A 288,358-nucleotide genomic window follows, 5' to 3' on the forward strand; every position below is an offset into this window, starting at 1 on the left:
ATTTACCAATGCACCCCATGGCACAGTGACATTTGCAGGTCTCTCACCCTGACAATACCAGGACTGCATTAAACTTCCTGCCTGCAACTTCTGCTAAACAGACTGCCCCAAACAAGGATTTTGTTTTGATGGTCTTGGTTTCATTCTGTAAGTGAGGAAGTCTCTCCAAGTCTGCTATGTTCCCTTTAGAAGCAGGACCGATTCCCTAATTTATAAAGTTTTAAAAGGATGAGAAGTCAAGAAGAGAAACCTTTTAAGCAGAGTTCATTGACAATAGTGTTTTAAACTGTACAGTAAACAGAAAGTATCTGATCTGCTTTAAGAAGATATCTTTAAACTCTGAGTTACATTTTTGTTCTCTGGTTTCTACCCCTATTTCAGCCACTGCAGTGACAGTTTTGCCATGTCTCTTCATGCTCCAGGGCAGGGTTATGAAGCCACTGCTCTCCTTTAAAACCAAATGTCTTGGAACCATTTGATAGGAGATCTCCAGATTGATGCCTCCTGCCGAGTCTCCATCCACTTCATCCCAAGGAAGATGAGGAGCCCTGTAGCCAGGCCCATGTCTGCTTCAGCAGACCTACTGCAAAACAGCACTTATCCCAACCTATTACATGGAACAAAACCCATTACTAAAACCCTAGAAATCAGAGCCAGTAACTGCAAGAATTTATGGTATAACCCAGTAGCTTCTCCCACTATATTTCATTCTGAGAACTAGATATTCTTCTGACATGTGTAGCTAAGAGAGCAAATGCAGCCTAAGATCCACCCTGCAGCCAGCTCTGAGCTAGAAGAAAACTATTCCCACAATTCAGCTTAATTTTGCTTCCTGTCTCACTCAAAAAAAAAGCTCTCTTGTAGAGAACATCTGATGACTCCCCTTGATTTACAGCTGGAGACTTTAGGAGATGTAAGAAGTAATTATGACCTCCTTCTTAAATATCTTGCTTCTGAAAGCCAAAAACAATCTGAATAAAAAATTAATTGATCAATATTCTCCCACAATTTTTCGCCAATTAAGCCTGTAAGTTAGTGTACCTTAAATAATGTGCCAGAGCAAAGGCTTCATGGGCTCAGCCTTGGCTGTTCACCTGTGAAAAATTAAATATGCTTAATTTTTATGTGGTAACAATTATGTAACTTATTTTTGTAAGTAAATAATTCAGCACAGATGAGATGCTCAACACAGAAGGATGGACTGTGCCTGTGTTTTGCCTACTGATAAGGGACAATTTTGCTGTCCCTTTGAATGCCTGCAGCACAAGCATTAACCTCTGCAAGCATCTTGAGAGAGAAATATAAAATAGCCCTCCCAGCAAAGCTAAATTCCGCTGCCAGCTGACATTTGTTTCTTTTTATCCATACATTTGTCTAATTAAGAAGATATAGTGCTGTTTTAATTTTCATATAAACTCTTAACTTCAATGGGGATGCATTCTGCAAACCAAACAAGGATTTATTAAGATAATAAAGCAAGCACTTCATAAAAATTTAAATGCCTGCTCTGAGCATCTTTTTTTTGTGGAACTAAGAGGCCAAACTGGGGGAAGGATCTGCAGCAAACCACTTCAGCAGGCCCATGCCCAGGCGCACGTGTGAAGTCTGTGTGCGCAGGGGCGGCTTCCCAGACCTGAGGCCACTTGCCCCCACAACACCTAGACTTCAGCAGGATTTAAGCTGTGTGCCAGCTTTGCACCTTTTCAAGCACAGGGGTGCCCTGGTTCAAATTAATGGATTCATTTACAAGGACCTTGGCTGGGGGGAAGGCATATTAGTTTCCTTTGCTTGTGCTGCATCTTCTGTTTATAACAACATAGTTAATCAAAGGAAGGGGAGATGAAGATCTTTTTTTGCCAGTGTGGCAGGAAAGACCGTGAAGCTTTAATTGACCCCTCGAGAGACAAAGTGAAAAGCCTGTGGAATGAGCTGAATTTTTAACACAAGGGCATGTTTTCCTTTCAGTCCTGCTCTAGAGACTAAAAGAAAGGGTCCTGCTCCCAGCTCCCTGCTGCCCTGGGTGCAGCCGATGCACCACCTCCTTACCTGAGTCGTTTCAGAAGCAATGCTGCTATTAATACCTCAGGGTAATGACTCACAGTAATCTCTTAAACCCCATAATTGAAAAAAAATGGCCACTGCTGACTAATGATTTTGAGGCTCGGGCATAATGAATTGACTTCTGGATAAGGTGCCTGAGGATTTTAAAGTGATTGGTAGCTCTGCCTCACTTGTCTGGGCTGTGCAAGCTGCTCCCAAAGGCAACATGCCGTGGATCAACCAGGCAAAATTGTATCCAGGTCCTTTGAGATCAAGGTTGGGAGGAACAAAGGGTGTCCCACGTGCTATGTCTTCCATCCCTCCCAACACATAGAGGCACCAGGGTGGACTTAGCAGTCACATCACTGCAGACTCCCAGCAGGGTGGGTGAGGAGGGGCAATGATCCTTGCGACTGAAGCAAAATTTTGCAAAATTAAAGAGGTTGAGAGAAGAGACCATATAGCACACATGATTGTTCAAGTTTTTTTAAAGGGGGACTGAGAAATTCCAACTTCAGCATTTAGAAAGATGGGGAAAGAGGAAAAGGTTCCCAGAAATACTCAAAATGTGATGAGAAGTTCCTGCAGAGAACTGGTGAAGTGTGCCTTCTGTCCCACAGGCTTCTACCTGGCAAACTCTTCAAGTAACCTCTATCAAATCAGATTTTCCCCTTCCCCTTTATTTCTGCGTGGGGAGAGAGACCAAGAGGCTGAAAATACTTGTTACAGCACAGGGCAGAGAAGGACAAGCTTCCTGCTCTCTCCTCCTTCCCTGGCCATGACCTACAGCAAGATTGCACGAAACTAAGGACAGGCAGGGATTAGCTGGCTGGCCTGATGAGGAAAGATGTGCTCAGGGTTAGTTTGCCATAGCAAGACCTGACCATGTTTGCCCTCCACAAAATGGACAGCAGATTCCAGTGGCGAAGGTTACTGAGGACTGTGACAATTTGTTCCCAGTGCTGCATGTGAGCCCTGCACGTCCTTTCTTTCCACTCTCCTGGTAAATCTGAAGCGCAGAAGCAGCATTTTCCCTAGTGGACCTGGTAGTCAATAGGCTGCCACAAGTTCCAGCTGATAATTGATGTTTTAACACATAGAAATTCATGGAGGAGATAAACCTATAGCTTTCAAATGCTATAGTGAGGAATTCTTCTAGCCAAAAAAAGCAGATGATCTGCTTGCAATTTTCCACTATCACTCTGCAGATGTGGACACCTATGTGAAAACAATGAAAAAAAAGTGGATTTATATAGAGGCAATGGCCTCCGTTACAACTAAAACCTTTTACTTCTTCTAAAAATCATTCTGCTCTTCTCTTCATACCACTGCAGCTCCCACAGTACTATCATAAATAATGATCATCATAAGCCATGTGGCAAGAAAATCTAAACAACACCATAGCAGCTCATCACTTGACTTAAAATATTCTAGTTGGATTTTCTCTCTGCTGTAACAACCATCATGTTTCTCCTCTTCTTCTCTAATAACTGTAACGCAACCACATTGCAGGAAAGTTCCTTCAAGCCCCCAGCATTATGCAGCCTCATTAGTAGCTCTGATTAATTATTCGGCACATCTCCAGCTTGCCCGAGTGGCTGTGAGACTGTCAGTCCTGCGCACTGATTCATATCGCCAGTGGTTAGTACAGTTCAAGTGCCAAAGGCAAGCCAAAGGGCAAAGTCAAAATAGGTAATAGCATCAGCTGGGAATAGTAACCAGTGCACGTAATGTCAGTGACCTCGTGGTGACCCCACTGAGCTGTTTTTTAATGGCAGGCGCTGAAAATTAAGATTTCATGCCTAGGGACATATTGATAATTTCATGGAAATGACCACAGACCCGCACTCTTCTTCTAACAATTGCCCTTTAAATGATTGCTAATCTTGTTTTAAGACAAGAAAAACTGCAGTTTAGTTGAATGCTCTGGGTCTACAGGGAGGTTTCATTTCATTCTTCCCTTCCTTTCTCTGAAGCACCAGATGCTAGACAGGATTAGACAGCAGTTTGAACTAGAATGCAAAAAAATAGCCTTAAGAAACATTTGCATTGCCTTAAAAGTCCTCTTGGAGCCAGGCATACAGATTTTGGTCCTCATTTGAACCAGCTATTTTTTCCTTCACTGCGGCAGTGTTAAGGAGGTTGATTGAAAGTCAGCAAAGTTGTCTTACATATAATGCCCCTGGGACAACTGACCAATGACCCATTGACCATCTCCAAATTTTAGTGAGCAGGACAGGAACATACTTTTAGCCTTGTCTGGAAATGCCTAGTTTTAATCTCCTTATCTTACACGAGAGGGGAAAAACAGCCCACTCCTTGTTTTGTGGGAATCAGGTTTTTTAGAAGCCTTTCCTCAAATCAAATCCTCACCTAGAAAATCTTCCCCACTATGCCAAAATATAAGTGATGAATTTTATTGCCAAAGGAAGCAACAGATGAATAAATAATAGCTTTATTTTTAACTCATCCCTTAAAAGGCATAAGGATCCCAAAGCTGTCCCACAGGAGTTATACTTTACCACCACTGGGTAAATAGAGATTTGTCTGGTTTGTGAAGCCCAGATCATCCATATTCGTGTCAAACACATAGAGTTCCTGTCAAAAAGGCTTTAATCAGACACAAAGCAGAATGTAGGTTACTCTAGCACCAAGAGCTGCTGATATGGTGATCTACAAAATATCATAGCAACCAGTCCTGCACTGGGCTGGATTTTCCCTGAGTTCTATCAGCAACTCAAATCACGTCTTGGGATGCAGGTCAGAGCAAGGAACAAGCCCCAGGGACTGCCGGCACCGTGCTCTTCAAGCTGATGAGTTCCTGAGTTGTCTTGTAAGAGGAGAAAAAAAGACATGAAGTGAAAAAACAAGAGGAATTCAGACTGAAAATTTTCTTTCCTCTGGTGTTAAGCAGTACATGAAATCTGAAGCATTATGTTCAGGATCCAGCCTTTGAGAAGGCAAATTCTCCACTCCATGGTGGTTGATGCGATGGGATTTGGCTCCAGGTACAACATCCTTCCTAGCTGTCAGTCTTCCTAGCGCCCTTAAAGACCAGCTGGCTGTGCTGTGACCTTCCCAACATATCAGCTTATAACAGGAGAGACACATCCAGACCCACCTACACTCCTCCAGCCCACCAAAGTTCTTGAGCGACCAGCACTAGAGAATTCTCCACCTGGAGTGTCATAACCCTGACATTCCAGCAGTACTAGAAACATTTGTGCTGCGTACAACTCATGCAGCGCAGCATGGCCGTGATGTGGTCTCAGACACAGAAGCCCAGTTGTTCTCGAGCCACAGAGCATCCTACAGCAAGGCACAGTGTTATGGCTCCCATCACATCTTCAAAAAGCTCTCTGGGACTCCACTGCTGTGCAGCTGACAGCTCCAGCAGCCAGGCAAAGCAGCCTTTCCCACATTGTGTTTCCCTGTGTTTCCTCCCAAGTCTGTCCTTCACAACTGCAATCAGCCTTCAGACACCCCTCATCTCCTTGAAACTCAGATTCCCATCTCTTCACACGCACACCATGTACTCCTTGTACTCTACTGGGGACAAGGAGAAAAGGGGAAGGGGTCCTATCCCCCCTCAGGAAATGCTAATTAGATTATTTCAACCTGCTCCCTTCAAAATGTACTGTTATGGACCAATAAATTGTACACCCAGAGGTGACATTCCCCAAATAAACGATTACTTAAGGATTAGTCACGCAGCTGTACCAAAGGCACATGGCTGGCTTTGCAGGAAGGATTATTGTAGCACAGATGAATACAGATGACTCAAGCAGCCAGGGCAGGGACCTGTCCTTCTACTTCAGCTGGGTGTAAAGCTTCAGGCTTCAGGTCTGTCTACGTGTATTCAGCATTTCTGAGGCACACCTACAACACTACAGCCTGTAATTATGAAAGAAAGGAAATCCTTCACAAAAAGAAAGAGCGACAAACTGAAAAAAGTGTTTGCATCTTGATCAATGCACTTAAAATTCTTCCCCCTCCAATTGCCAGTTTCTGAAGGACAGTGGAAAGGCAAAAACTTTCTGAGGCATTTTCAGATGCAGAATTCATAGGGGTACCCAGGGAGCTCTTGGAGAAGCCTGAGCATGTGGCCCTAGGCTGCACTGCAAACTCCTCTCCAAAGGGCCATTCTCAGAGCGAGCTGGAGCTGGGGAGTTTGTGTTCTCCTTCAAAACCAGGAGCTGCACTCCCTCTAAGGAAAACTGTTCTCTGCAAGTCCATAACTCATACTTTAGCCTTGATGGGGTGAAAAGAAATGCTACAGCTGACTTCACTAAAGGTTTCAAATCAACCCCATTATCTGTTACATTAATAATTGCAGCTTTTAGCATAGTGAAGCCCAGCAGTTTCTTAGGACGCAGCAGATGCCCTTTGATTGCTCTGCTTTTTTTCCTATTGCTAATTTAGGATAATGGTTGGACTTGATGATCTTAGAAAGCTTTTCCAGCCTTAATGATTCTATGACTCTATTATTACTATTACTCCCAGGACATCGATGGGACATTTCTTCCTTTTTTTTTTTGGAGGGAGAGAATGGAGACAGGGATGACACTCGCTGAGGCACCAGCATAGCAGAGGCAAATGTTCTCCAAGCAAAGAGACCTGCACCTTGCATCCACCTAAATCCATAATCTCTTCCTATTTTTGTCTTAGAGCCCACAAAATCATAAGACTATTACAGAACAAGTTTGGCAGAAACAGGCCTTCGTTTTACCAAGACATTTCTACCTTCATAATTTCAAATACTTTGTCAACAAAAACTGCAGAACAAACAGCAGGTGACTGGGAAAACTTGGTTATTCGCTGTTTCCTTTCCCCCTCATCCGTTTTTCGTTGGCCCACAGGTCTTTCCCGCGTTGGCTCGGTGCTGCCGGGCGCGGGTGATGCGTGCCCGGCCGGCGGCTCCCGGCGAGCCGCGCTGCGGGCCCATGGCCGGTCCGAGGGGTCCCTCTGCCGATGGCAAGCGGCGGCGGCCGGAGCGGAGAGGAGCGGAGCTGGGCATGCCCCTGCGCTTTCCCTGCCGAGAGCTGCCCCGCCAGCCCGGGATGCGCTGGCTCCCGGCAGCCCTGGGTACCCCGCACCCTGCCCGGGCTGCCCTTGCACCGCCGGCCCAGCGCAGCGACACTGGATTCAGTGTTGTACCTTCGGGTTTGTGCTTGTTTTCAGTGCTAGGAGAACACTGAGGTGCTGGAGTGTGTCCAGAGGACAGTGAAGCTGGTGAGAGCTCTAGAAAACACATCATAAGGAGCAGCTGAGGGAGATGGGGGTGCTTAGCCTGGAGAAAAGGAGGCTCAGGGGAGAGCTTGTTGGTCTCTACAACTCCCTGAAAGGAGGGTGTAGCCAGAGGTGAGGATCAGCCTCTTCTCCCAAGTAACAAGTGACAGAATGAGAGGAAACAGCTTCAGGTTGCACCAGGCAAGTTTTAGATTCGATATTAGGAAAAATTTCTCCACTGAAAAGGTGGTCAGGCATTGGAATAGGAGCCCAGGGAAGTGATGCAGTCACCATCCCTGGAGGTGTTTGAAAGAAGTGTAGATGTGGTGATGAGGGATATGGTTTAGCAGTGGTCTTGGCAGTGATGGGTTAATGGTTGGACTCAACAATCTTGGAGGTCTTCTCCAACCTAGACAATTTTATGATTCTATGACTTTAGGATGGGGTTTTTCTCTGTGGCTGCATGGGATCTGATCCCATGGTGGTGCACAGCCCACGGGGGCAGGCAGCAAAGCACCAGGACAGTGCTGATAACCCCCCTGTCCAGGGCCATAGGATTGCTTGCTCCTACAGTAGTGCAGGTGACAGGGTGGCCCCACAGCATCCTGTCCTCCACCTCAGAGGAGGGAGGAGACCAGCAGGTCACAACCCAAACACAAAACAAGGCACTGCCTGCACTCAGGTTTTCAGGCTCACAAATAATCTGAACTTTAATGAATGGGAAATACTATTCCTCCCCAGCCTTAAGGAAATGAATCTGTAAGTCCTCACCTCAACAGAGACACAGACACAAATCCCAAATTCCCACACAGGAAGAAAAGGCAGAACAGGGAAGGGATGGATTATCTTAGTGCAGTGGGCAGAGAATGGACCAACAGTGATTTTCATGAGTTCTGCAGCTCGTACCCAACAAATTGTCTTCAAATAATTTTTTCACAAATCATCTACAGCACATTCCCACTAATGTAGTCCAAAATAATGAAATCTTATTTAGTACACTATTTACATTCAAAGTGCCCCAAATCACTGTATTGAAGATATGGATGATTCACCATCTCTAATGACCTGTCAAACCTCGGGAAAGGAGGTCAGAACCAAAGAGGTTTTTCTAAACTTCTCTGGGCTTAGCAGAGACCACAGCAATTCTGCTAAGTGGAAAATAATTTGATGCTGGTCCCAATCCTTCTTTCACACTCATTTAGCCAGCTGCAAAGCTGTCAACAGCAGTGGCAATGCACTACTTTAACACAGGTATAATTTAGCAGAGGGTCATGTCTGCTTTTTTTCCCTGAAGAGACTTTAGAAAAAGTAATCTGTCAGACCTTCCTATTCAGGTCATTCCCAAGTCGTGTACTGCAATACAGTTCATAGAGAATAATGTAGAGTGTTTTCACTTTAAAGTGTGATGATAAAAGAATACCTGGTAGCCAGCAGGAAATTTCGAGGGGTGAGAAGAGTCCTTCCAACTCCTCTGGGGGTCTGACATTACATACTCCTCAGACAAGTAAGTTATTAAGTTGCTTCATTCACACCCTTTAGTGGGAAGCAGAACTAAGTGCAAATCCAAGTCCCAAGTATTTCAGATTTCATTCCTGGTTTGGCATATTAGCTTTTTCCAACTCTTGTAAGAAGGTGTTTATCATCTGAGGAGATCAGCTTTAACATATGGAAGGATAAAAGTCCCCATGGTTGCTGAATACAGATGTTTGCAGCTGCACCTTTTCTAGGGCCAGTGTGTCAGCTTTCTGCCAGTGCTATAAGGCAGCAGCAAGGTGTTCTACAAACCAGGGAGGATGGCAGCTCAGAAAACTCTGAAGCATCTCTTCTACAGACCACACAAGCGGAGCTGCTGTGTTCCAGCAGTGACACGCTCCAGAAAGGTCCCATCTTAATACCCCTGATGGTGGCAATGACTCCCCATTCTTGCTGGCACCTGGGCTGCCTAAGAGCTCAGTCTTAGCCCCTCATGTGGGACCGGATACTTTGCACCATGATAACTCTTTTCAGCATGTTCACAGTTAATGGGCAGAACCAGCCTCATGACCAAGTCTGCTGCAGAACACAGACATCTGTGCACACAAGCAGTTCTCTTTGCAAAGGCACTTACACATCCCTAAGCCATTTTTAGCCTAACACTGAGGAGTTACAGGTGCCATCCTGAGAATGCTCTGCTCTTCCTATCACTTATCAGCAGAAGGTATTACTGCAGTCTAGCAGTGCACTCATGCTTAGTGCTTCCTCTACCTGGAAAAAGAGCACTAAGAGGAAACTTTATACTGCAATTCATTCCTATTTTACTTTCTTCTCATTGAAACTGCTCCCAGTCCAGCTTATAATGACAGTCTTATTCCCCAGCCAGGCAAGCCTCACACCCTCAGAGATGCGCTTCCCTCCAAAATTCTCACAGGTGCTGTTGTGGTGGCTGAGTCCACTTTACACCCCTCAAGTTGCCTTAAAAGTGGTCTCTCCTTACAACACTGTGCTAGAAAGTTCTCCCTTTGTCTAGATTCTGCTGGTCACTGGCCCTCTCCCCCTCCCATTCCTTTTCCCATTGGCCTTTGTTATGCCATTCAACCTTGCCTCTGCCCCCTAGCCCTCAGACCATTGGTTTTGGATGCTCTGTCTGCCTTTGGGAGTTTTTGGAATAAAAGGGGTGCGAGCTTTCGAGTTGTTCTTTCTTACCTCTGTTCCCTTTGGGTGTGTTGCCGTTAAACGCCTCGGAATTGCATGCAGAGAACCCCTCTCTCCTCTCCGTCTCTGGTTCATGCACAGACTGTGTGTGTGTGAGCAGCTGTTTGTGACCACCTGTGAAGGTGAGGTTGTGTGCACGCGTGGGTGCTGGCAGAGAGCCGCCTAAGTGTGTCCATGAGGGACCCAGCAGGGACAAACATCGATCCACCAAAGCCCTCACTTCTTTAAGGTACTAATGAAACTCCACTTTCCTGGCATCCTTAACCACCAAGCACTTTGGAGGAGTTCCTGGGCCCCACTAAAGGGAACTGACAAACACACTGCCTCTGATTCTGATGGGCTCAAATTAGGCCACAGGTTCAGCCCCAAGTAGCTCCATCCACAATGGACTCAAGCTCTTTGCCTGATTTGCAGATGGCAAAAGCATTCAACAAGCTCCTTGCAAGATTTGAAGATCTAAACGTGAAATCAGTGTTATGGATTGACACCAGTTTTTACCCAACAATGTTTTAATTGCCTGTTGTCTCTTTTCACAACCCAGGCTGGGAAAGAAAAACAGGTTTGTTTCACAAGCAGTACCACTCCAAAGAAGAAGCAGTGAGGACCTGGCATTTCTGAAGCTCTCTGGCAGCTTTGGTGCTACCAAGAAACTTTGAGGGACTTCAACACATTCTGCAAGTTCAGCACATTGCAGAGTACTGCATAAAGAAGCCATAAGCTCTTTTCTGGATCCAACCCTGGGACAAGAATCCATTTGATCCATATCTTTTTGAGATCCACCAAAACTTTCCCATTAGCTTGGCTGAGGTTTGAGTTGCACCCAGAGACAATTTCCTAAAGAGTCATCTAGCTTTTGCCAAGATCCAGCACATAAGGACATGAGGATTTAAGATGTGTCTGCTGTATAAATAACAGGGACATCCACGCCTGTAATTTTTAACTGCCAGGAGTGGGAGGACAGGGCTGAAAGGGAGGAGAGCAGTGGCTGGATGTGTCTCTCCACCCAAATGGCAGACATCACCTCCCCCTGGCCCTGCCAGCCAGCTAATGAAGCCCCATTTTAGCACCTAAGTAAAGGTCAAACTTTCCAAAATCATGCCCCACTGTGGCTCTTGAAGGATGATTTTCCCACACACATGAAGGAAGAAAATATGCTCAAAGCAAATTAGGATATAGACATGTGAAATGTGAAGCTGAAGGTTTATGGTACCTTTATGATGTCTCAAACTCTATTAACATGTTGATTTGTTTTCCAGAAGAGTTCAATCCTGTTTCATATTTAGGGAAAGGGACAGGGGGTGGCAGTTCACAGCACTTTACTTCAGGCTTCATTGAGAAACCTCTCTCTTTTTCCCCAAAAAGGAAGTGAAGGCAGGCAAGCACCCCAGCTTCTCTTGCACAGGTGGATAAAGTAGTGCTCAGGTGCCTAGAGGTGCAATTAACACAGATTTTGTGAGCTTCGGGACTTAAAAGTGTTAAATTTGACCCTGCCTGATTTTGGTAGATTCTGTATGTGCAGGGATATACCCATCCTGTCCTGAAAAAACAAAGCCAAGAGCACATCAGGACAACCCAGACTAAGCACAGCCGTGGCAGGCAAAATTAGTGGGTGGTGCACAATATTAATTCAGCTCCTTACCGATGTGTGCCAGGATGCTGCCTTTAATTAAATTAGCATGAGCTATCTCTTTGACATTCTGATTTAATATTATAGACTCAAGGTTTTATCCCAGCAAATGCATAAAATGTGAATGCATCCCAGGGTCATTTTTTCATGTTTGTCTATACATTCGCTGTTTTTATTTTCCTAATGATCCGGTTTGTCTTTGCCAGCTGGAACGTGTGTGTTACAGACCAAGCCAAGGCTTGGTCCTCAGAAGTGGAGGGCAAATCACTACAGTGGTTTCTTTATTGCAGCCAGGGTGGGGGGGCTCCCCAGTGGGATGGAGGAGACTTATGGCTGTCATCTTCCCAAAAGTCATCCTGAGCCTGAGGAACAAGAGGTAACTGAGAGCAATTTGTGCTGGGCTTGAATCTGCTGCTGCCCCATTCACCAGGGCAGAGCTCACATAGGTCCCTGGATCATTCTCCAGCAAATTATGAGGGCTCCTCTCCTTGGGCTGTTTCCTGTCTTTTAAGAGCACTTTGGTACTGTCAAGTCCTGTGAAAATGTCACAGGTAGCTGAGAGCCATGTTCAATATGTGATATACACAGCAGGGTCACACTGCTTTCCTCCTACAAGGAGACCCCTCACGCTCTCTTTGGGTAGGATTTGTTTCAGGCCTCTTGTGCACGAAGTCTCTGGACCACAGTGGCCAGGCTTATGTCCAGCTCGCTGCCCAGCACCCTCCTTGATGGGTTTCTGCCACCCAGGTAGCTGAGTGCCAACCCAAACCCCATCCTGGATCCCCCCCTTGGTATCAGCACTTTTCCTTCAGACTTTGTTCTCTCTCCCTGTGTGCAGGAGGTTTGCCCTGGGGTGGTGAACCCAGAGGAACCAAGGAACCGAACTCTGGTTCTGCAGCACGTGATTTGTTGCTTCCGCACAGCCTTCACATTTGCATGTTACTGAATTAATCACTTTAAATTAATGCTTGTTGGTTTTCTCATCTCAATAAACACACTGAATGCAAAACAGTGTCATCCTTACAGGGACTATTCCTAGCTCTACAGCAGATTAAAACTAAATTAGCTGATGTTTCAAAACTGGCAAAACCATGTATCTGCCATGCAATTTGTAATGCTGGCAGACTGTTATTAATGGTGGGATGGCTTGTATTAAAAATTCTATGTTTATGAAATGCACTTTTAAGTGCTTGGCTGTAGCAGGAGAACACTCCCTTGCTTTGTTTTGTAAAGGTCATGGGAACCTGCTCTACTCAGGGTCATTACCAGGTAGGTTGTGGCTGTGCTGCTTATCTGGTCTTGTCTCCTCTTGATTCAGCAGCTGGAACTTTTCTGAATTTTTACAGTTTTTCCACCCCACATTGGGAACTCTTTTCTCCTACTGCAAGTCTAATGGTGTCCCTGATATTTCACCCTACAAGGACTATCTGAGCTGTGATTGAGTGATGTCCCTCTGCACACAGATAAAGGGATAAAGGGAGCTGGAACACCTTCTAGACAGCCTCCTCTGTCCTAGTATTTGTACTTTTCTCTTGCAGAAAAGCCTCCTACTTTTTCAGGAGCTTTCCCATTTATCCAGATCTTGCACATGTTGCAAGATAAATTTCACATCTTCAGGCTCAAGGAAAAGATGGGTGTCCCAGCTGTTGTTAAGATGGCTTGCACAGCTCAGGAGGAAGAACTCAGGCAGGGGAGGATGGGTGAGCCCTGCCCTGGAGCTTATCTTCCATCCCAGAATAGGAGTGGCAGGACATAGCAGGCCACGTTGATACAACTGGGAGTGCTCAGAACAAGGCTGTTCCCTGGGGACAGCCCACATTTGGACAGTGCCAACACCCCTTCCTAGAGTGTTGAATTCACATCATCTCCACTTTTTGTTAAACAAGACAGGCACTGTGCCATCCTCCCCAAGACAACAGCAGAGAGCACAGGGTGCTCAGCTGGTGATTAAAGCAAGATCCATGCAATTTTACAGCTATGCCTGGTAGGATTCAAGGTTTATTTTTACTGAGAGCTGATACTTAACAGCAACATTAATTTATCGTTGTCAGCTTTTACTCCCAGTTATTCCTGCTCTCCATCCCGTTGTCAGGGCCCACACTGTCCCCTCTTTAATGCTGGCACCTCCCTGGTGCTCAGCTGGGGCTGCTTTCAGAATCCAGAGCTGATAAGAAATTATAGCCATTGCTGCAGGAGCAAGAGAGAGCATGCAAAAAAACCTGTCTCTACTGATATTTCACAAAGGAAAATTGAGTCCCACTGAGCCTCCTTGTAGCTATGCAGAACCTTTAATATAAAATGGGTTTGAAAGCTTTTGGTGGAAAGACCCTGTGAGGAAAGGCAAGGAAGCTGGGTATCTCTCCATCAGGCTGCTCACGTTATCATAATGCTTTCAGAGGAGCTTTATGCAGGAGATGTTATATCTCAGTCCAGCTACATAAGGGGCTGGTTGTCCCAAAACAGCCACAGTCTTACCTGTTGGTTCCTGCCCAGGAAGAGGCTTGCATTCCTGACTTGCTGCTTATTGTGGGGCAAAAACAAGTTCACCCCTCATGGTGTTATGGAAACACCCAACTTTGCTCCTGTGGTAACAATAAAACCAGTGCACTTTTCTTTAAACTGTGCACTTGTGAAGAGGGGCTATCTTGTAAGCAATGGCCCAGACACCTGCTTCCTGTCACCTCCACTCTGCAGCAGAAGCAAGGCAAACTGCATGAGACATCTCCATCCCATCCCCTGCACCACGAGCTGTGCAGGGACCCATGGCCTTCAGCAAGGGAAATGCAGAAGCATCAATGCCCAGCATTATTTGCATTGCCAAGCAGAAACATTTGGCCTTATTCCCATGTGAGAAACCCAAAGACAGTAACAGCACCTGCTGCCTCTGGCCCAGGTGGGGAGCCCTTTTAAACTGACTTGCCATAATCTGGGCAAGAGGTTAGACAAAACATGTGCTGCCATAGCTCAGCTGTGGGCAGTGCAGGTGGGATGCAGTTTGCTCACGGGTCTGTGCTGACTGCCCACAGACTCCACAGCAGGTCTCAGCATCAGCAGGGATGCCCAAACAGCTGCTGGCCACAAGCATGATGCAGCCAGCTGCTCACCTGGTAAGCTGTACCTCATGCAAACACAAGGGCTGAGCCCCGTTTGATAGGATGAAACTGTCGGCGTTTTCGGGACGGGGAGCCCGGACAGGCGTTCCAGGAGCCTTTTTATTATTTTATTCTCTTTTTTTTATTATTTAACTCTCTTTTATTCTTTTATATCAGTCTCACATACCAAATTGAGACAGAGATGGTCCTGCTTTTTTTCTCACACCTAAGAGCTTTTCCACCTTTTTGTGTTTCCCACAATGATGCCTTTTCCTGATCTTAAAATCAAGAATCAAACATGGTTAGAAGGGAAAAAGGGATTTTACCTTGGTATTTATTTTAAGGACCCTTAGGTGCACTACGTCCAGGTTGAATGCACCGAAATGCACCCTGCAATGCCCACCCCCAAAAGATCTGGTATAACATTATAGGCCTTACTAATTAGCATAGCTATCAAAAATTCCCCAATGAGAGGCTTGAATGAGCCCCCCTCCCCAAAGAACCTTCCCCTGGATGGTTCTATCTCAGTTTACAGAACGTGTTCTGGAGAGGACCTTGGGGTCTGGGGCACGCTATCCTCTACCTCTGAAGCTTCTAAAATGTTTAGTCTCCTAGCTGAACAAACAAGTTCAAGAATGTAGGCAAAAAGCACTAAGAATACAGAAGCTGTAAAAAGGTATAACAGGGGTATAAAAGAAAAGGCAAAAAATCTTCATGGCATCAACATGAAACCACATTTGATGTCTCTCAGCTCCTACTCCTCTTTCTCAGCAGCAGTGCAATCACAGCAGCAGTTTTTCAGCAGAATGTTTTACGTCAGGGGCTTTTTTTTTATGCTTTTGTGTTTCTTACCTGAAAAGTTCAAGTTCTTCAAAATTCAGCCCGCACAGGAGTTCAGGGCCAGGTTTCATCAGGTTTATGTCAAAAAATATTTTAACACTGTTTCAAAAAACGTCAGAGTACCTTGTTCCAACAAGTTCTAAATGGAAAATCTCTAGCTAATGTTTTTTCTTTTGCTTTAAAAACTAATCCAATCTTTTCAGTTTAGTTAGAACAGCCAATATTTACAAAACTTCCTTATAATAATAAAAATTAAAATGTTTAATGGATGTGACTCTTTCAGCTCAATAACTTTTCCATGGTTTTTTGTAAGCAAAATTTTTCATGGTCTTATCATCTCATCCCAGAACAGAATAACCCTAAAAAATGTTTTCAAAAGGCAGAGAAAAAGAAAGATTTTCTGTTTGTCCCTTGTTTTGACCAACTCTGAAATTGCTGCAGTGTTTAATTCCCATAGGCACTCAGCCTCCTGAAGGGAGAAAGGGAATGCTAATTTCATGGTTGGCTTTACTTAATGAAGTAAAACTATTCTTGCCCAAATACTGTGCAAATAAGGCAGAATTCTTCCCAGACACTTCCATGATCAAGCTGCACTCAGAAACATGTGGTCTGAGCATCCTCACTTGAGCAAACTGACTGTCAGGTCTTTGTGCCCCAGCAGGAAGATGGGCTGTTAACAAGCCAGGTATTTACAGCACAGATGTCAACAATTTGGAGTATTTAATTACAGCACACTTCAATTTGTCCTCAGCTCAGACAAACGAGCTGCCTGTGCCAAGGGTCATGTGTGTGTATGGAACTGCTCCAGTGTATCTAATATCATTACATGTATCCTTGTTCTGGTGTAAAAAAAGAAATAATCTCTAACCAAGAAGTGCTGGCTGGATTAGCCCATCCCCAGCCAAGGCCAGCTCCTATGTATCTACTGAAGCTGAGCTCTGTGTGGGCTTAAAGAAGCCCTGAGTGAGGATGGGGAAGATTTGCTTTTTCTGACTAACGGCATGGCATACATTTTGCTTGCAAAAGGCCTCTCACATACGAAATTTCACAAATATTATGAAGAGGTCTTTTCTGAGTGCCCAGAGACAGTGCACAAGCTAATTCTGTAGCAATGAGATGATAAAAGCACACCCTGAAGGAATGAATAATTGAAGCCCAGCCCTAAATATTAATAGAACACAAGGAGAACAGGACACATTCCTCAACTTTGCACTTACAGAGCTGCCTGTTTGGATTTGAAGCAGAGATATTCTCACAACCACTCTAAGCTCCTTAAATCCCCTCCTGGAAGACCATGGTGCTCCAAACTAATGCTACCTTTGTCTGAAATTCCCCAGCTCATTTTGTATTCAGACCTCAAGAGGAATGTGGTAGTGTTTATTTGGAAGATGTGTTCCAAAAGCAGATGGAAGCAAAGGACCCTGTCTGTTCCCACAGAGGAGAGAGCAGCATGTGTGCAGGAGAGAGGATGCACAGAGGGACAGGCTGCAGCGAGTGGGGGCTTCCTCCAGCTCCAGAGATGCCCAGCCAGGGGAGCCTGACACGACACTGGGTGACAGGGGGATACCAAAGGCACACAGTAGACACCCTTCAGATGGGTAATGCTCTGCTGTGGGAGATGTTTACAACATGCTGGCCCCAGCCTGGTTTCCAAACAGGATCAGCCCAATGCAGCTTTGTGCATGGCAGTCACAGGCTCTGAGTGCTGCAAGAAAGGGCTCACAGCCAAGCACGCACACGGGAGGCCACCCACCTTCAGGCTCTGTGGGCAAACCCCACCCTGCCAGCAGGCACCAGAGCGAGCCATCCATCGGCAGGGACATGAAAAATGGATGGAAATGGATTTTTTTTAATTCAAATGCCATCTGAGCACGGAGGTTGCTGTGCACTTGGTGTCTCATGGGGGCAGGGCAACACTGCTCTCCGACAGCCGGTGGCAGTGGGCAGCCTTGATGAACCAATTCCCTTGCAACCTTCACAAGTCCTCAGGCCAGTAAAATAGAAGCAATTTAAATTAAATTTTTAAAAAAGGTATTTCTCACTGTCTGTTGATATGTCTTAGGCTGATGCCTGCTGGGACTAAAATAACCTTAAATACCTTCTGGCTGTAAATCAGAGGGATCTTAGATATCAGAGCAGCCACACTCTCTGACCACCTCACACAAGGCACATCTGGAGGGGGAGCTCCCATCCCTGTGGCTTAAATCAGGGGGAAACTCCTGAAAGGCAGTGTGACAGGGTGATGGGACAGCCAGGGAATAGGCAGGGTAACTTGGCACACCCAGATGTCCAGGTTGGATGTGCCAAACCAGCACACTCCACTGTCAGCATGGAGCTGCCCCGAGGCCACCAGCCCCTTCCTCCTCCTGCAGCAACACAGAGAAACCCCAAGAAACAGGAGAGGGTTTATGGGGTCAGACAGCATTACAGCCCTGCTTCCTTACCCTGTGAATCCCCATCAGACAGACATCGCTCCACTGCCTTGTGGAAGCAAACACATCCATGGGCATCCACCACTTCCCAAATTTAGAACGATTTTTAACAAGCTGGAAGCAACAAAATAAACAACACTTGATCTGCAAGCTCCCCGCTCTTGACAGTGTCCCCAGAGGTGGTGGAAAGCTGAGGAGATAGCTCCTTGCTTTAATTGGTACATTAAAATTCTTCCAGGCCACTACACAACTGTTAATAGGCAACTTAATTAAGCACTAACACAGTTCATATTTCTACCCTCCAGAGGCTCTTGTTTAATTTTTTTTTCTTATTACATCCAAAGCCATGGGGAGTTTTGTCCTAATCATGTAAAACAAGCTGAGGGCAGTGACACCATGCAAGTTATTTAACTCCTGATCTTCAGACACCATTGCCAGATGTCCAGGCCTGCAGTTTCTTCTCCAAAAAACAAGCCAGGGGACTCCAGGAACAAGGTGTGAATTGCTACAAGTCAACAAAAATAAATGTCAACAATCCTTAGCAGCAGCAGCCAACTCACCCCACTGAGTGCCAAAAGGAGATGGGGTTGAGCAAAGACAGGTGCCCTGCAGGCATCAGGTGACAACAAGCAGGTGGGGGTTTTATCCATTGCCTGAATGACCAAGGAGCCTTATTCAGCATACCACAAGGATCTTCCAAAATGCTCCATGCTGTCCTCTGCCTCACCCCACCCCAAGGAGACCCCTGAGGAAGAGAAGTGGCAAAGGAAAAAAGATGGCATCTCTGGCTCCCCAGGAGAGCTTTGATATTTGGCTGCTCCCACCACCTGGCTCTCACCTTCTGCTGAAGGAAACACAGGAACAAGCACCAACGCCCCACAACACACCCCAGCCCTTCAGTGTTTCTGGGCAACTATTTCCCCTGTGTGCAGCCTGCATGTCAGGCTGGTTTGATGGGTTTTCTGAGGAGGCCCTCAGCGACCATAGTCTCAGAAGTTTTCTTCTTTCTAATGCTGGCAATCAAAACTTGTTCCAACAGCTCTTATGGGAAGCAACCAGTTTAATAGTTACGCAAACAATAGTGGGGTTTCCATTATAGGTGAGTTATGAGCCATTTAAGTTAAAAAACAACTGAACTTTACTGCTACCAGGCACACTTAAGGTAATACACACAGACTGAGGAAGGAGGGGTGATTGGAGAAGCCAAGCAGGCACCTGGCTTATGGAGGGAAGGAGCACATGTTGCTGGTGATGAATCAATATGAATCCTTCTGCTCAAGGAGAAGTGGTTTATTTGCCTCAAAAGCCTTGTACACCAAGAGGCACATTGCCAATGTGTGCATCATGATTCGTGATGGAACCGTGAAGCTGATAACGGCTTTTCCTTCACTGGCAAATAAGGTCTGTCTCCTGCTGGAACATTTTTAGTCCAAGGCAACAAAGAATTCCAGAGCCCCAAAACACAGCAATAGTGTAGTTGGAGATTTCTAGCACAAACATTAACAGGTGGGAAGGGGACAGACAGGGAAGTGTTCTGGTGACATAAAGCAGGATGGCCACATGGGCCTTGAGTATGGTTCACATTTGCTGAAGTTGTGTCCCAAGGGTAGAAACAGGATCACATGGTGGTGGTGAGATGCAGCCAACAAGCTCCTGGGTTGGTGCAGGGATGGGACTGGATGGGCTTAACCCACAAGCATTCCTGTAAGAGATGTTGTCTCACAGCACAGAAATGTGCTTTGCAGCATGATCTAAAGCTCCAAGGTGCCCACTAGGTTAAAAGTGCTGCAAAACAAAATGTTTTGAAAATAGATCATTAAGTATGTTGTTATTGAAAATGCCCCTTCCTTCCTTCCTTCCTGCCCCCACACAACTGCAATAAAAGCCTCTATGGAATTTTTTTTTTTTTCAAAATCAAATAAAATTACATTTTTCACTTGAAGAGTATAATTTTGTGGCTATTTCTGTGGATGGTTCATACAAAAATAAAATCTAAACCTAGCAAGAATTTGGTGCCCATTCAATTTTTTCCTGCTTCATTCTTCCTTAAATTTTTCCTTCCACCAGGAGAGGGGAAGGGAGAGACCACTCAGAGAAAGCAGGCACTTAGGGAATAAATCAAAGCCTGAAAAAAGGAAAAAAAATAATCTAAGTTTAATTTCCATTGGGAACTTAAAGCTCAGACAGGACAGGATACAAAACGTAGCTGTGTTTTCAAGGAGTGAATAGGGAGAGAGACAAACGCCTTAGTTAGGAATGTGCCAGCAGCCCTGCCCTGCAAACAGTGTCCCTCTGCTGAGGTGCCAAATCTGAGAAAGGGGTAAAGATCTCCAGATGTGACCAAGAGCTGGTGTCAGATTCCCTGCAACAAAAGCCCACAGGGTTGTGTGGCATGGAAGGATGAGCTGGGGAGTGAATGCTGGGAGGGATCTGCTGAGACTCCCAGGGCCTAGAGGAAAATACAAGTATGGATTGCCCCACTTCTGGTCCTGTGCATTGGAGACTTTGGGATGAGAATGAGCCATGAATTTCTGTGACTGGTGTGGGACTGGTCCCAAGGTGGCATCTGGCTGTAAAGAGGGAACTGAGGTGGGGAAAAAGTCTAATAAGACTATTCAAACCTGAAAAATTGCTTTTGGTGTTGTGCTCCCCCTTCACACTAAAGTGTCCAAGCCAGCCACACTGTCTTTAGGCTACAGGGACAAAAGCATCCCTGGCTTCTGTGCTCCTCCGTTTGGTAGAAATCCTCCTCTTCTGCCTTCCTGTGGGATGCACCTGTCCTTACATTTGAGGAGACCTATCCAGGCTCAGTCTTTGCCAGGAGATCCGGGATGCCATTCTTGGGAACACCTGGGTGAGCAGTGCCCTGCCCCCACCGGCCTGCAGCAAGCGGCAGGGTCTGCTGGAGCTGCCAGCACTGCCCTGCAGAGCAGCTGCCTTCCTTCAGCTCCACAGGGCCGGGGGAGGCTGGGCTGCCAGCTCCTGAGTTCAGCCTTACTGAACACACACGGATTTTCCTGGGAAAGGCCTGCCTTGACACAGCACAGCTGTGATCGATTGTCCTTCCATCCTGTACCCACAGAGGCAACAGGCTCCTTCAGCAGAAAGCTTTTGCCTGACCTGTTTTAAGGGACAGCACAGACTCATGAGACACTTGGGTGTGGTTACGGTGTGAGCTGGGTTTCCACAATCACAGCTGAGCTGAAAGTTGATGCTTCCAGCAGGTGGGGGGAAAGCACTTGGATATTTAAATACATGTACTTGTCTACAGAGGCTGAGGGGTGAAAATGACCTTTTAAAGCACTTACTGCGCTTCTGTTATATCACCTTCTTGGAAAAAACAGCTAGGAGGAACTTTGTTCCTCTTCCCAGTCCTTTTTCACTTGACTGCATGATACTGCTTCTGAGTTCCAGGACTTAAGAGAAATACTAATGTCATGCCATTTAACAGAGGTTCGTTTTTCCCTCAGAAATTCTTGTGGGGAGAGGGAAAGAAAACTACAGAAACAAACATTTCCACTTGCTCTGAAAATTTCTTTGAAATATCAGGAATTTAAGTTGCTCTTACCCGATTGTTCTCTTAATATCCGATACTGAAGCTGAGTTTCGATCAAACACTTGCAGTGAAAGCTTCAATGCCTGAGGAAAGCGCTCAGCCCGCAGTACGTGGCTCGGCCACCGGGTGTCCCTGCGCCCTGCCCGGCCCGGCCGCGCCGACTGACCCCGCCGCAGAGTTCGGCCTTTGTCCATTGTGGGCATATTTATTTATTTTAACTTACTAATTGCTTTGTGTCCAGGAAGAGCTGCAATTCCGTGATACTGCCCACGCATCCTGCACTGCCATGGGCTGAACAAGCACGCAGTAAGACATAACAATAGACAGAAGTACTGGCCCGGGTGCTCTGCACACACAAACCTCTGCCGAGTGCCTCCATATCCTTCTAGGACCGGTCACAACGCAGAACCGACTGCTCCTGCCAGCTCTCTCCATAACCTCTGCCCAGTGCCTGGCACCAGGCAGTCCTATACATATTTCTTCCCTGTCTGAGCTGCATGCACACGTAAAGGTGGAAAGATGAGGTTCCTGTCCTTCTTCAAGCTGCCAAACCCAACACATCACTGACTGCAAGAGAAGACAGATGGAGCAAACAGCAGATTGGAATCTTTTATTCAGTAATCAGTCCTGCTGTGTGGGTAACATCTTAGCAACTGGAACCCAAGTATGCAAAAATACTGAGTTTTCACAGTGAAAAACCAGACAGTATAAAATATTCCAGTATTGCCTCTTAAAATCATTATTGAAATAAGACCCCTGTTTCAAAGGCAACGTGCTGATTTATTTTGTTTGTTTTCTATGCTCAATCCCTCCCCCAAAACACTTGTTCAGACAGTAAGCCTCCTCAGCCCCACCTTACCCGCACATGTTGTGGGGCAAGAAACACTACATGAAATCCCTTCTTGATTTCCAAATGCTTATTCAAGAATGTCCTCCCGGTAGTGCCAAGGTCCAGAAGACGCAGGTGATGGGAACACGGAGCCGTGCTGATGTTCCACACACCGCAGACAATGGTGGTGCTACTGAACTCTGCCCAGAGGCTCCGTCTCCCGGAGCAGCCACTGAAGAGCTTCGTGCCGGCCTTGCCTCTCCAGCTCTGCTCCAACTACTTCCCTGCACTTCTGATGGTACTCGTTCACCCAGTTACACTGGAGAAAGGGAGGGGTAGGACAGTCAGCACACACACAGAAGAGAGTTCGTGACCTTACAAGTTACGTACAGCCAAAAACACTGGTAGGCCCTTGTGCTCTTTGGGTCTGAGCTGTTAGGCTGCGCTGGAATCCTGTCCTGAAGAGGATTCAGATCTCTATTATATGGATGTGACTTGTAAATTTGATAAGGGTAGGAACTGAAGCAATTTGTCCTGGGTTTTCAGAGGAGACAAGAGTCAATTCAGCTGACAAGCAAAGTCTCTGCAAATCACTGCCTCCAGCAAGTCTGAATAGCTGCCTTGGCACAGTTTAATAAACAGCTTTGCAAAATTGTAACTGGACAATGCACTCCTGAGGCAGAAGCTGCCCTATTGATCTGAACAGGTAACCCTAGGGCAGATCTTGGTACCCTCCACAACCCTCCTCAGCAAACAGAAATGCAAAACAGGGTTATCATTCCAAAGAGGAGGATGTGCTGAGGTAAAATAAGGACTATGGTAGAAAACCAGGATGAAATATGCCATGGAGAAGGTAGTGGGAGACTTAAAAAGAAAGCTTAGAGTATGAAGCTGTTCAGGAAATAAATGCTGCTGAGCAGGTGTCAAAGAAGTCTGCTCAGAGTTGCTATGTACTGAACAATGAGGTGTGCCTGAATGGGACTGGTCACAAGCAGATAGAGACAAGATGGAACAGTCATCACAATAGTCCTTGGGGAAACAGCATCATAAGAAAGACATTTGGCAGAAGTAAATTAAGGCAGGAGTAGGAAAAGAGATGATAGCAGCACATATCATATTAAGGGAGCTACCAAAACAACGTAATTGGTGGGACCCTCACTGCCCTCATCATATAACTTAGATAGGAAGGACCTTTGAAAAGCTCATTTAGTTCACCCCCTCACTTCAAAGTGGATCAAGCTTAAAAATAAGTCAGAGTGCTCAGGATTGCACTCTGGATCTATGAAATGGAACAAAGGCCAGTGGTTCTTGCAAACAGAACAGAACAAGCTGGTTCTAGTGTAAAGAAGGCGATGCAAACCTGTTTTACTTACCTCCTTTTCTGTCAGCAAATTAACATCAATCATTTTCATCTGGATTGGAACCAGGGTCAAGGGTTCAAAAGTCAGGCTCCCTCTGTTTTTGAAATTGTACTGCAGCAGAAAGACAAACGGATTGTATGGTTTTAGAAACAGCTCCACCTGGATCATACTTACTCCTTGGTTATGTCATCACTACAGAACAACCCAGGTAACATTCAAATGAGAGGGTAGCAACTTACAGTAACATTCTTCTTACAGCTCAAGCAAAGAATCTCAATATAAACCTTAGTTACTTCTTTCAGTGGTCCCTTTCTAAAGGTCAAAAATCATACAGGACTTCAGCTTGATGACTATATGATCATTTTCAGTCTGGCACTTCTAAAAGCATAACCAGCCAGACTGGCAACTATAGTGTCAAGATCTGTCTGTAGTTTCGTTTCTACTGCTGCTCAGGACTCTACCAGAAAGGAAAATCCCAACTTGCGGTCAACCAGTTCTACAGCAATGACTCCAAGGGGCTGAAAAGATGCTTCAATACACAGACAGAAAACAATTTAAAACAACTCTCACACACACATTTCAACCCATGGAAACTCTGCAGCTGTTTTCTGTGCCCCCATTAACAAGGGTGACTTAGAACCACTGTTCACCAGTGTGGGGGTTCGGAGACCAGGAATCTTGAGTAGGATTTAACTGTCTGCAGCACGGTCCCACCCCAGCAAATAATGGAGAAAGGTGCATCTTGAACAGGTTATTCAACCTTGGTTTCGGCAGGGATCACGAGGACGACGTTTTCTATTCGGATCCCAAAGGACCCATCTTCGTAATAGCCAGGCTCTGCAGAAACAGACAGTAATTAAATAAGCCACATTGCTGCACTCTGCAAGTTCTTATTCCCTATGGCCAAACTTCCCCTCTATGTCTTTAGTCCAGTGAAGTCACTAAGCAGTCTTGACATCAGGCAACCACAGAGGCAAACAAATTTCTGATGCTACTAAATAAACCCGCACAGAAGCCCCGAGCAAGGTGACAGCAGAAGTTCTCAAAGAGAGCAGAAACAAGACAGACAGCCCTCAAGCTTCAGAAGCTCCTTGGAATTCAAAAGAGAGCACAGAATACTTGTGTTATATACAAATACCAGAAACTCTGAAAATATTAATGTCTTCATGAAAGGCAGGTGGGTAACCCCTTCCTCAAAACACTCTTTTAGAGACTGTTCCCCTGACTTCCTGAGAGGACTTTGCAGCCCTGAAGGAATGTAAATCTCTCAGCAAACCCCAGCAGGCTGTTAATTTACTACTGGAAGAATAAGGCATGCAAAGATTTAACAGCTGCCTCAAATAGCCCATAGCAAAGACAGGATCAGCTCCTGAAAGCTTGGTGTCCACCTTGTACTGCAGCCAGTTCTTCCATAGTATGCCAGGGCCAGCTGGTCAGCACAGCTCTTCTGCGGCCTGTGCTGTAGAGAGCAGGAAGCAGTCCTGCAGCACCCCACTGCAAAGGTGCTTCATGGAAGGTGAAAAGCTAAAGTGAGGGTCTTTACCTAGACAGCTTAAATGACAACTAAAACAACAAGCTGAGGAAGCAGGCCCAGAGCTTTTGATCCAACCTTTCCTGTCATCTGCATCCTTAAGAGCTTGGTCCCTCCCCAGTGACCAGAGAGAATCACCAGTGCTAAATACCATCAGAGACAATCATTCCAGCCTCCAAGGGCTCGTCTGCAAAGGTTTTGTAGCTAATGCCACAAGGACCCTCATGTACATTTAGGAAAGAGCCAACTCCATGTCCTGTCCCATGCAGGTAGTCCAAGCCACAGTCCCACAGGGCAGAGCGGGCAAAGGAGTCTAGAAGGTGACCTGTAGACAGACAAGCAGAGAATTCAATCAAGTCAGGGTCCCTCAGAGACACTGATAATCACACTGAAGGTTCAAACCTGAAAAAACATGCAAAAAAAAAAAAAAACCGAACAAAAAAAACCTACCAGCACCCCCATCAAAAGTTTCCACCACCACCAACCAAAGAAAGCAAGTCACTGGATGGTTAGAAGTTATGGGGCAGATTTGACAATTGTGACATTCAGGCTCTTTCTCAGCTAAAGAGCCCCTCTCTCTTCCATTACATACGTGACGGTCTGTAACAAACATTGCACTGCTGCTTGTTCCACTGGCATTTTCAGAAAATAATCTAATGGTTAAAGGTCCCACAGAGAATTCAGTACCTTTCATAAAAGGAGCTGCACTAACCGAACTGAAAATAGGAGAGCTGACAATTGTATTTGGTGGACTAATCAGCCAGGCTTCTTGCCTGGATGACCACCCATTTCACACTGTTTCAATCAGAGGGCACAGAATTTCTGTTGCCTGCATGTGAACACCCATGTATCCAAGTTCAGACACCTTTCAGTTTCAGTTTGGGTTTCTCATAGCACCGTGCAGCTGCTTTTAACTTGCCTACCCAAGAATGCAAACTAAAGAAATCTCTAAAAAGAGGTGGTTTTGTATAAGGTATGATCAGGGAGAAAATAACTGTAACAAATTCACCAGAGGTGGATGTATGTCACAGCTTCTCCTGCACAAAATCAAAACAGCTCCTTTGTGTGTCATTTTCTCATGTATTTTCCCACTGATATAAGAGATTCCACAGTAACTGGAAGAGAATTAGCCAGTCCTTATGAAGCTGGAAAGGGACCTCTCACTTTGACAGGGCCATTAGTAAAGAATAAAGACAACCTCCAAGCACAGAAAGGTCACAGATGTGTTAAGAGTGCCACTGACTGATGAAAATCACTATCACCCCAGAGCCAGAGCACTTCCAACATCCTTTGGACTCCCCCCTCAGAATTTTCAGCACTGGCTGATGCTGAGAGAAAAGGCATCAGTAATCCAGAATCCAAACTGCTGTGACAGAAACAGACAGTTACATCAACATCTGCCTGATCTGCCTAGACCTGTCAATCATAACATTGTTCTCAGACCACTTAATGGCTCTTCAGAGGTCAAAACACTCCAACTCACCAACCCACCTTTGGTTCCATTTGGGAAGATGGCTGCACTCACAGCTATATGTCCCTTCAGGACATACGTGAAGCATTCCTGTCAAAGAAATGTGTGCCATAAGTAAAGAGGGAAAGAAAAAGCTTTGTATTTCCCAAGAAGAGAAAGAAAGGCTGCATCTTGTAGCAAATTGTGAAAGATATGGAAAAACTTGCTTGTGGTCTCCTGTGGCTGGAAATGCCAAAGCAAACCATGAGTAAAAGACATTTAAATCACTCTGAAGATCCCTCTCCAGTAACTACAGAGAGAGCATCACAAACTCAGACTGCAGGTTTAGCAGCAGCATTCACCTGATCTACATGACTGATGTCCTTTGTGGCTGTACTTTTACTTCCTGGGCTAAGTGAACTATAATAATGAAATTAGTTTTAGTTAAGACTAATAAAAAGTTAAAGAAGCAATTTAAAATAAACAAAATTACATTGGTGAATTTTCAACAAAGACCTTTTCAGGTAAGTCTGAGACTGATTTTTCATATGGTACACTAGGCACAATCCGACTGGAGCCTTGCATCAAACACTGAGCCTTGCACTAAATTACACCCTCCTGGCTCCTGTATTGGACAAACCAGTAATGTTTATCCTCAGTTTGCTGATTTTCTTATTTCTTAGAAGAAACATGTCATTTTGCAGATGAGAACTGTGCATTTTAAGATAGGAAGGTGTCAATTCTCTATAACAGTTTATATTTTGGAAGTCTGAAGTATGACAGTCTCCTTTGCAGTCTTTATCCAAATGCTGCCACACACTGGTAAATAAATGGCAGCTCGATAGAGAACTTTGACTACATAGCAATAGGGCATATTACTACTTTAAGTATCTCTAATAATAAGGGTCAGATCACAAACCACAGTGTGATGCCAGCTTACCTTTTCATAGGCTGATGGTGTGCCAAAATGCATTGTCCTGGTCACATCTGTTGTACCATCTCTTCAGAGGCAAACAAAGATGCAGGAACCAAAGAGATGGGAGAAAAATAAAGATCAAAGTGAGAATGCACAGAAAACCCAGTCACACTGCAACAAACCAACCAAGCTCATAAATGGATAAAGTCATCTGCTCTGTGCTACACAAGACTGATGATGTAACTGCTCCTAATCTCAAAAATTCCTGAGCACAGTGCCCCAGATGTAGCAATAATGATTTGCAATTCAAACTGCTATCTTTCAAACATAAGCATCCCAAAGCTCTTCACAAATTAGAATCTAAACTTCTCATAAAAACGATGCTAATTTGAGGTGTAGCAACCGGTACCTGTCCATTGAGAACAGGTCATATTTAGGCTATTTGTATGGAAGGTGATTCATTAACAGCTTTTAAACCTATACTTATGCACAAATGACAGCTACCAGCTCAGGAAAGGGAAGTGTAAGGGGAGATAGTATCCCTTTCATCCTCAGGATGTTTTCTGCTAAGATTTCTAGAAATCATCCTGCATTTGGATAGGGGTTAATCCAATACGTCAAAACTGGCTCTAAGTTCCTTCTGCAAATAGCATTTTGAGCCTGCTGTCAAAACCACAATGGCTCTTGAAATAACGAGTTCCCTTTGAAACGCTCACTCCTGTCCCTGTGCTCTTCCCCAGCACACACAGGCCATGGTCACAAAGAACTCACGGTTTAACTTCTCAGCAGGGACAAGCAAAGCATCCCTGTCACAATGCTCTGGTAAGTGCCATTGATGTCCAGCTTACATTGTATCCAAAGGGCTGCTTTTCATAGTGGCACTAAGGAAATTGTTAATTAGGCCATCGGGGGGAGGAAAAAAGATCTCCTTGTAAAAATCTTATCAAAGGATGTCTGTATGGCTCTTTTTCAAAGCTCTTCCTGACTGACATAACAAAAAGGCATAGCTCTAAAGACAAAGCTCATCTCAAAGGAGCAGCCAGGCTTGTCCTGCGTCTTCCTGAACAAGCCACTTCTCATCTATTTACACTGGTTAAAAACATCACTTCTTTCATTTTCCAGGGAGTCAAGAGTTCCACAATAAAGGAACTGAGGCCACTGAATGGCACTGTCAAAACAGCATTGAGTGAGTTTTCAGATATAATGCCTTCCAAAAAACATATCCAAGACCCAAGTGGCCACTGGGATGAGGAACCCTGACTCTGAGTCTCACTGAAAAGGAAGAGAGCACCACAGGGCAGTGCTGTCCTGCTTCTTCGCCCCACCTTGTTCTGACCTCAATATCAGTCAAATCTGCCCACAGGGCAGATCCTGGCAGGGTAGGTGCCTCACCCAGCTGTGCAGGCTGCTGAGTAGGCAGCCCAAGGCTAAGCCAGGGCAGTCAGGCCTGCTCCATGTTCCTGCAACTTTATGCCAAAACCATCAGCTAAAGCACAGCTCCCATCACACTGAGGGATGGATGGGACTCAGATGGGAAATGTACTTTGACATCTTGTCCCCGACCCCAACAAGGCCTGTCAGCAGCCCTGATCTGCTGTCTGCTCAAAACCACATTGCCTTGCTTGCCAAGGCAACTGTGAGCTGACCCTGCAGGGGTCATGGGGAAAAGAAAACATGGCAGCTCAGCACTGTTCATCCACTCACTTGTACTGTGCTCCTGAGTCCAGGAGGTAGATCTCGTTCACAGACAGCGTTCTGTTGGTCTCAGGAACTGGCCTGTGCAGTTAAACACAAAGGTTTTTGTCCCACAGTTTTAAGGTCTCCAGCCCACATCTGCAGTCCAGAAACCATATTAAGTGCAAGTTTGGATGTGTTGGCTCTGATTTCTTGTGGCAGTGATGGAAATCCCACACATGCTGAGCCAGGTATCATACTGAGGAGAGGATTTGTATACAGCAAATAGCACTACAGTACAGACCTTCGCTGCTTCCAGCAAAACCCTCAACTTCTGTTTCTGGATGTATTTCAGAACAGTTGTGGCACTTCATACTCGTCCTTCCCAGACTTCTAGCCCCAAAAAAGCCCTTTTCTATGGCCCTGAGCAGATCAGCATCATAATACATGCATGCTGCCAGCAGGGAAAGATCTTTATTTAGTAAGTGTGGAGTAAAGAAAGATAGCAAGCAACATCTCCCTGGAGTACTTTGTTGTGACTCCATGAAGAAGAGACAGCTCATTCCAACTATGTTTGCTGAGGGATGCAAGGAGAAGCTGTGTTTCTCTTACTTGTAGTGAATGATGGCTCCATTTGGACCTGTGCTTGATATGGTAGCAAAACTCAATTCAACAAAGTCTTTCTGCTGACTGAAAGAAAAGATTGTGATCACTACAGCACAAGTGAGAGGAGCACAACAGGCACCTAGGGCACCTGGAGTGCCCCATCCTCAATTTCACATCACCTTAGCCTTCCCCTTGGTCTTGAAAGCACCTGGGCAAGCAAATTAGGGTAGAATAAATGTACAATTTGAAGCCCTCTTCTCCCAGCCATGTGAAGACCTGTTTTCCAGAGCTACTCTTCCTTATAAGCAGAAAATTCACCACCCAAACCACCCAGGAAGAGATGTGATGAACAATTTCTGCGTTGTTACTTATTTACTCAAAGGCATTTTAGAGGTCCTGCTGATGCACACACGGGAGTAACTCTCAAAACAAATGGTGTTCCTTCTCTATCAGAAGAGATTTTTTACATAAATTTCTCTGTGGAAAGGAAGCAACTGTCTTGTATTAAAGTGTCCTAACTTGCAGCATCGTGATTGCTGTCTCAAAAGGAAAGCGGATAGGATCCAGTGGGCTGGGACTTGTATCTCCCAAGAGACCCAATTCTTCCCAACTCTTTCAAGTTTTCAAGGAAATCCATTAGTTTGTCCTCAGGTAAAATATATCTGCAAGTGAGATGCATTTTTAAAGAATAAAATAAAAGCAACGGATAAAAAATGCCACCCAGAAAACTTCCCCAGAGTAGATTCACTTTTTACCTGCGGAACTCCTCTGCTTTGTCTGCAGCAATTATTTCTGTCACTGTTCCCTTTGGAACCTGGTGGACAAAGACGTGGGCTGGATTAGTGCAGCGACAAGCAAAGAAAATGCTATATGCTTAAGCACTGGGCCTTGTCTGGGCAGTATGAAACCCAGTCTGGAAGTGGCTTCTTTCCAGGTTTTCTGTCCTCATTCCTCAGTAATGACAAACAAACCCAGCAATACTGTGGAGGGCATTTGAGAAGGAAGTGGAGACTGTCACAGAAGGGTTGCTGAACCCTGACTAGGGAGCAGTTAGTGCAGTATTAACTTCACTGGGATGTGCAGAGGTAACATCTCACAAGGCAATTCTCTTCACAGTCAGGTTACACTAAGCTTAAATAGCTCTCTTCAACAGCCCATGCTATTAGAAATTTTATGCTTTTAAATGGGAATGGAAGCAGTTGCAGAAAAAACAAAGTGTGTTAAACTTTACTTTAGGCATTTGATAAATTCAAACCTGTGACACAACTTCCCCTGGACTGGAAAACAGGCGAAGCAGGGCAAGAGCTAGGTTTCATAATCCCTGAGGTTGACTTCTTGAGATAGTCAGACATGTAAAAAGGCACCTTCTGGAAGTCATCAAGCCCTCTCCAAAAATAAAGTCAATAGACTCAGACATGCAGTAGCATAGCTCAGTAAGGTGCTGTGTAACACTTGGCACTCTGCACATCCACTGTGTACTTCTAACCCAGTGAATACACAAGTAATTTGTTTTTATCCCATTTTCACTGCACCTCCCATTCATAAGTACCATATTTGCTCATAATGGCAGACAATGCTGATTATCATGAGAATAATTCCAAAATATTGTATGAAACTGAATGTTATTTTATTAATTACACTAGCAAACCAGCACAAGACAGCATTAACACTACACTAAGCCTGCTCAGGTCATTTCTCACTTGTTTGAGCTTTGGTCTGTGTAAAATAAATGGGAATATGTTTTCAAAAAAATTAATTCAGCCTTGGATGAAAGCATGATTGAAATCCTTGCAAAAAACCACAAACCACCAGATAAACCCCCAATTGTTTCCCCACTTTCAGCAAAGGCACTATAAAGACTTGCAAAATGCTTATGCCAATGAAGAATTTTACACAGCAATAGAGCCTCCAAATTAAAAAAAAAAATTATACAATACCTCCTTTTCCAGCCAGTTAAAGAGCTCACACAAGGCAACAGCATCTTTAATCTATGTTAAAATAGGCACAAGAAAAGGGAATTGAGAAGAAGAAAGGTTTATCAAGCCTCAGTATAAACAGGTTTTGATGCAAAAGAATTCAACCTGTAAGTTTCAGAAACACAAACTAAGAGATGATCCAAGAGGTATTTTCAGGTTTTGCACCCTGTAATTTATATAAACACTGAAAAAGTATCTGGAGAATTAAATGAATGTTAATAATTACTGCTGGGACATATCTTACTGTCTGAAGTACTGGCTTTACCCCACACATGACTTTCAAGACAATTTTGCTTTAACAGCCAAGATCTTGGATCTCAGATCACAGAAGGCAACCACAGGACACATCTGCTGATGTAACAGGGGAACATGTCCTTTAGGCACACAGCCACCACACAGTCTCTGTCACACAGCCTCTGGCTCTCTTGCCTTATTTTTTTTCATATATTTTCATTTTTTTTCTACATGTTTGCAGCATGCAGGGGCAAGAAGCAGGAGATGTGTACAAGAGCAAGGCACAATTTTGTCCTCAGGTGGCAGGTGACAAAGTGCCTCAGTACAACTATTTTTACTTCCCCTTAACTAACAGGGAGAGAAAAGCACTGAAATAGAAAGTACTGGTTCCCAGGAAGCTGCAGAAAATATGGGACAAGCCCTGCTTCAACTGGCACTTTTCTCTTATTGTGAAAACTGCTGCTTGAAAACTAACTGGAAATAAACAAGAGACAAGTTCAGCCCCACCACGAACCTGTTTCACAGACAGCTTCTTTGCTTGAAACTATGAAGCTTCCTGGGAAATCATTTCATGGAAGCCTCATTTCCAGTGTCATGATGACAAGACTAAAAGAGTGCTTTGAGGACACTGGCTGCTTCTGAACATCTTGGCCTGTGTTTTGCACCATGTGTCGAAGAATTTCTGTGTTCTTTAGGCTGTGTTTATTCAAGTGATAACAATTTGAAGACTCCACTGACAAAGACAACAGAACTAGCAAAAGGGAAAGAACATCCCTTTAAGGGCCCACACTCCAAAAAACACTTCTCAAGTCTGCACAGTCTTCCCACAGAGCAAGGCTGTTTCCTCACACTATTGCAAATGTTGTTCTTCAAGGGAATGCAAAACAAGCAAAAAATCTGCTTCAACAGCAGATGTCTGAAAAAAAAGCCTTTTTTATCCTGCCATCCAAATTCTTATTTGCTTTTTATCCAAAGCATTAAAAACTGAAAGGAAAACATTATTTCTTTCCCTAAAGGTAAAGCAAACCTGTTGCCATGTGCAAGGAGACACTCAAGGCTTCACTTACGTGTGCTCTTCTCATGCCTTCTGTTTCCGCTGCGTTCTTCACAGCTTTTGCAATGCAGATGGGGGTATATGGGGTGAGGTATCTGTAAGCCTGCAGCAGAAGGACAGGGATTACTTGTGGATTAGTCAGACTACATAATCCTACAGATTTAATAACTCAGCCTGGCCACAATTTGTACTTTGGCAGCCCCTCTCAACCTTCAGCACTGTGAGATGCTGGTTGCCAATAGTCAGCTAAGTGCACTGAGGAATAGAGAGGAAAAACAGTCCCTGACTGAAGGAAGAACAGCCATAGGGAAATCCAAAGAACTAAATAACAGCTTGTCATGAAGCAGGGTGAAGACCTGGATCTCCCAAATACCAGAGATCTAATCAGTGTCTGAGCCGTAGGTTTCCTGTTGTTGATGGACACTGAAGGCCCAGAGGCCAATGAGAAGCACTACTTCCAGATGCTATGGTGGAACTTAGGCTGTGGAAACAGACCTAAAAGCCACCTTGACTTGTTACCTGACAGTCACCCTCAAGTAGCAAGGAGCAAAGGGTACCCAGCCCAGGTACCAAGTACTGAGCGTCACCACTGTTAATGATCAGCAGCTCTGACAAACACATCGAGGCCCCAAAAAACGTGAAAGGCCTTTGCAGAGCTCAGCTTTACATGCTGCCAGTTCTGAAAGGAGCTTACATCAGTGGTTTGAGACAAAGCTTTCCTGTGCTTGGATGGGGTGACCCTGCATTAAGAACTAGTAACTGATCCCTTACCACTGCATACTTCCTCAAACACCACCTGTCCTTAGATTAGCAGGAATGCTTGGCTGGTTTCAGCACATCTTCAGAAATTCACCAGCTGAGGTGACTTGCCCAAATCTTGTCACACTTGGCATCAGAAGAAGGAAGAACTAAGTCCTTTGCCCCACAGTTCTTTGCTCTACCCATTATATATCAGGAGATCGGATGAGCACCTACAGAAGCACAGCCCAAGCAACATGTTGTTTCCTACTTTAAATGCATCAGCATACAAAGAATCACTCAAATTCAAGGAAAGGCCCCGTAGACACTCTGCAAAGACTAATTTCACATAAATCCTACAGGCTTACAATTTCCAAATTCTTAAAAACAGCAAAACAATGACACCACATAACGCAGAAACTAAATTACAGAAAAAGCCACAAGAAAGTCAGAAAAGTCCTTTTATCAGTCAGGATAAATAGATTCTTAGGTTGGCTTGCCTTTTATAGATACTGGCAAGTACTATTAATCTTCTGTGAAAAGTATATTTACATGCAGCTGTAAACAAATCTATAAAGCGTTTGCAGATCTGTGTTTAATAATGGAATGGATTTTTGCCAGTGTCAATATTTGGCTCTAATGGAGACAGACACTAGATGGACTTCCAGCACTGGTGTTCTTCACACCAGCTGAGCAACTGGCCTGGAGTGCTTTGAAGTGGTGGAGAGCCAGGGAGGAACTAGGAAAACTGGCTCTTTCAGTGACTCACTAAATGGCTTTTAATCAAGACATTTCAGTCTTCCTTGCCTGCTTTCTATTGCACAGAGCTCCTCAAAACAGGGACTCTCCCCATTGCATACAGAGGGCATGCAGCACTGTAGTGACTCAGTATCAGCCAAAACTTCCAGTGCTTGCAGGGTAAATAATGTCACTCTAACTCATTTTATTCCTTTATCTAGGTCACACCTTCTGTACTTCTCCATATGGATACTCTACATAAATCAACTACAGCAACTTAACCAAACTGGGGATAGACCATTGATTACGACTACAGCAAGGGGCTCCCTACTCTGAAGTCAAAAGAGCAACAATTTATCCCGAATGTTCCACAGCCACTATGCTGTCAGTATTCTGTATTAGGCCTAGAAATGGATTGATGGTGTCTGAAGATTTAACCCTGGACAGGGACAAAAAAACTGTATATTTACTCACAGTATCTGTTAGTTACTAGACATCACTGTAACTGGATGGTATTCCAGAGAATGTGAGCTCTAGCAAACAAGAGATGTACCTAAGATGTATGGAAACCAGCTTATTTGTCCAAAGCTGCTGTGTCCTTCCCCAAGTATCTTCTTTCATGGCTATTAGAATATTAGGTGGACAGGGGAGTCCTATTCAGGCAAGTTCAAAAGGGTAGCAAGATATAGCAAGTATGGCTGTACACAAATTATTCTGATGCTACAACTGTCCCTCGGCAGATGTACTTAGTGCATGGACTACCAGTGCCTGCACCTTATCTGCGTCCTCACAAGGTTCCCTGCTACAAAAACTCTGTCATCTTGTCCCTCCAGCCTTCAGTAAAAGACATCACATATTGCCTGATATCCTCAAGTCACTGAACTAAGAAAGGGCAACCACCATCGGACACTCAGATCAAGCCAAATGTACCCTCCCAGAAGTCCTGCTCAACTTTCCTGCTTCAATTTCTGCAAGTTTCCAGTTCTTGCTGCTTGTCCACATGAAGCTAATGCTCCACCCGTGGGCAGAATGACCTGAGTTCACCCTGCTGCCTCTTCCCTCCCCTCTCTCACTGTACTTGTTTTATCTTAAGCTGACAATTCTTTGGATAAATCGGCTTAGCAAGTTGGAAGGGCAGCTCCAGCAGGAGCAACCCCAGGATTAACAACCCCTCAATACCTCAGCATGGCTGGATCCCTTCTGCACAAGCTCCAGCCTGCATTGGGCTTTGCAGAGGGGAAACTGAGGCCAGCTGCCCTCATTAACACCCTTCCTAACCACGACAAGCAGAGAAAAGTATTTTCCCTTGCTAGGGCCACTGACCTTGGGAATGGCCTCAGTCAGAGCATAGCTGGCTTTGTCACTGAGCCACACTTTCTCCTTGGGTGAGAGGCCTGCACCAACAGCCTGCAGCTCCGATAGGATAGATCCATAGGGCATCACCTGGATTTTGAACTCAGGCTCCAGGGTGGAGTCAAGCTGTAAGTGCTCCCTCACAGGTGGGTCCATCATCCGGTCACCATCAATGAAGAGCCTGAGAAAAAATTGGAGAGAACAAATAGGTGAGACCACATCTGAAACTGGCTGGAGTAAAGGAGGGAAGGAAAACACATTCTGGCAACATTTCAGGGAGAAAGGAAATTGTGAATTATACACTCTACTTTGTCCTATGTCATTTTAACCACTGGCTTGCACACAGCTTAAATGAAATTAAGATGTGCTACCCCAGTAAGAGGAAAGAGCTGACAGCATTTCTATTTGTATGACACGTGCAAAATGGCTACATCCCATCACTGTGCTTGAAACAGGAAAGTAACAGAGGAAAACAACAGCCACACTCTAATTTTTAAGGGCAACATCTGAAAACAGAAAAGCTACTGTAGTTCTAAGTATCACATTGCTGTCACTTTCACTGAGTTGAAAAGTTCAGCTCAACCCTCACACACAACCTGTACTCACTCACCCAGCCAGGATTTACCTTAGATGGATCTAGGCAGCAGCTTACAGATGTATCTAAAAGAACTGTGTTTGCTGAGGCTCAATATATGGGGCAGGAAAGAAGCCTTCTGTCATAAGCCAGCCCTGAAACTTTCCTGCACAGTCCTGCAGTTTTGAAGTGACTCAGCAATTAGACTTTTCCCTAAAGTTTGTAATGTCCAGGCCAGGCTCAGCTCTTACCCACATTTCACCCAGAGCTCCACAGGCCCTACACATTACCTCAAGGTGACAGACAGAGGGCTCAGCCATCATGCCCAGGGTCACCCAGCAAGTCAGCCAAGATGCTGAGGAGTGCAGCAGAGCTCTGATCAGGGAAGGAGAGTAACTAATGTTGAAGACAAAAGTGCTCAGAAAGGACACTGAAGTACCCAAGTGCAGGCGTTTTGAAAAGACAAATACTTCGCTAGAACAGCTCTCCCCCAGAAAAATGTGTCTTGGGGAACAGAAGAAGGGAATACAAGCACCTGATTGTGTTCATTCCTATGACAGCGTATGCGAAAAACACTGGATTGTACTCAACATCAGAGCCTCGAAGGTTGAAAAGCCCTGGAAAATAAGAACACCAAGAATCACAGTCCTGGTTCATCTTCTGCAACATTAGAGAAAGCCAAAAATAATCTCACAAAAACACAGGCAAGCAATGAGATGTCACGGGTGCAGGCCGTGGGTCCAGCTCCCACCCAGCTGTCCCACAGCCTGCTCCATTCCCCGGCAATCCTAAATTTTTGCCAGGAGATGGCACCACAACCACAGTATGAGCACTCCCTGGTGTTTAACTTCTAAAGGAGGGCTGGCTTGGAAAAAAGCAGGTACAGGCAAGGAAAGACAAGGACATGTGTACAAAAAGTAGTGTCTGCCCTTTCTGGTCTGTGCAACGCAATAAAAGCTCACTTCTTAACAGCCAGAAACCTTCAAGGATACAAACTATCATTTCATTCCAATCCTTTTGACATTTGAGGTAAGAGGAAGACACAATAGGCGAGACTAAAATACCCCAAAAAGGCCTCTCATTTGGGCACCTCCAATATCTCAGATTCAGACTGTACAGCTATTTTTCACAAAGATTTTATCCAACACAACTCCAGACAAAGTCAAGAGGGGAAGTAGATGTTCAGCACCTCTAAAATTCTGATTTTAGGGTCAAATAAAAACTCCAGGGTATCCAATTAGCTGAAATGAGTTACTCAAGCCAATAAGGCCAGCCAGCAGGACAGCTGGGAAAAGAACCAACATGTCCTAAATTACAACCCAGCACTGTATTCATCGAACTGCAAATTCTGCCATGAAAGTAAAAATAGAGCTTAATTCTCCCCAGGGAATGAGTAGGTCACTTGAATGCAGGAAAGAGCCACAAAGAACTTTTTACTGCATGGGTACAAACTTCCTCGCTCAGTCAATTCCCAATGCAGTAAGAAGGCAACAATCTCCTTTGTGGCTCTTTTTCTGTCCCCAGGAACTTGTCTGGAGTTTATTACAGTGAATTGAATTAGATAAAATTAAAACACAACTTCTCCCCTTCCCCCTTTAGGATAAGAAATCAACCAGGCACTCGAAAATGAGCTTGTCTCATGACCTTCTCTGGTTCATCTTAACACTCTTGATTCATAACCAAGCTTCACTTTGCTGGAGACATTTAATCTGAAACCACCTCAGGGCACCAATTTATCATTAATTTAATTGGAGATGCTCCTGAAAACGTGAGACATACAATCTCTGCTCATGCAGGCCTCCCAAGGGAGGAGTCATATTCACCACTCTCAGAAGTACTCCTTTCACAAAACAAGCTCTTTGCTCAGTGTCCCAGATCCAGGAGAGCCCACAGACCTCACTGAGCTGGCTTCAGCCAGTGCCAGGGACATTGTGCTGGCAGTGCTGGAGTGAGGAAAACACCACCTCCATTTCTACCTTTCCAGATCAGACACGGGGCACAGGCATGAGCAGCGCTCACACCCTGCCAGTGTTACACTCCCACTACAGCAGTCCATGCACTGGTGATCTCTGCAAAAAGGACACACAGTACTAGGAACAGCAGTGCTGGGGAAACCACTGCTGTTTCTGGCCATTCTCCTTTCCTACACACTGGGCTGGGAGCCAGCGTGTGGAGACCCAGCCATCCTGGGGCCCCAAACACAGAGGGGACTCTAGTGAGACCCTGGGTTGAAATAATCTGGAAAAACAAGTTGAGCCCTGACATACTTGTTTTAACCAAAGCATTGGCTGAACACAGGAGAGGTAGAGACTGACTTAAGAAGTTGTGACAATTAGGAAGATTATTGTGAATGTGGTGAACCCCACCCTTGCCTTATGTATACAAAGCCACATGTTGCACTGCTTTGTTTATAGCCCAGACTGCACAGCAGAAAACAGTCTCCATCCTTCCAATGGGTGAGGCAGCATAGGGATATTGTAAAGCCAGAATATCTCACAGGTCTTTTTTTTTTCCATCATGCTGCCTCAGGCTTTATACGTGACCTTCCTCTCCCTTTGCCTGGGCTGTTTTACAAAGGTGGTCGTTCACTACATTTCCTGGGCCAAAAATGTACTCAGGAGCTGCACTGGTGTAACGAGGCACGGTGCAGAAATACAGGCTTGCTGTTTGTGACCTGTTACCACCACTGTACTTGATAAGAAGTTAACTGATGTCTAACGAACATGCTGTCATAAGCGCCTCTCACCCTGGCATGGTTCCTCCTTTCCAAGGCAGGAAGAACATTTATTTTGTAGAAAGAACTGAGAAAGGAGATGCAAAGACTTACATGCTACTTCATCCAAGGCCGTTACCACAAACCACATGACTTTCCTCTCAGCCATTTTTGAACGGAGGGCTACAATTTTGTCTCTCCAGCTGACCCCTGCAAAACACAACAGGAAAAGCTACAGTGCCTAACTTTGCAGGGGATAATGAAGTAAATACAGACCGACATACTGTGCTTGTGCTCCTCACTCCTTTCTAGTAACTGATAGGAACTATCTCAAAGGAGCTGCCCTCTAGATGCCCATGGATTTGTTTTGAAGTTACCTAACTTCTAGCAAATGGTTATTTGAAGTTTTGAGGACAGAGGACTCATTAGCTAAGGTCTGATCACCTTCTTGACCTATTCACAGAGACCACATTGTGCTGCAGTACTGTTTTTCTCTCTCCTTTGTAAGAGAAAAGCAAAAGGGGACAGGGCCAATAGGAACAACCCATGTCTGTTGGGAGTTAAGCCTCTCACCTGTGTAACTCAGGTCAAGCGTGATGAGAGGCTTGCAGGGGCGTTGAGGACAATCTGTCCAGATTGTATCAATCAGGTTTTCTTTGACAGGCACAAGGTCGTGGCCAGCACTTCTCAAGACTTTGGACATTCTCTTCCACTGGTCTGCCAAAGGGAAGAAAGTCAAGAGTGGTGGCTTTAAGGAACACACGTATGTTCAACAACATATGTTCACAGAGGTCAAACTCAAGAATCAGAGTCTTCTCCTTTCCTTCCAGCCCTGCTTTATTCCCATTCCCTCAAAAAAGAAAGCAAAATTACTTCGCTTTTACTGCGGTTACAGTTCCACAAACACGCCACAACAGCCAGTGGCAGGTACAGAACCTCACAGTCCTGTAGCCTCATCCTTGAGCTGAAGAAGAACTGCTCCAGCTGAGAGACAGAAGTCTCTGGAAGAAGCCATGGCAGAAGCTGCCCTAAGGGTGTCCTCTCCCCCAGTGCAGAACCATGCTAGATCTAAGCTAGACAAGATGAGAGTTGCTTCCACACAGCCATGAGACAGGTTCTTAGTCCATCTGAACAAACAAATTATCTCCCCTAGCCTCCAGTGACCTTTGCACTGGGCCTCATGATTTGAAGCATGAATAGATGGATACTATGATATAAATGATACCTCTCCCTGTGCTTCCTATAGGGAACGCTGCAGAGATCCCAAGACCACCAAGCAGGAGTAGCAGCAAGAATTTTGCCTGGGTGTTCTTGCTCACATGCTGGCCAAGGCATTCAGCACCCTTGTACTGAAGTGCCCACAACAAGCCAAAGCACAGACAAAAACTGGTGATCAGGATTCTGCTTTTCAGGTAAAGTCACTGCAAGCCTAGAAAGCAAGTTTCATCCCTTGTGTTTTGGAGTCAATGTACTGCTGTGGAACTCTTGTGATACATAGCTAAACCAAAATCTAACCTGTTTTGCGTAACAGTTTAACCACCACTACATCTGAAACATGGTTAGCTGCACATCACCACACAACAGCTCAGCCAGAGAAGCAAGGAAGCAAAATCTAGTTGCCCAACCCAGAGTTAAAAACAGAGTAAAACCAACCTGCTGGAATAATGAAAGGGTCCACTCCCACCTTCGAGCCTTCTGGGAGGACACTCACTAGCCAATCCTCCTGAGTTGGTGTATCTTTCAGACCTTCAAGGATTTAAAAGAAAAAGTTCAAATAAGTAGTCACATTGAAACATTCCAACACTATACAAAAAGTCCAAGCTAATGCATCAGATATATCTACTAATGAATGTTTAGACCCACAGACAAGAGTCTTCACAGGACACTAAAGCAGAAGCAGTGTATCCAGGATGTCCCTAAGTCCCTGAATGATGGGATATATCCCTAGGGCTCAAGCTGTACATGTGCAAAGGGACTGTTCTCCACTGATCAATGGAGAAGTATCCCAGGCTCCTGCATACCCATTTTCATGAGTGTCCAGTTGTTATCCATTTGATGTGCAGCTTGCAGGAAGTAGCGTCCATCAGTCCACATGGCTGCGTGCTGCTCAGTGACTATGGCGGTACCTAGGCAGGGAGGCAGAAAGGAGGGGTGATTCAGGCTGGGCTGCCACCATGCAGAGACACAGACAGCAGGGACAGTGTTTAAAATTCACCCCAATTCCCTAAAAGGCACCTCTGATCACTGTTCAAAAGCTATTCCTGTTTCAGTGGAGACATTCACTGTTGCCCCTGTTCTGTGACCTTCTAAACCCTGTTGGAGACAGTATGCACACAGATGCACCTTAATGAACTGCCTCAGATGAACTCAACTTAAGCAAATCTCAGCCAGACAGTGGAACTGGGTAAATGGGGCTTTCCAAACATACTGTAACAGAGACTGTGGTCTCCGCTTGGCTCTTGTCACAGTAAGACACATACTGTACATCCCTGAACTCCATCCCAAACTCTTCTGGGGAGGAAGCCTGGGCTCTGGCCACCCACAAGAATCAGCTGATACCAGCCTGCAGACATGGGTGTCACTCCCAGCTGTCAGCTGCACCCCTTTCCTAAATGTTACAGTTCTAGCAGAGATGGCTGAACAGGAAACATGACTACAAACTTCTGCTGGTTTCATTGTCTGTCCCATTCCACTGACTCCAGATGGAGGGATGCAAGCAGACAGCTGAGGAGCAGTGACACCGCAGCAAGGCACTCAAGCTGCCTTGCCCTTGACAATATAAAACAGAACAAACCATGGCACAAACTGAAAGTGAATCCAAGTCTTTGGAGACTGCATCTTGACCATACTCTCTGTCACCAAAAACTGATGCCCAGATTAGCAGAGCAGAGTTTCCAATTATTAACTCATTGTCTTCTACCAAATTCTCCCAACACCAACCCCATTTTAAGTTGCTTCAGCCTGAAAAGATGAAGCAAGAAACACAAGGTGAGTCCCTGTGTGAAAACTCACTGATTTGCTGAGCATTAGGCTGGGAACAGACCTTCCAAGTACATAACAAGGGCACAAATTAGAGAGGAAGGTTATGAAGAAGTCACACAGAAAGGGCAAAATTAATACAGGATTCATGTGAGCCATTAACAGCAGCCCACAGCCCTGGATTTATCACCTTCCAAATGAGGTCCCAGAGCTCATAGGAACTGATGAATAGACCCTCCAAACAGAAGTACCAGTATTTATTAAACTGATATACAATTAGAGGGGGAAAAAAACTTCAGTAGACTAAAGTGACTTTCCAACAACCACAGAGCAGAGTAATTTGCACAGCTTAGGATACAGCTAGGGTAAAAATTAGGTCTCTTGAAACACAGACCCATCCTACAGCCAAGAAAACATCCTGTCTCGGCAAGATAAGCAAACTTTTCCACAGTGCATTTTCCAAATGCAGAGTTTCTGGCCCTGGCTCTGTTTAAACAGAAAGGCCAGCTAAAGTCCATCCACTACTCACCCAGCCCGAACGGGCAACGTAAAAATCTGTTCATACTGGCTGCACATCAAAAGAAATGACCGCAGGTTACAAGCACCACATTAAAGAGTTAACAGGATTTTCCTTTACGAGAGGTTCATTTAGGGGTTGAACATTTTCTGAAAACTTGTTATTCCGCTGATATTACATAATTCCAGCGGTTAGCCAAGACACAGTTCTGCAGATGCTGAAATGGGAATAAAACAGTCCAAACAAGCTGGATAGATTTTCTTTTCCATCCTGCCTCTATGCCATGAATGGAACTGTTTCTTTAGAGGAGAATTATGCAAGAACCCAAGTTCTGGAAAGGTACCTGCAGAGCCATCAAATCCAGAGATGAATGCCCTTCTGCAATCACAGGGTGCAATGTACTCACTCTAGAAAACAAAAGAGGCAGCAATTATTTATAGCAGCAGGGAAAAAAAAACAATCAGCTGATGACAAATACTTTGATAAGCTTTTTCTCCTAAAGGACACCACAGAGAGAACAAAATGAGTTAAAAATTCCTGGGCTCTACTCCACTGTGATTATACTGTATTTATGTTCAACTGGTGGGGGTTTTTTAAGCTGCAGCACTTTTCTCCCACAAATATCTGTAAACACTGAAGTGCTTCAGGATTTGCAGACGTTTATTTCACACTCAACCTCCCCTTTGGGCAACAAATAAATCAGGTCTGCAATGTGAAGGGAAGGGAAACCAGAAGCACCCCCTGATCTCGGAGACCAGAGTAATCAGCACCTAAAATCTGTAAAATTCACTATCTCCAGTGAAGTCCCCTCACTGGCATTTATAAGAATTCCTTTAAGACCTTTTTTTCTGCAATTGTGACATTGAAAGAAAATCATCAAGGTGGTAAGACTGTAAAAAATTTAACCCTTGGGACCTCTCATAAATAGATACTGATCCTCTCACTTCTTCCTTGCCTACTCAAAACTGACTACAGCCAAAACCACCAGACCATGGTTTGATGGATGAGAGGGAATCAAAGGCTATTAGTCCACCTTCATCCCAAACCTGTGCTTCTGGACACATCTTTTCAGAATGTTGTAGAAGAGCCTGAGAATGCACAGACACCTGATATTAACAGGAACTGCCAAAACTAAAAGAACAACTGTACCTTCACATGGCCCACATGCCTTTTTTATGGGATTCCATTCTCGCAAGTTTGTAGGTCAGAACTGCTGAGTAGGCCTGTTAATGAACTAGTGCAAATCAGCAAATCAGCTTAATCCAGGCTGACAGCACTGACGTGTGAGCTGCAAAACCCCTGGATTTGTACCTTACAAATGGTCTGAAAAACAAGTCTGTTTCTCTGCCCATAAAGTGTCTCTGCACCCAGCTGTGCTGGGGCAAAAGAAGCATCTTAGGAACTGAGCTAAGAAATCACAGCCCGATTCTCAGATGGTTTTAGTCTCTACTGTGATAGAATCACCTGATTGTTAAAAAATACTCCCTTCAAATCTGTTACTCTTCATTGTTCTAAAGAAGACAGAGAGTTCAAAGCACAGGAGGGAGGGAGTGAGCAGCACAAATTACAGCACCTGGGACCAACCCTTTATTTCTGCTCCAAATCACGCCATGATCAAATCCCTTCCACAACAGCCATGTCTCTCCCTTCCTGGGAGAAGCCAACCAACCATTCCCCACTAACATTTTGAAGTTGAACCTTGGGACAGTAAATCTCACAGCCCGAAAGAGGATCTCGTTGAGTGGGTTTTGCTCCCAGTTGCCAAGGAAGATTTCTGGTATACAGTCCAAAGAAATCCTCTATTTTATCCAAACACTAGTGAAAGCTGTCAGAAAGGAGGGGGATATGGAGACCATGCGTGCCCTCCTCTATGACCCAGTTAGTTTCCTGTGCCTTTTCTTGTCCAGCCCCACAGGGCTGTGACATGCTCAGCAGCTGTAGGGAGGAGGGAGGCTGGGATACCCACCTTGGGAAGGGAGGACTGCCCTCAGCACAGCTCTAGCTGATGGAGTGGATCCCTCAACCCCACACAGCACATTGTCACCAATAATGACAAAGGCATCAGCAGACAGAGAGGACGAAGTTGTTGAGAGAACAGAATCAAGTGTCTGTTTCCCCATGATGCCTTAGGTTTTAACGTTTATATTTTTCAAATTCTACAATGCTTAGTGTGTAACTCTGAAAGTTTCTTGTAGCCTGTTAATTTCTACTCTCTCATGCTACGTAGACACAACAAAGCCTCTCTGGATCTGCTTTCCAAGGACACCAAGACCTTCCTAGGCCAAAAGTATAAACCAAAGAGCCTCTAAAGCAGGGGTAAGCTGAGGGGAAAACTGAAGCTTTAATTGGAGAATTAACCCTGATATGCAAATGAACCAAACCTATAAAAGGGTGACGAACTCGTGACCTGTTGTCCATCTTGGGGTCCATTTTGAGAATAGCTTCAGGCTCCCCAGGGTGTACCTTTGAAGGCCTTTCAAATAAATACCTACTTTTATTCCCTTACTCCTGTCTAGTCTCTGTTTCTAGGAGTCCTGTTAAAGCATCACCCACTGCCTGTCTCAGAGCCGCAGGAGAGAACACAAAGGCAAGAGCGATGCTGGACCTGAGGATTCCTCATTCCAACATTTCCTAGACTGCTATGACTCCCCATCCCGACACTTCCCAGCTTGAAGGTGGGACACCATCTCCCAGGGTCCAGTGCCTGAAGGAGATACTGGAAATTTCCCATCATGGATCACATCACTTAAGTGCATCTCAGATCAGACCAGTGATTTCTTTTCCATTTCTCTTGACCAACACAGCAGAGACTACAGACTAGTTTCCTTGTGCAGACAAGCAACCTCACATTCATAGCATGGGTTAATACCACAGAAGAGTGAAATGGATGAAAACAATTTTTAAAAAATACAAAAGGAAAAGAAGTGTATCAGTTTTAGATCTGGTAAAAGCTGACCCAAATTAGCAAAGACCTTGACTGCATGGACATACCTCATGCTGTCCCATTCACAGACAAATCCAGGGAGTGTTTTAAGAGTTTACAATGAGGCAGAAGGGCTTTAAAAGGGAGTATCAGGGATCTGGAGGGAAAGACAGTTCATTCATCTGTCAGTCTGAATTCTTGCACACGCACCTGTTCTATTCCATGCAGGAACCCCCACTGTGCAAAGATGACCCCATGTTTTGCACAAGCTAAAATTACATGGGGAACACCTGTGTATGCCACACAAAGCACAGACCACAGCACAGTGAGAACAAGGTATTTCCCCGGGGCTTGTCTTGCAGCTCTGACGGCCTTCAACCTGGCCTTCCTCAGTCCTTTCACCACACCTGTCAGTCACACAGACAAAACTGGGGGCTACATCACAAAAACCCCTCAGCTAAGCCAGGAAGAACCCCCAAAAAATCAGTGCTGCTTATCCCCAGAGCCTGCATGGTTGTGCTGTAAACATGTTGAACCTCATTCTAGCCTAATGTCAACCAAGATCTGCAATGCAAACTGCATCTGGCTACCCTTAGAGGCACAACACTGGTGTCATTAAAGAACAAACATTGCTGTGTACCTGGAGAGAGGGAGGTATTCACTGCCAGAAACCTAACTGCATTGGTAAGATCTGGAACAGGTCAGAGCAACCTGTGCACAAACCATCTCTTCCTTTATAATTCGGCTGATTCCTCAGCTCAGCACAAGTGTGTGTTAGAGGAGCCAGCCCTGAGCAGAAGACAGCACCTCTGCCAAGCCAAACACGGGGCCCTAAGCTGGACAGGTGCTTTCTTCATGTGGCAAACCAGCCAAACCTGACCAAATTTGTTTTGAGTCTGGAGGCCTCAAAGGCCTGGAGGGTGAAGCCAGCCACAGTTAAGCTGTGCCTGGCTCCAAACCCAAGCTCTAATCCAAACATCATTCACTCCCATTAAGAAGCAGTTCTTCCAATCTCTGAATAGTCCCATATGGACAAACTCCAGATTCAATGTAAACACACACTGACTCAACATAAAAATGGATCCTGCTTTTTACCACTGCAACATCCCTCTGACAGACATTTTCAACCAAACCACAAAGGGCTTAGGTGCCTCATTCCCAAAAACATGGCTTTTCATCCCTTCATGATCCTTGGGCACCTGTAGACACCCAGCATGCATGAAAAGAAGTGAGACTCTTTGGGCTTCATTCCACTTTTGGCTGGGACTGTCCTCCTTTCTCATCGGCCTCTGGACCACGCATGTCCCCAAGGAAAGAGTCTGTTTCTCTAACTTCTTATCACCAGCATCAAAAATTTCAAAGATTAAAGCAGCCAGCCAACATCCAAGGCTGAGTGCAAGAGCCACAAATCCAAGGCAGCCTTGGTTAAGCCTGAGTCAGAGCCAGCTGTGTTTGAGAAGCTCTGCAAGTCTTTCAGTTTCTTACACAACTAAACATGGAAAGCAAAGGATACAACTGGTAGCAAGACTCCTGGCAGTATGATAATCTAGGAAATTGCAGGAAAACCAATATTAAAAGCATCACAGAAATCACAGCTCATCAACATTCCCAATGTTACAAAGAGAAATTAGTCAGCAAGTTGCAGCATCAGGGTATATCAGCATCAGTCCAATCCAGGGGTTCCTTTGCAACCCAGAAACGAATAAAGCTTCCCCCAGTCTAAACCCTGTGGCAACACCACAGGATGGAAAGCCCTATTTGTTGACAAGTTCTGTGATGTGGATGCCAGGACAGCCTCAGGAATAGCCGAGAGAAGCAAGGACAGCAATACATAGCTTGTTTGGGCTGTGGGGAAGAAATGGCTTAGGCCACCAAACGCTTGGCTATAATTATTCTGAGTCATGGAGGGAGCTGCCTAAGAGCAAAATCTGACTGCAGGGCTGTAAAGTTCTTGTTTGCACACAGGAAACAAACGCTTGCGTGGAACATGGAGAAGTTTTCAAATCACAGGTCATCACAATTTACCTGGAATCAGTAAGGCTGTTCTGGGATCAACAGGTTTCTGTCATTGGCAGAAACTGCCTCAATTCCCAGCCCTCACAGAAAAAAATCCTGCACCAGCTATTCAGGAGGCACCAGAATCGGCAGTTTTTAGTAATCGTTTCCATTCAGATAGATTCCCTCTGCAGAGAAACCTGACCAACTTGCCTGGCAGGAAATAGCAACATGGGGTTCTCTGCTTAACTGCACTCTGTCAAGGAAAAGAAAGCAACAGAAAAACTCAGAAGTCCTGAGGGTCACATTCTTCAACTCACATGACAGCATTTAATGTCTAGTGAAATGAAACCAGAGTTATATATGGACAGAGGCAGCTTGAGGCAGGAATGCAGCAGACAATAGCAGCTGCAGAAAACGCCTTACCCCTACCTGCCCAAGTTTGGACCTCCCTATGAGGAAACACGATGCTGCATATATGGTCCCAGGGCACAGGCAAGTCTGGACCTGGCTCACCCCAGTGCCAAGTCAAGGGCAAAGGTTCTGATTCAGTTGCATTTTGCTCTTGTGCACCCTGGGGTAAAAGGGAGCTTTGGGTGTGAGCCAGTAAAGCTTCAGGTCTTTTGTTTCCTGAAAATGGCTAAGGAGGGAAAAACCCTCAGCAGTTCTTGGGTCTCCTAACAGAGTGAATAGAAGAGTGAAACATGCACATGAGCAAGCAGGGGAGGTAAAAGGCAGCTGAGCAATTTAAAATTTATGTCACGGACTACAAAATTCTTAACAGTGGAAGCAGCACAATTACTGTCATGGGTTACCACCCTGGGGCCAGACTTCCCTCCTGTCTTTGGTGCATAGAACATGATGCAGAGCAGCATGGAAAGGGAAGTGTCACTGTGGCCTGGTCCTTCCCTGCCCCTCCAGACCCCTCCTTGTGGGATCTGAAAGGGTCTAGCATAAGGCAACAAATTCCACCAAGAAATGAATGAAGCAAAGAGAAAGCTCTGCAACTAAACCTTTGCTACCTTGCTTGAGAGTATGTATTGATCAGGAGGTGCTACTGGGGAAAGTAAAGCCCAGATAAGGCCTGTTCCACCTGGAGTAAACCCCATCTTCCCAATAGCCAGCATGGGCACAGCAAGTGCCCTGGCAAGATCCCTTTTCTGCAGTGTAAGCTCCCTGAAGACAATCTGATGAAAAGCTGTTGGTGGAACATGCACTTTGATTTGTTACAAGAAGATAAAAACCTCAGTCTCCCGAACAGACCCCAGAAATGCTTTCCAATCTGATATTTCTCAGGTTACCCAGAATTTTATGCTAGCACCATTAAAGCGAGTGAACAAAGGATGATTTTAGTTACACCTGGCTTTTATTTTTTGCAGGGAAGGAAAGTGTGACCATTCCCATAATGCATCCATCCATACCTGGTGGGCATCTCCAGAGGGCACTATGTAGGCTTGGACAGGCTCCTGGACATACTTGGGATTCTTCATCACCTGCCGCAGTTGCTTCAGCAGCTCTGTTGTAATTTTTGGACTCATCTTCCTACCTGCAACTAAAACAAAGCATGAAACTTCAGTGTTTCTCTAGCCATCCCAGGTCACTCACATGCACAGGCTGGAGGAGGCTATCCCCACTGGAAACTCCCCTTGAGGACAACTGTGCCAACATCATCCCTGTCAGACCTATCTTGTCCCTTCATTCATATTTCTTGAGAAAAAGAAATCAGGTTAAGGCCAGAGAATCAAAGCTGGCCTGTCCTGGAAAGGATCTTTCTCACCCAATGATGGATGGCATGCCCTGTAGTGATACATGAAAGCTTAACATACTGGTCAACCCCTTTTTGCATGTGGACAGCAGCAGGAACCAAAGCACCTCAGGCATACCCTATGACAGCCAGGAAAGGTCTTGGAATGGGATATGAATGGTCCCAAGTACCCACAGATCAGAACCAGCCCCACCTGTGAAGTGCACTGAGAGAAACTTTCAGTCTTTTCTCTCTAGGGCCACAGATGGTGTGGCTTATACACCACAGGAGCACAGGCTGCTGGGAGAGGAAGACATGCACGTCAGGAACTCAGAAATGGACCAACTATAAATGCAATTTTTAGAAATTTTACTGTAGCCGAGAGTTTCATGGTGACCTGGTGACTGAATGAACTCAGACAAAAGAAATCTGCTCCCAAGGACATTCAGAGGGATGCATTCACTGGCCACATTTACCTCAGGGCTGCATGCTAGTTCACCTAGGAAGAACACAACTGTAACAGGAGGAACAGCCCATTGAGCTCTCACAAGTGACTGCCAGAGGACAACTGAGGATGCTTTGGGAATGTTCTCTAAAGACCTTTGGCAAATGCTCTGCAGATCTCAGCTGGTGTCAGGCAGGGGTGGGGCACTGCCTGGATAGCACACAGCAGATCAGAGGGCAAAACAAGGGCACAGGCGAGTCAACCTCCCTGGCTGTGTTTCTGCAATGGATATGCCTGGCATTGCAGTGAACACCAGCCTCTCAATGTGCTCCCCCAAAACCCTCACCAGCCAGCACCTGCTGTGAGCACCCGGCACAGCGATGCACCAGGCCCTGCTTCTGTGCTGGCACAAGAGACGGCTGCAGTGGGAGGCACGTGCTGGCTGCAGAGGATGCCTGGCAAGAATAACTATGAAAATCAAGAAGCCTGAACCTTTTCAGAAGTTGTCCATCTTTTTCTTCACTCCCATCTCCAAAGGGTACCCAATGTGGGATAATCCCCTTCCCGGTTTTCTCCCCGCTCCTTTCACAGTTTTAAGAACTCTTATAACTTTAATCCTGTCACTTTCCAGGGCAAGGTGGGTAGGTGATGTGCTGCTTGAAGGCCATGCTATGAAGTATTTCATTCTGACCAGTTAATTTCACAGCTCATTTCACAGCCATGTCTACAAACAGGTCATAGATGGGAGAAGCAAACAGCATGCAAGTCTCAAACATTTTTTGCTTATCCAGGCACTTATTCTATTTACACCTCAGTAGCTACCAGGAGTCCCACATGACATTACGGTCTTATGGCAAAAGACAATAAGGCACAGTCCCTGCCCTGTGATGTTTGCCATCTAAACAGGAAGGCAGAAAAGCTGCCTCCATTTCACAAGATATGATTTGACCAAGGTCACGCAGCAGTACTGTGACCAAGTCAGGAACTGAACCAAGATCTGATGCATTCAGGTGTAAAAAACCCAAGACCATCATTCACATGTCTCATCATAGGAAGTTTAAAGCACACCAGACTTGTGTGAGATTGACTCTGCCCACAGGTACACTGTCTTTTAAAACCCAGACCACAATAAACAAATCAAGCTCAAAAGGCACCATACACTATATCCTCAAATTGGTAACTTGTCCCTTTGCTGGGGATTACACCTCAGACTTATTTCCAGGACAAATTTCATTGTTTTATACAGTGTGTGCAGGCTACCCTGAGCTTTATAATACTGTGATTGTTTCTGTTTGCTCTCCACAGAGAGCTGCTGTAACACTCTATAACATTGCTGCTGATTTATGTTCAGATAGAGTGAAACACAAAAGAGAGAGAGCAACGACAGTGACTAGCCAGCAGAAAAGAATCTCTTTCTACAAACTCATAAGGACACAGCTTCCTTTCTTGGCCTGTGCTTTGTCTCCAGGAGTCTAAAAGTCTCATATAAATAGGCAAGGCATGACAAGGCTTTGCCTTTTAATAAAGCTCCTTGCTGACAAGCCATGGTTTTCTTAGCAAGATGAGATTCTCTCAAGGACAAAAAAAAAATTTAAAAAGTACTCTCACTGTTGAAAGATTTGCTCGCAATATTAAAAACACAACTAAAGTAGATTAGCAACAAAACCCATATTAAGGGCTTCTATTTTGGATAACCCCCACATTATAAGAAATGGCTTTGAAAATATCCTCCACGAGTTTTACAATAAAAATTGTCTTCAGTTTCCAGAGAAATAGAAGCTGTTTTCTCAGAGATATTTGGTAGTCATTTAGTCTGGTCACCCCTATAAATCTTAATTACAAGCCTCTACAAAGTTAAAACAGTTTCTCTGTCATTATTTCTATCACTATTTAATCAGTCCAGTGATTAAAACCAAACACAGCTGAAATTAAGGCAGTGGCTGTAGCACTACAAGAACCAGTCCCATTTCCTGCCCTATCTTTTTCAAAGGTATCATGCTCCCTTGTTACCTGTCTCTGCAGTTCCCCGTGTCTGGATGCCACTTGTCTCTGCTCACACAAAATACCATCCAGCTCTTTGCTTGGCCTTCATAAGCTCCACTGTGCCTGAGAAAGCAAAGGGCAAAACTGAAGTGGCCAACAAACTTTGCCCTCCCATAAAACATTCTCATCCCCCAGCAATAAGCTGAAAATGCATTAACACTGCATTCTTGGTGGTAAGATTAGAGACCCATTGAGGGTGAACCATGAGGGAACAGGGAACGTCAAGGGCCAGGCATTTGCTGGTCAAGATTTATGATTAAATCTTGCAAGTGTGTGCTGGTTTATGCCAATTTGTTTTCTCAGTCATTCTGTCAGAGGCCACTCATTTCACAGATGGGGAAATTAAGGCAGAGCAGGAGTAACATGCAAAGTATCACTGTAGCATGACGAGAGTCAGAGCTGGATCCCAAAATCTGTCACTGTCTAGACATATATTATCTACACCTCACTCAGACTGCAGGAGGCAGTTCTCCAAGAGCCCAGACCAGATCCTGCCTGGACAGCATCTCCATCAGACACATGGGACAAAGAGCAACCACGAAAATGCTGCCAGAGGAACCAGACACGTCCTCCTGCCTCCCACACGCACACATAGCGATGGGCTGCTGCAGCACAGGCGCCAGCGACGGCCAGGGCCACCAGGCCCACCGTATCAGGGTGTGTGTCAGTGCCACAGTGGGGAAGGGAGGCAAGGCCAGGAGGTCTGGCTACAGCTGAGTGTGCCTTTGGCTGCTGTATCAGACCACCCTGAGTGTTTACGTCATGCTTTCTTCAGATACGCTCATCCTTGTGATAATTTCCTCTCCGCTTTCTCTTTAATGAATACTCTTGCTCAAAATAAGCACAGTAGCTTGCATAGTCAGGAGCCAGCAGCACCACCTCAAAGCCAGACCTCTCTGGCCTGGACTGGCTGCACACAGGGCAGCCCAAGCACTCACTGCCCAAGCAACCACACACTAAGGCACAAGACCCATCGCTTGTCCCCTCTCCACATTATCTGCAGCACCCCAAATTCACCAAACAGAATGGCAGAATTGTTAGGGTTGGAAAGGACATCTGGTCCAGTCCAACCCCCTGCCAAAGCAGGGTCACCTGGAGCAGGTGACACAGGAACACATCCAGGTGGGTTTTGAATGTCTCCAGGGAAGGAGACACTGAGGCATCCCTGGGCAGCCTGTTCAGTGCTCTGCTACCCTCAACGTAAAGAAGTTCTTCCTCACGTCGAGGTGGAACTTCTTGAGTTTTAGTTTATGACCATTGTTCCTCGTCCTGCCACTGGGCACCACCAAAAAGGGCCTGGTACCATCCTCTTGCACCCGCCTTTAAAATACTCATATGCATTGATGAGATCCCCTCTCAGTCTTCTCCAGACTGAACAGGCCCAGCTCTCACCGTATCTCCTCGTAAGTGAGATGCTCCTGCCCACCTGGGCCAAAAACCTCCCCCAGCCCTCCACAGGACCGACGGAGCCGCCTGGGCCTGGCCACCCCGGCTGGGCCCGGCTGTCAGTGGCCTGGGTGCCCAGGGCCTGGGTGCAGGGCCTGGGTGCCCAGGCTGGGCCTGGAGACCCGTCGGGGACCGGCCGGAAGGGAAAGACGAGCCCAGGCCGGGCCGAGACTCCTCGGCCGAGCCCCGGGCACAGGATCCGCTCTCAGCCATCAGCTCGGGGCACCCACCCGGGGCTGCCCGCTCGCCGCGCCTCACCTGCCGCCGGCCCGCCCGCCGCCGCCGCGTCAGCGCCCACGCGGGCCGCCAGCACCGCCCCCCGGCGTCACGGCTGACGTCACGGGGCGCGCGGGCGGGGCCGGGAGCGGAGCGGCGTCGGTGCCGCGCGCCGGGCACGGGCACGGGCTGAGCCCTGCGGCCGCCGCTCCGCCTCCCGCCCGGCGTCCGGCGCTGTCCCCGCCGGCGGTGTCCGGGCTGGGCGCGGGCTCCGTGTCGCGGATGAGGAGAAGGCGGTGTGGCGCCCGGGGCACCCGAGTGCGCTGCAGCCGGCGGGGAGGGACCGGAGCGGAGCGCCTGTCCCACACCTCGGTCTGCGCTCGCCTCCGCGATCCGCTTCGCTCTTGAACTTCAAAAATCCAGCGTGGAGAAGCCATTGAGGCCGCTCAGCGAGTGTGCCCGGCTCCGCGCCCTGCGCGCTCGGGCCGCGGTGCCTGGGAGCCGGCGGAGAAGGAGCCGGGGCAGGGCCGGAGGGGCTGGGGGCTCGCAGCTGCTTCCCCAGCACCCCGCTGGGGTTGGGTATTGGGAACAAATTCAGTGCTGTGCGGGTGGTGAGGCACTGAAACAGGTTGCCCAGAGAAGTTGAGCGTGCCCCAACCCGGGAAATAATCGAGGCCAGGCCGGATGGGACTTTGAGCAACCTGGTCCAGTGCGCATGGTTGACACTAGATGATCTTTAAGGGCCTTTCCAACCCAAACTATCCTATGATTCTGTGAAAATGTGGTCATTTGCCATGCATGCTCGGTAATGAAAATACCTTCCACCACCCTGCTATGCCCCAGCAGTTTTTTACACGTGGGCCATAAGCAAACCCTATTGCCAGAAACAGGAGGCTGTTACAGAAATGCAGACCATGAGAAGATCACCACCAAGAAACGCTACAAAAAAAAGAAAAAATTCTGCTTTGTAACTGTCCAAGCAAGAGAGGTTTGCTTGCAGCAGTGAGTTTTTGGAGGTCTCCAGTCCAACCCTCTGCTAAAAGCAAGGCCAGCTTCAAAGCTAGAGCATGTTGTGTAGGGACTGTCCTGCTGGGTTTTGAGTATCTCCAAGAAAGGAGAAGCACAGCCATCCTGAGCAGCTGGTGCTACTGCTGACCACCTTGGAGCAAAAAAGGTTTCTTTTTGATACCCAAGCAGATTTCCTTCCTTGCAACTTGCCCCGTGACCTTTTGCTGTGCACATCTGGAAAGGGTCTGGCTGCTTTTTGTCTCGGACCGTTCTCTGGGCTCAGCAATTCCAGCTCCCCTGCAGTCAGTCCTGGCGAGCAACTGTGGAGTTCTCCATGTTGCAGATCTCTGGAATACAATCTAGGGTATAACACACCAAAACTTGTGATCTGACAGAAGAGAATAAAAGGTCTGTCCTGCAACCAGCATCCCAGCATTGGGAAGGGTCATTGGATGGGGCTGCGATTGCAGACTGTCCCTGAGGAGGGACAGGCGAGAGGGGAGGGAGAGTCTGGTGACCAGGACTGTTATAACAGGAAAATTTCTTTCCTCATTAACCTCCTTGGGTGAAGCTAGTTGCTGTTTCCAGATTATTCTCACTTTATTTTCCAGCCTTGCTCACAAGGGACTCCTACAATCCGGACAGTCTGGGCCTTAAAGGCCCGTTTAGATCATCACACATCAGTGTCCCCCTCAGGGTAAACTACAGCCGTGTTTTGCATTTGTGTTACAGACCACATTATGCTCACCCTGCAGAATATTTGCTGAGAAGATTCATTTCTTGGAAACCAGCCAGAATCCAGTGATGCTCACACTAAAGCACGTGTCAGGACATTTTAAAAGCACCGCAACATTGGCAGGATGATCATGGAGATCATTTGCCAATGGTGAACTGCAGCTGAATCCAATCAGGGTTGTGAAATGGTCCTTTCAGCCTCCTCTGACTCACAATAATAATAGTAATAATAATAATTTGGGGTTAGATTTTGAATTTGGCTGTGGCTCTTAATGGAGGGTTGTGGAAAGCTGCACCTGCTGGAGCTGTGCACCAGCCCAGGGAAGGGGGAAGGATCAGTCTGAAACATTTCAAATGTTTGTCATGTGCCTTTCCAGCTCGCCAAGTGGGGACGCCTTTTCCTCCCCTGTTCTGCAGTAATTTCAGTTTGTTTGAATTTAGGACAGTGGCTAAACAAAAGGTAATCAGCCTGTGCCAGTGAAATTTTTTGTTTGATTATTTTTTGCCAGCAAATCATTATTATATCACTTTGGGCTAGCTGATGGACTGTGGGAGCAGTCAAATACAGGGAGGAAAGAAAATACTTCTCCTGTGTGGGAGTGTGACTTGGGGAGCATGCACAGCATGAAATAATCAAGCTTCTGGTAGATCCCAGTGTACCAGGGGGAGGACAGAGCAGGGGAAAGCTCAGCATTTTCATAGAATTTGCCCTAATTCTTCCAGGTCTAGAGATGCCATTCTGTCTGTCCACAGCCAGTCCAAGGAAAACAACTACAGCGTGAAAGCAGGTCTGTCCTCCTTCCTTTAGCTATCCTACAACCCCAGAATGAGAGGAGAACAAACGAGGAGGATTGAATTTGATTAACTTTCTCTACTTTGGACCCAGCTCAGGGCAGAAATAACAAGCATCACTGTGGACAGACTATCAATGTGATATTGATGTCTCTATGTAATTTAAAATGAATTAAGCCACCACTCAAAAACACCTTACTGCATTGTTGGGTGACCAAAATGTGCCCCCATTCTGTCTTCATCAACAAGTTCTTTATTTAATAAATGTAAAAAAAGTCTGCATTCCCATCTCCTAAAAATGTGCTAAAGGAAGCAGAAAACAGAAGGGAAAATATTGATGTCTGGAAGAGTTTCTATGTTGTTACTGAGTGCCTGGTATTGCAGAGCCATATTGTTAAGGTTTCTGTACCCAGAGGTGACTTCTAACTGGTTCTGACTCATTGAGCACTAAAATTTAGACTAATTTGCTTTCCTTCCTGGTAGAATTAATAATGGCAAACTGATGAGTATTCTGCATAAGAACCTCATTCCAGAAGAGTAATGATCTTGTAAGAAAAGATATTTTCAGACCACAAAGCATTTTGCAGACATCTCCTGCCTGTGCTGGTGACAAGTCCTCTGCAGTAAACAGCCACGTCACAGGTGGAGGTGTGACTGTGCCAGGTGAACTGCTGTCCTGTCTGTCTGCAGGGACCTGGGTCTAAACACTGCAAGCATCCCAGTACCACCTGAGCCAGCAGGAACAGTGTTAAGCCCATGGATGAGCCCTGAGGAGGTCTGGATTGCATGGGGGGCTGGTGCTGAGACATGGCCCATGGCTGGTGCATTCCCAGGCTGAATGAGCCAGTGGATTGCTGCTAAAGGCTTTGCTTGGATGAGCAGAGGAGGCAGCACTATTTATTTCATTGGATAATATATGGCTTGTAGGTTAAATAAGAGAAAGCAAAGTGAACTTTCCGGTTAATCCAAAATATTTGATGCTTGTTTCCTGGGCATTTTGAGTCTCTGAAAAGCTTTGAAGTGGTCCTAATGAACTTGCCAATGTAGATAATGTAAAATCTTTAATAATTAATTTATCAGGAAGAGCTGTCTATGATATATGTTCTGAAATGTTTAAAGAGATGAAACTGTCCTTTCTAAGTGGTTGGTTGACCTCAAATAAAAAGGTGAAAATTCTGATGCAAAGATCTTTCATGGAAGCACTTCAATCTACTTTGCTTTGGATTAAATTGTCCTAATTGGACTATATTTTATGTCCTTATAATGCCACTTTTGCATCAGATAACTAAAGAGAGGGGTGAAGGAGAAAGACCTGAAGAGTAGCAACCAAAATTCCCAGAGACCAACCTCACCAAATGACAGAGCCATTTACTGTTGTAATTTTGATCTGTATCAAGTGATTAAGGCCAGGAAATAAGCCCTAAAAGAACTTGCTTTATCTTATCAACCCTCCTATACCCATTATACCTTTATTGTGGTTGTAACTTTCATTTCCTGCACCTTCTTCTTTTGGGCACCTGTGAAATTTAGGTTCCTGCTTTGCAATCTAATCTCCAAAAACGACCCCTGCCCACCTCGAGCGTCCCACAGGCTTTTCATGGCAGATGCTGTTTGGCACCTTGGTGAGACTGTGGTGTCAGAAGGCAACCCAGCAACCAGTCTATGCCCAAAACTTTATTTTCTTCCCCTCAAAGTAATGCAGATCATTGTGGCAGAGAGCAATAGAAACTGGGGATTTGTAGCAGGGGGCTGAGCATCTACACAGCTCTCACTAAGGACAGGGGATGCCAGAGGTGTCTGCCGGTGGCTTGGGACATCTCCTGGCCACCGGACAGCTGAGAGGGTGCCTTCAGCCCCGCTTCCTCGACACAGAGGCCGGTGCCACCAGCACCACTGAGCTCTTCCATTGCCATGGCCCCACAGTGCCACAGTCTCAGCACTGTTTCCAAGCTGTGAAACACAGCAGGAGACACACAGGAGGTTGGAGGTGAAGTGTGGGATCACTTCCTCCCTGCCAACACGGGTCCAAAACACATTTTTACAAGGTTGGACACATGACTGAACAGTCCCTCCCATCCGTGTGGGTGCGCTGGGATTGCCTGGACAATAACCCACCCTCTTGAGTTTGTGTTTCCAGGGGCTCTCCTGCAAACTGTCACGTGAGAATTGTTTTACTCAGAAAAGCCCTCAGTGAGTTTGGCCATGCTCACATCTCTGTGCTGACTGGGCAGGGTCACATCCTCCCTGCCCAGGGGCACACCTGTGTCCATGTGGGGGACGGCAAGTGTTGTAAGTCCAGTTTTTTTTCCTATTTCCACCCTAGAAAATTACCTGACAACAATTAATGCCGGCGTTTTGGTACTATATAACAGCAGCACTGTAATGTGCCAAGACAAGGAAGGGCCTGAGAACAGCAAAAAACTGTTTATATTTTCAGCTCTCAGCTCTGAGTTAAATGAAGGTTTCAAACATGTGGCATGACTCCTCTTGGATCATGTTTAAAATAAATTTTGTATGTTTGGAAACAGTGAAACTAGAAACTGCAACAACAAATGTTGTGTTTGGGGGAAAAGATACCAGGGAGAGAAGAAACAAGCCTATCTAGAGATCTTATCTTCGTTTTTCTTGGGAGGACAATTTATCTGGCCAGCACTGGAAGTTGATCATGGTTGGGTGGTTCCCAGCAGCCGCATTTGGAAAGGAAAGGGAGGCAGCAGTAGGCCAGGTAGATATCTGAGTAATTCCACGTCTGCTCTTTTAAGTTAAATACCAGATGTTAGGACTTTGCTTGTAAACCTTTAACAACACGGACAAAAATGAAATGTTTGCTGCATTCTCTGCCTGGCTCCATTTCAACACCAAGCAGTGCACACACATCCCCCCTCACCTGCACTCGCCTCTTTGCAAATGGCCCAGATTTGAGCCTTGTGGCTGTTTCCAGGACTCCTTAGTTTTCCCTTGTCCATTCTAGCAGGAAGAGAGATGGGAAAAGCTAGATCTAATGTATGCAAAAGAGGCCACAGTGGTCACTGGTGCAGCACTGGTGCTGAGGGCTTTTAGGAGATCATTTGTTCAGCCTGCATAAAACTCCATTCTTCTAAGGAAGTATATCCTGATGGATTGCATATATTTATGGCTATATTCCATATTTAAATTTTAAAATCATGCTTATTGCACAACAGAGACTTTATCCAGTTCCTGTGATGCCATTCTTCCTCAAAGTCTTCGCTAGCACAAACATTAACAGGGTGCAATGACCTGCCTGTGTTTCAGCCTGACACCTGGGAAATATTTTATTGCACAAGGTTTCCTTATCCGCTCCGGCAATAAAACTAATGGAGCCAGGTGTCTGCTAGGTCCTGTCTGCTTGGGAGGCAAGTGAGAGCCCTCCTGTGAGTTCCTGCCATGGCTTGGGATAGTGGCACTTCTCCCAATGTTAACCCCAGTTCAGCATCTGGGATTGTCAGCGGATTTTGTTTCTAATTAACATTTGCAGGGTAATAGACATTTATTCATACAAATATATAAAGAGGCCACATTTTACAAGCCCCAGCTCCCAGCCGAAGTCACTGCCTTTGTGAGCGAGGCCCACTCACCTGCTGAGAAATCCCTTGAGCCTGAATGTGTTGAAATAATTTGGTGTCCCAAGCTGTATAATATATTAAATGAATCACAGTACAAGAAACAGATGTTTATTCCAGTGAGTGCAGGAGTCCAGACACAAAGTATTGGGTTACTGTCTGTCTCAGACAACCGTACAAAGCAGAGAAAAGTTGGGATTAAACATTTGACATGTGTTCAGTGTAGAAACTTTAAACCCTAAAAATGTAGCCCAGGTCCTGTACCTGGCCTTATGGGAACAAACCTGCTGTTGCCATGAGGCATTCCCAGGCTGTGATCAGCGCCTGGGCACAAACCTGGGCACTGGCACATGCCCTGCCCATTACACCAAACTCTGAGGTTTGGCTGCTTTGATGTTGGGCCACATTCCTTAACTGCCATGTCCAAGGGACAGTGATCCACAGCCAATATCTGTGAGACATTTGGGACCATCTGAGACCCCATCTATGACATTTCAGGCCTTTTGACACTGCTGTCCTGAGGTCTAACTGCAGAACTGCGTCCTGGGCTTTTCAAATGAGCTGTTTTCCTTAAAATAAAGGCTCATTATAGTTGATTAGTTGTTTTTGTCTTTTAAACCAAAACTCTAGATTAGGAGTGAGAAAACCTGGGCTGAATTTTTTTTTTCCCCAAATGAAACATGAAATATGAGGAGCTCCAGAGAAGTTTGGGGGCTGGGCCGTCTCTGTCAGGCTGGCTGCTTGACCCTTAGCAACTCATTACAGGGAATGTTTACTCAAAACTCTGTACAGGAGAAAGCAGGAGCCCGAGAAAGCAAATGAAGTAATGAAAAGCATCTCTGTAGAAAGATCATGCATATCCAGGGATGCTCCTTGCCTGCAACTTTAGTTCCCTGCACTGATTCTTTTATCATCAGCATTACCCACATGGGTCCTGCTTGGGGTCATTTCTGAAAGATCTGTGGGTCCAGGCCATGCTCTGTGCTTGGGGACCCTGAGGGATCTCAGCCTTTGGCCCCACAGGAAGGCAGTCAGTGGAAAGCAGTGTGACCAGACCTCCAGCGGCTCCTGTCACCTGCAACCACTGTCCTTCAGCTAGCAGCAACTGCAGAAAATGAAAAGCGCCATTTTTACATTATAAAATCTGTTTAAACAAGCAGACCTTTGCTCAGACAGACTTCTGCCTCCTCCCACATCCCACCAATCGCAGCATCACAGGCAGTGCTTCCTGGCAGCAGAATCTGAGCTTCACTCATAGAGGAGAAAAGATCCGCTGCTTCTTTTCTGTTCCTGTTTGCATCCCTCACCACGCTTGAAATGAGCTGTATCCTGGCTTATTCTTATACAAATCTTCCCATTGTTCACGTCATGGGTTATGAATTCTGTCCCTTTGAAGAAATATGACCCACGTTATGGAAAAGTGAGAATGATGTTGAGTCTGCACGAGATCCTCATGGATGTGACATACAGGAAAAGGATGAGTGCTTTGCTCTGTCCTCATGAATGAAGCCACAGGAAGGAGGTGTGACAGGGCACCGGGTGAACTGCTGAGAAATTTCCATGGTTCCTGATTCTGCACTGGCTCAATTTGCATCCTCACCCTGCATTTTAATTGACTGAAAATGTTCCTCATAAAGGGCTCCTCTGGCACTAAAAGTCTTGTCTCTGCTAAAAGGTTTTTTAAATACTTAGCACCAGTGATTCAGACTTAATTTGTAACATTTGTGTCATGACAACCCGTGCTAAGCAGAGCACATGTACCTGAGTACAAACATCTCTACCTGGGATTGAGCAGACCTGGTTATATGTACATGCTTGGGAAGAGGAGGCTGGGGAGAAGCCCCACAGGAGGAGATCTGCGGGTTAGGGCCAATGGCAAATTAAATGAGTCAACAGTGCCTGGCAGCCAAAAAGGCCAACCATGTCCTGAGATGCTTCAGGCACAGCATCGCCAGCTTGTCAAAGGAGGGGACTGTCCCACTCTGCACTGCTGCAGGGTGCTGTGTCGTTTTGGGCTCCTCAATATACAAAGGACATCAAACTATTAGAGTGTGTCCAGAGGAGTTCAACTAAGATGGTGAAAGGCCTCGAGGGCAAGACTGAGAGGAGCAGCTGAGATAACTTGGTTTGTTCAGCTTGGAGGAGACTGAGGGGTGCCCTCAGTACAGGCTACATCTTCTTCACAGCAGGCTGGAGATGGGCAGGTGCTGATCTCTCTCTGGTGACCAGCAATAGGACAGGAGAATATGGAAGTTATATGAAATATAACTGAAATAGCTCAGTCAACTTTCAATTTTCAGAGGAAGTTCAGACTGGACATTCAGAAAAGGTTCTTTGTTGAGAGGGTGTTGATCTCTGGAACAGACTCCCTGGGGAAGTGGTCATTGCACCAACTCTGCCAGAGTTCAAGGAGCATCTAGAGGATGCTCTCAGTCATATGGTTTATTTGTAGGTAGTACTGTGAGGAGCAGGGAGTTGGACACAATGATCCTCATGGGTCCCTTCCAGCTTGAGATATTATATGATCCTATGACAGTAATTGGGCCCTTGCCCATCTCTCCACACTAGACTGCTCCTTTAGTCTCATCAGCACTGCCAGCTGAGCATTTGCAAGGATGGGAGAAAACACTGTGTGCTGATAGAGACCAAAAGTGCCTCTCTGGTGGCTGCAGTCTCCTCCCCAGGATGCCATTACCATTCACAGAAGGTATATTTTGCTGGAATAGGAGAAAAAAACAAAATGCCACAGCCAAAGGCCTGGTGCAGGCAGGTTCTGAGCATCACCAGTCTGGAGCATTTGGTGTTTGCTGCTGGGGCTCTGTGCCCTGCACTGTCTCTGGGATCACTTGGCATTTTGTTCTCCCAGCCCCACTCTCAGCACTGGCAGTGCCCATGCTCACCAACGCGGGCTATGCTGCCCATCCCGAGCTCCTTCCCATGCCTCAGCACCTCACTCCTGAAGGCTGCTATCATGTGCAAAAAGGAAGGAGAAGACAAAACAAGCACAGCCAGGAATCACATAATATTGCTGCAGTCCTGCCAGGAAACAGACTGTAGAAGTTCCTGTATTTAAAAGCCAGGAGATGAGTTTTATTGTTAGTAGTTGTTATAGCAACCTGAGGTGCTGGAGAGTAATACATGCTCGGCGCGTTGCAACAGACTCTGACAAGTTCAAGGCTGTTGCCTTGCTGCTAAATCTTGTTGCCAAGGCAATGCAACACAAGGCAAGAGCCTAGAGAAATGAATACTGCTGACAGCTCGTGCCAGCAGGCCTGGGCTGATTAAAAGGGAACTTTTAAAAGTGATATTAATTTAAAGAGCATAGCAGCAGAAGGGAAAGGGGAGCACAGATATGGAGGAGAGGATCCAGAGGAGGAGCAATGGGTTAATGTCAAGCAACAGGTAAAGGAAATTGTTAGATTAAAAAGCAATGTGACCGAATAGGATGTCTCCGCTTGTGATGCGAGAAACGCGCCACATTTTTGGAGGGAGTAAAAAAAAAAATCACAAAATCCTCACTTTTTAAATTTGTTTGGCTTAGGCAGTACTGCTGTAATTTGAATGGGAAGTTTGGCTTTTTCCCCATAGTGTTGACAGCAAAAATCATTTTCTCAGTAAATTTGTTTAGTGGCATGGGTATTGTTGCTGCTGTAATAAAAACCATGAAATAGCTCAGTCAACTTTCAATTTCATTTCCACCCTTTTTAAACTGCTTCATGGCAAAAGGTTAGCTGGAAAAGAGATGAAGCTGCAAGCTGATTATTCTCTCCTGTCTATGATTCACTGTTAATGCTGACAGTATACTCTGAATTGGAGGAAGAATATTGCCCCAAGGACCACAGAGTCAAAATAAATGATCGATGCTGAAGAACTCAAGTAATTACTTTATTTTCAACTACAAATACAATATTTTGACATTGCTATGGGATACCAGGGTTCTAAAATTAAAGTACTGCAGAAGTACCTCAGACACACAATGATCTCAGATGAACTTGTTGACTTGTCTATTGATTTGTGAATAAAAGCATAACATTTCTTGGAAAATTACCATAGCACTATTCTGATCCACTCCCACTTATGTCCCATGTATTTTACATTTCCATGAATTATCAATAGCTAAAAGTGACCTCATGTTTTCCTGTTCAATGACTATTCCATCATGTGCAACTTGCAGTACAGTAGTACTTTACCTGACCAAATGCCCTATGTGGGAATTTGTTCTTCTGGCACCTGCTGTGGATCATGGAAAAGTCAGGTCTGCAAGTACTTTTTATTATTTAAAAATGGGAAACTAAGACATGGGAAGTGATTTGCCAATTGTGCTGGAATTTTTTTGTGTGTGCATTCCTTGGCAGAGCCATCTCTATTGACCTTCATAAAAGTCAGATTTTTAATTAACTGTGAAATATTTTTGTACTATTTTAACATTCTTAAGCTGTGGGCCAGGAAGCAGGCAGGTGACTGGTCATATGCTTGTAGCCATCATTTGGTTTTCAGCAGCTAAATTATATGCAAAAAAGTTAGCAATGTGTTACTTGCACCCTTACTACTGTTACTGGCATTTTTCCACAACTGCCATAGCTAGCTGTGAGATATTATACAATCAGAAAGGAGGGAAAAACTGGTTCAGGCAATTGTGAAGGGAACATGGCATTGCCCCAGAGGATGTTTTTATTTGGAGACTGTCCATTAGATAAAAACCATGAGAATCTGAAATCTGGGCATTAGCATTTTTTTTAATAAGAAAGCAAAAATAAACTGTTTTTAGTCTAATTTCTCTGCTGGTGATTCCACATGTGGTGTTATTTCTTAATATACCCAGGTTTTGAAACCCTCCAGAATATCATTCCTTTTTCTGAAGGGATGCATACACAGAAGTCAGGCTAGTAAAAAGGCAAAACCATATGGGCAGGTCACACAGCAACATCAACAATTAGTTGAACTGCAGGACCCCAGAGCACTTCCAAGACCTGGCTGTCCTATCTGCAAGTCCCATCTGCCCCTAATGCCTGTGGACAGTAGGATCCTTCTTGGAAGGTACCTAGACCATGTTTCCCACCCCGAACCTGTTGTGTGATGCTTCCTCCAGGACAGATGGGATGCACAGGGGAAGCTCAGACCCCCCAGAAAGAACCACGGCTGAAAAGCACTGCAGCTAAATGCACCTTGGCACAGCCTGTAAAATATGGATGCACAGCCCAAGGGCATCCCCCTCTGCTTCCTTCTGCCTCCTACCCCTCTTCCCTGCTGTGGACTTGCTCGAGAGCCACCCCCAGAGAGAAGGGAAGCAATGTGGAGCCGGGACAGTGTGTCAACAAGATAGCTACTGATAGCAGAGCAGACAGAGCTATTTCCAGAATGATTAATACTATTAGCACATGCTAAAGCTTAAGGCTAAACATAAGCTTTAGACGAATGGATTTTGATGTAAAAAGTGAATAAATGAGACAACTGTCAGAACAATGAGTGGCGAACCAAGTAAAGATTCTTAGCACAGCCGATGCAAAGCACTGCCTGCTGGCCTGTTTTCATTGAAGCTGCTGGTAAAATTCCCACTGCCCTTCAGGCTGGAGAAATAGCTCTGCAATAGCATGTGGCACAGAGGTAACCCAACCAGCAGGCACCAAGGCTGCTCCCACAACTAATTAGCTGCATGGCATTTGAGCAGAGGCACTGCAATGGTAACACCCTGAGATCCAAGGCACCGATCCTCCCCCAGCCCAAACCACGCTCCACTGCTCCTGGAGTGTGTTTGAAGATCTTTGTGCTGCCCTTTACTGTACATACCTTGAGTGCTTGCAAGAGTACCAGTGTGAAGGCTTGTCTGTCGCTGAATAAAAAGCACGTCTCAAAAGGGCCATCTGACTTACGCTATCTTCTCATAATCCCTGCTCTAGAAGTCCCAAATGCTATAATTGAAAACCTGCTGTTCATCTTCTGAAAGTCAGGTTTAACTTCTTGTAAGCAGCTCCCAGAAGGACAGTATTTTGCATAATCAGTTACAGGGGATATGTGTAGCATTTTTCTGTTTTTCTTCTTGTGACACTTTCCTCACAGGAGAGCAAGCAAATAAAATGTAGGCAGAGCTGTGAAATGTCCTCTTCCCCAATTCCTTTTTTTTACCCCGATTATCAAGTCTACTTGTTTTCTTATGGCTATAGCATTGTATGGACTGCTCTTAATTTCCTTTTTGAAAATTTATTTTTCTTACATAAGGCATCTTGAGAATAGATGTCTTGAAGGGATTCACCAAAATCAGGTGGGTTTGTTACTTTAGATCTGTGTCTGCAAAGAAGTCACATGCTCAGGGTGTTTCTCTGGAGTAGCTAATTCAGCTGGGACCCAGCCACATGATCCCCCTTTCGAGTCTTGCCTTATGGCCTCTGAGGAATGTTGCATTGGCTGCAAGGGAATTACTAGGTCTTGGCAAGACATGTTAATATCTTCGCAAAGACTTGTTAGGGACCAAGACTTCAGCCTCCAACTATTTCCTCTGATAAAGCAGAGTATTCACAGCAGTTCATTAGTCTTGAACCACCAGTTTGAGAGAAATGAAAGTTCCCCAGAAAGCAGAGGGACTCTGTAAGTCAAGCTAGCTGGCGTTCCCTGCCTGTGTCTGCTAGCAGGCTTTGAAACAGAAGCACAGCGTTGGATCCAGTTAGAGAAATCAGTGGCTCAGGAAATCAGTGGCTCAGGACACCTTAGTGAAGGGTTGGGAAAATGAATACCCAGGTAGAAGAAAAGTTATGAATTATGGCCATACCTGCTGCAATGGGATTGGAAAGACCATCCATCAGGACATTGGAAAACTTGGACTGTCATACGTGGGCATGCAAATTTGATGTTTTCTCCTGAAGATCTGCCCATGTTTGTACACCAAGTTTGTAGCAGCAACAGAATTACAGTCTTTTTTTATTACAGCAGTTGTTTTGGGGTTTTTTTAACACTCAGTGCTATCTTTCCATTAGCATCCAACATTACACTGATAATCCTTGAAAGCACCAGAGCGTGAGTATCTTATCTGCAGCTGGATCTCTCTGCTAGGAAGCTCATTACACAGCATGGAAAGAATTTTTGTTATCTCATTTTGAATCATTGATAACAATATCACAAGTGAAGGGACTGTATTGTTCATCCATGAGATGGGGAGGAACCACTCCCCCAGTCCCAGCACACTGCTGTCCCAAGCCCCCGCTTGCAAGGCAGAGAAGCAACATCTGAGTTACACATTTTTGCAAACCAAGAGCAGTTTTCCCAAAGTGCGGGGGAAACAACACTGGTGCAAGGGACAGAAGGTGTATCACAAAACAGGTCCCTCCACACCAGCTTCCCAAAGCATTTTGTATCATTGAGCTGAGCTTCAGAGCACAGCACAGAGAACACTAAAGGAACCTGAGAGCTGGCCCCTAGCAGCAGCAGCCAGCCCCAGCAGCTGGAGTGCTCGATCCAAGCAAGGGTATCTATCAGTCAGATGCTCAGAAAATCCCAGCTGACTCACGGCCCCATTTCTTGGCTGCGTGCTGGCCTCTTTACACCTCTGGTGTTGGAAAAGGAAGTGAAACAGCCAGTTCTCGTGTATACATTCAACAGCTTTGAAGCCCCCAGTTGTAGAAAAACGCAGCAGAGCTGCGAGGTCTGGAGCTGGTTTCCTATCTGAAACCCAGGCAGGATGCTGGATCTGTAGCTGCAGTTTGGCTTGACAGAGGGCCAACTCCAACACCGCTGTTCTCATCTGCCTTAGTGTCAGCTGAACATTTGTATGCCATTTTCCCATCCAGCATCATACAAGCCTAAACCTAAGACTAAAGTTCCCCTAGCTTTCTATAGAGTGGTGCCATGAATTGCAGCCTTGTTCAGTGCCATTTGCCATCACCCAACTGACACTGGGATCCAAATCAGGGCCCCAGTTCAGCAGCTACTCAATGACTTGTCCCATTACAGCCTCCCTTGGCTTGTGCATGTCCCTAGTTAGACACATGTTTAAATAACTCACTACAGCCAGGCTTAGGCCCTGAGAAAAAAGCAGCAGAAGGGCAGAGAACCAGCTCGATCAACCACTCACAATGAGATGTGTTCAAGCCAACTAATGGGTAATCCTCTGTCTATGTACCACAAATACACAAGATAACTCACTGTCCTGCTTGGCAGAAGAGTGTTATTGCCTCTTGGGAAACAAGCATTCCTGGTCAAAGATTATCCTTGTAGAATAAATAATCAAACCAAACTAATGCATGTGTATGTGTATATAAATATATATATATAGTTCACATGGATTCATATGACATGTTGTATATGCTTATGTCAGTCCATCTGATGGGGTAGAAACCGATGGGGAAGTTGTAACTACATGGAAAGAATGGGAATTTTCTGGTGAGCCTCAGCATGGCAGAGATTGTTCTCAGAGGTCGTAAAAGACTTCTGCAGCCTGCTAATTATACACTAGCCAAATCTTATTACAAACAAGTAATAAGTATAGGCACGTTTGTTGGTTTTGCTAATGACATTAATGTCCTTTTTGATGATTTGCAGAGCTCCAGAAGGCCAGAGGCTCAATTTGTACTGATGTGTCTCTCACTCTGGTGAAGTCTAGGAAAGTCTGGATGTTTGATACCTTTTCACCATCTATCTTTACATAATCCAAGGTCTGTTTTCTTCACAGTAGTTTGAGCTGCTTCTTCTGCTGTATAACACACGCATTTGGAACTCTACTTAGATAGTGGATCTGTGTATTATTTTCTGGTATGTAAGTGATGGTACGTCGAATTACACATTATTCTTCTTAAAGGGAATTTGTGCTTTTACTCCTCCACAATTTCCTTATCTCCCTCAGCAAAATGGCTGTGACACTGAAGTCGGCTGTGTAGATTCATTTATCTTTCCCCTGTGGAGTCCCAGAGAGTTCAGATATCCCAGTTAAAACCACAGACTTTGCAATTTGGGTAGGTCATGACAGGGTAAGAGACAGACTTGGAGCTGGTTAGTACACATTCTGAAGAATTACCAGGATTTGCTGGGCAAAGAGAAGCAAAGGTTTTTCTCTTCTCTTGTCTCTGTCCACATACCTCTGTGACTGATTTGTTTTGAGTTTCCAGTGTCTGTTTGCACAGACCTGATCATGGGTCCCACTGCCCTTCTCCACTTCCTGTCTGTGAACAAATGGAGACAGTCAGCAGCAGCAATCTCACATCCTTTCGTATGAAAACCACGGAACACAATTTGTCCCGCCAGGGAGATCAGTGCTTTAAGTATGTGAGTAATCCACTGACTTCATAGGAGTATCTCTGGATGGTTTTTTCAGCCTGCTCTCGATGGCTGCAGTGACAGAAGGATGCTGTCCTGAGCACAATTTTGCATGCTGCGGGCGGGTGCCAGGAGCTCTCTGTAGGCACTGCTGGCCCGTGCTGCAATTTGGGGGGCCCTGCTGTGCTGGGGCAGCGAGCTCCTGCCCCGGCTTTCAATCCAGCCGTTCCTAGCATTACGCATCCCTGGGAATACGCTCAGAAACTACAGATGAGGTCATTCCCAAGAGTCTGCTTAGGTATTTGGGGCCCTTGACACTGAGAGGAGCTAAAATCTTATACTCTATGAATGGTTTTTAAAGGGAAAGTGGAACTCTTTTTATAGTACATTAGCTGTTTGCTAATCTCAAATTGGTAAATTATTAACTCCTCTACAATTTGTTTATCCTTATTGTTAGGTACTGCACTAATACACATTCTTCTATTTTACTTGCCTCCTAAGAAGCTTTGGGAGTGACAGTTACTTACCAAAATCCAAAAGAAGACATTATTCATGAATTAATATTTTTTATGCATATTAACAAATCTGAGGCTGATTTCATTGTTGTGCTGTCCTTTCAAGAGATCCATAAAATGTGAAAAGCAACAGTTGACCCAAACGGCTCTGAATTTGATTTGATGCTCTGAATTCCAAAGCATTTGTCTAGGAAATTACTTCACATGCTCCTCTGTGGGCTCTGAGATAGAACAACAAGCACAGCATGCAAAGATACTCCACCACTGAGGACAGGGGGTGGCTCTAGCTTCGTCCTATGTTAAATTCATCTTGGGGTAATGGAGAAGAAAGTGGAACTCCAGGATAGTTACAGAAATCCTTTTTCAGACTTACTGAATCAACATTCACATCCACCAGCCCATGACCTTAGACTCCCACACTTCCATGCTCCTCTCCCCCAGGCAGCTGCACAGGACTTCCCAGCTGGTGTGTGTCTAGTGACAGCACACCCATGTCAGAGATGGCACTTTAGGTTCAAATCACCATTAATGTGCTGACAAAGAATCCCTACCTTGTTGTTCAACCAACATAAACCTTTTGCCTGAGTGTAGATGGTGCTGAGCCAATAAACGTGGGTTTCTTGATTCAAAAGGACGTGCTGTGCTCCAAATGCATCATCAGAATCACAGCTTAGTGATGTCTTTTTAAAAATGTGCGCTGAACATGAGCTTTTCCTTCCAAAAATAACTTTTATTTTGTTCATATTAGAAGAGCAGGATGTTCTTTCCTGTCCTGAAGGGATAAGGAGGAAATGAGAACTATGGGGTTCTTATATGGTATGAGCTACTCTTCTTCTGGACTAGTGCTGTGAATCTTGATTTTCTTTCCCCAGGCTTAGCATTTTATTCCCCATGGACCTCATTTTGCATTCATTCATGCTGATGTTACTCCAGTGAAGCTCTCTTTGATATCAAAGGAATTCCTCCATGTTTACAACCTCTCTCATCCTAAGGCAATAGGCATTAAAAGGGAGGCAACCTACTGAAGACAGTGCATGCTAAATGTCTCGACTCCCTTTTCAAATGAGATAAAGTCAGTTGAGAGACATGAGTGGGGGCAGAAAGCATCCTTTCCTGTACTCTGTGTTCAAGGAAAGAGACAGCAGTTTGGAGGAAATGTGAACGTAATGGACTGTACATTTGTATCCCATTGTACTGAGGTCTGACAGGAAACACTTGGGGTTTGATTCAGGAAAAAGTAAATCGTATCCCGTTATAATACTCTCATAACCCCGGTTATCCTGCAGTATTTGACTGTCTTTAATGTATATATTCTCACAGCTCTCTCCAGAAGACCAGAAGGAAATCTGGCCACTGGGGAGTGGGGGAGGCATGGGAAGAGATTTTACAGCATTTTCCATCCAATGGCCCTCCTGAGTGACAGCAAAAGGCCAGCAGCTCTTCACTTTCAAACCAAAGGGACTCCTGAGCAGCTGCCATTATTGACTGCCACCATAAGCAGTTCCTTACATGAGGAAAGCTGCAAATACCAAACTTTGGATAATTTCTGAGCAGCCTCTGCCAAGGCTGTTAAAGGTTTTCATTGCCATTGGCCTTAGGTATAATGTGTAGATGGTTGCAGTGAGTTCCCACCACATGTGCAGGGCCAGAGACTCCTCAGCAGGCACTGGAGAATCTCTTGGTTAGAGGTTCACCCTGCAGCAACATGGAAGAGCTTCCAGCTCTGAGCATTTAGCAACTTCCCTCCTCATGCACCCGCTGAAGCTGCTGAGTTGTGTGGGACCTGCACTGGTCCCCGGAAATGCCTTTAATCACTCCCAAGGGAGCCTGCCTCCCAGAGTGACCAGGGTCAGGGAGTTGTTACAGTCCTTTGTCTGTGGGGAACATGCAGCACCACCAGTGTTTGGCATTTTGCTGTACAGCTCACGAAGCTGCAAAGATTACAAAAGAAACCACCCCCCCCCCCCCATGTGACCCAGAAGAGACAGATTGAGGACATAATGCCCTTGATTGAAAAGGGAGGCACCCAGGAAACCTTGTGGTACGTATATTTTTTTTAACTAGAGCTAAAGTAATTTGGCATGTGTGTCCCCTGAGCTGCTTCCTAAACCACAGCTGAATGAAGAATTATCTAGCTCTTAGCTGAAGTGACTTCTCAAAAAAAACCCAAACATGTAGGTCATTAAAGTGCTAATAAAAAAAAACTTGATGAATCTCTGAGCAGTGTTCTGATTATCTCTCTGTGGGGAATGAAGAACTCATTAACATGAGCTCCATGCCACTCCCTCCTCCTTTCTCTGAGTTTGGCATAAAGCAAGGAAACAAATGTTTGTGGTTTGGCCAAGTTTCTAATGAGCAGCTCAACTAGGTCCACTGATTAGACACGTGGCTTTATCGAGGGTGAAAAGGCTGCAGTACCATGTAAAGTGGCAAAGAATTTCTGCCACATTGGGTCCCTGAAAAGGAAACACTTTACCTCTTGTGTGTATTTTTTTCCCATGTATTTAGCCAGAAATGTACACACGGAGGGTTTCCTTGACATGGCAGACAGAGAGAAACACTGTGAGGTCCCGAGAGAGTAACAAAGCCGGGTGTATGTCTGAGGACCCACTCTCCAAAAACTGTTGTTGCAGCTTACTATGGGTTTGGTTTCACTTGTTAAGTGGGGGTTCTTAATGCTAAGCTACAGTCCAACCCCAAAAGAACAGTCCTGCCTATCATCTCTCCTCCCTGCTCTAGGTGTTACCTGTCCCACTCCGCAAAAGGATGTCTGCACAGCAGCCCCCAGGCACCACAGGAGCCCACAGGAAGCACAAGCAGAGGTCTCCATTTGCTGCATCACCTGCAGGAGCTGCAGCACAGCGATCTGCCTAACTAGAACTGGCCCAGGCCACTGACTCTCCAGGAGTACCTGCCAGTTGTTTTGAAGGAGGGAACAAAAGCTCCAGCACTAATGGGAGAAGTCCCTTCCACGCAGGAAAGTTTCTTCTTGATCCTGCTTGTAACCCATTTATAGCCTGAATCATGAGTACTTGTCAGCTTCATAATCCTTTCTAGCCTAAACTAAAACTCATCTACATGCCCAGGAGAAGAAAACTCACCCTACAATAAACAGGAAAAGCATCTGCTGGGATAAGCAACTGTTGCCTCTGAAATTCAAATATAAGGGTGTGTGATCAATGTCACACAGCACCTTAGCACTCAAATCAACCTCCTGAGACATCAAGTCTGTCCCCTGCTGCTGCAGACAATGCATTGTATAATGACTTTAATAAACTACAACTAAAAAGCAGTGAAATTTTTCCGTTCCAAATACCCTCCTTGGAAAAGGCAGTATTTGATTGCTCTAATGGTTAACAACTCTCTTCTGGTTTCCAGCTGAAATCTGTGTGTGGCCAGTTCCTATTCAATCACTCATGTGCCAGCATCCTCTCTAGCTAAGCAGTTGTCTGGGCCAGAGCTCAGAGTTCAAGGCAAGTCCCAATCCACCAACCTCATTCCAGTATCACCCTGACTTTCAAAACCACACCTAGTTTGAGATTTCTTGGTCTTTTCCGGTTCAAAGTTTATTAAAACATGATACAGCTGCCATTTTTTTCCAAAAGGAAATAAAAAAGAGGGGATGAACATGGATGGAACAGCCCTACTAATTACATGAGTGTTAAACTGAATAAATATGCAAATTGGAGAAAGCCAATTGCTTCAACCTTCATAGCACACTCCACATGTAGTTACATATTCTTGCTGTGCCCAGGATAAGTTTAATTTCCAACAACCACCAGATAGTTAAAAGTCCTATGTTAAATAACAGATGCTGTACCACCTCATCCCCTTATTAGTGGCCATTACCTGCAGGTTCCCATGGCTCTGGTCTGGTCTGGTAGAGCCATCTCAGTGCTGTGTATACATTTGCAAAGTTAAAGCATGTTCTGCATCCTCTCCTTATTCAAATCGTGGCTGGCCAGTTTGGTGCCTCAGGCACTTTTTTCTCCAAGGACTTCTCCAACTCCCAAGAGCCCTTGTTCACCTTTCTGTGATGGACTTGTAGCTCCTACACTGATGTGGTGGCAGCAGCCAGCCGGGCTGGAGCCTCTCTGGTGGCTCCATCAGAAAGGGGTCCTGGCACGCAGTGTCTTCATCCTACCCTTGCTCCAGCCCTGCTGCTTTCCCCATGCCCACAGTCCTCGAGGGGCTCTTTAAAAGCAAGCAGTACCCAGAATTAAAAGGTTTTGTCCCTGAACCTACACGGAGTTAGCTAATGTGTGTAAGCACCTGTAAACAGCAGTGCTGATTTCAAAGGGACTTTCTAAGCCTTTCAAACATATTTTAAGAAGTTTCTACTTGATCCTGCTTGTAATTCACTCCTAGCCTAGATCAGGAGGACTTGTTGGACTTGAGGACTTCTGCGTCTTAGAAATAATTAAAAATATAATTAAAATAGAATTAAAATACAGAGGGGGTTTTTCCATAAAAAGGAGAACTATCACCCAGTGCTTCTGTGACTTCAAACGTCTGGTGAGAGCCGCTCAGATGTAACCAAACCAGCTCTGAAACTGACAAACCAAGTAACTTTGGGTGGGGAACCAAGACAGGGATGATTTCAGCAGCAAAGCGGAACAACTACAGAAAGCCAAGAAAACAAAAAACAGGGAGAAAAAAAAAAAAAAAAAAAAGGAGAGAAAGAAAGGACAGTGTTTGCCAAGACGACTTTAGCATTTTGTGCAGCTTTTTATAGCCAGGGCTGCTCTCGGCAAAAGAGCTTTCTCCTGAGCAGCACGAGCCATCTGGAGAAGCCGTCTACCGCGTTTCAGCCCCAACAACTGCTTAAATTTCTCAAAATTTCACTTCCAGCCCAGGGTTTTGTTGTTGTTTGTTTGGGGGGCGTGGGTTCTTTATTCATTTTCCCCGCATACAGCTCCCTGTATCCCCCCGCCGCCTCAGCTGTGCGCTGGCCATCGAGGAGTCCCTCTCCAGCGCCATGGCCCCTCGGGGACCGATGCTCCAGCCCCGCACTGCAGGTACAGCCGAGGCGCGGCGCGGGGGACAACAATGGAGGGCAACCGCGGCGGAGGACACTGGCGGTGCCGCCGCCCCTCGGCCAAGCTGGAAGCCGCGGAAGGGCGAGGGAAGGCGGCCGTAATTCCAACTTGGCCGAGGGGCGGCTGGGGAAGGGCGGCGGGCGAGCCCCCTGGCGCTGCCAGATAGTGATCCTGCCGGGCGGGCGGGCGCGGGAGGAGGAGCCCAGGTGTCCCTTCCTGCCACATAGTGCGCCGCCCCTTTCCCCGCCCGCTCCCGCGGTGGTGCTGGCGCTCCCGCCGCCGGGCGCGGGGATGGACTGCAGCACAAAGGCGCGGGCCCGCTGAGGTAACGCTGCCCGGGCTGCGGGCACCGCGAGGGGGACGCCGAGGGAGCGGGGGTTCTCCCTTCCCGCCGAACGCGGGGCCGTGGCCGCCCCGGAGCCGCGGTCGGGAAGGGGGGGCGGCGGCGGCCGGAGGCCCCGAGCGCTCCCCGCGTTGCCGCGGCCGCCCCGGGGCTGCGGGGGGAGAGCGGGGCCGCGGCCGGCGGCGGGATGGGGCGGTGCGGGGGGACCGCGGCCGCCGCGGGGCCACGGGGGAACTTGCCCGCGGGTTTACGCCAGCTCTCCTCCGGTGGAGATGCTGCAGTGCTGTCGTTCTGCCTCGGCGCTGGGCTGAGGAGGAGGACGGGGCTTTAAATAATGCGCCTCCGCTCCGAAACTCCGCTAATCAAATAAAACCTTGGGAGTAATTGTTGTAACTACGGTCTGTTCTTGCTCCACCGCAAGGTTCCGGACTCCTTGTGCGTCTCGGAAAACTTCTTAAAATTTACGTTATTTGGGGGTTTCGTAGTCGAGCGCAGCTCCATCTTCGCCGTGAATCCCGGTGCGGAGAGCCCGGGAATGCGCTTCCCGGTGCGGGCTCACGCATTCCGGTCACGGCAGCGCGGACCCACCGGCGTGACCAGCATCAGCCCAGCGCCGCTCGCTGCTGCGGGCTCGCCGTGGCCACACAGCCCCCTGCTCTGTTCGCAGTCTGGAATTATCTCCATTCTGTGCTTGTCTTAGCGAGGAGGAAATTCAAGAGTGCTGCCTTGAACTTTAGGCTCCAGAAATGAGGATTTACGAGGGGCCTTTTGGGAGTTTGTTCCTCGGTGTTGGTCAGTTTTCATCTCGCATTAAAAAGCTTATTTAGGAATTCTGAGCGGAGTTATCAGTCAGTGTTCGCTGCAGACTTCAGGGCAGGCAGGGTCTGCATGGCTGAGCGATGTGATTTTGGCAGGGGAGCTTTGGACTGGCTCTGTAAGGAGGGTAGAGCATGCCTCAAAAGCAACAACCCGGTTGTGGAGGTGGGTTGCCTCTGTCTTCTCAACATCATTATGTTACAGGCAGGTTGAGCCTGAGTCTGCTGGTTTTCATTCACATGTCCTGGACTCGTGTCTGGAGGGATGTGATATGAAGTGGAGGAAAAATGTGTAGGTTTGTGTCTCATCTACATGGTGCCACTATGTGGAGGAGTTAAGTTTAAAAATACAAATAGATAGAATCAATGGCAGTGAATATCTGGGCAAAAAACAAATGGCCAAGGGTTATAAAAGCATGAATGTATGGAATTGCTGAATTGTGTGGGAGAAGTTTCTGCTTAAATGAGCTTTGGTACCAGAGGAATGAAGCTGACAAATGTAACCTCAGCCTTTCAAAGAGTTTTGGTGTGCTGGGGCAGCTTCAGGCTGTCTCACCTTCTGGTCCAGTTGCTGATGACTGGAGTAAAGCACAGGTGTGGCAGATGTATGGCTGTGTGTGATCTGCTAGGAAGGGATGGTGGTGGCTTTTGGGGGGAGCAGTGCAAGATGGGGCAGGTTCTGCACGTGTCTGCTCTGGCAGCAGTTCTGCTGTGAAAGACTCCCTTTTGCCTCCCTGCCAGGGTTTGCCTTGGACCAGGGAGTTCTCAGGACTGCCTACCCGGTCACTTAAGTGGCCTTGCTGGCTGGAAATTTTGTGTGAACAAATTGTACAAACCTCCTTGGTGGCATCCAGTACTTGCAGGGAAAGAAAGTGTCAACCCAGGGAACGGCATGAGCTCTTTGGCTGTTATCAGACAAGCTCCTCAATGCTGCTTTGAGTAAGAAGTGCATGTATTTCTCAATGAAACAAAATGATAATTGTGTGACTAATAGAGTATACCAGTTTTAACTTTAGATGTTGTCGTGTTAACGCTTCTAGTGTTACTCGCATTGTTTTCCAGAAGATATTATTACTTGAGTTTAATTTTTGCTGGAAGAATGTGAAGTCTCAGGCAGGAAGGGGTGGGCTGCTTAGGGGCTGAGTGTTTAATGATAGAGGTTAGTGCACAGTGATGATGATGATTAAGCACATCCTTAATTCCTGACCAATAGATAGAGTGCTGCTATGCTTTAGGATATCTGGGGATTTAATGGTCTCTTGGTTAAATCAGTCATTATCCTTGACTATTGCCTGAGGATTGAGGCAGCTGACATCATTTAAGGGAAAGGTGGTTTTAGGGTGGTGCTTTCAGGCTGTCATGTACACCACGATCATGTAACCCAAAGAGGAGGTCCAGGTGAAGCCTCTCATGCTCCAGGCTTTGCATTGCTTGTAGGGTGGTTGGACTGGAGCGATTTGGGGGAATGGGGCAGTTCCACTGCCTCGGCCAGCAAGGTGCACTGCAGCCCTTGTGTCGACCCTTTGCTGGTTATGAAATGAGCTGTTGGACAGGGCTGGCTGAACCGAGCTGGGCTCAGTGTAACTGTGCTGGAACAGTCCCTGTTGCATGTGATGTTAGAGGTGACATTGCACGCCTGCTTTTGTTCAGCTCCACTTGTTACAGGCCAAATGACCTGGCATAAGGCTCTTACTTGCTGTGAAAATTGTGAGAAATTAACATGTAAGAGATGAGAAGTGAAAACTTTTAAGAAAGGCCAGCATTAGTTTGTTTCCTTTTGTAAGGGGAATGTTTTATGGATCAAGAACTGAACTGAAAGAAGGCAAAAGGCCGCTAGTTTTTCCCTTGTTAAAATCATTGTTTCCAGTTAAAAGTGCAGCGCTGTCCTTGCTGTGCTTTGGTTGGTGCTGGAATGATAATGCTTTAAAAAAACAAATGTAATTTAGGAGAGTAACTTGTTTCACTTTGAGATGGTGCATTAAATTGCCTTTGCTAGCTTTTTTAAAACTGGATATGAATTCTTAAAAAAATGTCCTGTAACTTTAGCAGCCATAGTAACCTCTGGCTGTTATTTCCCTTGTAAATCAATTTTGCATTTTCATAGTGCTGCTGTTTCAAAAACTGAGTCGGTCATTGTTTTGGTATTGACTTAGAAGAATGCAATCTATATTATTCCCATTACATCACAGGCTTTTCTTCAAGCTATGTTTTGAAATGCCTGTTGCCATATGAGAGGTGGTGGTAGATGGTGGTGTGGCTTCTGGTAGGATTCTTGGTGGGTAGTTGCCTTTTGTGTAGTGTTTTTTGGCAGATGAAGATGAATAAAAGCTACTTGACCCTTAGGGAACAAGCAGTAACTTACTCATTGTGTGTTAATACTAGCTCTGTTTGCCCACAGAGTCTACTCTGCTTCTATACTAACTCTGAATCACTTGACATGGGGGAAAACACTTTTGTTTCTTTTCTGTATTCAAGATAACACGTGTCATTGTACATCATCACAAATGGGATTTTGAGGGATTTCATTTAAAGATATCCTAGCAAGTACATGGCTTTTTTGCAGCTAATTTGTGATCCAGTTTATTAGTTAAGAGAAACAAATTTTAATTAATTGGTTAGATAAGAAAGTATGTTCAGTTATGGCATGCTCTTAATCTAGGCTGGTGGCAGAGGGATGGCAGTTCAAAACTGTAGAGTAAACTGGAAAATGTTGTCTACTAAAAAGTTGTTATTTTCTACAGATTCATTGGAAAGTTGGATAGTGGAAGAAGGCTTGAGAGCATCAGACCTCAGTGGGAGGGTGGCAGCTCCCAGTGTTTTATTCCCTCCTGGATCTTTACAGTCTGGTGAATGTAATGTAGGTATCTATTTATTTAGGACTCTGGGAGCATCTTAAACATAGTTTGTGTCTTATGGTAGTAATGTCAGTTCTGCTTGACAAGGATGCAATCAGCTGTCCCAAAGTGCTAATTAGGGAAATATTCTAATAGCCTCATTCATTGTTCTCATCTCTTAAACTGTTGTGGTCTTTGCTAGGAAGAAACTCTTTTCTTGCCTTGTATTGTCTAACGTGTTAAAATCCAAGTGACATCAAAGCAGGAGGCAGTTTTCATGTGAGTCAGCAGGCTGAGGTGAAGATCTCTAAATCACAGGCTGTTGTGGGAGCTCGGGCTTGCTTTGTAGCATTTCACGTTGTGTTTTCTTGACCCACAGGAGCTAACAGCTGGTAAATCCCTTTTCCCTTGTGCAGTTGGAATCTCCTGAAGGTACTTCTCCAGCTGAAGTACGTGGCAGTCCTGCATAGCACAGAGTTGACAGCAGTTTGCTGCTGTTCCCGTTGTTGCTGCGCTGCTCTGAACGAGTACCTGGCGTTACTGGCAGCGCTTCAGCCAAGAGCTGAACTGTGCTGTGCTGGCCTCACTAAGAGGATTCATTGAATTGCTTTGAAAATCTCTGCTTGTTGTCTTCATCTCTACCTGTAATAACTGATCTCAAGCTTTTTCTTTAAATAATGCATATTTATAAGTGTTATATGGGGGTTTCATTGTTTTGATTTTGTTTGACTTTTTTTTTTTCTTGTAGAAAACAAGTGTCACTGTGCATATCATCCATTGTTCTTATACTAAAAACAACATGGTTTAGAGGCCAGGTGGACCTGCATATTCTGTTTGCAAATGCACAGTAAATGTCAGTCCTGGAAGGAGGGTGCTTACCACCCAACCTGTACGTGTCCTTCTGATGGTAAATAGAGTGCAAAATAGGAAAGCTTACTTGATGGGTAAAGCTTGCTTAACTGTTCAATGCAGTCAAAACAAGGAAGGAAAAACATAATTTGAAATACATATTATATCCCCCCCTACAAATGTAGACTGGCTTCTTTTTTTTTTTTTTTTTTTTTTTTGACAGCTCTAGAAGTCTTGGCAGAGTGCTGTGGGAGCAGTTTGGTACTGAAGTTGTCTGCGTGATTCAAATAAATAGTTTCTAGAGCAATGTAAATTATAAATTGGCTGGGTTCAGAGAGATTGCTGGTATTAATGTAAGTCATTTCATATAATCCAGTATCCCAGTATTTCCTTAACAACCCATGTGACGTTTTAGTCTGTATGGATGTATATACAAAAAACCTCTCTATTTATAAAGAGCATCACTAAGGCCACAAAGTCAAGTATTTGAAAGCTGGGTAGTGCTTTCCAAAGAAAATATCCTCAATTTAAAAATTAAATTACAGCATTGGAAAGTACACTTAGGAGCCCTGATGTCAGAAAGAGAGAAGTGTTTTGGCTCAGATGCTTCAGGTCTAGCAGACACTTAGCAGAGGCTAGAGCCTAGTGTATGAAAAATTAGGTGAAATTGAAAATAGGATTTTGGGACGGAAACAGTGGACAATACTAGGCAGTGCATCCAGCTCTGTCTAGAATTGAATACAATGACTTGAAGGTATTGACCTCACAAGTACCTTTGTGTTTTCCTGACTCAGATACACAACCATTTTTAGGAGTGTTAATGAATTGTATAACAATTTCTCCAGGCTCCTGGTCAGTGCTAAAACAGGAGTAAAATACAATTTAAGCAAGTTGCATTTCAATATTATTTAAATTATTGCTACACACCAGGCAACATACCACATTTGCTGTGTATCCTAAACCACCAAAACCTAACCTAAAATTTTGTTTTTGGAACATACAAACTGCGTTTGGAGATGTACCCTGTGGAGGGTCAGATCAAGTGTTCTTATATGATTGTTTTCAGCTGTATTTACCACAATTTCTGTAAAAGTGCTGAGATTTAGGGTGTAAGAACTTGTGTATAAAAATAATACCTGGCATTCCTATGCTACATCAGCCTATGCAACATTAGCCCTCCTGATAGAGCATTACTGCAATAATAAATGAATATCTAGTTCAATAGATATTTCTGTTATCGTGTTTAAATTGTGATAGTGCCCACAACAAGCCCATCATCCTGTTTCAGATCTTGATTGCAGGTGAAGCTTTGCACTAAATACCTGGTTAAGGGATAATTGTCTTCATAGTGTTCACAGTTAATCGGGACAGTTTCTGGCTTTCGGTTGCAGCTGTCTTTAAATGCCTAAATATGTCTAAAAATATAGGCAAAGGCAAAGCTCTTTTGGTAACTCAAATGTTTTTGGACCCAGCCATCAGGGCAGAAAGCAAAGCTGTTCATGGTCTTTAATTCACTTACTAAATAGAAGCCGTTCCCCCCTTAGGGCAAACTGTATTTTCAGGCCGAAGTCTGTGTAATTTTCTTATTCCTAAAGTTACTGAGGTTGTAAAAGAATTTGTGGGTATGTGTTAATTTTTTTCCTTTTTATTTTTTTTTCCCCATTCCCATTGATGGGCATAATACTGAATACAGATGAGATTTCTTACTGATGTGCTGACTGGAATGGGTTGGCTATGCTGAGCTATTTGTCTTTGACACGTAGCTGACTTGGCATTCAAAGGACACGTGCATGTTATGTGTTAAATGGCTTAAGGACTGGAGTGACACAGTTGGAGAGCTTGGCAGATACCTCTGTGTGTGCATGATTTGGAACAAAAAACTCCGTCTTCAAAGACAAACTGTCCAAAGTAGATCTCTCAGTCAAATTTTTATAAATATTGTTACTGCAAAGATTTCATCCTGGGCATTTGAAGAAGACAAAAAAGGACTTTTGATGCATGTTTTATTAATGGCTGGTACAATGTTTTGTAAAGCCAAGAGTGTCTGTAACCAGCAAAGGCCTCTTTAGGTGTGTGTTTTGTTCCTTATCAACCTGATCAAAATCATGGGTCTGGTATGGAGCAGAAAACAAAAATGCAGAAGAGCTTGCAAATACATTGAAATTTATGGTGTTTCAAAATAAATAAATAAACCCAATACAAAAGTAGAAACCAAACCAAGTGGTCTGGCAGTAAGGATCCCCCACTCCTTTTTTTTTACTCTGTTTCAAACTTTGTTTAAATACTTTTGCAGCATGCAGAGAGATTGAATACATCTGTGTAGTGCTAGCATGAGAGAGTCTGCTCAAAAACAGGTTAGTTCAAAAAAAAAAATCTTGAAATGAATCCAGGTAGCTTCCTAGTTAAAACATATCAAATAACATAAAGCATGTGAACTCAAGACAACTCAGTTTAACTGTATAAGACATTTAAGCTGTAAAGCATCAGGAGGTTTTTTTAATAGGTGCCTGGATAATTTGCCCTTAGGTGGCAGAGGGGCAGATTGGGTAGGTTCCCTTTTTACATTAGATGTTTTCCTGTGTGCCAACAACTTGGGGAAAAACTGAAATACTGCTTCCTCTTTAAAAGGTTGTTGCATATACATTATGCCCTTTGTGTGTGTTTGCTTAAACTTAGATGTTTTGAAAGAGCAGTGCCCCTCGTTTTAACATGTCCTAAGACAGCTCCTGGTTAAGGGCTGGATTTCAAAGGCTGCTTAGTTCTTCTCAAGCACCACACCATTCAAACTGGAAGTTTTTGCTGTCTGGTCAGGAGACAGTGTTCTTTTTTCTTGCCATTCCTAACATGAGCGTTTTATTGCATGTCAGTGCTTCTAATCAAATTAAGTGGCACTTAATGTATTGTGTAGTGGGATCCTGTGTCCTTCGAAGTATCTTAAGTCTGAAAGTCTCCAATTACCTTAATCAAGGCACTGTCTCTCCAACAATGGACCCAAAGTGGCTGATGGAGACTTTAAGTGTGGTGGGATTTCTTCTGTACCAGAGAGGTGTTGTCCAGCAAGGGTGATCCAACATTTCAGTCCAGTGCTTTGGGAAATCTGTGCTTAGATGTGGAGATCTCCATCTGGGGAGAGATTTGGCAAACATGTGGAACAGCCCTCGGAGTGAAAGGGAGGGAGAGCTTTGAATGGAGACAGGGGTAGGAGTGCTCTGCTCCGCAGGCAGGGCCAGCAGGAGCCCAGGCTCGTCCAGTGGTTCCAATGCCAGCATCTTTGTCTGTCTTGTCTTTTCCTAGAGCTGGAAGAATAGACAGCCTAGCCCATACATATCAGTAGAGCAATGTGTGTATGGGCAACTCTTTCCATGAACCTCCGGTGCTATATGGCACTTGTTGCCAAGTTTGGGTCTGTGAATTGTTTCACAGGAACCCACGAGACAGACCAAAGTATAGTAGTCTTATTGTCCCAATACTTGTCTTAGGAGATTCTGTCTCCCCCCTGGAAAAATTATTAGATTCATTATTGAAAAGGGCTGAAATTCTCCCCTTTAGGGGAAAAATATAAAAAAAAATTAAAAACCCGAACCCAGATGTATCGCTTCCTTTCCTATTAATATTGGCTAATATATTGCATAGAACTAATGTACATGCAATGTTGACTAAAAAGAATTGGCTAATGGTGAGAGTAAGAATAAAAATGTATTTATAGCCTGGGTTAGCCTTTAACAAGAAAAAATAGCTTGAGGTATACCATGTACCACTAGTGTCTGGCTACTATCAAACATGCTTCAAATATATAGTAACAGGTATTGTGTGCAGTAAATTTATCTTTGTAGTAGAAACCTGATGTTGTTGCTATTCCCAGGGGCTAAGTTGAATTACATTATTACTGAGGCTGAGCTAACAGAGCTTTGCTTATAGTATACATACAGACAAGGCGGCTCTTCACAGAGAGGTGACCTCTGCTGTATTTTGGTTTCAGATTTCACAGGGACCCATTTCAAAGTTTTTAGCTTCAGTCCACACCCTGCTGGTAGCTAGCTATAAAACTCTCTTTGAAGTAAGTAAAAAAAAAAAAAAAAAGTCTGTTCTTTATTACTTTAATAAAGTTAGATAAAGGTCATTTGTTTACTCCTATTGTGGTGTGCACTGCTGCCACTGTTCCTTGCCAGTATAAGTGATAGTTGAAAGATGGAATTAAAGCTACAAAATTACTGGTTGCAGTGTGCAAATGCAGAGTGTAAGTAATTATCTTTTTTTATGGCTTTTCTGTTTATTAGTTAACTTGGAGAATGTGCAGTAGCATATATTTGTTCTGGGGAAGCTATTATGGTTGACATGGCATAATGTAGTGTACTCCCTCCAAGCTTATTCCACCCTCTCTCTATACTTTTCCTTGTGTTCCTCTCTCTCTCTCTCTCCAAAACCAATTTAAAGAACCAAATTAAAGCCCTGTAATCCTATTTAAGAGCCCTGTCCAATAAGAAGTCTGCATGTCACTGTTCCAATAAATATAATCACCTCTTTAATACAGTGACTCTTCTCTAGGACTGATTTCCATCCGATTGAAATATTTGGGTTGTACATTACAACCAAGCTGAAGGGGATATCCTGCTCTTCCCTCCTGGCCCTATGGTCCTGCCTCCTTGTCTCTTGTGTAAACCCTGCTGATGGCTGAACTTGTGCAATTCACTGTGAATTGCGGCAGAAAAGCTCCTCTCTCCCCCTTGACTGCGTGAACTCTCTTTAATAGGTTGAATTAACTCAAGAGAGGGTTGGGTGGGCACTAGGGTGCGTAGGAGGTGTCGAAGGCAGTGGTGAGAAAAGCGGAAAAGGGGGGAATAAGGAGATGGGGCAGTGTCAGTGCTGGGCTCCAGGTAAACTCCTGCCCCTTAATCCTTGGGTGGTGCTGGCTCTGCAGCCGGGCACTGCTGCAGTGCTGGGAGGGAGTGAAAACTGGGCATGGAAGGTGTTGGTAAACTGAGTCTTCTGCAAGCGGACTGATTGGTAGGAGAGTAAGAATGAACAAACCATTTCTCTAGGCTTTAAAATACAATGTAGCAGCCCCCAGATTGAGATGTTCCCATTTACCCTCCCAGTGCTCTCAAAATCTGAGGGGGAGCAGTCATGTTTAAAGGGGGATTCTGGGATAAATGCAATGTTTTGGAAAACCTACATAGATTTCAAAAATATTTTAATTAAAATAATCTCACCGTGCTAGGCTGAGTGGCTCCCATATCCTAGCTCTGCGTGGCTCCCAGTGGGTGACAATATCCTGTGTGGTGTGCTGGTCTTGGGTATGTGGGGTTGCTTTCCCCAGCAGCCTTCCCTTGCCTCCACAGTCTGCAGTATCCATGCACAGCACAAGATGCACAACTAAATTTTCTATTGTAAAATTTAAAGGATTTTGCTGCTGAGCACTGTATACCATTGCTGCTCTTACTTTTTCGTTATTTCATAAATTATGTGTAAGAAATGGAGCCTAAATACTGCCACGGGAGAACTTTATTATATCAGGTGGGCCACAGTGTCTATAAATAAAGAAAAAATTCTTTCTTTGGTGAGAGGGAAGGGTAGGGCTGCTCTTGGTTCTAGTAATGAACTTAAGCATATGTTTACAAGACAACTTTATATATCAAAGATTCAGAATTGCATTGAAGAAAATGTATACAAATAAGTTGCTTAGCATATCTCAGTGAGTTGCCCAAAATGTGTAATTCTAACTTGCAGTCTCTTAGGTGCCTTTGACAATGGCATTGCCTCTCTTCTCCTTCCATCCAGGTTCGCATCAGTTAAACGATGTGTAAGAAAACCTAGTGTTGCTAGAAACAAACTTGGCAGAAGAATTGTTTTAGAAGTGTAATGCTGAGTTTCTAACAGCAGAAAGCTGTTTGCTGTTGGAGTTGTCTGAAATAGTTCCAGTGCATCTCTGTGCAGGTGGTGAGTGATACAAGCTCACAGTGTGAATAGCTGTCCTGCAGATAGCACTTTATTGTCTTCAGTGCCAGGTCCTCCCTGCTTTTTCCTGCACCTCTGTTGTCCTTTTTTTCCTCTTCTCCTAGCTGCAGTGAAGGATTGTCTTGAAGAGTTTGCATTTTCTGTTTCATATGATATGCAGGCTTCAGTATAGAGACTTAAGGAGTCTTATCAAAGTAACACTGGCTCAGTCAGAGTAAAGATGCTTTAGTTAAATAGACTATGGCTGTGTTTAAAAATAACAGCTCTGGCTGTGTCAGCATGTTGGATGACCTGATGCTGACTTCAACAGAAAGGGCTTCTGAAAATTACTTTGCCAGTTGCAGTATTGCCCCAGTGTGAACTTGGTTTCTGTTGGTAGCATTTCAGTGTTAGATAAACCAAACCAGAACCCCTGAATTTTAAAAGTGAGTAGCCAGATGGCTTCAGTACGAGCTTGTTGCAGTGAGCACCCTTTAAATGCACAAACAGGAGCAGCAGCACTTTTGCTCTTGTTCACATTGTCAAAACAGTGGTGCCTGGGTATGGGTGCAAACACCACTCTCACTCAGTTAGTTTTGGATTCTCAGCTGTTTGATGATTGTGGGAAAAAGGTGGTGTGGTTATCTTTCAGCCCGAGATCTGTGTGTGACTGCCATGCTTGCACACATGTAGCCTGTTGCTTTCTTGTAGCAGTAAAATGTGTGAAGGGGCTTTCTAGTAATTCCTGTGCAATCGTCTCATCTTACCCCAGCCCTGGTGCCTCTGACTTCTGCTGCCTTTCTGAAGACTCATTTAAAGCATTGATATTCTTAAAAAGTCTGGTTAATGAGGTATCGACAGTATACAGAAGAAAGATACAACTTTTTGAAAATATTTTGTGTATCTGATGTTTATTCTGTTTTTTACAGTTCTTCTCATGTGTGGGTCTTCTGTCCTCTTTTTGTTTCTTGGCAAGGAAGACAGTATTACATTCTTGTACCAAGAGGAAAAGTATTAAGCCTACTCATAAAAAGAAGATTTATTATCAAATGTAGCTTTTCATTTTGTCCTTTGGAATTTTTTTTTTTTTTTTCCAACTCTAACCATACCCAGATTACTGGCTTCATTCATACGGTCATTGTATCAAGTTTGGATGCTGTCTTTGTTAAATTACGGCTCCTGAGGGTTTTCTGTTACAGAGGTTTCTTCAGTCAGGGGAAATGAGGGTATAATAAAGAGGATCCAAGGACTGGACATGATGATTCTATATAACTGAAACAAACAATGCCAGATTTGGCTGATGTTGGATTTTCCATCAAACTTTTTTATTGGCATTCATTCATTTTACATTAAGCAGAGTTTAAAACTGAGGCACTTTGAGTGCCTGAAGGAACTGAGAGACCAATAGCAGACGATTTGGGCAATACTTTTAATCACTATATCCTATCTTCATGCATTTATTTTGAATTCTGGCTTACTCAGGAAGTTGCCTTGATTCAAATGCCATTAGAGCAGTAAATCCGACAGGAGACATCCAGATTCATGAAAGGACTATCACTAAAGCCAGTGTAACAGGCCTGGCTGTGCCTGGAGTTTCTGAAACACTGATTCCAAGCATTGAGCTGTTTCCTGGCAGAGTGAGTACCTGACCTTCATTTCTGTTGCTTCTCACTCACTGCAATTCTCTTAGCTGTTACTGGTATATTTTGTGTTTTACTACAGTTATAAAATGTTATTAACTGTAATGTGCTGAAATAGGGATAAAATAATCAGAATGCACTTCAGGATGCAAGCAAATTTGCTGTGAGATTCTGTAAATAAATGACTGTGCCTCTCAGCCAGAAATACAGTGTGAAGCAAGAACGCAGAGTATGCCGGTAGCTTTCTCTCTTTCTCATGTTGAGCACTGCCAGAAGGGGAATGATGTTGAATCTGTTTCTCACTGCCCCTGCTATGCCAGAACACTGGTCTTTCCAGGGTAGAGAGTGTGCACTACTGCAGTTTTCTGTAGATACTTTTCAAGGAGAGAGGAGGAAGAAAAAACATAGTATTAGTTTTGACATTTATAAAGTAATAGATGCTACAGTAAAACTAAAGTTGAAACTGTAGCTGTTGTTTAATTGTCCTTTTAATTATTTTGGAATGGTTTGGGATATTTTTCCCACTCTTATTCTCAATAACTTCAGTGTCTTTGCGCATTGGTGAAATTGGGTGCAATGATTGAATCATACCCAGCACACAAAACTCTTTCCTCTTCCCATCTATTTCTGCATGTGCTCTTCAATATACCTTATCCAATTCTTTATTCATAGCAATCTAGAAGCTTTCCTAATTCTCTTTCTCTTACTAAGGTTCAATGGCATAACTTCTGTTTCTGCATCTTTTCTACCTTTAGAGGCTTAGAAGGCATTCTGTTAAAAATGAAAGCCCTTACAGTGGCCTATCATGTAGCACTTTGGAAGATGAAAACTGGATTCCTTGTGGAGCAAAAAGCTGTATGTGATTTGAGATTAGCACTTGCAATGCATCAGCCCTGTGCATTATGGTCAAACTTATTGGACACAGAGTTTTTAGTTTTTTTATGCCCTATGTGGTACAGGAGGATTCTGCTTGATGGAAGAAAGTAAGCAAGCTGACAGAAGGAGTAAAACTACATATTGCCCCAAGGATAAAATTTTGGAAATATTTCTCTGGATTCCAGCGATGGGCATTACATAAGAAAGAAAAAAATTTGCCCTGAAGTGCCTAAGTTATTGAAGCATTTGTAAAAGTAGGATTTGTCTGTCCAGAAATTTATTGCAATGTCCACTTCTGACCAGAGACGACACGAGTATGGATGCTTCGTAAAATCCTACTCAACTTCAGGAGCCTGTGGATTTTGAGGGTTGCAAGGTTGTGTAACTTGATGTGAAAACATAAAAGCTTGCAGCTGATATCTTCAAATTATTTATTTACATTGCAGTTGTGTGAAATTAAGTTTCCTGAGTGACAGTATTTACTGTAAGAGGATCTGATCTTACAGTTGTTTGTTCTTTGTGGTAAACTGAACTAGCACAAATGACCAAAAGTGTGCAATTGTGCAGCTTTCTAATTAGAGTGCTCTCTTTGGTGTATTTGCTAGATCAGCATTGAGGGGTGGTGGTTATAAAAGCAGAAAGTAGAACTGTCCTAGTTGTGAGATACAGTGATTTCCCTGTAGCATCTTATGGGCAGGAGTTTGCACTGGACTTGGACCCACAGCTACCGAGACTTTCTCTTGAGCCACAGCTCTTTCTTTGGCTCAGCCCTTAACAGATCAGAAAGGCAGGAGGTATTCACAGCACTATTTGTGGCCAGCTGAAGCTTTCCCCTTAATCACATTCCTGCTTTGAATTGCTTTTTGGAGAACTCTCTAAGGATGCCGGAAGCCTTAAAAAAAGGCAAGCTCAAGTCGGGCTTGGCTGGCTAATTAAGGTGCCCCAGCAGAGCAGTGAATAGCACACTTAGGTTGTTATGCCTGAATACAGATTCTTGGTACGGGGGACCTGGATCTGTTGGTCCCCTCAGCTCCGTGCAGATAACACTCAGATAACTCTGTTAATTCTCAGCTCATTATTCAGATTGCTGTTATATTTAAATATTCTGTCTGCATTTTGGCTTAATCTCTGAGAAGACTTGGGCTGTGAGGGGTTTTTTTCGAACTTTTTAACACAAGCTGTGTAAATGCTGCAGTATGTTATTTTTCTCATTTTAAGATATTTTATCCCATACTGATGTGACAGCTGCTCATGTTCACCCATCTTGGCAACAGTTAAACCCTTCATGTGAAATAGCTGGCAACTAGTAAATGGATGAAGTTTTGCCATTGATTTATTAATGTGCCCAGAAACCACCTGTAAGGTTTTGGGTTCTCAAGCAATTCCATTTATTTGTCTTTCCTCTGAAGAAAATAAACAAACACACACATCCTCATTTGTTTCTCCTACCCTCATTCATAGGTAGGTTTCTCAAATTGGGGTTTCTTTTATGTTTAAAGAAAATGCTTTGCTAGCAAGGCTTCTGTTATAAATAGTAGGTAAGTGCACCTACACATCAGGGCTCTCTTTTTAAAAGAGAGTCTGTAGCAGCTGAAGTTTGGAAGTAATTTTTAGATACCCTGTAGATAGACTGCACGTGGGCAGAGCCACTCACCTGCATCACGCCCACAAACCAAAGTAGCTGGAAGCACTTGGGTGAGAGCACAGCTGAACTTCAGGGTTTGGACACTTCAGCAGCCTCTCTCACTGAAAGAACCTCTTCCTTGTGGAGCAGAAACAAGTGCTTTGCTCACCTCTGGGCTCGGAGTGCTTGTTTATCCATCCTCGCCAGAGCTTCCTCTCTGAACAAGCCGTTAGGTCTAACCGCACTTAAAATCAATCTGATTCCCTCACTAAAGACAGTGTTTATACACCCATGCATATATATTTAATCCTGTTGAAAATGATTCTCAAAACAGATGTTTAGAGCTCTTGTTAAAGGTCACTTGGGACATTTTAAATAGTTGTGTAAAATTCCAGTTGTCCCATCTTCCTGCCTCCAGAAGCAAGTAGCTATGTACCTGTTGATTAGAAATTGGCTGGTCATGAGAGGATTATAAAATTGCAGCTCCATTTATGTTCTCTGACTCAGAATTTCTTAGGTGAAAGTAGGACTTTTCCCTGTTTTGATTTTTATTTTTTGACTTTTTCATCCTTTCATATGACCTTTTTAATACCTTGCTTGGAAAAGATAATCTAGATTAATCAAGTATCTGAGCTTTACCAATAAATGTAGGTGCTCCTAAGTGGCAGTGTCCTCTGAAAGAGTTATTTAGTTTTATTTTTTAAAGGTCTAATCAAAACATAATTTGGGGAAAGGGGTTGTTTCCTTTTCAGCTGTTGCTTCTCAGTGATGTCACTGGTAGTTAACTAACCTAGCTTTTCAAGTATTTTCATTCCTTCAATGAATACATTGCTAGGCCAATAGTCTCAGTGACCGTTGAACATTTGGGGGGTTTACTAGTTTAACTTTATATGATCATGAATGTGGAGTGATAGTAAGGATTATATAGAGAGACAATTTTTCTTATGCATTGGATTCTCTATTTATACGAATATGAACTTGTCTGATCTAGTTCAGGAGTGTGTTTGTTAAGAGGACTGTTCTTAGTTCAATACTTGGATGTCAAATATGGTGAAAATCTCTTGGGTTCAGATGTGGAATTATGCAGTCAGTCTTTCTGTACTGTTTCCTGTTTTGAAAAGAGTTTGAGCTTTATTCTAATTTTCTTGAGGAGCTAGATAGGATTTTATAAATCAACAAGCATGAAAGAATGGAGTTCTTATTCAGACTTTACTGATTTTGAATTTAAAATGTATCTGTTGTTTCTATTCTTTTTGTTGGTTGCTCAGGGTTTTATCAGAATTAAACAACCTTTTATATCCTGAGTAATCCTATAGTACACCAATTAAATCTTTATATTTTAATTGCCTTACTGACAGCTCTCTGAGTTTGTAAGAGATTTCAAGGATGATATTATTCATCAAAAACTTCGGTATGTTTCAGTTGACTTCTGATTTTTTTTACTTAAAACACTACAAATAATTGCTTAGAGTGTCTAAAGTTTCCACAGTTCTGCAAGCAGAGTTGTAGTAACTATTTTTGTACTTTGAAAAATCAAATTACGAGTCAGGTGTAGTCCTAGCTAAGTGTTGTTTGTAGCAAAGAAGCTCAGTCTAGACTTAGTTGTAACCTGCATCGTTGCCTTCTCACAGCTGCTGTAGCAGTGAGCTGCTACGAAGCAGGGTTTCCTCAGTAGCATGCTCAGCTTTTTTTTGATGAGGGTGGGCTTGAATTATTTTTGTGATGTATTTGTGAAAGGGGAGGGCATGCAACTTTTTCAGTTATAGGAAACTTTTTTTGTTGTGAGTTAGGAGACTTAGAGAAAACATAGAAAATGGGTGAAATTCACATAGAGAGAATTTTTCCTTAAACACTGGGTTCAGGATGTAGGCCACATCTGTAATCATGTTTGTAGAAGTGAGTCCATATTAAATGGATTCTCTGCCAACAACATCTGGTTGCACTTTATGTACGTGTTTTCTTTCATAGAGAAAGCAAACCATATGACATAACCCCAGTCAGATAAAATGGTTGTTTATAATACTTTGTTTATTTATATAGCACCACGAGATGAAATACATCTTCATCTGAGAAACCTTGCAGCAGATTACCAAGGTGAGCAGATGACATCTGCATTTCCAGATGGCTGGTCTGGGGCACTGTGTTGTGTGGTTTATAAACCCTGCTTAAAGTCATATAAAATTAGTAGCTGAATTTGCTAATTGAATGGGGGCTAATAATTCCAGGTGCCTTCATGGGGAGTGTCCCACACCCTGTAGTGGCACGGCGATGCTGGAAGTGCTCCTGATGCATTGCATGGGGTCAGAAAGAACAATACTATGCAGTGACAAACCTTCACAGGCACAAGGCCTTTTAGGACTGGTAGTAAACCCCTGGTACTGGTCTCTGCTAGGAGTAAAATTTGAGAGCAGTGATTTGCTTTTATTAAAATAGACATCGCTGCAGTTGCTGTGCTGAATATGAATTGTTCAGACTAATTTCAGCAGCTTGATCTTAACTGTGCTCTTAAAAGTGGCTTCTTTGCTAACAAAACAAGCTATCTGTGGGGCTTGTAGTGGTCCAGCCTGGACTCACCTGTTGGGTTCCACTTGGGAACAAGTCAAAAGATACAAACTGGAAATAGCTTGCAAACATCAGAGGTGTGATATCCTGTTTTAAAAAGTGTTGGGTTGTGATGCCCTGGGAGCAGGGGGAGCTATGCAGTGGGGTTTCAGCTGTTGTAATCCAAACGAGATCTCAGCACACGCCTGCCAAGGAATTGAAGGGTGTCAGCCGTGTCTTTGTCACATGGAAGTTGAGCCACCTGCAGCTGTAGGAAAAGCTGTAGATGAAGCTGTGTTTAACTGATCGTGTATGGTACTGTACTCCTGAATTAGAGATATTTGAAAGGAGCAATTTCCATGTAGGCCAGCAGTTATTTCAGAAACAGCTTCATGTATCAAAAGCTTGATGGGAGCTTTTCTACTCTGCCAGACCTTGTGTGTTAGTGAGGAGCATACTGGGGAGGGAGGCAAGTGTCATGTGCTGCAGGGTTTATTTCTTCCATGAACAAGCTCCTATCAAATGTGCACAAGGAAAGAGCATTTTGACAATTGTACCCAGATAAAGTATCCTTGTGTGGTTAATGATCTCGACTGAGATGCAGAGTGTCTTTCATTTTGGATTTTTTAACCAATTATTCATACACTAAGGTTGCTTAGAATATGCAGTAGTCAACAAGTAATAATTTATTTGACACTGCATTGCAACTGATTAACTTTCCTGTTAACAGCATAACTTCTTTCTTTGAGTCAGCCAAAAAAAATGACAGTGGTTTAGAATAGATTTTTCTTGCACAACCCAAACAAACCAGAAATTTAAATACTGTGGCTATTAGACCTTTTAAAATTAGGCACCCTAATTAACAGAGCTAAACATGACTTAATTACTTAATGTAATTAACAGAGTATCTATTACCTTTTTAGTTGCTAAGCTAAAAGGTTTTTACTCAAGTACAAGCTTTTGCTGTGCATGATGACCCTTTAAAGGCTTTTGGGACTTTATCCAGCTGGCAGCTTGGCATTGCTGAGCAGATGTGGCTGGTCTCTGGAGAGCTGATCTCTGCTGCTTAGCTTTATTAATTCCTGACATTCACATTGATCTGTGGGTCCAAACAAAAGTAAAGAGTCTCAGGTGGAAGTGGCATAATGTGTCACTTCCTGTTGGCCTTTTCCTGCTATTTTCAGGACATATTTTGGTATTATTAGTCTTAGCAGCTCTTATTTATTTTAAGTGCATGTGCATGTTTTACTGTTTCTTGGCTTCATGTTCCGTTCTTGGTGATTCATAAGAGCATCAAAACGCACAGAAATCATGTTCTCAGCACTTTGGAAGACCTCTCCAAATAATTCTGCACACTGGTTGTTCACAGGAAGCAAGTGGGCGTGCTGGAAGAGCATTCAAGTTTCCCGAAAGTGCTCATGATCACTGAGGAACTGCTGTGCAGCTCCCTTCTGAGAAGCATTCTTCACTTCTTCCAATTATTTAATAATTAAAATATTGAGGTTGGGAGGAAGTACATTTTCCTGTAATAAGGACAGGTGGTGTTGAAAAAGCAATTGAAGATGTGTGCTGATGGATTGAAATTTGATTTTTCCTGAGATGTAATTTATATCCATAAAAAGAAAACCTCGTAGTAAGTTTGGCAATAATCTCAAATCACAAGTGACAGATTTTTCTTTCTGTGGGGAGAATTGTAGTCAGATGTTCTGTGCATGGGAAGTCTTTGTGAGCCACCCATCAATGTACTATTATCACAGTATTAAAATGAAGGTGTTTTTTTTTTTTAATGTTTGTCAAATTCAAGGGCAAACATGAGGAGTTTATGAATAAGAAGAGTGTGACCAGATGCTGGCATGTTGGAGACACTGATCACAGGCAGTTGCAGATGGGGATCTGAAGGTTACAGTGGAGCATGCCAGTGGGCTGTGGGTTTCCCCCTTCAACCACACTCTGTCACAAATAAACACGGGAATTACTGCAGCAAAGGCTCTGCACTAACGCACGTTGCTGACCTCATCCCAAGAAACACACAGCACTAGCCAATTTCTGATATAGTTTGGGAAAAACACTTATTTAAATACTTACTGAAAACAGATGTTTGGGAGTTTTGTTGGAGTATAATTATTAAAGTCTTCTAAAAAACAATTTTAAATCCTTAACTGTAATTATAGTAGCTGATAGTTTATACCTTTCCAATCCTTGGTCTCCAAAGCCGTGCTTTGATAATTTCTCCAAAGGAAGCACTTGCTGGTCAGAAAGTTGATTCAGATTGAGACCACCCAATAGTCACTGAGTAGAAGTCATGGCAATATGTGTGTTTTCATTTAGTATAAACATTTTTAACTTAATGACTTCCTGTTTCTAAGGATGAGAATAATCTTGCTTAAAGAAGGAGGAGGAGGAATATTAAAACAGGAAGCTTGTGTGCATGACTGCCCTTTGCTAGTAAGCCTATAGGAGAAAGCTCATGAGATATTTTGATAATTGCAACTTGCAGTTCCTAAGGTATTTGTCAAGTGGTTATGGTTGTTTTCCTACAAACACACAAACTTCTGCATTTTGCCAACAGAAAGTAATGAGAGTTTGATGAATGGAACAGTAAATGAAGAATGAGTGGATGTCCAGGAAGACAGAGAGGGGACAATATGGACAGTGTTTTAAGTAGTGTCTTAATAAACGTTACACTGGATAGGATTTTTTTTTAAGTAGGTAACAAGTCCCTGTTTACATTTTGAAACCTGGTCTGGATAGGAAGATATTACTATAAGAGAGTAAAAAGAAAAGCTTAGGTAAAACCTCAAGATCAGACTTGAATTTGTTGACTGTTTTAATGATTCAAGTTGAAGATGTTTGTTTTAGTTTTGTTCTCTTTCCTAACTGGATTTGATGTACAAGTTCTCAATGCGACCGCCTTGTAGAAGTAGCACATGAAAGTGGCTGTTTTGTTTCTTGAGTTTAGCAGCTTCAGCGGTGGATAAAAGTGAGTTGCAGAGATAGGTAAGGGCTTGTGTAAATTGGCTGAGGTGCATATGCTCAGGAAACCTTACACTTCTGTAGTATTGTTTTGTTTTAGACCTGGGTGTGGATTAGTTCTGCTGGCCTTCAACATGTATCTCATGCAGTCTTGCATCACCATTTAATGTTTGATCAGCACATGTTCCCTTCCCTTCCCTTCTTTTAAGTAATTTTTGTTGAAGGGATCAGAGTGCGTGCAATAAATGCCTTTAGCCTAAGCGGAGGATCTTGTTAGAAATGTGGCTACTTAGAGGTGACTTTGAAAAGTTGTGCATTTATTTTCCTGTATTATTACTTTCATAGATTTTCTTCATACCTTAAAACTAATGCAACCTCAACATGAAATTTAGTATCTTGTGTTTTATCTGTAAGTGGCAAAAGGTGTTAGAAAGCAAAGCCTGGGTGGGAAGTGAAGACTGCTGCACCATACAGCAGATAGACTTCCTTGTTGCACTTACACCTCTCACCCACTGTTAGCCATAGTTGCCACTGAAATTCTTTATTTTTGATTTCCAGCCTCAATTTCTTAAGTTGTGGAACTGTCTCATTAAAGGCCTAATCTCCCCTTAATAACATTGTCGTGAAATAAGGTTTTACACTTGCAGAAATTTGCCTTAATAGCACGGGCAGTGGTATGAGGAATTTTTTAGTACCAGGCAAAGGAGACAGCAGTCGTTTCCACTGCCTCCCTGGCATGTCTAACCTGGGCATTCTCATCTGTTCAGTTTTAGCCCTTCCTTTGGTAGGTCACTTGATTTCTGCATGGTTTGCTTGCTGTGTTAGGAAGAAGTAGGCTGAAATGAAGAAAATTCTACCTCCTAAACATGCCTGGAGTGCATGCCAGGCCTCATTTCCACAGCAGGCATTAGGAGGTTACTTGCTTGCTCTGGGTATGCCTTTCTTCCTCTCTCTTTAGCTGGTAAGTGCTCCTCAGCACAGGAGCTTTTGACTACAGCCTCACTTTATAGACATTTTATATACATTTAATATATTATATATACATATAAATCCCATTGAATACAGAAGGTAATCTTAAAGAAGTGTGTTCTTGCCTAAGAAGAGATCAAAGTTATTTGATGTTTCCATGTTGTGTTTACAGCTAAAACCATTGTTCTGATTTGCATTCAGAGTGATGCATATGACAGGCCATTATCTGGAGTATTCAATGTGTATAATTAGGCATTTCCTTTCTTTTCCTTTCAGCGTATCTGTGCAGGATTTTAAAAATTTGAAGTAAAAATGATCTGTGCACTTTGATACAGCATTTGCATAATTAATTTGAGAGGTTGGTCAGAAGGATTTATTTTGAAGCTTTTGTGCCTAAAATAGTTCCATTGACTTATAGATAGAGATGGGTATTGATGTGCATTCTGCAGTGGAATAACACAGTGGAAATAATACCGCAGCCTCTGGTAACATAATTGGGATTTCAGGGCTGGGCTCTCACCTCTGGCCTGCTGGCCTTCATGCAAACAGTTTCAGAACCAGACTCTTAACACTGAGGTTTTGAGGTGTATTGATGTTTTTGTTTGAAAGGAAGTTGTCACTGCCCAAACTAGCACAGCAACTCAAGGAGAGTTCCCTCTCAACTTGAAATTAGCCTCACTCAAACACCTGTATTGAAACTGCTTTAGAAACGTTTTATTTTCAATTCACAATTTAGTTTTCATTTACTGTAGAGGAGACCTGTATTTATATTGAAATGTGAATTTAAGATAATTTAAAAAACAAACAACAAACCCTGTGTATACTCAAACAGAAATTGTGTTGCTGCATTGTGAGGATGATGGATAAGAATAATTTTCCCTCTTGCAGACAGGTACACGTGTGCAACCTCTGTTGCTAAGCAGTGGGTTATGTGGCTGGTTGATAGGAGGAATGTTTCATTTCAAAGTTTAGGAAGTGCACCGTGTACCTCTGAAGTTTTAAATTCTCCAAAGAATTCTGATTATTTTGGCCTGGAGGATCTCATCATCTGGAGTTCCCTGGTGTAGCTGCCCTTTGGGCCTGTCTGCATCCTGAGTGCAATCCCTGTGTGTAGGGTGCAGCACCAGCTGGGGAAAGCATCCAGAACAGCCCCATGCCATCGGGCTTGGAGGGATGCTCTCCAAAGTCCAGTGCTCATCGCTGCAAGGAAACCTGCCTAGCATTCATGGTGTGGAAACCTCTCTTGAAAATCAGCACCTTTTACCTGACCCACTTTGAGTTCTTGGACAGAAAAGTTTTCTGCCTCACTAGTTAAAGATTTGTTTTCCTTCTGAAAGAGGAACCACGAGATGTGGGCAGTCAGATTTTCTAAAGTCATAGCAGAGCCTCTGCACGCACGAAGGAGCAGACTATATTAGGTGCCAGCTGTATTATTTTTAGTGTCCCTTCCTGCACTGTGGTTGAGAGGAGCAGGCTGGCAGTGGCCGTGAGCTGGCGAGCATCCTGCTTACACCTCTGTGCTGCCCCTGCTCAAACAGATGCATGTGCCTCACCGGTCAGGCTGCCAGTTAAATTGCTGGTTCAGGATGCTTAAGATCCAATCCCTTAATCGGTTTGGAGGAATTTTGCTTCATGTGCCTTCTGCAGCTGATGCTGTGTTTGCTACAGAAGCAGCACAAACGCAGAAATTTTGTCCCTTGGATTCTGCCCTGTTTCCTTAGAAACTAATTTCATACCATAGCTGCAGACTGAGCATCAAGTCACTTCTTGTTCTCTGTGTTAGAAACATGTAAAATCAAACTGAGGCAGACTAAGTGCAAATATATTAGTCCTCACTTCTTTGCAGATTCTTCTCTTCTTTGCAGCGAATATTCTCCTACTGATAATTTTTCAACTTGGATGCTCTAGAGAGCAGGGCCTATTAGGCTTTGATTGCTATTCCTTTGATTAAGCTGTGAGGAGTTGTCACTGCTGGAAGTAAAACTTATTTTTAGTAGCTTGCATGAGACGTTCAGCTTGTGTCTCAAGAAGAGGAAGTTCAAGATTGCCTTATTGTTTATTGTCCATGTCTTCACTTCAAAAAGAAAAAATATTGCAAATTTTGGGGAAAATTTGAACAGTGTGAAATCACATGGAGGGGAGAAGTCCTTTTTAGTGGAGGTATTGCTCAATTGATAACAGATATCCTGGGGTTTTGTTTCTGATAAGTAATTTGGCTGTGCTTCCCTAAAGCAGAGATATGTTGCATCTTCACAACACTTAACTGCTTTTAATGACAAACCATGTTTATTCGTACTGCTGGTCTTTTGTGAGTTTTGGAGATGAGGAGGAAAAAACTGGGAAGGGACAATGTTGAATCATTCTAGAAACTGGCAACTGTAAAAGAAAGCAAGCAGAATGTGGTAGTGTTTGGGTGAGTTATTTCAGTAGTTATTTTTTCATGTGGGCATATTCATTACATTTTTAATTCATTGTTACCTCTCTGCTGTGTACTTCCTCCTCTAATAAATTTACTGTGGTTGTGGTATGCAGCCTCCCATACATCTGTAATTGAACTTCTACTCCTTGGTATTCCAGAAGAGCTGCTGAAGAGACAAGAAGATACTTAACATGATCATTAAAAGTCATTATGCCTCTGAAGGGTCACTTTGTTGAATTAAATTCAGAAGCTCAGCTTGAAAATAAACAACCGTAGGTAGTTCTCTTTAAGCAAACATCCCTCTAGAAAGGTATTTTTCTTCCTAGTAAGTGTTTTCTAATTTGTTACACTGTAGTTCCACTATAAAAAAAAAATTAAATAGAAATATTCAAAATAGGCATTTTCCCCTTATACAGGTATTAAATTAGCTCATTAAACTGAATTAATATTTTAACTTAGATGTTTGGGTCAAGCATTGCAAAGCATTGAGGCTCTTCAATTCCTAGTTAAAGTTAGCTGAATGTCAAGCATTGCTCATTGCTTTCATTAATTTTCCCTGTAACAAAGGTACCAATCTGGCTTTCATTTAAACTTGATGCAGATTTCTGGTGCATGTCAAGTGGAGCAGAGTAAATCTGCAAAATAGCTTTTAATGATAAGCTATAGTTGATTACCTTTGATTGAAAGAGATAGTGTGCCCTGAAAATAGGGTTATAAAATACTAAAAGGCACACATATACTGCAGCTCAGATAAAATAAAAAGTAGGTGGGGCTTAAGGACACATGGTTGAAAGTAAAACCAGTTTGAGGTGGTTTCTTGTCTTCTGCAGCTTATGCTTTTTCTTCAAGTTTCCTCAGTACATTGGATCAGCAGTGTTGGGAGAGGGGTTGGAGCACAGATATTTTGATGAAAATGCAATTAAAACATGTTGCATGCTCCTCTGTTCTGGACGAGCCAAGATGCAGCAGTTGCTGCCTGGGGGAGGGTTACCATTAAAATGGATACAAGTTCAAAAGTAAATGTTTGTCTGTGTTCCTTTTAAAATTTGGCTCTGATCTTAGTTTGGCAATACTTCATTTTATTTGCAAATCTGTCACTTTTACTGTCTAAAAACACTTTGGTACTGATTCGGTACTGATTTGGTACTTCTAATCCATCATACATGAACTTTCATGCTGTTCATAAGGGCTTTTGTGAAGAGAGGGTGAAAACTGAGGGGAAAAATAATAATTTCTATTTTTAAAATTTTTTTTTAAGGGCAGCAGTAGGAAATGATAAGCGAAGAAGTTGTGTGACATCAGTAGAGCTCATGAGGGAGATTGAGTGAGGTCCCCAGCGAGAACAGCAGTTTTTTGGAAAAAATAAGAACTTAGAAAATAACTATGGAGAGAAGACAGAAAGATAGCAAGGAGATTTTCTTTGTTCATGAGCAAGTTTGACTTTCTTCCTGGTAATGTAAATACAGTCCAGATGGCTGGAAAGTACAAGATGCTCCCAGGGGTTAGGGTGGAGGTTGGCTGAATTAAGCTTTGCAGAAGTCAAAAGTGAACAAGTGAGATACAGAGGGGTTTTTTTTAAAAAAAGCATGGTTGGCTTCTATTCTTTGTCAGGTTTGGGGGCTGGATTGACCATTTCATGAGCATGATTAAATAAAAGAATATAAAGAGGCAATGTTTCTGTTTATAATGTCATAATAAAGTAGGACAAATACCTATGAAAATGTATTTTTCTTTCACCAGTGGAGTTGGTCAGTTTGTAAACAAATAATAATCTCAACTTCCAAATACAGCTTGTTCTAATAAATAAGGGTATTTTGGAGATGAAGAAAAGTATTTCAAGATCCCTATGTACACTGAACATTATTGGCTTTGCAGCAATAATTTGGTGTCATGAATGCAGCTATGGCTCTATCCATAAGTTAATGCTGGAAAAAAATAATATACATGTGAAGTTTATGTTGCAAAACATCTGATCATCTGTTGTCAGGCAAGGATTCCTCGTGGGTGGTTTTGTCCTGTCTTGATGCAACTGGGCTAATTGCCCCACTAATCACCATTGGGAGCATGGGGAAAATCCTCTCCAGCCGCTTCAAACTTCAGCTGCAGGTCTTCATTTTTATTTCCACTATTCTCTTCCTGTTTGCAGGCACAGTATGAGGCAAGTTTTGACGATCTCAGAAAGAGCTGCAGAGTGCCAGTAACCTTGCTGCAAATGCTCAGATGTAATGTTGCTGCAGTAGAATGAGAGTAACACTTCAGAGCTGAAAGACAAAGCTGTGTGTGAGTGCAGTGAAGAGGTACTGTGGATTTGATGGCTTGCAAATAAAACCAACGTAGCATTACAGGAAAAGGTGAGATTAGAAAGGAATCAGTGGCGAATCTCGGGTGGTTGAAGCATCAATTTAGCAAAAATCACTTCTTAGTAAAAACATCCTGAATGGACACTTTTTAGGGCTGAAGTGACAAAGGCAGCTTGCAAAAAAAAAAAAAAAAAAGCTGAGAAGTTAAACATAGCTTGAGAATGTGCTAGGTCTCACTTTTACTTTATAGGAAAAAGTGTATGGCAGGAGTCCCTATGAATCTTGCCTTGCTTTGTATCCTTAGGCAGACTCCTACTGTTATACCAGTATTATAACAGTGAATGTTTAAGTGCATGTTTTACATGTTAATCTGATGAGAATGGAGTCTCAAATGCACATACCTGAGTGAGTTGGGAAGTCGTTCTTTTTTCCTTGTGTGGGAGATGGAGACCAAGGGAGCAAAAGTCTTCCTCTCTGAAGTGCCCGTTCCTTTCTTGAAGCTTTGATGCTGTGTTGGGTCTTATGGGCAGAATTGGAGGTGGATGGTCTGTGTACAGCACCAAGAAGTTGCTTCCAATTGTGCATTTGAGTTGGTTGGCCAATACAATATGTCTGGGCAGTTCTCCGGCAGTGGAAGAGGAAGGGTGGGCTGGTGGTGCTGGCAACAGAATGCAGAAGCAGCATGGAAGGGGGGGAGGGACTTGCAATGGGTGGAGGGTAGGATTTCTTAAAACCATTAGTAGTCGTGGATTTTTGGAAGGAGTATGTATTGCTAGGAGTGGGATCCTGCAAACTCCAAGGTAGGAGTGATTGGAGTGGATGGTTTCTGGGGAGAAACCGAGAGCATCTTTGAAAATGACCATGATGCATTAGTAGGTGAGGTTAGAGGACAGTAATGAGACTGCAGTAAAAGCTAATAGGTTGAAGTTAACACTGAAAGATTGGTAGAAAATGAGAGATTTTGTTATCTCAGGGACAAGAAGAAAGCAGGAAACCTGTGTTAACCAAAGGCGAGAAAGGAGTCATGCCAGGCCTTCACATTTCATTTTCCTTTTAAAAAGGAATGTAAGATATTTTTTCTTTCAGGAGAGATTTAAAATCTGAGAAGCCTCAATACAACAATGTATGTGAAGTGAGACCGAAAAAATACAAAATGGGGGGAAAAGGTTCAGGGGCATTAAATAGCAAGTGAAAAACACTAGGTGTCTTTTTCTTCACAGTTGCCCAAACCTTGGACATAGCTTGAAAATTATTTTGCTTAAACAGATTTGGTGTAGCTTTAGCATATGCTTTTTTCATTTTTTGTCATGAAGGCTAAAGGAGCACTGTCTGCCTCCTCTTGACAGGCTTTTTGAAGCTGCAGTTAGCACTGGTTTGAGGTACCTGTTACTGAAAGAGATGCAGTATATTAACACACACCTTCTCACGCCAGTTTCAGTAGGGACCTCACCTCATTTGAAGGAAGCAAGAGGAGCAGAAGTATATAATGCAGAAACCATTTCTCTGAGGCCAGTTAGAAGGTCTGTTGCAAAAAGCAGTCAGATAAGGCCATTCAGATGATTTCTGACAGTGCCATTTCCCATTGCTTTATGTGAAAATTTAATAATGAAGTTTGTAAAATACCCCACCTGAAACTAATTTTATTCTTGCTGAGAAACAGTCATTAAGATAGATTCCAGACAGCAACTCTATTCTTTACAACACTGAATTGCTGAGCACTGGGCCTTTGTTAGGGGGGGTTTATCAGGTGACAAAGCTAAAATGAGATAGCCAGTATTATTATAAACTATAACGCATAAGGTGAGTGTGAATTAGTACCTTCATTTTCCTATGTATTTATTTCAGCCAGAAGTTGTAATTAAAGTTTTTCAGTTACTCTTCAATAGCTTTGATTTGTAATATTTTTCTGAAATCAGTCTCTGCCTCCTTACCAGCACCAAAGCTTTTACTGATTGTGGTGCTAATTCAACTTGAGTATGAATGTTACATACATTTTGCCCGATAGTTTCTTACCATTCTGAACATGCATCTTGGTGCAGTGACTGTAGGAAAAATTAAAAGTGAACCAAGCATTTTAATGAAAACCAGCAAATAATTTCTTGCATCACTTGGTGTTACTATGTTCTAATTATGGTAATCGTGGTGTGCTTAACTACTGCCTTGCTTTACAGTCTGCAGAGTTTGGATACTTCTCTGGCATCACCAGGGAGATTAAATTGAAAAGTTTTTGGTGCATATTTTTTTCTTAGGATGTTGACAGCAGAAAAAATAAAAGATAGTTTTTGAGTAGTGTTCTAAATCTCAGCACACTTGGGCGTATCAGCTGAAGTGGGGTTTTTGTATCTAGTTAAGATAATAACTGGAAAAATAAGTTTTCCTCTACTATTATAATTAAACCAAGCTGTTTCTTTGTATAGTTTGTGTTTAGAGCTTCAGAATCATCTGAAAAGGAGGGGAGGTTTCATGTGTTTGTAACTTCAGAAAAGTCAAATTCTCCAAAACCAACAGTGTGCTGTGATGAAAGGTCAGCTTTTGAGAGTTCAGTGGGCATCTCTTTGAAAGAAAAGATCAAGAGATGCAGTAATTTAAATAAAGCTAGCTTGAAAATTTTAGCTTCTGGTTTAGTAACTCCTGGTAACTGGTTTTGTTTGTGAAAATATTATGGGATGTAGCTGCTATTTTATCACTGATCTCAGAAGACTAAAGTACGGTATAGACGTTCCCTTTATGATGGTGACCTCTTCCTCTGCAGAGTTGTTGGAACCAGTTTGTTGTCAAAGCCTTGTGGCCCTGTTTGTCCACATATGGGACACTGAAGCCATGTTTCATTCTCCTTTTAGAAGAGCATGGAGGATTTTTCCATGTTCCCTCTTGAATGGGGAATTCCAAAATTTGAAATCTTGTAAGAGTGGTTTCCTTGACTACAAGAGTAGTGATCTCTGTGCCATGGATTGTAAGCACTTCCATAGAAGCAAAGTCTTTTTATGTCTCTATCTGAAGTTAAGACATTTGTCTGTCTTTTCCACCATCCAAAATTCTTGACTTGTTTGGCAAACTAACTCGGTAAAGCTTTGTCTTTCATTGGCTTTGTTTGTTTTGGTTTTTCCTTTTGAAAATGATTTGGTCTCTTTGTAGCACATTCCAGTTTTGTTCTGCTTTTATGGCTTATTCCTCTTGCTTTCCTTCAGCTAGAATGGAGAGAATTAAGTGCAGTTGTAGCTCTGATTAAAATCTTGCCTTAATTGAGTTGCAAATTTGCAATGACAGATATTGGTCAGGGTGCTGATGTAGCACCTTTTACCATTCCTGGTGCCTTCCTGTATTCTGACAATACTCTGTTTTTACAGTTGCTTATGTTGATTTATCCTCTATTTCTCTCCTCACGGCATGAAGTTCAGCACAGAGTGTAAATTACTTTCTCCGTGATAGTGACTTCTTAATTATCTGTCAGGAAAATTAAGTCTCTTTTTAAGTCCTGTCTTGCCTTTCCCTTGAGGTGTCTCTGATACTTGGTCTCCTCGTGTAGGGTCTGGTAGACTGTGAGTTCTGAGCGCCATTGCTGTACAGATACACGAACATTTCCAGCTTCCTTTGGAGGGATTCATGGTGTCGGTTGGCAATGCTTAAATAATCCTAAATGGGGAAGGTGGTGAGGAAATCTATCCATTAGATTTACACGGGATATTTTGTAAGGTACAAAGAGTAGCATTGCTTTTCCTTTCACTCACTCAGTTGGGTGCCAGCCCATGTTTTTGTGCCTTGCTAGGCTCACCTGCCTTACTTTCAGGGAATGCTGTGGGAGTGAGTCTTGTTACTGATACGCTGAGTTATGGTTGGGGATAGGGGTCTGTTTCTGGTTGACGTGGATGCTAACAGTATTTAGGGGAAATTCAACAAATAAGTAGAAAATCGCAGTTTTGTTTAGTCGAAGATGCTAAATAATTAGACAGAAGTTCTCTCTCTAACCCCTAGGAAATTATGTTTTTGTTAAGTTTCTCAGGTGCTGATTTATAGGAAAGATGTCTTGTGGCCCTGGTATGACAGTTCTGTATTCTATTATATCATCTATTTTGTATGCTGAGTGCTGAGAATGGAAAAGATGGAAACATGGTTAGATTGTCAGTTGTTTCCAATGAAGAAATCTGTTTGGTGGAACTGTTTGCATTCCTGTGGTCAGCAGTATAAGGAAATACCATGTTATGAAAAATTCCCAATTGTTTCCTTAAGGGCTCTTAGAGTTGCACAATCTTTTGATGGTTTTGTTTGTTAAAAAAAAAAGAACTTAGTTGCCAGCTCTTCAGTTTGGAACTCAAAATTCTCTTAAATATTTACTAGAGCTTTGCTTTTGTACTCAAGGTTTGGATTCAAACCAAAGTGTATTTTCCTAATGCACACTGATCAGCCATTATGAGTATCTGAGGAAGATTATAATCTCATTCTAGGGCATCTTTCTTTGGGATATCCCATCAGTTCCTGGACTATCCATCATTGGATTACTCATGGTTTCTGGATGCAGCTCTAAAATGTTACTTCTCTAAGAGAGGGAGAGGTAGCTCTCAAGTTACCAAGTGGCTTTTGCACTTCAATTCTCAAGAAGATACATGGTATTTCTGGCACACAAATTCTTTTGTCCTATAGGCTGAAGCCCTCATTTAGCATTTTATTTGTACTTACATTTTCAATATCCTGTTAGGATTTGTGTAGTATATCTGATTTCTGACATACACAGTTATTCAGATGTATTTGCAAATTTTTTCGAAGCTGTTCAGTATCTGTCTTACTGCTGTCATCTCTTGAGTTAAAATCCATCTCTCTTCCTAATTTATTAATCCAAGAATGTATACTGTTGTTATTTTCCCTGATCTGAGAGCTGACTCTCAGTTTGTTTTTTGATGTGTGACTCTTACTCCTTTTCAGATTTTCTTTTTCCCATTCTTGATATGATCTGCATCCTTTATTACTGATTGTATAATTTTATTTTGGGCATAGAGGCATTTAACTGATGAACAAGACCTGAGAATGTGGTCTAAACAATGCAAAGTGCAGTGAAGACATTTCCTGACCAGTGCCTGTGTCAAAGTTTCTTGCTCATACTCCAGGGGTGGGTAGAATGGAATGAAAGACCCTGGTGGATTAAGCAGAGGGAATTAAGTCATGGCACTACATGGCAGAATAGTTTCATAATGGTCAAGTCTTTTTTATTGTTGTTTTAATACTGAAAATTTTGAATTGGGGAGGGATGAAGAGCTTGTGGAAGTGCGTTGAGCGGTAATATGGAGAAGGGATGTGGAGAAGAAAGGGATTGTAACAAAGAACTTGTGACAAAGGACAGGAAAAAAATTTGCTCAAAAGCATATGATGTCTGGAGTGTCACAGTTTCTGGCTTTCTCCCAGACTGCCTCCTTCTACTGAGAGCTGTAGGATCTCCAGCCTCTGCAGTGCCCAGAGATGGGGACACAGCTGAGCAAGGTGCCCATTGCTGTCCTGGGGCTACACTGGCCCCCCTGGGAGGGAGCAGTGCTGTGCAGCTCCAGGGAGGCTGAAGTGGTATCAAACACCATCAGATATGGGCACCTCTATGTTCTGCAAACCAGTGCTATTAGACCTGAAGCTAGAAAATTGGAGAGACTATTAAATTTTCATGTCTGAGAGTAGTCTACCCATGCCCTCTGGAAACAGTAGCTGCTAGCCTGGAAGAGAGTCTCCTCTTGCCTGTGACGGCTATGCTTAAAATAACATATCAGAAGCTTGCGTAAAAATAACTTTCCCTTATCTCTAACAGTGTGAAGTAGATGAAAAATAAACTGTACTCATGCCAAGAATAAACAGTCACGTTAGAGTGTTTAAATTCCTGATGCTGTGGCGTACTCCTGCTCTAGCATGGCATTTTGATGCCAATGCATTTCTTCCTCTTTCCCCAGTCACTGCCATCGCTTTGGATGCTCTGCCAGGGAGCAGTTGGCAGGACAGCAAAATGAGCAAATATGCCCAAACCCCATGTAGACCACCTAGGGAGAGAATTCTGTCCCCTAAATCTCCCCTAAATCTGTATTCCTGTCAGGTCTAAAAGCAGATGAAGTAGTCTTGTGGCTGTTTAACTGTATTACACCTGTAATGCTCTGTATAAGTACATTGTTCATTCCTAAAAGCAAAGTTGCTGAGCAAGGAATTGACTTTATATAAGTAAATAATTCAGGGAAAATAGACAATTTGAGCAATAACAAGATGCAATAACATCTTATTTTTACTTCTCTTAGAAGTTTGTTTTTTACTCCATAGTACCTGGTGATGATGGTGTCTTCCAGTAATTTTGTGTAATCCTACTTGCATTATTTTTGTGCACACTGTTTTTCTTGGAAGTCAGTTCTTTACTCCTGAAATTCATAGAGCATGTTGAATAATCCAGCTTTTAGTGATGATGGGAAATGGGATAACCAGCCTCCTGAAGTTGAAACTGGTGAAGTATTTGTAGTGTGATATGCTGAGAAGACCTAAGCAATAATGCTTGGGGATACTACAGTGAAGTCATGAAAGAGTAAAAAGGAAAAGCTGAGAATGGTTGAAAGAGTCTGTTACCACCTGATGAATTAAAATGGATTAACAAGTTGGTGAGAAGTACCAGCCTTGCCTGATGGTAGGCTGAGCTCAGTGTTTTCACAATGCATAAAATGTCTAACTTGCAATGTATAGATCTTAAAAAAGAAAATGTAGCGTATGTTTTGTACGCATGTATGAAATGAAGGAGTCTGGCCCCTGTCCCCCAGGAAATAACTGGTTTTTCTTGGTGGAGGAGCTGAGGGAAAAAGGAAGGTGATGGAAATAATTTGTCAGGTTTGACTAAGATAACTTCTGCTCAAAGGCTGTGAAGACAAAAGATGACAGAAGTAAACAGTTGCTATTTTATTTACTCAGTTTACTTTCATGCTAGAAGATGAATGCAAGAGGAAAACCCATTACTGCTCCGTGGTGGGAAAGGGTCAGAGCAGGGCAGTTGTTTCCGTACGAGCTTTGAGCACCAGCAGCTGTCAGTTTTCGAAGGGAGGTGTTGTGTTCCTGTCCTGGCTCTGCAGCTCAGTGGCTGCTCTGGAGTTCGGCTTCCTCAGGGCTAGAAGTGGAATTGTAGATTGTGGCGGTTATGCTCTACTTTAAAAATGTAGCAGGTAGTCAGGATTTTCTGTTTTGTAACCTGGTCTATGTTGAGATTCACAACTAGGCACTCTTAGATGAGACTTTCTCTTGAGATTTTTGTATATAAAAAATGCTTTCTATGATAACAAAATAAAATGTAATTCAATGAAAAATTCTGAAAAAGAGTTCAAGAAGCTAAATGAGTTGATCCTTTAAGTGTATAGTATATTCCAGTAGTGTTGAGAAACCTACCTGAAGTCAGTCATGTCTTTTTTTCTGTTTTACAGGTCAGCTATATTACTAGAGAGAAGGAGAGCTGTGGAAAAACTCAAGGTACCTAAAACATTTTAATGCCTGAATTCTTGCTGGGTTCTTGCTGTGGTGTTCTAGTGTAATGATATGAAGGGGGAAGAGGGAACTGAATCAGTAAATGGCCACTTTTAAAGTGATTTTGTTAAAAACCACAGACAAAATACCCATCACAATAATCTTATTAATGTTGTGCAGAGTACTTTTGTGGGATGAAGTTGGACCTCAGCTTTGGTGTGTGTGCAAGAGTCTGAACAAAGCTGCATAATATTTGCTCTAAATATTTTATAGAACTGCATAGACATAAGCATAGTGAGGTGTCCTGCAAGTTACAGCCCCAGTGAGGTGGATAATTCCCTCTTTGTACAGTGGGGTACAGGCACCAGCTGATGATAAATATCATCAAAGAGGAGTGAATGTGGTGCTTGGAGCTTTGACATTCTTCACAGCAGGCAGCTGACTTTGCTACCAGCAGTTAACTGCTCTGTCTACAGTTCCCAAAGATGCAAAAGGAGTGGTATGAAGATGGCAGAACCTGAGCAGCAGCCTGTATTTTACAAGTTGGAATTGGGGATTCTTGTATACATTTTTCAGACATTCTGTTAATGTCCTACAAGTGTATCTGTGGTATAGATAACATATATCATGTTGTGGTCTTTATTTTTATAATAATAGGCAGCAAACATTCTTACAGTGGAGTCTTTTAGGAATTGAGTGCCTAATCTCTTCTCTGAAGTATTTTTTGTCTACCACTCTTTTCTGTAGCTTGCCAGGTCTTTATTAAAATAAGACAGTGTTATAACTTGCGTTTTCATGTCTGTTATGTAACTAAAAAGACTATATTAAAATTATCCTAGTATTTGGATAGGGCTCTTTTGGGGGATTTTTCTTAGCTGGAGAAAGTTTTTCTCCTTTCTTTGCTGTGAACTACTGCCTGTGAAATGCTATGCATACCTTGCAAATGGAACGCTATGAGGCCGAAGCAGGGAAGGAGTCAAAATATTATCACTTCATCAAAACGGAAGGACAATGGCTTTTACTAATAAAAGCTGATTTTATAATTCTGTGCACTTCAAATTAAGAGGTGCTGAGCTGCCTTCTTCCACCAAGAGTGCATCAACTTGTTACTTGTGAGTAATGAAATAGTGAACTCTGGCACTTTCTGTCCAGTTGATGCTGAGTTTGCATTGTTTGTAGCTGTTTGGGTTGCTTGTGCCACACATGCAAAAGCAGTTTGCTACAGGTGAGGGTACAATCTATATGGAATTAATTTCTCAAATTTCTACTATTAATAGCTTTTAGAGACGTCAAGCATTTGCCTTTGTGATTGAGGGAAAAAATAATGGGTGTTCTCTTTTTGTTTGAAGAGTGTGAGAATTTAAAAGAAAGAGCAACTTACAGTCCTGGTAAAAATAAAATGTGTTCAGTTCTTGACCTGCTGGTGGGTAGTTATGCTTACATTGCAGGTGATACAAAACTATTCATGTCTGTTATTTGGACAGAATTGAAAATACAGGAGAGAAATCCTGTCCAAGAGCAAACCCAACATTGTTGTCACTGATGTGTTCATCTATAATGCCTTTCATTTCAAGAAACTGGGTCATTTTTTGGTCCTTTCACTTTGCTTTAAGATCATTCAGATCATTGCTTCCACATTTAAATTGAGGTTTTCTGTGATGCTTGGGGTATTGAAAATACAAGATCTTTTCCTGGGGTCTTGGGAGACTGCTAGACATGGAGCCCCAGTGTGGCTGCATTCCCTGCAGTGCTGGACTGGCTTCTCCTGTAGGCTCCTGGTAAGATGAGAAGCTGGCAAAAAGCATAAAAAGGAATTAATGTGTGGCTGGAAAAAAGATACAAGGGACTCTCAGACATTTTATCTGGCGTCTCCAGTGCTGAAGGAGAGGTTTCTATCACTTTGCTCATTTTAGACAAGAGATTTTGCTCCTGACATTTTTTTGCCCCTCACTGTGCAGAACCTGTCAAATCCTTTCCCTGACACTTTCTCCCCCGTCAGTCTCTCAGAAAGACTTCAAAAGAGATTTTTCCCAATTGCAAAAGGAACCAGGCATGGCCTTTCTTACTCACCCTGCATTTGAAGCATTGATAAGTAACATGTGGCTGACTCCAAACTGCTGACTTTCCCAGCCATTTAAGAAAACAGTTAGGAGTTTGGTTTTAAAAGAAACTACAGGATTGTTCTCCCTTCTTTGCAATTGCTCTTTTGTGTAACGTGCCCCAAGAGGTTTGATTCTTTTCTGTCTGAAGCAGTGAGAATTCACTACTGTCTTTCTGATTAACACATATTGAAAAGAAATGTCAAATTTTTAAAACTTTTCCATATGGGAAAGGTTTCTTTATTCATAATCTGTGTCACGCTCTTTGAGTTATAACTTTCTTTTTTTCTTTAATGCCTTTGGATATCACTGTTTGGAAGTGCCCTAGCAGAAAGAAAAATATTATTTTTAGAACTTGAGACTGAGTAAGAGGAGCCTGGAATCAAAATCTACTGTCTTGCATAATTGTTTAAACCTGCTACGCAGTTTGGCAAAGGTTCAGACTGAGAGGTCTTTTCCACAAAATGTGGTTGGGGCATCATCTTTAAAGACAGGGTATGCCTGAGGACAGCCCTGGTCCTTTTAATAAGAGTTAAGCTCACTTGAAAGGCCAGGCTGAAGATGAAGAAGAATGTAACCTGGGGAATTTTGAGCTTATTCAGTAACTCCAGTCTAATGCATCTCATTATAATGATGGGAGAACATGGTATAACAATGGCCTTTTTATTTCCTGCTCTGTCTAAGGAGCAATCTAAAAGTAAATTATACAAAAATACAGTAAGATGCAAGACTAACCTAAATCTGTTTTCCAATCTATCACCTGAATTGATTTTTCTTTTAAAAATAATCGCAAAACCCCAAGTTGTCCCTGAAATACGGATAGTGTGGCTGTATTACCCATTACCGTTTAACCTGGTCAAATAAAATTCAGTGTTGTCTCTTAGCTGATGGGAAAGCTGCACTCCCTTCAGGAATGTGTGAGGAGGTCTCAGATCTTGAACTATTAAAACGTTCAAAGGACTTGTTGGGGCTGTTTCCTGAAAACATGTCACAGAACTCTTAAGATTCAGCAAGTTTGTAAAGTTGATTTTTTTTAATGCCTCTCTCTGATATGAAGTACATTTCTAAGCCACAGGTAACATTACTCATTTAGGCTTTTAAAATCCCCTAACACATAGTACTGAGGAAGAGGTCAAAGTAGGGCAGAGCAGGACAGTTGCCAAAGTATTTTTGCATGTTACCAGTGTAGTTGACTAAAACTTTAGTCTGTGCCCTACTGGAAGTGTCAGCCTGTAGTGTCCTATTCCCGCCACCTGCACACACCCTGTTTTCCTGGATGGCTGCAGCAGCTCTGCTGAAGGTCACGTTCCTAACTAGGATGCTGTAGTGTTGGTGGTTTTGAGCCCCTGGGCTTTCTAATCCTTGAGAGAGGCTAGGTGTTTGTGGCACTATTTTAAGCATGCTCTTGAGTGCTTTCCTCCCACCCTGCCCAGTGCATCTTTCAACACTCCCTCTCCGTTCTCCAAACAACCCTCGCCCCTTCCAGTCCATCAGGGAGGAACTGGGATGAACATTGGCACAAAATCCCTTTAGGCATGATGCTTCCTAGGTTCAAGCAAGGGAAAGTGTTTAATAAATGTTTGCTCCTGGATGTACAGTATTTCATGCAAACATGGAAAAATTGTTCTCCATCTTCTGTCAGCTACCAGCCCTGATTGAACCATATTTAATCATCCTAGAAGCCTGGGGTCATCTGGCTAGATGTGAATTTATTGTCCCCTCTGAGCCCTATTGTCAGAGTGAACTTCTTGATTTTGGTCAGTTTTTTAATTGGTGCTGTTTTAAGTCACCCAGATGTGGCTTTTCAAATATCAGTGACTGTAGATAATCCTGTCTGCATGAATGATGAAATCAAATCTGTGATAGAAGGGTATTTCTGCCTTAAATGTCTGTTTCCAGTAAATATTCGTAAAAAGAAGTTGTCTTGCAGTCTGATAACAAAGACAAATTTAAACACGGATTTGGGCTCATGCACATTTCATACAATTATATAATCCAATGCCTCATTCTCTAGTGAATCAATTTAAAGCTTTTTTTATTCCTAGCATGAGAAGTTTCAATGCATAGAAGCCTGAGTCTTTGATTTAATCTCACTAAATATTTGTAGATGCAGACAGTAATATTTGTTCTGCTGTATCTGCACTCTGTGTTTTTCTTGTTCAGATTGAAAGGTAACCACATTAATTTATGATTTGCATTTAAAGTCCCACATTTGTTGGACTTCTTCTTTCCTGTTGAGATGAAGAAACTCTCTGGAACTCAGTTCCTGTTTACTTGGCTGTCTCAACCTTGTCCTGTATGGACGTGACAATGGTGTTGTATCTCCTCCCCTTCTCCAGCTTTCCCTGCTTGGGGTTGTGCTCATGCTGAACTGAGCTGTTCACTGTGACCAGGTCATCAAAGCACTGGAGCTCTGCCCAGATACTCATAAACAAATGAAATAAAATGTAGGATATATGTTGTGCAAGTTAAAGTAATCTAAGAGAATTAAAAAAAAAAAAAAAAAAGATAAAAGGAGGTCCTGTTCAACAGGACAAAGTTGTTGCCTTTCTCCTGAAAAAACACTTGCTTTGTGTGTAGCTCCTGTTGCTTTTAGTACATATGTGAAAGAGCTGTTGGGCTGTTGGTTGTGTTTTTAATAATTATTTTAAAAACATAATAATTTTCAGCATAGATTGTTGTTACAAATAAGAACCTGGTTCTCTGTAAACTCGACACCAAGTGATGATTGTCTTGTTTCAAAAGAGCCAAACCTAAAGTTTCTCTGGCATAAACAGACTAAATTTGAGCACTTGTACTGCTTCTCTCACTGTGATGGAAAGCTGGAGTAGCTTAGAAGTTGAGGATGAGGAAGTTTAACAAATGAAACAGGAAAACATCACCTTAGGATACTTCAAGAATTGCTTGTACTTCGATGATCCATAGCAGTAAGGAAGGCTTATCCAAATTCCTGCAACCTTTTAAAACGCGCGTAGGGTGCTTGAAGCGAGGATCGCGCTTCCTCGGGCACGCTGCTAATCCCTGCGTTCGTACAGAATTTCTGTAGCTGTTACTTCTGCTGTGGATTTAGGAAAAAGACATTCAGGCTTTCCAAGACAGTATAGCTTTAGAAGGCTTTATTTTAGTTATGTTAAAATACTGAATTGTTGGTGCTGCTGGGTTGGGTTTTTTTTTTTCCTTTTGTCTTTTGCTTTTTTTTTCCCCACAAGTGCCTGGAATGTGTTAGGGTGTTGGATTGCTCTTTGCCATTTTCCCCTTTCCTTTTTCATGGAAACAGTTTGCTGGCAGCAGATAAGTTTCTGTATCTCATACCCTGTCAAATTCCTCAGTCCATGTGATAAAGAGTTTCATGGGAGGCAGGAGGAGGAAGAGGACAGCATTCATGTGAAGTCTCCGATTGCAGCAGGGAGCAGAGGAGCTTGGTGGGCACCTCCAGAAGGAATTGTAGGGAGTGTGTGTTGCCAAGCATGGGGAAAAGCACTGGAGCTCTGGCATTCACCACGCAAAAACCTGTCCTTTTTCAGTTGACACAAGAAGGCTGTTAAAAGTTAGTAGTACAGATTGTTTTATCACATCCTGTTAATTATAAATTAATGAAGAACAGCTCTGCAAAGAGGAGCTGATGGAATTCTTCAGTTGCTTGTGACATGGCGATCAAATTTTCAGCTCTTTCTGTGTGATGCTGGAATTAAAGCTGGAAATGCTATTCAGAATTGCAGACTGATATTTTAAATGAGAAGGCTTATAACTGCAAGAGAACAAATCTACCTTAAAATTAAATATTTTTTCCAAAAGGTAAACTCACTCTACTTTAGTAGTATTATAGCCATTAATGAAATGGCTTTAAATGTGTCTCTCTACATCTACCACATTGTACTTAATTTTTTTTAATTGCTCCTTGTCTTACGAGTATGTCTGTCCCTGATGACTTAAAATTGCTGAATCTTTGTAAAGCATAAAAAACCCAAGTGTGGCTAGATGTATATTGTGTCTTTACTGTAGAGATTGTTGGATTTTATCTGGTTTGGCTTTTTTCATCAATGAGCAGAATGAATGAGGAATATGTGCTTTAAAATTGGATTTTTCTTTTTTTCTAAAGTAGTTATAAACCTTGAAACTCTCCCACTCAATACCAATTTAACTTTAGCAACAGTCAGTGGGTTTGTGATTTTTTCCCCCCCCTGCACTTATTGAACTGTATTCAGAAATTACAACGTCCCTAGCAAATGTTGATATTTATAGTCAGTTTTTTGTTTCCTCTCTGCTGAAGCTGGATTTGTGTAAATTCTTAACAGCTCAGTTGTAGTAACATGAAGATTTTCTCAGTCTGTTAGTGACCAATGACTCTTCATAGAAGAATCTGTTAAATGTGGAAGTAAGCTTCAGATTTGACTTCACTGTGTGTCAGGTTAAAACAAACTCAGTTGAGTTCTTTGCAGCTGATGCTCCTTTAATTCTGCTCCTCCTGCAGAGCTTTTGCTGCTAAGACTTGCCAATGCTCGAGTCTCTGCTGGTTATCAGCATGGAGTGCTAGGAACTGTGATTTGTATTGTGTCATCTTAGGCTGAGGAGAGTCTTGGTTGAAGGGGAATTTGTTCACTAACAAAGCATGAAAGTCTGATTTCTTTATGCTCTACATTCAGAAACAGTTTTCCAGTGGTTGACAGTTGCTGCTATTGCTGTGTCTACACCTTAATGTAGAGATATGGAGGATTTCATGTTAAGTAGTTTGGTTTGAAGCTTATCTATACCAGTAACCAGAGTAACCTATAATTCTCTTAATTTTAAATTCAATTTATTTAATCACATTTTTTGGATTAACAGTAGTGCAGGTACACAAATCAATGAGTGCATTGCTGAATCAAATGTGTTTATTCTTGGTGGAAATGGACCACTTATACTTGACATAGGCTGTTACTTTAGATTGAGTTAATTCTTCTAATAAGCTAAAGCAGTCAATCCCTCAAATATTACAATTAAACAACAACAGAACAAACCCATCTGCATTCTGTTTGCAGTCTTTTGTGTTCCTTAAAAAACAAAAAATTTTGAAACATTGTAACACACGTGAATCCCAGTAGTGGTTATCCTACATTGACCGTATCACCTTGATGTTTGGAGCAGCAAACTGCTACCATGAAGGTATGGAAGGAGGCAATTTTGGTGCTTCCAAAGCCTGTTGGTACAAGTCCCAAGCTTGTTGAAGGCAGTGACTTCAGAAAGCATCAGTGTTGCTTTCAGTATGTTTGCGTCTGGCATATCAAAGCTGTTCTTACCTGGCTCCCAGTTATGTGTCTGTATGAAACAAGTTCAGAGCAATTGCAAAGAAGGCAGAACAATCCTGTAGTTTCTTTTAAAACCAAACTCCTAACAGTGTTTTCTTAAATGGCTGGGGAACTAAGCGCTGCAGTTTCCCTGCCAGCCTTCTGCCTTTGCTAGTCATAAAAATGAGAATGCTTGTTATAAGGAAGTTAAAGCCTGCAGGTAGTAAAGTAGCTTTTTAAAGAATTAATTAGAAGTTGGATAAAATATATACCCATCTACCAAAAACTTCAAACTTTTTGTTGTTGCTGCTTTTTATTTTTAAGAGGCAAGGAGGGGTTTATAGCCGGGTTTCAGAATCTCTTAGCAACGCAGAACCATCTTTCAAAAGTTGAAGTTTTTGGTGAAGAAAATAGAAAGGAAAAAAAAACTCTCACAAATTAAATTTTAAAGTATAATAAGTCTGGCCAAAAGATATTCTGAGAAACAATTTGCTAAAGATATCAGAGCCGACAATAAATCATTTAAATTGAATCATTTCAAGTACATCAGGAATGAACATCCTGCCAGACAGACTGGAGAGCTGATAGATGACTGAAGTATAGGAGAAATACATGGTGAAGATAAGGCACAGAATAAAAGTTATATGATTTTTATCCAAGTTGACTTTGCTGAGAGATTTTAGGGCAGAACTTCACTTTGTAGGTTATATTTTGAGAATTGGTCTTAAATTGGAATGTTGGTAAAAAAGATTTTTAGAACATAGAAAACAAAAATAGCAAATTGCCAGGAGTAGATACCATTTGTCCAGGAGAGCTTATGGTAACCACCAGTGACAACATTGATCTGGCAACTGTGATCTGTTACTTAAAATGGCTGCAAGATCAGAAGCAGGAAGATAGGCAAACACAATCTCAATATATTAAAAGCATTCCAGGAATAGTCAGGGTACCACAGACCTGCAGGTCTGTACAGGCAAGTTGATATATTTCATTAGGAACAAAGACCACAAAATTGGTAAATGCGTGGGCAAATACGTGGGCAAAAATTTATCTCAGGATTTGAGGAAAGTGCACATGTGCATTTCAGATAGATGGCCTTTAACCTTAGGGTGGGACATGTAGTTATTTAGGTCTCTTTTTCCTCCTCTTCAGCTTGCAGCGTTGAACTTGCTGTTGGTGTCAGATGCAAGAAAAACCCCAGTCATTTGCTCTGTAATCATATAACTTTTTGAAAAACTTTTTAAAAAGGCAGAAACAGAACACTATACCACAATAGTAACTTTGTGATAAATTAGATGGATGTCAACAAATAACTGGATTATAGGGAATAGTGGACTGAAATTAACTGTATTGCCTCGAGAACACTAAATTATATGTATGTAGTAAAAAACTGTGACTGCTGATGTGCATGAATTTAGATGTGGATGTTTGTTTAATTTTGGTCAATTTCTGACCACAAGGTGTGGGTGAAGCTTAGTTTGTAATAAGTGTGGCACGGTCAGTAAGGAGACTCCTATGAAATCTGCCAAGTGTGAATTTTCTCCTGTCTTCGTATGTGATTGGCACACGTCAGACTGAATGTTTGTGACTCTTTTTTACATTGCTGATAACACACGATTCTTGGTAAGAAGATACACAATAAATAAGGTAAAGTGTCATCTTGGCATCAAATACTAGGCTTTAGGAAAAAAATGTTTGGACTGAAAGTGGCTTCAAGCTTTTTCATGGCTACAGTCTCTTTAAGGTACTTAATGATGGTGAAATAGCTTTAAAGTGAAACAGATTTACTAGACCAGCTGAAAGGCCCTCTCCAGCATCTGTCAGCTTTGTACCAGTTTTGTACCAAAGAATTACAAAATGAGCAAAGGTTACCAGAAAGGTCAGGTTACTTCCATGGAAATATTTTCTCTGACCAAATCTGTCCGTTAAGCTTTGGGATATACACTGTAGATAAATTTGTGTTACTCTCTTTCAACCATAAAACATGAAGCTTGCACTGTTGTTGTTTTGCACAAGTTGTGTCATATGGAAGAAAGCGTATATTTGTAGGTGGGTACTGATAAGCTTGTATGGTTTAGAAAAGTATTCAAAAATACTTTCATCTTCACCATAACTTAGTGTTGTGTGCTTGTCATGAATCATGCTGATTCAACCCTGGCTCATCTAACTGTCATATAAGGAGGGGAGCTTAAAGCAGCTTTTACAAAATACATTTTGGTGCAGTGCATTCAATACATTTCACTGCAATTAACTCTTCATTGCCATGAATACAGCAAGGTGCTTGTAGTGGGCTGGTGGGTGCGAGGGGTTTGTTGTTGCTTTTACTCCACTTTCAGCATGAGCCATTAAAGGATTTCTAGTATAACGGAGTGCTTTGTTTATTTACGTCATGCTAACATTGAGATGTAGAGACTCTAGTACCACATTGATGTCCAGAGGTGTGAGTCGTGCAACACATTTGCTAGCTTTTTGGCTCATTTTTCTTTCCTGACAGCAACAATAAAATACAGAAGACAGTCTTTGAGATGCACATTAGCTTCAAGCACTTACTGAGAATGGGAGAGAAAACATTGTCATTACTTTAAAAATCATTTATGGAACTTGTTAAACACTATTTCCTATTAAACTTGTTTGCTTTATAGTCGTCCACATGGATGAACATTTTTGTAGCGAAGTAAATTTGTATTTTGATTGCGAACACAATAAAATGTCTGCTACCTTTCTTCCATTCCTCCTTCCTTCACTTTTCCTCCTGCTCTGCTCCCTACCAGTTGAGATTTTATTTCTTTATATTTTTTAAGGAATTGGTCATATATTTTTACTTAATGATTGTTATTTTGACAGCTCTTGCACTTGGTATTCTGAAACCTTGTTTGTGCCTGGTGACAGTTTCTCACAGCATATTTTAGTCTACACTCACACAGTTGCTGGGTCTTGGGATGTGCTTGGCACTGCAAGGTTCTTGTTTTATACTGTGTTATATCTCATTGCTGAGAATTAGTCAGTAATATGTGTTGTTGACTTAGGCAACATAAAAAAGACCTCTAGTTGTGAGATGCGTAGAAAAGTGTACTACCTGTTGTGCACGTGAATTGCAAGATTTTAATGAATAGGCTCTTGTTTTTAAATCTACCACTTAGATTTTTTTTTTTTTTTCCCCTGGGCTAACAAAATAGTTAAGTGATTTCTTCTAACATGTTCATGTTGTCTTGCCTGTAGCTTGTCAGTGTTTTAAAGCAGCACGTGCCTTGCATAACTCAAGATTTCTGCAATATCAATGCCTGCTTGTGGATTGCATGCCTCTGTTGGAACCAGTGTAAGTCTATGGTGCAGCCAATGAAGTCTAGATAATTACTCACTTCATGCCCGAGAGAGCTTAATTAGACAGCGATTTCAAATGCTATGTAATTATCTAAAGTTAGGCAAAAAGAATCGCACTCTATGACTTAATGGTTTCACAAACGCAAATGTTGAACACGAAGATGTTAAGTTTCAGTACTTCGTACATAATATAGATGATAAATGAAAACTGTTGCTTTAGGACTTAGGAATTTTTTCTTTCAAACTGGGGACTTTTAGACATTGAGCAACTTTGTTCCTGATTCACATCTCGGAGAAAAACTTAAGTCATCCCAAGTGACTCACAAATTATTTAACCGTGAAGTATGAACTTCTCTTGCAAGTTCAGATGGTGCTATTTATCTTTAACCATTCTGTGATGTAAGCATTTCTAGGCACAATCAAAGAACTTCCCTATTTCAGTAATTATTCCAGAAAATGTGATATGTGTTCATTTTCAGCATGAGTAAAACAATTTGCTTGTGTTACAGCTGGATGTGAAAATTAGGGACTTTCTAAACCCTTTCTGCATTCTTTAGTGTGAAATTTTTTGCTGTGTATCAAATCTGAGAGGTGTGCACCACTAAACCTCACTATTACTCATCTGTAAGTCTGGTTTGGGACATAAGTGCTATGTGGGCTTGGAACCCTCTCTGCATCTGAATTTTAGCCTTCGTGACTAAAATTTATCTCCAGCTTGAAGCATCATGTCTAAATTAAAATGGTAACTCCTTAAGAGCCGAAGAATTGTGGTTTATTTCTGGGATAGATCTTTCGTGCTTTTAAGCAATACTTAGATCTTGGATAGGTTTGCTGCACAAGAGAGAATTTTGCTCTGGAGAAGATGTAGCAAACAGAGAAGAGACTAGTCAGTGAAGAGTTGTGTTTAGTTAGCCAGTTGGCATATGTGCACTTGCAAGATTCCCTTGAATGATTTCTATTTGTAGTGCTCAGCTGAGTTCTACTGATACAGTGAAACTTACTGTTATCACTTTTAACATCTATCAGTATTTTCACAGCCTTCTATCAAAATATTGTTGAAAACTGAGCCTGAGAAACAAATTTGAAATCTATAACTAACACCCATTCTAGTAAGTATGGCTGGGGGGGAAAGTAATTTTTAAGCTACGTAATTTTTTTAAGGCATCTACAGCTCTATCACCATTCCCTACTTTACTGAAATATCTTCTGTTTTGAGGTAGGTCTAAAAAAGCCTTTTATCCTTGTGGGATTTTTAGATTAAAGACTTCTCCAGGTTCTGCTGTTTAAGAATGCCTTTGTCTTGTATAGTCCAGTATTGAGGATACGTAGGATATTAAGAAATATAATTATTTGCATTGCAGCACTTCATGTGAAAAGAACTAATGGTCTTGGAAAGGTGGCCTACATACTTTGGAGGCCTTGGCATTGCTGAGTGTGATGTGACTGACTGATCACCTCTAGAAACTTTCTGTGCATGTTTCTAATATGTGGGAAAGACAGGTTTTGCTGTGGCAGACAATAAGCAATGTAGGAAATCATCCCTGAGTGGATTTGCCCAGTGTTGAGTAGCTTAAAAAAAAATTGTGGGAAGAATGATGAGTGCTGCTCTTGCTTTCCAGTAGCAGTGGAACTGTTCATGCAGCAATATAGTGAGATTACTTGCACTCTAAATTGTGCTACACTTCTGATGTAAAAATGTGCTGCCTCTGTTTACCCTTTATTGAGTCATTGGTTCCAAGAGAGAAAAAAGAGATGGTATTCTAAGCCATTTGTACAAATTCATATCTTCCAGTCAAACATAGGATTTGGATTTACTTTCCTTGGGAAGCTGAAATTACTGAAAATCCTCTGCTTTTGTATTTTCCAAATGATAACGCTGCGTGTTTGTATAATGGTTTTGGAGATTATACCAATCTTTCAGAAGCATTGCTCTAAACTTTAGAGATCCTTTTTATAAAGGTAATGTTTAAATATTTCATCTATCTTGTTTGCTAGAAGGATATTTTTCTCCCATTTTTTTTATTACTGTATGGACATGATATTACAGTCTTATTTCTGCAGAATGTTTTTCTTTCCACACATTGGGGCACAAGCCTGTAGTTTTAGCAGACTCAGTTTATTCAGCAACATGCACAAGCTGGTACTTCATTGATTTCTTATAAAGGGAATAGCCCTGTGATAGTTACTTCTTACCATAGGTACTGGTCTTGAAAATGGTCAGGTGAAAATACTTTCCTATTGGTGTCATTCTTTAGAATACCTGTGCAGATGACTGAGTGCTTCAGCCAGTGAAAAGGTGACCTGCTGCTACTAAAGATCAAAGGAGCTCTTTTTTACTGGTGGTATTGGAGCTGATGAAAAAAATGCCAGTAATACATGTTAGAAGTGTTTTGCTGTGTATGGCTTTACCCAGCAAGAAGGAATCAGTTTGGAATTTTTAAATGGGGACTGGCTTGAATTGAGGGAGGAAAAAAAATACATGTTGTTTTTGGTTTTAAAATATATTAGAGGAAAAAATGAGCTTCTCATGTAAACTGGTGACTTTGAGTGGGATGAAATTTCCAGGGCTCAGCAGGGTGAGGTTTGTTGATGGTATCAATAGCATCCCCCTTTTATATACTCAAGGCCTTTCCTGAAATCCCAAGGATGACATAAGGGAATTTCATTCATAGGAAAGACTCTAAAGGACTGAATTCTGCCTTAAGTTCTGGAGCTTCAAGCCTGCAAGCATTGGTGAGATTACTTACCAATAAGTAGTAATTTCTTACTAATAAGTCTTACTCTCAAACAGATGGAGCTGAGTCTCTATAACAACTTTGCTGGGAAAGTGCGATCCCAAGTGAAAGTGACAGCTTTTGTAAAGTTCCCCCAAATCCCAAATCTGACATCAGCCAACGTAAAAACACCTTGGCAGAGCTGATGTAGACGTGCAGGTTTCTGAGGTCATCCCACCTTGTCTCTGCCAGTGATGGTTGTGTCCTGCATGCTGAGCTTGGCTTTGCTGGCGGCTCCGCTTCCCCCCTCGACCGCCCTCTCCCCCAGATAACTTTATCCTCATAACACAGATACTCAGCACTCCAGTCTGGATTTCATTTCTTCTCCTTCAGCTCCGAGTGTTCTCGCGCGCATTCCTGACGTGTTACCAGCAGCCCACATCTCCAAAAGTGCCATATCAGCTTTCAGTGGCCAAAGCTCGGAGGGGAAACAGGCCAGTTCCTCCGTGCGCAAACAGCTGGGCAGTTGTGGATGGAATTAATTGCTGATATGCACTGGCTGTGTTTTTCTTCTCTTGTCATTTCCTTTGCAGCTGTGAAAGGCAAGGTTTTAAGGCTTTGAAAACAGCTCAGACCTCAGTGGGAGTAATGTAGGAGTACTGAAATGTATGTGTAGATTAGGATTTGCGTACAAAATAAAACCTCTCCTAAGCTGTAACAACCAGCGTTGTTGACGTTGATATTTAAATTCCAGGTGCATCTTCCAAAAGTAATTTCTGACTTTGGTTTTCCAGCTTGGGAAAAAAGTGTGCTTGAAGAGATTTGGATTTCTGGAAGCCATAATCATTGTTTTCTGAGAATTGGAGTCTGAAGTTGAGCACTGAAAGCAGTATGTTAGGAAAATGGTTGTCTTCCATGTATAGTCTTGGAGCTATTATACAAAATGGACTGATGCTGCTTTAGCCAAATGTGAAACAGTCAAGTTGCTGAAAGTCATGTTCCAGGCCAGCAGTTATGGGAAATTTATCACGGGGTTGGAAAACACATATGTTATCAACAGGACTGCATGTCTGCCTCGAGGCTTCACCCAGCCCATAACAATCCAAAAACAAACCACCCATCACAAATCAAAAAATGCTGTCGAAAGTAGATTCTAAGCCCTAATGGTGTCAGAAGCTGCAGCATGCTGGGTTTAGTTGTTAAATCAGTGGAAAAATGTATGATACCTATTGTTGAAGATAATATTTTGTGAGCTTCCAGTATGAAAGTGCAACAGATATTTCCCCCTTTGTTTATTAAACTGTTTTAAATGAGCTTTCGTTTTATGGAATTGTTATATCTCCCCTACTAGTAGGCTTATGTTGCCATGCAGTTTACTCAGGGGAAGATCTCTAAGCTCTTTTGCCAAAATAATAACTCTCCTAGGTATTTTACTAGCACACAGTATTTGCATATCGTATATTTATAAATAGTCTCGTACCTAGAATGGATTGTTTAAACAAATGCTCAAAAAAGATTTTGTTGTTTTAAGACCTGGTCTTAATAACTAAATAAATGAAGTTGTACAAATATGCTGAAAATGTCCCACCAGCTTGGGTTGTGCAACTCCTTGTGCCACAAGATGAGTATTTCAGAGGTCCCTCTGAAACCAAGGCCATTATTTGTGGTAAATACTGTGCAGAGTGAGGAAGGATTGACAAACCAAGATCTTAATAAATAAATAAATAAATATTGCACAACTCTTGAAAGGAGACAAACTTTCAGTCTCAGCACCCACGTCAGCCAAACTCTTGCAGAGGCTGCTGCAGAGATTGTCCTTGCAGCAGATACAAAGGAGTGCATCCTTACATCCTAGTTGTTCAGGCTTCCATGCAAGGGATTTCCGCTGCGACCTTGTGTCTGTCATAGCTAACAGCATGCAAGGGGACACCAGCCCAAGTCTGGCTCACGTGGTATGCAGGAAGTTCAGCTGTAGTAATTCGATTGTGAATCTGAGCCAGAGAGTCAGTAACTCAAATCATGGCTGTTACTTCATAGAATGAGGGTTGGCTCTTTAAAAGGCTTCTAGTTTTTACAGCTGAACAAAAGTTAATTATTACATAAGTTGTATGCTATACATATGCATATATATTTTCATATCTTATTATAAATATACATGTATCATAGACACCCTTTTCCATATCTGTCATACTAAGTACTTTTTTGGCAGGTAGCAGAAGTTATGGAAACAATTAAAATTCCTGTGCAACACTGGATTACTTATTTGTTTGGAACAGTGGGTGGTGTTACAGGGAGGGAAAAAAAGGCAGATCTGTACTTCAAAACCAAAGTGTAAAAGCATTCTGGAGTGGTTTTGCCAGAAGGTCTTTTTGTCAATTTGTGTTTGAACAGAAAGGTCTGAGTATCAGGAATAGAGTTTTGGGGTTTGCACTCTGGTGTGTCTTGTTAGTAAATATTTGAGGAATTATAGAGCTGCAGTTGTTTTTATGACCAGTAACTAACAGGTGATCCTTTCAAGGCAATAAACAGTGTATGAGAACAGAGTTCTTAATTGCCCTGGAGTGTAAGAAGTTGTTAAAGTTTAGAAACTGGTTGTTCTCTGCTCTGCCTTCACTTTAATCTAGTGCCTGTCTGACTGAGAGATTAGGAGTAGCAAAAAACCCAACCAGTTTTAAGGAGCTCATATAGTAGCTGGGCAATTTAATTTCATCCAGCAGTGAGTATCTCGATCCAGAGAGTCTGCACTGTGTTTTCCTGTGGGTTACATGACAGGTTGGTGGCATGATTTGCTTTGCAAACCTGTAAATGAGTTCATGTTTGTGAATCTTTTAGCTGTGGTTTCTTTCTCCACCCTTTTCTTATGAATAAGCTTGAAAAATATTTAGGACAAGATATCTCTGGACTTGCCATGTCTGATGATATCTTTTTTAACTGTGGTCTTTATATATATGTACTTTTAAAACAATTGGGAGGTGTGGTGCAGTGAGCTTCCTTGGAGGGAGGAACACTGTTAGTAAAGATTACTGATTCTGTGAGAAGAGTCAACTACAGAAAATGCTGAAACTAAAACTGTGGCTGGGAGGAGTCTGTGGCTTTGGTTTTTAACTCCCTTTGGGTTTTGCCAGTGACTCGGAGCAGGGAAGTGTTTGGTCAGTTGTGGTGTTAACAGTGAAAATATTCTTGTCTTCCTGACAGCTACATTTATCAATATAGTAATAAGTTCAGTGTCTTCAACAACCACCTGACCTGCTACATGAGGAAATTGTATGCAGTTAATAAATACTTTAGATTGTTCTGTATGTGACTGACAAGCCATAGTTGACTAATGAAATACAGGATTTGGCAGTACTAAAGCTCGAGACATCGTTGAGTGAACTTTGTGTAAGAGTGGGTTCATTCAATAAAAAATAAAAGGAGCATTTAAAGAGCCTTTTATTCCTTTCATAAAGATGCTTTGTGCTGTTGCAGTTGTGTGTTTGATAGAATGGTTGGGGATGGATGCTGCAGAAAGTTGTCTTGTAATTTGAGTGTCTTCTATTTGAGACCTGCATGATTTTTATCTTCGGTGTTGTGACATGACTGGTGAGTTACAGTTTCTGTGCTTGAATGGAGTTTCCCACTATAGTTAGTATCGATGTATCCATAAATGAGTCTGTTAGCATTGGCCATTCTGCATATTATGGGATGGGTTGGGGGTTTGTTGGTTTTGGGGTTTGGTTTTTTTTTTTTTTTAGGAAATGAGATCTGATTTTGCTTCTGCTTAAGCCAAGGAGAATGCCAGACTCAGTAGGACTGGGCTCAGAGTTTTGAGTGTATGTTGGCAGCTAAAGTGAGCACAGCCACATGGGGCACAGGGCTGATTCTGCTGTACCATGGTTCCCTGTACCTTTGAGGTTTTAAGTCTGTGAAATAAAATAAATTAAATGTTTTGGTTTGTGGTTGAGTTTGGTTTTGGGTTGTTGTTTTACTTGTTGGTTTTGGGTTTTTTTATAGGTAGGTAATCTTGATGTGTTTTAGCACATGGCTCTAAAACAGCTCGTTGCTGGTCTCACAGTCGCGGCAATTGTTGCGCTGTAGCTCCTCAGCTCCCTTTACTGTATCAAAGTAGTTCAGCCTCTGTGAGTATGTGTGCTAATGGGTTTTTATAGTGTGTGAGTAGTAGTAGACTAGAAACTCTCCCATATTAGTCATTGCAGTGTGATAGATAATAGAGAAGTCTGTTCTCATTTAAAGCTATAGCCAAGTGCATGAGGCAGCCTTCATTAATATATACTGCAACTGCATCAAATTTCTTCAATTACATCAGAGAGATTCTTACGATAAAGGCATGACCAGCTAGTTTAAAATTGTCTGTTAAATTCAATTTCCTAGTATCCAAAAAACAAAGTACCCAAGTATTTTAAAATACATAAACTGGGGAGAAGAGATGAAAAAAAAGCTTCTAACTTTCAGTAGATTAATCATGCTTTCAACATCTGGAACGAAGGTTTTTCTTAAACACAGTCTTGAGACATGCAGTATTAATCCCAAAGCTTTGTGAGGGCATGCAGAGCTTAGCCTAGGAGGCAGATACTGAGTTCTGGCATTAGTTTTTTTTGCATTGTTTCCACATTCTGGCACTCTAGTCCATTTCCTCGCCTCACTGAGCACTGAAAGGGACATAAATTGACATAACTAGATTTTTGTGACTGGGGCAAGGGAAGCAGCCTGAAAGATAAACTTTAACCTGTCATCCTGTCAACAAATTTGCATTGTTACAAAAGTAAGAATTTATACATCGTGGAGTCAAGAATAGTATGTAGGGACAATGCATTAAGATAAAGAAAGTGCATATCTGAAGTTATATTTTTTTCAGCCTAAAAATAGAGTCTAAACATCCCACTGTCTGATTTGCTTTTCCATAAAAAAATTTACTTTTTCATTTTTCTGTCATAAAAAAAGCTTTGAGTACTCTCACTGGCCTAAAGCAAGGAAGTTTGAACTGCGACAAAAGTTAATGGGAAAGTAATGGAAGAATTTGGCCTGTCCCTGTAGTTTTGGGACTTCAAGCTTCTCTAAGCAGTCTATACTGTGTCTTGAGCATGCTGCAGTTCAGTTATGCAACCTTGGGAAATTTCTCTCCCACTGAATGCACTCTGCCTTTATTAAGGCTAATGGGAGTCATGTGTTCATGTCAGTGGGAAAGCAGACCCTTAAAAATCTTTCTGGTAGATTTGGTGGAAACAGAGCTCACGTTCGTTATTGCTGTTCTGGGCAGTTGGATGTCTCATTAGCGGAATGTTAATGATGTTCAGTGAACTTCATTATTGGACGAGAGGATGTGGTGAAAATATAAAACAAGTGACTTTTCAATCTTACAATTTCCTGTATTGTTGGATAAATTTCTGCCTGTTGTGTCCTTTCTCCCATCCCAGTACTTACACATTATTACCTGGAGTCTGGTGGATGTGGTACTGGGGGTGCTTCAGCCCTGCTGTCAGGGCTCTCTGCCCTGAGCCCATGCTATGGCTCCCCTCTCCTGGGAAACTTACAGAGCAACCATTAGATTTTCAATCCTTCTGCCGCTTCAGGCAGGGAGCAGGTTATAAACATCCAGCAGGTTTTAGCCGTGGGACTGTCAATGCGGTATCTTTACAGGGACCGCCATGTGTGGAGGGAGCAAACATGGCTTTGCACAGCCCTGCGGGGAAGATGACAGTGAGACCCACACCATCCCTTCACTGAGCAGATGTTCCTGCAAACCCCCACTAACAAAAACAAACCCACCATCTCCCCGCCGAGCCGCAGGATGGGCTGGCCCCGACGTGAGGCCGAGCCCTTGGCCGGCGGTGGGAATTCGCTTACCCTCGGAAAACGCGGCCTTTCGTTTTATCTAGCCGAGGCAACCGCAGGGGAACAATGGGTTATTAGAGCATTGGAACAAGGCAGGCTTTGAGTGACCCCTGCGTTACTGTGTTGTGCAGGCGAGGCTAAAAGGAGAGATTGGCGGCCCTCAGAGTTAATTTGGCAGCTGGTGCGTGGGGGCCTGGGCTGGTGGTGGGTGTGAGGTGAGGGTGGCCATGAGGGAGCAGGGAGGGCTTCCCCTCAGAGCTGTCTCTGGGAAAGGGGAAGAAGTAAACACAGAAACAGAGCGCTGGCAGAGTTAAAAGTGTTCAGTTTGTTTTTTCTTTCTGGTACAAAATCTGTTTTCCTTCATTCTTTAGCTTTTAAGACAAAACTGTTACCTTGCTGATTTTTGTCGCTGTGACAGTAAGAGTGGCTGGCAATGGCTGAATGGCAGGTGAAGTGTCCGGTCACAAGCAGAAAGGTGCTGGCCTCCCCAGTTTTTCATGGAATGGCACAGGCAGGCTTTCATGTCCCATGCAAGGTCTGAACATTTTGATCTTAAATGTAGCGTTTGGAGGTGTCGTCCTCCCTGAGGCTCGTCCTCCCTGAGGCTGTCCACATCTGTAAGCAGTTGGGTAGATTATGCCATTGATATCTCAGAAATTACAGTCCCAGAATCACAGAATAAACTGAGTTGGAAGGGACCCACAAAAACCAAGTCCAGCTCTTAGCCCTGTAAAGAAACATCCCCCAGAATCACACCACATGCCTGAGAGCATTGTCCAAGCACTTCTTGACCTCTGTCAGACTTGGTGCTGTGATCAGTGCCCTGGGGAGCCTGTTCCAGTGCCCAACCACCCTCTGGGGGAAGAACCTTTTTCTAATGTCTTACTTTCTGTATTAAGAATTTGTTTTTCCAGAGGAATAAGGATGTAGGGCAATGTTTTAATCTACCAGCAAGGTATGTTCCAGCTATGTGTGTTGCTGGTCTTAAAGGTGCACTGTAAGTATAAGCGCTCAAATTTCAGTGCTGGTAAAATATGTAGAGCTGCAGAGTGGACATGAATTTTGAGAAAATCCAGAAGGAACACAACATTCAGATGTTTGCCAGTAGCAATACTCATCTTTTGTAAAGCAGAAACCAGTTTTTTAGTTCCTCAGCTTTCACTTGCACACATACCCCTAAAAAAAAAAAAAAAAAAAAAAAAAAAAATAAACAGCCTTCCTGATAACGCTTGAGACTGTCTTGGGTAGAATTTTCCTGCCTCCAGGGCTGGAGGAGGAGCCCATCCAGTGAGTTATTTGTAGGTCAGTTGTCTTTCCATGATGAAGAATAACAAGGTGATGAAACGAGTTTTATCTCCTGGACTGGTGTATCTATTTCATGTTGAGATTTTATGTGTATGTTTTAATGTGTTTTTTCTCAAAGCATGTAATAATGAAGAATTGTGGCATCCCCTTCCTGGGTAGTTATCTACTCAATATGCAAATGTATTCCCAATGCCCTGAGTAGAAGCCTGCTGGAAGCCTCCCAGTCAGTCCTCACTGAGAAGTTCCTGCATTGCACCTGGGTGTCCAGAACCAAAGACTTTGCTGTCACTTTGATGGAAGCAAAACAGGCTCTCCATGAAGGAGGAAATATTTAATAGTTATGATGTGCACATATTTCTTTTTCCTTTTTTTTTTTTTTTAATCAGTTGGGGAAAAACAAGCGAGGGCAGCAGCTGTGCCATGTGAGCGAGTGTGTCATGAGCCTGCTGGGCAAGGCATAGTGAAGGGCATTATTCTGCTGGGAGGTTGGCACTGGCCATGGCCCTCCAGAGTTGCCACAAAGGATTTTCTGTTCGACATCTAACGCAACAAGCACATTCATATGTTTGCAGAGGGTTTCCATGGAAACCATGTAAACTGTGATGCTGGCAGACAGAGGCAAAGGTTATACTATTGTAGAGGCCCTTTTGTATTCTTTAAATGTTTCAGAGCAGCTATATTTCTTAACTGATACTCTCAGCCTATGCAGCAATTTGTTCAGATTTTTGGTTTGGTCTTTTGTTTTTCCTCCTTTTTTTCCCCCTTGTTTTTTTCATGGCTGTACTGAGGAGGTCAGATGAGAAGTAAGAATAGCAATGAAAATGTGGTACTCATTTTTATTTTTTTTACATAGGATCACTTGAGTTTCATTATTTGAATTGATTTATCTTTCTGTTAGTGATAATGATGCAATTGGAAATGGAAGAAGGCGGCACAAAAAAAGAGAATTCAACCTATTCTGCTCCTACTAGTACATTTCTCTTTTTTTTTTTGAGTGCTTTCATTGCTCAGGTAGAACTGACTTGGGTCATTGCTCACCAGCACTTGGGGAATTTTCAATGCTGGTCTCCTTTCAGAACTATGAACTTATGCTATTTATAGATACCAGTTTTAACACTGGCTAGTCTTTAGTATGCTTTGAGGGTTCATGCATTTTTAAACTTACCATACTAATTTAAATTTCCAGACATACCTATTGCTTTGTTCATGTTTCAGGAAGTACTCCCACCATGGCCACAAAAGCTACTTATTAAGATGAAAGAAAATTTTTGGCTCTTCTATAGGATTATCCAAGTCCGTTTTGGTTGTCCATGTTTGCAGAATTATGCTTGTTCACAGGCTCAGCTTAATTATTATGGGAGGTTATTTTAAATGACTGAACCTGTGTCTGGGCTCATGATGCAGGTCAGAGAGAGGTCCAGGTACTGCTTGTTCACCTGCTGCTCTATGAAGATGAGATCTTACCTGATCACGCTGTGCATGTACTCATTCCTGCCACTTAACTTTTGAACCTATTGGTTACTTTAAGCCAAACTTGGTACAAAAGTAAAAACATAATTTGCTTATGCTTTACAGGAGTTGAGATCTGGTTAAAGATGTAGAATTTTGATGCTGAGCAGCATCCTCAGTACATAAACAGCAACCTCAGTACTTGAAGTACAAGTTGTTCAGTCCATCTCATTATAGGGTACTGACTAAAAAAATGTCTAAGTGTAGATAATTAATGGAATTCCATCACAAGTTTGCAGAATCAAGAGACAAACTCTTCAGTTTTCAAGACTAAAACATACTTTGCTACAAAAAGGGCAAAAACCTTCTAGGTGTATAAAATATTACCATCTTTAATAGACAAGTAACCTCAAGGCATTGTGTTTCTGAACTTGTGAAAGTGCCGTCACAATTACACAAGGCAGCACTTAGTAATTACTTTTTGTGGATACAAGGATAAAATAGCCAACTTGGAGAGCTTACTGTTGAGGGTGATAGTTTCCAACAGAGAATGAAAAGGTGGAATGTGCTCTTAGCTCAGGATGGCTGCTGATTTACTTTTGGATAGCCAGGCATGCACCATGCCAGGAGCGGCCAGGAAGGGATGGATTTGTTTGTTTACTTATTTCTTGTGTTTTGCTATTTATATATCAGATGTATCACATCAGATGCTTCACATCCAGTGCCTCGTGAATGTGATGGTTAAAAATAACTTCAAAAAACTAAACTGTCCATTTTAGTCTTCTAGAAACCGCTGATCTTCCAGTCCAATATCACACAGTTACAAACAACACGTTGAATATGACATGAAAATGAACACAGGATAGATGTAATGAAAACCTTTCTTCAAGTTTCATCCAGCATAATTGTATAATTGCACTCTCTGAGGGACAGGGGTTGTCTGCCAGGTAGGAGCGTTTCTCATTATGAATTCCAGTTTTCTGAGTTTGAAGCCAGAAGTCTCAAGAAAAAGTCTGTTCATGTAGCACAAAACTTTGCATGCTTTCATTGCATCATACTGACTGCTTTGCAGTACAAACTTTGATTAGTTTTGATAATTTATCACAGAGAGAGAACGTGTACTGGTGAGGCAGGCCGAAATCAAAATTCCATAGCAATTTGCCAGGGAATTAAAAAGACCAAAATTATAAACCCACAGCAACCCACAAATGGCGTCTTACATGCTTGTTTCAATGCACACTGGAAGCATCACTCAATAATTAAGATAAAAATAGAAATCCAGCTATCTCCCTGCCCAAAATAATGCAATAAATTAGCAAGTTAGAGCAACGCATCTTACAGGGAAAAAAAAAAAATCTAAATACTTGCCAGCTCTAAAAGGAGCACCTACTCCTACTCTTCCAGAAACCTTTGAGATCAGACTCCTGAGACCAGATTAATCCTGCAGATTCCTTTTTTCCTCTTTGGACTAAGAAATGAGTTCCAAAGAATGATGTGGTTCGTCCTCATCCCCACTGTGGTTAAGGCAGAGCTCTGGCTGCCCTGGGTCAGTGTCGTCCTCCACAGCATTCCAGCACGTCTGTGAGAGCTGTCATGAAGGAGCCCTTGGCAAGCATCTAATCACCTATTATTCAGCACTTTATTAATCAAGTTTTGTGGTATTTTTTTAGCATGTTCTTCCACTAATACGGAGATCTTTAAGTCTTCGAACAGTGTTAGGTTTTTACAGATGTTTATAAAAATCCCACAAAGCACCCAACACAAAAGTGAAAAAAATAACTGAAAGACCTAGAAAATACATTACTTTCCTTTATTTATCAAGCAGATGTAAGCTCTATATCCTCAGACATTTTTCTGTATCATCGGTAATTTTCTTATACTATAAGCTGGAATGCTGTTTCCCTAGGATGAGTTCCATGAGTTATTCAAATATTCAAAAAAAAAAGCATCACCAAAACTCAGAACACAATGTCATTTTTCTAAAAATTGCTAATTGATTTTTAAATTTGTTCCTTTTAATTCTTAATGTTATAGTTGAGAGAAGAATTTGCCTCTACATCTCAGTCTCTGAACTTCAGCCCATGGGTAACATGTCAGATACTTCCACTCAGTATAAACATACATGGGTTTAATTGCAAACAAGCAAGTAGCATTTTCAGGCCAGGTTTACAAATGAGCTTTGGAAATTAAAATAAAACAATTCTTATGTATTTAGTTTTATCTAGGAGACAGATCCATCTAACATATTTGTTGGCTTCAGAATGTTCTTGAAATTACAAACAAAAAAAGCCAGTAGAAGTCAAAATTGAAAGAATTGTTTGAGGAAGGATTTGAGGGAGTCTTTAGTGTTGCATGTGACTGATCAAAGGCTGCACACGCCTTCAAAATTATGACTGAGAGTCTCTGCAACTGTAATTCTGAGTTACTGGTGCTGCAGTTCATTCAAGTCCCTGGTTAGAGAAGAAACCAGGAAGCTCTTCTTCACTTGCATGACAATGCTGTAGTATAAAGCAAGTGTCTTCTGAAGCAGTCTGGGGTGGATGATTGCTTGTACCACTTTGGCTGCTGGGAAGTTCTGGTCCCAGTATGTTGGACCATCTCCTCTTTAGATATGAAATATTCATGCTTCATGCAACTGAGATCAAAAGAGAGGATGGTTTAACTCTCTAGGACAAGTGTCCGATGTCAGCTGGTTTTCCATTCTAGGAACAATCAGAGATGTGTGCAAGTCCCCATGATTTTGTGTAGCATGCCAGGGTGCATCCATGCTCTGTAATACCAGAGTAGTTTGTTGTGGAGGGTCTTTTATTTTATCCAAGTTTCCAGAGCTTACAAGTAACGATGGAGGAGGAGAATTACAGGATAACAGTAGATAATTGCTTGCTTGCCCTGGAAAATAATAGTAACCTAATTATGAAATATTTATATATTCTGCTTTTGACTTTAAAAATACTGCTCTTACTACTGGGCTTGATGCTGACTCACCCTGCTCCTCACTGTGTGTCTTACCAAAGCTTTTGTTCGTAAATCTTCAGCACTTGTTCAGGGATGTGCTGGCTGCTTCTCTGAGCACATCTGCTTCTCTGTTCAGTGCTGTGGTTAAGTCCAAAGTGCTTCAGCCATCAGTTAAGCTTGCTTGAAATTCAATGGAATGGTTTCCATTCCTGAAGGTGTGGAAGACCTTTGGCTCTCTAAATTCAATTTGCTTTTCTCATACCATGAGTAAAAGGTGGCAGAGACAAGAAGAAGGTCAAATTCAGGCCAAGTCAATTGAGATTGATGTACATATTTATATAGCTTAAACTTTAAATGCAAATGAAACTTTTTTGCATTTGCTAGTTGGGTAGTTTATTGGGGGGAGGGGGTTAATTATTTTCAAGCAAGCTGAAGACAATATTAACCATGTGACTACACACAGAAAAAGTGTTTCTCACCACTGTAAATCCTAGGGATTTCCCTGGGAAGGATAATTAAAGCAACATGCTGTGAATGCAGCTAATAAAGTAGTTGCCTTTTGAACTCTTGAGTAGGGCAGCCAGGCCCTTGTGGCCCTGCTCTGCTCCACACTTTCCCCTGCTCTCCACCCCCAGATTATTTTTAACCCAGATGCCTTTGTGTAACCACTGCAGACTCAAGCTTCATGGAGAGGTGTGCTTAGCACAAGTAGGGAATGGCATTTTCAGAGGTGGGGGACTGAAGCACGTGCACTGGGAGGGGCAGGATTGCCTTGAGGCAGCCAGGAAAACATGAAAAATTGTAGCATAAGGTATGTTTAACTTAAGTCCTCTAAAGACGATGATTTTGTAAGTATTAGGGATGCAACTATAACCTCCATCAAATTCTGCATGTTTGCTAACTTTTCTCATGTTATGTTTTGACAGTCACAAACATTTATTTGTAAATGGACCAAGGAAGGGAAAAAATTGTTCCTTATGCTAAGGCAAAACTAATTTTGGTAATGGAGAAAAAAGAAAGTCTTGGAGTCTTGAATGGGGTGAGAAAAGACACTCTCAGCGTAATCTGTGAATAGTTTTTTACAGCTTTTTGTCCCGTATGCCATCTCATGGCTGATATAAGCTGTTAGTCCTATTAACAGAGCCTTCCCTCTACACCTCAGTTTGAGCTTGCCTTTTTTAAGCATTTGCTAAAATAAGGGGATAGTTCTTTTCTCACAACACCTAAGGTTTTTTTCCTTGCTCATGGTCAATCAGTGGCAATGTGATTGCTGCACAATCAGGCCTAGGCTTGGCTGGCATCATTTGTCTCGCACTTCCATCAATCCCTAAAATTACTATTTGTAAATGATAGTTAAAAACCTTAAAAGAGCCATTACATTCCAACTAAGCCTCCTTATGCGAAGTCAATATATGTTGTTGTGCTGTTTTATTTAAAATATTTTGAGTTTTTAACTATACCTATCATAAATTAGCTTTTTTGAAATGCTCTTGTTTTCTGTTAAATGTGAGAATGATGTATAAGTCAGTAAAATGTTAAAATTCCTTTTTTGTGAGGCTAGCCAATTTATTTTGACATAGTCAAGCTGATGTTGGTGTATTAATGTGACTTATGTTATTGCTCTTCATATAAAATTTATGGTAGAGTGATTCAGAGATCCCAAGATGAACTGGGGAGACTTGTTCAGGGTGTGGTGCATAATATTAATGAAGATATGATTTGTCCTGAAGACTGTATGATCGAAGACCTGGCACAATTTCATCTTTTCCTCAAGTTTCCAGTTACAAATGTCCTACTGAGATTAGCTGTTGGCCAGGTTTCCCAGTTCTCACTTGTGAGTTATGGAGGGCGTTGAGCTGCAATTCTGTATGGTCAAGTGCATGGTGGTGGTCTTAAATGGTGTCTACACAGAGCTGTCAGGATTTGATGTGAAGAGAGAGGAGCTCCAGGGGATTTGGGCTATAAAAAGGTTTGGCTGTGTGCTGCCATACACAAGATCGATCGTTCATGTAAATATTTGTAAAATCCAGCAGTTGCCTTGTGTCGATCATCTGGATTGCCCACCGTCACAGCCTCTGACCCGCCAGCAAAACCCAGGAGGCAGCTGCTTTGGCCATGGCATTTCTCAGGGTAATGAAACTGCCATAAATCACAAAGGCTTTTCATGTGCCCCAGGATCGATAAGAGGTGTCCTGCTCTCCGATGTCACACGTCGTACCAGTGACCCAGCAGGGCTCTTCCAGGCTGCTGGGAGTAGTCCTTGTTACTCCAAATGGCTCTATCCAGGTTGATGTGAATCAATGGATTTTAAAAAAAATTTTTACATGACAGACTTGTTTCTTCTGCTCCATAACCTTATGTAGATCTGCATATAAAGTGGAATTATTTTCCTCTGCATCTGTGCAGGTCAGGGACAGCCCGAGAAAAAAGTCACCAGAGGAAGCTGGAGACTTTACAAGAGAGGGAGAGTGTTGCAAAATATGGAAGGCTGTGGCTGCAATCAGCTTTTCCAGTTAAGTTTTTTCACAGAGAACTTCTTAGTTTACACTGTGGAAGAACCCAGGTTTCATGTTTTTCAAATGACACAGGGACATTGTTCAGCCATTGTCGATGTGTGTGGGTTATGTGTGTGCCTACTTTCACAGCTTAATACGGATAAGTGGTACCAGAATGTAATCTTTTAATTTAGCTCTCTGTTGTCTACTGACTCGTGAAATATTTTTAGGTAACTTAAGCACAAATGATTATGTAGATAAGCAAAGGCAAGTCTTTAAAAATAAAAAAGAAGTGCTTTTTATTGTCACTTGCATGAATTGTTTCACCAATAAGCTCTGGATTACTCCTCTGCTACTTATCTGTAATCAGTTTGCTTGTGTGACTGAGTTTGTTCTGACTTGTATGTTTTGTGTACAGAACATCGTATTCTCAAAATGTCCATATTGTCTGCGCAATCTTAACAATTTTTGTGAAAACAAGAGAACATTTTATGGAGTGAAATGAGGAAACCTGTACACTGCTGACTGCTCAGGTGTCTCACAATGCAGTGATGGCAACAGCCCAGTTATGTACTGCCTTTCCTTGGCACAAGAGGTTCCATAGTGGGCAGAGTGGAGCCTAGATCTGAACTCTCAGGGCCGTGCTTTTCAGACCAGTTTTGTCTTTTATCATACCGACTCTCAGAAAAGGGTGACTGGATAACTTGCTTATCAAGGGTTCCCTCCCTTTTTTCTCCGTGAAAAACTCACGCAACATTGAAGGAATAGCAAAATGTGAATGATTAAAGTAGTTTGGGTCTACAGGTTAAGCATGCAAGTTCATTTATGAGACTCAACACATGCAAATAGCATTTATGGCCATGTGGTAGAGCATATTGGATGCATCAAACCAGCATTCTAGGCTCCAGAAGTTTTTTTCCCCACTGCTTGTGCTAAAAAATGTTGGCAGGCCAGCCTGCAAATGTGGAGTTGCACACTGCACCTGCTACAGGCGGAGTGCATTGCAAGAAGCCTTCCTTAACAGAGAAAAAACATCACCCCTGCAGTTGAAGGTAAAGCTACAGGCCTCAAATTCTCATATTCTGTGTGCTTGTCAGCAACCCACTTAGTTCTCACTTCTTGACAATAAGTGTGTCTGGCTCAGTTCCAGTTTACACTGAGTAAAGTGTGAGTTGCACAACTTGACTATTTGTGTTGACTTCAACATTGCACCATATAATTGGGAAAAAATAATGCTTTAGATTTAACACAGCAATACAGAAACAAGGTTCAAATGTACTCAAGTGCTTATTTCTTAGGAAAAAATGTGTCTTGTTGCCATATAGTCTCTTTAATGTGGTGTGTGAAAGAGATGATAATTTTATTAGCTTGCTGTGTTTAAAAGCAGAGGGACTTAAATATGCAGTGCTGGATTAGACTATTTGATTAGTAAACAGTTTGGGCTGTAGTATGACAAATTGTTTATGGCTGCATTGCTACTGCAAAGAAATGGTATTAGACACTCCTGTATCATCATTATCTTTATTTCAGAACAAGCATTCATGTAGATATGCAGTTAACTGGCAGGGGAACTGATAGAGCTGAAAATTAATCCATTAAAAAAAAAAAAAAAACCCTTAAGAAACCCTTACAAGCATTTGCTGGTATGAATCTGAAGATGTGTTAAAGGGAGAGAGGTTGAATGGCTGGGCAGGTTAGGGGGAGGTATGACTACTTTAATTTTTAAATGCAAATTAATTTGTGTCAGTTTAACGGTGTAGTTTGGCTTAAATGTTAGTGCATAGAATTACTGTATATTAGTAAAATGAGTTTATAAAATTTTGAAGAAATGCTACCTAGGTATTTTCACCTCCACAAAATAAGTTTAGAAAATGCTAATGTCTGAACACACATCTTACTCACCTGAACAATGTGTAAAGTAAGAAAATCCCAAATCCATTGTAACATTTTAAAAGAAAAGGAAAAGAAAATTTGTCCACTCAAATATTTATGGTATTTGATGTCCTCATCAGGTGAATTTCAGAATGAATTTAATTTTGAGGTGCTTATCCAATTTTTTTTTGCCTTAGAGGAGTTGCAATTATTCATTTCTATGTCATCACTAAAATGTATGGGAGGGAGGATGAACAATTGACTTTCTAGTCCAGAAAACAGTGTTGGTGACCCTCTTCTCAGTCTGTATTCTCCTACCTATTTCCCCATCCCTCTCAAGCATTCTCCCATATTCCTGAAGTGTGTGTGTTGCTGCCAGCTGACGTACGTAGCTGACAGTGTTTGCTAAAGCCAAGTCTTTGATTCAGACTGGAACCTGTTTCATAGGGAGGCTGGAACTGAGATCAAGAGACGCCCAGTTTGCTTCCAACAAGTCTCCTGGCAGACAAGATATTGGAGGGGGGGTGGGGGAGAGAAAGAGCAGACTGTTCCTTAAAAACAAGCAGGCGAGAAATTGCAGGAGCAGAACAGCTCAACGTGCTCCTGAGAAAGGAACCGCTCAGATGCGGCGCAGTCCAGCTCGAGTGCTCAGACCCCAAATCAGTCGCACCAGTTAATGATGCTGTGCACACACTGCTGGTTTGCAGTGCTGGGAACTCTCAGTAAGATGGATTGCACTGCATAGAGAAAATGGAGATGTCTGAAACCAGCCAGGAAAGATCAGCATAAAAGGTAGGTTAATGTTCTGTTGCTAGGTGATCTAATAATTTGGTCCCTTTTCTGTTACTCTGTCTGGTGGTATTTATTTTTATATACATTCAGTACATTATGAAAGATATAAATATATCAAGTCAGTGCTTTCTGGGGGGTTCTTTCTCAATATAAATTTTCCTCACATTTGGCCTCTTGCACTTTTGTTTTACTTTAGTACTTCTTGTTTCTCTGACCTCATTATTATTTTGAGCTGTTTTTGTGATTTGACATTGAAAATAGTTATTGCAACAAAAGCAGCACAGCAGGTTACTTAGACTTTACAAAGTGTCAGATGGGGATGCTCAGGATGTAATGTTGCAAGCTAAAATCAACAGTCCCAAGTTCCTGGAATAAATTAAAGCTTTTGTTAAATAAAACTTACTCCTAAGTAGAGAGATACACAGCTTCCTGACAGAGGGGTATGTTCTACTTTCTCTCTGTAGCCCAGTTACGGATATGAAATACAGAGCAGGATATGGAAGCCAAGCCCATGAGCTATATAAGGCATCAAAGCATGGGAGGGCACGACCTGTTTTCTTTTGTATCAGAATCAGTTCAGCATGAACTAGGAGGGGGAAGTGGTGTTAAATTAACAAGTTACGTTGTAGCAAGAGCTCGTAAAGCCTTTTTGTTTCACAGGTCCTTAAAAGTATTTTTAGCAGAGATGAGGATTCTGTGTAACAAAAATGTATCCATTCTGACTTTCTTGTATTGGCCCCACATTGGAGCAGTTGAACCATCTATGGGAAAACTGCTCTTCTCTATGCTTTGAATCTCTCTTTAGCGTGTCAGCATCTTCACGTTTGGCCAAAATGTGGGCTAGAATGTGTGTCTGAGTGGAGCAAGAGTGATGGCTCTCAAAAAGATAGAATCAGATCTGTTTATGTTTGATTTCTCTGTGTATGTTTGTCCTTTCTGACCAGTCAAGATATAGTGTCTTGTTGCTATAGGGTCTCTCACTTCTACCTGTGCCTCAGTCTCTGTAACCACTCTGGAGCATGTGTAAGAAATGCTAATTAGTACTGTACAGGAAGGTGATACCTCACTTTCTTTAATTCATAAACATCATTGGAGGGGGTGGAAGCCAAAAGTAGCCTTGCAGCAAAGCTGGTTTCTTCTCTAGGCACAAGTAGCACACACACACACAAAAAATGAAAAAGTGGGGGAGAGGATCCTCTGTCACAATTCATAGATGTTGAGGTCTGGATTTTCTGTAAATATTTTTGTGTTATTGCTGGTTCTATGCTGAGAAGAAGATACTTATTTTTTAGTTCCCAAGAGCTGACAGCATTTTAAACAAATATCCCCTTTCTTAAAAAAAAAAAAAAAAAAAAAAAAAAAATCTGTAGAAGATGCAAATAAATAATAAAAGAATGGTTGATTTGTTTGAAAATATTCCAGGAAACAGTAGGGGTTATATGAGAGTCAGCCTGGGCTCAACAGGGCAGGCATTGAACCAGAACTAATAAGAACAACTGGACCCAACTCCCATATTATGTTCCATAATGGAGGGGTTTTGTACTACAAGGACTTCAATGTTGTAATCTTAATGGCTAGAGGTAACAAACCAGGCTGAAAGGAAAGAGGAAAAAGTAAAGTCCAAGGCAATTAGAAAAATCTCTTTTCTGGATTTTGGGTATTGCCAGTCACATTTGTGCCATTTTTACAGATGAATGGGCTTTTCTGTCGCTGTAAGAATGAACTGTAAAGTAATGGACTTGAACTAATTATGTCCTATAAACCTATAATAATAACAATAAATGTGTTTTGAAGTTCAGACATGCGTGTAGTTGATCCAGTCAACTGAGTCGATCAGCAGCTGAGCAAGTCTCCTGCTTGGGGTTAAAAGTATTCAGGAGCATTTTAGGGGAAAAAATGGTCAGATAAGACAACTCCTGGGAAGGAGGGAAAGGGCAGCAGTTACAGCTGGTCACCAGTTCAAGCAAGGTTCTTGCTATCTACATTTCTAGACTGCTTTTAGTTAACTGCAGGTGCTGGAAAGAGTTTGTTCTGACACTGAAAAGGTGTCTGTTCTGGCTCAGATGGAGGTTCTTACCCCAACACAGATGGAGAACAGTGGAGGCTGACAGATCTGGTCTCAAGCTCTTCATACCATGTGGCATTTAGCCAGTGATCTCATGGTCTTACGTTTTCTCCTGATGCTTTTTATCTTCTTCTTCTTAAACCTCACCATTTTCGGCAGGGGAGAAAGAGAAAGTACGAAAGGGAAAGTACACACAGGGCAGAGGAGGGGAGACATAAGACATGGTTGCATTTATAAGCGTATTTTTTCTAAGCTGAGCAGTGGTCAGACCCCCAGACACCATCCCAAGAGTTAATTATTTAGAAAAACTTAAGCTTCTTTTATACTTCCACCAGATTTTTCCCAAACTCTCACTTCCTTGAAGCAAGGTCCTTGTTTTCTCCCCAGCATCCCCAAACTGATCACACATACCAGGCTTCCCAGCAGTCAGTCAGCAAATGCTGAATGAACTACTGCACCCAAGCAGCAAATGCAGAACTCACCAATATGTTACCACAGCCTCTGGAATGAAGCCATGAGAGTTCATGGAGCTTGTCTCCAGGATGTGATTTATGCATCCCAGAACATGGTAGGTTCGTCCAGCATGCCGGGTACCTCCTGGGAGCTCTGTGTGTGCAGCTGGATAATGTTGCATCCCAGATGATGTTTTCTTTCTCTCTCTCTCTCTGGAAAAAAAAAATGGCAGAAAGAACAAAACCAATTAAACCTGTAGTAACTGTTTTATTTCCTCTCAATCCCAAATTTTATCATAATTTGTAGTATACAAGAAAGGCTTAGACATGGTTTTCTTGGCTCCTACCTGGTAATGCTTTCCCAGCTCTGTAGGTGGCTTCTATCTGGAGTTTCATACTTGGTCACAGGACTGCAGTGCCCCAGGATTTCATCCTTGTGCTCTCCCTTGCAGGTGTCAGCAAAGCCGTTTGGGAATCAGTGTGGGAAACTGGCTGAAAACCAATTTGCATCCTCCTGCCAGCCTGGGTCATGGCGTGGCTGCACAGCAGAGGGTGCAGCACAAGGACTGAAAGGACTTGCTGCCGGCAGAAGGAGGGCTTGGGTTCTGCTGAAGCTGGTTTTAACAGGGCTGCCCAGTGTTTCCCGTGGGAAATACACAAGATTATAGTGGAAGCAGTTCAGATGCTCCACGTTGGCTCACTGTTCACAAAATACCCCTAATGGTAAATAGCAGTGACACAAACAAGGGATGGGTGAACTGTGCCACAGAGCAAGGACACTTTGATCCACTGATACCAGAATGTCAAAACATGCTGTTGAACACTGCTTGACTTGAGGTTTTTTCCTCTGAAGATGTGAATTTACATACCAAATATTTTTGCATGCAAATATTTTTATATTAAAGATATTATTGACTGTAGATATTTGCATGTTAAAACATATTTTCATTATACACTATCTCATCCTTCAAATCCTGTTTCTCTTTGTTCCTTAAACCTGAGAAAGTGTCCCTCTTCAGTAGCTTTTGAGGAATGCTGTTCCTGAGTGTGCTTTTGAGCCTGATTCTTTGTATGAAAATTCAGATGTCTACTTCTTTCTTTTTGATCCAGTTCTGTTTGTGTTTACACAATGCTTATCAGGTTTTTTAATGAGATTTTTATGGTGAATACATGAAAGTATTTTTGGTTTTGTTGGTTTTTTTTTCTTTTCCTCACATAATGAGCTTCAGTGAGAATCTTTGCATACAACTGCACACAAAAGGAGAAAAGCTAAAGCTCAGCTGTTTGCTGTGGATGTGGCTTCAATGCCATGTAACCCAACATGCAACCTTCTCTGCAGTTCCCTCAACATCTCTTAAGTGTCTCATGAAAGAGCAGGCACCAGCTGGAGCCCTGTGGAAATTCCCTGGTGGTCTTTGAATGTCCTGAAGCCTTTTATTTAAGCTGGGGTTATGAGATGCTTTGAAAATGCTGTAATTGAGGAATTTCTTCATTCAAGTTGGGAGATGAGCTCTGAGCAGATATTAAGCAGGCCTTGTCTTCTGGGTGTTTGCTTGAACAGCTCAGGAAGGAGAGCTGTGTAAAAACCTCAGGAGGTGATAAGGGCAGTTTAAAATGATACAGGAAAGTTTGTCATAAAATTCACAATGGTAATTTCAAATGTTATTCTTAATTGTATGCTGTTGGGGTTTTATTTTACCTTGAATAGAGATGGTTGTGCACTATCAAAGAACTTACTAATGGTTTTTAAACAATTTTCTAGAATTTTTCTTAAATTTTCTAATTGTGGTAGTTATTCACTTGTTCTCCTTTCATTTTAGATGATCCGAAGAGATGAGGAGGGACATTTAGTTGTGTCCAGACTTGGAAGTTGTATGCACTGCCCTCCTTTGAATTAACATTGTTCCCTGTTTTCTGTTTGTTTCAGGGGAAGCCTTCCATCCACAGTGTTGAAGCATGAGTGCTGATGCTAGCCAGGTGGTGATCACTGCTCCTCCCCCGGCCACGATGCCTCACAAAGAGCGGTACTTTGATCGCATCAATGAGAATGACCCAGAGTATATCCGGGAGAGAAACATGTCCCCTGACCTGAGACAGGACTTCAATATGATGGAGCAGAGGAAGAGGGTCACCCAGATACTGCAGAGCCCTGTGAGTGCCATTAATGGGGAGTAAAAAGGAAAGGGTGTTATAAAAAAAGAAATCTGTGTCACAGCTAGGTAGAATGTCTCTGGACCATCTTTTAAGAAAAGTCACTGAACAGATTATCTGGCATCTTGTTGGCATAGTGGACAAGCAGCCTTTATCGTGTTTTTTTTTGTCCTGATACTTTTATATTCTTATGGTTCATTGCAGTATTACAGAAAAATGTGGCTGGCTGCAGGGTTCCTAATTAAAACTTAGGGGCAGGGAAGAGAGTGAAGGAGTCACCGGTCAAATAGGAACAAATTAGGGCATTACGTGGTGTTCTGCTTTCTGGGTTTGAATATTAACCTATCATTTGCATCAGGAATGCTTTAATTAACATTTATAATTGGGTTAAGTTTATTTAAAAGCTAGACTATGTTCTTTTTATGTCCTTGAGGGTGATTGTACCCTTACTTGGCCATATTAGCGCTCATCTACTGGTTGTGTTAGTTGAGTACTTGTGCAGACTACATATAAAACTATTAAATCTGTTGAACCACGCTCATAGTCATTTTAATTTATATTTTAATCCTTGTATTCTTTGAGTTTAACCTGATGAATACATTGGAAAGTAATACTGTTGCCTTTAGTATTCTGAAGCCGTAGGGAGTGAGTAAGGCCTGTGGGGTGATCTTTGGGGGTATCCGGGTGTAATGTGAGCATTGAGGATAATGGGACTGGGAAGGGGCTAAGCAGCTTTACAGATCCTTCTGTCTTCAGTTCCTCTGTAAATTGGGGTGCTTCTGTAATTTTTTTTGAAGCTTTTCCATATGTAATGAGATTGCAAACAGCTGTTAGTAATCACCCTATTATAGTCATCCATGAATAACAGGATTGTTTGCTAAAGTGTTGTCGTGGAGTGTCTCTTGGATCTGTGTGTTGCTTTGAGTATAATGTGAACCTGTTGACTAAGGAATCTATTATTTTTCAAGTCAATTTGTGCAAGCTTGGGTTTGCAGCCAGGCTCTTTTATAAAGAAAATAAGGAGGTACTGCATAATATTTTAATCATTATAATTTTATGTTAAATACTCAGTTGTAAAATGTGATCAGAGTCTACTCATTCCTGTTCAAATACTCACATTATGAGCAGCCAGGACTCAAAGCAAAGACTAAATCTTCAGCCTAACAGATAAAATTAAGTGGGAGAGATCATTTGGGTTTGTTTATGGGGATTGTTTTTTTGGTCCTTTTGATGACAGTATTGAATCTGATGAGCACAACTATTTCATTAACATTTTGGGGCACCTTTTGCCAAGTCTGCCAGATGTAATTAATGTCCTTTTGCTGCAGCCTCTGTGGTTTTTTTTTTACTAGATGCAGTGTAAGCATGCAGATTTTAGGAAGGGGCATGAAAAGGGATATAAACCCCTGAGTTTAGGTTGCTGTTTTAACAGAAGATTGCAGGACAGAGAGCTGCTGGGCTGCTGCAAGAGAAGCTGAACCAGCACTTTTTGGAAAGTGACTGTTCAGAGCTGCCAATAAGTTGCAAGGTTTTGTTGTGTAAGGGAACAGTTGTCCAAATAAGCCAGGGGCCTGCTGCCTGCTTGGCTTACAGAGAAATGGGAACATGGGAGCTGAGTGTGTGATCAGGCACGAAGAGGAGTTGTCTGAGCTCCCATTTCCCCTCAAGTATCGCCTTTTATCCTCTCTTTTCCTGATACAGAAAATTTAGAGGAACTCTGCTGTGATTTCTCACACGAGGAAATTAAAATATTTTTATACAGTATCTGTCTCCAAATGTCCACCAAGAGAATTTCGTAATTAATTTGGGGTTGAAAGGTGCGGCATTTTTTCCAGGCTCCAGTTGCTGTGTGCCAGTTCCTGGGACTGAAAACATTTACCTTGTTCTCCTGAATTTAAAATTCATCACAAAATGGGCAGAAAGTATTGTTCCTGTTGCCAGTCTGTGTAACACAGGTTGAATTGATGAGTGTTGTCCATAGTGTTTTTGTTTTATAGCTGCAGAATTACATTGTGTTAGACATTTTTATAGTACTTAGTTGCTTTTCTGGACTATTCCACTTGACAGAGAGAATATAGTTTGAAGGTGTTTAGGAGAAGAGGAAGAGAAGTTATGAGACACAGTTTAAGGGAGAGCTTGCTTTGCTTGTAAACCTTTGCTGAGTCTTAGATATATAAATGCATATCTTCACCCAGCCTTGATAAATGCATTCAGATCAAAGAAATAGTCATTGACTCCTCTTCTGGCAAGTATTAGGAAATATGAAGTGTATCTAGCAAGGATAGTAACTGTCTTAAAAGTACACAAACATGTATGGAGTTGAGGTGAGCTTTGAACATGCACTTTCTGTGAGCAAAGGTCCAAAATTAAAGGGTTAATCAGTGTCACATAGTAGGAAGCTTAGGTACTAATTTAATCTGTCTTTATTAATGAGCTTTTTTCTTTCTTTCTTTCAAGTAGGAAAATCTAAATCCTTCAGCAAGAAAATAAATTAGAGAATATATTTCAGGAACCACAGTATATTTTATTCAGTAAGGGCTGTTAGGCCTGTGAGGGCTACAGGCCTGACCACAGATCTTCAGACATCAAGCTGCTGCATCTCTCTCATGTGCTGATTGGTGCCCATACTAGTGTGCAATCTGACTACTCCTCTCTGATGTGCAATTTCCCTTTCCTAAATTAAATAATTTAAAAGCTACTGAAAAGCTATTTCCATGTTTGCTAATGTCTTCGAGTCTGTTCATAATAAACCTTAAACAAATCAGAGTTGTTCTCTGACCATTGCCCATGGAGAATGTCGTGACATTATCAGTTGAGTTCTCAGATGTGTTTGCCTAATATGCATGTGGCTCCTGAGCATCTGATAGCCTGGAGAATCTGATAAACTGAACACGTTTGCTGTTCTGTGTATGTTAGAAAGGTGGAAAGAAATTAAGATCAGCTGGGCCTGAGCAGCCTGATAGCATCCAGAAGTACTGCTGGCCAATCTTTAGCATAAAGCCATTTAGGGTTATTTTAGTAATGACTTCAGTTTCAGAGGATTCAGGTAGCAAGTTGTTATTTTTAAAGGGAAGGTACTACATTTATGCAGTGGACTAATTTTATTGCTTATTAGGTCCAAGATACTTGCACTATTGATGCCTTGAGAGGCCACCTAAAACAGAATCTAGACAGGAGTAAGGGAGTAAGGTCAGTATTTATTTGAAAGGCCTTCAAAGGTACACCCAGAGCCAGAGGCTATTCTCAAAGTGGACCTAAGATGGACGACAAGTCACGAGTTCTTCACACTTTTATAGGTTTGGTTCATTTGCATATCAGGGTTAATTCTCCAGTTAATGCTTCCATTTAATGATGTAATTTCCCCTCAGCTTGCCCCCCTCTCAGAGGCTTTTGGTTTATTCTTTTTGGGCCTAGGATGATCTGGTTGTCCTTGAAGAGCAGGCCCAGAGAGGCTTTGTTATGTCTACCTGGCACAAGTGAGCAGAAATTAACAGGTTTCAAGAAACTTCAGAGTTACACACTAAGCAGCACAGGATTTGAAAAATATAAAAGTTAAAACCTAGGGCATTACTATAATATATCCAAAATCTGAAAAGATATGTTGGTTGTTTTGGGGTTTTTTATATTTTCCAACTTAAGTCTGCAATTAAAAGCAGTTTTGCCTGTATGCTAAACAGTCATATGTTGCTTGTTACACAGAGTAACTATGTCTTTCACAGAGCAAAAATATATTTGCTGTACCATCAAATCCCTTATTTTAGTTATGGTATACAAGTCCTTCTGGCCTTTATTCCTTCCAGCATTTCTCTGATGCTGTCACCATAGCAACCAGAAACTCTTAAAACACTTTTTAAAAAAAAAAAGGGCAGTGGTTGTGCAGTTATGGTGTTTGTGAAAACTGAACAGCCAGTTCAGCACTGAGGAGCTGAATGAATATATAGATTGGAAGAAAATCCCCACAGCCACTGTGAAGCAGGGAAGGTGTTGGATGTTTCTGCAGGCAGCAGTGCCACACCGCTTCCAGTGCAGAGAGACCATGTGAAACAATTATCCACCCAGCAGAAAAGCTAACTACAGGCTTCAGCTAACGGGACAGTGTGTGTAACCTAACAGGAAATTAGGATCAGGGCTCAGATTGCACTGAGGAGTACCTTACATACCTTTATATTGGTGTATTGGAAGGAAAGCTACAGGTGAGGGTGGAAATTGAAGAGGATGCATTCTTATACAAAAATATGCTTCTATATAAGATATACTTCATTATTTTTACTGATGTAAGAAGTTGTGTCTGAAGCAATGAGTGGAACAGCTGTTTCATGTAAACATAAAAATGCCTGGTTATTGGTATTTAAATGTCTAATATATGTTTTTAATTTAACAGTGAAGTTTTGTGTGGCTTCTTGAGACCCGTTGGATGTGTGTTTGCTATTTTTACGTATAAAACACAGCTATTTGGAGCTTGTTTATTTTTTTCTTAAGTTGAGCTCTGTGTTGGCAGGATCCCATCAGGCTTTATTTCAATTTCATGCTGGATCCAGAGAGTGTCTACCAACCCATCATGACTCTTCAGGTTGTTCAGGGCCATTCTGGCTTGACACTGCCATTGCAGGAAGGTTCCGGTCAAGCTATACAGATTGCAAAATTTTGGGGGGTTATGCCGAGGTTAAAAATGTACTTCTCTACTGTGCCTCCCTTCCTGCCTTGTATATGCACACACCTCCCTGCCTCCCACACTAGCTGGTCTTGCCCAAAAAAAGTGGGGAGATAACTATACAGCTTAGCAACTCTTCTATTCAGGGGTCTGCCTTATTATGCAGCATGCAGGCAGATTTTTCTCCTCAAAAACAAGAGCAATCCCACCTACACTTGAGTTTTTTTTCTGGCTATGTTATTTTCAAACCATCAGGACACAGATGAAGGATGATTTAATTTATTTTTTCCGTAGCTTTTGCAGTTGTTTTGCTTACTGTATTTTGTATCGAGTGAGCATCCAGTATTTTTGCAATACCACTCCCTTTTGGGGCAGTTTATTTTCTTAAAAATATCAAAGTCCTTTCAGTTCCTCATATGTTTTGGCTTTTACTGCTCTTTTCTCAGAAGTTCAAAAGCCTTTCACATCCTTCAGGAGACTCACCTCTTGGCCACAAAGGACTCACAACCTTTTATTTCACCCGAGGACCTCCTCACTGGGCAGTCCTCTCGCCTTGCAGCTCCCTGCTCTGGCTTTTGTCTTCTGTGACATCTTCCCGACATCCTGCTGGGAAGTCATGACTCTTCTCTCTCTGCAAGAGCTTATTTAATTGCCTGCTTTCATCATACAACCTGTGTAGCATTTTGTTCACCCAGAGGCAAGAGCTCAACTTGACACATCATTGAAGACACACTCCAGAATGTCCCTTAAAGATCCCCTCTGCACTGTGACAATGTTTTAAGTGAGAGGGAATTGGTGTTCAGGGTAATGTCTCAAATCAAGGCCATCCACTAGATCTCTGTGAGAACCTAAGAAATCCCAATCCCTAGTTATCATTTCTATAGCTGCCATGGTGCACTGTAAATTCATACCAATGTCCTGCACCTCAAGTGCACGTCACATTTCCCTGCTTTCTTACCTTAAAAATAGGTTACCTCTCAATCCTTTCTATTTCCATACTGCTCCTTTCCACTTAGTTTGAACTGTGGTGTTTTTTTCATTAGATATAAATGCCAACAGATACATGTTGAACCTGGAAAACCTTGGAAAGCCATGACTGGTGACTTTCCTCCTTGGCTTCTAGGAGCATGTGCATCCAGAACACTCTGCAAGAGCTCCTAGTGCATTGCCACCATGTGTGCTCCCACCCTTCCAAGTCCTGCACTTACTGAAAAACCCAGTTAATTATGCTCAGAAATGCATGAGACCCCTGATGAGCTGAAATTTGATTTCTTCTAGCATTTTACATTTCATTGTACATTCCATTTACATTCATTAAATTTCATTTACATTCCATTTAGCAAGATGTATAGTATGGCTTTACTCCACGAGAGAACACGAGGGAGGGACCCAGACCCCCATGCAGAGCAGCAGTTGTGTGAGTGGTTGGCGCTGGGGCTCTGGGAGCTGAGTGTGCTGGAGATGGACTTGGCAAAGGAGTTCAGTGCTTCAGGTTTGGCTGTAATCATAGGGTACCTCTATGCTGCTTATCACAGGAGTAAACACTGCTGCAGCTCAGAGAGGAAAGCCACTGTGCACCAGGTTAGAGGAGCCGGAAAAACTGGCACAGGCTGAGCTGTGTGTGGGGACCGCCTTGCTGTCAGCCGAGTCACTAAATCCAGCCCAGCTACCCTCACCTTCAGTGCAAGAGAGGAGGTTATTATAACTTTGGCTAATTCCCCATACTTCTTGCTGAGCCTATTTCTTTTTGTCTTAACATGAAGCCCCCTCCCCCTTGTTCTCTTTCACGGCATTGACAAACACTTTTTGTGACTCTTATCTTCTCCCCGCCAGCCTTCACTCACTGGCGGTTTTTTTGTGGCCAGCTCCACCCTTTTCCACTTAGGGCCACCCGTTGTTTGTATCTGAACTCCAGTCTTGAAAGAGCCTGTTAGGAGCTGTGTCGGCTGTTTCGGTGAAGGTCTTCCTCTCACGGGCAGCTGTGTTTACAGCACAGGAATCAAAATTAACGTCTCTTCGCTCTCGAGGACAAAATACCAGTTAAGTTTTGAAACTTTCCTTCAGTGGTGGAGATTTGACTTAGAGACTCTGTGTGGGCACGTTTAGATGAGTTGAGTTATACCCTTTTCTAAAATGGATTTAAGATACTAGAAACTGATCAAAATGGGCAAAAGTGAAAATGGGTGAATGGGTTTCTTGTATTATTCGACAGTTTTTAATCTAACAGCAGTGCTGCTATGAAAGGTAGGGGCCTCACATATCTTTTTTAGCTACTTTCCTGTAGAATGACATGAAACTGTTTGGTCATTACTGTAATTAGTCCTAATGTGCTTTTAATGAGCACATGCTTTCTCCTCTTAAAGGTTTGCAATGGTGTGGAGTATTTGTAGATGACTTGCATACTTATTTGCTTATGATTTTATTTCTACTTCTTTTGAGTTGGATACATGTAGAAATCAGTGGTCAACAAATAAGAAACAGCACGGATAGTCAAAATACTGTGTACTTATAAGCCTGTGTACTTCTTAACATCCTCAGAGAGCTGCCTACCAAGATGAAGCGATTAATACCAAGCTTTTTAGCAACATCATTGTTTTGCACTATATATGTGTGTATCCATGTACCATAGGTTATTCTAGCAAGTTGATTATTCTAGTTCTTCCTGTATACGTTGACTGAAAAGTACTAGTTGTCAACTGGTACATGAAAATGTTGCTTTGATTCTTAAAAGCCCAAATTTACCCTGTCAACTCAGACTGTACTTCTGAAAGAAAATGGAAGTAAATGAGTCAGAACTGAGCTTGTTAACTTTACTCTTGAGTTTCAGAGAACTGTTGCTGGTCTAAGTTGAAAGATTTTTCCATCTAAACTGTCTGAGTCTATGATGTGTATTTGGAAGATGATTGCAAATAGTTCTGGAGAAGTAATTTTATGATATTAGAAAGACCTTGACCTAATCATTCTACTAAAGACTCCCATCAAGAAAAGCTGTGTCTGTTCTGCAGGCTGTGCAGTACCATGTAAGGCTGCTAAAAAGCTGACTACAGTTTTGGGAAGAGTGGTGTTCTGGAAACAGTTTTAGGAACAGGCTGAGCTGCCCTGTTCATTTTTACTGGTGAGTTGTGGGGAAATTCATGTCTCAGAGCAAGGTGGTGGAGTGGCACTCAGAAGGTGGGTGAGGTGGAAGCAGAGCTGCAGCCTGCATTCTGCCAAAGTCAGGCTACTCACATAGCTGTCTGCTGCTGCCAGGTGAATAAAAGCCCTGCTCAGCATCCTCCCAGTTGTGCATCTTGTCTGAAATGTTGCTGTACCTCCTTTCCAGTAGCTGTCATGGGCCCAGTGTTCATACCATGGAATGTTTCCTATGCAAACTGTCAGTCTGATGCTTGAAGTGCTGTTCCAGCACAAACAAGGGGGGATACAGGTGCTTGGCTGGGCAGGTGAGGTCCCTGAAGGCAGAAGGATGCTTGTGCAAACAGGAAATGAGTCCCAGCTGTGGAGGGATGTGTTATCCAGGCTACATCCTGGCTGTGTGCAGGCACAGCAGGTGTCTGAGTCCAGCTGTGTTGGCAGGATCATGGGCAGCCATGAAGTGCTGTGCTGCTCACTTTGGGACTTGTACCCACCCCAGTGTAAGAAGTCACTGCTCTTAGTATCTCATGTCTAAAGTCGGAGTGGTTTCAAACAAACAAAACAATGCACATGTACCCAGGGAGCCTGCTAAATCCCAGGGCTGAAACTTTCCCTTGATTGAGCAATGCTGAGCATACAGCTGAATAACATGATTTTTCTTCATCTGACGGTAGAGTTTTTCCTTTGTCAGCATTTTCTTGTCAAATACTACATCTGAAATTACCAGTGACCTTTCCACTTGAAAAATACCTGCTTTGTGCCAGAGCAGCACACTTGTCATCTCTTTGAAAACATCTCTCTCCAGTGTGACATGCTTGTATGACTTTTGCTTGATCACTTGTGGGCAGTGTAATGCCACACATATATAAGCATATTACAAACTCACAAATCAAAGCAAAACCAAACCACTTGGTCTCCAGGCTCTACTCAGGTTTTCAGATGCAGGCTCCTCCTGCTGAATGGGTCAGAGCCCTGCAAGGTAGTGGTTTTACAGAAATCAGTCTTGCACAGTGAAATAAATATCCAATAAATATCATTCATTTAATGGCTCTTATTAAAGGTAAATTGTTGACCACAAGAAGGTGGTGCCCTTCATAGGAGCCCACTGGGATTACCAGAAATGGAAGAAGGTTGTATTAACACATGTGGGATGTTTATCTAAGGATATACAGTTCCAAGTTTTAAAGGTGTGTAGTAGTGAATGAAATGTATTGAAATATTCACAGATATCCATGAGACAGGCTGAAAGCTGCTAAAAAACATCATTATACTCTGGCATGTGGATAAATTGCATACTTGATTTTATGCACTTCATCCATATTCTCACCTGCTTTACAGTTCATCCCAAACCTCCACATTTGCCACTTTACTGGCTCTTGCCTATCTTCCCTTATTTCTAAAACTATTTTTAAGGGAATCTGCTTGTTTGGTTTAACAGAATTGTTGATACAACACTAAATCCTCATTTGTAGCAGTCTCAGCAAATGTGTAACTTACCACTGTTAGCATCAAGGTGCAAAACTAAGCTCAGAAGAATGAAAATAACATGACCAAAAAGCAGAAGAATTAAAAATACAGTAGGCAATAAACTAAAAAATCTTTCTGACAAAAATTTCCCAAAATATATTATATCACCTTTTTATCTGCTATGGAAGTAACATTACTTGTACAGGTTAAAAAAAAAATGCCAGAAGTCTGAATGTGACTAATAAGAGTTTACTGTTAATGTTTTTGCAGATCTTTTTTATAGTCCTTGTTGAATTGAAGGAGGAATAATTTAATATAATACAGATAACTGGGCAGCCTGTTCCAGTGCTCTGCTACCCTTGATCTAAAGTTCTTCCTTATGTTGAGGTGGAGCTTCACGTATTCCAGTTTATGGCCATTTCTCCCTGTTCTCTACTTCTTTTCTCCCAGTTAGGTTCCTTTCCTCACTCGATTCCATGTTTTTCCTTTCCTTTTCCTCATCTGCTCCTTTCTCCTGCTGCGTAGACCTTACAAACAGCAGCCACTAAAGAGAAAAATCTGACTTTGCCTGTGCATCTTCAGGCTGGTGAGAAGTTGTTCAGCTGTTTGGGGGATGCCATGTGAATATTCTGGTCTAAACTAAGAGATCTGTGCAACAGATCCATGCAGAGTCAGTCAGTGGGAATTTTTAGAGGCTTTACTTATGGAAATCTGGCAAGTCTTAGGTACAGACATGATCCTGAAAAAATTATTCTAAGGAGAGCACAGATATCTGAAAAGTTGGTAATTAGTAGTTATGGAGGCTCAACTGTCCAGCTGAGGAGGCTGTACCAAGTAGAGTCTTGAGGATGTTTTGGCGGGGGGGAAGGTGGTCACTAGCAGTCTGTCTTACTAATCAAAACTTGTTGGTGAACAGACTCAAGAGATGGGTGGATTTTGCCCAACAGAGTGGGTGTTTTGAAGGACTGAATTAAAATTCAGTGAAGAAATTACATTTGTCATACAGAACTGTTTTCTTTCTTTAATTGAGAGCAAGTGCTCTGCTAAGGAAGGCAGACTGAAAGGAGCGATTACTTACAGGGAATAGTCTGGACTTCTATTAGGAGCCAGCTGTGTGGTAAAGACACCAAATGTCTTTTTGGAATGAACCAGGAGGAGTGTTCACAATCCACCTCAGCTTGTGTTGTGTGCAGCTTTGGGTACTGCTAGTTTTGGGAAAAGCTGCAAGATGCCACCAAGAAGAAATGAGAGGGGTAGAAAATGTAACCTGTAATGAAAATTTGAAGGAACAGAATTTACTTTGTCTGGAAATGTCAGGACTGCAGTGATCCTAGGACAGGGGTTTGTTGTAGATAGGGAATAATCTGTTTATCATCTCAAAGGAACAGGCTTTGTCCACAGTCCATAGTGTGTGAAATCTGATACTATGAAAACTTTTTTGTGATATATTCTGCAAGGGTTTATCTCTTGGGCTTGTAGTCACTTTATTCAGAAAAAGAAGGAAGGGTTTTTTCCCTCTGGGTAAGGAAAGAAATAGAGAGGAGATAGCATTCCTTCTACTTTTTGCATGTCTGGGATATTACTTGAGCATGGATGAGCTCCAGTTTTCCAGTTGTTTGTAACTTGATAAAGTTCAAATGGGTTTTCAGAGGGATTATATTATAAAAAAAATATCCAGCACAGAAAGCAACACATCCTGATTGAATTTCAAGTACCTCTTCCAAAGTACGGACAACACTTCAATTATTGATAAAAAAGGGTTTTATCATTTAAAAAAAAATACATTTTATCTTGGCATGTACTGGGAAATAGTAAATCCTCTGTGACCAAACTCCTGCTTTCTGCCCCCCAAATTGCCAATACCTAGTGTACAAAGTTTAGGCTGGATGATGAAGTCTGGCAAAGTTAAAACAGCTAAAAACAAAGTCTAAGGGGAAGTTTCATGTAACGTTAATAAGAGGCAAAACTGCCAGCCCCACCTATAATAGAAATAAGATTATCAAGGCCAGGTTTCCTTGATGATTCTCAAATGTTTCTACAGGCTTTTAGAGAAGATCTGGAATGCCTTATTCAAGAACAGATGAAGAAGGGCAATAACCCTACTGGACTGCTTGCATTACAGCAGATTGCTGAATACATTACAGCGAGCACTTTTACAGGTTTTTCCACATCTTCACTCAGTAAGTGAATTATACATTTAACTGCTCTTTTTTTCTTTTTTTTTTTTTTTTAATTGTTACCAGGGCTTAGCCATGCTGGGATCTCCTCTTTCCTTGAATAAAAATTCTGTCAGAGCTTGCTTCAGCTGTGAAGTAGTGCAGATGGTAGCCTTAACTTGCCTTTTTAGGCTTCTTTCAAATTCTTTGATTTGTATAATGATATCCAAAATGGTTGGAATCCTCAAACTCAGTTATTCTATAATTTGTTAATAGAAGTTTAACTGACATAGGGAACAAAATGTTGTGCCCTGTTACTATTAGGAGTTTAACATGAATATAAATGGAGATGTGAAATACATTACCATTTAGTTTCTTTATTTTTCTACTCTTGCATATAAATTGTTACTAAAAAAAAAAAAAAGTACCCTGAGCTGGGGAGAATACCCTGGCAAACTGAATCATCAGATAAACAGCTCCCACATTTAAGAACAGCTTCTAGTCTGCACTCTACTTGTAAAGATGTCTCCAGGATCTCGCAGTTAACACCCAAGTTCTTCTTTCCAAGTCATGAAGCACTGAGATGTTCAAGTCAATTTAAGTTCTGTGGGTGGACATTATATGGGAGCTTACAAGCCTGAAGTACAGTGGCAGCTGTCAGCATTCATCATCTTTGGAGATTTGGTCCCAAAATGGTACTTCAGGGTTTATTTAACAAAACGAGTGGAAGAGAACAGAGAGCCCAAATAACCCCGTGTTCATGTCTCTGGGTGGTTACTGAGACTGCATCCTGCTGTTGTCTCTGCTGCTTTTGCCAGAGACAGTGGGCACTGATCTCAAACTGCACACTCCTATTGTTGAAAACCAAAATTACTTTTACCTGTTTTGGTCTTAACTTTCCCTCTAAACAAAGGTTGTGAGCTGTCAAAAGGCTATCATGCATTCATGAAGGGGACAAGGGTATGTTTGTGTAGTCACAAGTCAAAGAGAGAAATTGATCTTTGTGATTTCTCTGTTAAGAGGGGATTCCTTCTGTCTTAGGGTTTGAGAACTCTTGCACTAATCCTAATTTCTTCATTAGGACTGAATTGAAGTGCTGAGACTGAGATGTCTCTTCAAATTAGTTTTGCTGGTGTCAGAAGTCCACAAGGAATGTCTTATCCTGTAAGAAAAAAACCTCAAAGTGACAAGTAAAAATACGTCATTAATGACAAATGTCTTAAAGCACAGTTCCAGTTCTGTACAGGATATTGATTCAGGAGAGAGTTCAGGGAAATACTTTATCCAGTTTAATAAATGCTGGTACTGCTTTGCTAACAATTTAAGTACACTCCACCTGGAACATCATGGCATAGCTGGAAATATATTTAATTGTCCAACTGTCCATTGTCTATTTTTGTCTGTTTTTCAGGCCATGGAATGATTACACCCATCAATGACCTACCTGGGGTAGATACCTCCTCGTTTGTTAAGGGAGAAAAACTTACTCGTTGCAAGTTAGCCAGTTTATATAGGTTGGCTGACTTGTTTGGGTGGGCACATTTGCCAAATGCCTATATCACAGTAAGTATTTTAGACAAAAAAAAAAAAATTTAGAATTTCACCCATTCATTCAAATTATTTTTCCTCCTGAATAATGTAAATTAGATCAGTAATCCATTTCCTGTCTCCCTTGCAGGTAAGAGTAAGCAAAGAACATGACCACATTCTAATCATTCCAAGAGGGCTGTCCTTTTCTGAAGCTTCAGCTTCTAATTTGGTACGTGATTCACCTGCTGTAGTAACCACCAAGACTCAACCTGTTTTCTAAAATACTTTTGTGGCTGCTAAAATGGACGTCTATAATTATGCTGTTGTTTGAGTTTTTTTAATATTTACCCACCAGATGAAAAGCTGGTTAACTGCTCAGATAATAGCACCCTTTGTTGTCAGTGTTTCTTCCTGGGTTTAGCTTTACTTTCTGTTTCTTTGTCCTCAGCTTCAGTGAGGAGCAGCAAAGTTTTGTTTTCCTGTCTGATGAAGCTCATCAGTAGCCTCAGTGTAGCTGCAGCCTTTTATGACCTGGCAGTGTGGTAATACATGTGAAATTACTCTGTAGGAGTAGTGTTATCACAATCAGCTCTTACCTTTAAAAGTGAGGAGATAAAGTCGAATAATCCTCCCCAGGCCAAACAAATGAGCTGGGTGAAGTAACAAGCTGGTATTTAGGCAGTGGTAAATCACTTAGGTAAATGTGCTAAATCACACATCTTTTGGTGCAGAACTTGCCATATGCTCTTCATGTCAGTGCATATCTGTAAAGAAACTGCCTCGAGGTGAAAGGGGTACCAAAATAAGATTGATAGTTTTACATAGCAAACACAGAACCAAAATGAGATATAACCCTGCTGTAGTTTGTTGTTGATCCAGAAATTACTATTTTAATGTTCTCACGAATCTGGAAATTCCTTGTGCATTGAATGCTCTTACTGGAAATTTCTGAATTATCTTTTTATTAAAAATGTAGGAAATGTTAATGAAATGCATTTTTAAAAGTGAGAAACAGGGAAAGGTCAGCTAGACTGAAGCAGAATATATGTTGTATCAGAGTCTTACTCTTACTTCTTCCATGGCTGAACTTCCAACAACTGTCAAGGGCTTGTACAGCAGGGTGGTTTATTGACACACAGATTCATGGCTGCTCTCCTACTTTTTTTCACGCTCTGAGCCCTCAATATGTGTGGGGAAATTTGGTGCTAAATAAGAAAGGAAGGGTATTTTCTAGATAACTGAAGTTGTCTCAAAACTTTTGAATATCATGTGTTTCTTTGCCTTTTTCAGGTTAAAGTGAACATCCTAGGAGATGTAGTGGACCAGGGAAGCACAGCTCTCAGTATTGACAGTGTAGGCTTCAGTCCACACGTGGCCATCTACTCCACGCGCCCCGACGTCAGATGTGTCATACACATACACACCCCTGCCACAGCTGCTGTAAGTCTTCCTTCTGGCACTGACTGAAAGAAAACAGCTTTACCTCATGAACATAGGGCATATTTCTGCTCACAGCAGTTTCGTTTTTGTTTTAATGTCGACTCTGCACTGGTAAATAAAAGTGTGAGGTTATCAAAAAGAAAGAGAGAGGGCTGAGCCACCGCAGTGGAATGGGACCAGAATAAACTGATGCTCAGAGATTGTTATACTCAGGTTGAGGCGGTTGTAAAGCAAATAGTTTACAGAGGCTTCATTTATAGCATCCTAGATAATATAATGTGCTGTATAAATCATCATCAATTGCATTATGCAGCTCCATTTTTAAGTGGTTTAATTAGTAGTTACGCTTAGTTTGAATTTACCTCGCTATTTAAATGTTATAGTTAACATAAACTTTAAATGGTCTGTATAGTAAATGTAAGGAGGCCTGAAAGAATTGGTTTGAAATAACTAAATTCTTATTATTTTATCTAGAAATGCTCCTTGCCTACAGACAAAATAAAAAGGAATGATTAATTTCGTTTTTACTAGCTTTTTGAAGTCATAAGTGTGGGAAAGAAGAACAAACCATTAAGTAAGATGAGAATTAAACATGGATAAAATTCGCAAAAATTAACTTAGTTGGAAAAAATTGTCTTTTGCTCTAGTTAATCTGTCCCTAGGTTGAGTAGCAGCACCTCTGTCACCCTATTGCAAATTAGACTGGTATGGGGGAGATTGTTTCTAAGCTTTCATTACAGAGTTTGCCTCTCTTCCAGCAAAGATAAAAAGTGCACCCTGCTAAGGCTTGGGTGGTTGGGATGTGAGTTTTAAGAGTTTCAAATTTCCTAGTTATCAGCATTTCATTTTCACGAAACAGGTTTCTTCTATGAAGTGTGGCATCCTTCCCATATCACAAGAGGCTCTGATTCTGGGAGATGTTGCTTATTATGACTACCAGGGATCTCTTGATGAACAGGAAGAGAGAATTCAGCTTCAAAAAGTTCTTGGACCCAGTTGCAAGGTATTCAGCCTCATTCGTGCTCTTCATAAACAATTTTCATGCCCTGCTCCAGTTTCTACCATTTAACATTAGTGTCTTCATTTACTAGGTATTAGTCTTGAGAAACCATGGTGTGGTAGCCCTAGGAGAGACACTGGAAGAAGCATTCCACTATATTTTCAATGTGCAACTGGCCTGTGAAACTCAGGTGAGAGAGAATTTATCTGTTTAATTTCAAACACTTGTGCTGCAGAGTTACAGATTACATCCCAGATGGGAAGATCTCTAACATTACACAATTTTGGGGTTGTGGAATCTAGTAATCCTGTTTACCAGGACAAAGTCAGAAAGACTGGAATAATCAGGGAATCAGTGAGGGAATGGCACAAATACTCATTCTAGGAACTCTGACACAGTCTCCGTGGTGTTACGCTCTGAAGGGTACAGAAGGTTTTGTTCCATGCTGTGCAGAGTGAGCCTCATGCAGGGAATCTGTCAGATGATACATTTGCTGGTACTCACTGCATGGGGAAGTGTGATTTAAGATCTCTTGAGAGCCAGATCCTTTATTGAAGCTGAAAAGAAGCATCTCTCTGTGATCACAGATTTGTGAAACCAAATTAAAAGGAGGTCTTTAGACCAATGGTAGAGGGTGGCACATTTAAAAATAACTTGAATCACTAATTCAGTTGTTTCCATTTTGTCTAACTTTAGCTACCTAGTTAGGTATCCAGATGTTACCTATAGCCTGTGAAAAGAGACCACTGAAAGTGTTCTCACCTTTCATAACTTTTAAGTCCATCTCCAGAAACTTTGTCACTTTGTGCTTGTTCCCCAGTGATCCTGTTCTCCCAAAGAGGCATTTGGATGTGCAAATGGCAGGCTCCCACTCCTTTCCTTCCTTGCCCTTCCCTGCCATGTATTTTGAGTTCAGTCACTATTTCATTTTGAAACAGCTAGAAAAATTTTCTATTTTTAACAATTTTAATTTAACATTTTTAATCTTGTGATGCAGAAACGTTTTTTTAAAGTACTCTGAAATCAAGTGTTTGAATCTACTCCTTTTAAAGTGCAGTTATTAGTAGATGGCATAATGCTTTCTGTAACAGTCACTTGCTGTGTATTTTAATACATCTTTTGGACAGTAGAAAACTAGCCTGAGAAATAACTGCAGCATGTATTTAAGCAAGCTTCTGCTGCAAATTCAGAAAAGCAGAGAATACAGAAGCCTTTTCACAAATCAAATATCCTCCATGATGTCTGCAGGTTCATGCACTAGCTGGAGCAGGTGGGATAGACAATCTCCTACTACTGGATCTGCAGAAGTTCAAGCCTTCCACCCACGCCGTGGCAGCAATGGGAGGAGGTGGAGTTAATATGGCTTCACAACAAAAATGGAAAGTTGGGGAGCAAGAATTTGAAGCTCTCATGAGGATGCTGGACAACCTGGTGAGAGCATGTTGATGGTGGTATCCATATAGTCCTGTAAACTTTTGAGTGTAGGAGTAACTTCTGTCAAAGCAAACAGTTTTTTCTGGTTTCTCTGTGAGTTCTAAAATGAAGACAGAGTAAATGTAAGAGGTAGAAAATCTCTTCATTATGTGAAGTTTAATTTGTCATACTGTTTCTGACAGCAGTATTCTGTTTTAGTAAGAATTTATCATGCTTTGAGCTTCAATTTTGTCCCACCATCTTACAAATATATAGTAGTTTAATAGTAAAAAGTTGTATTTTATATGTTTAAACATTCTTTTCTTATTTTCCTCCTCCACAGGGATACAGAACTGGCTATGCCTATAGGCAACCATTAGTCAGGGAAAAACCTAGACATAAGAGTGATGTCGAGATCCCAGCCACTGTGACTGCCTTTTCCTTTGAAGATGATACAGTCCCACTTTCCCCCCTGAAATTCCTTGCACAGAGGCAACAGAGAGAGAAGACAAGATGGCTGAACTCTCCAAACACATACTTGAAAGTTAATGTGCCTGAGGAGTCCTGGAATGGGGAAGCAAGTCCCAGGACTAAGATCACGGTAGGTTGATACGTTGGGCACTCACTTAGATTTTGCCCTACTTGAAAGTAAGTTATGCACAGTTTATATGAGGAAATCTTAAACAGGATTAGCAAATAAGTTTATTGAGCTAATTAAAACAGGCTTTTCGGAGACTTAATGACATTGGTACTGAGGGTCTCCTTTGTTTGGGGAGAGAGGGGTTGACTGCAAGAGTAACAGTTTATGATAAAATTTAACCATGATTTTGCAGTTCTAACCATCTCTTCTTATTCCTGAAGCTGAAAACAGTTTTTCTACCAGATCTTCTTGTGCTATTAGTTATGCACCAAATATAGTAAGGTTTTAAGTCACCCGTGGGTTGTTCTTTTTTTACATGAGGGAGACACGAGCTCTAATTCATCTCTAGCTGCCCCTTTTCTATTTGTGAGCTTACTGAAAACAGCTTTCGAAAGGTCTGTTCATGCTACAGGCTTTTAATGATGATAAAGATTTTCCCCCTCCTGCAGCTCGGCAGGATGCTTACACTTAGTTTCCAGCCTGCAGAGAGGTGGCCCTCGTGGGACTACAAGAGCGTGTTATTGCTGTTCAGCTACTCCCAGTCACACAGTACAGCTGTAAAAGCATCAGCTCCTCCTGCTGGCAGGTTTCTAAACTTGAGTTTGGGAAAAACACCCTCAGAACCCTGCTTGAGAAGGGAAAAATCTAGTCAATGTGTGGTCAGCAGAGGTAGAAGTCGATTGCATGAACAAGGGCTCTGGATCTACGTGCCAGTTACTAGAAAGTGTGATCTTTTCTAAATACAGCATCATTAGCACACAGCTAACACTGCATTTTTCAGGAATGTATGTCAATGTTTACAAAAAGTAATCTTGTTCAAGGCAACTTAAATCCTCTTGGGAAAACACACAAACATGTAAGGGGTTGGGATTATTTTTTAGGTATCATGTGGAATTGAGAATAAAGTCAGAAAGTCCTTTCTTGATACCTCTTCTTTAACAGTAAGACACCACAGAGAATTGTTCATTTCCAATAATACTGGGTTTTTTAATGTCTTTCCCCCCCCCCCCCCCCTTAAGTGGATGAAAGCTGATGACTCCTCCAAGACTAGTGGAGGGACGCCAATCAAAATTGAAGATCCAAACCAATTTGTACCCCTAAACACAAACCCAAGTGAAGTGTTGGAAAAGAGAAATAAGGTAAAAGAAGTGTAATAAACTGAAAATTCTAACATTTCCAAATAAAAATATGTGTTGAAGTAATGATTCAGCAGAGCAGTAAAATAACATTTTCAAATGTTTTGATTTCATTAAGAGTTCTTATGCTATATGTGATTTTTGGCATCAAAAACATGTATTTAAATGTGTGATATACATAAAGTCTGTAGATATGTATGCAGTATTTATATATTTAAATTTTGAGTGCAATAGTCTGATGAAGGATGAGTATTAACTCTGAAAATAATAGATTGGAAATGGTAGTCCCTGTTATTTAGCATTTTATTTAGTAGGTAGTCAGGTGTCAGCATGAACCGAATTGCTGTGCGTCATCTGCAGCATGATTCAATCTCAGACTCTAATCTTGCTCTGTTCTGTTTTAATTTGCCTAGTGCTTGTTAAGCTGGAATTTCTAATGGCAGTAAAAAAAAGAAAATGAGAGATTATTGTTGGACCTCTCTGTAAACAGAAATATCTTTCTGCTTTTCCCTTCCAGCATGAAAGACACTGATTATCAGACTGACCAAATATTCCGCCCTCAGCATAACTATATTAACAGATATTCAGGAATTTTTTCAGTTGATTGCGTATTTTTTTTTCCTTCTTGGAAAGCACTATATCAGTGTCCTTGGGGACTGAAGTGGAGTTGGAAGGAGTAACTCCCTTCCTCAGAACTGGAAAGGCACCCTCTAATCATCTAGAGATTAATAATACATGTCCCAGGCGATTATTTTTAAATTCATGCATGTCACTTGTTCATAGAGAGTTTATTCCTAAGTTTCTGCTGTAGGATTTTTTTTATATGATCTGTATTGATATTTATATCTGATCGGTCAGTCTCATAAGCACTGACAATTAGAAGCTAGGGCTGTTAGTTTAAGGAAAAAATAAACTATTCACAGAAGGAAAAACTTCACCAACCTTTGTGATCACAGTTTTCTCCAATAGCTGATGTGTGAGGTGGAGAGGACAGGTTCAGGGACTATTCCTGGGAGCTTATTTCTAAATGTTGGCTTACATGAAGTGCAGGAATTGGGACTAGGGTGAACATTTGGGAATACTGAAAGAGCTAAACAACATATGCTGTGTATTTTGAGGTGGAAGAAGAGTTCTTAATTTTTAGGTGCAGCAGCATACAGGTTGATCCTCCAGCCACTCGCTGCCGCCTGTGTTAGTGGCTTTGCAAAGCTGATGGGCATAGGATTTGTTAAAGAGAAATATCTCTTTCTAACCTGGTTTCTCTCTATAGATAAGGGAGCAAAACCGATATGACCTAAAGACAGCAGGACCTCAGTCTCAGCTGCTTGCAGGGATTGTTGTGGATAAAAAGCCGAGTTCAGTGAGTACAACATAATTAACTAATTTACAGCTGTTCAGGTTATTTGGCTGCCTGTTTTTCAAATGTCTGCTTGGCCCATTTTCATTCTAAGTGTCTTGTTAGAACTGATTATTTTAATGCCAGTTTTAGAGCTCTGATACATCTTATTCATGTTTCATTTTAAAGGTTTAAAATGTTAGTTTCAAATTGAGATATGCATGTTTAGTCTGCTGCCATTAATATTAATGAAGCAGGATCCTTGTGTAAGATCATTTAAGTGAGAGAGGAAGAACTTTAGAATGCATGGGCCAAAAATAGCCTTCATTAGCCTGTGGAAGTGATGCTTAAGGTAACAATTGAGTCCCAGAAATAGCTGAGTTTAAAAGGTGGGATGTGACCATGTAGAAGACAGCTTTCATTAGAAACAGGCTTCTTATTGGGAGAGAGGGTTGCCAGTTTCTTACCTGCCCATATTAACCTTTTCTTGAATAGAATATACTTCCAAACAGTATAGGTATCCCTAATAAGGTTATCCAAGAAATTTTGATGAATTGGAATTGGAATTCTATACGTCCAGGAGTTTCCAGCTATCCAACAGTTAGTACATCGATGTTTTAATTCTGTATTCCCTGCCAAAACTTTGTCAACAAACTTTGGCTAAAAAAAAGAAGATACATTAGCCCTGCACGTTTTGCTTGTTGCTTCTTATTGTGTAACTGTTAAATTCTGTGGCTTTCCCTTGCCCAGCCAATGCAGTTTGATGACGAGCACGCGCCACCGGCACCACCCAACCCATTCAGCCACCTCACCGAAAAGGAACTGGAGGAGTACAAGAAAACCATTGAGCGCAAGCAGCAGGGGTTGGAAGGTCAGCAGTGTGGATTGAATTGTTGGGGTTTACATTTTAATAATAAGCTTGAAAATATCTACTGTAAAAGTTGTGTGCATGTTAATTATTAGTGTATACTGTTGGCAGCTAGTTTAGAACGAATCATTCCTTGAGGTGGTAGAATTCTTTTGTTACATGTGGTTTGTTCTTTTACTTTAGTTAGTGCTGAAATTAAAGCAATGAAAGGTTTGCACAGAAATGGGGTTGACAAAAACACAAGTTAGCATGATGAATTTTTGTGTCAGAATATAGAATAACTGAAGGTGGGAGCGTCCATGAAGGTCATCTTAATCCAACTTCTCCTCAGAGATGATGCTAAAGTTAGATCAAGTTGCTCAAGTCTGTGCCCAACCAAGCGAAAGTTTACTGAGATGTTTGGCCCTGGCTTCTTTAATTTTACTTCTGTTCTTCCAGTGTGCAAGTCTCATCTACTTTCACTTTTCACATCTTCTTCCAATACTACTATTCCATAGAGAATTGCTAATTCAGGGTTGATTTTAATTTTTAATGGTAGCACTTACTGTGAATTCTTCTTCACTAATACTGTGTAATAGAACAACTTTGCCATATGTCACACTCAGGACATAGTATAATAGCTTATTGTACGGGCAGACTGTGACTTAGGGCTAGATAAAACCATGGGCCATGCTACTTGGAATGCAGCCTTGCCACCTTTGTTAATGCTTTCTGATAAAGAACTAATATATACTGATTTTTAGCAGATAAAACAAGTAATTCCCTAATTCTTTAGAGTTTCAACGGTGTATTGTAACTTTGTGCTGCTGTGAGCATGAGCAACACGAAGCTGTAGCAGAGCTGTAAATCTTGTAGCACCAGCACTGACACTCTTGCTTGATTTTCACTTTTGCTTGGCTACTAACTCACATCTTGTCCTGCAGATGCTGAACAGGAGTTATTCTCAGATGACGGTTCCTCTGTATCACAAATTCAGTCACAAACTCAATCCCCGCAAAATGTCCCAGAAAGATTAGAAGGTATTCCATGCAATTTCTGTACAATGCCAAGGGCTCCAATAACCCAGGTTCTCCACTCTTCTGCTGCATTTTTACACTTGCATGAAGTCAACTGAGTCAAAAGGAGCCCTCTTCTTCAAAGTTTGGGTGGTGCTCTGTCCAGAAAACAATATTTCCCAATTTTTTTCTACTACCTAATTCTCACAACCAGAAAACAACTAAGGGCATGCTGAAACCTAGATATTAACCAGGTGGAGCAAATAGATATTATACTTCTATTTTACTGAAAATGTTAAGATTAGTTTTTTTGCTTAAGACTTCTCCAGAAGTCTAAGTAGGCATTTTAAAAGGCAAGTTCTCCAATGCCTTCTGTATGGAATGGCTGTGTTTTTGTATATCAGTCTCTTGCAGTAAAGTGTAATTCTGACTGTGCTTGAGACTATGTGTGCTGTGTAGACTGTATTTGTACATACTCTATACAGCTTGAGCTGTGCATGCACTTGGCAGAGATAAAGTTAGATTTTTATCTCATTTTCCTTTAATGACATTTTCACTGTGTTGTCTGCTTACAGCAACTAAGAGTGTGGATAAAGGGAAAAAAAACACATCTAAGCACTTCGGGTTTCATTCTTTGGATCACAGTCCTGACTCGCAGGCTTTGTCTCAATACTGGGTTTTTTTGCATGAGAGTCTACATAAATAATTGCAAAATCATTTGCTCTTTCAGAAAATCATGAGGATTTCTACACCCAGAATGCCAACCTCATATCTGTGGAGATGCCAGTTGTGGTGGTGAACGGGAAGGAAGATGCCCACGACGTGGAAGAAGATCTCACCAAGAGGGTCAGTCAGTTAACCATGAGTACTGTGGAGAGCGTAGAGATTACCATTAAAGGCTCTGAAAAGATAGAAGAGGCCCTGTCCCCTGAAGGGTCACCTTCCAAATCCCCTTCGAAGAAGAAGAAGAAATTCCGCACCCCATCCTTCCTGAAAAAGAGTAAAAAGAAGGAGAAGGTGGAAGCGTAAGTGCAGTTCTGTTGTTTGGAGACATTGCACATTTTAAACGTTTCAGTTCACCATTAACAGCGTAGTGTTAGGGGTGTGCAGTAACTGGACTTTTAACCTAAACAAGTAGAAACTGGAAGAGGTTTTGCTTTAAAGAAACCAAACAAAGAGACAAAAAAAAAACCTTTCGTGTTAATTGCAAATTAATTCATCTCTCACTTAGCTGTGTCCAAAATTGCTATGAGGGTTGGAAACATTGATTAGTTTCATGTAGAACTACACTGGCAGGTGCTCAATTACCATCATAGCAAGGTCAAACACCATCACAGTATGCAGCAGCAAGTTCTGCTTGGAGTATTTTGCAGACCTTAAAATTTTCAGTACAGTTAAAGTCTTTATTAAAGTTACTGTTGAGTGATCATATGACTTTTTAAAACTGCTGTCTCATTTGGGAACCAGATCATACATTTTTGTATTGTGGTTTTTGACCATATATTTTATGTTTCTGTACCCCTGTTTGAGTGGGTACATATTAACAGCACACCTTTACATCTTTTTTAAGATTAGCTCATATAGAAATATTATACACTGGCACATAATACTAGGGGAAAAACTGTGTAAGAGAAAGTTTATTTGGAATTATACAAAATGTCTAAAGAATTCCATTATTCAATAACTTTTTTGCCAAATATTTCATTTTAGTGAAATATAATTTTTGAAGACTTCTTTTTTATTCTATCAGTTGGGGTGGGGGAAACCCTTATTTTTCAAGAAGGGGGATTTTATACACTTAACATTGATAATTTAGTTTAACTGGCAAAACAAAAAGAAGATTTTATATGTTCAAATGTTTGTATACCATTCAGTATAAAGGTATTATAAGCATGTGAACCAAGCATTTCATAGTTAGAGTGTATTTAAGAATGCTTGGTTTAGAGTATACTTAAATATAATTCAGGAATCCAGGGACTTCAAAATCAAAGGATAAAAGCATATAAAATTGAACTGGATTCATGTTTAAAAATTACTTGTGGGTTGTTCTTTTTATCTCTCATGGTATTGCTAATGAATGAAGAAAAATAATCTCTTAACATAACCAAATGAAGGAAACAAAAATGTTAAAAGGGAAAGTGAAATAGTAGGGAAATAGGAGGAGACAAAGAAAGTAAAAGCTCGGTGATTATTTTTTTTAAATATATGATATGGATTGCGGGATATTTTTATTAAATCAGCAGAGTGACATTTCCATATTAGATGTTTTAAATAATTTGTATGGATTCATGCAGAGTGCAACACTTTGGGTTTTTTCTTGAGTTTCATTCATATTGTAAAAGAGTCTCGTGAATCTGTGTTGTCCTTTGGATGAACCCAGAGCAAATCAGAGCCTAGTGCCATGGGTAAGGGTGGTACTGCCACTTACTCATTTTTACTTGTATTGTCATTTTAGTACTTTTACTGTATTGTAAATACAAACTAAACATAAAAATTAACATAGGGGTTTCTTCGCTGTGTCAAATGTCTGTAAATCAGTCATCGCAATAGGAAGTACATCTTTAAGATCCATGTGATTCCCAAATTACCGGTTGAAATATTATACAATATATAATTGTTAAATATGGCTGGAGAGTGGTTTGGCATGCAAAAATGTTGATTATAGCATGTTCGGGGGCTGGTTAGCTTTGACCGTGTAAGTGTGATAATGCAATGTTGGAATGGATCCTGGAAACAATTTTCTAGCTGTCACTAAATACTGGAATCAGTGTTTTTAATCATAGTGGAAACTTTCAGTTGCTTACTTTGTTTTTTATGTTCTACATTATTTGTGTTGTATTACAACATATGTAGAAACAGTAACCTGTGAACTACGCTTTTCATAACTTTTTTAAAAATATATCTAAATGAATGCAATGTGCATAAATATTTTTTAAAATGCAACCGTGAACTATTTGCACCTTTTGCTAATGCCTCTATTTACTTGCTTTGGCATAAAGAATGAGCCAGCCAACTCTTGTGTCCTGTGGAAAATATATAAATGTTATCTGAAATTGCTCATAGATGTAATGCTAATTAATGTTAAATCACAAATAAACAGTATTTTAAATAGATGGATTTCATATAGCAGCCTTTTGTTTATACACTTACATCTCTCGCTTGTAGAGAAGATGGTTTGATTATGCACGTTTCTTCTCAAGAATTTATTCTGGAGAGAGCTTCTTGCTTGTGCTTATCCTGAGAGCTCAGCAAGAAAATAACCTGATCTTGCTGTTGAACAGCTTTTGTCTCTGTCGCAGATGCTGGAAAGGAAAGTGGACATGCCTGTGGAAAAAGGCAGGGCACTGCCAGGCGGTTGTTCTGAGCCCAGGTGGGTCTGGGCTTCCCCATCGTGGGCTGCCTCCTGCTCTGCAGCACCATGGGATCATGGGTGACAGCACGAGGGACTGGGGTGGTTTTAGGGCTGAGTAAGTACAGAGCAAGGAAATAGCTCGCAGAAATTACCTTTTTTTAAAAATTATTATTAATAGCACAAAGGATTTCCTATAGGGAAAGCTTAATGCAAAGTTATTTGAAGACATCTGTGTCATGCCCTGCCAACATATGGTATATGTCGGAGCCTCTGAGGCTGCAGAAGTTGCAGTGTTTTGTTTTTGTAGCTGTATCAACTCTGTGAAATGTCTTTGAGGACTGCACGAATGTTTATTTTCCTTGTCCTACCACAAATCAGCCTTTCGTTTCTGTTTACAAGAAAGTCAAAATTCGGCTCTCTGAGTCTGGTGACAGTTTGATGAACTTGGTTCCCATGTGGAAGGATAATTTTGGTTTAGCATTTTAAATAAATCTTGACCAAGATTTGAGTAATTTTCTGACTATCATTTGTCTCCAGAAGCATCTACAGTCTGCTTCGTGCTGCACTAATGTGAAAGTAGACTCTGTATCAACACGGAGGAGCATCCACTGTAAGGCCAAGGGCATAGATAATTTTTGTCTTTAAGCTCTCTTTATTCCCAAGAGTCTACAAACCACATCAGACCTTTCATTTTCACTTAAATCTTTCTCTTTCACAGTGTTACTCAAAGGATCTGAGATTCTGCAAACCAAAGCATGGAAATAAAGTAGATGTTTCTAACAGGCATAATAAACATTAAAACTTTAGTTTTGGGAAGTGGGAGCCCTTGGAAAGATGAGCTTCAAAATGGATCATTAAGATGATAAGAAATAATTATTGTCATTAGGCTGCTTAACCCAAGAGAGAGCAATACAGAGAAGCAGTGTTTGCTGTGAGGAATTGCATGCAAGCTACCACCCAAGAACATTAAAAAGGAAAAGGATTTGTAAGGCTGTACACCCAGGTGATCCCCTGCTGTACTCTTTTACAGATTTCCAGCTGTTCTGGAGATGAGTGTTACATAGCAAACCAGACCTAGCAGAATTTGCAAAATGAGGTGTATCAGGCTTTAGATGCCACAAGGAGACAGAAAAGTATCACAGTTAGGGCTGTAATGCCATTTTGACTAGTATTTTCCTGCCTTGCCAGTTGAGTCCACGGCACACTGTTGAGCATGTGGCATAAATTGTTGTTCTCTCTGGTGCAACTAGTTGAGGATTTTCTATTCTGTAGGTACCCAGTTTGCAAAACTGTTGAGTTTTCACTATTTCAGCCCATGGAAACTTCTCAAACAGGATGTTCTGCAAAGTGGCCGAGGACAGTGAGAAAGGCCCACAGTGTCCCACGCTGTGCACATGGGTTTGATGGAAACTTCTGACACAGGCACCAATGTTCTCTCTCTTCCTTTCTGCAAACTGGCAGGGAAGCGCATCCCCTCGCCCATGGGGTCGCTGCGTGGGTTGGTGTTTGTTCTTTCAAAGACCCAGGGTGTTAAAAGAGGTGCAGGGCTCTGAAAGGCACTGATTAGCAGCTGCCTGGCCATGTGTGTGTGGGCAGCTGGAGCATGGCCAGCCGGCCGTGGGCGTTGCCGTGGGCACGGCTCCCGTGGCGCGAGCAGAGCGCTGGGAGCACCGGGAAGGCATTCAGTGGTGATGGGCACTTCTGGTGTGTTGGCTGTCACCCAGCCTGCAGGAACTGCTCTGTCACAGACTTGCAGCTTGGCCAAACTTGCACAGACTCTTAGGGGAATAGTAGAAGGCCCATCCTCACTACAAAGATTGCTCAGCCCTTTGCCACAGTTTCTAATCTCAGTTTCAAAGCCAGCAGTAATTTAGGTTTCTGAGAGAATACAATACGAGAAAACTTGTATTTTTGTACAGCCTTGTCCTTTGGAAGCGTTGGGGTACAATAGCTGTACTTTTTACATGTGCCAGCAGTACAGGCAAACACACACAAACGGTTTTCACTGCAGCACACAGCATGGACAGCTTCAGTCAAGTTTGATCAACTTAAAAGCAAACAAAACAAAGCCTGACGATGAGAACTGGAGGGCGAACAAGAGTTCACGTTCTGAAATTGTGGCTGAAAGTCCCAAAGTCTAACAGAGCCTCTGGGAGGTGAAAATTCAAGCGGCCTTTAGGTGGCATCAGACCCTCGCGTTTGCTGCCTTTGTTCCCCGCAGTCGCAAAGCCGCTAACCAAGCGCTTTCAAAGAAGGTATTTTTGGTGTAGATTTTGTGGGCTTTATTCCAGTTCCTGTGCAGAGAGATGAAAGCAGACATCTGTCTGCCGGACTCATTTTCTATATTGATTCATTTCAAAATCCAGCAATGGAGCAGGCTTTGTCAGGGAGGCAGGGCTCCTCCTCTCTCCTCCATCCTTTTGCAACAAGCTAAAAATGTTGAAGTTTTTTTGCACTTTTTAACTCAGTCCACTGAGCAAAATAATATCCGTATGTTCAATATTTTCACTCTGTCAACCTTACCCACAGGCCAGAGACTTCTCAGTGTTTCTGGATGGTGGGGCAGAAGTCACAGGAGACCCCAGTGGAAAACCACTGGTGCCAAAGGATCATCCTGCACCTTTCTGCCTCACCTGCTTCCATGTGATGAATTCCAGATGCATTTCCTTTCACAATTGTAGCAGTAGCTCAGCACAACTGCATGTCTCTGGATACTGCTGGAGCTTTTGCAAATTTTCAATTTGCAAATGTTATTTGTAAAAACAAAACTTGTGCCCTGGGTTATCAGGATGATGAGTAGTTGAACTCTGTAAGGAACAGCTGAAATTCTGTTGGTGACGTGGTCCTGGGCATGGTCCTGGCTGCTCCCAGCCATGGCTGACATTGCCAGCTGGTGCTGGATTTGACCTTTGGCATGTCAGCTGCTGGCTGCTCTCTGACCTCCCAGGCATGGCACTCATCCCTCTCCTCCCAAAGGTACAGAAAGTTCAAACATCGACTAAAGTGAAGTGCTTAACTTAATGGCCTGGCTTTTCTCAAAGGGCTGAGTACTTTGCCATGGCAGGGAGAGCGGCAGAAGAGCAAGTTGTGTAGCCCTTGGCTTGATTCAGTGAGAGCCAAATAATCCCTGAACTGCAGGGAAAAAGCAGCCCCCAACATCAGCATTTTGACCAGCTGTGCTTGAAGACCTTGCAGGGACTGAGTTTCTCAGTGAACATCCTATCAGCCCAGGCCTTTCCCTCTCCTCCATGCCCCCATGGGGATGGAAAAAGAAAGGTTGCTGCAGGTGGCTGATTTTCTGTGTCCAGGGTGTTGAGAGCAACTAACTGACCCTTAATAAACATGCCATGTTGGAGGTCTCTGAGTGTTAATGGCAGTGCGGGGACCTGCCTTGGCATGTCTCACAAGCTGGCACTTGGCTGATGTGTACCCAGGCAGCTGCTGAGCTGGGGCCTCAGAGGTGCTCCGGAGGACCAAAGCCACCTCATCTCCTGAGTTGTACCTTTGCTGGGTGCCAAAAAGGACCTACAGAAATCTCTGAACACACTGCAGCAGCTGCAGTTTATACACAGTGCTTTGCCCTTGGATGCTGGACACTTTCAGCCCCAATCCTTCTTTAGATGGATGGACAAGACAGAAGTTGGCTATTAAATCCACTCGTCAGAAGGGGAATGTGGGACAATAACTCCCTTCCCCAAACAGGAACTACCAATTTCTTATTCCAGTGAGTATAAGCATCCTCCCCTTTCTAGCAGGCAGAGGCACAGTGTTTTCAATACTTACTCTTTCCATCTGGCTAGACAGCTCTCTCAAACACCAATACCTATAATTACATATATTATGTATATTTGTATATACATATTACACATGCTAATTATATCTACAGAGGCATTAAAATGTTTACCCTGCTTGACTTCAGTTTTATTTAAAGTTGGCAACATCCAACCAACCTTAGGAATATGCTGTATAAATAATGAGAATTTATTTAGATTTATTCAACAGTGTTTACGACTAATAAGTAACCACATCCATTCAAGTCCTGATCTCCTGGCTGGAATGTCACCTACATGTGATCATTCACCTTCAGCTGGAGCAGCTGGTTCTTCCTGGATTTATTTAATGGGGCCAATTCACAAATGACCTGGAAGAGGCGCACTGGGCAGAATTTTCTCTGCCACTGTCTATCTAATGGGAGAATATTTGGTATTGGAGTAGTTTTCTTATAACCAGATGTTTTGGGCTGTCTTACTCCACTTGGCTTGATTTCTACCTTTCCAGTTGCTTTATGGTTCTAGACATGCCCCAAATGCCCTCTCGGGGTGAGGGTGAAGGCGCTGTGTCAGTGTTATCCATTCCCTCCTGACAGCACCAGGATGTCTGGGGTACCAGCTGCTCATTGGGGCTACTGGGCCTCTTATGGATATCTCAAGAAATGACAGTGTCCTGTCCCTTCATTGAAAATGAGCTTTGTGCAAATGAGGGGTGGCAAGGGAGTTGGGCTGGATGATCCTCGTGGGTCCCTTCCAACTCACGCTGTTCAATAACTCTGATGGTTTTCTTACACTGGACATTTTAAGTTTGAATGCAAAGTACACATTGCTTTTGCTTTCAGTCTCTTCCTCCAGTTTAAACCTCATGAGTGCTGCTGTGAACATGGTGACGATGCTGCACAGGGAGCAGTTTGGCTGGAGAAACCTCTCCCTCTGTGAAAATAATCTCATCTGAGAGGTTATTTTCAGCCTGTGGAGGATTCATGTGAGCTGGTCAAAGGCTCCCCTGGGGGCTTCCCAACAGCACCTCCAGCCTCCCTGAACCCCACTTCAGCATGGCACAGCTCACTGAGACTCATTGTGTGCTGCCAATGCCTTTTCAGGTGGGTTTTGTGAAACCACGTGCATTTCATCAACCTGTAAGATCAGGATTCAGCCTTTGCTCCCAATGCACACCCAGTGCTGCCCCTAAAGCAGAGGAGGGCTGCTGCCCCTGCCTAGTCCTGCTCTCATTTAGATCTCATCAAGGCTGTCAATACCACTGATTTACTGGACACTTGGAAAAAGCAGGTTTGCTTTGAGAAATCAGTATGATGAGAAAACCAAAGTGGTGAGTGGGAACACAGTGCCGGGCTCCCTCAGCATCTGTACGAGTGCCTTCTGCTCCACACACGACACAGCACCTGCCTCTCCAGAGCCCTGGACATCCCACAGAGGGCACAAAAGCAATGCAGGATCCCCGTGCAGCGCCAAGGGTGCCGAGCCCATGGCAGACACGGGCTCACACAGTGTCATCTCCATGGGTCAGTGCATTCAGTGGCTCTTTGCAGCAGCAAGGTCACGAAATGCACCGGTGTTTTAACATGAAATTGTGATCTTGAGCATCTTTAGTGCTTTGATTTGTTCCTAATGAAATGAGGAGATTCTCTGAGAGGCAGCTCCAAGCACTTCTCCTACTTGGCTGGGCGGGGAACTGATGCTCCTCACTGAGAGATCTCTGTGCCCAAATAGGGGCTTGAAGGCAAAGCTGCAAATTACCCCTGTGGGATAATCCCAGCTTTGGCAGTTTTTGAGAGAGAAAAAGTGGTTCTTACCATAAATAAATAACTTTGTACAGAAGTCTGAGATCTGCAATAGAACTGTCAAGGGTGACAGAGACTCGTCCACTCTGCAATTCCCACCTGGGCACCGTCCATGCTGACCCTCCAGCATGTGTGGTGCAGCCCTGGACACCCCCAGCTGCAGCAGGATGGCTGGAGAAGGGTCAGAGCAGCAGCTGCTGTGCCCAGCTCCCATCACTGTCACCTCTTGGCTGTTACGGACTCCAAAGCCAAAGTTAAGCTGCTGTAGGAGCAGTGCTGGGCACACCGCCCTCCTTCCTGAGCTGGTCTGGGGCACAAGCAGGCAGAAGAAGCCAGAACCAACCTGGTTTTAGGCAGGCTCTAAAAGGACAAATTCTTCAAGTCCTTGGGTCAGCAGCAAGCTTTTTCCCTGCCAGATGAACCACAAAGGCAGCTCTGCCTGCCCTAATGCCTAAGTCTCCGTAGCCCACAAGTGTCTTACTATTTGGAAAATTCAGATTAAAAGGGGCATATTCCCATAAGAAGAGAAGGTCTGGCATGCAGGAAGCATTCCCCAGTGTCAGCCTGTGCCCAGCATATGGATTAAATAGCTTTTGATGCACAAAGCAGACAGGCTCTTTGAGCAACACAAGTGCACGTGTGCAAGTGCCATTTTTGGCAGCTGCCTCTAATTTGATAGATGCAGTTACTAATTGATTTTAGGATTTAGACAACATGATTCCTCCAATCCTAAAGGAATGACAGCACCTCTTAGCTCCTGTGTTAACCGAAATGCTGTGGCCAGGGGCTGGTATGGCTATTTCCATGCTCCAGCTCCAGTGGCAGGAAGGATGCTCCTCCCTGCCAGCCAGTGGCTGTTGGAGAGCCAGGTAGAGTGATGGCCAGTGCTGCACTTGGGGCAACAGGGATAATGTCAAGTTACTGATGGCTCCCTTCCTCCCATTACTCCCCTGTTGGTACAGTGTCTGCTTGCTGTCTCTGTGAGTTACCTTACCAGTCTCATTAATGCTATGTGCCACTCCAGTTCATCCATCTGCAGCTGTCAGTGCGTTTAACATGGCAAGGGAGAAAAGGAGCTTGTTTAAAACACCACCTAGGCAGAGAGGTGAAGGGCCCCTGGGCTGGGAGCACAGTGAACAGGAGCTGCTCCAACAGCACTGCCACACCTCTGCCCATTCCTGCCTTCAGCCCAACACTTGGGAAGCAACACCAGGGTACAGCTTGCCACCGGCCATGGCTCACCTGCACTGTCCCTGCAGACAAGACAGAAGTCACTAGAAGTGAGGATGTGCAGTGAGTTACCAGCAGCTCCCGGGCAGCCGAGGAGCAGGCGAGGTTTGTTGTTGCATCACCTGCTCCAAAACATGCTCAGGGCCACTGCTGCACAGGAACAGGACCTGCCCCCAAACCTTCCCACTGATGGATGCTCCCGAACACGCCAGGGAGAAACATGTACTGTGGGTGTTGTGCAGCCCTCTGCCATTGCCAGCATAGAGACTGGTGTGGTGGAGCTTTGGAGGAAGCCAGGAAACATCTCATGCCTTCCTGCCAAGGATACAGCTCTGCACAGGCAGTGGAGCCACATTCTGGAGACCCCCTGACCCCCTGGGCTGAGCACATGGCCAGGGCTCTCCAGCCAGCCCATGCTACTGTGCCAGGGGCTGACAGACCTGGACTCCTCTTCCCTCTCTGGGTGGGATAAAAGCCACCCACCCTATTGTTCACAGCCATCCTCTCAAAGTTTATAAATAAACCCCATTTCCCTGCTGTCTTTGTGCTTTTCCATTTTGACGCACCCTTGATTTCCTCCTGTTCCAGAGGCCTTCAAACAAACAGCTCCTTTTTTTGTTGTTGGTTTGCTTCCTCCGGGCTGTGTCTGAGCAGGCGCCGGTGGCGGTGCCTGTGCCTGGGCGCACGTCGGGTGCCAGGTGCCAGGATGCCGAGCGCAGGGACAGGGTTATCTGACAGTTTCCCGTAAATCACCCCATTTTGTAGGTGTGGGTGTTAATGTGCAACTTGGTGACAAAGCAGCTGGTTTTATTGCATCTGCAGAATGTTAGCAATGGGAGGAAGATGCTGAGAAGTCCGGGGATGGGATGTGGGAGCCTGGTGTTGTCCCAAACAATTCTTCCCTCTATAGGGTGAGGCAGAGCAAGCTCTGGCTCCTGCAAATCCAAGCATGAAGTGGGTGATCCACAGGATTCACTGCTGCCCAGACAGGATCACACCTCCACTGTCCTAAAAATACTGGGGTGTTCAAAACAAGGTGATTCCCCAATTAATTTTAATGGTGACAATTTCTAAGCATTTTAAAGCTCACTTCTTGCTGGCAATTTGCAGCTCTTTAACAGCAATTCTGATGAACAGCATATTTTGGGTAAATATTTAAGGAAGACTAAAACTCACCCATGATATATGTAACTGCCCTTCTCTCTGTAGCAATATTGGGAATTGCTCATGTAATACATGGCTGTATTAGACGTGGTCATAAACGCAGGTCTGTGCCCTGGGCCAGCACAAGGAAGGGCGTGTTTTGCTTTTTCAGCACTTGCATTGCAAGGGCAGGCTAATTTTTAACTCCTTCTAATATTCATAACATCTGGTGAAATCTGTCCACTGACCTGGGGTACAAGGAGAGCTGGGGAGGGCAGGGATGCAGGGTGAGATGTGGGTAGGAGTGAAGCTTTCCCTTTTTTATTCCTTTTTTGATTACTTCTGCTGAAACCAATCTCCTGAGAAACTCTGAGGGCTAGCATAGGTGTTATGACAACCCTTCTGCCTCCTAAGTTAAAAAACCTGTTGGGTTTTTGATATCCAGCTGGGTCATTCCCGAGCAGGAGCGAAGTTGCTATCTCCGCTATATGTGCTCACACTACTAAGGTTAAAAAATAGGAGAGAGAGAAATCTTAAAATATCTTGATACCTGAAGAAGAAATTCAGGAAGAAGAAAAGAAAAGCCAGGAAAAGGGATGTGCTGAGCTGTAACAACACGTGGGCAGCCCCTGTGCTGGCACGTGGCAGCCCAACCCTGGTGACGTTGTGGGTACTCACGGTTTCACCCCAGCTTGCTGCAGTGCAAGCGGGTGTCTCCAGTTGTTTGACATTTCCCTTCCTCCTCCCGAAGGCCGAGACGTCTGTCTCTCCCTATCCCGCCCATGTCTGGAGCCACCAGCTCCAAAGGGGAGCAGAATCAGACGGCGGAGTTTCCCCGCTCCGCTGCCTTTGTGCGCAAACCGGGTTTATCTGTATTGTTTGACCAGCGCCAGCAAATTACACCCTGCCTCATGCGTCGTTAGGGAGAGGCAATTAAATACCAACCCAACGAGTATTGCGGCCAGCGTGACTGGGGAGAAACAGCTGCAATCTGCATGGCAGCTGGGAGAGACGGGTGGAAAACATGAACCTTTTTGTTTATGTCTTTGCTCTACCCTCTGCCGTGTCTGGCTGCCCGGCTGGGTGAAACCTGCGCGGGGCAGGGATTGGCAGGAAGCAGGCAGGGATTATGTCTGGATCCAGTGAGTTTGCACTGGTTTGACTTCAGCCCAAGTGGCTGGCGGTGCCCATCCTGTGTGGTGCTGGCTCGGGTCACCAGAGGTCACAGGACTTTGCTTTTGCCCTGCAGAGCTTTTCTCCAGCTGCTTTCCAGCTGTTGCCGCCCTGTGGGTTGTTCTTGCAGGCACATCCTGTACATCCCTCTAGGATTTAGTGCTCCAGCTCAGTTTCCCATCAAATCAACCCTGTTTTTCTATGGCATCTTCTTCAGTGCCCTTGTGCCCAAGCTCCTGACACTGAGCTTGTGTCACTGCCACCCCACCAGCAGTTCCCTGTGCTGTCCCCAGGTGAGATTTGCTGTCCCCATCCTGTTTCACCTGCCACGATCAACAGCACATTCACATCTTCATCCGTCAGCCTCCAACACTGAATCACCCCAAGTGTTTTGTAGACCACGAATCCTGTTGCTAATCCTGGGCACCCTAATGAATCATTTTTTCTCCCCAGATGCTGTGAGCACTCTAAGGGATGGAGCCATTTTGCTGTGGCCTGGAGTGTTTTCTCAGTGTTACACAAATAAACAGGGGTAGATTTGAACCAGGATCTCTGGAATCAACTTCCTGCAAGTACTGAGAGAACTTTTGGGTAGATTTAGAGGGCTACCTTTGCAAACAGCATCTTTTAAGAACCCCTGAAGTGATGTTCATGGCGAAGTGCTCTGGCACCTGGAGCAGGCGATGAGGAAATCATCATTGGAGTCTTGTCAGAGCCAAGGATTTAAGCTGGCTCTGTGGATCATCTGCCGCCAAATTCAACCATCTGAAGTGTAGAGCAGATAATTTGTGCTGCTCCCTGTCACCAGCTTTCTGAGAGCCAGCAGTCCCAGGTTTGTAGAGGGTTTTGTGAGCCCTGAACAATGGGTGCCTAGGGGGTTCCCAGGAAGGGGAATACCCATGGCAGGGCAGCACATCAGTAACGTGGAACAATCGTGTTCCTGCCAAAGACATTGCCCACAATCAGCTGCTGATTTAAGCAAGGGTGTTCTGCCAGGCTGGCCCTATCAGGAACTCACAGTCACTCTGTCCTGCCCTGCAAATTGGTTTGGGGCATTTTATGTGGTTTTATTCTGCAAGCTGTTTAGTCTTTGGGGGATCCTACAGAATCTAGGTCCTGGAGGAAACAACAGTCACAGGCCTGAAGAGGAAGGGCACAGGGTTAAAAGTGCAATGAACGGGTCACACTGATTATTCTCTTTACAGCCAGAGATGTTTCTAGGCCAGGCAGTGCAACAGATCAAATCTCTTCTTCGAGACAGGTATCTGACAGCACTGTGAGAGTCGTCATCAGTGGAACCAGAGCAGGTGAGGATTAGTAAATGAACTGCAAAGTGAGTAACACACTGGCCAAGGGGAGCAGAAGGGCTGGGGAGGTCACCCCCACTCAGCAGAGCCAGGACCTGCACAAAAGGAGAGTCAGGACCAGCAGCAGTGGGGTTTTGCTGTGACCTGATTGCCATAAGGTGCGGGGATCCCAGCCCACTGGAAGCCATCCATGTGGGATTGCTGTGGGCAGCAAACCAGGGGCTGGGATGCCAAGACTTGCCCCTGGTGCTGGTGCAATGACCAACCAGGGTGAAGACAGAGGATGCCAAGCAGGATCAGCCTGGGAGGATGCACAATCCTTCTCCTCAGTTACAATGAGAGGGGGCAGAGGAAGATGAAGCTGTAGGGAAATACTGGGGAGAGAAAATAGCTTTTAAACCGCAGATATTGTTGGCACATGAACAAATGGGTATTAACTGGTGGGGGCTGGCGGGAGACTGGGAAATTTGTGAAGGGGATTATATGACGTGGCTGCTGAGAATAGTTGGACTAAATGACCCAGCTGATCCCCTCTGGTTTTGCCCTCCCCTTATGGCAGCAGGTGCTAGGAGTAGCAGCAGGGCTGGTCTATTTGTATTTGAGTATTAGGATGTCAAGCAAGTGAAAATGAGCAAAACTGTATCCGAACACTGCTGTGCTTCTTCTTTTCTTGGGATGCACCAGGAAACCCTCCTGCATCAGCTTCAGGGTCAAAACCTGCCTGCCAGTGGCCTGCAGAGGCACAGTGAGCTGTATTGGAGGGAGATGCTTGTAAGAAATTAAGGAAATCATTAGGCAACAGCAATTACAAGACTCACAAGTTGTCTCTCGATGCATCACTCCCACACTGAACCAGCAGAGCTGCTGGCTGGTGCCACTGGATGCTCCCAAGGTTCCTCCCAAAGCAGAGCTCCTCCTGGGAAGCACTGTCCTCTCCAGGCTATACGCTCCCTTGCCCAGCTCATGTCAATCATTGTGGCACCACAGCCAGGGGCTGCTTTCCCCTGCCCGCTGTAGTGTGGCATGAGGGCCAAGAGCAGCATCCTTGTGCCCCCCAGCCTCCAAACCAGCCCCAGTAGCCTTTGCCCTGCAGGTTGCTGCAGTCTTTCCCTGGGCACTGACCCTTTCTTCTGCCTGCAGGTGAGCAGTAACTCCAGGTCTGAGCATGACCTCTTTAGTCCACAATATTTTTTCTAAAATTTAACAGATTTTTAAAATGAAACCTTTATCCAGCCTTTTATTTGGAATAACCAGCATTTTTCCCTTCCTTTGAAAAGAAGAATGTAATTTTTCACTATTATTTATTTGCTGCCATTGCTGGAGTCAAATGTCAGCTGTGCCCTGATGGATTTCCCCACCTTAACGCCAGCCCCAGCTACTGCAAGCCCAAGTTAGCCATGAAATCCAAGGAAACTAATTTTACTGTGCAAATTTGAGGATCTCCTCTTTGTAGAAACTGTCCAATAAATCCAAGTAGAGAAAGCTTTGGCAAAGCAGAAATAAGATATTGCTGAAGGGACAGTCTGGGGAGGGCAAAACTGAGCCCCTGCCCCTCCAAAACCCTGGGTATCATTTCTGCATGCTCCATCTTGGGGGGAGGGAGTGTCTGGAAAGCTCCCAGGACACTTCTCCTCATAAAGCTGCTGCCTTTCTTTTCCTGTAGGCTTTATCTTCTGCAGCCACTTTGCCAAGACACGAGGCCTGAGGGCATGAAAGGGAAAAATGAGGCACCTGAACAGGTACAATTTGTGCACAGCCCCAGAGATGCCTGGTTTCATAGCTGCCACCACCTGAGGAAGGCCATCCTGAGCTAATGCATCAAAACACAGGGGGACTGGGAGGTTTTGTGCTATGACATCAGTTAAAAGGCCAGCTGAGTGGAGGGACACAAGGCATTCAAAAGTGAGAAGAGGTTTAAACTACTGTCCATTGGGAGGTATGGGATCCTCCTTCTCTGCTCTTCCCACAGTGCATCCTGCTGGGCTTGTCCTAATGGCTCCTCAGCCCCAGCCCAGAAAGCACAAATCCCAGAAATGTGCTGGATGTCGCTGTGTTGGATGTCACATTACTGAGTTTAACATAAAAACCCAAAGCCAAAGCATGCAAAATTGCACACTGAGACTATTACAAGATCCTCCTGCCTGGAGCAATGTCAAATGACCTTCTCTTGGTCTGCCAGCCCAGCCCAGACTCAAGGATTAATTGGTGTATTCCTAGGAGTGGTATAAAATTTTCTGTTGAACAGACAGAGAACTAGATCCTCTACTTGGCTCTTCTCACCAGGGGAGACACTCTTGGACCTTTTGCCACATCCATCCTCCCACCTGCCTCGGCAGATCTCATCCACTCCTTACAGAGCCACCCAGACCCACCAGGAATATTCAGCATTTAATCCACCCACCATGAGATGTGCCTTTTATCTGCTGGCACAAGGCAATTTCAGACCATATGTGTGCTTTCCCTTAAGGGTGGGCAAGAAAAATTCTTTATTATTTTTATATCAGAACTGTGTGGCAAATACTGTGAAAGGCCACGTGAACAGCAGAGAACTAGTAGGAGCTGAGAAGAGCTCCTGCCAGCTCCCAGCCTCTGAGACAGAAAACCTACTATTACAAAGATGGAGAGTGGGGAGGGCAGTTAGGAGGCTGGAAGTAAAAAAAAAGCTTATTGTAAAAGCAGAGCTCATAGCTCAGGTTTGCCTGATGAATGCTGAGATCGGGAGATCAGGGAGCACCACACAGGTAGCTTGTAAGGAGGGATTTCAGAGGAAATTAAGTAGAAGCTTTAGAAGTACTCGCAGGATGAAACTGTAAATAACAGCATCATAAATGGATCTGAGATAAGCAGCATGGCTGGGCAAGGCAGGAGCAGGCAAGAGGGACCATCGCCACTATTTGTAGCTTAGTTATTTCTAGCACACACCAAAAGAGAGCATCAAGGACAGATCACAGAGGCAACGCAGCAGCGTGGGCAGCCAGAGACACCCAGCGAAACCATGGAGCTTCCTGAGCCCCAGAAAAGGATCGGGATTACTCAAGGGCCTGAGGACCCACCTTATGCATGAGAACTGCTAGAGCAGGCACTTGAAACCCTGACAAGGGCCTTTCTCCTGGGGCACCTCTAAGTTATCCTGATCTCTTGTTTAATTAAGGGAGCAGTTGGAGAAGTGAAAGGCCATTGTAATGATGGCTTCATAAGAGGGCTGGGTGCAGCCCCCCACTCCGGGTCTGGCCAAGTGAGAGCCAGGCCCTGACAGCATCCCTAAGGAGACTGAGCCCTTGGCTGCAAACATCTACCAGCCCCACAGAAGGATGTGTGGCCCTGCTGTAAATCACAGTCCCATGTCACGCCTTGGGACAAGTGACAACAGGCAGCAATAGCAGGTGGCAGCCGGGGCCTGGCAGGACAGCCTGGAGCCAGTGCTCCAGGGAGAGCTACATGTATTAATTATTGACTAGTGAAAGAAGAAATACGAGATTTCACTGACCTCTGTGTATCTCTCTGTGCAGGCTGATTTCTGCACCCCAATTAAATCATGCCTGGGCGAGGAGAGGGGCAATACCTGCGCTCGCCATTGGGCTGGGGCACTTGGCTGACTACAAGGAATAATGCCAGTAACACTAAAAACTTCCTGGGTCCAACGGAAAAATCAAGATTTTAAGAGTTACCCAGGTTCCATCAGAGATCTGCTTCCCCTCCAGGGTACAGCTGCACCAGACCAGCTCTACCCCATCACCACCACAACAACTGTGCCCATTAAAAAAAGAAAGACAAAACAGATATGTGATAGCCTCCAAACAATTTTTCAATATCTGTATATCACTCTTGTGCAGTGAGAAATGCATGCCCTTGGCAGACAGGCAGCACAACTATCACTTGGAAAATCAGTTAGTCCTTCCAAATGGGCTGCAGCAGGCTTTTAAGGCAGGTGAAATTTTATTAAAGGATTACACTGGGATTAGCCTGAAAGGAGAGAGAGCAGGTGCTTCCAGGAGCCTTTGCAGACCGAAACCTAGGGTTGTGCTGGCCCCCACCCTTTAAAACCCTCTCTGAACCCTGCCAGGTCTGTCCAGGGGATGATTTACACTGGTGCTGCCACTGGAACAAACTGAATGGATAACACCTGCGATGAGGGGAAACAGCTGCTGTGTGTGATACCACCAGAACAAGGTAAGAATACACCCACCAAAGAGGACTTACCATTTGTGCTCAGAGCAGTAGCTCTGTTTTCCGCTCTTCAGCCCAACATGGGCACCACGCGCACACACGAGATGGTTCCCATGGCAGAGGGGAAGGGATGCTCACTCTCTACCCCAGGGTTTTCTCATGGCACCTCACCTGGCAGCTTTGCACCTAAACCCACACCTTGCTGTGTTATGCAGCACTGCAAAATAAAGCACTCCAGCAACCTTACCTCTTATCTAGCCCAATCCCCAAATGATGGTGTGGATTTGTCAACATCAGTGTGGGCACCCAACCTCTGCACCCCTGGGCCATGCTATCCTTGCTGTGCCACGCTAACATTGCTGTGCCATGCTGTACTGAGGGCAGCCTGCAGCCACAGGCTGCTGATAAAAGGTCCAGGGATCTCCCACGTGGTGAGTACTGCTTTGGCCATGTGCCTGGAAGCTGGGGCCGTGCTGACAGTGTGGGCGGTGGGGCTGAGCCAGTGCTCACTCCATCTCCCATTTCCGTGGGCCCATAGGGCTGCACTCAGGTCTTCCACTTTTGTTGGAGAAGCAGCTACCCCATTGCCTTGCAGAGAAAAAATCGACAGTGAGACTTCAGGATGAGCTCAAAGGTTGAACCAAGTACAAGAGAAGAGAAATGAAGAGAGCATGCCCTTAACTGGCTGTATTTAGAAGGCTGCAGTGGATGAGGGTGCTGGACCATGGCCTGCTGGATGTGCAGAGCTGGCAACACTGCAAAACTTCTTCCCTTATCACTCCTTCTGTGTTGCCTCTCTGATTCTGTGTGCTTTCCACTGCCCACCCTTCTTTATTGTACCCCACAGCCCACAAGCCCACAAGCCTCCATTCCTCTCGAGCCAGTTCCCTTGAAATGCCTGCCCTTGGACCATTGCCTTGGGAATACTTTTCTCTGTGGAAGTGCCTTTAAAGAGAAATTATCCTGGAACTAAGCTAGAAGGGAAAGCAATCAAAATTATGATTATTGTGGCTTCAAACCTGGGATATCACACTGGGAAAAGCAGTACCTGCTACTGATGGCTAAATCAGCACCAATTCATACAAAGCATTGCAAAAATCCCTAGAGAAGTGTTGTGCAGGTGCACAAGGAGGACCAAGAAATGCAGTAGGTAACAGAGGATGCTGCCACTAGGCACAAGATCTACAGTATGGACTCTGGATGGCCATACACATCCTCATCTTCTGGGAGAGGGGCTGAGATTTTTAAATCATCTGATTGTTAAGTAATCTGGTGCTGGCTGCCTCTGCTGCCTTTGGTGTGCTTTCAGTAATGACCTTTTGTACTTCAAGGTGAGGTCATGGAAAGCCTTCTGCCCAATGGTGAACCAGCAGAGAGGTGCCCTCAGTGTCCAGCCAAGCTGGACAGCTGCTTGTGCCCAAGTCTCCAGTGGCTGCAACTGGGGCTGATTAGAGCAGTCACATCCCCAGCTCAGTCCCTGCACAATTAGAAAGCCAGAGACATTCTGACTGATGTTTTAATGGGAGTGTTCGCCCATGCATGCTTGTAAAGCAGGAGTCGTGTCTTATCTCAGCTAGTCAGTGGAGTTAATAAAAGCCAAGTGCATTTTGAGTCCTTCACTTGCCTGGATGTACCCTATGGCTCAGCCTGGCTCCCACCCCCACCCCCGCTCTGGTCAGCCCTTGCTTTTCCAGCTGAAATCCTGCTTTTAGGGATGGCTAGTCACCTGCGGGTGCTGAGCACACCCGGGCCTAGCATTCTGTCCTGCTCTGCTCCCAGCACACCAGGCTCTACCTTCTTCTCCACTCTTCAGGCCACAACTAAATCTAGATGATGCTTCGTGCCCTCCCCCCTACATCAGCCCGTTCTGGGCTGCCAAACGCAGTGATGGGACAAGTCGTGGCATTGTTGATGTGGCAGCAGCCATGTGGTGCTGCCGGCACGGAGGAGGTGCCATATGGCCACGGGAGAGGCTGTGTTGAGCCGCATTGCACGGAGAGCTGGCCCATCCCCGGCATGTGCCGCGGTAAGGGCATGTGACCGATGAAATCCTGCAGCCATGCTTCCCAAAAATAGCCTGCTGGCCCCCAGCAAGTGGGAGCCGCAGGGATTTCATTGCATGCGCTGCAGTCTGGGGCACCATCCCTTCTCAGATGATTCAGGTCCACGTGATGCTGCGGGATCCAGGTACCAATTAACACTTACTAATACATCACTTCTAAACGCCACCACGACCTCTCTCGTCTCCTTCTCTCCAGCCAGTTCCGGTCCCTGGGAGGCCGGTGAGCCCGGTGAGACCCACGGAGCCCCACGGCAGCCAGGTGTGAGCAGGTCCCCACGTCCCAGCACATCTCTGGGGCGATGCTTCTCCCCAGCCGCTCCCACAGGGCTCCCCAATGGAACCAGACCAACCCGACCGGCCGGGCAGGAGCGGGGTTTTGTGCTGCAAACGTAGCAGCGTGTTTCAGGTGTTGCTGTCACGGATGGAAGGGGAGCCAGGAGCGTGTTGGAGGTCACTTGCTACCAGCCTGGTGCTAGTGAAGTCCACTCCTCCTACCCCCTCGAAATTCATGGACTCGAGATTGCCAACGACTCCTGGAAGTACAAATCGTTGCCCTTCTCCTCAGTCTGGGTCAGGTCCTTGGCTCTCTCCTCCGGGCGCAGCTGCTTTTTCTCACCTCCCTGACTGCAAAACAAGGGGAAAACAAGCTCGAGTGTGCCCGGTCCTGACCCCAGGTCTGCAGGGAGGGACATGGAGGGGGTGAGGGAGGCTCGTGTTTCCCTTGCCGGCTCTCCGCCTTCGATTTACTTTGGAAAAAAAGAATTACTAATTGCTTTTAGAGTCTAAACCCACAGAGAGCTTCCTGGGGAGGCACTGCTTGATAGAAGAGGAGTAATTTGACATTAAACCGCTGGCGCTTCGTGCCGAGGGGCCCCATTGGAGTTCGGGGCTGTGCCTGCAGCGCTCGCCCCATCGCCGCCAGGGCTGGGCGCAGCATGGGCTCCCCAGCCCGTCTGTCACGCTGGGTCCCTGATCAGGGACAGACACGCGGGCAGTGGCGGCAGGTGACACGGGGTGACAAGGGGCAGGGCAGGCCTGGCTGTGCCTCTATGACCTGGGGGCGGGTGCAGCCGGGCCCCCACCGCTACACGGGCACCGCCAGTGCCACCATCCTCGGGGGCGCGGTGCCACCGCCGCCGGCGCCCCTTTCCAAGGGGTCGTTCCCCGCTGCGGAGCTGTAACACATCCCGCGGCTGCTGAGCGCCGACCCGCCGGTCCCTCCCGCCCCGGGACAAGCCCGGCCCTGCCCCGCCGGCCGCCCCCCCCCGCGCCGGGCGCCGCGCAGCCGCCGGCGCTCGCACTCCGCAGGCGCGGCCGGGCCGGGCCGCCCCGCCGGGGCGCGGGGGGGGCGGGACGGCGGCGGCCCGTGGGGCGACACAGCGGCGGGGCAGGCGGCGGCAGCGCTGGGACCGCGGCGGCCGCCGGGCTCGCCGGCAGACGGACGGACGGACGCAGCGCCGCACGGGAAGGCGGCAGGGCATGGGGAAGCGCGGCCGGCCGCGGAGGGAGCCGCGGAGCGAGCCGCGGAGCGCAGGGGCGGCCGGCGGGGCCCGGTGCCCCCTCGGGGACATCTGCAATACGAGCCCCGCGGCGGGCATGGACACCTTCCTCTACAACGTGCAGGTGCTGCTGGAGGCCGCCAGCTACCTGGAGCGGATCGAGAAGGAGAATAAAAGTAAGAGCGGGCTGGCGGCCGCGGCCGCGCGTGTGCGTGACCGCGGGGCGGTCAGGGGGGCTAAGAAAAAAACCCCAAACTTTCGGCTGGCTGCAGGGGCCGGCGGCGCAGTGACAAAGGGCGCCGGGGCCGGCCTGCACCCCCCGCGGCAGAGGCGTGCGTGCGACCCCGTCCGCCACTGGGGAGACCTGGCCCGGGGGGAAAGTTTGGGATGGAGAGTGGAGCGGGACAGCGCGGGGAGAGAGAGCGCATCTCCTGTTCTCGGGGAGAGCGGCCTCGGAGGGGCACTGAGAGGGGCCGGGGGGGCGGCGGGCCCCGCGCGGAGCCAGAGCCGGTGGCGGAGCCGGAGCGGCGGGGGAGGAGGCGATGACACGTCCCCGCTCCCCCCGCCGGGGCATGGGCAGAGTCACGTAGGCAAGTGGCAGCGCTCGCCAGGTAGCCGGCGGGGAGGAGAGGGCAGGGCAGAGCAGTACAGGGCAGGGCGAGCGTCCGGTGCGGGGCGGTGGCCAGCCGCGCCGCTAGCCTCCTGCTCCGCGGGCGCGGAGGGTGCGCGTAGCCCGCGGTTTTTCCCTGGGGAGCGATCTCCCGGGCGGGCAGGCGGGCCGCGAGGGACGGCAGCACCGCGGGGAAGAAGCGCTTTGGGAACAAAGGGGCGGCCGTGGCCCGCGGCGGAGCGCGGCTGCGGACCCCGCGCAGTGGCGGAGCGCACTCCCGCGGCGCTGCGCCCGGCGCGCCCCGCCCCCGCGGGCGGACACATGGTTCGCACATGGAGCCAGCGCGCCGCGCTCATTGGCCGCCGCCTCTCGGGGGCGGGGCCTCGCGGGCCGCTCCGCCAATGCGCGGCGCCGGGGTCCCCCGTGTGACGTCACGCGTTGCCGAGCGGGCCGGGGGGGCGCGGGGCCGGGGGGGCTCGGCCGGGGGGCTCGGCCCGAGGGGGTCGGCCCGGGGACTCCGGGGTCCTGCGAGCCCGGGGGTGTCGCAGGCAAACCCCTCCGGGAGCCCCGGGCTCCGCTCCGCCACCGGCGCTTTGCCCTTGTTTTCCTCGGGTTTCTCTGTTATTCTTTGTTGTAGTCTTTATTTAGATTTTTAAAATTTTTCTACTTTTTTTTATTAAATTCAGTTTTTTACTCTTTTTTTTTTCTCTGCCTTCTTCGGTTTTATGTTTGTGGTTTCCCCCCCGCCCCCCTTTTTCATTCGAGGAACATGTGCTGCGTTTTCTTTTCCGTTTAACTTTACAAAGGGATCAGCGAGTCCCTCACCACGCGTCTCCACCGCACCATCACCCTCTCCTCGCCGTTCATCCCCTATGGCAGCTATAGGTCCCGTGCAGATGACGATATGGAGTGCCCTTGTTCTGCGGGAAAAGCTGCGTGCACGCAGGCTTCCAGGGAAAGGGATCCCACTGCGGAGAACCTGCTCTGCCGCTAAAGCTGCAGCCAAAAGCCCTTGTTCTTTGCTCGCCCAGAACGAATCCAGGCTGCTTTTCTGTTTTTGAAAGTTGACTTAATATTGGGGGCTGGGATTTTTTTCTCGTGTGCTAATTGTTATTTCGTAATGAATCTGCAAAGCCGAGCGTCTCAGGAGCTGAGCTGCACCGCGAGCAGCAGCTGCGAGCAGGAAAATGACAGGAGACACCAGCAAGAATTTGTTTGCATGTGAAAACAGCAGCAGCCCTGGTTTGGAAATCGAGTGTGAGACCGCTGTTTTGGGTTTGTTTTTTCTCAATGAGCCCTCTTGTTGTGAAGGGGAACTGTTAAAATCATGGCTTTTTTTCGAGGTTGGGGGGTGAGATAGAATTCTCCTTGCCGTTGAGATGGATAGTATCTGATCTTTTATATGCTCCATTTAAGAATGCATCATTTTATATGGTTCCTTGTTTGGAACTGGAAAATGAGTAGGACAGCAGGATAAAGGATTTTTTATTGCTAGGTTTTTAAAAGAGGTGTTTGCATCTAAACAATTCCATTCCTGAGCACTTGTTTTCACTGAAGCTTTCACTAATAATTGTTGAGGTCATAATGCTGAAAATCATCACTTTTATTAGGCAATTCTGCAAAACCTTTCAATATTTTAATTTGCAATCAGGACATTTTAGGGTGAGAAGTCTCATTTAACCAGAGGTTCAGCTAGTGAACGTGCTGTTCAGAACGTGACCGTCATAAACCAGGCAGATTTTACGTGTTGCTCCCAAACAAAGAAAAATGCTGCTGGGATTGGAAAACAATCTCTGAGCATTACTGGCCCTATCTAAACTAAGGAACAGCTGCAGAAGCGGGAGGGTTGTATCCTAATGTATATACATCTCCTTTCTGGGAAGGGATTTGCATGCGGAGCTCAAGTTATTGCACCAAGAGAATGCTGTGCCCTTTCCTCTGCCAGAGCAGGGGTGATTCCTCAGTGCACCCAGTGCTGGCAGCCTGGCAGAGACATTGCTAGTGGCTGGTCATTCCTCATTACAGTCTCTGACCTCACAATTAGCAATAACAGGGGCAGCGAGCTCAAAAAAAGTTTGGTGATGGAGACTGCCAGCCTCGGTTGCAGTCAGACTTGGTGCTTGCCTGCTTCCTGCAGGATGCCCAGGTCATTTGACCACCGTGTTACGCAGGGCTGTAATGAGCTATTTTGGTGTTACTCCCATCAGGAAGGTGGCTGAGTCACAGCCCTGTTGTGCCAGGTGCTGTACACACAGGGGAGTGACAGTGCCCTGCCCCAAGGAAACAGTCTTAAAAAAACAGAGGTGACAGATGGATGTTTGTCTCCTCCTGGCCAGGATGAGTGACGGGGACAGAGCTGGGTAAAGCACCAGGATGCTGGTTGGGAGCAGCATCAGAGTGTGTGGAAGCTCAAGGGCTTTGGTATCCAAAGGAAGGAATTTAAGGAATGGCTGTTAAGGCTCTGAGAGCTCAGAGCGTTTTCCTCGTAGTTTTACAGTTTCTGATAAACCACACTCGGTGTCCTCATTCATTCTTCCAAGCCTTTGGTGGCTGTGCTAGGTTATTCACATTCTCAAAACACTGTCTTCAGCAGGAGCAGATGCTGTTTGGTAGAGGGGGCCCCCTGAGAGGTGGACACAACCTCTTCTCTTGTGGATTCAAGTGCTTGGATATCCCAGATGTGTGTGTCACACCTTCTGGTGGTAGAGGAGCAACTACAAGGATGTTTTCAGCCTCCAAAACACACCTACCCTTGTTTGCAGGTCAGTGGTGCAAGGCAGACAGTGGAGCCTTCCATGTTGAGGGCAGGACTTTCAGATAAGGCAGGAGTTTCCTACCTGCCTGAAGCTCAGGGAGAAATATGGAGATGATTATGATTTACATTTGTAGGTCCCACATCCTATCTTTGTGGTCATGACTAATAGCAGAGGGGCCATGGGATGGCTGGGTGGTGTGGAAACAGAACCACAGGGCAGAGAGCCATGGAGCAGGGTAAGATGTACTGTCAGGGCTATGGCAGGGGGAGACAGTGTTCAGGAGTGGCCTCTCAGCACCACCCTTATAGTATTCATTTACCTTTCAAAGTATTAGAATAAAAATTACCTGTGTTACACTGTGGTGACAGGGAAGGTTAGAGTCTTGTTATCAGACTCCTTGGGTAAGCTGGAGTATTTTAGCTACTGAAATATATCGGAATTATTTTTCTAGTTGAGCCTCTGGGAGTGAATAACAGTGCTGCCTGCCTTCTTGCTGCAGTTCTCATGGTGAGACCACAAAACCCAATCCCAACACACCTTGCTAACTGACATGTACAGGTTTCCAAATGACCTGTTTCTAGAAATTTAAGCTTGGTAGCCAAGGAATAGAAACATCACATGAAAAAAGTTACAGTGGCTGTTTTCAGAAATGAAAGTTGTGCTGAGGACAGGTCTGTTGGTGTATTTGTAACCTGTGCAAGGGCCACTTCATGAATAAGCATGGCTGAAAATCTGTAGCAGCAGAAATGCTGTAATTTGGAAGATGTTTTTTAAAGAGACCTGGAGTAAACTCAGCTGAGGTTTAGTATGTGTCAGGCATCCCCTTTGTGTGTGTGGACTCATGTTTTTGTCAGTAGGAGTTGCACAAACATGTGATGAATCCTTCTGATATGATAACTTACCTGTAATAGACATGGTAATACATTCTGATCTCACTACACATACAGACCTGTGTTGCCATATCCTTTTCCAAAAGCATGAGGCAGTCAAGTTGCTGTAACAGGGGGGGCAAGTTCACAAGTCTAATAGAGGTGTGTATGCATGGGACAGTGGGCTTTGGTCCCTCACAGGAGACAGCTAGATCTTCTTCAAGTCCTGGCTGTGTTTATTGATCTTCTGACCAGGAGTAACAAATGTGTGATCTTAGATTTGTCCTTTGCTCCTGAATAATTCTCTCTGAGGGAGAGGACAACTGAGCCTTGGGGATGAGTTAACAGTATCTTCATCATGTGGCTCCTTCCATTGTTTATGTGCTGTTTAGGATCTTTTTTTTGACAAACCAAGAAACACCAGAGCCCTGTAATTAGCAGAGCGCAAAAGAAGTTGAGACTGCCTTTGGTCTGTGTGCAGAGCTCCCATTGAATCAATGAGAGCAGAACACGTGGCTCAAGGTCAGTGTAGATGGTCTTGGATCTTATGGTGATATGATATATAGAGCAGTGTGGGACCTCGTTATTCATATATTTTTCATCCAGCTCACAGTAAACCCCTTTCATTCCTCCTGGTTCATGACCTGGCCACAGTGATTCATGTGTTAGCCACTTCCAGGTTGGGGTATTTTGACTCATGCTGTTTGGACCTCAGCATAGAATTCAGAAGGAAGCCACAACAGAAGAAATGATAGGGCAGAGGTAAAACCATGGAACTGTGCCAGAAGCGCTGCTGAGAACTGATCACATCCCTGGTCAGCAGAGCATCCTGAGAGCCGGCAGAGAAGCACCTTCTGCTGCTGGCTGAAGAACCCTACCTTCTTGTTATTTAGCTGAAGGACTCTGTATATTTTTTTCTTACGGGAATTCCTCTTAATTTTGCAGCTGGATCAGTTAAGTGACATAATCAAAGTCACAGAATAAGATGGTGACTCAGTATAAATTGGGGCACAGCACAGGTCTGAAAACAGAGCTCATCTCCTGGGGAGAAGGAGCAAGTAGCCCAAAGAGCCAGTAGATCTGTGGTTTTTACCTTACTGTTTGGCGGAGCTTGGTCTTTGAATCAGTGTGCATTTCATTCCTGTTCAAACTCTTGGATATCCCAGGGGTTTGGTTCTGAGAAACATCTGTCCTCAGTGGTGGATGGGTTCCAGCTACCAGTGGGAGTGCTGAAAGGGATTATCTGATGCCTTGCGACAGAGTGAGGCTCCCGGATGAGAAATGAGGCCGTGTCCTACAGGCTCTTGTAGGTCCCTTAGTGAAGGTGTTGCAAGCCTTGGAAGGGAGTTGAGTAGGTGGGACTTGGGTTGTTCTCCATTCTGCTGCTGCAAGTCCTGCAATACTGAGCTGTTACAGTCATGACAAGAGACCTGGTTGTTACAGTGTGTGCTGATAGGTTGTTCAGATGTTGTTCCCCTCACTAGAGAAACAGGACTGGTATGGACCTGCTGTTCCCAGAAATTTGGGGATCTTTGTGAATCTTTGCACTGTTCTGAGAGTGCCAGAAAATGGTTCCTGCTGGGGATCTCTGTCCATGCTTTGATTGCAGATGAATTAGATGTCAAGGATTTGAAAACCATATTAAGAGTTTGGAGGGTTTGTGTGAAGGTGGGCAAAGGAAGCACTGATGACTGTTGCCATCTTGATGTTTCTCCCAGAAAATGCACATTTTCGGGGATAGGAGGATTTTAGCAAAAGCCAAATACAGAATGAAAAACAGGACAGCTTAGCCAAAGAGATTGCCCTTATTGAAAATAACATCCACGTTGCAAAACATTGTGTTATTTCTAAGCTTTGTGTTCAAAGCAGAGGGCTGGGCATCTTGATTTGTGAGAAGTTCCTGTTCCACCTCTGACTTAGGGTGTGTCTTCATGTGAACAATTATGCTGCTTACACCTCAGTTTCCCTTTCTGCAGAGTAGAAAGAAAATAGCTAAAGTCATTTCGGATTTGAGAAGCTTAAACATTGCTTTCTGGAAAGCTCTTAGAAAATTTCCCTGATGGAAGTTGCTAGTTTAATGCAAGTGATGGTGATGTTGATAAAAAACAGATCACATCTGTTGTACTTGATGAAAATAGTACAGCAGCATTTCAGATGTAAATATTAATTGATTTCTGCACTGCAGATTTTTTCTTGGATATTTAAATTATTGCTAAGGAGGAGGGAAAGGCTATCAGGGAGATTAACAAATCCATTATTAAGGCTGAAAATGGAGGGTTGCCGAAGTGCCATTTAATAAAATGTAAAAAGCCCCTTTCTAAAGGGCGAAGCAGCAGAACACACAATGAAAGTGAATCACAGCTGCCAGAAGGGATGCCAAGCAGCAAGCACTTATAATCAGAAAACTGTACTTACAGATCATTCGGAGCCACTAAATTAAATGATCTCATTCTCCCCTAAAATACTCTTCCCTTAGCCCCTCCCCAGTGTTGCCTGTGGATTGCTCAACCACATTTAAAATCTGACTTTGGGGATTTTTGGTCAGCAGTTGAATGGCATTGGGCCTCTTCATGCTATTCACTTTGCACCCACTTTTGTTTCTCTCACACTCTGGCATTTTGCAGGCTGACCTGCCCACATGAGCACTTGGGATGGCAACTGAAAGATTTTACAGATCTGCTGTGGCTCCATGGTTTACTTGCCTCTTCTCTAGGGCTCCTTCTTCGGGCAAATGTCCCACAGTTTATTCCCAAATTTGTCTTTGTTTCACACAGATTTTTTTTTTCCAGTTGTACATTGTTTACTTCAGAAACAAAGACTTGGAAGCTGAGCTGAAGTGTAAATGCAAGAGCTTATCCTACATCATTTCACACAGAACTGATCCTGCTGTTACTTCGTTCCAGGCCTGATTTAATTCACCATGTGCATCAGGGTTCCCCTCCTTTTCATACTCTCTTGTTTTGTATCTTGAACTTTACCTTCATAAGGCTGACACTCTGATATGCTCCTAACCTACCCCTTCATTTTCCAGCCATGGCTTTCCCTATTTAATCCCTAGAGTGGCACTACATCTCTCCCAGTGTGCCATCAGAAAAGCTAGTGGTAGTGGATGCTCACGAGGGCCTGTTTTGCAGTGATTTTGGGGCTTCATCATGAGTTTGGGAGGCTGGAGTTGTGGGGTTTGGGTTTTTTAATGTTTAGTATTGCTCATCCTGAGAAGCAAGTGGCTCCCTGGTTTTGGAAGTAGGTTAAAGGAAGCACAGTTAGAGCCCAGAAATGCTCTTGCATTAACCTCACTCTTGTAGAGAGGTCTGTGCACCTGTATCCTTTTCCCTAATCCAAGATCTGATGAGTAGCCCTTGAGACTGCTCAAATTTGGAATTTTCCATGTGCTTTTAACAATCTCCTCTATGGGCAGTTTCAAGTGTAGAAACATGAGGTGGGGAGAGAGAATACTTCGTTCCCTGAGTTCTCCTCCAGACAAAAGCCAGTCTTTACACATGCTGTGGTCTGGCTGGGTGTAGGGGTATGAGTGGAGACTGTCCTGTCTGAGCAAGGGCTGGGACTGGCTTTCCCAGAATGAGGGAGGAATGTCCCTGGAGGTGTCCCAGCTTCCTTTATTTTTCAGTTATCCTACCTTAAGAGAAACAAAACAAATCAACCCCTAGAGATTCGGAGATGAAAAGGTCTGTGTAAGAACTGAATAGTGGTATTATTTTTACCTCCATCAGCTGCAAGCCTGCAGTTTTCTGAGGAAACCTCAGAAATGGTGAATCAGCAAATTGTGTAGAGAAAAGTTAGCTACCCTGAATCCACTTTTTTCTTGCCTTCTCGAGTTGAGTGCTGCCAGCTCTTGCAACTCTATCATGAGTCTCCTGATACTTTGTGCTCTGCCTAAAGCCCTTGCTACCAGACGTAAGCCATTAATTGAGAATCTTTTCTGGTTTTTTTTTTTTTTTTCAAGGTACTTCTCCATCTCCCATTGTGATGGAGGAATGCTTGCAAATGTAACAAGTCATGGCCTAAAGGTTCAGAAAATAATCCCAGTTAGAACTACAAAACAGTCTTTGGAGGGTTTCTTAGTCAGAATCAGTTTGAGATTCAGATTTTTACTATGGATGTTCTGATTCTGATCTTGAATGTTCTCTGAGTGTGTCCTTTTTGAGTAAGTCAAATATTTTAGAGACTGGTATCATACAATAGTATGTTACCAGGTTTTTAACCTCCATTCCAGCTAATGTTGCAGTTGGTAAAATTCAGGGTCATAGAAGTGATCCAAGGGTTTGTATCTGCATGAAAATCAGGAAGTAAATACATTATTAAAATTCTGAAAAGAGTGATCATACTGAAAGGTGTGTGACAGCATTTGCTAAAATGCTGAGTTGTTCACTGTTGTTCTTTGTTGATGTGCTGCTTCAAGTACAGTGAGTTTGCTGTCTATGGTATCTCTTGTCTATGCTCTTAAAACCTCTGTGCACATTGAAAAATAGGTCTTGCTCCTCAGCCTCCCATGAAAAACAATGTATCAGTCACTCCAGGTGGGACTTCCTGGCACCTTGTGTTTAGTTACATCTCCACAGGTGAGATGTGGAAGGTTTCCACACCGTGGCTGTGGCTTTATCTTTTGTAGCCTCTCTGCTTTATCCTTGCCACAGCCCTGTCAGTTCCGTGTGGGTGGGCACGGAGCCATCACCTGGAGTGCTGTGTTCAGTTCTGGGCTCCTCAGTCCAAGAGAGACGTGGAGCTCCTAGAGCAGGTGCAGTGGAGGGCTACAGAATTGATTAGGGGACTGGAGCATCTCTCTTACGAGGAAAGGCTGAGAGAGCTGGGCCTGTTCAGCCTCGAGAAGAGACGACTGAGAGGGGATTTTATCAATGTCTGTCTGTTTGAAGGGAGGTGTCAGAGGTTGGACCAGGCTCTGCTCGGTGGTGCCCAGCAGTGGGACAAGTGGCAATGGGCAGAAACTGATACACAGAAGTTCCGCCTGAATATGAGGAAGAACTTTTTACTGTGCAAGTAACTGAGCACTGGCACAGATTGCCCAGAGAGGCTGTGGAGTCTCCCTCACTGGAGATATTCCAGAGCCATCTGGATGCAATCCTGTACACTGTGCTCTGGAGTGACCCTGCTTGAGCATGGAGGTTGACCCACTGTGGTCCGTCCCAACCTGACCCACTCTGTGATTCTGTGACCTGACCACCGCCGCCTCGGGGTCTGGGTGGGCACGGAGCCATCACCTCAGGCGTGGGGACACCCTGCCATTGCCCCGGGGGGGTCGTGCGTGTGTCGCTGCCCCCGACGCGCTCTGGCGGTGCCTCGGTGCTCCCGGGAACTGCATTTCCCAGCCCGCCCCGCTCCGCTCCGCCCGCCCGTGAGCGCCGGGCAGAGGTAAACAAAGTGCTGCGAGGCGGCGGGCGGGGCGGCGGCCGGAGGGGCCGGTCCCGCCGCGGGGCTGCCGGGCCGAGGGGGCCGGGGCTGGGATCCTGGCAGGGCCCGGCGCGGGGGTGAATCCGGGCTGGCCGCGGGGGCAGCGCTCGGCCGGGCGGTGGGGACGAGGCTGGGACAGAAATAGCGCTTGCCGCCCCTCGCCCTCCCAGGAGAGCCGCCCCCCGGGACGGTGTGACGAGGCCCGGACACTGGGCAGAGACGGCGATCCCCGGCGCCTCCCCACCGCAGCCGCCCCCGTCTCCAGCGGGGAAGCCGGGAGCGTGGGGGCGGAGGGCGGCCCGGGGCTGCGGAGCCCCCCGGCCATGGAGCAGGTCCAGATGATCAACATCCAGCGGCTGCTGGAGGCGGCCGAGTATCTGGAGCGAAGGGAGAGAGGTAATGGGGGGAGGATGGGTGCCCTCCGTGAGGGCAGCGGGGCTGGGGTCAGATCCCCGCCGAGGGGGGAGAGTGACCCCGGAGAAGGGATCAGAGCGAGTGTTTGCTGGCGGGATGGTGATAAATCCCCAGCAGCGAGCGGGTTGGATGAAAGATAGGGCTGATGAGTCCTCCTGGAGGTGGTGGGTGAGCTGGAAGGTTTTTGCAGAGTGGGGGAAATTGGCGTGGATGTGGTTTCTGGGAGGAAAAGGGGGGATTGGTGTGAAAGTTTTCCACTGGGCAGGAGGGGTGGTGGTGGGTGACTGGCTCAGCAGAGACATCAGTGGCACAGTGAAATACATCTGGTTTGCCTGGTTCAGATAGGTTGGGCAGGAGAAGAGAGATGAGGCACTCTCTGGACTGTCATGGTTTATTTTGATATTTTCAGTGTTTGAGTGGTAGTGTCCTTCCTCCAGGGTTGGCAGAGATTTTATACTTACCTTCCTCCCTTTTCTCCAACTCCCAGTCCACTTCCTTGTGAATACATCCTCAGTCATTTCCCTGAACTGTTGGGGTTGAGGGCCTCCCCAGCTAGGCCGATGGGTGAGGCCCGTCTGCTGACTTCCTCCTTTTTTTTTTTCCTTCTTTCTTTTTCTTTTTTCCTGCTTCTTTTTTTTGTTGTTGTTTTTGTTTTTGTTTTTGTTTTTTTTTTTTGTTTTTAATGCCTTGCCTGTTGATTCTCTTGCAGAGTGCGAACATGGCTATGCCTCGACCTTCCCCTCAGTTCCAAGTCCTGGACTGCAAGACCCAAAGCCCTCACGGAGGCTGAGCCGGGCACGGAAATACAGCGGCAGTGGCAGCATTGCCAGTATTGCCACCAGGTACGATGTGGGCAGGACAGCATGGGGGCAGGAGGGGAGATGAAGCTGCAGAAGAAAGCTGGAGACAGTGGAAAGAAATTTGCCCTCTGGGGAAAATGGGAAGAGTCTAAACAGGTAGAGGGATTCAGAGCTGGGGCACACAAGTGCAGCATCCATTCTGGATCCACAGCACTGGAAGCAGAGGGGACACAGGGGACCTGAATCTGAAGTGGCACTGCCAGCTGACATCATGCCAAGGCTCAGATGCTGCAGAGGGAAGGGGAATAGGGAGATCTGTTCATAAGGTTTAGGGAAGAGGTAGGCAATAGCTATTCCCATTATATACAGCTGATGTCTTTCCAACCCAGAAATCACTGCTTTTAAGGGATAGTGCATGTGCAGCCAGGGTGCTTTGGGATTGCAATGACAGGCATGATTTGAAGCAAGGAAATGTTTTGAAATGGATCCCCTACAACAAATGGGAGAGAGGGAGATGACTGACTGTAATGGACAACATGTTAAAAATTCAGTTCAGGAAAATGAAGCTGTCTTTCAGTCTGCCTTTCAGGGCAGTGGGATTTCCCAGCTTTTGATAGCTTGGTAATTTGTAGAACTCCATGGTTTTGACACTTTTCTTATTATACAATGCCATGTTTCTTGGTTTCTTAAATCCAAGAGACAGCAGGATTAAGCCTATCGCCTGGTGCTGTGGTTACATCTGCCTCTTCCCTCTCAATTCCTGTTCTTTTTATTTTTGTTTGCTACCTTCTGTAGATTTGTTCAGACCTTGTTGAGACCTTCTGGGATAGCGAAACTTTAGAAGCATAAAGTATGCCTTTGAAAAGGCATTTGCAAGCTTGCTTTTACTGCAGCAAGGCCTGTGCAATCCATAAAATGGTGGCAGGTGGCTCAGGTGATTAAGGCTTTCTTAAGGCCATTGGGAAGGACCTGTAAGGGCCTAAGGGAAAGGTGCCTTTGCTTGCAGTGATTCTGCTTCAGCAGCATTTGATAATAAAGGTTGTTTGAAGCAATGTTAGGACACCTTGCTGTGGGGAAGTTTTCTTCATCAGGATCAGCATATCTTGACCTCTTTGTATGCTGAATGTTTGTATTTACTTCCCTGCTTCATCCAGCCTCTCCTAATTTGAGGGCACTTGTAGCTCTTTACTGTTTGTCATGAACCAAAGCCCATGACTTTCTGTTGGAAAAGGATGGCAAATGCTGAATTGAGGTCCGTATTTTTCCCTCTAGGTTTCCCACATACTATTTTTCCATCCCACACCTCTTTGTCTCAAAGGCCTTTGTCATGGCAACCTGCCCTTCTCCAGAAGAGGGCTGGAAGCACATCCCCCTCAGGAACTCCTTAGCACTGAATCCAGCAGCCTGTAGGCTGGAGAGGGATGCAGAGCACTCCCTGTCCCTGGGGCCAGGGTGCTCAGCAGGCCCTGCCAGCACAGAGCCCCAGGCACAGCTCTCCGGAGGCAGCTCTGTGCTGACACCAGCCCGCTGGGCCCTTGAGCTTGACAGGCTGAATATGTTCATGTGGGGGGAAAGGCAACAGAGAAGCAGCAAGGTACTTTCTAGTCTTACTTAAAATCTTCTTTATACAAGGAATACTGAGGCCAAGTTAAATCTTTAGAGTGAGAACATTAAATCTTTAGAGTGAGAACGTTGTTACCCAGAGTGTTGCCTCCTGTGGTTGTTTCAGCCTCGGGGAGTGACCAGGGTGAGGTCTGCTTCAGTCAGAGACCAGAGTGGGTCTTTTGGGGAGCTCAGACCTTACATGCACAGTTTGAAATGGAAGTTTCTTTTAGCACAAGTCGTAGCAGCTTGCACTTGCTGTAGGAGATGGCAGGCCTTCCAGATGGCTGAAGTGCCGGGAAGTGACAACTGTGAAGTTTAGGGTGCCTCCAAATTCACTGCAGTGTCTTTTGTGTGATGCTGAGTATAGCATCAGCCTTGTTTAAGGAAGGCTCTGTATCATCTCTTCCTGTTAAAATCAAAGGGGCAATTTAGTAAGTTCTGTCTAGTGGAGTTGGAATGGACTTTGAATTAAATACCAAGCCCTTGATGAGGAACAAAACCTACATTTCATGTGTGGACAGGAGATTGTTTTAGATTGCTTTTGTTTCAAAATGTTTAATTAGTGTAGAGAAATTATGCATTTAGATCTCATGCAGATCTTGTAATTTAACAGCCTCCTGTAAAAATGTCTCTCAAACAACCTTGGCAAAGTGCCGATGTTTTCTTTTTTTTTTTTCTTTATTTATACACTTTTCAAAATGACATGTGTACATTGTTGATGTACATGATCATCCATGATTTTGTGGTGCAGGGTATTTACGAAGCCTAGTTGCTTATTTGATTCATAGTTTAAATCCAAGTATTTCCCTTCAGCATTTGCAGCCCAGACATGACAGCTATTTCCTCCCAACAGGCTCTGTGCTGTCATTGCACAAACACCCAGAAAGTTCTGAGGAACAGACAGCCCAGCTCTGGATAGCAGTGGTGAAGCAAATCTTATTCTTGCAGAACTATGGTGGTCTCACAGTCCCAGCAAAATAATTCTTTTCTACCCCAAAAAGGGATGTGCAGATAAGAGGGAAAACATTGCTTCATGACTTCTAATTCATATGATGCAATTTTAAAGAAGGGTGTTGTGGCTCAGGTTCTCTTTTCCTTTGCTTGTCTCTGTTGTGCAACCAACAGCATGGAGATTGCTGCAGAGGGCTTCCCTCTGCAATCATTATCTACATGAACGTGCAGTGTTTTGTGTAGATGTTTGAAAGACCTAGTGGCTTTGAGTTAAAATATGAATATGCTTAAAAATACAGTTTTGCTTTAGTTGCGGATATTTTGGTATGGAAAATTACCCACAGAAAATAAGTGGAGAATCACAGTCATTGAGACCTGGTGTTTATAATAGACAAGGGAAACTTTTTTTTAACAAATCCTACTTAACACATAGATAAAAGCAAAAATCCAAGCAAATCAGTTAGCCAACATGTATTACATTTGAATTGAATATTACCTCCGTAAATTTGCACTTGACAAAAATATCTTTCGGTTTTTGGACTGGGATGAAAAATGAATAGAGGTTTGTTACAGCATGTAGTATCACTTAATTAATGTTACTTTCTTCTCAAGATGTTTCTGGGGAAGAACCTGAGTTTTAAAAACTTGCTAGAGAAGTGGTCTGTGCTGGGAGTACAGTTCTGTGGGTGCATTAACTTGCACTCAATGTTACTGGAAACTGCTGCATGGACCCTACATGTGCAATTCTAATAGACCCAATTATTTGAAAGGTTCATTATAGTTAGTTCGGATTAGCCTGGTTTGATATTTATACATTTTGGAAAATAATTGAGAAAACTTTTTAATCAATTTAAACCATTGTGTCAGCAGGAAATAAAATAAACAGTAGTGTTGGTAAATGATTTTTTCCCCCAATAATACTGTCAATTTAATGAAGTTAAGATTTATAATGAAATCTGAAATTATGTTGCAGTATTAGATGGTCATTTGTGTTTTGTTTTTATTTAGGCTCTCAGGCATGTAGAAAGCCTGTTGTTTTTTTGTCTAATCCTGGGGAAATACCAAGCATCCTCCCAGCAGCACTGGGAGCCCTCAGCTCTCCCAGGAGGCCCATGTTGTTAAGAGCTCTCAAAGAATCTATTGCTCAGTTCCATGGGGGAGGGTTTGATCTCTGTCCAGTTTCTTTTTCCTTTCATTTTCCTCTCTTGCCATTATCCTCCCTTGTGTCTGAGGCTGCTTCCCAAGGGCCTTTCAGACACCTACAGTCTGGTAGCAGGTTGCTTGCAGAGCTTGGAGTCAGCAGCTCTTACGAGTATGGTAAGGCATTTTGGACATGTTACCTTGGAAATCTGAGTGTCTGGGTTTCTTTGATCTTCTGGCTCTTGTACTGGTGCAGCTCCTCATTTTCTCTGTCATTGCACTCTCCCTCTACCCATATTAAACTTTTTTTCCATGCTTCTAAATCCCATCCCTTGGTTTTGTGCTGAGTTTTCTCTGTAGGCCTTCATTCACATATCCTTTGAAACTCTCTTTTGAGGGTAAGGTATGGGGACTGTACTGCTGAAACCCTCAGGTATTTTTGGCTTTAAGCTTGATTTGCTCACAGTGTCCCAGAGTGAGGACTGAGGGCTGGGTGCGTAGGTGTGCATTAGGTACCTCATGTGCCTTAGGTGATGGCTTCATGTGGCACAGGTTCATAAACACGGGTGCAGAAGCTGAAAGGATGTGGCTGCAAGTGTAGCTGCAAGTCAGCCTTGGGTGTCTGGTGCACAAGAAAGCTGATTTACCACAGCTGTACCTCGCTGTGCAGGGAGGGAGTAGGGGGGTTGGTGAACACTGCACAGTTTTAATATATTATGTCTTTTCTGTCAAAGGAGGTTTCCTCCCTCCACCCCCCCCACATCGTGCTGCTGACTGAGTACCTGGCAATTTTCAATCCTTCCTGTAGCCTCTGGAGTTAGGACAGTGCTGTAATTATGATTTTATTGGGGGAGAGGGTGTGCAGGTGTCTGGGTGGTTTGCCTGTCTTGTGTAAGGAATTCCTGAAAGAGCAAATCGTTGTGTCAGCCCATGTTGATCTACTTTTCTGCGCAAGGCCCCTATCCCTGACTTCATGTCTCAGAGAACTGGTCTCTGAGACTTTCTGTCTACAGCTTTCCTGCTTCCTAGGCTCTATCAGTTGTTACTTGTTTCTGGATGATACTTTGTGTATTTGCTTGTGAGTTTTTTGGTTGTGTTTTTTTTAATCCTCTTGCACTGGATCGCACCTCACTCCACAGCTAGTGGGAGTTGGGTTTTGACTTGCTGTGTGTAGGTGGGTTAGAATCTGGCCCTTGTGTAATATGGGGGGGATAGAGGCTGCGTTCTGCCTCAAGCCTTGTAGTGCCAGGAAGCTCTATTCATGGCTCAGGACCTGGCTTTGCTTCGTAGAGTACAAATCCACACGTGTAAAACAGAGAATGTGCAAGATCTGCTGTGCCATGTTTTGAATTATGCTTCATTTTGATAATGTACAAACAGTGTGATTAGTATCTGGAATCTTCATCTTGCGGTTGAAACTTTGTCTAGAAGTACTTGGAGGCAGGATCTTGCCTCCTAGTAGAGGGTATACCTGAATATGCTGGTTAATTTTTCAAGAAAGGGAGGCTGAACTATTAAGGATTGCTTTTCTCTTAGAGATGTTGAGGGAGACTGGCCAGCAGTATTGAGTATAATAAGGTATGTGCATGACTTCTTTTTGAGAAAGCATAATGACGATATAAGTGTTGTGCTGGGAAACTGGATTGCTGGTCCATGCACAAGAGGAGAATTACCCCATGTTCAAATGCTACTGTCTTTTTAGGTTTGTACTGGCATACAGGTGCTCAGAGCAGGCTGGCAGGCAGGACTGTTCTCACATAACTCTGTTCAGCCTCAGCACATCCCCTCTGCCCTTTTTGATGTAACTTGCCCCAGTGCAATCTGCAAGTGTAGATAAGCAACTCCTAGTGATGCTGGAGTTTCTGAACCTGCCAGCATTACATTGTGTGAGATCCTACCACAATTTGGAAAATGAAAAAGTACCCCATGTAGGTGAGGTTTTGTATACAGTGTCTTCTCAGTGGTGCTTGGCTTTGCAGTACAACTGGCAGGTTGCCAGGGAAAACACAGAAAGTGGGGTGAACCCAGCAAATGGCACAAGAAGCATAAAACCTACTCCCTGGTGAGGAATGAGGCCTCCAAAAGTGCAAGAGCTGATGTAGCAATTTCCATGGGGGAACCTACTGTGTTCCTCTTTATCACCCTGTTTATTTTATAACCCTCCAAGGGAGAAGATCCTGCAGAGCTGCAGTTCCTGTTTTCCTTTGTGTATTAGCAATACAGCCATGCATAGGGATATCGGGGCAGCAGGGAGTCTATGCAGAAACCCACAATTCTGGGCTCAATTTATACTTTATACCTTCAGTAGTTGTAAAATGTAATTTGTGTTCTGTTTAAACTATCAAAGTTGTGCAAAGAGGCCTTTGTGTAAACCAGAAGTAGGCCCAGTTGTTGATGTTATCTGCAACTGAGCTGTAATTCTCTGCTGCAGCATCTGTCTGCTGTGAAGTGTCACTATCTGTGGCTGAAGGCTCATGAACCCTTTGTCCTCCCAGATTTGGGAGAACCCTCTACAGGAGTGTGCTGTTTTGTAGCAGTGGGAGCTAGTGAGGGCTCATGCTGTTGGTGTTGCAGCACTACCCAGTTAGAGCTGTGCTGCAGCTGCCGTGGGCTGATTTGCATCACTGATCACAGTGCTGCTGTGAGAACAGGAGACTTCGGATTTTGGTTCTTATGTTCTCAGCGTCTTTTGAAATGTGAAGCTTGTTAGACCCAGCCCTTAGAGAAATTTAGTGTCCTGGGATGGTGGAAAGGATTTTTGGGCCATACCTGGTCAACTGTTCCTGCAATTCTCTTGTTTTCTCTTCCCATTGTATTCAGTGTACAGGCAATTCTCTGGTTTAAGTCGTATTCCTTCTTTGCCAGTTGTTTTGGTTTTTTTAGTTTTTTTCCCATCTCAGCACATTTGTACCCTTTTTATATCTTCTCTGTGTAATGCTTCATCCACAACACATGCAGAGATTTATCCTTCATGCTTTTGTTTAACCTGACCTGATGCAGTGCTCAGCAGTGAATTGGTTGTCACCTGTAATGTTGTTTCCATCTGCTCCCCTGTTTGTAGGTAAGACTGACTTTTTCCTTTCTTGCTCCTGATTGAGCTTTCAAAGCCATTTCTATTTCTGACCCAAACAGACTGGTCAATGTCCTGCTGCTGAGTTAATTGTCTTGCTTGTTGGAGTTCCTGCTGTTCATCATCTCCTGATCCCTCCTGACAAACTTCTGCCCAAATTCAAAGACTGGCTGCTATTTGTTCTCCTCCTGAGAGTGTTGGCTCTTACTCCCTACCTTCTTTGAACCAACAAAGATAGGATTTATTTTTGTTGACTTATTTTGGGCTCTCTTGATCAGAGGTTGTGGGTCTCTGGGGCTGTGCACTTGGCTGGCCTTTGCCTGGATCTCTTCTCTATGAGACACTGCCTTGTTGATCAGCTCAGAGAGAACAGGCCTGCTTTTTCCATCTTGCTGGATATACTCCCATCTCTCTTTTCTGTGTTCCCTACTGTACTTTCAGTCCTTTCATTCTCTGATATGAAAGTGATTTCACTTCAGTTCTGTTGCTTTATGAATTCAGTTTGAAGTAGCCTTAGATGATTTCCAACATTATCTTAATTACTTGTTTATGCTTTGCTGCTTGCTCTGTGACAAGCAGGCATGTGGACTGAGAGCAATTCTTTTGCCTCAGTTTTGATTAAAGTTCCTCTCCATAAAATAGTCGATTATTTTCTGAAAGTTTCTCATTTATCTCCTACCATCTGTTACATTGTCAAGAAGGGAGAAGTGGTGGGAAAGGACAGATAACATTGGGGTTGCTGTTGGGACTGCTGCTCCAGTGGTCCTTGCCTAGGTGCCTGGGCACCACTAAAGCAGTGTACAGACATGGTAAGGTAACATGGCACCGGTTCTAGTTTGCCTTTAACAGTGAGGCTACAAAGTGCAGCAGGTCATGAACTGCTTCACAAGCAGCCTGGCCATCTGGGAGCTGTGGGAGGTAGCCACCTTGCAGCCTTCATGTTAGTTGTTGCTGCTTGTGAGCCAGAACTGTAAGAACAGAAGAAATCGAAGCTCTTCATTTTTCTCAGCCTTTCTTTTCCATGTATCTCCCAAATGCTGGATGAGTGTGTCCCTGTTGACAGAATACAATCCCAGACATAAGGACATCTGGGTTCTCTTCCTGATTTTCTTACAGCCTGTGGAGTCTTTATGCCTCAGTTTCCCTAGTACAATGTGTAGCTAACAATAACATTAATGTATTTTCCTGTTTTCAAGTATATTTCCCTCTGCCTTCATCTCCAGGCACAGTATTGGAGCAGTATAGTTGTAACATGAGAGATAACTAACAAGTCTAAATAGAAGTGAAGGAAGTCTGGCCTGGCCCCCAGCCATACAAATGCCATCAGTTTCTTTTCAAACAAAGTGCAGTTCAGTCAGGTGGTGTTCACTCAAAAAGCCTCATTTTCCCTGGTGCATCTGAAGGCAGTTTCTTGAGGGCAGAAGATGAGTGTTTGCAGAGAAGTACATGTTCCCCAGACTGCTGCACTGCAGAGGACACTGCCTAGGCTATTTCTGGAAATGACCATCTTCCTCAAAAGGGTAATGTTATGTGTGGGAAGAAGCACGGTATAGGGCAAGGGGCTGGCATGCTGGGCCCTTGGATCATTTCCTGAGTCTGCTGCTGAAAGGCTGCACGATCTGGGCACGTCAGATGGCCTACATGGGTCCTACCATCTGCACATTATATGGTTCCCACCATCTGTACGTTGGGGTAATGCACACACTTTTCTAATCCTGTTTTCTGGAAGCAGTATAGATGTTTTGGAGCTTGTAACTGCTTGAAAAAAGATGAAACTTAAGATCCCAAGTTTTCTAGGTAGATTTAAAAATTGCCTCCTGTGTCTTTATTCTTTTCCTGTGAGCCACTGCAATGCAGGTACCAGCAACTGGGATACTGGTTCTGAAGTGGCCTTGGAAGGGGCCAAGTGCCTGACCATGTAGTGAGGGTCACATATCCTGCTGGAAGTCAGAAGGACAGGGACCACATAGAGAAGTGTTCATATTCTTCTGTCCTCATTCTTTGTCATGCTCTTCCTTGTTCATGGGAGAGCTTGGAGGTGCCGTGGTGACATTTTTCTTCACCAGATCATGAAATACATGGTTTTGTCATTGTATTTAAAAAAAAGGCAGGAATCTGTCTACAAGAAGTTCAAACTCCCTTGCATCATGGATCACAGACAGGAATCTTGCCTTGGTGAAGGCAAAAAATACACTTTTTCCTGATATGTGAGAATCTACCTGAATTGTCCAAGTCCTAAATTGTTACAGAAGATATCATCTGCTGTATGTCCAAGGGAGATGGACTAGGGTTTCTCTACTGAAATGGCTAAGGTACTTCACCAAGTGAATATACATCAGCTTTTGTCTCTGATCTGTGTGTACCAGCCCTTTTTGACGTGATTAGCTGTGTGCTGTGAAGAGAAGGAAGTGGTTTCTGTAGGACTTTAGCTCTCTTGTGGCAGAAGTTAGAAGGCAGACGAATGGAGCAATGAATACCACATTGGGGAACTTGCTTCACTCTTGGCTGCTGTCAGCTGCCCACTGTCCAGCCAGCAAGTCCCTTTCAGGCCAGCTTGTTATGGGAGACCCCAAACTGTCTGTTCCTCACACTGATTTTTTCCCAGATAAGACCCTGGTATCTGGGCTGCGGAAATGCTGGTGGTGCACAGCCACAGGGGACACCAGCAGGATTTGTGCTTAGAACATGTAAAGTGGCCCAGAAAACCAGGTCCTTGGGGGTCTTCACAGAGCTGTTCAGAGGGACATGAAGATGCAATTCTGATTTCTCTGTTTCTTAGCTTCCAGTTTGGAAAGTGAGGATGCTTGACAATAAATGTGCTTGTGAGCTGCCCAGCCACTGCTCTCGGTGAGCCTGTCGAAAAGCCTGTAAGGAAAGCACCAGTTCTGTATTCAGAGCAGGGCTTGGCTTGAGGCCATGCATTGAACAATGAGGAGAAAACAAAATATTGAATAGCTGCTTGTTCAGCAAACCGAGTTCCTCTTGGCCAGGCAGGGCCCTGCATGAGGACAGTTTTCCCCTAGCACTTGCGGCTGGGACGAGCATGTAGGGTCTCAGGTGCTGCAGGAGAGAGCCCACACCAGCACACTTGCTCCCAGCCTGCACAGTGGGGGGGGAAGCCAGCTGGGGACTTCTTTGCTGGCCCCAGACTGCAGCACTGAATGCAAACAACATTCCTGCTGTTATTTCGCCAGGCTTGGAAAACCTTTCCCTGCAGAGTGCCACCTTGTGCTGCTTATTAGGATGTTAGTCTAGTTTGGGGGAGCTCAGCTCTGGAGCTGGGATAAACTCGTGGTGCTCAGCAAGGAGGAGCTGTCTTGCTACTCTTTTCTCCTGTGTGCTGAAAAAGCAGAACATGCACCAACAGAACAGTGTTGCTTCCCCAGCTGAGGGTTATGTATGATACTTCTGTTGGTTGAGTTTTATCAGTAAATTAATATTGCTTGGTTTTTGGCACCCATTTTAGATTTTTCTCTGGCACTTTGTGCAGTGGTGTTTCAGAGTTGGGTTAGCCCACCTGGCAGACAGTGGGCAAAACATCAAGGCCGGTTTAGGTTTGGGTTTTTGTTGGTTGTGGGCTTTTTTCTCACTTTCCCACTTACACTTCACAATAATTGCATGATATTTTAGAGGTATTTGACCCAAGAATCAGATGGCATGTGTGTTCTTGTTAGCTCTCTCTGGGATGCCTGAGAACAGCTACCTTATCCTGGGGTTCAGGGAACCCAAACTGAGTACCCTGCTCTCTGCCACAGGTTTCTTGTGTGACTGTGGGGAAATTATTTATAATCTGTGTATTGGTGCTGTCCTCCTGCATAAAAAGTATTATGGAAGAGTTAATTTTGAAATGTTGCAAACAGAAATAATGATTATGGGGAGCAGGTCCCAAATTGAGAAGGGCTGTGTAAATACTTTAGGTGAATTTAAATATATTTACTTCTTGAAGTATGCAATATACTTTTAAAAGTTGTTTTGACTGAGTCTTGCAGGAGACTTTCACAATACTGCGTAGAAACCCTGATGTAGGTGACTTTCTACAGTTGTGAACCACGTGGAAGAGCTCTCTTCCGCTCTTTGAGCTGAAAACAGACTGTGGGGCCATTTCTCCTTTTCCAAAGATGAACAAACATGAGCAGATGCTAGTACGGCTGCGTTCCCTTCTCTGTTGGAGACGGAGAATGTGAACTTTGGAAAGAGCCTGGCTTGATCCTGGGAAAACAGCTTTGATCAGAGCCTTAGGAGGAATCTGATACCGTGTCCATCTAAGAGCGACAGAAAAACTAGCCAGAGTCTGGGGCCAGGTTAATCTGGTGCATCTCCATTGACGTCAGTGAGAAGGTGAAACAGTCTGTTCTGTCCCCTCACCTCAGCTCCTTGTGGAGAAGAATTTGCTCTGGACCTCAAGGCCAGACAGTGTAGGGGATCATGAGGTAGTAATGGCTTAAGATAATTTTTTTCTCTGGTATTTCTTGGAAGGAAATGTTTTGTTAGATTTGCTGATATGCAAGACTGAGGTGATGCTCTTGTTAGACTTGAGGCTGCTACTTGGAAAGGGCATAAGGATGGCAGCAGAAGGACTCCTGCTCCGGCTGTGCCATCTTCTGTTCAGCTGCATCCTGCTCCTCCTCACTGTAGGAGCTCATGGCAGTGTTGAGTACCATAAGTTGCTATGTTCCCAAGGCTCCGCTGCAGCTCTCTGAGGGCCAGACTTCTGGCCCTTTTAGGGGTAAAGTGGGCTCACATCTCCCTTAAAAACAGCCCTTGAGCAGCTCTATCTGGGCAGGAAGAGTTAACTCTTGTGCAGCCATCATTTGTCTTGCCATTGGGCTGGAAGCCTCACATGCTGCTACTGGTGAAGGTTCTTTGTGGGCTTCCCAGGCTGGCTTCTGCATTGGCTTCATAGGCTACTTGATCCACTTGAAACCCTGGCAAAACACTGGGGCTGAACGTTCTTCAGCCAGTAGGTTCTGTTTTGTGGACACAGATGGATTTAAAAGCTAAAAAAGCTGTTGATCACCCTTCTTTTCCATGATTTTGTTTTGTCATTTTTGAGGAAGAACTTGCATAAAAGAGAGCAGTAATGTAGTTCACAGGTTTCAGAAGGGTTGGTTGTTCTTGGCTTGGGGAACGGAAGAAGGCATTTCCTGCAGGGGAATTTAGTGGCCCAGTGAATGGGTGTCAGCAGATTCAGAATGTGGGCAGAGTCTATAAAATGAAGAAGAGTGAGCTCCTGTGCTTAGGTGGTGTGATGGTGCATAAGCAGGAGAAGTAGCTGAACCTGACTGGAGTAATACAGAAAGCAGTTGACCTGGTCTGCAGCTGGATGTTCTTGTTTTGCTAAACATGATTCAGGTGACTGTACCCTAATTTTCACAAGATGGTGGGATATTTATTTCCATATTAAACTCTTGATAAAGCTGAGTGGGGTGAGTGAATTTGGAGAAGCACTGGGTCTGTGTAGGCATTAAGGACATACTGGAAAAGGCCCCTTACTTACGGCCAGCAGCACCTCCTGAGACAATAGTATATCTGTTGTGGTAGAGATGGAGCTCTTGGAGTCCTGGACTCCTCTGGAGCCAGGAGCTGATGCCAAATACAGGCAGGAAGGTGATCAAAGAGAGGTGACAAGATCCTTGGGTCTGAGTGCCATCTGTATTGCATAGAACAAGGGCTCTCGACTGCTGTGTTTCTCCCAATAGAAAATAGTTACCTCACTGAGAACCCAAACCAAAATGCAGATATTCTGCAAGTGCATGTATTGGCCCATTTATCAATAATAAATGTGTATAACCAGAAAGGTCAGCTGTGTTTAATGTTATGTGGCAGCTTTGTGATTTTAATTACAGTAAAAACCCCAATGACAAATGAATTCAGTGCTGTTTAGAGCTTGTTCCTCTCTGATGAAGTTAGTTGTGGTGCCTTACCTGTGCTTGGGTGAAATTTGGCTGCCTCTGCCATGGTAGGAGAGATTTTATTTAAATAAGGAAAATGGGGTAAAATGGCAAATTACTTGCAGATACTCTTTTGCTGGAGGACTTCAGCATAGTTTAATGTTTCAGCAACACCTTGTTACTGTGTTGGATAGCAAGGTTGCAGGCAGAATCACTGTAACTGGCACAAAAAGTTGTTCCATCTGGCCTTAAATTAGAATGACTGAAAATTGCTGCTTCCCTCTTTCTTCCTATTTTGTATGCAGTTTCAGGTATCTGGGGTAAATTGGGATAAACTTATGTTTGTCCTCTTCCAACTTTTCGTTGCTTAAAATCTTGACAGGGACTGCTCTGCTATTTTTGTTGTTTGCTTGGCTCCTTTATGTTAAGCTTCTAAAACTCATTCTTGATCTTTTTCCAAGCTGTTTTCAAAATGTAGTGAGCAGGATCCTCCTCATTAATAACATTTTTTCAGTTTTTAGGAGTAGTTATCAGTTTGGGTGTTTTAAACTGATTGTTAAAGAACTGACTGCTATAGAAACCTGACTTTTAAATGAGGACCCTGCAGACAATTTGTGCTTGAGCTACTTTTAAATTGCAGCTGATGTTTTGAGCAGTGCCAGTGCATGTGCTTGGGCTTTTGTTTTCCCCTCTGAACATGTCCATACCTGCCTGGCTCTGGTTTCAGCTTTGCAGGTTCTGCTTGCCTTGTCCATCTGACAGCAGGGATGTGAATTCCCCTGGTTTGTGGTCCATGCTTGACAGCAGTGTCCTTGTTTCACTGGGTGACACAGGCTGTGGCTGACAGTCTGCAGCAGCACAGCAGCATCTCACTGAGCACACTGGTTACTTGCTGTTGTAAACCCAGAGTGTTCCCTGAGTTTTGGCAATAGTTTACAGCTGTGGTGTTCATCCTGTACCCATCAAAAAGCTGGTGATGGTGCACAAGGATGAGGCCTTGATTTCAGTCTGCTGATAGTCTCTGAGTTCTCAGTTGATGATAAGAGCAGCTCAGCTGAAGTGATCCAGTTACATTTGTTTCTGTACCTATTTAAAAGACTTCTTTTTCTGAATCATATCAGTAGAGGTTCCTCCACTTTTTTCCACTTCACTGACAGCATTGTCCTTGTTTAACTCGAAATAAGTCTTAGTAACATGTGCAGCCCAAAAATGAGGGGTAGAAACTAATCTTTGGATTAGGAGCTATAGAAAATGAATTGAATTATGAACAGAAGAGAGAGGGCTTTTTCCCTTTATGTGTTGTCCAAGCAAAAGGAAACTGTCACAGAAAATATGAGTTGGTGAATGGTGATAGCGGGGAGTGGTGATGGACTTTTTTCCTAAATTCAGGTGAAATAAAAAATTAAAACTTTTCCACATGGTCCCCAGTGAGGTTAAGCAAAACATAGACAGGTAAGAGAAGCAGCCTTCCTGTAGGATTCATTCAGTGCTGCTGAAATTCTTTCATTTGCATTCAGCTTCAGTGGGGAGGTGTTGGGGGGTTGCTTTTTTTCTTTGCCACAGACATGGTTAAAAGCCACAGCATATATTTCCTGACTTGGTGAAAAGCCTGTGACCTCTCTCAGTTGTCTTGTTCATCAGAAGGCAGATAGGTAATAAAGAGTCTCCTGTGTGAGAGGAGTAAGGAGAACCTGCTGTTTTAATTTTGTTCACAGCAGTGGGCCAAACTTTGTTCTTTCAGTGCTGGCCTTGGTAATTGGCTAGATATAATATAGGAATTCAAGCCATTGCATATCTTTGGCCTTCTAACTGCTAATGTCATAGCCAAGAAGAGTGCACAGTCTCCTGCAGGAACATACAGTAAATAAGAACAATAAGCATATTTCAAACTACATACAGGTAGTGGTTTTAAAGGGCCTCAGCTCAGTCTTGATGGGTTAATTTGGATCCAAGTTGCCTGGACGAATGGATTTTGCTGGTTTAGACTCTGGGGGCATGTGGGTTTGATTTGGGAGGTTTTCTGGACTAAATATTATGTTCACGTTTCTGATTCCTGGGAACCAGAATGAAGACATCCACTACTTTTGGGAGGGAATTTGGGATTTTCCTCAGCATGAAGAGTTTGACTATAGTGTGCCTTGCCTTTAGGGTATCCCATGTCCTGCTGAGCAGGGTGGCTTGCACAGGTACACAGTAACTTTTGTTTTTCCTCTGCTCTCAGCCATGATCAGCTAACTCATTTACCTTGGTTTTTTTGCAGACATCCACGGTTTATTCATCATTTTCAATGAGGTTCTAACACCTGTTAGGCACTCCTCCTTTCTTTTTTTGGAGAAGCATTTAATTATGACAGGGTTTCCCTTGGAGCACATCCTCCATTCAGTTCCCTAATTGTAGAATTCTCTGTGGGATTCTCCAGATGGGGGATAGAGGATAATCTTCTCAGAGCTCCGGAAGAAATGTGATGCCAAATTAGAGAAAATAGATCCTTTTTATTAAGCTCTTGGGTTCTTTTTACTCTTATTTTAAGGTGACCTTCTGTTAAAGAGAAATGTTGGACAAATGGCTATCCTTTTAAATAATCCTCAACAACCTTACCTGGGTTAGATTAGAAATCCTGAATGGATTTAAACTTTTTTTTGCCACTCATTCTGTCATCACAGAGGCAAGGAGAATGAACTTGCCTGTTTCCCTTTTGTTTCTAGTTGGTTTCATTTTCAAGCTGCAAAGCTCTAAATTAAGGAATGCTGGCAGTGTGCTTGGCATGGCAGGCAGGTATAAAGACAAAGCCCCCTCCTTTGTTGAGTGTCACAGTGCCACTTTGTGGGTCACTTCACTGCATGCTGGTGTTGTGGCAGTGCTGTTCCCATCCCCAAGGGGTTTCCAGACTTCCTAAATATGCTATGCAGTCACTGATGTTTGCAAACATGGCAGTACTGGCTATCCCATTTTGTGCCCAAATGCTGGCCATGTCTGCTTCTGCTAAGTTGGCTGAGTCTGGCATGTGATGGCTGAAGGGCTCCGGGGGCTGTCCCTACTGAGCCAGTTCTGCGGGAAGGTTCCCATGTATTTGATGTGCACAAACTAATGCTCCACAAGCTCCTGTGTTAGCAGATGATACCAGTATTTTTACAGGGTGAATGAAGAAACTAAAACACAAAGAAACATAACTTCAGTCCTGTACTGAGTTGGTGGCAGAGCCAGAAGGAATCTGGAAGTGACAGACTCTGGTCCCCTGTTCTAATCATCACCTCTCTTTGGAATTTTGTGTGCATTTAAGTCTCTAGGGAACATTTTCTTTAGCAGTAAGGGTACCAGCTTTTGCACTGGAGGGAGGGAACTTCTTGTCAGCAAGGAGGATGAGGTTATAGATTTTAATGTATGTAGTTGGTTGGCTTTCCACTGTGATGTGCCACTGGGGATGCGTACAGCTTGCAGCTGTTGAACTTTGGTGCTCAGAGGTCAAAGGTGGCTAATCCAAATTTTTTTTTATCTTCCAGGTCCACGCACAACGAACTAGAAAAAAACCGGTAAGTAGCTAATGAGCTGAATTCTAAGAAATGCAAGCCTGGTGAGTGTAATGTGCTTTGCCCTTACCCATGCAGGTGCTGTTTGATCAGCTTAGACAGCTGTGAGTGACCACACTGCATCACGTAGTTTTAAAAGTTGGGGGGAAGACACAAAACGATCTGAAAAAGAAGCTTTGTTTTTTGGTTGGTTTTTTTTTCTCTCTCTCTGAAAAGGCAAGAAGTGACCCAGTTTTGTGACTAATTTGTATGCAGAGTAAATACTGTTCTTCTCCTGACACAGTGAAATCTGATTGGGGCACTTTCCATACATGAGGTTGCTACGGGATCAGGTTTCTTGGGCACTGGGTACTATGTGTTACCATGAACCCCCACCCCTGCACTGGGTTGTAATAATCTCTGTAGCACAGAAGAAAATACCATTGTCCAGAGGCTCCGAGATCTGGCTACCAGTGCTCCTTTGGAGAATCTTGTAACCTGTTCTAGGGTTGCGCCTGTTTATCCTTGAACCTGACGTTTTAGCAAGCCCTGCAGTTTTGTTACTTGGCTGGCTCTACTATATGACTCAACCCTTTTGTAACAGGAGTTAAAGTAAGATAAATACCATTGAGACAAGGGGAGCTAGTTCACACACAGATCAGATTATCGCCTTCCATTCAGGATGCTACGGTTAAGGTTGTGTCAGGGTTTCCATTATAAACTTATCTTGGCTCTTCTGTGGGATTTTAGGGGGACCGAGGGTGGGTGTGGTTTTTGTGGCTGCTCTAACAAAGGCGGTGCTCTGGCCAGCTGCTCTTAGGAAGAAACCCCCAGGGTGGGAAGGAAAGCTGAGTCTAAATAGGCTGATTGCCTCCTCTTCTCTCTTAGCAGCCTGTCGTTTAACAAGGGATGGGAGGACTCTGAGGATGGCCAAAGTCACACAGAGGCTTTGAGCCAAGTTTGTATTTTCTTTCAGACAAGATCTTTGCATGCAGCTTCAAGGGAGTTGGAGCTGAGTACCTCATGAATTGTGTTGCTCTCAGTTTCCCCCACATATGCCTCCCCCTGGCAGTGCTGGGAAGCAGCTTGGCCTTTGCATGGTGTGGGTGTTTTCTTCCAGCCTATGCTTCTACCTCCTGGTATTTTTGAGTATATACAGAGTTACCATGGTCTTGTTTCTCTGAGTTGATGCAGGGAGGGTTTTTTATTTGGGTTATGTTGCTCCCTGAGCTTTAGCCTCTCTGGTCCCAGGTTGAACTGTGTTGAGGAGTGTTGGCTCCTGGGTTTTCCAGTGCTCTCTCCAGTTCTATTTACTAGTGAGGGAAAGAAAATGCAGTCCTTGGGTCTGACCCAGAACTGAAGATGCTTTTTTCTCTATGACAACAGTAAACCGTCACTAATCTTCAATGTGAGTATTTGCATATCTAATTGTTACTGCAAATGCTGCTGGCACTCAGTACAGCTTTAGAGCAGAGCTGTCTCCATCTTTCCCTGTACCAGCCTGGTCCTATCACATTGGCCAGGTTTTCATGGATATGTGATCATCTTCTTCTACCGTGAGGGCAGGCAGCAAAACTTCAAACTCCACCTGGGTGAGATCTTAGCAGCCAGTGTTACATACTTATTGTCCAGCTAAGGACTCATATGGACTGATGGGGTTGGGATGTACTGGGTACCAGCTGTCTGTGTGAGTTGAGGAAGTTTCTGCCTTGATTCCCTGTCTTTAACTGAGGACAGTAATATTATCTGAGGTGGGAGTACCTTAAGGATTGACTATTGACTAGCATGTCAAGAAGTGTTACTCATGAGAAGAGTGTTATTACCTGAGCTTCCCTTATGTCACCTTTTCCTGAATGTTGACAAGGTGTTTGACTGCTGCAGAATTTGTCTTTCCATTCTCAGTTGGTGTAATATCTCCCTCTCCTTCGGTCTCAGTTATTCTCCTTAGTCCCCACCTGCTCCAGGCTGAAGATTCCTAACCATCAGCCTTGTCAGCAAGGTCTTTCCTTCAGGGCTTCCCATTCCAGAGCACTGTATTCCAGGTCTGTCTCAGACATGGTTTTACAAGCCTTTGGTTTTCATCCTGCTGGGAAGGGCACACGTTTGATCACATTGGGTGCTCTGTACAGGCAAACTCCTGTATCTGGGAACTTTGGTCAGAAGTCTGATGTTCCTGGTTTGGGATTGTCTGTCCCTTGATGCAGATGCCATGGCTTGATCCGCAGCTAACCACATCTGCAAATCCAGCTAGATACTGTGGTATCTTTGCTGTGTTTGCAGTGTTCATTACCAATGATTTGGGCAGCGAGTTTCATATTGGAAGCATTTATTTTCAAACTCCACAGTGTGTTTTCTGAGTGACGGGGATTGCTTCCTGTGTTCCCCAGCACCATGTTTAATTTGCTGTGTTGTTAAGTTTGTCAGTATCTCCAGACTTAACTGTTACAAATATAAAAGCCCTGATACTAATGGCTTTGTGGCTGACAGGTGCTCATTTTCCCTATTATTTGAGATTATTCCTTCTGAATCTCACTGTTATCTCCATTATTGACACACACTATAATTTTCAAAATTGTCCACTATTAGGTCTCTAACTCTGGTTTTTTCCCTTCTTGTCTGTGAACAGCAGTCTTCATGTTCAGTTAAATTTTGGTTTAACCGATTCAACAATTACACAGAGTTTCTTTCAAGCAGTAGCAAGAGAATATTAGTAAAACAAAATGCTCTTTTTTTTGAATATGTGATTTAACTTTGACTCCATATTGCAGAGCTGATGATGTTTTAATGTGTACCCCTTTAATGTAAAAAAATAACTAAAAATGTATTTGAAAATATTAAAGCAATGTTTTAAGTTCTTGAAAATATTTCACTCCAGAACACTCCACTGGTTCTGCTGAGGATCCGTTTGATTTGGTACCAAACATTAGCTGTAATATTTAAATGACTTCCTCTTTTGGCTTTGATTTGGGTTTTTTTATTTGAAAATATTGCAGTGAAATTTATATAAGGGACTTTGTTTGTTATAAAAGATTAAAGTTAATTTATAGTTATTATCTGTCATTAATCCTCACACTGAAAAATTGTTTGTGCTTTTTATTTAATGGGTATGTGTTTCAGTTTATCTCTCCTCAGGATGAGTCATAGCTTGTATTTAAACAAGAAACCAGCATTCTTCTCATCAGCTGCAATACGTAACTAAAATGATACTCTTTAGTCCTTTAACACGCCTACCAAAAAGCCTGATGTGTAAGCAACACTTGATCATTTTCTGAAAATAAAACAAGATAAAGTGTGTGACTGAAAGATGAACTTTGCAAGTGTAATATTTTCTCGAAAAGGATAACAAATGAAATTCAGGCTGAAGTTAAGTGTTGTGTGTTATACACATAGTGGTGCTAGCTGTTGTCTGTGAACATTTTAGGCACATGCCAGTGTTGGGAGGATGTGGTCAGTGTGGTATTAAGGGAAGACACACAGCTCTGAGGTGGCTTTCTGCTGCTCTGTGAAGTGGCAGTTCTGGTAGACCAACACAGTGGTGGTGTCTGTCAGAAAACTTATGTCTTCTGACAGAGAAAAAAGAGCTTTGTAGTGCTATTGAAGATGTAAAAAATAAAAGCTGAAAACACCACCAGCATTTTTTTGTATATCATACATTGTTCTATTAGGTTTTGATGATAATTGCTTTGCAGTACAGCAGAAGGAAGGAAAACAAAGCTGAGTAATTGGGTAAAGAATGAGTTATTAGGGCGTATTTTTCTTACGGTAGCAATAATTCAGTTCAAACAAAAGATAGATCCAGGAAAGGAAGGAGACCTCAGGATCTCTGAAGATCTTGCAGAATTTGTGGCTCTGCAAAAGTACATCATTTAGAAAGAGAAAAGAAGTAGTCTAAAGGCGACAAACTTCTAAACCAAGTTGCTAAAAGTTTGTTCCATGTAAAAGCACAGAGTGAAGTGATGTAACATCCTTTCTCTCTGATATCTTTTGAGAAGATCAGAAGCAAAGAAGACAAGCACACAGCAAGAATCGAGTACTGTGGTTTTTAGCCTGACTCTTACCAGAATCCCCCATCTTCAGTGGTTCCTCACCCATTCTTTCTTTGACGTGAGAGACTGTTTGTTGCAGAGTGGCTCTCCAAGGCGGTTTCTCACCCAGAGCTGACTGTTGTGTTTGGTTGCGAATCTGAGGTAGTGGATAAGATAAGGGAAAAGCCCTACTGAATGTCAAGGAGAGACCCATGACCTGGGTCAGCTTGCACTGAAACATGGGGGCCTTCTGAGGCTCTGCAGCATTTGCCCTGTTTGGTTCTGTTTCTTTAGAACAAGGGCTTTGAGTGTGTCTTAGGAAAAGCATTTAATGTAGGGCTTTTAAACAGTGCAGACAAGCTGTCTAGGCTGGGAAAGATAGAGAGAAGGGAAATGAAAGTATAGTGAATCCTTGCTACTTTGAATAGACAAGGATGATTGTGCTTTTGTAGTGCTATATATACTTGCCAAGGCAATCTGATCAGTGTTTGTCTTGAACCAACTAATCAATGTGGTGTTGAGTTCAGTGCTATTTATCAGGAGAGCTGGAACAAGAAACTGATGCAGTAAATTTCATTTGTTCTCTGGAGTGGGCTTTGTTTTCATGCTAACTTCATGTAGCAAACATTCACAGTACATATTGTTTTCCTCATTAATAAAACTTGGAACCTGTGATGTTCTCTGCAGCAGTCAAACCGTGTCCAGCACAGCTGAGCATGCATCTTTCTTTGACACATCCAAAGGTCAGAGCATGCACTGATCCAGCTTGCTCCTTGTGGGAACTGTAGCTAAACCCTCCTGTCTCCAAGGCCAGTGTGGAACAAGAGCTGGAGGTAGTTAGCTGTCTTCAGCCCTGTTGTTTGGATGACAGATTTCAGCTTTCAGCTAAAATTTTCCCGTTTTCAGCTGGGACTAACAATTTTCAACAGAGCTGCAGCATGTTCCTCTGTTTTAGGAGATCTGGATAACTTATTACAGTGCTGTTCATGTTTTTGCTTAACCTGAAGAGGGTGAAGCTGGTGCTTTTTGGAGTCAGGCTGTCAGAGAGCTTTTCTTTCTGGATACATTCAGGCTAGCCGGTGTTATTTAGTGTCAGTTTGCCTTTTGCTATTTCTTTGCATTGCTCTGAGAACTCACCAGTCGCTGGTGTAACGCTGGGGCAGGTCTCTGGCCGACCACCACACTTGCTCATGCAAAGTGCCTCCTTGGGCAGAAGCAGTGTTTTGATTCACTTACAACTGAAAGTCTGCAAAGGCTTTGTTTCACATTGGCTGGGCTGCTGAACATTCTGAACTCTTGAGTACAGCTGCTACAAAGGGACAGTTAGTCTCCATGCCAAGATTTGAAGGAAACAAAATGATCCACATTTTATTGCAAGTCCTTTAGTACTGCTCATATAGGAATTTCTAGTTTCAATATGATTTATTTTTTTATTCAAAGCAATGCAGTGAAGAATGTATGCATTCCTCTCTTCCTTTCTGCTCCCAGATCTCTGCATCTCCCTTAGGAATCCAATAGCTGTTGAAGAAGGAAGAGGAAAAAGAACAATACTACTATTTTGGATAAACTGTCACAAAGAAAAATGGTTTTGTTTCAAAAATGTCGCACAATAAAATCACTGTTATAAGCCATTTTTCAGAAACAGATATTTATCACAAAGCCCTTCTCAACTACGACATATTTAGGGGCGCTTTCTGATGTGTTTTTCTCCCACGGTGTAGAAAGAACTGTCAGCACAATCTGCTTGGCCTTGTCATAATGGTCTGATGCTGAGAATCCTTTCATCGTCCTGCCTCCCAGAAGGGAGACTTGTGAGGAAACTCCCATCTTCAAGAGAAACATTTCTGCAGTCAGGTCTCTGCACCAAATCAGAGGTCACCAGTCTGATTGGGAGTGCATCACTGCCAGCTGTGGTTCCTGAAACTCTTCCCAAACTTGCATCCTCTGATTTCTACTTGGGTGCATTGCCACAATTTTCTTTCAGGCTGAACCCTCTCCAGTTCTGTATATTTATGGCTGTCCTCAAAAAATTACAAAGACTGGGCAAATGCCTTCTCTAATCAGTGAGCTTGGACCTCTGGCCCCAGGTAGGAAGTCAGGCATTCAGCATTCCTGGCTCCATTTTCAGTCATGTCATGGCTCTGTACTTACCATCTCTCTCCTAAATGGATCTCTGGAGACTTTGCAGGTCTGTTTTGTTGGTTTGGTTTTTTTTTTCCAGGGTGCTCTTTGAGGTGCTGAGAGCCAGAAATCCTGATGCAACAACTTTTCTTGCTCAAGTGACTAACATTGCTTGTGGGCCTAAAAGCATTGCTAGCTAAAAGCCAGTTGGGAATTTTTGCTGTGGGGAAGATGAGGTAATAGGAATATAATTTTGAGAAAGATCACCTGTTAGCGGCAAATTTCAGGACCTTGTACTCTTGGAGCAGAAGTTGGAGTTGTATGTGTTGATCTGCATCTCGTACATGTAGCAATCTAGCCCGTGCAGACTTGTAATAACCAAAGGAAGCAGGATAGGAAATGAAGGAAAGAACCTCTCATTCTCTTTTCTGTATGTGGCTTTACCAAAGTATCACAGCTTTGAGAACCTCTAACCTTATATTCCAAGGGAGGATGGGAAGAGTGAGATGCCCCCAGGTGCCTCCTGGTGTGACCTCAGCCAGATCAGAAGCAGAAACATGCACAGATCCGGTGCCTGGATGAAGAAGAGGAGCAGGGAGAAGTTTGTATCGACCTAGTCCTTTGCTTTGATGATCCACATCTCCAGTCAGTTGCTTGCCTTTTCTCTCCTTCACACAAATTTCCCCTATCCCACCTTCCTTCAAAACTTCATGCTCAGTCCTTGTGTCCCTCTCAGTGTCCTTCTGTCCCCTCAGTGTTGGCTAGGGCCAGGAGGTGCTGCATGGCACCTTCTCCCATCAGAAAAGAGAAAAGGGACACGAAGTGGAGGCACATTTGCTGCTATGGGAGTATGGTCTAACTCCTAGTTTTGGGTGCTGTTATGGTAAATGCAAGTGTGTGACAGGTGTTCACAACCTTGTCTGGGAAAGGAGAGAAGGGCTTCATCTTGCAATTGCTGTGGTTCTTACCTGGCTGCGAATGATGCTAGTCACCCTGAGTAGTTTGCGTAGCTGTGGGCAAACAGACCTCACAGGTTTCCTCCCAAACAGTGCATGAGAAAACCATAAAACAATTAAATAGGCAATGTGCAACCAAGGGCCAGGAATTATCTTCACATGAAACCAGTGGATAACATGGACAGGGCTAAGTCAGGACCATGGCAGAACATAGCAGTAGATGGTGTAACCTACTAGCTTTCCTTCTGTCCTCAGGAGTGTAAGTTTGTGTAGAAACACAGATCATGTCTGCCTAGTGCTCTTTGTGGTTGTTCCTTACAGTACCTGTGCAAAATTGGAGTATCCTGTTTTTCAGAGGTGAAAGAGAGTTGAGTCTGTTAGAGGCAGGCTGAATCTCATGTAAAGGTTTTGGATTTGTCTGAGTCTGGAGGAATGCAGAGGAATCCTTGCATGAGTCAGGTTTTCAGCCCCATGTTCCGCTAAGAAAGCCTAGGGGCTGTATTTTGAAGCTACACTTTATGGGTACATTGCTGCCTGAGCATCACTTCCCATTAGCTGTGTAATAAGATTTTGTCCCTCTTGCCTGTTAATTATTTACCTTTGAGAGTACATTCATAAAGCAACATGACTTATTTAAGGAAAAATGAAAAGCTTTTGCGAAGGATGGATGCTTTTTTCTCTTTCTTTTTTTTTTCCCGGGCGTTGAGTCCCTTATAAGACTCAGGCTGAAGAACAGATTGCTGTGAATGGGAGATTTTGCAAATGAGCATGTTCAGCTCACAAAAGGTGAGGCAGGAAAGGGGATGTAGCAGTTCCAGAGTGATCTTGTAACTGTCTGTACAAGGGTTTCTGCACAGGAGGGGCTGAGGGAAAGAAGGAGGATTGGTACAGAAAAGCTTATTCATGAAGCCACCAGTGGAAACAGGATGTGAGTTTGAAATGCAGTGTTACTTTCATAGAAGCAGACTCTGTGCATGGTATCAGCGGGTTCACGCATGGTCTGGGCTGATAGCAGTTCCTATGGTAAGGGTGTGGTTTTTATCGTGGTAGGTAGTAAACAGCTGCACAAAATTTAATCATGCTTACAGAGTCAAGTGCAGGCTGCTGTCTCTGAGTTGTCTGGTTGCTGAGCCAGGGTGGAATATCTAAAAGCATCTGAATCATTTAGAAGCACAGCTCTTAATGACTCTCGGATGAATACTTGCTCCTTCACATGTTGCTCCTCTCTAGTTGTCTCTACAGTGCTGTACTTATGCCGAGTCATTTGGGGAGTAGTGCCAAGGGTTCCTTACTGTCCAGGACAGCAAATAATGCAGAAACAAAAGGAGGGCATTTGATAGACACTGCTCTTCTCATGATTAAGTGTGTTTGTAGTAAAAGGGCAAGGACCCTTCCACGTGGGTGAAGGCTACCAAAGCCATACAACCACCAGGAGGGATATGTGGAAAGGTGGTTGATGCCAGACTTGATTTTGTTGCTGATTTGTGTATGGGTAGATCTCCCTGGAAGCATCCCAGGAAAGAAAAGGAACAGAACAGGAAGGTTCAGAGGTGAGATCAGCCCTGAGGAGCCCACTGTGGCTGTCACTAGCCTTGAAGAAGAGCCTGGTCAGCCAAGAGTGTTACAGGAAGTGACAACAGGAAGCTGCCAGCATTTCCATGGGCTACTGCAGTGTGTTCCTCTCCACTGTCCTCTCAGAGCTGGATTGTACAGGAGGGATTCCTTTGGCTCTCCCAGGAAGTTCTGGACAATGTGTCCTCCACATTTTCCTCTCAGGAGAGACTTTACAATGCTACTTCAAGATGCAACCTGCTGAACAGTTGGGGTAATTCATTCTAATTCCATGTGGCCAAAGCCCAGCCCTTAGATGGGAATTGTTCTGCTGCTTCTGGAAACTCACTGAAATTGTTCAAATGAGTCATTCTAAAAGGAGGAGCGGTGCAGCAGGTTTATTGTAGACATCAGAGGCTAAAACAGAGGTTGCTTTGTATCTCCCGTGTCTTTTACGTCCACCTATTTGGCCTTGTTCCCTGGGGTGGCTTGAGTTGTGGGTTGCCCAGTCAGATTTTGCCCAGCTGTGTGGGAATCTTCCATACAGCTCAGAAAATACCATTCATTAGCTACACTCGGTAATGTCAGGAGGCCAAGTGTGGGGCGAGTACGCGTGTTTGCCCAGATGCACAGTTACGTGCAAGCACACACAAAGAGCTTGCAGTTAAAATCTACGTGCCCTTCTCTTTTTAACAGGGGAAGACAGCCCCAGCTGTGTATACAGTTTGGTGTTTCCCTTTGATCTGTGTTTGTTTCCAGTGTTTCTCATAGAGTGGATCCTGGCGCTCCTCAGAGCTGTCTGCCCTTTTCCAAGTTTGCAGCTGTGTAACTGCACACAGTGAGGCTTGCTGGGGTGTAACCGGTTTCAGCAGTTTGGGGTGGGGGGGGGTTTCTCCTCCCTGCAACCCCTCCTGTTATTTGCTTTGCTCCTGTCCTTTCCTTGCCAATGTGCACTGCAGGGAGCTGTCTCCATTCTGCTAATGGAAACAGTGCCTTGCAGATGCCTCAAAATCCTCCCTTTTACTTTGCCTGCCTGCTCCCACATGCATAGCATTAATGCCCTTTGCCACCTGGAGCAGCTCTTCTGCTCTGTCACCCAGGTCAAACCTCAGAGAGGTTTCCACAGATTTGGCACACTGTCCCTGCAGCTGGCTCAGGCCCTGTACCTAAAGGAGAGCAAGAAACTCTGTTCTTCAGATTTCTGTGGTTTCTAAATTTTTCTGAAGCTGTCAGAGATGGGGCTGAGAGGGGCCTGCAGTGCTCATTTGGTCCCCTCACCCCAAGGTAGGAGAAGCTCGATCAAAAGCTTTTCTGGCAGGTGCCAATCTAGCATGGCCTTAAAAGCATATGACAGCAGGATTGCACAGGGAAGCAGTGCCGCCTGTTGCCTTGATTAACTGTGGTTACTGCTGTAAAGTTTTGTCTAACGTCTGACTAAGAAGAAAATTTTTTCAGCATTGTTCTAGGGAAGAAAAAAAGTCTTCCAAAGCTGAGTGCCTCTGTGAGTGTGAAGGAGAGAGTCCCAAATGCTGAATATTAGCAGTCAACTTTCATAGCAAGAAAATCACTCTGTTAGACCCTCAAAGTATGCTGAGGAGTTCTGGCTGACATAGGCAAATGTGGGGAAAAAAACCACTGATCTTTTGTTTTTCCAATGCATGCGTTTCCCGCTTCACCTAACCTAAAGAGCAACTTCTATGCCAAAAAAGGCAGGAAAGTATATGGGAACACTTTGTCTCCCATGGGTATTCTACATAATGTGACCCTCTTAGGTACTGCGCAGAGCCTGTTCTCTGTGGTGTGACCTCTTTTAAACTTTTCTTGGCTTGGAAAAGCAGCTTACAGGCTTGGTGTTCACTGTAAAAGCACATATGGGGATACATTTCAGTGAAGGGATTGCAAAAGGAGAGGAGAAGCAAAATCTTGTATCCAGTGTCATATCCTTCAGGAAAATGTGTGAAGGCTCTCTGGAGTCAGGAGTGTCTTTGAGTTGTGTGTTGGAAAGATCTCTGAGAAGAGTACATGTGGTGGGGAAAGAGTGGAATGGGAAGGGATTTGGACTGTGTTGGGCACACTGGAATGATCAGCAGCAGTCAGAGTGGAAAGATGTGGTACACAGCAGGGGACTCCCATAACCCCTCCAGTCGGGCTCCCAGGTCTGTGCAGACAGCGCTGGCTTGTGCTTTCCCTCAGCCATCCAGGGAAAGCAAATTGCATGAGGTTCTTAAAGGATTTTTTTATTTTTTTCATTTCAAATTAGATTTTTTTTTTTAATTGTTCTGTTATTTAAAGTGAAAAATATGATTCATCTTGCCAACTCTTGTAATCTTCCCTGCAATTCTGGTGATACTTCAGGCATCTCAGCACCCAGAGTCAAGTGGAGCCCTCCTTAACTAAAACTCAAGCTGTGTTAAACCATGACCCCCCCACAGAGAACCAGTGTATGAGCCAATGTAACCTATGTATTTTAAAAACAAAGAAAAAGAAGCATCTTATGTAGGTGTTTATTTGGTTTTTTTAAGTCATGTGATATCTGAGCTACTGTGGTGTATGGTTTTTTTATGGGACCTAAACCATCATCTTTTGGCCACATGGGATTAACGGTAGGACATCAGAAACTAAAGATTTTAAAGAAATAAAAAGTTTTATGACTGCTGGATTGCAGTGTCAACAATACAGCCTTCATCTTGTCTTCCTGATTATGACTAAACTCCTTTTGAAATTCTGTCTTGAGAATTTCTTTGGACAGAGGTAAGAGAAGACCTCAGATAGATTTTTGCTGCATATACAGAGCAATGAGGAGTTACTGATCCATTTTGGGAAATGTGGCCATGTTGTACTCTGAGCCTTATTAAGTACCAGAGAAAGCTGGATGAATTGGCTTCCCAAAGAATCCTAATCTCCTGGCTCTTCCCACACCTTTGTCATTGCTGAGCTACATGAGTGCCTGGAAACCAAGAGCAGATATAGCTGGTGCAGTACTCCATGAAGGAATTAGGATTAGCTCCATTTTGTGGATGAGTGGTGCGTGCTTCAGTTCCTCGAGGGATTTACCTGGGGTCATGCAAGCTGTCTGTGGACAGGTCTCCTGATTCTCACTTAAAGGTCTTGCCTGCTGCATAACCCTTTCCTGCTTGTGGAAATGTTGTCTCCAGTTTACTGCTTTGCTCTTCCTGTAAGTGCCTGCAAGCTCTGCCAGCTCCTGGCTAGCACAGCACTAGGAAAGTCAAAAACTTCATCCTTCTGGTTTGCAGTTTGGCTCCCATGCTGAGGAAATCCACCACAAACACTCTCTAGGTGAATTGTCTTTGGAGAAAATCACCTTTTTTGTTGTTTTTTAGCTATGATTTTTAACAGTAGTGTTCTTTGAAACCAGCAGAGTCATCCCAGGATGTGATGCAACATAGAAAATATCTGATGGTGAAGCAGTAGTGAATCTTGCCTAAATTCATGAGGCCCTGAGAGTGACATAAGCACTACAAAAACGCAAGGAAGGAGGGTGTGACTGTGATTATAAAGTGGTGCTGCTGCAGGTATTTCTGTAAGGTCATGTGGTTATTTTCTTAATAGTGCACTGACAGCTGAGCAAATGGAAACCAGTTTCCACCAAACCAGAGGAGTAGGTGTTCCAGCTCCCCTCTCTTTTTCTTTGTCTTTTTAAATTATTTTTCTCTCCAAAACAAGGCATGAACCTTTCTGTGCCTGGTTTGTTCCAAGTGGGGTCCTAACCCTTTTCCTACTGGGAGAATACAGGGTCAGCAAGCGTAAGGCAGCTAATCCTCCTACAAATGTTAGTTTACTCAACTACAGCTGTTCTTGGTTTGGGGGAATCAAATTTGTATCCATTTGTGGCATTGAAGACCCAGACAGGGTCTTCAGGGTCATAATGGTCTTCTTCAGCTGATCAAAAGCTCACTAGGTAGAGTGTACTGTGCTTAATATAATGATTTTTCGAGCCCTGTTGAAAGCACTAGAAGTTTTGTAGTGGAGCTGAAAGAAATGGAGCAATTTTCATGTGTTACAGATACATTTTGTCTTGCTTCCGGCATTTCCAAGTAACCAGCTCCATGGTTTTTCCTTGTTTGAGGTTTGAGCCGTCTTACATCTCTTGGCCTTCACACACTCCCACAGGAGAGAAAGAAAATATAAGGAAGGTGCCAAGTTAAAGGGAAAGGGCAAGGCAGGGGGTTTGTGTTGTTTTTTCCCCCCTGAAGTTTATATTGTTTTAATTTTCTAGGCAATAAACTTGGCTCCTATTTGGAAGAACTGTATTGAGAAAGAGTTTGTATTAGCACATCATACCAGCTAAACAGAGGCAAGGTGTGTTTTCACACTCTCTGGTGCTTCCTTTCAAAAATACTTTCTTTTCCTGGTACCTCTGTATGTGTGAGATCAGGACATGGCTCACATGACCTGCTGTCAGTGTGCTGGGATCTATGCTATGTTCAGGCTCCCCTCCTGAGTAATATGTGTAGGTAACTTGGGTTAAAACCATTTGTCACTTAATGTTGGCTTACTCCTAGCCTCTTGAAATACAGTATTGCTGGTTTTTCTGTGCAAAAATCCATATCCAGTAAGAGAAATACTGCTAGGATCTCTTAAGTTCTTCTTCCTAGTCCTTTTTTCCCAAACATACATCTAAGAGTGACCTTCACTGGTAATTCATTTTCCCTGGGAAGTTTGAGGTTAAATTTAAAATTATTTTACAAGGTGAAATTACATGCACTGCTTCCTTTGTTCCAGATGTATGCCCTCTATACCTGAAAGGTGCAGTAGATATTTGATGACTCCTTAAATATTTCTGACAGTGTGAAGAGATATTAGATGAAGAGCACATGCTTTCCTTTTGGCATAAAAGATTTTGTGTAAACAAGTATGCCAAATGGTCACATTCTTAGAATATATTTTTGTTAAGAATTTTCTTCCACGAGGTGAGCTTCAGAAAAATAGATGTATGGGATGGAAAAATTCTTAGTAACTATAACTTACCTGAGTAAGTTAAAAATTACGTTAATGACAAAAATAACTTCTAGTACCAGATCAGAATCTCTCCTTGATATTGACAAATTTCCCACTCAGGATTTTAAAAACAGGAAATATGTTTTCCCAAATAACAAGTCAGTAGCATCCTTTAGTCTTTCAGTGATGTACAGATGTCTGTCTTATAAAGCAAATGCTTGCTTTTTTAAGCTGCTTAATGAAAGTACAAGTTTGAAACCTGACTGTATTTGGAGGGCACCAAAGTCCAAGGTCTCTTTCAGTAGTATTGCAAAGAAACAGAGGCTGTTTGTGTGTGCTTTTATTGTTATGACACCCTGTGGACCAGGGGTAGCTTTTCCACTGTAGGCAGACCAGTCCCTGGCTACTCTCCAGCTGCCTGCTGGGAAGCTGTCTGCTACCTCGGGTTCTGCCAGGCTCAAGTGCAGGCATGGGCCCTTCAAGGGTCTCTGCAGATCCTTGCTAATTCATCTGTTTTCTGATGTGTACCATCTTCGATTTCTTCCAGAGAGGCTGGAAGGACCTGGTGGCAGTAGGTCTGAGCTGAAGAACTTTCCCATGGCCTGGCAGTTCTAGAGGCCATTAAGGATTATGGAGTGAGAGCATCTCTGCTTCTCAGCGTCTGACTGCAGAAGCCTTGCAGGAGCCCAAAATACCTCGTCATTTCAAAGGCATGGTGCTTAGCCAGGAAACCTCTGAACAGAATAATCAAGAATAGCTGGAGAGTTTGGAAAATCTTGGCCATCTTTGCTGGTGGCCTAATTCTAGCAGTAAGGCTGAAAATCTGTAGGTCGCAGCAAAGCAGGTTAGTGCCTCCTCTGCAAGGAGGCAGGTTTCTGATGAATGGCACAGCTGCTTTGCAGGCGTTGGCAGCATGCAGGAGGACGCTGCACTGACTTGGCGGCTGTGAGCACACTGTGTATCCCTAGAAGGATAATTACAGTGGTATTAGTGAGAACCAGGGCACAGGACACCGCTGGCTATTTAAAGAGCAGGTCTATTTTTAACCACCTTTTAACAAAGATGGAGTTTTTATTAGACTGGGCTTTGTAATTAACCAGCCTAGGCTGCATGTTGATGTTTACAGCTTACTTTGCATGTTCCGTGATAGTCAAATGCAGGATTGTAGCCGTATCCTACAGCCAGGGCAGGAAATTGCAATACCAGCATGGTTGGCAGCACAACTGAAAAGTTGCTGGCAGATGATCTTGTGCAGGAGATACCTCCGTGTGGCTGTACCTGCAGCACCTGGGCTGTGTTTTTAAGTCAGAAGGAGAATGTGATGCAGAGAATTTGTGGCCTGTGGTGGCTGTAGGATTTAGCATGTTGTTGTGAGCACAGCTCAGCCTAAAAGGGGTTTAGCTGGTAACATTGTCTTTTGTGCTACAGTAAAATGGAGTTAATTATATTCACCAGGGATTAAAATACTGGTCATTAAAATGACCAAGATCATTAATAGGAGATCCTCAATATTTAAGTCCAGGGGGAAATCTGCTCCAAAGCATCTGTTGCTATTTGACATATTTTAATATTGCTTGCGAGGAATGGCATAGATGAGCTGGGAGGAGGGAAGAGAAAGTGGCAGACGAGCACTGAGGTCGGTGCTAGGTCTGTATGAAAATGAAGGAATGAGAGAAAAATGCCAGGCATTGATTGACTCCATTCCTCTGCTGGGCAGATGGCCACCTATGCTCCTCTCGTCACCTTCTCATTGTGAAGCCCAGGCTGTTGCATTTGATCTTTTTCTACTGAGTTGAAGCAGCCCTGTCTCATCGGTGCCTTTGAAGATCAAAGGATGAGCAGTCATGTTACCGAGCAACTGTGAGTTCACTCTGGAGGAGACACCTTCCAAAATGGCATAATTTTTATTACTGTGAGCACCAGTATTCAAAAGTTTTTGACATTGTCTTGCCTAGTTTTGGAAGTCATGAGATTACAGATAGTCTCTTTATTTAAATAATTTTTTAATTCATTTAAATGAAGCTTCTGTCTTCTAGCCATGTAGTTGAAAGCAGAAAACCTCAAGATGTGCAACAAATAGGATCCAAAGGCCCAGAAGTTATGTTGTGAATAAAATTAGTTCTGGATACATCACTTCAGCTTCAGAATCCTAGTGTTGCTTTAGTATCATTATTTGGGATCTGCTTGATTTGGGAATTCTGAGTGCAGTCACGGGAACCTGTTTCAATGTCTATGCATTTGGCAACTGTATACTTGTTCCAAAGAGCTTCCAGTCCAGGAGACCGTCAGAGGAGAGGACAGAGACAAAGCCTAGACAGGCTGAAGGATGGCAGCTAGTGATAGCAGAGCAGAGCAAACAGTGCTGTCAGAGAACAGAGTGAACTGGAAGGTGATAGACTCAGTGTGAGATGAGAGCAATCCTGCTCCCTGAAGTGCCCTCTAAGATGAGGGTGGGACTGCCAAGTTTTCAGAAGTGTCCTGTTCACAGCTGTGTGTGCAGTGCTGTGACTTTGAATCGTGGAAGTGGATGCTCTCTCATGTGTCCATGTAACTCAAAACATATGTAGGCCACCCTGCACCCACTGAACAGTGTGATTTGCACTTAACATCTGCACAGTGTGGACAGACTGATCAGCCACATATACAGCCACAGATACAGCTAAAACTGTCAGTTACCACTCCAGACTGCAGCCCAGGAGACACCTGTCCTGCAGGAAATCCAAATCTTTCAGCCAGATCCCCTATATTTCACCAAAGGATTGGAGGCTGCCTGATTTTCCCTCCCTCCATCCCTCTCTTTGGCTTTTTGATTTTTGAAAACCTTGAAGTAATTAATTTGCCTTCAAAATCATAACAGGAGAGCCCTCTCAGCAATGCTCAGTTTTATACTCAGAAGGATCCCAGGAAACGCAGAGATTTTGACAGCTGTGTGATGTGGAGAGAGCCTGTCTTTCTCCAGACTGCAGTAGTAGGCTAGAAAGATCCACATTGGAATGGACCAGTGGTGGCAACACATCACTTGGCACAAGGTTTGTTGGTCTTGCAGCTTCTGTTTGCCAAGAACCTGAAGCTCTTCCAAAGTTGACATCAGTGATGAGTCTCCCCATCTAGAAGAGTTGGGAGTAGAAGTAATTTCTGTGTGTCTGTAAGGTGCACTTGGCCATATGCTCACGCTGCAGTGCAAGGCCACGCAGGGCTCAGGGCAGGGTTTGTTGATGGCCTCCTTCAAAGTGTACAGTGGAGAGTGTAGGCAATACATTTTCAGGTAAAACCCTTGCTTTATGCTTACCTTAAGGCTTGCAGCTTCTGTTACAGATGGGGAGAAGGGTTTGTGTGCCCCAAAACTGGCCATGTTTTCCTGAGTGTTTCAGTTGTTTGGTAAGATGCTCTCTTTCCCAGTGTACCTAGTTTTGGTTTTGTCACTGAGGTGGCCTTTGGACAAAACACTGCAGTTGAGAAGTACATCAGTACATTGCTGTTTTCTTATGCACTGTGCCACCCCTTATCTGCCTGGTACATGGCTTGTCACCAGGCAGAGGTGCATTGATTTATGTGACTTTGAAAAACTGCATTGCCTTGGGGTTGGGGTGTTTTTAATATTTCTATTATTGTTCTTACCATTGTTAGGTCATAGATCTCATCATTTGTGGTTTGTTTTTCCTTTGCCCTTGATTTGAGAATTCAGTTGAGTGCATGTTCATCTCTAACTTTTGCAGACAGACCTGACATGGTTAAGATGAGGCTGAAAATGTTGCCCATAGAACTTTTTTGTTCCTTTAAATTCCTATTTTTAGTATGTTGTCAGGTCTTTTTATTGCCGGTCTTAAATTTTCATTTCTTTGTTTATTTTAAATGGTAGCTCTTTACATTTAAAAATCTAAATAGATGAACGATTTTTTCAATTAATTTTCATGGCACATTTTATTAGCATTTGGAATACAAATACTCCTACATGCCAGGGAGCCATCGGTAGAAATTGACTGGAAACAGTCAGATGAGCGAGTCTCCTCTTCCAGCTGGGAGCAAACGCGGGAAAATAATCATGAGAAGAGACCAGATTTAAAATCCAAAAGCGGGGCTTGTTGTGAGTGATTTCACAGCTCAGGTGGAGAATATTAGCTTTTAGCTGTGTATCTGTGCATCAGATCCTGAAACACGTGTGTGTGGTGCCCTGTGGAGTCGGGGTGAGCGGGTGTGAGTGTGTTCATTGCAGGCTGGCCGGGCGCCGCCGCAGCGTCATTGCGTGGCCGGAGGGCTCGCGGCTGTTGCATAACGCGCTGCAGCACAGGCAGCGGGGGCTCAGCCCGCTCCCGCCGCCTCCAGCCCGCAGACAGGTGCTTGCAAAAACCTCTTCCCTCGCTGGAGACAAGCGCTCAGTAGAGCAGGGAGCACATACCTCGCAGAAAGGGCTGGGCTGGCGGTCAGGGACAAGAGTAAGGAAAAAACGTCTCGTCGTGTGATGGCTGTTGGAGATATAAGCAGCCTCTGACCTGTGATTTGCTTTTAGAAGGAAACCGTATTTTCCCTGCCTTGTGGTTTTTGCATGTGTTTCTCATTACTTTTTTCTCAAAATCTTTCTCATACAGTGAATTATTGATGTGGGGTCACATGCGTTTCTCCAGGAATTGCTTTCTTTAACCAGTGATCCCTCCTGAATTTTTTAGGCAATCTGTTAGGCTCTGAAATCCAAACAAAGTTGGTGGTTTCCAATTTCAGGGTTAAATTAGATTCAACTTTGAAAAGGCTTAGAGGGAAGAGGAGACATATGATAATGTCCTTCTCCATGTTAGGATTTTCCTTCTTCTGGTTCTTTTGGTGCTTCTTTTGTTTTGGTTCTATTTTTTTTTAAATCTCCCAGAGATCAAGTGTCTGATTTAGCCTCAGTGGAACTTGAGCATATTCCTAATGTTGAGCACATGCTTAAATCCACTGTTGAATTCAAGCCCTATAGACCTGGAGGCATAGTACAAAAATATCTGGGAAATGCTTTTCCCTCAGATGCTCCCTTCTTTCAACATACAAAATTAAGAATTCAGCATTTTGAACTGCCGCTGGAGGCGAGTTGGTCATTTCCTGCTGGGAGGGAGGCTTGATCTTTTAAAGATGAGAAGAGAGTGTGTGTGTGTGTCTGTGCATGTGTGTGTTTTGCAGATGTTCAGGCCTTGATTCAGCAAAGTCTCTCAGCAGTGTCTGACGAGGGGATAGTGCTGAGTCTGGTAAACCTGCTGCTCCAGAGCTGAATGTGCGCATGTGTTTGCCTGACTCCTCAGCAGAGAAAGTTTCTTTTCTCAGTTTCCATTGCTTCTGCCCATGGTGGAAGTTGGCAAGAACCCCACACAAATCCCAAACCACTTCTAGCAAAGAAGCCGCTGTCTCTCTGGCAATGTTAACATTCAGGGATGGCTCGTGTCTGCAGCCATTTCTGCAGCATTGACCAGAGGAGGATGGAGCAGGTGGTGGGGGTCACCTGCTTGTCAGGGGGTGCTCAGGGGCTTGCCTGAGCCCACCAGGGCCCAGGAGGGGAAACTGCCAGTGGCCTTACAGCCCTGGGCTTGCCTTTGCAGGGACCCCCTCGGGCATTTGCAGGTGGGTAGGTTTCGAGCCCCTGTGTAGCCACTTTGTGACCAGCAGAGACAAGGCTTGGAGCTGCCAGCACAGGTCCCTCATCTCTCTGGGGACTTTCCAGGCAGGGAGGAAGCTGGTGGCTTTGTGCCCAGCTTGCTGTGGTGCAGAGTGTTGTGCTAGGTTGATTCCTACCCAGACTCCTCAAAAATATACTCAGAGGTGTGGGGGAAGGAAACAGGGACTTTTTTTTGTACCCACGCCTTTTTCTGCAGTGCAGTTTTGATTCAGGCAAAAGAGAGCCCAGTTCCTGCAGTGGGATTTGCATGTGTGTTGTACACTGAGACAGCTGAAGCTATGAGCAAAAAGCACGCATAAATAAAGGCTTCCTCCCTGTGCTTTATATAATCAGAGTGGGTGATGTCATTGGGAGCTGGAGAGGAGAGCAGGCTGTGAAATTACAGCCCTCTGCAGCCAGGCAGAGCCGAGTGCAAGGGGGGGCTGCGCAGAGCAAGAGCCAGGCTCCCCTCTGATAGAGGCTCAGGACAGAGGACCTTGGAGGGGAGCTGGGGGTAGAAGTAGATAATCCAAATACAGTCGGATAATCCAAGTACAGTCAGAAGCTCTTGCACAGGCACAAAGGGAAAGCAGTGGGCAGCAGTGGGTCTGCCATTTCAAGGGTCTGCACTCCCTTCCTCCACATGCAGCCATCTGCAGCTTGTTGTGGATCAGCTGGCAGGGCTATGGGGCTGCTGGGCTTTTTCATCTTCTTCTGCTTCAGTCTCCTGGTCCATTGCAGCTCCTGGCAGAGAAGAGAGGGCATCCTTGCCCTGCTTGCCTTCCACATCCCAGAGGAACTTGCTTCTAGTCTCATGGCCCCAGGGGAGACACAGGGGAGGAAGCAGAAGCTGCAGAGGGGCTCTGTCCTAGCCAGAGTGGCCAGGTGAAACAAGATAAAAGGTGATACTCAGCTCTTTGGGACAGGGCTTGTGTTTGGCTCTGGGTTTCTGAAACCTCTCAGGTGTTTTGCTCTTTTTTTGGCCATCCCGATGCCCCCAACATGGGAATCTCAAACGGGAGTTTTCCCTCTCATCAAGCTGAGCAGGAAGAGGGGAGCAGGCTGATCCCTTGGGAAGGTAGAGAGCCCCCTTCTTTCAAATCCTTCACAGATTTCTTCTTCAGCACATCAAACACCTAAGCATCCTGCTTAGGATGCTGCTGTGAGAGCCTGATTTTCTCCCACTTAGGCAGGAAGAGGGGCTCCAGCTTCTCCCATCTCTCCTGCAGCTAGTATGCAAAAGCTTTGGCCTCTGCTGAAATTGGAATTCTCCTTCTGTCATCCTCTGTCTTCCTCAGGATCAAGGCAGCGAGAGGCAGCAGCCCTTTGCACCAAGCCCGCCTTGTTTCTCTGTTATATAACAATATGGGCTTTTAGACTTGTTTTTCCAGATATTGGCAGATGCGTCAAATATTGGCATAATCCAGTGGTTTACATGGAAAGCCGTCTGGCTCTGTCTGGAGGCTGCACAATGCTGGTATTTTCATTGAATACAAGAGCCTGCAGCATTGTCAAAGCCACATTGCAACAGAGTCCAGGTAAACAAGGAGAAAAGACACTCACGTCATGGCCTGACCTGTGGAATTACAGCTGCCCAGGGACAGCTCCAGGACTTGATAAGAAAGATTAATGGCTTTGAAATTGCTTTCTCTCTGAAATGGTCTTTTAGCTAAGTCTTCTGTGATGCTTTTCAAAGAATCACAAAATCATTTAGGTTGGAAAAGACTTTCAAGACCAACGAGTTCAACCTTTGACCGATCACCACTTTGTCAGCTAGACCATAGCCCTCCATGCCACATCCAGTCCTGTGAGCAATGACTCCATCTCCTCCCAGGGTTCTGGAGTTCTGTTTCTGATACACCCATCAGTGTGTCACACCTGCAGTGTGTGCTCTGTGGTTTAAGAACCCATCATGGTCCACTGGGGCTGTTGGAAGTTAAGAGAGGTCAGGGACTGTGATCGAGTTAGATTTTAAAAATTAAAAGGTAAGGAAGGTATTGAATGCTGCAGAGGGGAAACAGCTGGGGAAGTTGTTCAGTTTGAATCTCTCTGAAGGAAAGCAACATGCTCACATGCCAGGACAGTTTGCGGGCTTGGTTGTTCCTTCGTATCCCAGTGTGGCTCAGCTTGGAGTGCAAAGTAGGGGAAAATCCAGCGACAGCACCAAAGTGATGGCTTTGGTCAAACTTCTTCCAAACCTGCCTTGGCTCAGCCAACACCACCTGCCCCTGCAGTGTGCTTGCAGCTCGAGCCCTGCTATGTGCCATTGTGAGCTTATCAGCTCATACTGCACTCGTGTCCAGGGCAGGTGGCCCCTCCTGATGCCTGGTGTGCTGGCACAGGCCATCACCCCCGCTGCAGGCCATGGTCTTTGGCCAGTGGCCAGGAGAGCCACAGGCAGGAGAGGCTTCTCTGAGAATGGTCTGCATGAGCCTGGGACAAGCAGTAACCTTCACTCTACTGTGGTCCAGGGGCACAACAGGAAGGTTTTCAAGTGTCCAGGGATTTATTACATGACTGGACCTTTGCCTGTAGCTTTCAGATGCTTAACAGGGTTGATCTTGTTCAGTCTGCACATAACCCAGCTTTTGACGTGGCAGATCAGTGGCACCCTTTTGATCACTGTCTCAGCAATCCAGCCAGTGCTTGCTCCTGTCCGAAGCTGATCACTGGTTCAAGGAATTGCAGTTCCTGGTGCAACACCCTCCCAGTTCCTGGTAAAACACAGTGCTGAGAATCAGCCCAAAGCTCAGGCTGCAGGTGTGTTGTCCATTTCTCGCTGCATTCAGGAGTGGACTGTGGTACCTTTGCCACTGGTTAGATGTCAATAGCCCAAACTTTTTTCCTGTTACACATATAATTCTGTTTTCACAGTGGACTGGGAGCTGCCTCCAGGTCTTTGGTACCTGCCCATGGCAGATGCTATGCAGCAGTCTGCTGTTAGGTGGAGCCCCCAGATCTGAGCTCTGCTCAAGCTGTGTTTTTAACTTGGGCTGATCCGTAGGTGAAGTGCGTGGCTGGAGACTGTACTTGTGCTGTGAGGAGACACGTGCTGCTCTGTGCTGCAGCTTGATGGCTGTGCTCTGACAGCTCTGACTTGGTGACTTGCCAGTGTGGCCATTCAGGAAGTCTGTGGCATATCCAAAAATGGGTTTCAAACCCCAGAATGTCTTTGGCCACAAGATCCTGCTCCTCTTCATTTCTGTGCAAGAAGTCAGTGTCCAATCTCCCAAGGGATGACATGAGCTGTAGTGCCAGTGTGAACGAGCAGTACTTTTTCATTGTTTGCCCTATGGGTCATCGTAGAACACAGGACAAACACCTGTAGTGGGTACAGACTCCTGACCAAGCTCTGTGTTGGAAATTGGCTTCCAGGTAGAAAAAAATCCCCACATGTCAGCCATATGGGTTTAATGACAGTGGGGTTTGCCCTAGAGCAAACTGAGAAGTAAGAGATGAGATTGATGTGATTACTGTTCTTTCAGTTTGATTTTTGGATTATGATTTCCCTTTCCCCACCCCTCTATTTGTTCATGTTTAATGGAAAACATTAGGCCCTTTCTTCAAGGCCCTTGCTGGTCATATGCAGCCCTGTGACTGTTATTGAGACAGAATGATGGACCCTTCGTAAAGAGATTTATGGGAGAAACTGTGAGGAGCTCACAGCTACAGCACGGCCAGTGAACACTCCCCTGTGCTGACAGTTCATCAGCAAAACCCCTGACCCTTCCACCCTTAATCATCCTTGCTTGTCACTGACATAATTGCCTGATTACAGACTCCTCTCCCCCACCCCTTTCAAACTGGGTGCAATAGTGCATTTGAAAAACAAATGAAAATGAACTGTCCATGCTCTTTTTTTTCTTTCTTTTTTTTTTTTTTTCTTCCCCTGCATTGAGGTAGATCAGGTTAAGATTCAGTTTCTTTGTGCATGAGCAGGGGCTGGGATAGGCTTTCAGGACTCTTTTGCACTGGCATTTCTTGCATGTGAATGGTAAAGCTGATGTCATTGTGTTATTGATTGGGATGACAACTTTGGACATAAATCATTGATGTCTGGGAAAGAGAGAGGGAGGGGATAAAGGCAACCCACACTCGATAGTTTTCCATAAATCTGCTGTTCCTCTCTGCATACATGATCCAGAGGAGGAGACAGTGGGAACAGTTTTCCTCTGCAACCTGAGGATGATATGCTTTGCCGCTGCTGCCTGAACCATTTACCCCAGAACATGTTGTCATATTCTGCAGAAAGTGGTTCATATCACCAGCAATGCTGTTGTGCTGGAGCCTGTCTTTGTAGATGTAAGCCAAGGTCAGAAGTCTGCCTGGGGGAAGGTCTTGGGTTCTCTCATTCCCACAGACCTTGCACCTCTAGCAGCATTTCAGACCTGGGCCTAGAAAGGAATAAGAGTGCAGTTCTTGGGAACTACCATCCCTCTCGCTCCTTTAATTGCCAGCAGGGATTGTTACAGTGTTTTGAACTGACCATTTTTCTCATTGATGATCTTAATTTCACGCAAAAAGAAGGTGTTCAGGTCAGTTCATAGCAAATGTCCCTGAGCCAGCAATGAACAAGCGTGCAGGGGGTAGCAGTAATTCAAAACTGCTTTCACAAAAGTTCTTCTCAGCAAAACAGACAGCAAATAGCTCAGAGAGAGTGGAAACCCATGAGATGCTTGTACCATTTTCCTGTGTGCCTTTGCCCCGCCACAAAGTTCATCCAGATGAGTCAGATTATCAGTTCAGACAGCAACAAAATAAACAGTGTCTGTCAGAGGTTAGCAATAATGCAAGTATTGGTGAGCAGCTGATATTTGAAGTGTAAATAGTTTAGTGGCAATCTCTACTGGTACCTGAGGAGAATCTTGTGGTGCATGGAAACAGGGAAACCTGAAAACTGCCTTGTAGGGGGGCAGTAGTGAAAGAAATGACATTCCCTTGCAGAAAGCATGGCTCTGATCCTGCTGTTCTCCCCTTGCAGCCGAGCTCACCTCCGCCTGTGTCTAGAACGCTTAAAAGTACTGATACCACTTGGACCAGACTGCACCCGGCACACCACGCTTGGGCTGCTCAACAAAGCCAAAGCACATATCAAGGTAAGAGCTGCTTTTCCCTGCTGCTTTCTGCGTGGGCTCTTAGAAGTGCAATGCAATTGCTCATCCTTGCTGCTTAGGGCTAGCTCTGTTGAAGGAAAGGTGACACTGTTAATAAATAAATAAATAAATAAATAAATAAAGAGAGCAAGCAAGCCTTGCCCCCTTGGTTAACCATTTATCATTGCTACAAGCCACGTTGTTGGAAGAGTCCATAATGCACTCCTTAACTACAAAAGTGATGATTGAAGAGCAAGGATTTTGTTCTCTACTGTGATCATTTGTTGACAGCTGCATCTCTTTAAAGAAAAACATACCTACTGTTGAATGACTGCATTTTGATGGGAAATGCAGCTTTTTTTCTGGTGTGCTAGTGAGTTTCCACTGCCGAAGCATTAGCACAAACCACAAGAGTGTGAGACGGTTTTGGCTTGCTGGAGTTCCATGTGTGAGCCTTCCAGGTAGCCCAGAGCTCTTCTAGCTGCACTTTTGGCAAAGTGAGAAGTGAAAAGAAAATGCAGCATTGTCAGTATCTGGGAGAGGCCAAAATACTTTGTTGCAGATCGGAATATAGAGAGGGAAGATGGGTGATGAGGGAGGAAAAGTGCTGCCAAAGGGACAGAGTTAGCCTGAAATGACTCGTCCTTATGCAATGTGCTTGTTGTAGTAAACAAAGAACAGTGCCCTGGTAGATTTCCCAGCTGTGATCAAAGAAATCTGTAGTAGGTTATGTAAATCACTCATTGAATAGAAAACTGTTTCTGAGAAATCCTTCTAAACCATGCAGTAAGGAACACAGAACTCCCAGGGCACGTTTTTATGTTGGAGCAGCTCATAACCCTGGAGTGGTTTGGTTCGGGGGATTGAGGCCCCTGCGTGGGCAGAGGTGGTAATGCAGGTGTCCGATCCTGGATGGAATGACCCACAAACTGCTGCAATTCACAGCGTTTCCCCCGGAGAGGCTCAGTCCTCAGAGACTCTTTGTACTAATGGGTATGATTTATCAGAATCTGAGAAGTGGAAAGATGTGGGGAGATGGCATTGTGCTTGGAGACTGCAAGGCAGCTTGGTTCAGGGCACTGGCAGCTTGAATCCTTCTGGGACTGGGAAGGTCTAAGCAAAGCAGGTGGGAGGGCAGTGGAGGTGGGAGGGAAGGAGAAAAGGATGAAACTAATTATTGAGTTATATTTGATCATGTCAGAAACTTGAAGAGGCTGAGAGGAGAAGCCAACACCAGCTTGAGAACCTGGAACGAGAACAAAGATTCCTAAAGAGAAGACTGGAACAACTACAGGGTCCTCAGGAGATAGAGCGAATACGAATGGACAGCATTGGATCTACCATTTCCTCGGATCACTCGGACTCGGAGCGAGGTGGGTGTTGCTGAACCAGCATGGAGTTGCCAGGACTCTGAAGTGAGAGCATGACATTCATCCATTTCTTATCACTCAGTTTCTCCTTCTCATGGCTTTTTGATGTTTAGGTTGCTGATTCACCTCACACACAAGCACATACACACACATACATATGGAGAGTTTAGTATTTTGCATGAGTTCTGAGTCTGGAAGAATTGTTGTTGCTGTCAACTTGAGCTGATTTCTGTGGCATTGAAAGTGATGGTAAAGCTGAGATACCCATTGTGCTTTTTGATCTACTGAATCTCTTAGCAACACAAAAAGAAAAATGTAAGAAGATATTAATGGGACTGGAACGGATCCTTCACATACCTACCCCCCTACTCCCCCTTCCTTTTTGCCCCCAGACTTCCCATTAGAGTTTCCTCTCCTAAGTCAAAACCAGCTAGAGATATCTGAATGGCTAACTGAATTAAGATAATTTCCTTTTAAAAAATATCCCTGCAGTGGAGAGAACATTAGGCACAATAGATGGTTTGATATTTACTGACAGACCAGAAGATGCTGCATAGTTTGGGTGTGAGTCTGTAGTTTAAAGCAAAAATCCTTTGGAAAATTCCTGAACAATATGGGAACCAAGATACCTGGTTAATTAAATCTTTGCTTTTTAAGTCTTTCTTAAAAACAAGATGTCTATTCCAAAATCCACTGACCATGTGTGAGAGTAACCCAGATTCCCATGGTAATGCATTGTAATTATATGTGGTCCTGGCTTTGACAATATAGTGTCAAGCAAGTAGCATGTTTAGGGCTAACTTCATGCTCCATTTTCTTTCTTGCACTCAATTTTATCTGTTTCTTCTTTTTTTCTAACACTGGGGTATTAGAGGTCCAAAGACAGAGGTAGTGGGACAAGCTCAGTGTGTGGGGTGGCTCACCTATGCTGATGGTGTGGCTGGCATGCAGAGGAATCAAACCCCTTTGCCAAATCCCTACAAAAAACTCCAAGCTGGTATCTATTCTTTTTATAAATCCTGACCACAGCCCATCCCATTCAGGGGGAACACTGAAAGTCTTCCTGCCAGACAGCTGCCTCATTCCCTGTGTTGAGGGAGTCCCAGGAGCTCACTGGCACGAAGGGGGTAATTGGGTGTGTGGTGCTAACCTGTGTACATTTCTCTCGTTTTCCTTTCTAGAAGAGATTGAAGTGGACGTTGAAAGCACAGAGTTCTCCCATGGAGAAGTGGACAATATCAGCACAACCAGCATCAGTGACATTGATGATCACAGCAGCTTGCAGAGTATTGGGAGTGACGAGGGTTACTCCAGCGCCAGTGTCAAGCTCTCATTTGCTTCCTAGAACCAAGTGAGACAACAGTGCAGGGTGAACGATTTCACTGGGGTGATCAAACTGGGTCCTAGATGCCAGTATCCTCTTTCAGAATTGACATATTGACAGCTAGGCCTGGAGAGACCTGTATATAAAGCTTTTTGGGTAAAAGGAAGCCTCCCCAGAAACCCATATTTGTTCATTTGGTCATGTTACCAATCCCAATTTCTGCTGGCAAGAAGTTAGACCAAGCACTAGTCCCTTTGAAGTCAATGAAATCCTTTTGTTTCTGTGGGACCTGGATCTAGACCTTAGTGATGAAACATTTTGTTTTGAATTTATTTGAAATTGTTTGAAAGAGGATACTAGAGACTCATCCCTCTCTTTCTGTCATGAGATCTGAGAAATGTCAAAATTTCTTACACTGCTTTCAGGTTGAACAACCTAATTTAGGCCCTTCTGAAGAGCTTTTGTGGTCCTAAAAGGACTGTATCCTACAATTTATCACAATCTAATGCTGTCATAATGTACTAGGAAATCTAAGAAGGCTTACATAGCCTAGGAATAACAGTGACAATAATGATTAAGGTCTCATTCTGTGCCCAGAGGGAGAGGGTCAGTGAAGAGAGATGTTCAGGGGAGAACACCATTCAACTCAGCTTTCTGTTGGACATCATTTAAACAGTGAGTACCTCTGAAGCGTGGCTAAAGCGAGGTACACACCTGTAATCTACCAGCACAGGGTGGGCTGTCACGCCTGGGGCTGTGCCAGCGCCAGCAGGTCCCCGGTAGATGTGTGCCCCTCGCAGGCACACGGCCAGCTGAGGGCAGAACGAAACCAGCACTTGAGAGGTGACACACCAGACAGTCATGCCCAGATACTGAGCCACTATGACCTTTTTATTTGAAGCGATTTTTTGATAAACATTTGTAAATGTGTTGGGAGGGAAAACACCCCAAGTCTGTTGCGTCTTTTTAGAGCTTGTCCATATGAAACCTTAGATGTCTTTTATATGAATTTATGCCATGAAAAGATCTCTGTTTTGATGAAGCACTTGACCCAATGAAATGCAAAGATGCTTTTTTTGCCATGCACACAATGGATGAAGGCTGTGCTAGCTGGAAGAGGCCAGATTTGGTGGGGGTTTCTTCAGTTTTCTTTTTAGAATCATTCCCTTTGCTGACTTTTGAAGTTCCAGTCCAGTAGTTAACCTAGTTAAGCTCAGCACGTCTCTCATGTTAATGTAACGTTTTGACTGCACGTCCTGTTCCCAAGGGCCTTGCCATCTTATCTGTGCAGGTGCTGTTAAGAGCTGTTATAGTGAATGTTTTCTAATTTTCTCCAAGACAAGCATTCTAACCTGCACTTTGAGGGCTTTGCTTTTTTATTTTTGTCTTTTTAATGGCCAGGATTATTTTGTTTTCCAAGTTTTAAAAACCTTAATAGAGTCTTCACCTATGGCATTGTTTGGAACTTTGTATATCCTTAAGTAATTTAATTACCCCTCATTACTAAGAAAAAAAAGAGGAAAAAAAATGCTTTATAAAATTCATAACTTATTGCTGATTTGAATGGGTTGTTAATTTCAGTCCTTTAGATTTTATTTTATTGTTTTAGATAGGGTTGGGTAAAAAGAGGTAAAATAAAGTAAAAAAATAAAGACAACCATATTTAGCAGTGCAGTGGAATTGTGTTTAAATGTTAGCATATGGTCCCCATTAAAGTAGCACTTTAACGCCATTAAACATTTCTGTATCTGAAATGAGTTGTGTTCTTCCATCTTGGTCATTCCTGTCACTTCAGCCAACTGTTGTTCTTCTTGTGCCCTTCGGTCCTGCGGTGACATCCTGAGCAAGTCTCACATAGACTTTTGCACTGTGATAAGTTGCCTGTGTTTAAATACTCTGATGTTTCCCCCACTCTCCAAAACGGGCCACTCCCTGTGAGAGGCACAACACACATGCTTGAGTAGAGAAATAATCTTTCCTTGGATGTAATGAATGATTTCTCTTCAGTTTGGGTTTTTTAAAATTAATTTGCTTACTAAGTTTGCATCTGGTTGCGGTTGTTAAATGTGTTTTCACTTGTGTGCATATAATCCAATGGCTCAGTCCATCTGTTGTTCTTTCTGGGAAGTTACCTGGCAGGAGCAGGAGTCTGCCACACAGTGAATTAGGTTCTAGGTTAACAAATGGAGCCCAAGGGCTTTGAAAGAAGAAATGCTGCTTGGATTTATATTTGGGACCATATAATCTCTGGATGATACAAGGCTTGGAACAGTCTGTAGAGTGGTGAAAAGTAGGAAACTTTCAGCTCTAGCAAGGCCTTATTTATTTATTCATTATTATTCTCTTTGGAAGTGTTGACCACTGGCAGTGCTGGTGCTGAGCAGTTGGATACCAGTGGGATTTATTTATTTATGAGCCCTTTTCCATAGCTGTCTCAGCACCTCCTCTTTCCCGTTATTCCTGTTTGTGTTAAATGCCCACTTGGGAAAGCAATACCATGGCTGAGAAACACTGAAGTTCAAAGGATAGAGAATGGCCATGCTCTCCTAGTTGGTATAAAACAGTGACATGTCTATGGTTGGAATAAATGTGTTTGAAATGTTTGTTTGTAATGCTCTGGGACAGTTTGGTATCTCCTGCCTTTTCTAGTGTTGTGGTCTCAAAGGGATCCTGATCTCAAGTGCAAGTAAATGGGGAAAATGTCACAGGAGATGAACTTCCATCACCCAGACACCTGCCTGTCCGCTCAGCCAGCAGCAGTGGTCCAGCCAGGAGGAGGTCCAGGAACAAAACAAAACTAAGAGCCTTTCTAATAACTCCAGAGACCTGGGGTTGATTGCTCTGGTGCTGGTGGGTTCTTTGTAGCAGATCCTAGCAGATTTCAGCTAGAGTTAGAGCTGAAACTAGCTAGAGCTAGTTTCAGCTATAGTTTCAGCTATGTGATGGAAACATTTCTCTGGCCTTTCAAAGTTGTGTTGCCCTGCTATATTTCTGCCTTGTGGCCTCTGCTTTTTCTCACCTCACACAACTGTCATCTTCCTCACATCTCCCTTCACTGGTCTGGTCTCTTGCATTGCAGCGTTCAAGATGACCAATTTTTAGAGAAGTTGCTGTAATTTTACAAGAACATGGTGACTTTTCCTGTAAAAGCAGAATTGGATGCACGTTCCTGAGGCAGCCTTCCCATGCAATAGGCACACAGGCACACGCACGCGCAGCTGCCTCATAAGCTCATTCTGTCAAGTCCTCCCTCTGTAAATTAGATCCCCGGTGGGTCTCTTTGCTACAGACAAACCCATTAAAAAGACCATCCAGCATTTCCCTTCTTTTGACACAAGTGTATTATGGAATGTCATCTCGTGTCTGCAGACAAGGTGGAGATGACTATCTGGCTGCATTTGTCACGGTTATCCTGTGGCGAGTTGTCACTTGAAGGTCATTTTAATGTCCATTCCATTAGTGGCATGTCAGTGACAAAGGTGGTCTCAGATCTGTCTGTCTCAAGAAATCTGTAGGTCAATAGAAAGGGGGTTAACTAGACAGACTTATCATTTTCTGGGGTTTGCAATTGTGTTTTCCTTTTGTCCGTTTGTTTGCTTTTTTGCTACCATCTGTTTGTGGTCTGTGAGCTCCAGCCTCCTGCTTTTCTGCTTTATTCTCTTGTACTCACTGTTCCCTGTGTGTTGTGTTGCCCTTTTGGAATGGATGAAACATTTGGCTTCAGTGGAAGTGGGATCCATTGGGTGCACTAACTGGAGGTAATTGTTCTGTTTCCTCCCCACACAGGATCATAAGCTTTTCTTGTGGCATATTTTCTGACACCGATCATGCATCAGTGGAAAGAGAAATCAGGGTCACTTCCTGGAAAAGAATGGTAAAAGACAGGACTTCGTTCTGGGGTTGGGGAGATGATAATAATGAAAAACTATATAAAAGCAGAGTAAGTCCTATTTTTTTTTCCTGGAGCTTTCTCCCATGGACAGATTGTCTAGTGAGTGAGAAATTCCGTGACTTGATAGTGACTGAAACTCCTCTGCATCAGCAGTACAATCTCTGAATTGTCCTGTGGACCCTTGGGGAAGAGAGGAGTGTGTCCTTCTCCCCTCTGTTCACCAGTCTGCACAAAATACCTAGAAAACACTGATGTGCTGTCACGTTTTCTTGAAATGTGCCAACAGATCTGACTGATGGTTGGGAGGATGAACACAGGAGAGTGGTGTCTGCACAATGTTTTCCTTTTACTGTGAGGCAGGTTGTTTAATTGGGAATAATACGCCAGCACTGGCCTCTGCTTCTCTGCTCATTTTCTCCTACAGGGGACTGATCCCTGGAGTTGTTAGCCAGAGGCAGGAACAGGGAGGCTGTGGGTACTGGTCTTGTGGCTGTGGTACTAAGTATCTATTATGGGGGGTTCTGTTTGGGGTGCTGCCAGTCAGTGATCCTTCTCTTGGGCCTGGCCCAGGAATATTTTCCGTAACCCCACTCTTCACATAACTGTTGCAAGACAGTGGTTGTTTCCCAAGACCCTCCCACAGCAGAACCCCTTGCTGTGTAGACCAGTTAATAAATCTGGATAATAAATTGTAAAAACCCCCAAACCAATTAAAACACCATCAGCCACATTTCAGGTCAACTCAGAATTTGTAATACAAGGAACTCCTGTGTTTTGGCAATTACCAGCATTGCTGATTTATTTTTATTACATTAATTTCTCAAGCCACTTTACTAAGGCCATCTACCAAAGCCAGATTACAATGAACTGGCCCCATCCTGCAGCTGAGGCAAGAGCATAAAAAAAGCAGATGTGCTCCAAGGAATGGCTGTGTGGCCAGCACAGCAGTTTTGGTGGGGCTTTTTTGTTCATCTAAGTTGTTCTCAAGATGTTTTCCTCTTCATAGATCAGACTACCTCAGGTACAGTCGTCTCATTGTTTCACTTACTCCAAGTAAGATGTTTCAGGAAAAAGCCTATCAAAAGTTTCAGCACTTGTTTGCAGTGACCAACAGAAGAGTTACAGCAAAGTTCATGAGGCAACCCCCATAACGAGAGGTGACAGTAAATTACTCAATGGAAAGCTACAAGTTATGCTTAATTTTTTGAAAGGTTCGGCTAAAACAATTTGGGCTGGATTGTCCCTTGCAGGGGAGGCTCACGCACTCACTGTGTTCTGACAACTCACTCTTCTGCTCTCCAGGACTGATGAACAGATAAATAGCCCTGGGATGGTCTATTGATTGTATTTATTACATTAAAGGTAAGCAGATGTAGTGCCTGGCAGGTATGGAGTGAGCCTTCTTTTCCAAAGACTGTTTTCTATTAAAAGAACAGGTGGAGCTCAGAATAGGCTTCTTGAAAACCGCAGTTCTGCCTGCTTGAGCATGTTTCAGTTCTAGCTTCAAGAAGCTCCTTTTGGACGAGTGAAAGGGACACTGTATCACAGCCACCTGTGAAAGACAACAGGTGACCTTCCTCAGCACTAAGCTGTCAGTGTGGCATGACTGTCACCTATTTAATGTCACTGCTGGGATGTGTCTCTGTAGCTGCAGTACAAAGTCCCTTTTTAAAAAGCAGATTATTTGACTCTTGAGATGTTTTCTATGCAAAAGAAAATTTAACCCCCCTGCTACCAGTGAAGATGAAGAATTACGCAACACACCACCTACTTCATCTTGCAGTATGTGGTACTTCAGAGCCACTTTTGAGTATTACATTCTGTCCAGCAGATTCTGCTGTACTCACCCCTGTCCTGATGATTTACTGTCATCCTCCCCTGCCCCATGAATAATTCCACTTCACCAAATATATCCAGCAGATTTTAAACACTTTATTTAATAAAAGTTAAACATACAAAACTGAAATTAACACACTTTGTATTCATAAAAATCACCTTCTCCCATTATAGGGAGAACCTTTTTCTATGTATGGATTCTAAACTACTGCTTGTAGAGTTTAGCTTGAGTTGTGACTCAGGTAACTGATGGACATTTCCACCAATCAGTGCATCAACAATTGCTGACGTGACCTGATCTAGTTAACAAATTACAAAATGAGCTACATTAACATAATATACAGGGAAATAATGGTCAGGGTTAATGGACAAGACACACATTTTATTTAATGGGGGAAATAGCTGATGTACTCTTGTCCATTAACTCAGCCCTAGATTTTACAAAAATAATATCTACATTGTATACAGGGCTACCCATTAACTTCTTTAAACACATTACGGGTTCAGAGGTGGCATCACTACCGTAAGTGCGAGACAAGTAACAAAGGAAAGCAAATCACAGAGAGAGTACAAAAAAGCAAGAGCTTTTACATGTGGATTCCTGAAGAAAACTGAAGGGGCTCAGCAGCACTGTAATACAGCTGAAGGTACAATGGACACTAGGGCCAGTCAGTTATGTAAGGACAGAAACTCCCAACTAACCTTTACTCACTCACAACTAACTAGGCGGGATTTAGGCATTTGTATCTGCTGTGCCGTGCTTCTCCTTGTCTGGATGGGGGCCCAGGCACAGGCTGTCACTGCTGCCTTCCAGGTCTGTGACTACCAACACACCTACGAGATCTATGAGGGAGGAGAGGACAGCTCCTTTCCACAGCACAACCAGTTACACTCCAGCTCTGATCCCTGGGGACGGGTGGGGACTCTTAAGTACAGTTCCTTGTCCTATGGTTTTCTGGTTACATTTCATTAACTTCCTATTATAATTTTATGAGAATTTATAAAACAAACAAACAAACAAAGAAAAATGACCAACAAGAAACAGCATCTCCTCTGCTTAAATTCAAGCGCAAGAAATTTGGACTGGAATTAAATCAAATTTATTGTTTCTAGAACCTAAGTGATCATTAGTAATAAAGATCCTATCAGCCCTGTTCTGCCCTCATTTACAGCTGTACAAATCGATCTGCAGTGGATTTGTAAGGGAGTTACTTAAACTTCCTTAGCAATTCCATGTGACATAGAAGCTCTCTCCCAGAGCTGCAGCAGCTCTGTAATGCTGAGCGTGTCACAGACAGCACCATGACTACAGAAACCAGAGAGGCTCTTAAGGTGCCATTTTTGTACCACCATTTTTCTTAAAGGAAAAACAAAAACAAACCTTCACTACTGGTAAGAATGAAAGATTCAAAGCTGCAGACAAATACTGCTTTGAAAGTAACAGGCAACAGCATTTCATGAATGTTTACCTGCTACAAAAAGTTTAATGGTTGGGGGGGTGGTTCAAATCAATACCTGGAGATTTAAGGCTCATATCAGCTGAAGCCAAAGTGATGGTGACAAAATGGACTACTCACTATGTGCCAACAAATAATTTACTTTTAGAAAAATATAATGATAAAAAGATAAGTGTAAAGCCCTGCAGAGATGAAGTTCCACCTTTTTCACCTGTTACTGAGGCATCAAATGCCTGACATTATATTTAGAGGTATCTTGATACTGTGTCATAGGTTTGTCTGCAATTCCACATGTTCCAACGCCAACCTTGCCAGTTACGCTCTCAGGGGAAGCAAAAATACTCCTCTTCACCTGGAAATAAAACAGGAAACACTGTTTCTGAATAATTCCTAGCTGGATTTTACAAAAAAACCAAGCAATCTACCATCTGAAGTGCTTCAACATTCTCAGCTTCTGCCCTACAGACAGGCACGCTGTCTAAAGGCCAGCTCAGCTGTGATGTGTTGTCACCGAGTAAAGCAATAGGGCTGGGAACTTCCTGGCACCTCAGTACTGGATGTGATCATGCTACTGAGGATCTCAGGTCAGGCCCATAATGAATAAAATTCACCTCCCATAAGGTGATCTCTAATAATTGCTCATCATAAGGAAGACTGAAGTTTTATCACTATGTCTGGCAGCTCTTGGTCAAGCCAAGACAGAAATGGAGTAAGACTTAATGTCCTCACTACCTTTTTTGCCCTACACTTGCTGTTCCAGGGCATGTCCTCAGCACTGTGTCTGCTGGGTCGTAAACACAGCAAGAGCCAGGCTTGGAGGTTTGGAGGGGCCCTCAGGTTCTTGGCTCCAACAAACACCAGCTGGCAACTGATACAAGCCCAGCTCTCCCAGCCAAGTGCACGCTCAGCCTCTTTGGAGCAGCACTCCTCCGAACAACCCACTAAAAAACCAGGCATTTAAAGTGTACAAAATACAAAACTGCACACTTCAGAATCCCAAAGACACCCAAATCCCCATGTTACTTCCCTTTAAAAATCACCTCCTCCTTTCTCCCAAGGTACTGCACAGAAGTCTATGCCCTGTTGCTACTCACATACTGACAAAAGCAAAACAAACCTGGCCTTTTTTGTTTTTAGAATAGGCTCTGTTGTTAAACTGTTGCCACTTGACTTTCTGATCCTCTCGTTCCTGTTCAAGTTCTTTAATTCTCTGAGCTTTTTTCAAAGCTTTCTTCTTTTTATACTCTCGTTGCTGGGCTATCATCTCTTTTCTGGAGAAAAGGAAAAACAAAAAACAAACCCCACATTTTATGTTTGTGCCTTTTCCTTCAACAAACTAAAACCTGTCTGTAAAACAGACATGCACATTAGTTTTCCAGAAGTAAATGACAGAAACAAAGCTTATAAATATTCAGCATTTCTAGGAGGAGGGAAAAAAAATCCAAACCGAATTTTCCCATTAATAAGCATTACCTTACTTTTTTATGTATTTGGCATAACAACAACCACCAGCACACCTGAGAAGCCTGTGCCCAACACAGCAACCCATGGGACTGGGTTCATTTCTGAAAGTGAAAAGGGACCTATCAGCACTTCTACAGTTCAGAAGCATCTTGGGTTTGGAAATGTAAAATAGCCCATTGGAGTGAAAAGCCCAAGCTTTTCTGGAGGTCTGCAGACTCTGATGGTACCAAGTATTGGACAGGGATGGAAGGAAAAGGACAAAGATTACTACAGAGAAGATAAGGAAGTTGAAGGAGTCAATCTATGCCACAATGCAGCACCCTCAAAACAACCTTTTAGAGGAGGGATCATTGGCTGTAACAAACTCTGAAATCACACCATCTTTTTTATTCTAAAGTAAAAACAAAAAGTTTTCAGGCCTTACAAATACCTTCCTGTGTTAGACACAGCAGCATACCAAGTAAATGTAAATTTAAAACAAAAACAAACCAAAAAAACCACCTATTTCATTAACCAATTTTTACAGCTGAGGCAAAAAAAGAAAAAACAACCAACCCAAAACCAGCCCACAAAGCAGCATTCAGACTTCTGTCTGTGTATTACTTACTTGGACATGGGTTTGTTGCCACTGTCCTCTTTTGCTTTCCTTCCCTCTTCCACAGGCTTGAGGTTGAACAGAGGTGTGACTTCAGCATTGCCATATCCAGCAAATGTAACCGCAGCTGTTCCATTCTCCTCATCTATTTCTTCAATCTCAGCTTCGTAACACCTGTAAAGATATCATGGCTGTAAGCATGTGAGTAAAGCTTTAATACTCAGCCCTTCAACACCTACATCAGCCAGCTAATGCCACTAAGTGAAAAATTTGCAGGTACCAGCCTTCATTTTCAGGGGCAATACACAAATCAAACCAAGAGATTATTGTCTTAAGGTCAAAAGGACACAGGTACAAAGACTGGAATCTGCTGTATTTGACCTTTAGCTTCAACAAGCAATGCCCTCACAACTATCACAACTAAAGATTAATGCTGGGGCCAATCTAATCAGCTATCCTGATTTAGTTTTAGTTCTGGCAGGTCACAGGATAGAAAAGAAAATACTGCATTCACAGAACAGTTCTCATGGAATTCATTGAGGAGTTTTAGAAAAATGTCAGCTCTGAAGTGCAAAGCTTTGGTTCCATTTTTCTCCATAGGACAAAGAATTAAGGAAAACTGAAGCTTTCAAAACATTCCCTCTTCAACAGTTAAAAGTTTTCTTACTGATTTAAAACAGCAATTTTGAAATTTTCACAGAAATCAGTCCATTTCATATTTATGTGTATGAAATATTTTGGTCAAACTGACCTCAAAATGGGAAAAAGAAAAAAATACAAGTGACATTTCCAAAAATATTTAAAACAATTGTGTCTAAATTCAGGACAAAAGGATACATCTAGAGCAAACAGAAGAAAAAATGAAGTGTTTCATAGACAATATTCCAATTAACATTAGTTAAATTAATTTCTTCTGTGTTTTCAGTGGGCCAACACCTTGAGCTGAGTTAGGTGAAAACAAATGAAAACGCAAAAGTCTGGCTAGCTCTTTATGAAACACTGCTCACTTAAGAAATGCTGCAACAGAAGCAGGATTTTCTAAAAAAAGCAGAACAATTAAGTCCAGTAAGATGCACTTCAGTGAACACTCTGGCACACACTTCCCCAAGCTCTGATCCTGTAACCAAGAGATCAGACCAAAAACAATGACCCAATGGGGACCTAAGACTGAGAGTCAATTTTTAAGTTCTAACACAAAAGCATTTTACTCATTAATAAACAGAAGAACTGTTCATTTTTAGGTTAGCTTTCTACTTAAGATATCAATAGCTATACCAAAATCTTTATGTGGTTCCTACATTGTTAAGAGAAGCACATTCATTGAACAATAGAGCTTCTCTCTAAGTGTAACAATTGGGATATTGGTCTTGCATAAACAGTTATTTTTTTAAAGCTGCAATAGTTACGCATTTGCGGTATGAAAAATAACTTCAGAATGTTTATTTCAAAGTTTATGGAGTCAGAATGATCTGCTTGGGTTCCCAGAACTACACAGGATAATATATAGGAGACCAAACCGAAAATGCTGATTAATTCCATAGTTAAATTACACAGTTAGTTATTTTATAGCCAAACCCTGCATTTTCAGTAAAAAATTTAAAATTAATTTCCAATTAGAGGCCCAAACTGAGATACGGCAAGAATTTTTCTACATAGCAATCAGTGACACATTGCATGAATGCAATGACAAATTATGAATTACACATCCCAAAAGATCCTGGCAGACCAATTCTTTCAATTTGCCATTTATTACATCAACAAATGGTAACTTACGGAAGTAAATTACTTTTATAAGGTTAGCGACAAAAAGGGCATTTTTATAAAATAACCCTCTATCTCTTTGCTACCTAAAATACTAACCTTTAATAAACAGTACAAGAATACTTAATACCACATTTATTTCCTAGTTTCTTTTTGCTTTTAGTCACCCTAGGTCAATTCAAACTGAATGAAAGTCTCTTACCATTGAACTATTTCATGTAACTGTTAGAGAAGTTTTCTACACTTACTGTCCATCCTCACTCCATATGGCCATACACCTGTCCCCAACCTTCCATGAGTGACTGGGCAGGGCGGACGCAGAACTGTCAGAACTTGCAAGAGTTTCCGAAGGTTGTGTTGAAAGGAGATCTTTGGTTAACTCTATGACTTCCTATAAAAGAGAAAAAACCCACAAAGAATAATTTTTCACATTCCTCTTACCAAGCATATTTTTACCCCAAGCTTACAGGTTTTGGTTTGGTTTTTTTTTAAGTTACTGTATTAAATTCATAGCTGATGTGCGAATTACACTTGCTTTGGTTTTTTAATAATTTAACTAATTAATTGCAATTGTAGAAAAAACTATATATGGTCCTCACTGTACTGCTGTAAAGCTGCCCATGCCCTCCTCAAACTTTCAAAAAGTAGTCTATTATTTTTTATAGCATTTCTCTCATTGGCTGAACTGTAGCATCCAAAGCCAGGGTGGCAGAGCACCCTCCAAGCTGTGAAGCCTTCTCATTTTCTTAGAAAGCATCCAGGTGCACACTAAAGAACTGGGTTCCTTAAGTCATTTTGATAGAAGTGCTTTTTTCTAAGTTCCCTGACCTTGAGATTTCAGGTCAGGCCTTCCCTTGCTAATCCAAGATGACAAAGTATCAAAATTTCCCAGTTCCCTTACACATTATTCATTTGCAGGCAGGAGCATGCAAAAGCCTCTCCCAATTTCCTGTAAATATTACATTGAAGACTAAGCAATCAAGACCTCTCTTTTTCACTGGTTTTAAAAGCCAAAGGAGACAGCACTAAAAGGGCCATGTAAACTTTGGGTACAATGCAAAGAAACTTTGCAGGCCCTAAGGAAGAAAAATTCTTCAGTTCTTTGAGTACCTCAGCATGAACCATTGTCACTCTCCTAACAAACAGTAAACATTTAAATCAGGGGAGGGTTACACATAAACTGTGTTCAACTGAGCCTCGGTGGAGCCTGAACTTTCCTCCCCATTTACATCTTACTTCAGCTAGGGGCATACAAAGACTCAGGAAGATGCAGTAAAGGAGCTGTTCATCATCCCTTAAGAACCTAAAGGATTGTAAGCACTTCCCAAATAAGTTAGTACAATATACACTTACATGCACTTTTATCTGATAAACTATACAACTAGCATCAATGGCCTACCAGTTTGTTTCTGTTGCAGCATGTTAATGTCTCAATTTCCAACAGCTAATAAAAATTTTGCTCTTTGCTTTGGAGGAGCTGCTGGTTAATAAGTACTCCAGTGAGCACAATCAGTAGCAACTGTGAGCACAGGAACACACAATTACTTCTACTGTTTAGCTCACCATTTTCTTAATACCACAGCTGAAGCACAACAGAGTTTGATTATCAAGTTCCCTAATTTGAGAACAATACAGCATTAGCCTAGTTTTCCCTCCCACGTGCAAAATCCCAAACTATTCCTCAACATACAGGTAGCTGAATTCTGCAAATCCAAGAGGCATCATGGTTTGAGACAAGTATTCCTCTCAGCAGGTCACATACGTCACATTAGGCACAAGCCACTCCTGAAGACAAGTGTTTCAGGTATTGCAGCTACCAGTAACACCAAACTGCTGACTAATTCTTGTCACACTCAGAGATAGCTTATTGTAGAACTTTGATGTGACAAGTCTACCAAGAATTCTCTGATTTTAACAAAGCCTCTTACACACCAGGCTATTAAAATACCAAACTTTTGGTAAAAATCTTCATCTGATATCCACATTCCAGCATGGAATGGATATCAGCTCACAAGATGGAGGCATTAATTTTATTGCAAGCCATGAGACAGTTCTCAAGCCTTTAAGAGATCATTCCAAGAAAATTTCTGAGCAGGACTTGGACTACCACAGCAGCTCAGTACAGCCAGACAGGTTGAACAACATGGCTTGGTGCCACATCCCCGTGATATGGAGGTGTGACCCACAGGGAACACTACTTAAGAGTTTGCCAAGATTTTTCCTGACCAACTGGTCTTTACAAAGCCAGAAAGAGCTCTACACTCCAGAGCACAACACCCACAGATCTCATCTCCAATTACAGAAGATGACAGCTGCCATCAATCCTACTAGATAGAAAAGGTAAGTTTGGTTCTTGGGTGCACAGACATTGTCCTAGAAATGCTTTGCTGAACCAAAAAGGGAAAAGCTAAGTACTTTTAACAATTTCCTCTAATATTAATCTTCTTACTCAAGAATAATCTAAGCATACAAGATGCATCAGTATTTATAACAGGAAGAAGATGTTTCAATTACACAGTAAGCATCTTTTTGAACAAACAAAAAGCTGTTTAGTTGGGACATTGACGCATCGAACCCGTTCTTACAGTTCTTTGCTTAGTTGGCATATATCAAGTCTGCAAAACATTACGTCATTTTCAAGGTGGAACATATGGATAGCAAACCTTTTGGGGACGAAAGTGTAAAGATCTTCCCCATTCTGTGCAGAAAGCTTTTATTAAAAAGTTTGCAAGTTGTCCTTTCACATCAATGATCTCTGCATATCAAAGCCGAGGTCGTGTTGGTATCGGAAATATCATCCCATATGGGTTTTGCTGTGCATTTTAAAAATATAAAAATATACACATGCTTTTAACAGTGTACAACAGAGCACATTCAGATGATCTATAAAGTGCCTTGTGGGCACAAAGCCTTTGCAGTTTAAAAGGAATTCTAAAGATCACTGTTTGGAGGTACTACTTGTGTTTTGGCTTTGAAGCCCCAATTTATTACTGTTATTTCCATACAGAGCAGTGGTCACTGAACCTTGCACTGGGTAGTTTTATGTATTTTTACACCTGATGGCTGAAGCAATCCACAACAGAAATGAAGTAGCATCTTGCACTCTCATGACAGATTTTAACAGCACTGCTGGGATTTTTCTATATGCCAATGTGTCTTTATATGCACAAGAATCTAAAAGACCACCCATATATTTAAAATTAGGCTGGTGGCCTTCCTGTCACTAAACAGCATCCCAAGGGCCAGAAGTGGGTTTTAGCTGTTAAGAACACACTATGCTCTTGAAATGAAAAGCACAACTCTTTTCCTTTCTTATATAGGAATAATCAAGACTCAGATGCACAAGGAATACAGAACTACACTCCAAAGCTTTTAACATTGCAAATGTGTTTAATGAGTAAGCAGGTTCTGGATCAAGTTATTTGAGAACTCAATAAGAACATCATGTTAAGCCAAACCATCAGGCTTCAGCATTAGTAAAAGCAACAAAAAGTAATGACTTTGAGAAATGCTTCAGGGAAAAAAACTAAAAACCAACACATAGTAAAGACAGCACTGGCATATCTTTCACCTCTCCGGCAAAAGTTTATCGTAGAAGAGTTTGCTGTATAAATTAGTACATCTTTTTTACTCATCCAAAAAAATAGATTAAAAATAGGCCATATTTTGGATTTTTCCAAATTAAGCCTACCATGACTATATCAAGCTATGTGAAATGAAAGTAACCAACCCACCAAGTGTCTATTTTTATTGCAGGACAAATATTCAAGAAAGATAAAACACTTGTAAAAGACCCTGAGATTTCACCTACCCTCAAGTTCTCACCTGTAAGTCCTTCTTCAGTTTCAGTAAATCCTCATTGTCTGCATTGCCAGATAAGGCAGCCTCGACTTGCTGGAGCTGAGCTTTGTAGCTGGCCAACTGCTTAGCAAGGTCTTCTGACATCTGCAAAGAACACAAACACATACAAACCCCACATCAAAACAACAGCCTTGCTGCTTTTTAATCAGGCCTTGTGGTCCAAGTGAGGTGAAATGACAACAAAAAAAGCTGTTACTAAGATAGTAGAAACACAGCTCATTAAGTTTCAATAATGAGCATTTGTTCAGTAATTTGACTATAAATACCTGCTCATTTAATTTTTGTACAGTTCCGGCTGCTCTCAAGAGACTTTAGAAGAACAGAAAGCTTAAACATGTGCCTGTGTACGGGGTACACGCATAGCTTACAGCGTGTGAGCAGCGGGGCCTTGACCAACCCTCGCAACTTCCCGGCTTTTTAAGAAAAATGAATGCCCGTCCCCAGCAAACCCCCACGCACTGCGGTGCGTGCCCTCCAGCTCCCGCACGCTGCGAGCCTCATCACCAAAATCCTCTGCGGCACCTGGGAACCGGCCGCTCCCGGGGCTCCCCGTGGGCTGGGGGCGGGCGGAGCAGCGCGGGAGAAGAGACGGGCCTGGGCAAGGCGTGGGCCTTGGAAGGGCCCGCGCCGGCGGGCAGGCCCAGGTCCAGGCCGGGCCCAGCCCGGGCCCAGGGTCGCTCAGAGAGGGAAGGGGCTCAGCCCGCGGGGCCGACAGGGCCCATCGGGCGGTCTCACCTCGGCGGTGCGGGCCGTGCCCGGGCCGGGGGCTCCGCTCCGGGTCCCGTCAGGCCGCGGCCGCTGCGCTCCGGCTCCTTCCGCCGCCGCAGCCGGGGGTGGGCGGGGCGGGGGGCGGGGCCTCGGCCGGCGCGCGCCGGCGCTCGCGAGAGCGGTCACGTGTGCTACCGGCCCGCGAGCGCGTGACGCGGGTCACGTGGCAATGCAGCCCCGCCCACAGCCCCGCCAGGGGGCGGAGCCGCGGCCAAGGGGGCGGGGCGGAGCTGGGGACCGGGACCGGGATCGGGATCGGGATCGGGATCGGGATCGGGACCGGGATCGGGACCGGGATCGGGACCGGGATCGGAGTAGGGGACGTACGACTCCCTGGTCCCAGGGCCAGCCCCGTGTGGGACAGGAGCGGCCGTAGCAGCAGCAGCAGCTCCTCATCAGGCAGGCGGCCCCGCTGCGGCTCCGCAGGACGGGAACAGAGCTGGCCCGTGGCTCCAGCCCTGGCAGGACTGACGGCAGCAGCACCACTGAACCAGTTCGGTTGGAAAAGACCTCGGAGTTCATCGAGTCCAAGTTCGGAGCCAACACCACCATGTCAACTCAATTATGGCACTAGGTGTCTTTCCCTGAAGACCTCCAGGGACAGTGGCTCCACCACTTTCCTGGGCAGTCCATTCCAATGTCTAATCACCCCTTCTGTGAAGAAATTCCTCCTGATGTCCAACCTAAACCTCCCCTGGTTTAGGGGAGGCTGTGTTCCTCTCATCGTGCTCCTGATGGCATCAACACCTCTCTGGGGCAAAGCTCGGCTCTGTGCTCAAGGCCAGGCTGGACAGGGCTCTGAGCCGGCTGTTCTGGTGGGAGGTGGTCCTTCCCACAGCAGGCCTTGGGATGAGATGAATTTTAAAGTTCCTTCCCATCCAAACCGTTCTGTGATTCTTAGTTCACAGAGGAACGATGGCAGATTTCTCCTGTCTGACTGCACACTGCTGTAGGGGACCGGGGGTCCCTGAGCCTGCCTTGTCCTAGGGTGTTCAGTCACCCACATCTTTGTTCCTTACAGTATCAAACACAGCAACATCCTCTGGCTACTTACATGGTCATCAGAACCATGTAAAACTTACCACCAAACAATTTAGAAGAGAGTAAGTTTCAGTATTCATCCTGCAACAGGAGAGGAAACTGAGGGGAAGAGTTCAGTGGCTCCTTCAAGCCTGTCACAGGAAGAAATATGTTTCTGGTGGAAAGCCAGTGATTAATTTGGCTGTGAGCCTGTGAGCCAGGCAAATTAAGCAGATGCCCAAAAATTTTCTTCATATTTACAGGAGGATCAGTGTCTCCTGCAAACATCCTGTCCCTCATGGCCACGGGCACATGTTGCTGCACAGGAAGCTGACTTCGCTCATTGGATTTGTTTATATATTATAAGGAAAATATATCTACTGTGTTCTGTGACACCTGGTTTATATCCTCAGAGGATATCCTGACCCGGAATGAAACACATTTCTGTATCTTGTTGTCTGATTTGATAATTAAAATGCAGAAATTACTGGACACTGTTCAGAGAGGATTGATGAGACCAAGCGTAACAATGAAAATAGCAACTGCATCTTTTTAGTATTTTCATTATTATGCAACAATAAACTAGAAATAGTTAAGAAAATAGTTTCTGATAAGTCTTTGTAGATGGATCAGCAACTGTTGAAATATATACACATTTTTCAATACAGAGCAATCCTAATGACTTTGTGAGCATACCTATCAGTTAGAATGGGCATTAGTACAATCAATTTCAACTTGACATTTCAGGACAAGAAATCTATGCTGTATCTGTAGGATTGAAGTGACAGAGAGGGACTGAGAAGGCATCCACTGTCCAGCTATCTCCAAAGGCAGCAACAGCAAAAAGAACACTTCTATGGTTGCATCAGCAGGACCAAGCATAAAGAGGCATTTTATTTCTATAAAAGGTTTGGTGAGAGTTAATATTGAAATAGTTTTATGCTTATGTAGTTTGTAGTAGAGTATGGAGTTTTATGCAGTCTGCAGACATCCAAAAAGAGCCACCAACATTATAAGTTATATATGCTATATATAGGAAGACAAGCCAGATCTTGAAACCACTGATCTTTAATTCCTACAAATTGAAAATTCTTATTAATTGCAACCTTAAAACTGGATTTATCTTCACCAAAAAATAGAGACCTTTTTTCTGTGTTTGACTAGAGAAGCTCTTTTATACTATACTGAAGAAAAACAGTATAAGGAGGAAATCTTCATGCTGTCTGATAGATTACACTTTTTAAAAAATATGTTTTATAGTTCATTAAATATTCGGTGCTTGGACAGATACATACATAGTAGCACATTAGCGCTACTTATAACAATATATATAACTTAGCAACAGAAAGAAAAGGCGGCTTAATTGGCTTTTACTGAAGACAAACTGTTGCCGTTAGCATTGGGGCTTTCAGCTGTGATTCCCCGTGGGAAGGCGTCCGACTCACCTGACTGTACTTGCTGAAGGACGAGGGAAGGCTGGTGTAACTGGAGCCTTTGTGGCCACGCTGGCGCTGCGGGGCAGGCGGCAGCGGCCGGGAATGGCACAGCTGGCTGGGAAGGGGAGGTTTGCAGTACCTGGGATCGCTGGGCATGCCTTGGAAGAGGCGCTGGCGCATCCCACAGCCACGCTTGGTTTGTCCAGGAGGTGGTAGTGGTGCTGCGCAAGACGTCTGCATCGCTAGCCCTGTTTAACTGGCGACTCGGGAAACCAGTCTGCTGCAAGTCCACAATTCTGCCTCTTTTTTACAGTCTGCTGCGTGATTTTTATGGCTAGATAATGGGAACATATACAGGAAGTTGTTTTTGAAGGTAACTAGCATTATACAGTCTTTTGAAACGTGGGTGTGCTTTGGTGAACAAGACTTAAATCCACAACCTTCTGCATTCCTAAAAGTTAAATCCTGAAGCACTTAAGGATCAGGGATTGGAGTGCTGAGCAGCAACCAATGCTGTGAAGATGTTATTATGTCCGAATGGTTTAATGTCTTGTTTTTCAGCTTTGTATGGGTGTATCGTTGTGCTCAGCACAGAGACCTAGCCACTAGCAAAAAATTGGCTTCTGCAAACAAACCAGTCTGTCCTGATGACAGAAACTGCAACCCAAGTCTAGGCCAGAATGGAGACACTAGAGCTTTTTAGGCTTTTCTGGGAGGCTGCCTGCATGGCAGGCATTGCCCTGTCAGTGGGGCAATATGGCAATCTTGAAAGTTATTGGTATATTAATTTGGATTAAGAAAATATTCTATTAGTATTTAAATGATTAGGGTTGTTTTCCTGAAGATGTACCGGGTTTTTGTTCAGTTGTCCTGTGCCTCTAAGCAAAATTTTCTTTATTTTAGAGGGGTTTTTTGCCATTTGTTCTTATGAGCAGAACTGTCAACTTTGTCCATAGATGCAATTATGCAATATTCCCTATTATGAGGCATTTTGTTGTTGTTGCTTCTGCAAAATTTATTTCTACAGCCTGATTTTGGTTTTTTCTGCACTGGCTGTTTGAGTCTGGTTCACCTTAGCAGTTCAGCAGTCTGGCACATATAAAATCAAGTTATAGAAAGAAATGCTGCTTGCCCAGGCACTTGATTAAAATACACACACCGTTGAGAGGTTCAAGTGCCTCTTTGCTTCAAAGCATGGGCTCAACATTTCTTAGGGAAGTGCTGTATGGTTTAAATCTCCATTTTTTGCCATTCTACTCTCCTGAAATTTGGCCTAACTGTCAGGTTTTGCAATGCCTGCTTACACAGAAGTTTGTGTGGAAGTGAGGTCAGGTAGGTGAATTGTGTACACATTCCTGAAGATAATTTGACTCTGTGCAGCCCAGGTAATCAGTGCAAACTGTAGTGCTAAGCAAACAAGCTGAGAGTTTAAACATGTTCTGTCCTCTGAATGACTGTAGAAATTATGTCCCATTGGTGAAAAAGGCACAGTGACTAAAACTGAGGAGGAAAAGTGAATCAGAACTTCATGAAAAATAAGATCCAGGGTGGGGATAAGGAGAAAATGTCAGAATTAGGAAGAATGGACTGGAAACTTGCATCCTTTATGATGTCATCCACTTCAGAAGGATTTGAGGCTCTTGGATTTCCATTCCCTTGTAACTGACAGCTTGTGAGAATACCATCTTACATGGGAAATGACAACCTGCCAGTGCAATCATTTACTTTACTGGTACAAGCAGCATGTCTATTTCCTAGGTCTTGATCAGGCCTACACAATACAGACTGTCAGATGGGATTTGCAGCTTCGTGTGAGCCTTTGGTTGGAGCAATATTCCAAGTCAGGGTGCAACTTTTTTCTCTGAGGCACCCTGCCATCTGTCAGGGAGCGTCAGCCCTGGAGGCCCGGGCACTGCAGGAGAAGGCAGCTGGAGGTGCTGATTCTTCTTCTCAGGCTGCCAGCAATTGTGAGACTGCTGATGTCCAGAAGGTGTTTGAGTGGCAGGAACGCTAAGAAGATAAAGAAAGTTTGGAAAGTAGGGAGCAAGGGCCATTGCAGTGGGTAGAGGAGCCTGGGAGGATTAGGAGAGGAGCTGAAGCAGCAAGCCAGCAGTGTGGGAGGTTTGGGAAGCAGGAACTTGAGGTTAATATGGGAACAGCGTGGGGGTATTTTGTGTTTGTGTGTGGGGAGGGACCTGGGAAGTAAGGAACAAGACAGACTGCTGTGATGGATTGTGGGGTTGCTGTGGGGGAGAGGAGTCCCAAATCCTGCATAGTGAGCGTAGACAAACAGGAGGATATTGTATGCATAGTGAGAGGGCAGCTTGTAATGAGCACATGAAAGGAGAGGGAAGGAGATATGAGGTGCAGCTGACAGCAGTGATGACTGTGTGTGTTTTCCCCAGGACAGGGTTGCTGCCAGCTGTGTGCCATGCACTGCCTGGGGTTTGTGGCAGCTGGTCAGCAGCCACCCACCACAAGCTGTGTGGCCTCTGGGTGCTGGGGAGCTGCTCTGCTGCGTCCCACAGCTGCGGCTCAGTGCCAGCAGTCAGTCTTTGGTGGTCCACCCCCATGGGAGCTGCACAGGCTTGGTCTGAGCACTCTGTTCTGAACACAGAATTTAACCCAGAATGAGCAGTTAAAAATAGGCAGTTGTTTGTGGGCCCTGTATTGCTGTTTGCTGAATTTTAAAGGAAAGTGATCTGAAAGAAGAGGAAGAGAGCCCTGCAAGAGGGTGACTGTATAGCTGTGTAAAGAACTGGGTTTATGCTCCTGTGTAGGAGTACCTACATATTGTGAGTGATGTAGATCTGTGTATGGAATACAAGCTCAGAGTGTAAATTTAGAGCTAATTGCCCCATGGTACTTGTAGTTGAGAACTGACCACAAAAGCTCTGATTCATCTGGAGGTAACTTTGCTACCACAGGGGCATGGCTAGATTGCTTTTAGGAACTGTCATACATTCCTAGGTTTTGAAAGTTCATAGTGTCTTGGCTTGGAAGAGCTACCACTCCTGATTAGTGTTACTTAGGCCAAATGAGTAGTTTTGGGGTACAGGCAGAAATGGGAAGAGATTTGAAACAGTGTTACTTGTTTATAAAGAAGGTTTTGATTGTTTTCTGCCTCTTCTGAAGTTAACAACATCAACATTTTAATTAGTCACATGGACACCTTTGGACCTCAGCACCTCTGTTTCTTTGCACTCCTTTAGAACAAGGGTTAACACGGCTACCTTATTTTGTATAAATGAATACTTTAAAAATGCTGCCGCATAGTACTGATGAATTTCAAATGAAGTCCAGTGAGAAAATGAAGAATTCTCTTTCTAAAATAGAATTCAAGGAGTCCATGGCAAATAGTGAGTTCTACTGATGCAGAAACAGATTGTGATTAACTGGCATTAGAGCAGTATCAAGGACTATTGTAGTCTGACACTGTCATGCCATATTGTACTTCCATCCTGTGAACCTAGAAGTTGCCAGCAGTTAACATTTTTGTTTCTGAACTATGATAAGTTTATTTTTGCTAACTATTGTGTACATGAACCTTTAAAAAGGTTAACTATGCCATAGTAGCTGCAGAATTCACATGCGTTGATGTGTTTCCTTTACCAATATAAACAACATATACAATTTACATAAAATGCAAAATATGTGCATCGCTGTTCCAAACTTTTCCATTCTTCATTCTACTGACAGACTTTCAAACACATTTTCCTGAAGTGAGAGAATTTCTGGAGTGTGCCCATAGCAGTGAGAGATGGCACTCATCCATCCTGTTGCATGAACGAACTTGTTAAACATTCCTTCCACGTCATGTTAGTCACTACTTGAGCAGTGAGACTGCTTTCATGTGGTTTAGCATCCTGTTCCTGGTAAGTAGAATGTTTGGTAATCAGAGAGTGTTGTCTTACATCCTACAGCTGATTCAACACTTAGAGAAACTGGAAATCCTTCTAAAGATGTTTCCTCTGAAAATGAAACTTAAATGTCTCTTACAGAAATTGTCTTGCATGTTATTGCAGCTATCTACAGATGAAGTCAGATTGTATCCTTGGCCAGCAAATGGCACTTTGCAGAGGCTCCTAATAAAAGAAGAGTATATCAGATGGGCATCTAGAACTATTTTTGTCAATGTTCCTACTTATATGTCATTTAAAGGAAAAAATAGTGGAGCCACTAGTTGATATTTCCTTAAATGCTAAACTTAATAAAAACATATTGTGGTATCCATCTTAATTGGAAACAGGTTGCCAAGGATATAGGCAATTTAGAGATACAATAAGATTTGGATTCTTATTCACACAGAGATGTCAACACCATGTTTGGGCTCTGGGATAATTTTTACTCATTGTGTGTGTATTGCCTAAAAATCTGTGGGAGGGGTTTGGTTGGATTTTTTTAAATTTTTTTTCTTTCAAGTTTTTTGCAATTTCACTCTGCACTGCCTAAGTGCAGTGCTATCTACACCCTTTAGTTACAAAGGAGATGTAGTTAATATGTTGTGCTGTTTCATATGCTGGAATGAGGATTTCCATGAGGATTTTGATTACTTGTGCTATGCTTCCTATGTGAGAAGGTTTCAGTTCTTCAGTATGGTTGTAGATCTCAAGTCTCTCCAAAGTTTTGGATCTGCAGGAGCATTTAGCACTTAGCTTAGTACTTTGTTGACTTGGGGATAGATGATGGATTCTGATTAGGTCCCCTGCAGCTATGGGGATGTTTGTCCTCATCTTGGTCAATCCTATTCACATAATTTGGTGAGAGAGTGAAATATGCTGTACAATGGCATTTGAGCCTGTACTGTTACCAGCAGGGAGAGCTTAAACAAAAAAGCAACCAATGTTCATGGGAACAAGGTGATCTTTTTTGTCAGCGACCATTATAATGGGTATGACTTGATGCTATTGCAGTACTTTTTGAATGAGGCAACGTGTAACATGAATTATTGAGATGCAGCGTGCTTTGCTCTGAGTTTTTAGTTTCATGCCAAGTCAGGAATGTACTGAACTATTCCAGGAAAGTAGCAGGCAAGACCACGTGTAGACAAACACCTGTTTTTCCTGTGTTCGGAAGGAGAATTGGATCTGTAGTTTTGAATTGAGTATGAGAAGTCACAGTGTTTTAGAGCATACATAAGGATGGACAACTAACCAGCTAAAGTGCAACCGAGAGCTCAGCCTTCTGAGTTTGAAGGCTTGGTGGGTTTTCAAGTTTGGGGGTTTTTTTAAGCATCAGTTTCAAAATCGCCAAGGGATTTGCCAGTCGAGTGTATAAACATGAGAACCTAAATACAGGTTTTCAAACTGCTGCAAGGAGTGCTGATCCACAGATTTTATCTAAAGCCACATGTCTTATGTATCTAACTTTTTTTTTGCTTTTCTATCCTTCCTCCCACACCTGATGAAACTATTTAGATTTGAAATGTTGGAAGGCCACATACCTGAAGTGGCAGTGGGCTCGTTTAAACACCATTTTCCGGTATTAGTTTTATAGATCCAGAGATGACTAATAAGGAAGTGTCTTCATTCGGTATTTGTGGATGACCAATTTTTGCTAGCATGAGGAACAAAGCTGGTATGAGAAGGTCGTGTCACCCAGGGAGCAATTCAAATCTCCAGAATGAGTCATGACACTGGTATCTTAAGATAGAGGGAGAAAACATGGTGCAAAACTCGAACAGGGATTTTTTTCTTCTGCCTGTTTCATTTTTTGAGATATTTCCAAGCAGACTTACTTCACTAACACTCATGGTGTCAGTGTTCCTAGATTTAGGGCATTCATTTGGGGTCTCCACCTCCCTTTTATTGTAATAGAATGAGGATGGTAGCTGCCTGGTAAATCAGAATGGTGACCATAAGAAATACTGTTGCCATATCTCTAGATGAGTTTTCATAGTACATTTTTTTTTTAGTCACTTTGGGGATTTGAATATACATTGCAGCAGTGGAGAAGGTAGAGGTGTTTCTTTTGGCAGGCATAACACAGCACAATTATCATATCAATTATTGCACATCCTGAAATCATACTGATAAAGTTAGTGGTCTAAAGGCAGTAAATGCACCCCTAGATGCGATGTACCTCAGCAGGTCTGTTCTGTGTCAGAGACTCCTCTACAGTAGAGTTGCTGTTTACATGGAGCATAGTTTGCTTCACACTCTCCTCCCAGGATCACTGCTGAAGTCAGAAGGGCAGGATATTTGCAGTTGGCAAAGCTTTTAGTGGCATCTTCAATTAAGTCAGTGGATCTCTCCTAATTTCATTTCCTGCTGCACTAAAAACTCCCTACCAGCAGAGGATGATGCTTTTCAAACCATGAAACTATATTAAAAGTTTAATCTGGATAATATGTAAAACCAATAATACAATCAAAGTTCAATAAAATCTAGACGTGGCTTGAGACTAATGTAAAACAAGGCAAAATTAGGCTGTGATATAATTTTAAGGCTAACCTTGAGGGAGATCTTGTCAGGAACTGTGGTGCAAAGAGGTTGAAATATTAGATCAGCTATGTTAATACCTTTTTTTTTTTTTTTTCATTGAAACCAGTTGGGAAATAATCTTCCTTTTCTTTGGGGCATCTGTATAGATCTGAACAGGGAAACATTATTGGTTTTGAAACTTTAAATCACTGTGAACTAGTCCTGTCATCAGTTGTATTAATAATACAAGTAATTTTAGTACAGTGTTTGGTATGTATTGATTCACTTATTTTTTGGAACTAGTCAAGCTTTCAGACAATATATTTACATTTACATGGTATTCAAGAGCTCTCTGTTACGGATCAAAGAAGCTTCTACAAAAATGTGTTGATTGGAGAAATTTTTTTTAAATTGACAATTTGTTTATTGGAGAAATTGTTGAAAGCAAGGAGGAAAATTTTGTCATAAGTAGATGTCAGTATCCTTAGCACAGAAACAGGAAGAGAGGAAGGAGAATACAGAATAATAGAAGGAAGGAAACTAGGGAAGGAAAGAAGGAAGGAAACTCTAACCTACAGGTGAGAGTTAACAATTTGTGTTCTGCTGCAGGAAGAAATGCAAAATTGAGCCAATGTTTGGCGCATACTTAATGGACATGCTAAACTAGATGAAATGTATATTCACCTCAAAAGAAACAGAACAGTCTTGTGGAGCTGTTTATTTTCATTAGACAAATTGACCTCTGTATTTGTCTTTAAAGCTATAAACAATGTAAGCCAGCATGGAGCAGCTTCAGTGTGGTTTGCTTTTGTGTAAAAATGTGTTTAACAGTGATTATAAGTTTATTTACTGGCTCTTACTGTACTGACATAGCCTTTAAGTGCAGTTTTAATAATTTTTGCTTTACAGTTTTCTCTTTTTCAATGTTTTTAAATTAAGATAGACTTTCACTTGAAGAAAGTTCAAGTGTGTCAGTAGTTCACTTGGCTGGGGACAAGTCTCTGAGATGTAGCAAGATGTAGACATCCCTTGGGTAGAATATGAACAGCCTGTTGGGGAAAAGCAGCATCGTTCACACAGGTAGCATGAGGATATGGGCACCAGTGCAAGGTCTCTCCATGTCTAAATTCAACATATGGATGTATTTAAAAACTAAATTCAAAAACTGGATGTACGGTGCAGAAACAAAAGTGTCTTAGTGTTTCAAAGGCTGGTTACACTCTTTAGCCATTTAGGAATCCTGTGTTTCTGGTTTCATACAGTTGCTCAAGCGGGCAGGTTTGATCTTCCTTTTTTCTTCATGTGTACCTCTCAAAACAGAGGACATGCAGCCAACTTGTGCACGCACCCATGTTCAGACTCTGCTCAAGCTTGTGAGGAAAGGTAACAGAGATACCTCGTATTTGTTTGGTAATCTAATGAAGGCAGTTATTTACAACTCTCATGGAAGAGCCAGGCTTTGCTAGGTCATATATTTCAGGCAGAGGATTTTTAGGGATTACAGGGAGAGGTGGCTTGAAACCTGGATGCCTGAGGTATTGGTAGGGGTTTTATTCTGCCAGGGATTTGCAATTAAACCCTGGGCATAGTTATTTACCTCTTGTCCTTGCTTCCCATCTGCAGAATGGGAACACCATGGGTAGAAGCTCACACACACAGAAGTACTGCCGGTTGCTCAGGCTTCTCTGCTGGAGCATGTAATGGAAGGAGTGTGCTGGGTCGCTCAGCTAAGTCATTTAGTTTACCCATTGTTGCCTAGAATAGCATCAAGTGAGCGTGACGCATGCTCTGCTCTGCTGAGGCCCACAGAACATATGTTGATGTATGGGCTGGGAGCCCTCTGTTCCTCTTCCCTACACGGCCGGCAGACATTGCCTTCCTCCGTGCGTGTTGGTGCTCTGACCCTCATCTTCGAGGATGTGGTGATGTGGAGGCGATGACGGAGCCAAAGCTTCTGAAGCACATATCTTCAGAGAGCTGCTGCTTGCAGGAGAAATTAATATACATCAGGTAAATCTGCGGCTGTAAATGAAACCTTGGGACACTTCCTCAGCCGTGACTAATCCTGTGCGCATTGTGACTCAGCTGGTGAAGCATTTATCAGGAGAGCTCCCAGAGCACTCAGCTATAAGCCTGTAAATAAAAATACCTTGTTTTCTCGTAGCAAACAGAATCATCTAATCTAATTTCATCGCCTGTTCCTTACCCCTTCAAAAATAAGCCACCCAAATGTTTATTGCTATGCAAGAGAGAAAACATCATTGATAGTAAACACACGGCCTTAAATTCACGTGTGTTTGGCTCCTGATTCACAAGTTCAAAATCTTAAAGCTCTGGAACCTGACTCCAAATTATTTTGTAAAAACATTATTTTGGTCTGCTTTGTGGTTTATGAGCTGCAAGGTGATGAAACCAGATGTAGTTAATCAAGTTTATATCATCGGTAACCTGTGTATGTTGGCTGAGGTTGATTAAAAGAGACTGTAAAAAATCCATACTGGGTTTTCCCCATTCCATACTCCAAGAAAAATCCAGTCCGGGTTTTTCCCCATTCCGTACTCCAGGAAAAATCCAGTCCGGGTTTTTTTTCCCAATTCCGTATTCTGGGAAAAATCCAGTCCGGGTTTTTCCCCATTCCGTACTCTGAGAAAAATCCAGTCCGGGTTTTCCCTCAGCCTGGATCCCGGATGGAATTGACCAAGGGTGGAGGAAAAACCCGTTTTTTCATGGCTTCCCGTGGCCAGCAGGAGCCGGGATGTGCTGAGCTACACCTTCCACCCAACATTGCAATACTGGAATTTTCTCCAAGAAAATTCAGTGGTGCCATCTTGAGAGAAAACACAGCTCTGCAACAGGCAGAGCAGTATCTCACTTTTAATGTAGCAAATATATGGTGCCTTTGATTTACAAGATCACTTTCCCATACAATTACTAGCAAAAATATCCACAAAAAGTTCAAATAAATAAGAATATGTGAATACCAACATCAAAAGCTGGGCTGCAAATCCTCAGTTGATCAAGTTCAGGCCATCCAGGGTGGTCTGTTTATTTTTTAGATGAAAAACCACTAATGCAATGGGTGCAGCAAAGGCTCAATACCTTTAAAATAAGGCAAAAATTAGTACACTCTAGGCAATTTTGTACTGTATAAATTTAAAGTATAATATCAGCTCCAAAAAAGATGATACATCTGGCTGAAAAAACTGTCAAAATTCTCTCAGAATTTAAACCAGATTCTTGCAAATAAAAGGTAAAAGTTACCTCAAATAACAATGAATGAATCACAGAAAGGACATGAACGGTGATAGGATTAGGGCAGATTTCAGCAGTCTGAAGTCAAGCAGGACAGTTTAGCCCAATGAAATCAGCACAACCCTCCTTGCATCGTGAAACTCACAGGGTTTTTTGATGGACTTGGTTACCCTAATAAAAAACCCTGCAAAATTTTGGGCTGAATCCAAACTTGACATCTAATTTATTCTAAAACAGGAACCAAGGCACGCAGATCCTATCACAAATTCCTGCAAAGCTGTTAGGCTTATTATACTTTCCCATATTCCATTGTGGTTTTGATGACTTTTTGGCTAAGTCACCCCCTCAAATCACAAGTGCCAATTTTCTTTCTCATTTTAGCTCAGGTTCTGGCATTTACTGCAAATTATTATTTAAGCCTGCATCTTATACTTTGGGGTTGTTTTGGTGTTTATAAACTGCACCTGCCCCAAGATCTTTGTGCACAAAATGTAGGAACCTCTGCTCCGGATGAATGTACTGGCAGTATTGCTGTCAGTGCAGCAGCCCTGATCTTAATAAGGATGCTTTCTTACAACTTTCTTACAACTCTTAAAACACTAAAGTGTAGCATTGTCACCTCTCATGTCAACTGATACTGCCAAACAGCTTTTTTGTATAACTTTGTATTCTGCTTGAGTCCAGCATAATTTTTCCATACTCATTTTTTCATGACAAAGTTTTCTTCTTTGAATATAATCAATGTCTTCAGAAATTGAGCATTTTCAATGTTTTAGATACATGTTTTGTTTGCTATCCTGTAGCTGGCTTTGAAGAGTCTGTTTAAGACAGCCTTTAAATCAAGTATGTCCCAAATAACCCATTTTCTTGCTGTTTGAGGTCAGGAATAGGCAAACATCAGCTGAGTACAAAGGTTATGTTTGACCTTTGAGGGCTGCTATAAAAACAGTATTTCATATGTTCTGTATTTTTTCCTGTTTTTGTAGTTATGGGTAGTGTGAGTGGATAGAAACAACTTCATTTTATATGGTGATAAAATTGGTTGCTGTGAAAATGTAATTACTTGAAAATATCTCAGTCGTGCTTCTCAGTTGTGCTTCTCACTTTTGTTGGATGCACTGAATCAAGCTATTGGGCAGGGTGTGATTAGCTGATCCCGAAAAACAAAACACTTCAGGGTGTCTGTTCGTTATTTAGACTATTTGTCCTTAAATCATCTCTATTATTGCATCTGGAATACGCAGTAGGTAAAATTTTACAGTGGGAACCTTTTCTTAAATGTGAAACAGATGGGAGAATCCCAACATGCATGTAGTGGGTAGGAATTTGTGTGTAAAAACTGCATCGGTTTTGACGGACCACCTTATGAGCAACAAATAGTTCTAGGACCAAAGCACTGGTAGATGGAGTTATACTAAGGTTCTGTGTAATCCATAGGTATAATAGACCTCTCTGTGTTTCCTTGTAACATCCTGCCTGAAATCAGCCTAGTTCTGTCTAGCAAAACTACTTCATTTCTTACCTGAGATGATGCAGACTTGTTCTTACTGTAGATCTGTGTCATCATGTAAGTACTCACATGGTACTTGGCATGAGAATGTCCTTGCAAATTAGAAATACACCTGCAAATGCGTTTTAGAGATGCTGAAATATCTCACTGCATAAAGCTGACATGTATTCAATCAATTTAGCATGTTTCAAAGCCAACAAAATGCAATTGAAGGTTCGTTCTTCTTTTTGTGGTGTTCCTGCCAAGGAACCCAGCTGGGCAAGTTTTGGAAGATGGCACTTTGACACCTCGGGGTCCTATCTGCAGTGTGCCAGGCACGCAGACACCTTGCTTGTCAGTTCTTCTCCCCCCACCCCTCAACAGCAGTTGCAGTATTCACAGCTCCCCACTTTTCAGCTACGGTTCATTACAGGACAGGTAAGCTGACAGATTTAGCTCACAGTAAAATTCCTTTGAATGGTGAAAAGGTCATTTGATACCTGAAAATTAACAGTTTTATTACCATGAGAGGAATAAAATGCCCTGGTTTTTTCCTTTAGAATGTCATGTCATTGTTGCTATTTGCCTTTTGAATAGTGTGTCATACACCAATGGCACCTGCCAAATACCAAGCAGGCATTTGAGTTATTTGTGTTGTCATTCTCAATGGAATAAATGGAACCAGCTTGGGTGAGAGCATACAAGGCAGTCTTCATACAGCAGCCTGTCTCTTTGCAAGGCAGCTGTGAATTTAATGGGAATATAAATGAGAAGTGGCTGATAATTAGGCTGCTGGATGTTTTAGCATTATTATTGTTAATTTCTAAAATCAATGAGGTAATCCAGAGAGTTCTGTTGAGAAGCATATATTTTTGCTTTTTAATATCCTAAGCAGGGTCTCAGCTCGGTGACATGGAAAGTTACAGCTCCTGGTAGGAATTGGGTATCAAAATGTACTAAAAGGTCCCTCAGAGATGAAAGGAAGAGGACTGTGATGGGCAAAATGAATCTTCCCTTTGCTCCCTCCACCCCTAAATCCAATCATGCAATGCTTACATGATTTGTTACTGATGTGATTTATATACTTTTTATAGTGGCTGTGAGAGTAGGTATGAAAATTGATTTCTGTGGCGATCCAGTCTTACTTGCGCTTGTAGACAGGCTGTTGTATGGTGCTAGCTTCTTTCAGCTTTCCCAATTTGCCCAGGCAGCCTCTGCTGTCTTTACCCAACTTCTCTCTAGACTGCAGAACAGCATTCCAGATCATGCTTTGCTTCCCATAGCCTCCATCCAAATCCCTTGGCCTTTTCTACAGTGTTCGCAATTAAACGCTAACAATGAGTTGCCAGGGAAAGCAGTTGTGTGTTACAGCTGAGTGCTGTGCCAGGTCAGCAAGTTTGTGCGTGGCTGCCTGTGCCTCCTTCCTGTGCCAACACAACAGGCATTCTCTTTTCCTAGACTACGAAGTACAGAGGTGGCCAAGTGCGCTTGCGCCTCTGGGAGTTTGATTAGGGGAGATGGCAGTTTGCTGCAGTAAAATTGAGTTTGTTTAAGGGTAATGGGGTAGGATTCTTTCTGCCTCTCACAGCATGCTTGGGAGGAGCAGTACCTTGTTAATCTTGGTGCTTGTTTTGCTGTTTGGGATGCAGCAATAGCATCTTGAAATGCTGGATCAGGAACACTGCTTCTGCAGCATTGCCTGAGATGAAAATGTGTGAAAACAGAGATTAATTCTTTGAGATTTGTCCTGCTTCAGCTGTGAATATGATCCATGCACACAGGCATCTCTGTAGTGATAGATTTGACTTGGCATGTGAATTTGGCACTGAGTGACAGCTCTATACCAAGCACTGCCCAGATGGTGAGCTCTTGTAAAGCTTTGCTCCTTTTCCTCTCAAACCTAGTTATTAGGATCTTTTGTATCCTCACATGATCAGGTGTGAGAGCAATGGCTGACTGACAGCAAGGTGAGGGGCAGAAGTGGGATGGCTCCATAAGTGCAGGAAAAAGAGGCTGATTCTTACTGTCTTTTCAGATATGTGCCAGTACTTGCTGTAAAAAGGAGGATCCTGGTGCAGTTGATCATGGTTTGTTGTGGCTGAAGCAGAGACACGAAGAGAGGCATCATCATGAGTGGGAGAGAGGGAGAGAATGGTGCAGTGGCTGAGTAGATCATGGTGAAAAGTGGGAGGAAAGAGAAGCTGGGAGAGTCATTAATGGAGTAATAGAGAGGTTAAGAGAAGAATGAAGGGACACCAAGGGCAAAGATGTGACAAATCTATCTAAAGCTCATTCTGTCAGTAGCCTGCTATGGTAGGGTAGTAGCAGCACATCCATTTGGAACTGATTATTGCCTCAGTCATTGTTTTCATAATCCTCTTTCTACTCTAATACTGCGCATTATGCAAATGTGCCAGGTGCATGCTGGGTGCAGGATGCTGCTCAGAATCCCTTATGAGCATGCAAGGCTAATAGACAGCTTTTGTCCGAAGCACGGCTCTTCTGTGTGACTCACAGTGCTGGCTGATGTTGGAAAATCCAGCGGTCTGTTTTGTTTCTCCAATATGCTACCTGAAAGCTAAGGTCATGTAATAGGTTCTTTACACTCTGGAACTTTTATGGAAATGTTCCCAAGTGAGTAACTACTCACCTTCCAGATCTCATGCTGCCTGCTTTGATGTGGTGGGGAAAAGTGCAGTGCTAGTGCAAGGATGGTGATCCAGGAGGAGAATACCTTAGTTCTGTCATGGATTCTCTTCAGCAAGTCATAACAACTTGTTCAACTGGTTTTTATAGTGGGATCATCCTTTACTGCAGTGGTTTCCTTTCCATCGATGGTTAATCATTATCCCTAGGAGCACAACAAAACCATAATGCCTCAGATGTTACTTGCTGGTGGCATGACAGATGCTGTTACTGTTGTGGTAATTGGCACAATTACCTACCCTGTAAGGGTGTGCTAGCTCACTAAAATTAGAAAGAACTGATGGCTCAGCCCAAACTACAAATATTGCTATTGTGTGACTTACTTGTTTTTGACTTTTCGGTAACAGTTGTCCCATCAGAGTGAGGATAATGCACAGCAGATGAAGAGCAGTGATTTTAGTGGACTCTCCACACAGGTGACTCATGTGTTGTTCTGTCTGCTTTTTTTCTCAGTTTAATTTATTGTAATAGACCAGCTGCTAACCCAAAACATATGCCAGGGAAGGAAACATGAAAGTGCAATGGTACAGAAGTCTTCCTGTTGGATTGTTTCAAAATGTTTGCTTACAGGCAGGAATTCCTGCTGCTTGGGTTTAAATACTTGACTTTTCCACTACCTCCAAACTGATTCACTCTCACTTGTGATGAGAGGCATTCAGCATTCAGCTCCTCCATTTTTCTGTTTCTGTGTTCTCAGTGAGTAACTCCACTGTTTCTTTGGTTAATTAAAGTTTACTGCAGGAGGAGCAGGAGTGGGTTGAGAGCACTGATGAAAAGATGACTAACAAAGTAATCGGCATGTGATTAAAGTGTGGGCTGATGGCACAGATTAGCCCTCCCCGGACTTTGATTTTATCTTAGCTCCATGTTTGAAATAATTCTGTGTAATAATATATAGAATTTCTATCCCATGTAGTTTATCACATTAGAGCAAACTAGACAAAATGACTCAATTTCAAACAACTCTGATTCAGCTTGGGCTGCAGCCACGCATTGCAAATATGAGGTTAGGTGACTGTTTCTTTAAAATTCTTTCCCTGTACGAAGTATAAGGGGGAGAGAGTTGGTCAGAGTGGAAAGTTGAGGTGTCATTTTAAAGCCTCATGAGATGCATAGGTGTCAGTCATGTCACAAAACACTCTGTGAAAATCATGTCACAGAACACTTTGTGAACTGGCAGCAGCTGAAGGCTGGGGTGGATGTGGAGGTTTGAGTGGTGGATAAATCGCAAAGGGAAAAATGAAACTTTTCCCAGAGGGAGAGCCACCACATACACTTGCACAGAAAGTTGTTTGCTCTGTGTGGTGACTCTAACAGATTTTTTTACCAAAAAAGCATGGTTTCATTTTTTTTCTTTTTAAATTATAAGTCTTGTTGGGCTATTGACAGCTGCCTGATGCAAGATGATGGAAAGAGCTGCTTTAAACATGTCGTATTAACACTTTCTCCTGCTACTCATATCCTTTTCCTCCTCTGTAATTCTTGTATTCTGTGAGTCTAATACCGAGGCATTACCTGAGCTGCTGTGCAGGTAATATACTAGTGATTTGAGAGAGGCACCGACATGCAGAGAGAACAGTGAGATATCTGTTCCTTCTCCCCAGACTCCTCCATCTGCCACTAGGGCCACAGTGAGGACTGTGTGGAAACTAAAAGGGCCAGCTTCCAAGATGAAGGGAACAGAGGACATGGCAGGGGAAGGAAAGAGAAATACTATGAAGTGGTGATGCCCATGGCACACCAGAGGCACAGGGGCTTCCTCAGTGGTGACTGTCATGAAGTGCAGCGCTGAGGTGCTCATCCCATTGGAGAGCACAAACAGCATCATCTAAACTGCCCGAGCAGCTGCTGCTGGCAGCACTTTTCATGAAATATAGAATTCACGACCAAGAAAGGGAACTTAAACCACTAAGTTATTAACGGATTACTTGTGGAATCTTAGAATAAGGAAACAGAAAGAAGAAAAACGGAAAGAAAAAATCAGGAACCCCTAGGTTCCTGGAGAGTTCAGTAAAGTTTTAGTATGTCATTTTTCTCTGCGTATAGCCTACTGCCCATGCTCAGGAACTTTCTTTCAGAAGGTGCAAAATTGCCACTTCCAGCTGCTGGGGATGTTGGGGAGCCATCAGGAGACTGTCAGTGCAGTGCCATCATGCTCAGTGGTAGTAAAATAACTTGCATAATTCTTATCCAGGAAGGGATAGTACATCTGAATAACTCATTCCTGATCACCGCTTAAGACAGTTGTGACAATCTGCACTCTTTTGTTGATTGAATGTGTGTCAAACTAGTCTAACAAATTGATAATTTTTTTTTCCTCTTGCAGGATAGAACTGGTTTACCTCTTTGATTTTAAAATGTTCTTTTAAAGAAGCTAATTTGTCATCTACTTAAAGCTGTCAAATGAATGCTTGTTTTAGAAGAACTTATAAGTTAGAACGGTGTATTAATCAGGTTTCTTGGCACAGCACTTAATGATGCTCTCTTTAAAGCCAAAACAAAAAACCTAGGGATGCATTCTTTACAATATAAAGTGAAAAAATTAGATCCTTCATGCCATGATGAAGCATGGGTGTTTTGCACATTAGCTGAACAATATCTACAATTTGCTAAGCTAGTTTTTGTCTGTATACAGAAAAACAAAGTAAGTCCCAAAAACACAAGGTCTGCAAAAGTGATTCTTGAGATAGAAATGATCCTTCAGGTTCACAAGGCAGCTCACAAAAATTTTAAGAGTGTTGTGTTCAATTCAGCATGAAGCCATTGAAAGTGGGGCAACTAAAACCCCAACCTCCCCCTTCTTCTGTTTCAATTCTAGTTTATTTAAATATGGGACTTCATGGAAATGGCTAGAAAAAAAGGTTGTTAAGCACTGGGTTGCTCTTCTCTTAGAATTGAACAGTTCAGTTTGAAAGGGACCGTTCAAAGTCATCTAGTCCAACCACTATATCATCTTTATCATGAGAGAAATTGGAGCCTGAATGTGAATAACAGATTAGGGTGGGAGGTTGTTCAGACCAGCTCCTTCCACCCTTGTTCTTGACCAGGTGTGGGGAGGGAGCAGGTTTTAGTGTTGTGGGCTGTTGTTTTTAAGTCTGAAAGAATCTCTCTGAATGCCTGTGGAATCAATTAGACTGACTGAATTGGTTTGTTTGTGGGTTTTTTTTTCCCCTAATCTGATTTCAAGACCATTATTGGCACTCTTATTTAGATCTGGAAGCCAGATGAGTGTTAAAAAAAAAAAATTGTGCGGGAGGAGATACTGCGTAATGCAGTTTGAATTGCAGCTTTCAATATTTTGAAAATTACCTTTAAAAAATAAAATAATCAAACAACTTCCTAGACACAGCAGATCATTTGTCTGTGGCTTTGCTTTTTACAGCAATGTTGCTGAAGTCATGTTGACCAGCTTTCATGCCAGGTTCCCCATGATACTAGCACAGCAAATATGCCTTTTTTTTTTTTTTTTTTTGCATCTGGAAGCAAAAACCACCCAGTACATCCAGTCTGGTTGCCACTGTGGGTGTCCAAACAGCCATGCCAGCTCTAGTGGGAATTATGTGGGATCTGGATTGCTACAAAGGAAATTTTGGGGGAACCACATGCACAGTAACTTTTGAACCAGGAACTCTCTGCTGTAACAGTCCTGGCTCTGGCCATCCCGATGAGTGACTAATTGGCCTCCCTGGAACAAGGGAGAGAAGAGTTCCTGGCATGTGGTTATCAACTGGCAGCTCAAGATAGGCAGGTGATGTGAGTTCCTTCTTTGTCTGGGTTTTTGTATGGCATCAGAGCACCAAACCACTGAGTAAATAAAGCCTTTGTGTCTGACCTGCCAGGAGATTCCTGGGGTCTCTGGGAACTGCAAGATGACTGAGGGCTTAGCAGGTAGCCAGATTCAGTTTTATCTTTTAGTCTCCCAACTTGTAATATTTTGTATTCCTTCAGTCCTGGCTCCATAATGAATGTTACTTTGCTTAATGGCAGTAAACACAATCTATCTGTGCAGCTGCCATCAAAGGTGTCAGTTTTCATTGACATTTTGGATGCTGCTGTATGTGCAGCTTGGAAACCTGTTGGTCTCTGCGTGTTACACTGCACTCTAATAAAGTCCACTGAGAGAGAAGTGAGGCTATCACCTGTTATATCACCAAGGGAGACGATGAAGCTGCTCACAAGGACAAATAAAGAGAGCTGAAAGTTGTTTTCAAGCTTCCCCTTTACTTGTCCTGAGTGAGGGGATGGGGGAGGAAGGACCTGCTTTTTGCAGATGGTAGAATGATTCACCAGCTAATGGGATCTTAGTGCCTGGCAAGAAAAGATGTCATTAGCTGTGCTGAATGTCTGTGTGATGCACACATTTGGTCCAACGTATAGCGCGCTTGTGTGTGCTCGCTCCACCAGTTCCTCTCTTACTCCTCTGCTTACGCACATCAAATGCTGCTTTTGATAAGCTCTGATTTATGGGCAAGTGACTCTTTAATAGGAAAGTGCTCTCATCTGCTAGGATGACAAAGAGCTACTCTTTACTTATTAATAGTGGCTTAAGAGACAACGTGCGGGTTAATCAGTGGTGAGATACACAATTGGGTTGCAATTTTCATTTAAATCCCGTTCATTTTAAATGCAACATAATATGAGATCATTGTAGCAACCACTGTGGTCAGAACTTCTTGAAGTGAGTTACAAAATACCATTTTTGTTAGTACATTCAATGTTCATTAGCCTTTCACAACTAACTAACTAACTAACTAACTTTCAGGTTTCAAGAGTTCCAGGAATACTTGCACAATGGGGATTATTTCTAAATCTTTCACACTAAAACCAGTGTTCAGTTGTCAGGCATCACAGTACTTCAGCAGTGGCTTTTCCCATGACCACAGTTCTACTTTACTCATGGGAAGTTACACAAAGGGGTAAAATAGGTTTTAAGCTTTTAATGAACCAGGCTGTCACAGAAAGTAACTTTTGTTTTCAGGTTGCAGGATGGTTATTTTCCAAAAAGATAATTTAACACTTATACTATGCCATTTTAAAACTCTCAATATTTCTAAGGAGAGCAAAATGTTAAAAAAAAAAAAAAAGGAAGCCTGCATCTGTTTTTAATTGGCATAGGCATAAGTTCTTAAATTGGAGAGCTCAGTGTGTCTGCATCAGTCAGCTGAGTGACTGTGTTGTGATACTGATGCAGGTCTGACTCTGGATTTGAAGCCTAATTTTATATAACTGAAAAACTCGGCTTAGTTATGTTGAGAGAAGTGAATAATTTTTGTTTTCTTATGCATCACCCAATTTAAAAGCTTTTTTCCTTCTCCACTATATTTCCCTCCTCTTCTGTTTTTGCATATTTGTTTTGACATGCTACCTCAGAAATAACTGATCCTCTCTTTTTTCATAGTAAAGAGTTGTGGTTTTTCAAAAGATCTGAGGACTTATCTGCACAATATTCCATGATAATTTAGTGGTTTAACATATAAGTTATTATTCTAGAGACATGGTACCTCCTTGAGTTTAACTTCTTTTGCTTGCAAGGCAAGGCTTTGAAGAAGATATATCACAGCAGTCCTGCCTTTATTCTAGTTAATAACACCAAATTGTTCAAAGATTACTATTGTCTTTAAATCTTATCTATCTTAATCTAAATAAACTTTCAATGGCAGGTAGGTCCCTTCTTCTGAATTGTTTTAAACGATAAGAGCAAGGATATGACTAATTACCTTCACTGTGGAATCATACAGAGCTAAGGTTTGCTTTCTTTGGCCAGCTACCTTACCTGCTTGGGGTGTGCATTATATCAGGGAAACCAGCGTGATTCATAATGGAGGAGAAAATAAAGTGGTAGAAATGATAACAGGTGTTGAACAATACCCATTTGTAAGGTGCCACTGTCAGATCTCAAAGGGGTTTATAACTGCTGTTTGACTTCCACCTGTCTACTAGTAGTGATAATGTATTTGAAGACCACAGTATGTATCCCATGGTGAAAAATTTGCTCACAAGATTTCCCTGTAGAGAATGCTGAGATTTGGATGTGCCACTCTAATTTGTTTGCTCTTTTGCAGTTGGTGTACAGCAGGCAGCATTGTGCTGGCAAGGGAAGTGCATTTTTGCAAGAGAGGTATTCTGTGCTAAAAACCCCAGTCCTGTTACACTGTGGGCTCTCCTGCAGCAGTGTGCTGCCAGTACAACCCCTGAGAACAGCTCTCCTTGATGCTACGGACAACCAGAGTTGCCAGCTGTCTAGCACAGATAAAGCTAGAAAGAGATTTCACTAATTCTCTCATTCAACAATCTGGGGTAAATGCTTCTCTAGTTCTGCTCTGGAGAATATGTACTCAAAAGTGGAGGGAAGAGAAACCTTTGGGTTAAACAAAAATAGGTCTAGTAAATTGTCTTCTAGGAAGGCACCTCTGTGCTGTGAAGCTGACAGTGATAGCATGGCATAACTGATAACGTGGCATAATTGGTCTACTGTGCATAATAGGGGAGTGCCTTATTACAGAATGACATTAACATTTCCCTTGTGTTTCTTTTCCTGAAATGTACTGACAAGATTACAAAAAGAATGTTATCAATAAATAAGTAGCTTTGTAAAAAGTTATAAAGTACTAAAGAGTAGTGTACAAACACCATCAAATTCTTGCAAGGCAGTAGAGATACAACATCATTTTACACCCAGTTGATGGACTCAAGATAGGAGTAATGAGTTTTAGGTAACTGGAAGTGGAAAGGGGGGGGCTAGGTCTTGGCTGTCATTTGGAATTAGCTGCCTGTAACAGCAGTATGCCTGGAATGTGCCTGGGACTGTCCTGGCTTGCCTGTGCAGGCTTTTTCTCGACTCACGTTATCCTCTGACAAGTGAAAGGGACCAGAAATATAAATGTTGGCTTAGCAAAATGGGGAGCATTTTGTACATGCCCAGACTGGCCATCAGCCCAGGATATTGGCTCGAAGGCCCTGGCCAGAGAGGTGAGAAGTATCAGGTTGGAGTCAGACATCAGTTTTTTTCACATCCTGGTTTTGGCTGAGATAACTGCTTGCCACTCTGGTACCTTCTGAGTCCAGCTGTGCCCAACTAGGCACAAGCCGTGGCCAGATCCTTCCGCAGCATGTCATCCTGTGATTCCTTTGTTCCTGACATTCTCAATTTTCTAAATCATGTGCTTTGAGGGCAGATGGGGGAAAAAATGTGAGTTTTCTGCAGTGCAGTGTAATAAACATTGTATAAGTTGTTATATGCAATACAAAAGGAGAAGAGAAGAGGAAAAAGGGAAAGAAAAGAAAAGGGAAAGAAAAGAAAGAAATCAGCTCTCCCAACACTGGAATGTGAACAATTCTATTACCCAGGAGCAGTCACCTCAGGAGCTGGTTATGTGTAATGCACCAGTCATAAAGCAGTGGGAGTATGTTAAAAATCAAGAAATGGAGTGGAAGGGGGGCTGGGAGGTAGTCTTGGAAATGAGTAGTTCTCTCCCACTCAGCAAGCCAGTTCCATTATCTGAATCAGTATAAAAATACCCACCCACCCCTAGGAATGCACTAAGTTACTCCCTCCATGCCAGATATCTCTGATTGAGAGTAACTGCTTGCTTTTGAGAGCCTGGAGTGGATCTCTGTGGAGTGCTTGAGTAGGAGGAGAAAAATCAGTAGCTAATGTGATGGCTTCTGGTTTTGTTTTATTTATTCTGAAACTGTTTTTCAAGCCCAAACAGCAGCCTGCCAGTGAAGGTGTCTCTGCTTGGGATTCATTATAGTTATTTTCAGTAGCAACATGCCTCTGGCTAATTACACTTGGTTTGTGAGTGACAGCCTTTGATTGGACAGTGTTGCTCTCCCCTCCTGGGCAGGGGGTTCCTTCTCAGGTCACAGATTAAGTCATTGCTAGATGAAATTTCATGGTATGTTACGGTAATACATGCTTGAACTAAAGACTGCTGCTGCCTAACTCTCTCAAGTTAGCTTTTTCGCACACCTGCTGGAAATAGGAGACAGGGCTCAGATCCTGCATCCCAATTGCTGCCAGTTTATAGCAGAATGAAGATCTACTTGAAGAAATTTGCCACTTCAAACTATCTCTAATAGGAGCTGGATATAGAGTTCAAGGACTTGATGCAATGCTGTCCAAGTGGTCCATGTGGATGCAGGGACAGTGGAGGCAGGTTTATGGTTGGGAGTTTGCAGATGAAGCATTTCAAAGAGTGGCTTCTCTGGACAATCTATAGGCCTTTGGGTACAATTTCAAGAAACTTAGGAACTCTTAAAAAAATGGGTTGCTGTCAATAATAATTAAAACATCCGCCTTTGTCATTCAGTCTGCTGGACAAAGTTTCTGACAAGTGTTGCTGCAGACCCTCCTCCACCTTTGACACAGAGTGTGGGGCATCATTCAAAGACCCATCTGCTCATTCATTAGCAGTTTTTGGTCCCCTGGTCTTTGCTGAGGCCAGTCCTTTGGAAATGACGTGAGGAATGTGAAATTCCTGTAGTGTTGTCTGTTTACTATTTGAACTGAGGTGCTTAAAGAACGTTTGCAGCATTTTGCTGATGTTTTAAATACCATCTGTGACCCTTAATGAACACAATGTCCCTTGGCTTGCCCTAACTGTAGCTCTCAGCTTGCACTACTGCTGATGTGGAACAATGATGCAGATAGCCTGCTATCAGTATTATTCTCTCTATTAACTATGAAACTCTTTCTTGGCTGTGCAGAATGGTGGGACTCTCCCCACTCATTGCAACACTTGACATGAAAGCTTTTTTAGTGAACCTGGTTTGAAATGCAGCAGCTCATTTTCTGATCTGAAATTATTGCTTCTCTTTGCCCAGGGGAAACCTAGCACTGCTTAAATCACTAACAAATGACACATTTCTAAAGAAGTCAGAAGACACTGCTTGTTTAGAAACAACTGTAAAATTTCTACCTAAATTCATAGCTCCCTGTGGGTAAGGCTCACAGCTGTTGTCAATGGTGTAATGGTCAAAACAGCAGTGGCTGGGTTGTCCCTGCATTCCTTAAATGAAAGAGAGAGTGGGATTTGAGCAATGATAAGTATTAGCAATATACATCTCACAAACAGAGATTTCCCTGAATTGCTGTGAGGAAATGTCTCAACTTTGGCATTTAGGAAGGGTTGGGTTTCTCCAGTAGAAGGGAGGTGATGCCCTGAGGTCAGCTGTGTCTCTTCAGCATCTCAATCACTCCAAAACTTCCTCTTCTGGGTACCTAATTTGTCAGAGACAAACCAGCTGTTCTGAAAAGTCAAAGAAGAGTCAAATCTTTCTTCCTGGAGGGTGTATGAGTTATGGTGAGGCAAGAGAGGAAGGAAGGATGGGAAAACAACTGGTCTCTTCATTGCTTTTCTTTATTTCTGTTTTCAATAGGGTTATAAATGTCACTTCTCTCTTTATGTATCTGGAAGTTGAAGCTCTCCTAGTAATGGAAATGGTCGTATGGTTCTAGCGCCACTGTAAGTTTTCTTTGTGCTGTTTTCATCTCTCTTCTTGAAGGAATCACCTAAGGGCAGGGTAGGTAGGTGTTTATTCTTTCCCTATAAGAAAGCTTGGTTTGGAATGCCTCCTGGGGTTTTTTTGTGTTGTTTCTTATAAAGATTATCTAAAATAATTCAGTCACCTTTATCACTCCAGTAACAAAGAGAGCTGTCTCACATAGAGTTTTTATTTTTTTTCTCCCTTCACAGCTATATCTCATTAGCTGGTAGTTTTAGGACAGAATTGAATGAATGGATGCATTCTTTCCTGTCTTTCCTGGAAAGTTCCTCAGGTTGACGTGTATTGAGTAGGAGTAAAATTGGCCTTGTGTTTGCCCTTGGACTGCTTTGTAAGTAAACCAAAGAATTGAGCTCATAGAGGTGTCAGTCAGTTTTGGTTCCATTACTTGCACAGAATTCACTAACTTTCTTTACAGAGATATTTATGAAGCTTTGATTAATATTTTCTTGTGTAGCTTGAAGTATTCTGGTGAGCAGAGTCCTGAGTGCAAGGTTTAAACAGCTGAGGCAAACTATACCACATGTGCTTAGAAAAGCATTTGCAAAATGCTTTGTGAAATGATGAACTTTTCTTCCCACACACACCTACATGTGATGCATCATGCACTGTCTGCCTAATGAACTCTGTGGTAGACTGGAGCAGAGCTGTCTCTTTAGAGATGTGCTACAGAAATAGAGGCAGTGAAAGGGGAGTTTTCTGTGTATATCATCTGCTGGCTTGTCTTAAGTCTTTGTCTACATCAATTTATTTGTTATAGGAGAATCTCTGATTTTGTTTCAGCTTCAGCTTTCTAGATAGCAGACCTTGCCACCAGCTCAAATACTCTTGTAGACACAATATAAATAGGTAAATAGGTGAGAGATGGGAAGTTGAAATGCCTGTAGGCAATACAGGTAAAAATAGAGCTGAAGCAATATATGCTTCACAGCCTCTGGCCTCCTGTGTTTCTAATGGACATTTTTGGCTATAGGCCGTGATGACTTGTCTGCTAGGCTGGTTCCTCCATTTGCTGCTCTTCTCACATGAGTAACTTTTTTTTTTTAAGTAAATCCTGTATGAGTGCCACACAAAAACTTTGGGACTGACTGTGGCAAAATAATCCATGTTGTATTCCCCTGCACACACTGACTGCCTTTGCAACAACATACCTGAGTATGGGGAGTGGCTGACTTTGGGTATAAATGTTGTGGCTTGAACCCAAATGCAGTGGTAATTACACCTCCAAAACATGCAGACAGTTTGCACATGGAGACTTTGTCATATGCTAATGCTCTCATTTCCAGCATGTTTGCATGCGCTGATGAATGAAATTCCTCTCCAGCGTCTCTTTTATCAGAGGCATGATTTATGGCTTTTAGCCACCCACGATCACAGAGAAAGCTGGGAACAGAATCTGACTCTGAGTTGACTTAACCACAGAACCATCCTTCCATGTGCTGAGTGGGTTTGGAAAAGTGCAGGAGGGTTGACCTGGCTGTTTCTCCTGAAGATCAGTATTTCATTTCTCACCAGAAGGTCAGAGATGGGGAAAAGAATTCAAAAATATAACTGAAATCCACCAACCAAAAAATTATGAAGTCAGTTTTGCAAGGCTGCTTTACTCTCTTGATACTCATCTGCCTTATAAATGGGACAACTCCAGGCTGCTGGTAGAATTTTTCTATTTGTTTGATGTGCATATCTTCCCTTGTTCCTTGAAAAGGAAATACATGAAGTTGTATCTTTCTGATATGGATCAGACTTTTCTGCCCCGTCATACTGCTGTTATTTTTAGACTGAAACTCTTTGTGGTTTGTCCTTTCCCAAAAATACTGCTTTATGTGTCCATTTAGTGTCTTAAGTTAATTGACAATTATGCACATGCGCTCAGTTGTCCAGCTGTCTTTCTTTGAGCAAGAGCTTTATAAAAACAACTGGGCTACTTCAATGGGGTCAGAGTAGTTGAGTAATACTTGCTATATCCTATTACTCTACATCATTTCATCAGTGCTTTATAATCTCCCTCATGTGACGAGATGAAAGAATTTTGCTAACAGCAGTAATCTGTTAATAGGACTTGGACTGTGGCCCATTTTTAAGAACTTTAACCAATCATTTCATGAAATTCAAGGAAAAAGTGAGTTACAGAATTACTTTTAATGTGCTCAGCTGTGATTTCTGATAGAAAAAAATTGGTCTTTGTTCAAATAATTGTTTCTTTTAATTTCTTTTAAAACTGGAAGTTAACTGATGACTATTCTGAAAGCATAGGAAAAAAGAGAAACACGGAGTTTGGCTGAACCAATTGAAAGGTGGCATAGCTCTGTGCTTTGGTTTGCCAGACCTAAGCTGTGTTGGATCTTTGGGAAAATTATCTGATACCTTGGAGGTTCAGTCTGCCCTGTGGTGGGGATGATATGACAGCTTCCTACCTCAGCAGTGCTTGTGGCAATAAATACTGTAAAGATTGTGAGGGGAGAGAGCTGGGTTAGTGTTGCACCAATGATCTTACAAGTAGAAATGAGGGCACAGTAGTAGTGCTGAGTTTTCAGCAGCAGGGTTTTTTTCTCTTTTCCCACCGTTCCAACTTCACCTCAGCACAAGCAGAGGTGGAAAAATGTCTTGAAAGCACTAGCAGAGTGTCAGGAATTGACCAGCAAGTAGGCAGGCTAGTGGGATAACAGTCCCAGCAACCTATTTAGGTAAATTATGTCAGTGATATTATCAAGGGCAGGTTTTTCTCTTGTTCGCCCCACCAAGGTGTAGTTTCAGTTTTTAATTGTGACCTTCAGTGCAAATTAAAAATAAGTCTATGCCTTGTCCCTTTGTTTTTCCCATTTGTACAGGAAAATATCTAATCCAATGGAGCTTTTTCAGCCAGTGAGTATTTACAGGGAGATCAGAGACCTGGTTCTACACTGGCCAGTGGTTTCTTGAGTTTCTCTGCCAGTGCCTGGTGTAATGAGCAAACTGTTTCTGCAGGGAGCCTTTGGTTCTAACCCTAATGGAAAAACTCCCTTTGCTATCTGTGCTTTTGCTAAATCTTTTCGATCACAATGTTTTCTGCAACTTATAGTGACAGGAGACCAGTGAAGAAGATTCTCGTGTCTCTGGTTCTGCAGCAGAGTGGTGGAGAACCCATGTCACCAGATTTTAATAAGTGCAAACCAGAGGCCATAACCAGTAGTAGAAACTCTCAAGAGGTGAATCAAGCAGCGATTTAAACTGGTGTTGCCTGGCTCATGCAGCTACCTGGAAGATGGATATACTCCTGTAAAACAGCTAAAATTCAGACAGAGATGCCAAGGGAAGGGAGTAGAGAGGTCTCTGTCAGAGAGATGCTCAGGGAGGCTTTGGAGCAGGATCATGTCTAGCAGAGTTCTTGCCCAGCACAACCCACACTGGCTACAGACTGGTATCACACAGTGCTGCAGTTATGTAGCTGTAACTTGCCTCATCTGGAGTTCCAGGAAGGTAAAAGAGAGAGATTCTCTACAGTATAGTTTTTCTTATATTTATGTATCTTTTGTCTAGCAAAGAACACTACAGTGTTTCTTTTTTACCCAATGCATGTTTTCTGGCCATCTCACCATCATCTTTCTTCTGTTTTAACTTCGTATCAAAAAGGCCATGTTAGCAGTGAAATTGTCACTAAAGCCTCACTGAAATTACTGTGATGTGTTACTGTAAACAGATGATCTGTATGTCTTCAATTACATTTCAGGCAAGCAGTCTCTGAAAATGCAAATACATGGTTTGGTGCAGCATGGGCTGTAAGGAGGAGGAACAGATGTGTAGGAAAGCTTTTCACTACTGCTTCCTTTCATGGTGGTGTTGGTAATTAGCAAAGGAAGGTTTAGTTTTATTAACATGTGTGTATTGTAGCAAAAAGTATTAGCCAGGACCTGTGACTCACTGAAGAGAGACTTGCAAAATGCAAAATCTTGCACTGCACAGGTCTTGGGTTCAAATCTAGCCCAGGGTGTTTGCTGGATACTGTTGGATACTGGATTTCATATTGCAGTAGGAATAAGCAACCCTATCCAGGACATGGACACAAGGTGTTAAGCCCAACAGCAATGTAGTCAACAGTGCTTGTGTTCTAAAAAGTTTACAATCTTAATACTTTGTGAAAAACAAAACAAAAAACCAATAAGCCAAAATCAAATAAAGAAACAAAGCCCCAAATAGGTTTCAGGCACCCACATGCTGGATTTGGCCTCAGGAAGATGGTCTCCCTTAGACCCTTGTTTCTTGCAGCACCTCTGTGCAGCTCAGAGGATACTTCTTGTGATTCTCCTATTCCACATGGCCATGGCCCATGTAATGAATTGATATCCTTACAGCACACCAGGTCTGCAAAGTAAGCCATCCTCCCCTCTCAACAGTGATTCTTGTGGCTGGAGACTTGCACCCACCCTCTGACTTTTCCTGTCCTGCTCTTTCTCAGCAGTTCCATTCAGGCATTAGCTGGGCTGCCCTTAAAGACTATGGTGGTTCTTCTCACCTTAGGGGGCCCCCAGGCTTCAATGCCAAGTGTTGTGACCAGGGCAGCTGCATGGCATTTAATAAACTGGCCATCTTGCCTTTTGTAGCTGTGATCAGTAGTCAGGAGTGACAAAAGCCCTGAATTTTTCAAAGTACAGAAAGCATAATTTCAGCAGTGGAATATTTTTACAGGGAGGGAAACTAGGAAGAGGATGCAGCTTCCATGTTTCTGGAATCTGATTCTTCAGTGCCCTTCATGTTACCCATATGTTACAGTCCCTTCAGCCTCTGTGCTTTCATCCATTGCAAGTTTTTCTTCCAGATTATTTTCTGCTAGGGATCTTCTTGGAGCATAGATGGTGAGAGCTTGCCTTCATTTGCCCATTTGCCCTTCATTTCTTATTACGCTAGTAAATATAAGGAGTGTCTTTAGACCGTTCCCTTCCTTTACACCACTAGTTTAGCAAATCCCTAAAACAGGGAAGCAGTCCAATATAGCAGGACAAACAGATGGAGAAACAGCATCCATGGTATCTACAGTAGTATAGTGTTTCTTGCCTCTTCCTCTTGTCTAGAATCTACCATATCTGGTAGATGCTGTTAAAGACAGGCTACTAAAGTCAATGAATTTCTTGTCTAATTCAAAATACAGGGATTTCCCTGTGCATTTCTTTTGTTGTTTTTAGTTCTTGCTTCTTTGTTTTATGTGTTTGTTTCATCTATAGCACACCAAAAGAAAAGAACATACAATTCAAGGCAGGTTCAGTAATGAAAAGACATTAGTATCAAATTCAAACAATATTGTAAAGCTCACACTGAGGCTTCTCCATATGGTATGTTGATATTGCCAGCCAAAAACACAACATGCAGCTTCCAGAGCTGGGTTCGGTGAACTTTTAAATCTGTACAAAAATAACTGGCGACAGCTTTCCTCAGTGCAAAATCCTTTCTACTCTCTCCCAGAAAGAGATGTTCCCCTGCCGGTTTTCAGCACCTCCTCCTCCCCGTCTGCTTGTTCCTTCCTCCCTCTGTTCTGCTTTTTCTCACGTTTGTGTGAATATTCTCCATCCCCAGTTCTTGTGACGGAGAGAGGATGCATAGGAGCTCTCTGCCCATCTTGCTTTCCAGAGACATTACATCACCTGCTGCTGAGCAAAGCTGATTCCTTGCAGCTCTCCCTTTCCCAAACATGGTCTGTCTTGGATCAGTCCAGTTGTCTAGGTGTATAAATCAGTATTGCTGACCAGTCTGCAGAGTCTGCTGGTTTCCTTGTCCTCAAATTTCCAAAACAGCAAGCAGTTCCCCAGTCCTGGAGCAAAATACAAATGTGTGGCTGAAACCTCAGCTCGAGCTGAGGAGAGCGCAGCTGTGGGGTGATGCTCACTGACCACAAGCTGTACGAGACTGGAGGTCAGAAGCTTCCTCCATCACGGACCTGTTCTCACAGGGCTCTGCAGCCTACATGAGAGTGGACTAGATGGTGCTGGTTTTTCTCTCCATTGTTGTCCCTAGATAGCAGACTACTGCTGCTGTAGTTCACAGGAAGACCACATATGAAGTTAGTGTGCAATAATTTACCTTCTCAGAGTTGTAGGCCAGTAAGAAGTGAGGTTGATGGCCTCCAGCCTTCTTTGTAGGTCGCCATGATTCACTTGGTTTTTATTAGGAATTATTCTAATATTACACCTGTGGGTATAATACTCAGGATATCTTTCACAGATGTGATTTCTGGGAGAACTGTGAAAGATGTCTCCATCAGAAGTGTTGGTGGGTACAACACAGGAGTTGTGATCAGACTGTGAAGTGCTTGTTGCACTGAAGTGGGAAATCAAGGAGCAGAGTGCTGAGCTGGGAGCAGTGCTAATAGCTGCATGGGCCACTGCTGATGGCAGTGAGATGAGGCCATAAGGTGACTGCAGGACAACAGTAGGTGATAATATAAAATGTTATTTTCCTATTGCTGTTTCCTGGGCAGGCTATCTGTCCTCAGATTGCTGTTGCCAATGGTTTGATTTGTCTCTTTTCTGTCTCCCTAAATAACGCCTTTTTATCACATCCTACTCTCTCGCTACTCATTTGGGCTGTTAAGTACCACCTGTTATCTACTCATCTCTCTCATGTGAAGAAACCTTCTGTGTTAGTGCATTCCTGTTCCTTAAAGCAGAGCTTATTGGGTTAGTCTGGCTTGAGGTAATGCCACACAAGTGTGGGCATTAATGTGATTTCTGCCAAAACCCATGAAAATACCTAGGACAATGACGAACATTAGTAAGTTCAGTTAAACG

General features: G+C 43.4%; 4 protein-coding genes across 6 annotated transcripts; 2 read left to right on the forward strand and 2 right to left on the reverse strand.

Moving 5' to 3' along the window:
- Nucleotides 1-22,113: 22,113 nt before the first annotated feature.
- Nucleotides 22,114-53,642, reverse strand: XPNPEP1 (X-prolyl aminopeptidase 1). The gene is made up of 21 exons (XM_082285890.1): nt 53,605-53,642; nt 51,868-51,963; nt 49,090-49,220; nt 43,094-43,157; nt 41,276-41,380; nt 40,908-41,000; nt 39,828-39,971; nt 39,369-39,464; nt 37,077-37,158; nt 35,938-36,148; nt 33,152-33,241; nt 31,812-31,862; nt 30,630-30,688; nt 29,881-29,958; nt 29,299-29,370; nt 27,619-27,679; nt 26,720-26,789; nt 25,380-25,553; nt 24,458-24,534; nt 23,710-23,808; nt 22,114-22,655 (listed from the first exon to the last, which is right to left on the reverse strand). The coding sequence occupies exons 3-21, from the start codon at nt 49,204-49,206 to the stop codon at nt 22,527-22,529; spliced, it is 1,872 nt and encodes a 623-aa protein (XP_082142016.1). The 5' UTR covers nt 49,207-49,220; nt 51,868-51,963; nt 53,605-53,642; the 3' UTR covers nt 22,114-22,526.
- Nucleotides 53,643-74,724: 21,082 nt separating this feature from the next.
- Nucleotides 74,725-167,687, forward strand: ADD3 (adducin 3). 2 transcript variants are annotated; one of them, XM_082286606.1, is made up of 16 exons: nt 74,725-74,797; nt 108,005-108,050; nt 142,587-142,810; nt 154,102-154,240; nt 155,628-155,779; nt 155,895-155,975; nt 157,037-157,186; nt 158,046-158,189; nt 158,278-158,376; nt 159,435-159,617; nt 159,943-160,200; nt 161,259-161,378; nt 162,646-162,735; nt 163,462-163,582; nt 164,503-164,598; nt 165,305-167,687. In XM_082286606.1, exons 3-16 carry the CDS (start codon nt 142,616-142,618, stop codon nt 165,601-165,603), a joined length of 2,127 nt encoding a protein of 708 aa, XP_082142732.1. In that variant the 5' UTR covers nt 74,725-74,797; nt 108,005-108,050; nt 142,587-142,615; the 3' UTR covers nt 165,604-167,687. The 2 variants fall into 2 exon arrangements, with proteins under 2 accessions (XP_082142732.1, XP_082142731.1); XM_082286605.1 differs by lacking the exon at nt 164,503-164,598.
- An 18,243-nt stretch (nt 167,688-185,930) lies between these two features.
- Nucleotides 185,931-241,894, forward strand: MXI1 (MAX interactor 1, dimerization protein). 2 transcript variants are annotated; one of them, XM_082285940.1, is made up of 6 exons: nt 185,931-186,255; nt 196,865-196,997; nt 213,113-213,142; nt 237,332-237,446; nt 238,645-238,816; nt 239,995-241,894. In XM_082285940.1, exons 1-6 carry the CDS (start codon nt 186,060-186,062, stop codon nt 240,156-240,158), a joined length of 810 nt encoding a protein of 269 aa, XP_082142066.1. In that variant the 5' UTR covers nt 185,931-186,059; the 3' UTR covers nt 240,159-241,894. The 2 variants fall into 2 exon arrangements, with proteins under 2 accessions (XP_082142066.1, XP_082142067.1); XM_082285941.1 differs by lacking the exon at nt 185,931-186,255 and adding an exon at nt 195,734-196,137.
- A 4,047-nt stretch (nt 241,895-245,941) lies between these two features.
- Nucleotides 245,942-255,840, reverse strand: SMNDC1 (survival motor neuron domain containing 1). Its single transcript, XM_082286540.1, has 6 exons — nt 255,739-255,840; nt 254,968-255,087; nt 251,391-251,533; nt 249,394-249,555; nt 248,440-248,593; nt 245,942-247,674 (listed from the first exon to the last, which is right to left on the reverse strand). The coding sequence occupies exons 2-6, from the start codon at nt 255,085-255,087 to the stop codon at nt 247,537-247,539; spliced, it is 717 nt and encodes a 238-aa protein (XP_082142666.1). The 5' UTR covers nt 255,739-255,840; the 3' UTR covers nt 245,942-247,536.
- Nucleotides 255,841-288,358: the final 32,518 nt, after the last annotated feature.

This window comes from Coloeus monedula, assembly GCF_965178545.1.
Source record: "Coloeus monedula genome assembly, chromosome: 8".
Lineage (NCBI taxonomy): Eukaryota > Metazoa > Chordata > Aves > Passeriformes > Corvidae > Coloeus > Coloeus monedula.

Coding starts and splice junctions, on each gene's coding strand:
- MXI1 (XM_082285940.1), top strand. CDS start 186,060: ATGGGGAAGCGCGGCCGGCCGCGGAGGGAGCCGCGGAGCGAGCCGCGG. Junction 186,256..196,864: donor GATCGAGAAGGAGAATAAAA/GTAAGAGCGGGC, acceptor ATTCTCTTGCAG/AGTGCGAACATGGCTATGCC. Junction 196,998..213,112: donor ATTGCCAGTATTGCCACCAG/GTACGATGTGGG, acceptor TTTATCTTCCAG/GTCCACGCACAACGAACTAG.
- SMNDC1 (XM_082286540.1), bottom strand. CDS start 255,087: ATGTCAGAAGACCTTGCTAAGCAGTTGGCCAGCTACAAAGCTCAGCTC. Junction 249,556..251,390: donor ATATGGAGTGAGGATGGACA/GTAAGTGTAGAA, acceptor ATATCTTTACAG/GTGTTACGAAGCTGAGATTG. Junction 247,675..248,439: donor CTAAAAACAAAAAAGGCCAG/GTTTGTTTTGCT, acceptor TTTTATTTCCAG/GTGAAGAGGAGTATTTTTGC.
- ADD3 (XM_082286606.1), top strand. CDS start 142,616: ATGAGTGCTGATGCTAGCCAGGTGGTGATCACTGCTCCTCCCCCGGCC. Junction 158,190..158,277: donor TTCTTGGACCCAGTTGCAAG/GTATTCAGCCTC, acceptor TTCATTTACTAG/GTATTAGTCTTGAGAAACCA. Junction 158,377..159,434: donor AACTGGCCTGTGAAACTCAG/GTGAGAGAGAAT, acceptor TGATGTCTGCAG/GTTCATGCACTAGCTGGAGC.
- XPNPEP1 (XM_082285890.1), bottom strand. CDS start 49,206: ATGAGTCCAAAAATTACAACAGAGCTGCTGAAGCAACTGCGGCAGGTG. Junction 24,535..25,379: donor TGGAATGATTGTCTCTGATG/GTATTTAGCACT, acceptor CTGTTTCTGCAG/AGCCTGGCTATTACGAAGAT. Junction 22,656..23,709: donor ATTTGCTGACAGAAAAGGAG/GTAAGTAAAACA, acceptor CCCTTTCTCCAG/TGTAACTGGGTGAACGAGTA.